Source organism: Capra hircus, chromosome 18 (genome assembly GCF_001704415.2).
Source record: "Capra hircus breed San Clemente chromosome 18, ASM170441v1, whole genome shotgun sequence".
In the NCBI taxonomy this organism is placed as follows: Eukaryota; Metazoa; Chordata; class Mammalia; order Artiodactyla; family Bovidae; genus Capra; species Capra hircus.
In genome coordinates, this window is record NC_030825.1 from 44,002,411 (window position 1) to 44,254,664 (window position 252,254).

The 252,254-nt window shown below is 41.3% G+C and overlaps 2 protein-coding genes across 3 annotated transcripts; both read left to right on the forward strand.

Annotated features, from left to right (window-relative positions):
- On the forward strand, positions 17,386–61,188 carry ZNF507 (zinc finger protein 507). Of its 2 annotated transcripts, XM_018062256.1 has the most exons (7): positions 17,386–17,549; positions 19,016–19,109; positions 25,994–28,131; positions 29,586–29,703; positions 33,287–33,401; positions 56,280–56,414; positions 56,540–61,188. In XM_018062256.1, exons 3-7 carry the CDS (start codon positions 25,996–25,998, stop codon positions 56,907–56,909), a joined length of 2,874 nt encoding a protein of 957 aa, XP_017917745.1. In that variant the 5' UTR covers positions 17,386–17,549; positions 19,016–19,109; positions 25,994–25,995; the 3' UTR covers positions 56,910–61,188. The 2 variants fall into 2 exon arrangements, with proteins under 2 accessions (XP_017917745.1, XP_017917744.1); XM_018062255.1 differs by lacking the exon at positions 19,016–19,109.
- DPY19L3 (dpy-19 like 3 (C. elegans)) lies at positions 76,823–154,820 on the forward strand. Its single transcript, XM_018062257.1, has 19 exons — positions 76,823–77,077; positions 78,837–78,979; positions 82,088–82,221; positions 104,827–104,917; positions 111,989–112,110; positions 112,694–112,839; positions 115,919–116,042; positions 116,570–116,704; positions 129,552–129,683; positions 131,018–131,119; positions 133,250–133,323; positions 133,483–133,641; positions 136,747–136,869; positions 137,238–137,349; positions 138,145–138,201; positions 142,353–142,435; positions 149,503–149,635; positions 152,331–152,489; positions 154,277–154,820. Exons 2-19 carry the CDS (start codon positions 78,877–78,879, stop codon positions 154,436–154,438), a joined length of 2,151 nt encoding a protein of 716 aa, XP_017917746.1. The 5' UTR covers positions 76,823–77,077; positions 78,837–78,876; the 3' UTR covers positions 154,439–154,820.

Here is a 252,254-nt window from a genome sequence, read left to right on the forward strand (position 1 = left end):
AAGAAATGTCAATTCATCAAGCTGAAGAGCCATCTGTGCATAACTGGCATATTGACAGGGCATAATCCAGATACAGTGGTTTCTTTAGGAAAAGAAATAGTCCTTGAGTTTATTTTTCCTTCATAAAGCTCACTTGGCTCTTTTCCTCTCCTTCTTAAATCTTTCCCAGTTGGTGACCTCTCTGAACCTGACTCTCTTCCAAATGGATTTATCAAAACTACCCTTAACATGAACGAACAGTTTACAGAGGAGGAAATGCCAAGGCGCCGACTCACTCAGAGAGATACATGTTTTGCCTAACAGATTGTCAAAGATCAACTTTTGATCCCACTGGTTTGGCAAGGTGGTACTGTAAATTAGAAAAGAGGGAAATGTGGTGATATTTTTCAAATTTTAAAATGCATATACCCTCTGACCAGCAATCCCATTTCTAAAGATTTGTTTTTCAGATACATACATACATGCGCACCAAGATGTCTGCACAAGGAAATTTATTACAGCCAAAGATTGGAAACAAACTAAATGTCCATCAACAGAAGACTTGTAAAGTAAATTACAGTAAATGCATAAAGTGGAATACTGTGCCGCCTTTGAAATCAACAAGGCAGCTCTCTACGTACCAATATGGCACAATTTCCAAGATCATGTGGGGAAGCAGGGGGAAAAAAAAAATCAATGTGCAAAAGAATGTATATAGTATGCTTTGTATGTATGTATTCGCATAGAATTTCTTTGCAAAAAAAACCAACACACAATAAATTTAACAATGGTTCCTTTGTAGAAGAACTGGGGGTCTAGTAACAGAGGTGGGGGAGACAGGTTTCCCTGTATACCCTTTTTGTCTGGAATTTTATACTGTATATATGTGTTAACTACTTGAAGTATATAAATAAAAATAAAACATTAGGCTGCAATTCAAGGTGAAAGCCAAAATTATGAAGAGGAGATAAAGAAGGTCCTGAAGGAAGGGCAGAGGAAGGAGTAGGCTTAAGAGAAGGCGTGCTGAGGCCAGGGCCTGCTGGAGGTGCCGCCTTCCCCTAGACTCTTCCTCTGTTCTGATCCAGCCTGAGCTGGCATCTCTTTTCTTTGCTGTTGTTGTCATTTAGTCACTAAGTCCTGTCCCACTCTTTTGTGATCCCAGGGCCTGCCAGGTTCCTCCATCCATGGAGAATACTGGAGTGGGTTGCCATTTCCTTCTCTAGGGGATCTTCCCAACCCAGGGATCGAACCTGCAGCTCCTGTATTGGCAGGCAGATTCCTCACCCCCCGGGAAGCATTTCTTTTGTAGTCCCCATTCTGTTCATTCTCCTCTGATTCTCCTCCCAGCTGTCAATTCTCATTCCAATTTCCCCGCAATTCCTTGTGTTTGGTCTCTCTCTCTAGGGATCCTCACTCCCTATAGCCCCCAGTATGAGGAGGCCAAGAAGCAGCCCTCCTGCTCGTTGTGCCAGTATGTGGCCAGGCTTGCCAGGAACATGCCACGTGCACCCTGGACATACACAACGTGAAGCAGCAGCATGGCAGTGGACAGCTCCATCGGCCATCTGCCCTCAACCGGAACCCAAAGTACAGCAGAGATTGTGTGTATTTTGATTTCTCTAAGCCCAGACACCACGAGGATGACCACTATATCTGCCCACTCAACAGTACTGGCCAGGATGCAGACGAAATGCATTTGGAACAGAATCTAGGAAACTGGAGATGTCTCACAGTTTAGGAGGAGGCAACGGGTAGGGAGTCCACCCACCATTTCTTGAATACAGATCAGGGTCACCGGGCACTCATTGGCTGTGAACTATCTCAGTCGAGGTGGTAAAGAGAATCCAGCAGAGAGAAAAGAGAGGTGAGGAAAGGAAGTGAGTGCCTCCACCTGCTCAGCTCTATTCGTTTACTGGATTTCATTTGTCTTTCCCTTTTCCCTTTTATTAAAGCAAATCTTGTGCTATTTCTGTAGCTCGTTTCAATGACACATCATTAACAGTGAAGTCAAAATTCTGTTTGACATTGCTTAATAATTCAAATTCCATCAAATATCTACCAAAACACTGAGCCGCTGATACACTGATAGGCAGCATCTTAAAAGCACATACATTTTGAAACTTTTGAAAACTCTAGAACACTGTAGTATTCAAAGAATCTTTCATCCAATAAAAAAAAATTGAGTACATAAATAACTAGAAAATCAAAGCCCATGCATTTCCCACTGAACCCACACTTGGGCTGTGTGATTTCCTTTCAGTTATTAATCTGAAGTGTCACGGTTCAAAAGATTAGGAACGTCCCTGCACTGACCCATGAAATGTTGCAAAATGTATCCACTTGGAAAACACCATTATTTCTATTATATTTGAAGGTTACGGAAAAAGTTAGAGGCAAAACAATAAACAGGGACTATTTTATCTTAGAGGGACTACCTTTGTAGATTGCTGGTATAGATAAATTCCTCTCCCTTTTTCTCAGAGAGAGGTGCCAAGGGAAGGTACCATACTAAACCCTGCCTCATCACGTGAGGGGGATCCTTCAGAAATGAGGGTGGTGTAGAAACTGGGCCCACGGCAGGACCAGTGAGACCCCGCCTCTGTTCTCTGGGCCCCATGGTCACATGACCTCACTACTTGGGTCCTTCCAGCCCTAAAATCCTACACCATTCTTTCTGAAATTAACCACAATGGAAGAGAAAGAAAACAGGGACTTCTCTGGTGGTCCAGTGGTTAAGAATCCACCTGCCAATGCAGAGGACACAGGTCTGATCCCTGGTCTGGGAATGGCCCACATTCTGTAGGGCAACTAAGCCAGTGTGTTACAACTCCTGAAGCCCACACCCCCCTAGAGCCGGTGCTCCTCAACAAGAGAAGCAACTGCAATGAGAAGCCCCTGCACCACAACGAAAAAGTAGCCCCTGCTTGCTGCAACTAGAGAAAGCCTGTGCCCAGCAATGAAGACCCAGCGCAGCCAGAAATAAATAAACAAAAAAGAGAAAGAGAGCAAAAATCAGGAACAATGAAAATGGAGCTTTGAACATTTAAATCAAGACACGCTTAAATCTGACTCCAGCCAGAGTCAGAAAATAAGTTTCCTTTGTCTTTCCTTTCCCTCACCCAGGGTTTTCAGTTCAGTTCAGTTCAGTTGCTCAGTCGTGTCCGACTCTTTGCGATCCCATGAATTGCAGCACGCCAGGCCTCCCTATCCATCACCAACTGTTTTACACAGATACAAATTAAGAGAGACTATTTTACTGAGTACTTTTGCCTCCAGGTCCCTTCTTCCACCTTCTGTGCAATCAACAGCAATCATCTCAAACATATAAATAGACACATTTAAAAATACCCCCACCTCATTAGGTGTTCCCAATTCGGTTTTGAGATGGCACTCCAGAAATCCAAGATCTCCTGAAGACACAAGGAGTGCCATAAGGAGGCACTTTCAGAGGAAAAAGGACCAGATTTGGTCTCTGGAAGTAATGGCAGGAGCCTCAGAAATTCAAGCCCTTAGCTGAACAAGCCAACACAGGAGGCTGCAGAATAATGGCCCAGAGAAAGGGAAGGCTCCTGAAGACAGAACTTGAGGTTGGGGAAAGGAATTCTCTAGACAAGAGGCCCTGAAGACAAGGACTCCATGGCGGGGTGCTGACCCCAATGGCAGGGATGCTGAGGTGAGGGCCTGCCGTGAATAACACCGGTGATCACAGATCTGATGGGTGGTCTCCTGCTAGCTACATCCCAGCATTGTACAAAAGTGGGTTGGATGGCATTAATGACTACAGTTGTTGACATTATAGGGTTTTGAAGATTTTTATTCCGCATTTAAGAGATTTACAGGAAATCTCCAGGCAGTTAAGGCAAGGGGCTGGGCTTGTCTCTCAGCTGGCCCAAAGCCAATCATTCGGCGGGTAACTTTAATTCCTGGGATATGGAGTCATACAGTCAGGAAGCAGACCTGACCCCTGTAAGGTCAGTGTCATGGCCAACTACCCTGGGCTCAATTTAGAGACATAACTATGGCAACGACTGTGCCCAATCGGTTATTAGAGGAGATTTATTGACGGATATGCTTGAATAGCAGAGCCATTAATTGCAATTACCAGACAAGACACTTTGTTCATCTCAGGGAACTGGATGCCAAAATGCCCTAACAACTTTAAAATCCCATTTGCTCTTGGGCTCCCGACTGGCGTCGCTGCACCTGCCTCAGCTTCCCAGTACTGGGAGGGAGAGGAGAAAGGGTTCAGATGGACCTGGCACCAGCCGCAGAAAATGGCAAGTTCTGGGCACTGGGGCATGAGCTCTAGGAACCTCAGAGTCCCAATGATGTCCTTCCCAGCAGTCAGGGAGGAATAATCAGCACTGCCCTGAGGGAGCCCTTTCTCCGGGTCCCACCAACAGAATACAGAAATGCCTTCCTCCTTCACTCTGCTGGTCCATGCCTACCATTTTCTTCAAGATTGTCTGGGTCTCCTCTTGGCCTTCCTGTGCTTGGCATAGCTCAGTCCAGGCTCTCTTCACCTTGTGGTCCCCCAAGCCTGAAACAATCAGTGCCCAGCTTTCATCCTTCTGGTCTGCCTCTGGGCAGCCTCTTCTGGACACCTCATTTGTCTATAACAGTGACTGACTCTCACCTCCCCTGTACTTTCTAACCTCTCATTCTGCTCTTATTTCTTCTTAGATTGCAGCCATGCTATGATTGGTCTGCCTGTTGACCTGTGTATTCACTGGAAGGACTGTTGTGGAAGCTGAAGCTCCAATACTTCGGCCACCTTATGCGAAGAGCCAACTCACTGGAAAAGACCCTGATGCTGGGAAAGATTAAGGCAGGAGGAGAAGGGGGCGACAGAGGATGAGATGGTTAGATAGCATCACTGACTCAGTGGACATGAATTTGAGTAAACTCCAGGAGATAGTGCAGGACAGAGGACGCTGGTGTGCTGCAGTCCATGGGGTCGAAGAGTCGAACATGACTTGGAGGCTGAGCAACAACACTAGATTATAAGGAGATTGAGGCAGAGACTTGGTCAGTCCTTTCCACCACCATATCCCTCGTGCCTCGAATAACACCTGGCGCACAGTGGATGCTCAATAAAAACTTTTATTTTATTTATTTTATTGGCTGTGCGAGATCTTAGTTGAGGCACAGGTGAACTTTGTCGCAGGATCTTTCCTTGTGGAGCTCAGGCTTCCTCTAGTTGTGGTATGCAGGCTCTAGAGTGTGCAGGATCAGTAACTGCAGCTTGCAGGCTTAGTTGCTCCAGGGCATGTGGGATCTTAGTTCCTTGACCAGGGATTGAACTTGTGTCCCCAGCACTGGCAGGCAGATTCTTAACCACTACACCACTAGGGAAGTCCCAAGAAATATTTGTTGACTGAATAAATGGATTCAGTACATTCTGCAATTGTGCTTACAGGGCTCTTCTCTCTCCAATTAGGTGATAAGTTCCCTGAAATAGCATCTTATTCACCACCACGCATACCTTAGGTGCTTTAAAACAAAACAAGTGGGTGAGAAATTGCAAACCACAAATTCCATCCATGCATTGGAATAGGTAAAAGCATATCTCCCCCTACTTCTCATACAGAGTAGTAGCTAAGGCTGAAATATGTTTTCTACTGGGGCATGTTTAAAGCACTCTCCAGGGTATTCAGTCATAAAACCCACATGATATGACTGTGAGATCTGGAATGTTGTTCTTTGAATGTTGAAAGCAAGGAATCAGGATACAATGAGTCAACGTGATGTGCTCAAGATTAGAGAGCTAGTGAGTGATGGAACCAGGAAATAGACCCAGGCATGGCCCAGACTCTGTGCTCTTAAACTCTATGCGTGCCATTTTTCTTGACTTTGAAATCTAGGATAAATACACAAACAATTAGGAAAATACCCTGAGAAAAGCCTTTGGATGCTAACACTATGTCACCTTGAGTTTACTCTTATTTTTTCCAAAACAGATAACCAATGACAAATCTCTGCTCCAAATTAAGATGTCCCCTGATCATCTTTCCCTTAGAGATAAAACATTAAGACTATACCAACCTGAGGCTAGTGAGATTCCAACCCGAGGTTAGTGAGGCAAAAGATTTTTAGAAAATTCTTTCAAAGAGAGAGTGGAAGGAGTTCTTCCCTCAAGAGGTGAGAATGCAACTCCCATTCTCGGACTCCGCCTGGGTTTGGATCATAAGAATTCTCAACTCACATCAATGAGACTGACGCTGAAGCTGAAGCTCCAGTGCTTTGGCCACCTGATAACAAAGATGGCATCACTGACTCAATGGACACGAATCTGAGCTAACTCCAGGAGATAGTGAAGGCCAGGGAAGCCTGGTGTGCAGCAGTCCACAGGGTTGCAAAAAGTTGGACACATCTTAGTGACCGAACAAGAAAACGTCGATGAACTTCATCAGAGCAAAACTAGTTATACCAGGTGCCTCTTTAAAAAAAGATTGATTATTTTTTTTATTTATGGCTGCACTAGGTCTTCACTGGTGCAAGCACTTCCTCTAGCTGTAGCGAGCCGCGGCTACTCTCTAGCGTGCAGGTGTCTCACTGTGATGGCTTCTCTCATTGCAGAGCATGGGCTCTAGGGCACAGGCTCCGTAGTTGCAGCATTTGGGTTCAGTGGTTGTGGTGCATGGGTTTAGTTGCTCCTTGGCACGTGGGATCTTCCCAGACCAGGGATCAAACATGTGTCCCCTGCATTGGCAAGTGGATTCTTAACCTCTAGACCACCAGGGAAGCCCGGGCTGTCCCCTTTTAATATCTTTTTTTTTTTTAACGTGGACTATATTTAAAGTCTTTATTGAATTTGTTACATTGGTTCTGTTTTACGTTTTGATTTTTTTGGCCCAAGGCACGTGGGATCTTAGCTTGCTGACTAAGGACTGAACCCACTCCCTCTACATCGGAAGGTAAAGTATTAACCCCTGGACCTCCAGGGAAGTCCTCAGTGCCTCTTTATTCTACAGCATCTTACTGATAATATTCAGGAGGACCTTTGATCAATGAAAGTATTCAAGTGATTAGGATTTCCTATATCAGCACTGAGACATGGTGAAATAGTCATTCAAATCAAATTTTCCCCAGTGGGTCTTAGAACTCACATACATACAAGCCACATTATCTACCATCTAGTTTTCTATTTTGTACAATCAAATGGAGTGCTATAGACTGAATGTTGTGTTCCCCCAAAATTCACGTGTTGAAAGCCATCCCCAGTGTGATGGTATTTGGAGGTGGGATTCTTGGGAGGAACTTAGACTATGTGGGTGGGACCCTCGTGGATGGAATTAGTGCCCTTATAAAAGGAATTCCAGAGCACTTACTTGCTCCCTCTGCCATGTGAGAACGCAGCAAGAAGACAGCCGCCTATGAATCAGGAAGTGGGTCCTCACTGGTCACCAAATCTGCTGGCACCTTGATCTTTGACCTTCCAGCTTCCAGAACTGTGAGAAATAAATTTCTGTTGTTTATAAGTCCCTAGTCTATGGCTTTCTGTGGTAGCAGCTGGGATGGACTAAATCAGAGTGATTTGATATTAGATTAATGAAACTGAAACACTATAAGAATCTTAGTCATTTACGACAAACTCCACCATATTCATCATTCATTCATTCACTGTTCATTTCTTCACTAGCATCTACTAGTGCCAGGCACTACAGGCTGATGCCACTGAATCCAATGTTTATGAAGGGGGATGGACATGGAGGCAATAGACATAGAGATAAACTACAGCAATGCCAAGAGCTGTGATCAAAGGAAGGGCACAAGGCTCTAAGAGAGGATAAAAGGATTTAACCTGGTTGTGAAACTTAGGGAAGGCCTCCCTGAGAAAATGGCTGTTTGCTGAGACCTAAGGCAGAGTAAGAGATAACCATGTGAAGAGTAGTAGTAAGAGGCTGGAGGACACCAGGTGTAGCTGGGAGACCAGAAAGTACATCTGAGGATGGGCAGGTGCGATCGGACTGTGGCTGGAGCAGTGGTCACAGGCATCAGGCCAGACCTCGAAGACAGGAGAAAGGTCTGGATCTCTATTAGGAGCCACTGGAGACTTTGAGGCACCATCAGAAAGGGAACTTCGAGGACTCCTGGGAAGGTGAAACGGACAGCCTAACAGTCAGTTCTATGCATTCTGCGGGCTATGGCAGGAAACTGGACAATTAAGCTAAAGAGACAGAAGTTCAACAGCAAAGGTTGATAAGAAAGGATTTCCCGGCCCATCTTGATAATCAGAAAGTTAAACAATCAGGGTGCGCATTTCCAGAGTGGCACACTTGGGCCAGCTCTCCCAACCCTCAGTTCACCCTGTCCTTGCATGCATGCTCAGTCACGTCTGACTCTTTGAGACCCCATGGACTGTTGCCCGCCAGGCTCCACCATCCATGCCAGGCAAGAATACTGCAGGAGTGCGTTGCCATTTCCTACTCAGGAGATCTTCCTGACCCACGGACTAAATCCACATTTCTTGCATGTCCTGCATTGGCAGGCAGATTCTTTACCACTGAGTCACCTGGGAAGCCTCAGTTCACTCTGTGCTAAGTTGCTAAGTCAAGTCAGTTGTGTCCAACTCTGTGCAACCCCACAGATGGCAGCCCACCAGGCTCCCCTGTCCCTGGGATTGTCCAGGCAAGAACACTGGAGCAGGCTGCCATTTCCTTCTCCAATGCATGAAAGTGAAAAGTGAAAGTGAAAAGTGAAAGTGAAGTTTCTCAGTCGTGTCCGACTCTTAGCGACCCCATGGACCGTAGCCCACCAGGCTCCTCCGTCCATGGGATTCTCCAGGCAAAAGTACTGGAGTGGGGTGCCATTGCCTTCTCCCAGTTCACTCTGTACAGGTCTGCAAATCAGAAGTGAGCCTCACAGCTTGATAATGATGAAGGTCAGTTCATATTCACCCACAGAGATGGATCCAATTTTGCATTGCTTTCACTAGAACATTAAAAAAAGCAACACTATAATTCTTGCACTGCTACCAACATTATTATGCATCAGTGTAACAGGGTACTAATTTTAATCCGCACAAAATCACAGAATTTTCAGGCTGAGAGGAACTTTAAACATCATCTGAATGTTTGTGAATTTTTCTAGTATGTTCATAGAAGTTTTCATGTATAATTTATTTCCTGTTAACATGTATGCTTGGTGTCCTCTAAACAAACTGTTTTTCATGGACTTAATCTAGGAGGATTGCTTTTTGGGCCCCTATCAGTCCCATGGGACACATACACACACACACACACACACACACACACACACACACACACACACACAGAGGTATGCACACAGATAAGACTACCCAGAAGATGCTCAATCAACAGTCAGTTGACTGACTCCCTGACAACAGACCAAAAGCTTACTCTGAGTCTGACAGTCAAAGCCCCAAAGTCAACAGACTGATGCATTAAAAAAAAGAATCTGATAAAATCACAGCATAGAAAGAGGTGAACAATCAAAGAATGGAAAAAACTGGAAGGAGCTAGAACCTGTGGTCCCAGCCCCTCTCCAAGCAGGAAAGGCAATTCTGTCACTCCCAGGAAGAGCAGTCGAGACTCAAGCAGGAGAACGGAGAAGGATGCTATTATATCATTAGTTAAAAGGTCATGGGGGAAATGAGTACTTTCAGTAAGCCAAAAGGTGCTGCAGTTTTAGAAGGAAACTCGTTTTCTTAGATGAAGCAGAAGCCACTTCTGGCTCTTTGCTTACTTTGATCCATCAGTGTTGCTCTGGCCACCGACCAAGTTCACACAGTCCAGACACTTTGGATGGAATCAATGTGTGAGCACCCCTTTTCTTCAAAATGTAGAGGACATATATCTAAGATTAAACCTGTACAAACCAACCCCTAGATGTCATTGTTGCTGCTGAAATATCAAATCTTGAGTCTTTGAAATTCTAAATCTGAAGAGATAGCAGTGTTAATCTGAATAAGCCACTTAAATAATGCAAATTCAATTCACTTTCAATTTTTCAAAGCCAAGTCCAAAGTCTTCTGGACTTCTTAACCATAATGGAACTAAATCTTAGGGTGTCAGCACACATTCTGTTGCCAATAAAATCTGCGTTTAGGAAAAATAGGCTGGAAACCCATGTAGTCATATGTGACATGACAAACAGGGCTAACGACTGATGAGTTGATTGCAGAGTAGCTGGGTGATTCTGGCCTCTTCTTTTCCGCGTGTCCTCTGACTTCTGTGCTTGCTTCTGTCATGGGTCTTGGAGCCCAGAGCTGTCTGTCCTCCCCACCCAGGGCACACTGAAAGAACAGAGGTGATCACTTGCCCACCACTTCATACCCTAGTTGCAATTAACCTCAAACACTACATGCTCTCTGATCACAGTCCCACTTCTATCTCTTCCACCCACTTCATGTTATTCTAGTCTAAACCTTTGCAATAATAATACTTGTTTATCAATCGAGCACATCAGTGATTCCTATACATTATGTCCTTTAAAATTTTTCAACAACTTCGCCAGATAGGTGTCCCTATCCTCATTTTCCAGATGAAGTAGCAGAAGTACAGAGAGGTTAAGTTCTTTGGCCCAGATCACACAGCCAGTGAGTGCCAATAGGTTTGGAAGCTCAGGATGATACCCAGTCCACAGCCTGGATTCTCAGAACCTCGCTGAGGCCAACTCCCAGTCCCTCCCAGGCCCCTAGTTCTCAACTGAATGCTTGAGCTCCCCAAACACAGCTTTCAAGTAGCTCCTCAAATAAATCTCAGGTCTGGGAGCACATCTGCTGAATGAAATCACTTTTTCATTCAATCAACGAGTGTTTACTGAGTATAACTACATTCAGGGTCTTATTCTAGGCCACAAGGAATATTGATGCACAAGACTGGCAAGCTCCCTGGGCTCTTGGAACTCATTCCCTGCCAAGGTAGACAGATGCTGAGGCAGAGATTATGTAAGTAATTAATGATCGCTGAGCCAAGTCCACAAAGACGTGTGAAACAAGACAAGCAGAGCCCCTAACACAGGGCCCTACACCACGAGGTTCCCCGACAGATGCTCGCTGCTTGTCTTTACCTAGGTCAGCCTCAACCCCAGTGTGCCTTTCAGACCAAAGATCTCCCTACTCCCCACTCCAATCCCTCTGTGTCAGGCAGAGGTGTCTGCACAATCCAGACAGATGCCTGATGCTCACCCTCACCTCACACTTCCATTCATGTTTGTCCATATTCTTCCACATACCAAGACCTTAGCTCAAGTCCCTCCCTTCCCATCATCCGGGCACAGGGATCTCCCTCTCTGGGGCCCAGAGTTGTAAGCTGAGGGAGAGATGTTGGTGCAAGAGAGGTGGATGACATGGAAGCCTGGCTTATGAAGCTCACCTGCGCCCTGCATGAAGATGACACGGAAACTTGCTCATGAAACTCACATGTGCCCTGCAATCTCACACATGCCTGACCCTGGATATGCCACTCCCATCTCACAATAGACTTCTGGTGGGTCCTCCCAAACTTACAGCTTGCTGGAGCCGTTGATGACCAGTTCTGGCCTCATTGCCAGAAAAGGCATGACAGTTACAGTGTAAAACATCTCTGAGTGTTATATGCATTTTCCCTTCCCTTTCTCACTCATGTCTTTTTCTCAAAGAAAGAAACATCCCAGAAGATCAAATAACATTCCTTATGCCTGGTCCCCCACAGTATATGAAGAGCTCAGACTGGAGGACCGTAGAAGGTATTCTACTTACTGTCTGTGGTTATCCAGTTACTAATGTCTTAAGGAAGCAAGAGGTGGCACTCCCTCCTGGTTTCTCCCAGTCTATCACCTCGAGAGGACCTGTCAAAATAACAAATGACACATCTGGAGGTCATAGGATTATCCTTTAGCCAGGCCCTCTTGGTTTGATTAGCAGCTACTTTTCCTCTTAGTGTCCTTCTTCATCTCCTCCTTTTCATTTTCTTCCTCTACCCCTCTCATCAATAAAGGTCACTGCGTTAAGGAAACCGCTTCTGTGAGAAGAATTTAACAGTGCCCTATTAGAATCACACTGTCTCATTCAGAAGCAGGTGGTATTACCTGTCAACAGGGTTGTGCACGCAGTGAATAGCTGCCACCCAACTCTGCTGAGGTTCCTGGGCAGATAAAGTGCCCAGAGGAGACAGCCCTCCAGAGGCCTCAAAATCTCATTTTCATTCCCCTGGTGGAAAAGACTTTATTGACAAAGACGACTGAAAATTGCCTGAGCGCTCCAATAACCAGTCTGCATTGAAGCAGAGAGACAGTCTGGCGGAGACCAGCTCCCTGCTCCTCCATGCAGCTCCGCCCAGCCCACAGTCCAAGGCGTACGCAGACCAGACTGAAGGGAGCCTCCTGACACCCTCCTGAATAGCCCCGCTCCACCTCCACTCTCAGCCTGCCAGTGCCTCTCCTGGACCCCAACCATAAATCAACATGAATGCAGGGCAGCTCCATCAGAAAGCAATCTCTTAGACTGATTCAGAGCCCCGGGGGTCAGACCTGGGTGAGCTGGAGAAGGCAAACTCCCTGCTTCCCACTGGAGGGCTCTGTGGCTTGACTGCAACATCCCAGGTAAGCCACTAGATGTCACCACCATTGATGCCTGTCCTCACTCACGGGTGCTGGTATAAGACAGTCCAGGGTTAAGGGAACTCTAAACATAATTCCATCGCCATTTGCACCACAGTGCTGCTTCAGATGTTGTGATGGTCTGAGTTCCTTGGGGGCCTCTTCCAAACCAGTTAACAGCTCAGACCCAAAATTGCTGAGTTGAAAGCTAAGCAGGAACAAACCCCCACTCTCACAAACAGATGCCCCCTGCTCCTCCTCCGGTTCTTCCTGGTCATTATCAGTTGTGTATCCTTCTAGTTTAATCCAGTCCTCAATAAGAAATAAATTAATATGTGTGCCTCGTAGCACCAGAGATTTTAGATGTCAGTCTGCTATTGAAATGATGTAGGTCTGTGGCTTTTAGGAGAGAATGAATGACAGATGGATAATTTATGATGATTCTTGAGACCTGAACTATAATTACGAAGTATTTCTAGGTGTACATTCAGGATGCAAAGTGTAAGGAACCTAGTGCTAATGTTAATTTATTACTGACAGCTGTATATATAATAATATATCATGTCTTTTAATCTTACATTCCTTCTGACTTACATCAAGCAATCTTTTCATTCATTAATAAAATCAAGCCTTGCCATTATTCTTAATGATGAAGTCCCATTTTGAACCCAAAGGACTCCTATAATTAAACTCTGTACTTCCATATACCAGACATTTGAAGCTAAAGAAGAGGATAAATTGAACTTCTTTTACAGATAGGATGGAAACACCAGAAAGACACAGCCCACCTGCTCACAGCCCCACAATGGCTAAATAGAAAGTCAAGAAAACAATTTGTGTGTACCTTCTCCACTCAAACCATCACATCCTTTTCCCCTCACATTTAGTCCCCTGCCATCTCTGACCCTTCCACAATCTTCCCTTTTTTTTTAATTGGAGTACAGTTGATTTACAGTGTCATGTTAGTTTTAGGTGTACAGCACAGCTATTCAATTTTATATATATATACATATGTATATTCTTTTTTCAAAATCTTTCCCTTATAAGTTATTATAAAATATTCAGTAGAGTTCCCTGTGCTATGCACTAGGTCCTTGTTGGTTACCTGTTTTATATATAATAACATGTATATATTAATCCCATGCTCCTAATTTATCAGTCCCCCCACTTTCCCCTGATCTGGTGACTCAAATGGTAAAGAATCTGCCTGCAGTGCAGGACACCTGGGTTTGATTCCGGGGTCGGGAAGATCCCCCAGAGAAGGGAGTGGCAACCCATGCCAGTAACCTTGCCTAGAAAATTCCATGGACAGAGGAACCTGGTACAGACCATGGAGTCGAAGAGAGTCAGACACAATTGAGCGATTTAACACTGTCACTTTTTCACACCTTCCCCTTTGGGAACCATAAATTTGTTTTCTATGTCTGTGGGTCTATTAAACGTTCCTTTTTTTGAGGCAGTTCATCCAAAGTATATTTTTTAAAGGTCATGATAAAAACGACAACTAAAAGAAATGTAGGCTAACATGTCTCCTGTAACTCTTTGTGCTGCGCCAAAGACTTATATAATCATCCCTTTAAAAGAAATCTAACCTAATCCTATTACACCAAAGACAAGGTGTCCTTCATGAAAACCATGGGTGGAAACAAGTTGGTCTTCTCCACAAGCTTCAACTGGTTCCCCATATGATTCAGTTTATAACCAGTCATCACCTTGGCAACTTGCTCACTGCACTGTTGTGAATGTTCCCCAAATTTAAACTGTGCTCTGGCTTAAGTTGTCAAGCACATACAATGTATTATCAGACAACCTATTCACTTTAAAAGATACAGACCCATGAGGATGGTAGAAGTGAAACCTTTAAGCTGATCAGCTAATTAATGACCCCAAAGTAGAATAATGAGATGTGTGGAGATAGGATTCAGTTATCTGGGTCATCTCTCATCTGGAGGCAACATAGGATTCCACTGAGTAGGTACTAGATAACTGGGTAAGCAAGTTTCCTATCTATAACCCTAAATCTTACTAGGATTGGTTAATTAAATCATGACAAATGATATGCTATGGCAAGCAGAAGGTGCCTAGAAGAGATTTTGGTGAGATGTCCACAAGTTCAGTTGAACTACACCTGAATGTCTTTGTGTTCCCCGACATAAAAATGTTTACTGCAATTTTCTGGAGAGCTTTTGGGTATGCAAGCAAAACAGTGAGTTTTGCTCCACTGAGTTTTTGAAGTTGCCTAGGTTTTTCTATGGGACTTTGCATCCCATACCTTCTCTGCACTCAGGAATTAAGGTCCTAATTCTTTTATTAACATTCCTATCTGCCTGTAATGGTTTCTTCTTATTGATTCTGTCTCTTCCAGTTGCTTCAGTGTAGGGAAGAGGAGTGTCAATCAGCAGTGACCATATGGTGCTGTGGTAACAAACAGCTCCAAAACCTCAGTGACTTCCTCATTCTACATTTACGCTGTGGGTCAACTAGAAGCTTAGCTCATCACCACCACTCTAAAATGTGAGCTGGGGGACTTCAGTGGCAGTCCCCCAGTGGCTAAGACACCACATGTCCACTGCAGGGGGCAATGGTTCTACCCCTGGTCAGGCAACTAAGGTCCTGCATTCTGTGCGGCATGAGCAAACAACATAAAATGTGGGCTGACAGGGTGGCCACCATTTCAAACCATTTCATTATTTGGCTGGTCATAAAGCCAGCAGGGAAAGGGCACTCTGGAGGGAACTGCCCTGGCAATAAGTGCTCCAGGACAGAAGAGGTGGCCCTGACTTCTGCAATTCATTAGCCAACACTAGTCACAGGCCACACCTCTGAGCCAGGAAGTTTACTTCGTGTTGGAAGGGGAACATTGGGAAATAGCCTGTGAATATTAGGAAAGACAACCACAGGGACTTGAACCTCTCACTTGTTTTAGAATTCCCTTATTTTCCCTCGTTTACAGTTTCTCTCCTTTTTTTCATACTCTGATAAAATAACTCTGATTTCTGTTCTGTCCATTTTTATATCCATGGACATTACAGTTAAGACAGTACTGAAGAAAAGCCTCTATTCCGATAGTTACAAACAAGGATTGTTCGTGTCAGTAGCTCTAGAAGAAAAAAAAAAAAAGAAATTTGCCCATTAGTTGTTTGTCCTCACTTTCTTCCTTTCATGCATTCTGGTTTTCCTCGATTATTTTTCCTTCCACCCTTCCATGCTAGTCTCCTGTTCAATCTCTTTTATTGAAAAAAATTACTCACCCCTTTATCTTTCCTTCTTCTTAGCTATTTAGTCCACCTGGCAAAGAATTCTATGGACTAGCAGAATTCTAACTTTGCTGGTTTCCCAACCTCCCCCCCTACCCACCCACCCAATTCAGGTGAATTTGTATCCTCAGATACCTCATCTCAGGAATTACTGACCTGTCTGAACAATGACTAGGTTTTTCCGGACCTTTCTCCCACTTGATAATTGAGGGCCCAGCCTGTTGCAAAGGTCTCTGTATACACCTGGAAATTCCCAAGAGATACAGACATAACTCATTTTATTGCACTTCATTTATCTTTTCCTTGTAATGAGCTTTGCAGATACTGCATCTTTTGCTAATTGAAAGTTTGTGGCAACCCTGCATCAACTCAGTCTACCAGTGCCATTTTTTCAACAGCATTTGCTCTGTCTGCAATGAAGGAGACATGAGTTCCATCCCTGGGTTGGGAAGACTCCCCCTCTCCTGCCAATAGGAAACAGCAACCCACTCCAGTATTCTTGCCTAGGAACTACCGTGGCCAGAGAAGCCTGCGTGGGGGCGGAGGGGGGAGACACAAAAGAATCAGATACAACTTAGCGACTAAACAACACAACAAACAATGCTTTTTAGGTACAATGCTATTGCACACTTATTAGACCACAGTCGAGTATAAATATAACTTCTACATCCTCTGGGAAACCAATTCATCTCAAATTCATGTGACTCACTTCAGTGCAATGGTCAAATCCACACTGGCCTCCAGGTACACCTGTATCTCAATGAAAAAGTGCATTACTATGAGTGGAATCTTCAGTTCCACTCCCTTCTTACTATTCACGGCCCTCCTTCCCAGCCCGAATCCAAGCACCCTGTTGTTCAGTTGCTGAGACACTCAACCTGTACAGCATTCCTGAAGTTGGGCAGAAAGCTTCACTCACACTGCATTTTATTCTGTTAGCCAGGGCAAAACAGGATTGCTTATAAAGCTGGTGTGTATGCCATAAGACAGATCCAAATGACCAACACTATGTTGCCCTCAAAGGACTGCAGTTGTGCTCCTGGGTCAAGCAAGTTACCAAGTCTGGTCCTACAACCCCGGGGATTTTCCTGAAAATCTTCAATCTCACCAACAAATAGATTTCCCAGGGCCAGCTCTACTCCTCACCAAGCGCGCTTCAAGTCCAGCCATGAACCTAGGTATGACCTCTACATTTTAGCCAAGAACATCACAAAAGAGCATAGCCCAGCCAAAAGCAGTAGCAAACTCATAAGTATGGGGCTGAAAGAATGTCAAGGCCCACTGCTGAAAGCCAGTGAGGGAGAGGATGGGGTGATAAAGACAGCCCACAGAGGGTTTGGGCGACATGTGGAGACTCCAAAGAGAAGAGTCACTGACTTCAAGAACCAAAGACCGCTGACAAGGCCTCGCCATGGGATCTTAGGAGCCCGACAACTCGCGCCTTAAACCCACCCAAAAGGCAGGGATGGCAGTGAGTGGGTGTGGCATCGCCTTCGCGCCCGCCCAGCCCCAGGACCCGGGATGCTTATGGGCGGGGCCTAAACATCGCCCCGCCCTCGCCGCCCGCCACTCGGGTCACCTGACCTGCCCGCAGCTCACGTGATCCGTCCCCAGCGCCGCCATTTTGGAGCTCCTGATGAGGATGGGAAAAGCGGGGTAAAAGAGGGAAAAGAGCCGTGAGAGAGGTGGGCGAGGACGAGGGCGAGGGCACGGCCGGCTCCTGGCCGGCAAAAGAGGCTCGCGGAAGCAGCAGCCGCCGCCCGACCGCAGGTACCGCGTCCCCGGGCCGTCCCTCCGCCCGCTGTTAGCGCCGCCGCCGGCCATGTGCGTCCTCCCCTCAGGCCTCTACCGGCGCCGGCTTCCTGCTCGGCAGGTCGACACTGTCCCGGTGCTCGCCACATGCCCCAAGTTCCGTGTCCCTTTTCAGTCCTTTGTCCCGTCCACAGCAAGGACTGTGGAGACCCCGGGCTTGCCCTGCAGCTGCGGGTGGGGGGAACCTGCTGCTCCCGGCTTAACTCTCACCAGCCTGGCCCGCAGGCAGGCTCGCCGGCCGTCGCTTCCTTCCCTTTGCACAGGTGAAACCGCTTCGCCTAGACGGGATGGAGCGAAAACGGTGTCCTCCCCACGTCTCTTGATTACTTTTCTCAACCCCTGTCGCCCCTGCCCTTCAGCCACTGCTTGATGTAGGAAAAACTAGTAGAAAAGCAGTTCTGGTCTCTGCACCTATTTCGAACCATTTCGATGAAGTAAGTGGTCTCCCTACTGATCAGTCACTGAAATCACTGGGAAAAGCTCCCCACCGTTTAGACCTGGGGGCATCCGGAGTGAACGGTTTGTGTGTGGAAGGCCTGTATGATTAATTAGGCCGAGGCCACCATCCCAACCCGCAGGCGATCTCTTTAGTTACCGCAGTGGGCTGTAATTTGCTTTCGGTCTGCATCTCTCTTATCCGGCAATTACTGGACTTAACACCTCTTTCAGTCTGTACTTTCTTCTCTGCTGTGACTCAGTGTATGGGTTGCATTATTGATTAAAGAGAAAGTCTGGTCCTGCGTTCCTTTACCCTACTAACTCGTTTAAAATTAATTTCAGGGAACAGCCAAATATGTGCTTTCTGCCCTGGCAATGAACTGTTTACTTAATCATAGTCGATAAAGTTGCATTATAGGTGAAATGAATACTATTCTTTGATCTTTTAAATTCATTCTAGCTAGTATAAGAAATAGCAAAGATATGTAAGACCGGGGCAGGAAAGTGCCTTAAATGATATAGGTAGGTCAGTCGACTGTGACTTATCAGTTCATGCTGCCTTTCAGTTGTAGAACTGTTGGAAGTTTGCAGAATCAACCATTTAGACTGTATTTTTGATTAAGATTAAAATGGCAGTGTACGGCTTATTGCTTTTTATTCATTAGAAAGTTATATCAGTAAAGCCCATAGTATTTTGAGTCAATTAGATAAATTTTGAGCTAAAACATGAAATATACGATTATTGGAGAAATTTCCAGAGCTGTTTTTTTCCAACTTGTGCCAAATCCTCAAGTCTGCTTGTTAGGTAAATTTTGTAAGTTTGCATCACATAATTGGGTTCAATGAACATTCCTCTGAATTTCTTTACATGAAATATTGGGTAATTTTTCACTGTCATCCCCCACCCCCCCACCCCGAAAGTTACTACTTGGTTTCACCAAGAAAGAGAAATGTTTGATACTATATGCTTTCATTCTTGGCTACAGCTGGATTTTGAAGATTGATCCAAGGGACTGTATTAATTTCAGGAATTGATTTGAAAGACACTGGCTCTGCCATTTAACAGCCATGTAACCTTGGGTAAGTCACGTAAACTGCACTGCTGCTGCTGCTGCTGCTAAGTTGCCTCAGTTGTGTCCGACTCTACGCGACCCCATAGACGGCAGCCCACCAGGCTCTGCTGTCCCTGGGATTCTCCAGGCAAGAACACTGAGTGTTCCCTTATTTGTAGAATTATGTAACATCCAGGTAACCTGTCACAAAGACTTAATGAAGCTCAAACATACATGCTTGATACTGCCTAGCTGTAAGGGGCTATTGCTCTTTTCAGTATTTATACTTTGTACATTGTTTGTTCACGCTGAGAATTAGGAGGAAAATTGGTGTGTTGAGAGGCCTGGCGTGCTGCAGTCCATGGGTCGCAAAGAGTCGGACACGACTGAGCGACTGAACTGAGAAACGATGAATTTAGAATAAGATAGACCTGTATTCTAATTCTTAAGCTAGCTATTACTTTACATCTGTGAGCCTCAGTTTCCTCATCTGCAAATAAAGAGGCCAGTATTACCAGGTACATTAGTAATACAAGAATCTGTGCTGGCACTATTCTCTGGTCTGTGAGCACCTCAAGGGCACAGATTCCCTCTTTGGTAGTCTCCAGCACATTGCTTGGCACTTTATAGGTGCTCAGTGAGTGTTATATCTGAATCTTGGTTAACAGTAGTTTCACCTTATGTCTTAATTGCAGCTGCCGACTTGGAATATTCTGTCAGGCTAGATGCCAGCTAAGGAATATTAGACGTACTTTAATATTTACACTCATTTTTTTCTTGGTGGGCAGTTAATTACATTAAGCTAAGGAGATTTTAACTCAAGTATGTTAGAGGCATTAGTAAGTTAAATCTACAAATAACATGTAAGCATTTTCAAAGTAACTTTTCAGTTTATAACCCAGAAACATGAAAATTTGTCCAGCACAACTCTGGAGTTTTACAGCTGCAGAATGTAAAACGCTCAGAAACAGTGACTTGCCAAAGGTCACACAACTGAGGTTCCTCTAGGAGAGGAACCCATTAGCTATGCCCCCTGCCACCTTTTGGCTAGAGCAAAATAAATATTTTTCTCTTTCAGAATTACAATAATGTGGAAGAATGAGGAATTGACCATTACTTCTGTAACATAATTTTTTTTAATAATTGGAAGGACAATCTTAGTCTGAAAGAAAAGATGCTTGATATAACATACTGAACTGTCTTCTTCCACAGAAAATTACAGCTTTTATCCGGTCCCACCCAGGCCCACATGAATTGTTCAACTTGATTTTACTTATGATAACCATACTGCTGTAAATGAAAGGAACTAATTAGATGTACAAATAAGCCAAATAGCAAATTGTAAGGAAATAAAGACAGCTGATAAAAGTTGGCTCTTTTCTTGGGAAATACATTAATTACAAGCTTTTGCCTGTGGGAGTCTATTTAGGAAAGTGGAAAAGCTTGTAGAACATTTCTGGTTTGGGATACAACATTTATTTACTTATAACAATCTGATATGTTTGGTCAAATGTTATGTCTAAAGATTTCAAATGAGAAACACCCTGTTTTGCTGATGCCTGTAATCTTTCCTCATCCTAGTAAACCTTACTGTTCAGCCATACTGGTCTTTTCTCTAATCTCTAGATAGCATGCTTATTCTCTTCTGAAAATCTACTGATGTTATGGTTGCTTTCTTGTCACCAAATTCCAAGAAAGCGAATGGCAGGCACACTCAGATTAGGACAATTCAGGGAGGATGTATTTTAAAAGATACTTATAAAGATGTAGGACCTATGTAGTCAAGCCCCAGGAATCATTCAGTTATCTGGAGCTAGCAGCATCAGGAGAAAGGAGAGTCCTGTAGAACAGCCTGCCTGGAGATAATGGCCTTCTGTTGAGGATCACAGCCAGTTCAAGGTGACCTCGAGGGAGGGAACCAAAAAAATGAGTATCTGATCTCCCTTTGCTGCCTCCTCCTGATTTCCTGTTACAGCGCCCCGTTGGCATAACTCAGCCAGAGGGCATGGGAGCCTAATGATGTAATTCCTCCTGGAATAGAGAGCAGAGTGGAGAGTCAGTCAGTGAGCCCACAGGGGCAGATGGATGACATCCAGAAGGCTCTTCTGTCGGAATGCACTATGCATCTTACCTCTTCAGGGAGCCTTTGTTTCCCTTCCTAACCAAAATGAGTTCAGTCTGTTAGGATTTGGTCATTGGCTGTTTCCTTCTAACTATTTCGCCTTGGGTGATTGTTGTTCAGTCACTAAGTCATGTCTGACTCTGCGACCCCATGGACTGCAGCACGCCAGGCTCCTCTGTCCTCCACTGTCTCCTGGAGTTTGCTCAGATTCATGTCCATTGAGTTGGTGATGCTATCTAACCATCTCATGCTCTGCCACCTCCTTCTCTTTGTGCCTTCGATCTTTCCCAGCGTCAGGGTCTTTTCCAGTGAATCGGCTCCTCACATCAGGTGGCCAAAGTACTGGAGCTTCAGCTTCAGCTCCAGTCTTTCTAATGAATATTCAGGACTGATCTCCTTTAGGATGGACTGGTTGGATCTCCTTGCAGTCCAAGGGACTCTCAAGAGTCTTCTCCAACACCGCAGTTCAAAAGCATCAATTCTTCAGCACTCAGCTTTCTTTATGCTTCAACTCTCACATCTATACATGACTACTGGAAAAAGCATAGCTTTGACTATACAGACCTTTATCAGCGAGGTTATGTCTCTGCTTTTTAATACACTGTCTAGGTCTGTCGTAGCTTTTCCTTTCAAGGAGCAAGCGCCTTTTAACTTCATGGCTGTGATCACTGTCCATAGTGATTTTGTGGCCCAGGAAAATAAAATCAGTCACTGCTTCCACTTTTCCCTTTCTGTTTACCATGAAGTGATGGGACTAGATACCATGATCTTAGTGTTTTGAATGTTAAGTTTCAAGCCAGCTCTGTTAGTCTTTTCTTTCTCCCTCATCAGGAGGCTCTTTAATTCCTCTTTACTTTCTGCCATAAGAGTGGTCTTAATTCCAGCTTGTGATTCATCCAGCCCAGTATTTCACAGAATATACTCTGAGTAGAAGTTAAATAAGCAGGGTGACAATATACAGTCTTGTATTGCTTTCCCAATTTTGAACAGTTATTCCATGTGTGGTTCTAAGTGTTGCTTATTGACCCACATACAGCTTTCTTAGGAGACAGGTAAGGTGGTCTGGTACTTCCATCTCTTAAGAGTTTTTCAGTTTGTCGTGATCCACACAGTTAAAGGCTTTACTGTAGTCAGTGAGGCAAGACTAGATGTTTCTCTGGAATTCTCTTGCTTTCTCCAGATTCAAGGAATATTGGCAATTTGATTTCCTGTTCCTCTGCCTTTTTTCAACCCAGCTTGTACACCTACTGCTGAAGCCTGTCCTGAAGGATTTTTAACGTAGCTTTGCTAACATGTGAAATGAGCACAGTTGTAACAGTAGTTTGAACTTTCTTTGGGATTGGAATGAAAACTGACCTTCTCACCTTAGGTACTGCTGGGTTATTTAAAAGTGGTTAATTCTTTTTAAGTTCTAAGTATGTGAGTCTTTCCCACTCAACTCAGTTTTAAACTGTGTGAATACAATTTTTTCCCTTTTTTCTTGATACCTAGCTTGATGCCTTGTGCATAACTTTTTTCTTTTTTAGCTTTTTAGTTTTAAAATTCTTTAAGGTTTACACAAGTAGAAAGAATAATAATGAACTCCAAGGGACTCATCATTCCAGTTAGAAAATTTGCTGTTCTTACCTGGTTTGTCAACCTGAGCGCCCCTACCCCTCCACCCTTGGTGATGCTGTTTTTAAGTTGCATTTGCCTTGATCTCTTGGAGGCCATGGATAGTACGCAGATTATCTTAATCCAGGTTGTCAGCATTCTTGAGCCACTGGGATTGTATCTGTACTCCTTATTTTTATCTTCTTTATTATGCAGATTTTACCTTAGGACATGTGATCTCAAATGCACATGCACATTGGTGGCCTACGTGAAATTTTATGTGAAAATTTTAAGAGTTGGCCAGTATTCACCTTAACTTCCTCTCTTAGCATACTTTATTATGAGCTGTTTATCTAACCTTTTCTAACAGAGGCTTTTGTTACCATGAGGCTTGTGCGTCGACTTTGCCATGTGGACCCAGACTGGTTTTTCAGGTGCTTCTTGATGTATTTTATGTTGTGATATCTGTTTTATAGGTGCCATTTCTGTACTTTCCCCCGAATGTATGCAGTCTCTAAAATGAGATACTTGCATAAATGTTCAGGGAAGATTGGAGCATCTGCTGCAAATTTCCATTAGCTCTTAATGCCTGAGCAGACACAGCTTTAAAATCTGAATGTTTTGTCAGATTCTTTTGTATTAGTCTTTTTCTTGCAATGAGACGAGCTCCTCCTCTTCTTCATTTCACTTTCTTTTAAGGTGCGTGCTGAAATATCCTCAGGGAGCAATTTGTACTGCTCTGTCTCCCTCCTGTTATGTCATTAAATAGTAGAAGGATAATACGAGTCACCTTTGTAACCCTGTGGGTGTGCAGAGTCTGTGAGCAAATATTCACTTGTTAACCTCCAGATTATCAATCAGCCTACGTAGCTGTCTCATTTCTTGGGAAGGAGACCTTCCATCTGTAGTAGGGCACCAAATCTTATGTAAGAAATGGAATGTTCAAGGAGTCCTAGTAACTATTATTCAAGAAATTTGCATTAATCAATTGAACTGAAAGAAATAAAGCCTTAAGTGAATGACCCTAGAGGGAAATCAGTTATCACTTGAAGAGCCAAAGCTTCCCTTGGCCTACAAATGGGGAATTCTCAGACAGTGTGGGCTTCCCAGGTGGTGCTAGTGGTAAAGAACCCACCTGCCAATGCAAGAGACAAGAGATTCGGGTTCGAGCCCTGGGTGGGGAAGATTCCCCTGGAGGAGGGCATGGCAACCCACTCCGGTATTCTTGCCTCGAGAATCCCATGGACAGATGAGCCTGGCGGGCTGCAGTCCATGGGGTCACAAAAACGTTGGACACAACTGAGCGACTAACACTCATTTTCACTGTGAAGCCACAAAGGATTTTTCTAAAGAAACAAATTGTTCTCCCAATAGTCCCTTCTTTAGTGACTTAAGATTGACTGTAGAGATTTAAAATCACCCCTGTTCTTCCTGCTTGAGAGAGATATAAGGGAGATAGTCTTTTGAGAGGTAACGCCCTCAGATTGTTTAGTGGGACAGTGACCCAAGGGCCACTAGCCTGGGGGAGCTGGCATAGCTGTCTTTGCTGTAATGGCTGTGGAATACATACCCTGCTGGGAGTCCAGCTAGAAGTAGAAGAGAGAAAAACCCCATCGCGCAAGGCAGAGTGTCCGGACGGAGGGGAGAAGTGGTACTAAAGAAACTGAAAGTGAAATGCTTGCCTTTTTGCCTGATATGGATCTGGCTGTAGAAAGTTAGTGTGCCGCAAAGACTAGAAAATAAGAGCAGGAAGGCCATAACTGCTGTCAGCTCATGGGGGAGTAAAGGGCCTGAAACTGACAGAGGACTGGTGAGGTCTTACAGGAATCCAGGTACCATCTTGGCAGCAGCTAATGGGCCCCTAAAAGTTGATTCAGCCACCTGCAGGAAGAGGAGCCTTGCTTCACCTTCTGAAATGAATTCAGAGCCTGTACTGAGGTTTAAGAATGTGATCTTTGGCCTGTAGCTAGTTCTACTAGTAATTTTGCTGGCATTTACTGAATGTTGTGAGTAAGATTCCAGAATGCACCTAAAATGTGGAAAAACAAAACTTGGTGCTGGAAAAAAGCCTAAACTTAAAAATGTGTTCCAAGTCAACAAGTTAATCTCACTTTAAGCCAAAGGAAATGCTTGAAAGTTCTGCCAGAAAATATTCAAGATTTAGGCTAAAAGATAAAGCATTTCATGTTTAATGCCTTCCTTGGCCATGACATATTACTTGAACCTACAGATAACCCCTTTTAAGGCCTCTGTGCTTTTTTTAGACCTGAAACACAACTAGGATATCAATTTTTGCTTTCTCTGCTGCCCCTTTCCCTTTCAGAAAAGAAACATATATATATATATATATATATATGTATATGAGTGTGTGTGTGTATGAGTAATAGTTGACCACTAATATGACCTCTAAAAAAACCACAGCGTAGTTTGTGGTTTATTGTCAGGAAAATAAATAAAAGGAGGAACTGGATCATTGCTTTTATTTAGTTTCATTTGTATAATACTTCTCAAAATTCTCTATGCCCTTTACATAAAGTTACATGCCCATACTTTCACAGTTCTAAAGATCTGGGGAGGAAAAAAAGTTTATGGTTATAGTAATAAATCACAATTATACCAGGGATGGGGGAGCCTGGTGGGCTGCCGTCTATGGGGTCGCGCAGCGTTGGACATGACTGAAGCGACTTAGCAGCAGCAGCATACTTGGTGCAAGAAATTGTCTCCTGAGAATTGCATCATTCATGTGTTGAATTTACAGAATGGTGTTTCATAATACTTGAGGTGGTTGCACATACCCTGAGAATGACTATAGCCCTTTAACAGTGGAATAGCAGCCTTTTTTTTTTTTTTTAATCTGGCATTGTACAAAAGAGGAGTACTGATTAGGTCCAGCTAGATGTTTAGGGGAAAGAAAGTCAAGAAAAAAGGAAATGTAGTTAACTCATTTCCAAAGAAAGAAATGAAGGATTGAAAGACCTTGATCATCAGTCTCAATAGGGGACAACACTCCAAAGAAAAATTCTAAGCAATTTAAGTCTCTACTGAGGATAGCCAGGTATATCAATATGGAGCTCCCAGGTTAGAAAATACTTAGATCAGCTTAATCTCTTAAAGAGTAGTTAAGATTTCCTGAATTATATTCCTATAATGATCCTGTAACCTGGTGTTTCTTTCTGTCATATATTCTATTTTTTTAGATATGGAAGAAAGCAGCAGTGTCGCCATGTTGGTGTCAGATATTGGGGAACAGGAAGCTATGCTGACTGCCAAAACTGTCATCAGTTCATCACTGGAAATTGATGAACAAAGAAAAGCCAAAACAGATCCATTAATCCATGTTATCCAGAAGTTAAGCAAGATAGTGGAACATGAAAAGTCACAAAAATGTCTTTTAATTGGCAAAAAACGGCCACGTTCCAGTGCTGCAGCACACTCTCTTCTTGAAAGTCAAGAATCTTGTGAGATTCCAGCTAAAGTAACCCAGTCACCTGCTACTGATATTAGAAGGGCTGAGATGTCTCAAATACATTTTACCCCTGACTCTCCTGCCCAGAGTGATGGGAAGGCTATGTCTTACCAGTGTAGCCTTTGTAAGTTTCTATCGTCATCTTTTTCTGTGTTAAAAGATCATATCAAGCAGCATGGTCAGCAGAATGAAGTGATATTAATGTGTGCAGAGTGCCATATTACATCAAAAAGCCAAGAGGAACTTGAAGCTCACGTGGTAAATGACCACGAAAATGATGCCAGCAGCCACACTCAGTCCAAAGCCCAACAGTGCATAAGCCCCACCAACCCCTTGTGTCACCGAACCTCAGAAAGAAAGAATGAAACGATTCCTGACATCCCAGCAAGTGTGGACAACCCACAGCCTCATACTGTCCAAACGGCTTCCGTGGCGGAAATAGGTAAGAGGAAGTGGTATGCCTATGAACAGTATGGCATGTATCGATGCTTGTTTTGCAGTTACACTTGTGGCCAGCAGAGAATGTTGAAAACACATGCTTGGAAACATGCCGGGGAGGTCGACTGCTCCTATCCAATCTTTGAAAATGAGAATGAGCCCCTAGGCCTACTGGATTCCTCAGTGGCTGCTGCAGCCAGTGGTGTCCACGCAGTAGTCATTGCCATTGGAGACAATGAGCTGAGTATCCACAACGGGCCGTCAGTGCAGGTGCAGATTTGCAGCTCAGAGGCGTTGTCATCTTCCTCTCCTTTAGAACACAGTGCAGAAGGTGGGGTTCATCTCAGTCAGTCAGTTACCCTGGACCCTAACGAGGAAGAAATGCTTGAGGTGATTTCTGATGCCGAGGAGAACCTGGCTGCTGACAGCCTGCTTTCGTCAGCACAGAAGATCATCAGCAGCAGCCCACATAAAAAAGGCCACGCCAACGTGATAGTGGAGCGCCTGCCGAGTGCCGAAGAAGCGCTTTCACAGAAGCATTTCCTCATGAACGCCGAAATCGAGGAGGGGAAGAGCCTGCGCCCGGCAGAAGCCAAGATCGGGTGCGAAGGAAGAGATGAAGTCTACCACGCTGATAAATGCACTGTCGATATCGGGGGGCTGATCATAGGCTGGGGCAACTCAGAGAAGAAAGACAGCGAGTTAATAAACAAAGGATTGGCTACTGATGAGAATGCCCCACCGGGCCGAAGAAGGACGAATTCTGAGTCTCTTAGACTACACTCCCTAGCTGCGGAGGCCCTGGTTACGATGCCCATAAGAGCTGCAGAACTAACACGAACCAACCTTGGGCACTATGGGAATATAAACCTTTTAGATCCGGACACCGGACAAAGGCCAGTAGATGGGACGGTGGCAGCATATTCTAAAATGATGTCCCCACTGAAAAACTCTCCTGAGGGGTTAGCTAGTTTCAACCAAAGCAACTCTACCTTAGTAGCACTCCCAGAGGGTAGGCAGGAGCTGGCAGACGGGCAGGTTAAGACAGGCATCAGCATGTCCCTACTCACTGTGATTGAAAAGTTACGGGAAAGGACAGACCAAAATGCTTCCGACGATGACATTTTGAAAGAGTTGCAGGATAACGCCCAATGCCAACCCAACAGTGATGCGAGTTTGTCGGGAAGCAGTGTGGTGGAGTACATCCCTAACGCCGAGCGGCCCTACCGCTGCCGGCTGTGCCACTACAGCAGCGGTAACAAGGGTTACATCAAGCAGCACCTGCGAGTCCATCGGCAGAGACAGCCCTACCAGTGTCCCATCTGCGAGCACATTGCCGACAACAGCAAAGACCTGGAGAGCCACATGATCAACCACTGCAAAACAAGAATATACCAGTGCAAGCAGTGTGAGGACTCCTTCCATTATAAGGTAAGCATGGGCGCATGAAGTCCTTCAGAAGGCTGTAGAGGTTTAGAGCAAAGAGGGCGCTTTCTAGGTACAGGCCACCCACCTCATTTTATAGATAGGGAAACTGAGGCCCACAGTAGTTTGGTAATGTGCCCAGGGGATCCCTAGTAATTAGTGTTAAAGTTGGGACTGGAATCTGGGTCGTCAGGATGTCTGGCATAGGATTCTTTTTTCCCCCGCATGCCCCATCTTTAACAGACTGTGTTTATTGCTTTAGTGTTTTCATGTGTATAGCTTATTAAAATTGTGTTGATTTTAAAGTGCAAGGGAATTGCAAGGGGATGTACTGCGGAGGGACATTGTACACACATCTGACTCACATTTAGCCTTATGTCATCGATGCGCAAAAATACCTATTTTTAATCTTACCTGGCCCCTAAATGCAAGTCACTCACTTCAGCTGCTACACAACGAGCCAAGGGTGATTCATACCATTACACAGGGAGAAACGGACTGGATGAGATACAGTGAAAGACAGTGCAGTGGAAACGGAGCCACGAGTGTTGCGTTTTATGGGAAGTTTACAGGACTTTCCAGGATTACCTTGGCTGGTTTTCATTTTATGTGCCACCTAAAACCAGCAACCAGTGTGAAATACTGTTTTTGTAAAGGAAATTTGCATTCATTGAATCACTGGCTTAGAACTTTTCTTCAGTGTGCCAGTTGACTGTTGAGGGGGTGGAGGAGGGAGTGTATCCCTAAAGGGGTAACTGAGATGTAGATTTTTGCTCTTAGATTAGCCGGTGTTGGGGTCCAGGTCCACTGGTAATTAATAGGTAATCAAGAGTTTAAAAAAAGCCTCTGAGTCAGAGATTGTCACTGTCACTTGGATTGCTCTCATGTAATTCTGAAGTGGCCTCTGGCCATTGGACTAGCAGCCCATACAGATGAGCCGCAGAGGCAAGTTCCAGGAGTTTCTTCTGCTGATACACTTGATTCACGGGGGTGGGGGTGAGGAGGAAGAGGTCCTTGGAGTCACAGTTCAGTTAAGTCTCTTTTACACATTTAGTTGATATTTAAAGGCAGAAGTGGAGAAGTTAACTGATTGGATTGATTTTCGTGAAGGTATTGAGTTACTCTGAAGACTGCTTGTTCCTCCTCTGGGCTCAGCAGGGGTTCAGGAAGCGTACACACACTCTGCACAAGCGCCCCTAAGACAGCAGTGGCTTCCTTTCAGAGAATGTGGAAAGAGGAACTAACTTGCCTTTTTGATAAGATTGTGTTTTCTCTAGTGAATTTCTTCCTGTAAGTTGTCAAATGTGTCAGGTTATCTTTTAGCGCATTTGGTTTTTAAATACTGGTCATGTGTTCTAGGTACTAGGCCATGAAAGCAGTTCCCTCCTTTCTGTAGCCTCCTAGTAACTGTGCAGGTGTGTTTATTGAAAACTACATATTAATTTCTCTCAATTTTTTAGAGTCAACTGAGGAACCATGAGAGGGAGCAACACAGTCTTCCAGATACTTTGTCAATAGCAACTTCTAATGAGTCCAGAATTTCCAGTGATAAAACTGATGGAAAATGTGTTCAAGAAGGTATCTGCATTCTTCTACTGTATATATAGATGAGGTTGACTAGCATACGAAGTGAAAACTATGCCCTTTGTTGTCACGTGTGTTACTTTCAGGACTAAGGCTGCGTCTCTTCTCTGTTTTTATATTATGTGAATGAATCTTGAGTACTAAGTGAATCTTGTTAGTAAGTACTCAGCTTACCTGTCTAGGTAGATGTACTCTGAAATTCACGCTGTCCTGTAAGAGCCAGGTACAGCAGAAACCCTGAGGTGACAGCCAGCAAGCCAGGGAAGCTGCAGCATGGAAGGAAAGCCTCCTCCCTCTCTCAGCACCGGTTGACCCACTGAGAACGGAGCTTTTGCAGATGGTAGGCCCCCACCTCAAACTTTAACTGAGGCTTCCTGCTGTGATCTTATTCTTATCCAAGTGTGACTGCCAGATTTCATCTGCATTATTTAAAAAAAAACAACACAGGCTCTTTTTATGTACCAGTTAGGTGCCAGTCGGCCGAGTTTCTGCTAATAGTAATATTAGAATCAAAAGATTTAATTAGAGTTCCATGAAAAGGCGGATGCCACATCCGGAGAATTAGGGATAAAGTGTAATAAGCTGTGCTTCCTTGCATCAGCTCACTTAAATTGATATACTTTAAATGTCTCAATTGTGGTACATAGCGTTTATGGGAAATAAAACATATTGGGGTGACTTTCCTTTTTAGATTTCCTCAGAATTAAAGTTAGAAACAACTGCAGAGTGAAATGTTTTACCATAATGTTTCATTAAATTATACCCCAGAAAGCATAACTGATTCTAGAATGTTCCTGAAAGAACTGATTTTGACACCACTGTAGCACCAAAATTCCCTTGTCAAACAGATGTCATCCCTGTAAAACTATCCAAAACAAAAGGAGTTTATGACATAGCATCTGTTCCTGCAATAGATGGCTGAGCTAAAACTGTTTTGTTTCCTTTGTACAAAATAGCCCTAACTGCCTCCTTTTATTTTAATTCATTATGTTTCCATATCCCCTTTAAAGGAGACATTAAAACATTTGATATCTTTGGACCGTAAATCCCTAATGAAGGAATAAAGTAAGTACTACTCACTGGTACCACCTGCGGTTACTACCAGCGGTGGAATATGTCTTTTCTAGCACCATCTCCAAAAGCAGTAATTTAAAACTGTCCAAATGGGTTAACAAATTAAAACCCACAATTTGAATTAAAAAGATTGAAATGTCAGCTCAAAATTAAAATAACCAGTTTGGGCTTCATAGCATTACATCTCTCCACCATATTCCATTTTGCAGCAGCTTTCCTTTGTGGCTCAAACTCTTGTGTCTTAGGGTTCCATGTATAGATTTTAAATTGCTTCTTCATGCCTCCGGCCCTCCTACCCCCACCCCCGTCCCGCCCCGCCATTCAACTCTATTTGCAGGTAGGAAAGCAATTCAGATGACTGAGAATTCCTGCTTGCTTAATGCACACTTTATTGATTCTATATTAGATATTTCAGAATCTGGCAGTTGGGCTGAAGAACAAGTTTTTAGCTCACAAAGAAGGTGAAAATGATTCACATTTTATCCAAACATTTTAAACCATTTAATAAACTTATTAAACAAGAGGGGAGATGTATATTTCTGTGGCTTTGAGTCTCTTGTCACGATGATAGCCCAGGTAATTTGTAGCTCATTTTTGACTAAGGCCCAGTGTAATAGCACCTCAGACATTTGTTCTGCCAGAAGGTATGGAGTGCCCATCGTGAGCTGGATTCTGTGCTAAGTGCTTGAAGTGCAGTCGAAGTGTCAGTGCCCTCGAGGGGCCCAGCCCAGTGAGGAACACACACCGGTATTAACGAGTACATTAACAAACACCACAGATACTCAGAGAGCTGTAGACAGAGCACTTTCACATGGAGTTTCTTAACGAAACTTAATTAAGTGTTCTTTATTGTAAACCTATGATTTGCCAAGCCCTGGGGATTTTATGTAAGCAGAACAAGCAGATCCCTGCCCTCAGGGAGGCTCCAGCTAGTGACGGGTCAGACTTGACACCAGCCCACAGGTAACATACAGACTGCTGTGAAGTAAAGCATGCTCCTGGGCTTACAAACCATGCCGGGAGGTTCCAGGATTCCCATTTTGTAGGTGAGGAAACCAGGTCCTCAGGAGAGGAAATAATTTGCCCATGATCACACTCATACTAAGTGGCAGAGCAGGGACTGAGCCCAAGGTTTTGAAATTTAAATCCAGTATCCTTTCCGTTGGAAACAGTTGCTTGAAGTAGCACAGCCTCTCATCCTGTGCTATATTAAGCTTCCCCATCTGTCATTTTTATTAGTTGTCATTGATCTGCACTATTTCTCACACAGAACCATTATACAATATTTCACACTTCTGTTTTTCAGGGTTTTTTTTTTTTTAAACTCTTATCTGGAGTAGTGCCACTTATAATCAAGTCCAAGTTTTTAACCCACCAATTAAGAGCAGTACTTAGATTATAATTATGATTAGTGTGTATATTAATGTTACAGATTTATACCGGGAAATTAGGACATTTTGTTCCGCCTGGCAAAAGTAGTTATTAGCCAAAGAAAATTGCAATTTTAGAAAGCTTAAATTTAACCTGAGGATTTTCTTTGTTTTGTTAAAATTTCCGTATGGGAGTTCTTCTGTATCACCAATTTTACTTCTCTGCAGCGTGTGCTGGTGTTCCACCTAAGCTTTCTTCCTGTTCTGCCTTGTTCTGCAATTTCTATGCTCGCTCTGTTTCTGAATATGAAGCCTTCAGGCTGTGAATGGCCTGTGAACTTTGTGCTGACAGAAGAGTAAATAAATTGTTGAATATCTTCAGGAACAGTTTTCTATGATCAAGTCATTCTGCTTGCTCACCCTGACTTGAATCCTGCCCACCCCCTGCACCCTGCCCCTTGTTGCAGAGTAAGTTTAGTAGCAGGGCCTAATTCCATGGATCTGTGTTTCCTGGATTTCAGAGAGCTGCGTGTTCACCTTAGTCCTTGTAAACTGCCAGTTTACGGGGTATAATTATACTGCATTACATAGCACTTAATAATTTGCCTTTGCTTTTCCTTCTGTTGTAAGTTATAAACAAAGGAAACCTACAGAGTGAAAAAGCTTTGGACTTTGTATATTAAGTTTGTTATAGCTGTACTTTATAGTACTGGATTATAGTATTAAATTACAGCTGGTTGGAAAATGAGTGTTTCCTGAAGGCTATATCCTATATGGATGAATGCAACACCTTTCAGATTCACAGTTTATCTCTGGTTAAATCAGTTGCAACTCAGTCATTAGGGCAGCTGGCATGAGGTTCATCATAGTTTAGAATTTTGTACAAGGTTATGTAGAAGCTAACCCAATGTATTTTTACAGATCAGATGATACTCACTTTATATCCACAGAGAGTGCAGATGCAGGAGAACCAATAAAGCTAGATTTGAACTTGTTGACTTTATTAACCAGTGAGAAAGCCCTCATTGAAACGTTAATACTGTGTGGTATAACTTCTCATTTACAGTGGAATGTAAATATTGTTGTTTTAATCTAATCCAACCACATCACTAAAACTAAAATGCTTTGTCCAGGGAATAAGTCTTCAGTCCAGAAACAGTATAGATGTGATGTATGCGATTATACAAGTACAACATACGTTGGTGTCAGAAACCACAGACGAATCCATAACTCTGATAAGCCTTACAGGTAAGTGTGATGATCCTGGAGCTTTAATACTTGTATTACAATACTGTAAAGAAAAAAGTGGAAGTAATTAAAAATTCATAACAGTTGTTTAAGCATAGGTTAAGCACTAAGAAACTTTCACTTCCTGGTTTCACGAGTATTGTGTAGTTTGTTAAAGAACTTGAATTTTAAGCTTTAGTCTCAGGATGATAGGCTTATTTTTGACTAGATTTTGCCTAGTAGCAATAAAAGAAGATGCCTATATCTGTCAGTTTCATGTGGGTATAAATTATCATAGCAATTTTCATTGCTTAGAGTACATTTCAATAATGTGGTTGTTAAGTATTCAATATTCCAGCAAAAGACTCTTAAAACTTAAAAGCAATAAAATTCCTTGTGAAAGATTTCTATTTTTGAAAATAAATCTTACCATGTACAGAGTAAGATCATTTAATTTTGTTACTTGATTTTTTTACAAAACCTCATTCTAATATGTATTCAGAAAATATAGGTGTTCTCAGTTGATTAAGATAGGCTGATAAATAGAAATAATTACTGCTTAAATAAACTTTGCCTCTGGAGAATAAACTACCTGTTGTTTATGTATAGTAAAGATACAGATATTTTTGCAAAGGTTGTCCAGCTGTCACAGAGCACTGTTTTCTACTGGTAGCCATCAGGGAACATCAAGTTTCCAGGCAGAGCTAAGCCAAGTCACCGTGACCGATCGTGCTCAGCAATGCCCTGAGCTTTTCTATCCCCTTGAAAAAACTTGGTTCCTGTTTTAACTCTCTTCCCAGGTTTTATAGGTGTGACCCAGGTCACTGTGGGAAAGTTACTGTATTAATATCTAAAGGAGGACCTGGCAGACTGTACCTTAAATTGCCATTGCTTGATCCCATGCTATGGCACACTCTCTCTCACTCTCTTTATGTATATGTGTGGTTTAATGAGAGCGTATATAATGATGTATGGTTTTAAATAATTAATACATGCAGTGAGAATCTTCTTGCTGTTACATCAGAGAAGCCTTAGTAGGTTATTTTCCAAATTTGTTCACACTGTACTTTTTCACTGGGTTTGACCTGAGTACCTGAGAAAAAATGTTGTCACACCAAGCCCTCCATGTAATTATTACCTTTCACATAACACTTGTTTTCCAACTTTCAAATCCTGTGACTCTTCTTTTAATCTTCTTTAAATACTTTTCCTTTGTCTTCATGAGATGTGCACTCTACAGAGCATTATGAGTTACCATATTCTTTTCCAGTATGTTTCTAGGACTTACTGTTAGAAAGCATAGCCTTCTTGATATCTCATTTAGTACTGAGTTATCGTAGTTTTCCTGGCTTATTTCATGTATGCTTCATTCAGTTTTGCTGCCTAGCACACTTACGGTCAAAGTTGAGGCTTGCTTTCTCGGAGCGTGTATACTGCTCATTTCTGATAGCATGTTTCTTGGAGCACTGACAGGCCTGGCTCATGAGGTCATCTCAGAAACCCTGTCCTCACTGCAGAAGGAAGAGAGCTATTTTCCATTCCCATGTTAGGACAGGGGAAGATGAAAAGGGCCTCATCCTGTCCCACATCTACCAAATGTAGCAAACTTTGTTATTTTCAGTGCTTTAGTAAGGAACATTCTAAGTAAACCACATACCAGTTATGATAATTATGACATTGACCCCCCAGATTAGTAAAAGGTGCATTCAAAATTTTCAGATATTAGATTGTCTTCTGGTTTAGTTTAATATTGCGGTACTAGAGTTACTGCTGGTTTCCTTCCTCTAATACCACTTTCACGAATGACTAGCTAGAGATGGAACAACAAAACACTTTCCTCGTGTCCCCACGGTTCCTCCTGACTGTGGCTTTGAGCCCATTTTCCCTTAGAAACATAATTATACCAGTACTCGGGTTCCAAAACTACATGGCGAGACAGAGGGCAGGAGGAACGACATGACAGAGAGGGACATACATGGGCTTTGGACTGAAGCACTCGGCACGCTGCCCGACACATAGTAGATACTCAGTAAACGACTGATGTGCTTGTGTGCTAAGTCACTTCAGTCCTGTCCGACTCTTTGCAGCTGTATGGCCTGTAGCCCTCCAGGCTCCTCTGTCCATAGGATTCTCCAGGCAAGGATACTGGAGTGGGTTGCCACGCCCTCCTCCAGGGGATTTTCCTGACTCAGGGATCGAACCCGCATCTCTTAGGTCTCCTGCGCTGGCAGGCAGGTTTTTACCACTAGCACCACCTGGGAAGCCCAGTGTTGGGCGCAAATGACTGATAGTTATCTGTATACTTTAGTTTTTCTCATCTATGAAAAGGCTCTGGTTCTATATATTTATTGTGTTTTGAAAATAAATATGTGGTAATATTCTTCCTTAAGTAGAAGAGTCACCCAGATATATTCCTATATGTTGATTTTTTAGTACCAATCCTATTTTAATGCCTAGTCTAAAAATACCCAGTATTTCCTTAAATGTTTCAGAAGTATCTTTTATTAGAGTTATTTTGTTTATATCAGGAGGTCCAAACATTGCATTTGATTGATACGTTTCTTAAGTCTCTCTCTTTTCGAAAATTTTGAAATAGACTTTATAACTTAATGCAGCAATATCCTGAAAATTACATAAATCAAAAGCATACAGCTTGATGAATGGTCACAAATTAAACCCATCATTGTAATTCCTCAGACCAAGAAATAAACCATTGCCAGTTTCTCAGCAGCACCCTCTTCTTGGCCCTTCTACTCACTACCCCTATCCCCCACCAGGTAACCACCATCTTGACTTCTAACATCACAAATTAGTTTTGCCTGTTTTTGAACTTAATATGAGTGAAGTCATATAGCACATATTCTTTAACATCTAGCTTCTTTCATTCAGCACCATTGTGTGTAATTCAGTGTAGAATTAATGTGTTCCTTTTCATTACTGTGTAGTATTCCATTTTAAAATTATATCACAATTTACTTTTTATTTACTGTTGATGGATATTTGGATTATTGGCCAGACTTTCCCCCATTATGAATAATGCCAATATTCTTTTACATATTTTTTCATGAAATGGGTTCTTTTCCATTGGTGTATACCCAGGAGTGGAATATGGGGGTAATAGAACATGCTACATTGAGGTGTGGTGGATATTGTCAACAGTTATCCAAAATGGTTATACCAATTTACAGTGGTTGTACCAGTTCAAACCCTCATCAATACTTTGTTTTATCAGTCTTGAGTTTTGATCCTTCTGGTAGGTACATATGTTGTGGTGGTTCTCATTTGCATTTGCTGATGATTTATGTAGTTGAGCATCTTTTCACGTGGCATTTCTTTATTGGTGGTCTACTTTTTTCTGACTGATGTTGCAGCAACTCTTTATGTGTTCTGAATACAAGGGTTTTTTTTTGTTTGTTTGTTTTTGGTCTATTATGTGTATTGCCCATATCTTCTATACTTAATGCTACTCTCAGTGGTATCTTTTGAAGAAAGAAGTTTCTAGTTTTAATATAATCAAATATATTAATCTTTTTCTTTGTGCTTAGGCCTTATGTATCTTTATACTCTGAAACTGATGCTGATTTTTCTAAGTGGTCGTGCAGTTAAGGTAGATGATGGAAGGAGAGGGAAAAATGTGTGCTTATAAAATAATGATCCTGCTTTTCAGGGATTCACATTAACTAGGTCAAAAATTCTGTGTGCTTATGCATTAATGACCCTGGTTTTATAATACGACACAAAAAGTAAAAGAAAAATCTCAAAAAAAAAAAAACAACAACAACAACCAGAAAGGGTTTAAGCAATGGAAATGACATTGGGAATGACAGAGTTGCCTCCTATATGTGGTCAGTCATTGTAAAAAGTCTGGTCTTTATATAGCTATATTACAAATGGTAACAATGATCGCTACAGAGGGAAATGGCAGCCCACTCCAGTATTCTTGCCTGAAGAAGTCCATGGGCAGAGGAGCCTGACAGGCTGCAGTCCTTGGGGTCACAGAGAGTTTGACACAACTGAGTGACACAATTATAATAGCTAACATTTTTTTGTAAAAACATTTTTCATAGGCCAGGCAATGTGCAGAGTACTCAGGCTGCGTCAGCTCACTTGATCTTCATGACAGCCCAGTACTTGGGAATGTTACTGCTATTTATGTTGTATTAATAGATATGGAAAGGAGGCTGGGTAGATGAAACGATCTCCCACGATCTCCCCAAGTGGCAGAGCCAGGCCTTGAACCCTTGCTCTTGTCAGCTGTGCCACTCCACCTGTATCTGCTTTGCCAGAGAGAACTCTTCATGAGGCGTGCTGCCAAACCACCCCCAACTTAGTGGTGTAAAACAGCAGCTCTTTTATTCGACGCGGGGATTCTGTAGCTCAGAAATTCAGAAAGGGCATTATAGGGATGGCTGTTCCATGAGGTCTGGGACAAGAGGGAAGACTTGAAGTCTGGAGGTAATGAGATGACAGGGGTTGCAGGCATCTGAGGGCTCCCTCACTGGTCGGACTGTCGACTGGGGCCTCAGCTGGACCTCTCAGCTGGAACATGTACATGATTTCTCCACATGGACTTTTCCAAGTGTGCTGGTTCCACAAGTGAATGCTTAGCTAAGAAGTAGATGAAAGCAGTATTACCTTTTATGACATACCATGGAAGTCACATGTCACCACTTCCACCAACTTAGACTTCTTTTTTTTTTTCATTTATTTATTTTTAATTGGAGGATAATTGTTTTACAATATTGTGTTGGCTTCTGCCATGCATCAACATGAATCAGCCATAGGTATGTATTAATATATGCCCCATCACTCTTAAACCTACCTTCCGCCCTGTGCATGCTTACTCGCTTCAGTTGTGTCCAGCTCCTCTGTCCATGGGATTTTCCAGGCAAGAATACTGGAGTAGGTCGCCATGCCCTCCTCTAGGGGATCTTCCTGACCCAGGGATCGAACCTGCATCTCTTATGTCTCCTGCATTGGCAGGCAGGTTCTTTAACACTGGTACCACCTGGGAACTCCGCCTTCCACCCTACAGATTTCTTAAATCTCTTTTAATCTGAAACCATGTTGAATTGTTAGTCAGTTGCATTAGCTTGGGAAAAATCTCAAGTCTTTGAAAACCCTGAATTTGTTTTAAGGAAAACAGTTTAGCTTACAGTTTAATTTGGAGGGAAAAGAAATGTGTTTTGTTTAGAAGGAATGAACTGATGGATGTTGTTTCTTACAGTGGCGCAAAGAGTTCTTAGGTTTATCACAAAATTTAAAGTGAATCTTCTCTGGGCCTTAGTTTATGTATCCTTTAAAAGCATAGAAATCTAATTGAATGTGGTAAGACAAATTCTATTGCAAGGTTTCTACTGAAGTCTTTTCACATATGTTCAAGCCATACCTCCAGTACTGTAGGACATCTGGTTCTGCTTTCCTCTGCCTAGCCCCTCAAGACCGGAGGAGGCAATGACACCCCGCTCCAGTACTCTTGCCTGGAAAATCCCATGGACGGAGGAGCCTGCAGTCCGTGGGGTTGCTAAGAGTCGGGCACGACTGAGTGACTTCACTTTCACCTTTCACTTTCATGCATTGGAGAAGGAAATGGCAACCCATTCCAGTATTCTTGCCTGGAGAATCCCAGGGACAGAGGAGCCTAGTGGGCTGCCGTCTATGGTGTCGCACAGAGTCGGACACGACTAAAGTGACTTAGCAGCAGCAGCAGCAGCCCCTCAAGACAGTTGTTTTAATTAAATCAGATCTGGAGTAATGTCCAAGTAAAGCCCCAGGCCACGGAAATAGGGTAGTTAAACCACATTCTTAGCTCTGTGGGAATTAAAGTAACTGACCTATTAGCAATGGGAGAAAGCCTGTAGAAAAATTCAGTTCAGATTTTTGGCCAGATTCAGAAACCTTGGATTTTCTGATGTCAAATGTTTTCCATACCACCGAGCAACTCAGTTCTCAGCAGCATTAGCTGAGTGTCCTGCAAATTTAATTCAGTCTTGACGTTGTCTACCCAGAGATAGCATCAGATCCCACCAGGGAAGGGCTCAGCCCCACTAGACTGCCCTCACTTCAGATGTCAGTCGCCAGTCTAGGCTGTTAACTCTGCTGCTGTCGGCTGGCCGTGAATCAGGTGAACAAGGCTCTTGTGACTCCCTCCTCAGGCTTGATTGATTGGCTAGAAAGGATACAGGTGTACAGTCAGATGAACAGACACAGAGGGTAGAGCCAGGAGAGGTGGAGTTTCCGAGCCTTCTCTGGGTGTGCCGCTCGCCCAGCCCTTCATGTGTTCACCAACCTGGGAACTCTGAACCAGCCTTCAAGTTTTTATGGAGGCTTCATTCCGTAAGCACGATTGATGAAATCATTGGCCACTGATGGTTGAACTGAATCTCAATAGTCTGTCCTCTGAGACTGGAAGTTCCAACCCTCTAATCACATGGTTGGTTCCTCTGGCAGTCAGCCTCCATCCTTAGGTTACCTAGGATCCCCAACCTCTGAGATCTAATGCCTGATGATCTGATGTAATGATAATAGAAATGAAGTGTACAATGAATATAATGCGCTTCAATCATCTGGAAACCATCTCCCTCACCCCCTATCCATGGAATAATTGTCTTTCATGAAACCAGTCCCTGCTGCCAAAAAAGCTGGGGACCACTGACCTAGAAACTTTCTAAAAAATTGCCTCATTAATATACAGAAGATCTTTATCACTCTATCTCTTGGGGAATTCAAGGGTTATAGGAGCTCTATGCCAAGAACTGAGATAAAGACCAAATATATAGTGTTATAAATCATGATATCACAGATTTCTATTGATACATTAACGTTCTGTTCTTTTTCTGACTCAGCAAAATGCAGTCATGGAATTTACACCTTCATGAAAGAATACAGAAAATAAGTAAACTAGATTTCAGAAATTAAGTGCAGTGAAGTGAATAAAACAAGACCGTAACTAACAGTTCAGTTCGGTTCAGTCGCTCAATCACGTCCAATTCTTTGCGACCCCATGAATCGCAGCACGCCAGGCCTCCCTGTCCATCTCCATCTCCCGGAGTTCACTCAGACTCACGTCCATCGAGTCCGTGATGCCATCCAGCCATCTCATCCTCTGTCGGCCCCTTCTCCTCCTGCCCCCAATCTCTCCCAGCATCAGAGTCTTTTCCAATGAGTCAACTCTTCGCATGAGGTGGCCAAAGTACTGGAGCTTCAGCTTTGGCATCATTCCTTCCAAAGAAATACTAGGGCTGATCTCCTTTAGAATGGACTGGTTGGATCTCCTTGCAGTCCAAAGAACTCTCAAGAGTCTTCTCCAACACCACAGTTCAAACGCATCAATTCTTTGGCGCTCAGCCTTCTTCACAGTCCAACTCTCGCATCCATACATGACCACAGGGAAAACCATAGCCTTGACTAGACGGACCTTAGTCGGCAAAGTAATATATCTGCTTTAGAATATGCTATCTAGGTTGATCATAACTTTTCTTCCAAGGAGTAACTGTCTTTTAATTTCATGGCTGCAGTCACCATCTGCAGTGATTTTGGAGCCCCCAAAAATAAAGTCTGACATTGTTTCCACTGTTTCCCCATCTATGTCCCATGAAGTGATGGGACGGAATGCCATGATCTTCGTTTTCTGAATGTTGACCTTTAAGCCAACTTTTTCACTCTCCTCTTTCACTTTCATCAAGAGGCTTTTTAGTTCCTCTTCACTTCTGCCATAGGGGTGGTGTTATCTGCATATCTGAGGTTATTGATATTTCTCCCGGCAATCTTGATTCCAGCTTGTGGTTTCTTCCAGTCCAGCGTTTCTCGTGATGTACTCTGCATAGAAGTTAAATAAGCAGGGTGACAGTATACAGCCTTGACGTACTCCTTTTCCTATTTGGAACCAGTCTGCTGTTCTATGTCCAGTTCTAACTGTTGCTTCCTGACCTGCATACAGATTTCTCAAGAGGCAGGTTAGGTGGTCTGGTATTCCCATCTCTTTCAGAATTTTCCACAGTTTATTGTGATCCACACAGTCAAAGGCTTTGGCATAGTCAATAAAGCAGAAATAGATGTTTTTCTGGAACGCTCTTGCTTTTTCCACGATCCAGCGGATGTTGGCAATTTGATCTCTGGTTCCCCTGCCTTTTCTAAAACCAGCTTGAACATCAGGGAGTTCACGGTTCACGTATTACTTATTTTCTGTATTCTTTCATGAAGGTGTAAATTCCATGACTGCATTTTGCTGAGTCAGAAAAAGAACAGAACGTTAATGTATCAATAGAAATCTGTGATATCATGATTTATAACACTATATATTTGGTCTTTATCTCAGTTCTTGGCACAGAGCTCCTATAACCCTTGAATTCCCCAAGAGATAGAGTGATAAAGATCTTCTGTATATTAATGAGGCAATTTTTTAGAAAGTTTCTAGGTCAGTGGTCCCCAGCTTTTTTGGCAGCAGGGACTGGTTTCATGAAAGACAATTATTCCATGGATAGGGGGTGAGGGAGATGGTTTCCAGATGATTGAAGCGCATTATATTCATTGTACACTTCATTTCTATTATCATTACATCAGATCATCAGGCATTAGATCTCAGAGGTTGGGGATCCTAGGTAACCTAAGGATGGAGGCTGACTGCCAGAGGAACCAACCATGTGATTAGAGGGTTGGAACTTCCAGTCTCAGAGGACAGACTTGGAGAATTTTGAGCATTACTTTACTAGCGTGTGAGATGAGTGCAATTGTGCGGTAGTTTGAGCATTCTTTTGTATTGCCTTTCTTTGGGATTGGAATGAAAACTGACCTTTGCCAGTCCTGTGGCCACTGCTGAGTTTTCCAAACTTGCTGGCATATTAAGTGCAGCACTTTCACAGCATCATCTTTCAGGATTTGAAACAGCTCCACTGGAATTCCATCACCTCCACTAGCTTTGTTTGTAGTGATGCTTTCTAAGGCCCACTTGACTTCACATTCCAAGATGTCTTGCTCTAGATTAGTGATCACACCATCGTGATTATCTTGGTCGTGAAGATCTTTTTTGCACAGTTCTTCTGTGTATTCTTGCCACCTCTTCTTGATATCTTCTGCTTCTGTTAGGTCCAGACCATTTCTGTCCTTTATGGAGCCCATCTTTGCATGAAATGTTCCCTTGGTATCTCTAATTTTCTTGAAGAGATCTCTAGTCTTTCCCATTCTGTTCTTTTCCTCTATTTCTTTGCATTGATCGCTGAAGAAGGCTTTCTTATCTCTTCTTGCTATTCTTTGGAACTCTGCATTCAGATGCTTATATCTTTCCTTTTCTCCTTTGCTTTTCACCTCTCTTCTTTTCACAGCTATTTGTAAGGCCTCCCCAGACAACCATTTTGCTTTTTTGCATTTCTTTTCCAATGGGGATGGTCTACCTAAAGGTAAAACTAAGGAAAAGTAAACAAATCATATACAAAATTCAAAGAAGTGATGCCTCTTTTGAGGAGGAACAGGTATGAGATCTTGGAGGAACTCACAAAGAGGTCTTAAGATAGAGGTAGTCTTCTCCTTAAGCAATTATTGTGAACCCAGGGTTTATCATTTTGTAAAATTGCATGGACACATTATACCACTCCTTTTCAGTTCACAAAAAAAAAAATCATTTTTCCAATTGTATATGCAAACTTCCAAATTCTGTGGGAGAAATGGTGATAAGGAAGTGAAATATGTAGATTTTGTGGATAATTCCGTTTCTTGCTTGAGGTTTTGATTGGGTAATACATATGTGTACGGAAGAACTTCAGAAGCAGCTTGTCATAGTTTCCTCTTAAAAATAATTCTGTTACTATTTGTATTGCGATCATGATAAGCTTCTAGATTAATTTAGAAAAAATTGACAACGTTATACAAATAAGGTTTGGGCTCTTCCATTTTTTTCAAGTCACCTGTTGTCCCTCATAAGCATGCAGAGTTTTCTCCATTTATATTATTGTGAACATTTCTTGTTTTATATGTGTATATATCCATGCATACATACATGTATGCATTAAGTATGCAGATAGTTCTCAGTTTGTCCAATAGTATGGGACCATAAAAATGATTGGCAAGCTGAAAAAGCTCTTTTACTGTTAGTTACAGATGTATAAGGAAATGAAAAATACTAAAAGTAATATTAACTTAGTACACTGTAGCTTAAAACTTAGAAACACTGAAAATGAGTGTTTTATTTCTTTGCAAGAAACTTCTCAAGAATAGTTTGCACAGTGGTTGTGTTCTCGGAGAAGGCAGTGGCACCCCACTCCAGTACTCTTGCCTGGAGAATCCCAGAGACGGAGGAGCCTGGTAGGCTGCAGTCCATGGGGTCACTAAGAGTCGGGCAGGACTGAGCGACTTCCCTTTCGCTTTTCACTTTCATGCATTGGAGAAGGCAGTGGCACCCCACTCCAGTACCCTTGCCTGGAGAATCCCAGAGACGGAGGAGCCTGGTGGGCTGCAGTCCATGGGGTCACTAAGAGTCGGGCAGGACTGAGCGACTTCCCTTTCGCTTTTCACTTTCATGCATTGGAGAAGGCAGTGGCACCCCACTCCAGTACCCTTGCCTGGAGAATCCCAGAGTCGGAAGAGCCTGGTAGGCTGCAGTCCATGGGGTCACTAAGAGTCGGGCAGGACTGAGCGACTTCCCTTTCGCTTTTCATTTTCATGCATTGGAGAAGGCAGTGGCACCCCACTCCAGTACCCTTGCCTGGAGAATCCCAGAGACGGAGGAGCCTGGTGGGCTGCAGTCCATGGGGTCACTAAGAGTCGGGCAGGACTGAGCGACTTCCCTTTCGCTTTTCACTTTCATGCATTGGAGAAGGAAATGGCAACCCATTCCAGTATTCTTGCCTGGAGAATCCCAGAGACAGAGGAGCCTAGTGGGCTGCCATCTATGGGGTCACATAGAGTCAGACACGACTGAAGCGACTCAGCAGTAGCAGCTTGTGTTCTCACTGTATGCCTTATAGCACAGGCTGAGCAGTTTTTCTGTGCCCTGGCCAGTGGCCATACTCCTTTCTAAGTAGGGATCAACTCCGAACATTTTATCCTTTGCTCTTTAACTGTCGTGAAACATCTCCAGGAATTTCTGTTCCATGAAATTTTCCCTGGCATGACTTTCCCTGGGCACGGCTCTCCTTGTTTGTGTCTGGCGATCACTGGCTGCATACTGGAGCTGCGGCAGCAGTGGCAGCATCGGCTTTCCTCTGCTCAGCTGTCTGTTCTCTAACTCCATTTACGTTCGTGTCTAATTGCACTTCCAGCGTTACCACTTTCGGGTTTCTTGCTGTGTGTTCTTCCATTTTGTTGGCCAGTTCTCTTTTTGGATCATCCATTTTTGTAAATTGTTACGTGAATTTATCACTGGGATACAAGGAGGCAACATAACTACACACTTTGCTGTCTGTGACTGAATTAATAGAAGCAACTGACTAATCACTGACAGACTTTGAAAGAAATGACATAAATTAGTCACTGATTATATTTTGTTCTATCGTTTTCAGAGTGGACCAAAGAGCTCCTAGTGAAGTTTGTACACTACAGTTACTCACAGTTAGTAATACTTTGAAATTTGAACAGTGGTGTTAGGAGACTCATCTAACTATATGCCATAGTAACTAAAATCCATTCATGTCAGAAATATTACAGGGCAAGGACTGCCTACACACACACACTTGTTGTTAGGCTTATTCCTTTTTTCTTCTATTGCTCTTATAACTTGGATCATTTCCTAGTTTTCAGTATTGTTATGTGGGGAAATTTGATGTATACAGCATGTTAGCTTTATATAATTATTGAATTATCTTATTACTTGTAATTAATTGCTGTTGGATTGCCAGGTTCATAATTGTATTATCTGCAAATACTTTTCTCAACCATGCCTTTATGATATTTACACATATTCTTTCTGTTATCTAATTGTACTGACTAGTAACTGAAAGGAAAGTCAGATGCTATAAAGAACAATATTGCAATATTCCTGGAATGTTAGGTCTACCAATTAAGGTAAATTAGAAGTGGTCAAACAGGAGATGGCAAGAGTGAATACCGTCTTAGGAATCAGTGAAATAAATCGGATGGGAATGGACAAATTTAATTCAGATGACCATTTTATCTATTACTATGGGCAAGAATCCCTTGGAAGAAATGGAGTAGTCCTCATAGTCAACCAAAGAGTCCAAAATGCAGTACTTGGGTGCAATCTCAAAAACGACGGAATGATCTCAGTTCATTTCCAAGGCCGACCATTCAGTATCACAGTGATCCAAGTCTATGCCCCAACCACTAATGCCAAAGAAGATGAAGTTAAATGGTCCTATAAAGACCTACAAGGCCTTCTAGAACTAAAGGACACCAAAAAAAGATGTCCTTTGCATCATAGAGGACTGGAATGCAAATGTAGGAAGTCAAGGAATACCTGGAGTAACAGGCAAGTTTGGTCTTGGAGTACAAAATGAAGCAGGCAAAAACTAACAGAGTTTTGCCAAGAGAACACACTAGTCATAGCAAACACTCTCTTCCAACAACACAAGAGACAACTCTACACATGAACATCACCAGATGGTCAATACTGAAATCAGATTGGTTATATTCTTTGCAGCCAAAGATGGAGAAACTCTATACAGTCAGCAAAAACAAGACCAGGAGCTGATCAGATGATAAACTCCTTATTGCCAAATTCAGACTTAAAGAAAGTAGGGAAAACCACTTAACCATTCAGGTATAACCTAAATCATATCCCTTACGATTATACAGTGGAAGTGACAAATAGATTCAAGGGATTAGATCTGATAGAGTGCCTGAAGAACTGTCAACAGAGGTTCATAACATTGTACAGGAGGTGGTGACCAAAACCATCACCAAGGAGAAGAAACGCAGGAAAGCAAGATGGTTGTCTTACAAATAGTTGAGAAGAGAAGCAAAAGGCAAAGGAATAAAGGAAAGATAAACCCATCTGTATGCAGAGTTCCAAAGAATATCAAGGAGAGATAAGAAAGTGAACAATGCAAAGAAATACAGGAAAACAATAGAATGGGAAAGACTAGAAATCTCTTCAAGAAAATTATAAATATCAAGGAAACATTTCTTACAAAGATGGACACAATAAAGAGCAGAAATGGTATGAACCTAAAGAAGCAGAAGAGATAAAGAAGAGGTGGCAAGAATACACAGAAGAACTGTACAAAAAAGATCTTAATGACCCGGATAACCATGATGGTGTGATCACTCACCTAGAGCCAGACATCCTGGAGTGTGAAGTCAAGTGTGCTTTAGGAAGCATTACTACGAACAAAGCTAGTGGAGGTGATGGAATTCCAGCTAAGCTATTTTAAATCCTAAAAATGATGCTTACAGTGCTGCAATCAGTATGTCAGTGCTAAGATCTTCCAGATGTACAAGCTGGATTTGAAGAGGCAGAGGAACCAGAGGTCAAATTGCCAACATCCGTTGAATCATAGAAAAAGCAAGGGAATTCCAGAAAAATATCTACTTCTGCTTCATTGACTATGTGGATCACAACAAGCTGTAGAAAATTCTTCAAGAAATGGGAATACCAGGCCATCTTACATCCCTCCTGAGAAACCTGTATGCAGGTCAAGAAGTAACAGAACCAGACATGAAACAACAGACTGGTTCAAAATTGGGAAAGGAGTCTGTCAAGGCTGTGTATTGTCACCCGGCTTGTTTAACTTATATGCAGAGTACATCATGTGAAATGCCCAGCTGGATGAAGCACAAGCTGGAATCAAGATTGCCGGGAGAAATTATGCCGGGAGTTATGGAGATGACATCACACTAATGGCAAAAAAACAAAAACTGAAGAGCCTCTTGATGAAGGTGAAAGAGGAGAGTGAAAAAACTGGCTTAGAATTCAGCTTTCAAAAAAACTAAGATCATGGCCTCTGGTCGCATCACTTTGTGGCAAATACAAGGGGAAAAGATGAAAACAGTGATAGACTATTTTCTTGGACTCCAGAATCACTGCGGACAGTGACTGCAGCCATGAAATTTTTTAAAAGACACTTGCTGCTTAGAAGAAAAACTATGACAAACCTAAACAACATATTGAAAAGTAGAGATGTCACTTTGCCGACCAGAGTCCGTATAGGCAGAGCTATAGTTTTTCCAGTAGTCATATACAGATGTGAGAGTTGGACTATAAAGAAGGTTGAGTGCCAAACAATTGATGCTTTCTAACTGTGGTGCTGGAGAAGACTTTAGAGAGTTCCTTGGACAGCAAGGAGATCAAACCAGTCAATCCTAAAGAAAATCAACCTTGAGTATTCTATCAGAAAGACTGATGCTAAAGCTGAATCTCCAATACTTTGGCCACCTGATGCGAAGAGGTGATTCATGAGAAAAGACCCTGATGCTGGGAAAGATTGAAGGCAAGAGGAGAAGGGGCCAACAGAGGATGAGATGGTTGGATGGCATCATCGACTCAATGGACATGAGTTTGAGCAAGCTCCAGGAGATGGTGATGGACAGGGAGGCCTGGTGTGCTGCAGTCCATGGGGTTGCAAAGAGTCAGACATGACTGAGTGACTGAACAGCAATGACGAAATACCTCCCCAGTTCTAAATAACTGTGGGGATAGTGACCATCCTTACTTTGTTCTTAGGCTTAATGGGAGTGCTTCTGATGTTTCTGCTTTGAGCTTTATGCTAGTTGGGGGGTTTAGGTAGATACATTTTTTCATGTTGAAGCATTATTTGCCTAGCATATTTTGGTGAGAAATTTTATTGAGTGTTAATTGGGTTCAGGTGTTATCAGCCTGATTCAAGTGCCTCCTAAAATGTGGTATGAAACACAGCTGTACCCATGAAGTTATGTTTGAAAAAGAATAGAAATGGAAAAAACTAACCCTGAATCTGATAAAACCTCTACATCAGTAGTCCCCAGATGAGACATTTGCCAGTGTCTGGAGATATTGTTGGTTGTCACAAGAGGAAGAGAAGATGCTAGCAGCACCTAATGGGTGGAGGAAAGTGATGCTGCTGAAACCATCGTGCAGTGCTCAGAGCAGCCCCCACAATAAAGAATTGTCTAGCCCAAATGTCAAGTGCAAAGGTTTAGAAACTTTTCTAGATCTCTCACTACCGCTTTAAAAAAAAAAAATGATGTGGGGAATACAGAAATGTGACACTCACAGAAAGCAATCAGCACAGCTTGTGAAACGTTCTAGGAGGCAGATGACCTGGGGTCTCCATCATACTAACAGCATGGGGGGGATGGGAAAAGAAAGAATTATTACATATTAAGAGCTCAAGATGCCAACCAAATGCAGTATGGTACTATATATACCATTTCACATGAGCGATTTGAGCATCTCAGATTTTGATATCTATGGGAGGTCCTAGGACCAGTTCCCTGCATATACCCAGGGATAACTGTATAGATCCTACTTGGATCCTCATTCAAATAAACCACTTCTGCAGAAATCAGGGCAGTTTGAGGGAATACATGAAACAAGATGAGCAAAATGTCAGTAATTACTGGAGTTGAGAAATGGAGATTCATTATGCTTTCCTGCTTTAGTTTTTGCTTCAGTTGTCCATAATAATTTTCCTTCAGTAACATCAGTGAAAATGACTTGTCTCTTTCCAATCCTTTCAAATAATGATTTATTATAATATATTTCTTATTAAATTCTCTGTGTTCCTAAAATAAGCCTCCCATGAAGAACATGGCAATGCCTGCTAAGTCACTTCAGTTGTGTCAAACTCTTGAGAGACCCTGTGGATTGTAGTCCTCCAGTCTGCTCTGTCCATGGGATTCTCTAGGCAAGAATGCTGGAGTGGGTTGCCATGCCCTCCTCCAGAGGATCTTCCCGACCCAGGGATTGAACCTGCGTCTCATATGTCTCCTGCATTGGAAGGCGGGTTCCTTACCACTAGCACCACCAGGGAAGCCCTTCACCTTTTTATAAAAGCTTTTTTCTTGTTTCTTTAAAGCCTTTATAAAAAGGCTTTCAAAGTCTTTTTATAAAATTAGAATAATATTGATTCTAAAATTTGGCAAGGGCAACAGAAAACTATATACCAGTCTCACTTAGGACTGTCAATGCAGGTATCCTGAATAAAATGCTGGAAAACAGGCTTTTATAGTAGATTAAAAGAATAACAGTAGTATTATTTTAACAATGCCATGTGTGTGTATATATATATATATATATATTCTTTTTATAAAAGCTTTTCATATTTTAAAAAACTTTTATATAAAGGTCTCTGAAACTTTAAAGGTACAAGCTAAGTTAAATATGAAGAAGCTGGCTAGTCTGTTGACTTTAGTCACTGGAATAGTAGGCCTTTAGGGAAAGAAATTAATATCTCATCATTTCTGCTTTATTGACTGTGCCAAAGCCTTTGACTCTGTGGATCACAATAAACTGTGGAAAATTCTGAAATAGATGGGAATACCAGACCACCTAACCTGCCTCTTGAAAAACCTGTATGCAGGTCAGGAAGCAACAGTTAGAACTGGACATGGAACAACAGACTGGTTCCAAATAGGAAAAGGAGTACATCAAGGCTGTATATTGTCACCCTGCTTATTTAACTTATATGCAGAGTACATCATGAGAAACACTGGACTGGAGGACGAAGCTGGAATCAAGATTGCCGGGAGAAATATCAATAACCTCAGATATGCAGATGACACCACCCCTATGGCAGAAAGTGAAGAAGAACTAAAGAGCCTCTTGATGAAAGTGAAAGTAGAGAGTGAAAAAGTTGTCTTAAAGCTCAACATTCAGAAAACAAAGATCATGGCATCTGGTCCCATCACTTCATGGGAAATAGATGGGGAAAGAGTGTCAGGCTTTATTTTTCTGGGCTCCAAAATCACTGCAGATGGTGATTGCAGCCAAAAGATGCTTACTCCTTGGAAGGAAGGTTATGACCAACCTAGACAGCATATTGAAAAGCAGAGACGTTACTTTGTCAACAAACGTCCATCTAGTCAAGGCTATGATTTTTCCAGTGGTCACGTATGGATGTGAGAGTTGGACTGTGAAGAAAGCTGAGCGCCGAAGAATTGATGCTTTTGAAGTGTGGTGTTGGAGAAGACTCTTGAGAGTCCCTTGGACTGCAAGGAGATCCAACCAGCCCATCCTAAAGGAGATAGGCCTAGATGTTCATTGGTAGGACTGATGTTGAAGCTGAAACTCCAATACTTTGGCCACCTGATGTGAAGAGCTGATGCATGTGAAAAGACTCTGATGCTGGGAAAGATTGAGGACAGGAGGAGAAGGGGACAACAGAGGATGAGATGATTGGATGGCATCACCAACTCAATGGACATGGGTTTGGGTGGACTCTGGAAGTTGGTTATGGACAGGGAAGCCTGGCATGCTGTGGTTCATTGGGTTGCAAAGAGTCGGACATGACTGAGCGACTGAACTAAACTGATGCTCTCTGCAGTGGAAATGCAGAGTTTTAACCACTGGACCATCAGGGAAGCCCCACTGTCAGTTTATTTTTAATAGGTTAATTTTTAGAGGCAGTTTAGGTTCACTGCAGTATCAAGCAGAAGCACAAAGATCTCCCATATACTCTGTGCCCCACACATTCATAGCCTCCCCCATTATCAGCATTCCCCACCAGAGTAGTACATTTGTGAGAATTGATAAGCCAATATTGATGCATCATTGTAATCCTGTCTGTAGTTTATATTTGGGTTTACTCTTGATACTGCACACTCTGCACACTCATTTGAGCAAATTTATAATGACATGTATTTACCATTACAGTATCATACAGAGTAGTTTCACTGCCCTAAAAAATCAGCTGAATCCCACCTATTTATTCCCGCTCAGTGACTCAAACCTTGGTGACTACTCAGCTTTTATTGATTCCATGGATGTTTGGCGGCACACTCCCAACTTTATCCTTCTCCTTCCATATTGTGTTGGCTCTTCTGGATCTTTTGCCTTCCATGTAAACTTTAGAATCAGTTTGTCAGTATCTACAAAATAACTTGCTGGGGTTTTTATTGGAATAATATTGAATCTGTAGATCAAGTTGGGAAGAACTAACATCTTAACAGTATTGAGTCTTCCTATCCATGAATATAGACACTCTCTACATTTATAACTCTGATTTATCAGAGTTTTGTGGTTTTCTTCATAAAGACAGACCTTGTACATATTTTGTTAGTTTTATACCTAAGTATTTTGTTTTCAGTACTGCTAAGGTAAGTGGGATTAAATGTTCTTAATTTCAAATACTGCTTATGGCTGGAATATAGGAAAGCAATTGACTTTTTTTATATATTAATCTTGGGTCCTCCAATCTTGATATAATTACTCATTAGTTCTAGGAGGTTTTTGTCACATGCTTTAAGATTTTCTGTGTAGACAATCAGATGATACATGAACAAACTGTACATATGTATACACACACACATTTGTATTGCATTAACCAGGACTTCAGTTATGATGTTGAAAAGGCATGGTGAGACAAGACATCTGTGCTTTGTTCTTAAACTTATCAGGAAAGCTTTTAGTTTCTTACTAAGTATGATGTTACCTCTAGGTTTACTCTAGCAATGGCAACCCCTCCAGTATTCTTGCCTAGGGAATTTCATGGACAGAGGAGCCTCGTGGGCTACAGTTCACGGCGTGGCAAAAATTCAGACTCAACTTAGCAATGAAACAGCAGCAGCAACATACCTTATCTGACATTTTCCCTTTCTTTGTGTAGATCCACATTTCTGAACTTGATCATTTTCCTTCTTTCTAAAAAGTCTTTATTTCTGCTCTCTTTTGAAGAGTAAGTTTGCTGGTACAGAACTCTACATGTAGTTGGGTCTTGTTTTTGATCCAACCTGACAATCTCTTTATTTTTAGTTGTGCTGGGTCTCTGTTGGGCTCTGCACTGGGACTGCACGCGGGCTTTCTCTAGTTGCACCGAATGGGAGCTACTCTTCATTGTGTTGCGTGGGCTTCTCATTGCAGTGGAGTCTCTTGACAGAGCAGGGATTGAACCCTTGTCCTCTGCATTGGCAGGTGATTCTTATCCCCTGAGCCACTAGGAAAGTCCCGATCTCCGTCTTTTAATTGGTGTATTTAGACCATTGATAATAGTTGAATTCATAGTTGCATATTTGTTACCATTTTCTATTTGCTGTGCTTGTTCTATTTTTTTTCTTTCACTCTTCTTCTGCCTTTTGTGGTTTTCATTGAGCATGTTATGTGATTTCATTTTCTCTCCTTTCTTAGCGTATCAGTTGTACTTAATTTTTTTTTTTACTTTTCATTAATGGATTCCTAGGGTTTGGCATACACTTTTACAGCTAATCCAAATCCACCTTCAAGTAACATTACTGGCCTCATGCGTATCCCAGCTTCAGTTGTGTCCAACTCTGTGCGACCCCATAGACGGCAGCCCACCAGGCTCCCCTGTCCCTGGGATTGTCCAGGCAAAAACACTAGAGTGGGTTGCCATTTCCTTCTCCAGTGCATGAAAGTGAAAAGTGAAAGTGAATGCTCAGTCATGTCCAACTCTTGGCCACCCCAGGGACTGCCACCTACCATTCTTCTCAGTCCATGGGATTTTCCAGGCAAGAGTACTAGAGTGGGGTGCCATTGCCTTCTCCAGTACATTATAATAAAATAACCTAATTCTTCTGTTCCATTATCTGTGTTACTTCTTTGATTTCACTTATACATAGAGTGTGTGTGTGTGTGTATGCGCGTGCACACACATACATAAGCATACATAATCGAATATATTGTTGCTATTATTATTTTAAATAAGCTGTTATCTTTCAGATCAATTAAAATGAAAAACTTTTATTTTACCCGCTTTTACACCTTATCTGGGACTTCCCTGGTGGTCAGTGGTAAAGAATCCTCCTCTATGCAAGAAACACTGGTTTGATCCCTGGATCAGAAAGATCCCCAGGAGGGAGCAATGGCAACCCCTCCAGTATTCTTGCCTAGGGAATTTCATGGACAGAGGAGCCTCGTGGGCTACAGTTCACGGCGTGGCAAAAATTCAGACTCAACTTGGCAATGAAACAGCAGCAGCAACATGCCTTATCTGATGTTTTCCCTTTCTTTGTGTAGATCCACATTTCTGAACTTGATCATTTTCCTTCTTTCTGAAGAACTTCTTTAACCTTTCTTACAAGACAGATTTACCAGCAACAGATTACTTCAACTTTGTTTGTTGGAAAAAGTCTTTATTTCTGCTCACTTTCGAAGAGTAAGTTTGCTGGTACAGAACTCTACGTTGGTTGATTTTTCTCTCAATGCTTTGAATAGTTCACTCTACTTTCTTGCATTGTTTCTGAGAAGTTTGATTTAATTCTTCTTTGCTTATCTTTCTCTCGGGCTCCTTTTTTCTTTTTATTTTCTGTAGTTCAAAACTGATAGGCTTACGTGTAATCTTTCTGCCATTTATCCTGTTTGGTGTTCTCTGAGAGGCTTGTATCTACAGTTTCATATCTGATGTTAATTTAGGGAACTTCTCAGTCATTACTGTTAAAAATAAATTTATTCTGTTCCTTCTCTCTTCTAGTATTCCCATTACACATAGATTACACCTTTTGTAGTTGTATATTCTGTTTTTTCCAGTCCTTTTTTTTTTTTTTTTTTTTTTTTTTTTTTTGCTTTTTGGTTTGGAGGTTTCTATCTGTTGTGATATCCTCAGGCTCAGAGATTTCTTTCCTCAGGTGTATCCAGTCCACTAATAAGCCCATTATAGGACTCCTCATTTCTGTTATCTATTTTTTAAATTTCATTTTGTAGGGTTCTGATCTCTTTCTTTTTGGTTCTTTTTTGGAAGTTCCATCTCTCTGCTTTGTTACTCATCTGTTTTCCCATGCTATGTATTTTATTCATTGGCGCTCTTAGAATTATTAATCATAGTTTTAAATCAGCAGTCTAATAATTCCAACATCCTGCTGTATCTGACTCTTGTTCCTGTGCTTGCTCTGTCTCTTCAACTTTGGTTTTTGCCTTTTAGTATGTCTTATAATTTTTTTCTTGCTAATCAGGCATGATGTACTGGGTAAAAGGCTCTGCTATCAGTAGGACTTTAGAAATGTGATGATTAAAAGTAAAGGGAGGGAAAACGCTCTGTTGTCCATGACTAGGTCTCAGTTTTTTAGTGATCCTGTGCCTCTGGGCTGTGAACTGTGCTTCTCAGCCCCCTCCCTCCCCAGCCCCTGGTTGACAAGATAGCTGGAGTGTCCTGGAGTTGGGTATTTCTTTCCCTCAGGTCAGTTATGCTCTGATAAAACTCCAGTAGGTTAAGCTCTGGTTAAATACTTTCTCCTGAGAGCAGACCTTATTAGGAACAGAATGTTCTGGCATGTCTCAAAGTGGTTCTTTTATCCCTCTGCTGACTCTCTTGTTGTTGTGGTGAAGAGTTCAGTTAAGTTACCTGATTTGTTAGATTGGTAATTAAGTGTTTAATAAAAATGACTTTTAAAAAGTATGTTTGCAGTTTCCTAAAAAGATAAACATTCTACTCTTAAGTATTTACACAAATGATGAAAACTTATATTCACAGAAAACCCTACACATGAATGTTTAGAAGCTTTATTCATAATTGACAAAACTTGGGAGCAACTAGATGTCTTTATTTTATCATAATGTGCCCGAGCTATCCATGAAGCCAGTATAGTGTTACTTGAAGGTGGACTTGGATTAGCTGTAAATGTATTTGCCAAACACTAGGGAAACCAATAATATAAAGTAAACAAGTATAACTGACATTCTAAAAAGGAGAAACATTGAATCATGCAGTATGCTGAGTGAAAACCACAAAAGCAGAAAAAGAGTAGAAGAAAATAATAGAACAAGAACAACAAATAGAAAACAGTAACAAATGTGGTAGCTTGGTGGAATATTATTCAGCAGTGGAGAGGGGGGCCTCTCAAGCTCTGAAAAAACATGGAAGAACTTACATGCAAATGGCTAAGGGAGAGAAACCAGTCTGAAGAGGCTGTATGCAGTATGATTCCAAATATGCAACATTCTAGAAAAGGCAGAACTGTGGAGACAAAGGATTGGTGACTGCCAGTGGTTAGGGCGTGGGAGGGATAAGTAGGTGGAGTGCTGGAGGATGTTTAAGGTTGGGAAGGTGTTTAGCGTGATGTTATGATGGATTCATGGCATTGTGCATTTATCAAAATACATAGAACTGTACAACATAGTGAACCCTAATATAAACTGTAGACACTAGTTAATAATAATGTGTCGATATTGGTTCATCAGTTGAAACGAATATTCCACACTGATGCAAGATGTTAATGATAGGAGGAATTGGGTACAGAAGGAAAAGAGGATAAACATAAGCATGCTCTAAAAATAATCTGTTAATTTTTTTAAGTAGTTTATTCAGTTCAGATTTTATTGAATGTGCCCAATTACGTCAAACAATTATTACTTGAACTAAAACTTTAAGATAAGTATCTGTTTTACTTATGAAATCTACATTGTTGAAGCATTTCAGGACTATTGCTTACATTTTCTGTGAATTTATAAGTAAGCACAGAGTTAATGTTGAAAATTATTTAATTCCTTTTTGCTTTCTTAAGAAATAAAGTACTGTAGAGAATTGATTTTGTCTATTTGTGAATGTGTGTGGTTAAATAATTTAGTGCAAAGATTTCGCATGTTAATATATTAGAAATCTTTCCAAATACTGTAATAGCTAAAGTAATTTGGGATGTTTGTGTCCTGACTCTTATTATTTCTTTATAATGTAAAATACTTCTATTTCATTGATTCTGAGAGATCTGCACTAGGACATTTTAGCCTCTGATATCAGTATGTCTCTTATAATCAGTGGCATCTTAGATTCAGTGAAATGTGATATCTAGTAAGTCCTCAGGAGAACAAATTTAACAGTTACGAAATCGTGGGATCATCTGATTTCCTTCATCTCGGTTTTTCAGATGCTCATTGTGTGGGTATGTGTGCAGCCATCCTCCTTCTTTGAAGTCTCACATGTGGAAGCATGCTAGTGACCAAAATTACAACTACGAACAAGTAAACAAGGCTATTAATGACGCCATTTCACAAAGTGGCAGGTATTCGATCTTTACTGTTATACATAAAGAAATTACTGTTACATATATTTTTTTTTCTGTAAAGTTAGAGTTAAATCTACTAGTCTGCATTATAACCAACTCTATTTGATGTGTTTTGTTTTAAGGATTCGGGGGAAATCCTCTGGAAAGACAGTATTAAACAACAGTGAAGGAAGAGCTGATTCTCTCACTTCTCGAAGTTCAGAAAATTTGGTGTCATCCTCAGAGCTGATTCCCCAGGCTCCTAATGAAGTCAAAGGTCCCAACGAGAATGAGAAGCTAAGCCCTGCAAGTAATACCTCATGCAGTTTAGAAAAAAGCTCCAGTCTGGCCCCTCCTGGCGTGGAGTATTGCGTTTTACTCTTCTGTTGTTGTATATGTGGTTTTGAATCTACCAGCAAAGAGAATCTCTTGGATCATATGAAAGAGCATGAGGGTGAAATTGTAAACATCATCCTAAATAAGGACCACAACACAACTCTAAACACAAATTAGATGGAATTGTTATCCAAAGAGGAAACCAGCCGAGGAAGACTCCTTTAAACTGCAGTCTGCCCTTTGTGCTGTCCAGGAACTTACTAGACACAGAAGAAATTAGTAGGTGTGATTCTTGAGGAAATGACAGATGGTACCTTGGAACCAAATTTGTAATGTAATAAAAGAAATTCCAAATAGATAAGGGGTAATAATATTTAAGCATTTTGAGTGAGGGGAAATGGATTGAGGAGGCAGCAAAGATATAACCTGACAATAACCTTCTGTTACCTCTCAGTTTGAGTGTATTTATTATTAAAAGCTTATTATAGTGTAGAAATGCAAGCAGAAGAGTTAAGAAGGGGCTTTTCAGGAACTATTCCAAAACGTACTGTTACTGAAGTGTCACAGTCTTAAGCAGACCTTAGTTTTCTTTATTCTCAATTTTGACATGGATGACAGGCCTCTTGTGAGAAATGGGAGGCAAGTGTCTGAGGGTTTTTGGTATCAACAAGAAAGAGATTATTATAGGGCTTTGAGATGATGAATCCAAATCTTTCGTCAGATTGACAGGAATAAATCTACACTCAACCTGAGATATATTAGTAATACTTTACTCTTTAGAAAGAAAAGAGATCTCTAAATCCAAATCTAGATTATAAGTAGCCATTTACAAAGTAAATTATTGTCTTAAATTTACAGTGAATGTCTTGTGAGCAAAAGAGGAGAAAGGTGAATTCCTGCCAACCTCAAATCAAAACTCAAGGTTCATAAAAATGGTGACTATTTGAGCACAGTGCACTTCTCAGAGATTCTTTTCAGAGTGTTGACAGAAACCCCAGTTTTCTCAGTAGTTTTATAGGCCTTCTACTCCGCTCTTCTAAACTAGACCAAGCTTGTTATCTAAAAAAGTCTGTTAAAACAACAAAGTAGGAAACTGCATCTAGCCATGAGACCTTGGAAACAGTTTAAACTGTTAAATAAAAATCATTTAGGGGAAGTGGGATGAAATTCAGAAGCCCCTTCAAATGAGTACTACTATTGAGATTTTATTTCCTTTTGTTTTTTATTTAGTTACACTTAGCATACGAAGTATAACCAAATGTGGCTAAAATATAGTAAAAATTCAGAGTGTTTCTAAAACTTTTAATAACAAAAAACATTTGGGTTTCTCCTATCCAGGAAATTGCATTTTTTTTTTTTTTTGATGTGCAATAGGACACATGGGGAGCCAATGAAAACTTGCCATCAGATAGTTGAAATCTTCTCGTTAATTACACATTTTGTATTACAGCGTATTTCAAAGGGTAAAGAGAACGAGTTTTTGGTTTTGCTTTTGTAGTCCTGCTCATGTATGTATGCGTTGTTCTGTTAATGTCAGTTCTGCCTACAAATCAGAAAGCGGCCAGGGCACCATGCCGTGTGCCATCTTCATGGTGCTCTTTCTCACCTTGACTTTTCATCCTCTTGAGCTAAGGCTGTGACTCATAACCTTAGGAAACATTGAAACAGACTTTTTTGAATAGGAAACTCCATAAACACATTTTAGGAAAGAATTCTCTTCCCAAAGTCCAGGTCTGAGGCGAATTAATTAACATTTTTCAGATAGCATTAGGAACGATGTAAGCGAGGCCAGACACTTGAAATATTGTCTGATTTTTTTTTTTAAATCTCATTTGATGGTGATATTTGAACAAACAGAATTGATTGTAACTTTGCAGCTTTTTATTTTAGGTAGCTTTAATTTATTTGTGAAAGTTAATCCACTTCTGATATCTGCTTTTTAAAAGAGAAGATGAATTCATATATACTAAACTGTATTACCCAAGACCCCATACAGTCGGTTTTCTCATTTTCTCCTGTTTTCAGGAGTAAAACACACTGAAATTTTATTTCAAGTTCAAATGATACATTTTAAATGGTTCCATTATAACTATATTGTTTTCACTCAGTTTTTTCATTACTGGTGGCTCTGGCTCAGTGTTTCTTTATTAAAATCTATTATTCTGAAAACTGACAACCTTAGAAGAATTTTTTTGTTACATAAATTTTCCTTGGCTTTAATTTTACATTTGGAAAATACTAATAACTAAAAAACATTCCCAGAATTTCAACAATGAATTTTTAAATTAACGTTCTTCATTTCCTTAAACCACTTCCATTGGTTGTTATTTAATTTTCCATTTGGAATCACATATTTAAATTTTCCCTAGCTCATGGGAAAAAAATTAACCCATAAGTTCAAAAGTCTGTAAATATTCATCTGACTCTAGCCTAAAATATCTCCAGAAGCTCTCTCCTGGCCTGTAGGAGGAACCATAGACCAAAAATGTTCTGTACTTTCCCATTACAGTTTTGTGACAAGCCTTAAGTTAACTGTCTCCACCAAGAACAATTGAGTATTTCTAAAAGTACTGACGAAGACTAAATATGCAATTTTAATTCTAGAAGAAATAGGTATTAAAATAATCAGCAGGAATTCTCTTTATATAGGAATAACATGTACTGGTACTCGATCTTTTATTATAGAAAACTCAGTATCTGTTTTCCATGCTGAACACTTAAATTCTAAGATTTGATAGTGAACGTAGTTTTTAAAACAAACTTACTGGATAAGGCAGAGGTGGGGAGGGGGAAGATGATGCATTCTGATCATTATAAATAATATTTTATCAGGGCTCTATCATTTTCCCTTTCTCTAGTAATCCAGAATATGGTTGGTATCCCCAGTGTTGTAACAGCACCATGCCTATATTCCAGTTGACCTGTAGACTTCCAGTTCTGAGTCCACCCAGCGCAGTGTAGTGACACTGACTGAAGCCTTCATTCTAGATCTTCGGTCTATTCCAGGTAGCTGTCAGTGGCTTTGCTACTATTTGTTTTTTTGTCTCTTCTCACAAAGCAAGCGGTGGGCACCTATGTTTACATTGTATCTTCCTGCAATGTACTTGGCTTGACAGAGACAAGCAGGCTTCTCTATTGAGACTTACTATATTTTTAGTTTTCATAGACACTTATTTAATCTTTTTTTTATTGTACAGCAAGGTGCTCTAAGTAATATTCTATAAAATATATTTAATAGAAATTTGAGTTTGATATTCATGAACATGAATACATGTATTTTTTTAAGAAATAAGTATTGTGTAACACTACGGCATTGCTTCTATAGCCAAAGTCTGAAAATTTCCGAAACACTGACATGTAAAGACTACAGTTAATTCTGACACTGTATCTTATTAAAATAGGATGATTTGCATTTTGTATAATTATCCTGCACATCAAGCTGCATGCCTTAACGCCTAAAACTCTAGGATTGTGTTCATGGTAGAACAGTTTATCTGTTCAATAAACAGTGAAGCAACGTCTTAGCGCTTCTTTAACTACCTTTGGAAATACTGTACAATGTTAGAATAATTTATTTTGCTTTACAGGAGTTTGTCATGTATTGACTTTAATATTGTATTTTGGTAATAAATTTTTTGTTAAAAACACTTGCCTCTAAGTTTTATTAACAAAAAGTTATGTCCATTCTTAATTTGGAAATGTTGATTTAATCACTTAGAAATTTGGGTTTAAATAATGAAGAACTGCTCCAGGCTTAAAATAAGGGTTATGATTGCCTCTTAGTAACATGTTAAACTGTTGGTGACTAGCATTATACTATGTTGGACAGAGGTAATTGAAAAAGCATTTAGATTGTTTTAATCTTTTTAAAAATTCAATTTAATTTTTGAAGTTTGTTTTTCCTTGCTTCACAGCCATCTTCCACATCCATATATGCTTTAAATTCTGATACAGTCTAAGTGCTGAAGACTAGCTCTCAGAACTGCAGTTAGCATTTCGCATGTGCATTGATTCAGTGCATTGGGAAGTGAAGCTAGTCTGACTGTATCATTGGTCTAGTTCCATTGCCCTAGAATCACGGGCTACCTCAACTGCTAATGTCCAAGGCCACATATTTCTTCCCAAAAGCTTTAATCCCTTGTCCTGTCTCCCAGAGGCAGCATAATTATATCCCCTGTCTTTTCAAGAGCCAAATCCCAACACTCTTGCCAGCCTCCAGATAGCTGTAAAAATCCCAGCACAGAAGATCCAGAACATAGAACATGTGGTGCAGTTTGGTAGCCACCAGCCACATGTGGCTGCTGAGCACTTGTAATGACTAGGATGCTACGTGTACAATATGCAACAGCTCTGAAGACATATTTTTTTAAATGTATCTCATTGATAGCTTTTTATATTGATTACTTGTTGAAATGATATTTGGGATATTTTGGATTAAATAAAATATTAAAATGAATTTCACCTGCTTATTTTTTTGTGTAGCTGCTATAAAATTTTAGATTGCATATGTGGCTCACATTGTTTATCTGTGGTGATTTAGAAGAGGGGTTAGTAAACTGACAGCTCTTGCTTGAAATCTGGCCTGACACCCATATTTATAAAAGTAAGTTTTATTGGAACACAGCCATACCCAGTCATTTGCGTATTGCATATGGCTAATTTTGACGTACAACAGCAGCACAAAATAGTTGTTACAAAATACATGCACCATGAAACCCAACTTACTCCAGTCTGTTTAATAGTAAATATTTGGTAGTTTGCTGACCTCCGACATAGAACTGTGGTATGATCTGTGCTTTAACGCTCTGATAAAGAAAAAAGGCTTCTTATACAGAAACCTATATTATATAGCACTATTTTATAACTATATTATCTCTCCCTCTGTAATTTTTATAGTCTTCTTCTATAGCCCTACCCATAATTTACAACTTCAACCTAAGTGTTTCATCATCCCTACTTAAAGCCAAACATTTATTTAAAATAACATAATTAAATAATAATGCCGTTTTAAAAAGTACCCTTTTCCTCCTGACAACCTTATGGTGCTGATGTACCCTCCCTACTTCACCCCTTCAGTGATAACTGTGGTGGGAGGTAACCGTGGCAGCTAATCCACTCAACCGTGGTGACCAGTTAACTTGCATGATCCAGGATATAAAGAAGAGCCTCCGATCCACCTCTTTATAATGAATAGCTTCTGTGAGCCTAAAACCGGATTCAGGTCGGGTGTGGTTGTGGTTGCCTTTGATGTAGAACTGTTGATTAAACTGGTAGATCTAAGAAAAAGTCACAGTACTCACCTACATAGATCTTCTGTATCAAGCAGGAAACATGTAAAATAAACATTCTTGGCCCTGTAAATTCTTAGAGACGTTTCTGTTTTTAATTGGTGCCACACAATAGAGAGTATGTTTTGGTTTATATCTTAGAATCCGAATGACTAAGGTGCTTAAAGCATTTCCAGAGTCCTAAAGGTGCAGCAGAATCCAGTGTGTGTGTGGTGGTGGGGGACTGTAGACCTCGTTCTGGTGATATATTAGTATACTGTATCCATTTTTCTCATTTGAACCATAAAGTGCTATGACATTGATTTTTATCTTTTTCCAGTATGAGTAATTCCTGTTTAAATTGTTTGCCTTAAAAAACGTTGATTATAGTAGATCATCCTTTGAATTAAAGTTTAATTTTAGGCATCTAATGTAAATTCTTAGATCTTCAGATGTTGGTACTGTTTTGCTTCGTAACTCAGCCACATTTACACCAGTTGTGTCACTTAATCCAGATAGTAAGGGAACCATTTGGAACAGTTTGCAAACCTGAATGTAAGACATATACCCTCATGGCAATTCAGAGGCGCATGGGGCCATTGTTTGAAAAAGGTGAGACAGGTGGGTGGGGTTTTATTTACTCTTTAACCATGCAGTCAGATGCAACTATTTTCATCTTTGATTTTTCAGCTTTGTTGTCATTTAGTCGCTCAGTCGTGTCCAACTGTTGTGACCCCATGGACTGTAGCCCACCAAGCTCCTCTGTCCGTGGGGTTTCCCAGGCAAGAATACTGGAGTGGATTACCACTTCTTCCTCCACAGGATCTTCCTGACCCAAGGGTCAAAACTGGGTTTCCTGCATTGCAGGCAGGCTCTTTACTGACTGGACCACAAGGTAAGCCCCAATTTCTCAGCTTTATCGTCTTAAAAATCAATAATTATCCATGTCATTGCCACTGGTATCAGTAATAGTAACATGTTTTTAAAATTATTTTTTAAAGATGTATTTCTTTCTTGAGGTTGTGCTGGGTCTTTGTTGCCGCATGTGGGCTTTCTCCAGTTGCAGCGAGCAGGGACTGCTCTCTAGGTGCGGTACACAGGCTTCTCATTGTGGGGGCTTCCCTTGTAGACCACAGGCCATAGAGCACTTGGGGTTCAGTAGGTGTGGAACACTGGCTTAGCTGCCTGGTAGCATGTGGAATCTTCCCAGACCAGGTGTCATACCCATATACCTCACACTGGCAGGTGGATTCTTAATCACTCGACCACCAGGGAAGCCTTGTTGAATTACCAATAAAGTATATCATCTTAAATATGTACACTACAGAAAATTGTGAACTGAAGAGAGACCTCAACAAAATAAAACAAGTTCCTCATGTTTCAGATGTTTTATTAGTACCTAATGTTACATAAAGGCTTATTGTCACTACAGTGCGTATCTCCAGATTTGGGGGGTGGGTTTTTTCTACTTGTCATTCTATTAATTTTAGTATCCATACTTCACCAATACGGTGGGTGCATTTTACAGAAATAGATACATCAATCTACATGTTTGTATCTGCAATCCTATTTAAATTCAGTATTTCCAACCACAAAAGGTGTTAGAAAATTCTATTTCGGGCTTCTAAGAAAAAGTACAGCGGGATACGGTTCAAATCTTGAGCTGTATTTATTTCTGGTCTCTGCAGCTAACATTCTACAAAAAAACAGTTGTGCAGAGATAATTAAATAATTGTGGGACACCGGTGGTTTCAAGGTTCGTTCTTTTCTAAAGCCTTCTCCATATGAAGCCTGAGAAGGCAGACGGCATGGTGGTGACGCTGAGACGAGTCCGTGCAGGGTGCTACCTTGTGGGTCAACAAACCCTTCAGCATCTGCCCCGTTGGAGCCACCCGTGTGCTCTGTGTGCCAGTGCTGATGAAAAGCTTCCAGTTTGCTGTGTGACACTATTCACTTTAATTGGAGGATGGTTAACTTTATAATATTGGCATGGCTTTTGCCATACATCGATATGAATCAGCCATAGGCGTACATGCGTCCCCTCCATCCTGAGTCCCTATGTGTGACACTTTTTAAAACCTGCTTTGTAATCACAGGAAAGAAAAAAAGTGTGAATCTTCCTAATGGGGAAGCAGTCATCGTGTCCCTGGACAGCCCACTAGGCTGCACGCAGAGTGAGTATTGCTACCTTAGCTGGTGCGAAATATAGTTTGCTTTTACCTGTTTTAACCTCTTGTAAGTTCAGTTATTGCTTTTATTTTCTGAAATGTCAAACTGATGTTATAATAGCTACCTCAGAGTTATGCGCACTAAAGGAGAAGATACAAGTTCTAGTCAAGTTCTGCCAGTTCTGGATGGTCCTTGGGTCTAAGCTATGTAACCTTGAGTAAGGCTTTCAACCTTTTTTTGAGCCTTGGCTTCTTCAGTAAAACAGTGATACTTAAACCTTGTAGAGTTGTTTGAAGATCAGGAACCATGGGTATAAGGGGTCTGGCCATCTGTGAGCTCAAACAGTGGCTCCTATCATTGTTTGAGTATTCAGTGTGTGTGTTGGGGACAGGGAGGCATTAAATGCCCTTATAAATCATGGTATCAAAGCCTCCTGTTACAGCCTTGGAAAGAACCATACTGTTTTATGTTTTGAGGAGGGATACATCATGAGAAATGTCTGACTGGATGAGTTACAAGCTGGAATCAAGATAGGCAGGAGAAACATCAACAACCCCAGATATGTGGATGATACCACTCTAGCGGCAGAAAGCAAAGAGGAACTAGAGCGCCTCTTGATGAGGGTGAAGGAGGAGAGTGAAAGAGTCAGCTTAAAACTAAGATCATGGCATCCAACCCCATGGCAAATAGAAGGGGAAAAGGTGTAAGTAGTGACAGATTTCCTCTACTTGGGCTCTAAAGTCACTGTGGAGGGTGACTACAGCCATGAAATCAGAAAACGATTGCTTCTCAGCAGAAAGCTATGACCAACATAGTGTGTTGAAAAGCAGAGACATAACTGCAGACAAATGTCCGTATAGTCGAGGCTGTGGTCTTCCCAGTGGTCACACACAGTTGTGAAAGCTGGACCGTAAAGAAGGCAGAGCACGGAAGAATTGATGCCTTCAAACTGTGGTGCTGGAGAAGACTCCTGATAGTCCCCTGGACAGCAAGATCAAACCAGTCAATCTTAAGGGAAATCAACCCTGAATACTCATTGGAAGGACTGATGCTGAAGCTGAAGTTCCCATATTTTGGTCACCTGATGAGAACGGCTGACTTGTTGGAAAAGTCCCTGATGCTGGGAGAGATTGAGGGCAGAGGAAAAGAGGGCGTCCGAGGATGGCATCACTGATGCAATGGACATGAACTTAGACAAATTTCAGAAGACGGTGAGGGATAGAGAGGCCTGGAGTCCTGCAGTCCATGGAGTGGCAAAGACGGACACGACGGCGTGACTGAACAACAATAACTCAAATTAATCCTCTCTCTTAAAATAGACCCAAAAACGACAAACTAGGTACTTGGACTATATACAACTCATGTCACATCTCAGAAGACAATGGCCTGGGATAAAGTATCAGAACATTACCCTGCTACCATTATATCAGTACCTCTCTTACATCCATAAACCACCATTAAGGACTATGTAAGAATGCCTCTTTCATTAAATAAGCTAGTAACCTGGCAGAATGGCCCAAGGAAAAAGAATGGTACTTTAAATTGTATGCATTCAGTATAACCAACTGCTGACTATATATGAGTGCAGAGGACTATTAGGGAAGGGTGGAAGTTCTTAAAAACAGTGAGAAATGTCCTTAGACCATGCAAGGCTCTGACATGAAAGTCAGTCTTCTAACCATCACACAGGACAGTTTGACCTGCAGGACTCTGGTTGCAGAGCAATCCTAATTCTGAAGTACACCTGCAGGCCAGCCCCAAAGCCAGCCTCATTCTGTGGGTACTGTCCTGTGGACATGGGGCATAGCTCTTGTAGTTCCACCAAGAAGAATTAGGATCAGGTAGGAGAAAGGGCTGCCCTGGTGGCTCAGACAGTAAAGAATCCACCAGCAATGCAGGAGACCTGGGTTCAGTCCCTGGATTGGGAAGATCCCCTGGAGAACGAAATGCCTACCCACTCCAGTATTCTTGGCTGGAGAATTCCCTGGACCGAGGAGCCTGGCAGGCTACACACTCTATGGGATCACAAAGTCAGACATCTCTCAGTGACTAATACTTTCTCTTTTTTTGTCCAAAGGAAAAAGGCAGAAGGGGCAAAGATAAAACCCAAAGCATCATTTGTATTTAACCATTATCTGTTGATGTAACCTAACATTATTTCCCATCTTCCTCCCTGCCCTCTGCCACACACTCATGCATAGTGAAAATTCACTAAAGAGAAAAGTTTACTGCTAGGATTTAGTCAGGGTTCCAACCCGCAAAACTTAATCTATATCAGCATTTCAACCTTTTTCTCATTATCACCTCCTTAAGGAAACTTTTCTAGACTTATATTTCCTGATCCCCTCTCCTCCATGAAATTTGAATACCTTAGATACACTATATCTGCATTTTTTACTGGGTTGGCAAAAAAGTTCATTTGGATTTTTCTGTAACATATTATGCAAAAATTCAAACGGCCTTTTTGACCAACCCAATACATAACACAAATTCTTTTTTCAACTCCTAAGAACCAATTTTCTCCCTGTTGGGAGTGGAGGGAATAGTGTCACCATGGAGAAGTCATGCTCATACAAATGAGCTGGTTGGTGACAGTGGTCAGAAGAAACAAGCCTTGTTTCCCAGTATCTTGGCTGAAAATATTTTAATCCATCAAGAGATGGTGATTAAAAACCTCTCAGAGTCAGCTATGTTCTTTCCTCCATCACGTGGGGAGCACAACAGACAAAGCCCGCCCACTCCAGTCTCCACACAGCTATTGAGGTCATTTGAGTCCTAGCAGCTTTCAAGCCTGATGAGATGCAATCAGCCCTCTGAATTCTTAAGCAAGTTTATCAACCCACCGGTGGACTCAGGAAGGTTTGGGGACCAGGATTGGATAAGTGTCCGTGAAAATTCAACCCAGTGCTAGATTAGCCATAACTTAAGAAATGATAGAAGAAAGTGCAACCCACTCCACTATTCTTGCTTGGGAAATCCCATGGACAGAGGAGCCTGGCAGACCACAGTCCATGGGGTCAAAAGAGAATCACACAGGACTTGGCAACTCAACAGCAACAGCAACCACACCACCACCTCTGTTTTCTCTGGAATCTGAACTCCATTATTACAGTCACTGTATTGTAACTAACCCTGCTGCCCTGCTTCCTACCCTACCACTGCTCTCGTCAGTGGCATTTCTAATGCTGATTCTCTTAAGTGGCATGATTAAACAAGTATGTGGTCAAAGTTCCCTGGTATAATGCCTTTGGGTAAATATTTGGCCAGATCTTTGTTCTGGGCTCCAGGTGACTAAGGCATATATCCCTAAAGCAAGATCCCTTCCAACAACCAATCATCAATTCCATTGTGTGAGTTGATTAAAAAATATTTTAGGGGGACTTGGTGGTCCAGTGGCTGATACTCCATATTCCCAATGCAGGGGGCCTGATCCCTAGTCAGGGAATTAACTCCCATGTGCTGCAACTATGGGGCAAGTAAGCCACAGCACAGTCAAATAAATAAATAAATATACTTGGACATATTCTGAACCCATCAGAAACCTGGAACTAATAAAATATATACAAAAAAGAAGTGATAAAACATCTGAATTTGAGGGTTTTAGAAACACATATATTTATGGCTAAAAGTCCTACTTCTTCCTATTAAAAAAAAAATACCGAAGCCAGAAATATGTGCTTCTAGGGTCTCCAGACACTGTTGTGTATATGCTATTTTGCAGGGAATGATACTAGTGCAGTCTAGGAGAACAAATTGGAAAGCCTAGCCAAGGCCACTGATTTGTGGATTTGAAAAGCCAACATCTAGGAATCATCACATTTGGCCTAGAGCTTGAGTGATAAACCACTAGCACTTTGTTTCCCCATTCAAAAATACACAAGTACAATAATCAATCTAACCACAGAATCAGAAAAGAAAGGTGCAGGTGGAAACTAACACAGAGTGGAGGTAAGAAGAGTAGCAGGTGTTGAAGAAAATAACACTGACAATGTGTAAATAATAGAGTCCTTGGATAACTATGCACCTATGCTAATCTGCCTATAAATGTCACTGTTTAAACCATTACAAACCCAGTTGATCAAAGGAAGAGAGAAAAAGTTATGAATGATATTACACACTGCCTACTCTTAGCAAGGTACCAAATATTTTAAATGGGGATGGAGGGTGAGGAGAGGGAGTACGGAGGGAGGAGGACTCTGTGGTAACGTTGATTCCTGTGCAACTCCGGAATGATCTCTGAGCACTGAGATCCTCCTTAGGACTCAGCATGGGGTGCTTAAGACCACGTGTGCCAAATCAGGCTGGAAAGAATGCTGTAGACACACCTGATCTCTGAGGTCTATGACATGGGTCATACACAAGGTATATGGGATGCAGGAAGACATACTAGCATTTCCATATACATAAGTATGTGTGTGTGTGTGTGCACGCACGCATGGTATATGGGATGCAGGAAGACATACTAGCATTTCCATATACATAAGTAGTGTGTGTGTGTGTGTGTGTGTGTGCGTGCAAGGTATATGGGATGCAGGAAGACATACTAGCATTTCCATATACATAAGTAGTGTGTGTGTGTGTGTGTGTGCATGTGTGCAAGGTATATGGGATGCAGGAAGACATACTAGCATTTCCATATACATAAGTATGTGTGTGTGTGTGTGTGCACGCACGCAAGGTATATGGGATGCAGGAAGACATACTAGCATTTCCATATACATAAGTGTGTGTGTGTGTGTGTGTGTGGTGTGTGTGCAAGGTATATGGGATGCAGGAAGACATACTAGCATTTCCATATACATAAGTGTGTGTGTGTGTGTGTGTGTGTGTGTGCAAGGTATATGGGATGCAGGAAGACATACTAGCATTTCCATATACATAAGTGTGTGTGTGTGTGTGTGTGCACGCACGCAAGGTATATGGGATGCAGGAAGACATACTAGCATTTCCATATACATAAGTGTGTGTGTGTGTGTGTGTGTGTGTGTGCAAGGTATATGGGATGCAGGAAGACATACTAGCATTTCCATATACATAAGTGTGTGTGTGTGTGTGTGTGTGTGTGCAAGGTATATGGGATGCAGGAAGACATACTAGCATTTCCATGTACATAAGTTGTGTGTGTGTGTGTGCAAGGTATATGGGATGCAGGAAGACATACTAGCATTTCCATATACATAAGTAGTGTCTGTGTGTGTGTGTGTGTGTGTGTGTGCACGCACATACATACACAGGCTTCCCTGGTGGCTCAGTGTTAAAGTATCCACCTGCCAATGAAGGAGACACAGGTTTGATCCCTGGGTTGGAATGATCCTCTGGAGAAGGAAGTGGCAACCCACTCCAGTATTCTTGCCTGGGAAATCCCATGGACAGAGGAGCCTAGTGGGCTACAGTCCATGGGGTCACAAGAGTCAGACATGACTTAGTGACTAAACAATATATACATACACACATATATTTATCTGTATTATATCTATACATTATATATAAACAATATGTGTGTATACACACAGAGACAGGACAAAATTTGTTATTTAAGTTGTGAGATCAAAGTTTGGAGACCACTGCTCTTTTATTATTTTGTGTGTGGGGGGGGTGTTTTTATTTTTTATTGAAGGATAATTACTTTACAGAATTTTGTTTTCTGTCAATCCTCAACATGAATCAACCATAGGTATACATAGGTCCCTTTTGAACCTCCCTCCCATCTCCCATCCCATCCAACCCCTCTAGGTTGATACAGAGCCCCTGTTTGAGTTTCCTGAGCCATACAGATAATTCCCATTGGCAATGGGGAATGTAACATTCCATGTTACTCTCTCCATACATCTCACCCTCTGCTCCCCTCTCCCCATGTCCATAAGTCTATTCTCTATGTCTGTTTCTCCACTGCTGCCCTGTAAAGAAATTCTTACCATTATTCTAGATTCTGTATATATGTGTTAGAATATGATATTTATCTTTTTTTCTGACTTACTTCACCCTGTGTAATAGGTTCTAGGTTCATCTACCTCATCAGAACTGACTCAAATGCATTCCTTTTTATGGCTGAGTAATATTCCATTGAATATATGTACCACAACTTCTAAATCCATTCATCTGTCAATGGACATCTAGGTTGCTTCCACATTCTAGCTTTTGTAAATAGTGCTGCAATGAACAATGGGATACATGTGTTTTTTTCAATTTTGGTTTCCGCAGAGTATATGCCTAGGAGAGAGGTTGCTGGGTCATATGGTGGTTTTATTCCTAGCTTTTTAAGGAATCTCCATACTGTCTTCCATAGTGGCTGTATCAATTTACATTCACACCAACAGTGCAAGAGCGTTACCTTTTCTCCACACCCTCTCCAGCATTTATTGTCTGCAGACTTTTTGATGATAGCCATTCTGACTGGTGTGAGGTGATATCTCATTGTAGTTTTAACTTGCATTTCTCTAGTAATAAGTGATGTTGAGCACCTTTTCATGTGTCTGTTAGCCATCTGTATGTCTTCTTTGGAGAATGTCTGTTTAAGTCTTTTTCCCACTTTTTTATTGGGTTGTTTATTTTTCTGGCATTGACTCATGAGTATTGTATATTTTGGAAATTAATCCTATGTCAGCATAGACAGCATATTAAAAAGCAGAGACATTACTTTACCAACAAAAGTCTGTCTAGTCAAAACTATGGTTTTTCCAGTAGTCATGTATGGATGTGAGAGTTGGCCTATAAAGAAAGCTGAGCACCGAAGAATTGATGCTTTTGAACTGTGGTGTTGGAGAAGACTCTTCCAGTCCCTTGGACAGCAAGGAGATCCAACCAGTCCGTCCTAAAGGAAATCAGTCCTGAATATTCATTGGAAAGACTGATGCTGAAGCTGAAACTCCAATACTCTGGCCACCTGATGTATAGAACTGACTCATTGGAAAAGACCCTGATGCTGGAAAAGATTGAAGGCAGGAGGAGCAGGGGATGACAGGATGAAATGGTTGGACGGCATCACCGATGTGATGGATTGAGTTTTGAGTAGGCTCTGGGAGTTGGTGATGGACAGGGAAGCCTGGTGTGCTGCAGTCCATGGTGTTGCAGAGTCAGACACGACTGAGTGACTGAACTGTTTGACTGAACCTGCCACTAGAGCTACCATATGATGCAGCAATCCCACTTCTGGGCATACATCTGGAGGAAAACATGATTCAAAAGGATACACGCACCCCAGTGTTCACTGCAGCACTATCTACAATAGCCAAGACACAGAGGCAACCCAAATGTCCACTGACAGATGAATGGATAAAGATGTGGTACATACGTGCAATGGAATATTACTCAGCCAGTAAAAAGAATGAAACTGCCATTTTCCACAACATGGATGGGCCTGGAGATTATCATGTTAAATCAGAGAAGTAAATCAGACAGACAGACAAATATCATATGATATCACTTATATACAGTATCTTTTTTAATGTTACAAATGATCTTCTTTATAAAACAGAAACAGACTCATAGACTTAGAAAATGAATTTATGGTTACCAGGGGTGACAGGTGGAGGGGAGGACAGATAAGGAGTTTGGGATTGACATGTACACACTACTATATTTAAAACAGATAATCAGCAAGTTCAGTTCAGTCGCTCAGTCATGTTTGACTCTTTGCAACCCTATGGACTGCAGCACTCCAGGCTTCCCTGTCCATCCCCAACTCCCCAAGCTTGCTCAAACACAGGTCCATCGAGTCAGTGATGCCATCCAACCATCTCATCTTCTGTCATCCCCTTCTCCTCCTGCCTTCAGTCTTTCCCAGCATCGGGGTCTTTTCCAATGAGTCAGTTCTTTGCATCAGGTGACCAAAGGATTGGAGTTTCAGCTTTAGCATCAGTCCTTCCAATGAATATTCAGGACTGACTTCCTTTAAGATTGACTGGTTTGATCTCCTTGCAAGGACCTATTGTAAAATAATAATAATACACTATGCAAAACTGTTGCACACTAGTTCTTTTTTTACAATCATTTAAACAAGAGTTTACAAACAGGCCATATACATACAAGAATTAGTATGTGATACAGATAATTCAAATCAGTAAGAATGAAGGTGAAACAAGTGATTCTCTGATTTAAAAAACTATCAGATCTCTATCATTCCTCATATTAAAAGGATGCAATAATTTTAAAACTAGTAAAAAGTATGTTAAAAATTTTACAATCTTGGGATGGTAAAAGTTTTCCTAAGCATAGCAAAAAACCCTGAAGCTATAAAGGGAAGAGGATAGATTTGACAACATAAAATGGAAAATCAGTGCATAGTAAACACACAATATGAAGTACACAACACTGAGAGGATATCTGCATGTTAATGACAAAAAATTAATATCCATTATCTACAATAATCCTGGGATATAAGAACAGGAAAAGATAAGTCACAGAAAAAAGCAATACAAAGTCAATAATCTCCGGCTATAACTATCTCCACCTCAGCAATACATCTAAAGTGATATATCATTTGTCACCTAAGATTGGCAAAGATGAAAAACAGCCACTGTTGGCAAGGACACGGAGAAATAAGCACCATAACGCACACTGGTCCAAGTGTAAAGTCACAGAAGTTTTAACCTTTTTGGAATGTAGTTTGACAATGTTTATCGTAATTTAAAATATGAGTTCTAGCAATTTTAATTCCAGAAATATATCCTAAAATATATATATGTAAGGATATTCTCTATAGCATTACTCATAATAGGATAGAGCTAGAAACCATGTAAATGTCAAATTACAGGGAAATATTAAATGATGATAAATATATCATATCCATATGATATAATGGACAATATATCCATATGGAGGATGACTAGTGTATTGATTAGCCATCATGGTGTAACAAAACTACCCCCCCAATCCCTTCGGCTATATCAAAAATAAACATTTACTATTCTCACCATCAGATATTTGGGAGTGGCACGGAGGGCCTGGACCTGGCAGGTCTTGCTCTGAGGTGGCTTGCTCAACACGGCAGGCAGGTTGTTGGTCACAGGCCAGGTGCTGCCCATGGGGCCTTCACTACAGGCTGTGTGAATGTCCTCTCAACACAGGGGCTGGTGGCCCTATAGCTGAACAGTCCCGGAGAGGCTAAGCTAAAACTGGGATGTCTTTTATGACCTGGACTCAGAAGTCCCACAGTATCACTCCTACCACATCCTATGCAGCACACAGAACAGCTGTATTCAGTGAGAGGGGAGTATATAAATACCAAGCGGCAAGGATCATTTAAGCTGAAATTTAAAGGCTGAATAGTAGATAAGTCAGGCAAGGAGACCACTTATAAAAACTTGGAAATTTATGAACAGGAAGTAGAGATGAGGCCGGAGAGGTAAATGGAGCCTGATTCATGGCAGTACTTAGAAACTTGTTAAGGAGCTTGATTTTTATAGAAAGCTAGTAAGCCACCAAAAGATTTATGTCTTAGTAAGATCAGTTTGGTTATTATATGGAGGGTGGATTGAGTGGACAAAGCCAGGGACCAGGAACCAGAGGCAAGGTGATCTGTCAGCAGGCTATTGAAATGATCCAGACAGAAAGATGGGACCTTGGATTATAGGACTGGCGATAGGGAGAAAAGTTGGGCAAGTTCTGAGATATTTAGGAATAAACCCAATGGGACTCAGTATTTGACTAGGTATTTGGGTTACACAACAGGGAGGAATAAAGTCTGGTTCCTAGGTTAATGGCAATTAGGTACATGGGGGTACGTGGGAGGAAAAGTAGTTTTGGGGATTAGAAAAAGTTTAATTCTTAACAAGGTGAGTTTGACGTGCTTTGTACACATGGAAATTTCCAACAGGCACTGAACATATGGGACCTGAAGGTGAGGAGCTGTGCCTCGACATAAAAACTTATGAGTCACCACAGTATCACTGGAAACTGGAGACATGAGCCAGAGAGGAAAAGGAGCTTACAAAAGACTGAAAAGGGAAGCCAGAAATCAAGGACTGCCAGAATCACCCCTGAGTATTCACTGGAAGGACTGATGCTGAAGCTCCAACACTTTGGCCACCTGATAGGAAGATCCAACTCATTGGAAAAGTCCCTGATGGTGGAAAAGATTGAGGGCAGGAGAAGGGGGCGACAGAGGATGAGACGGTTGGACGGTATTACCAACTCTATCGATATGAGCTTGAGCGAACTCCGGGAGACCCTGAAGGACAGGGAACCCTGGCTTGCTGCAGTCCATGGGGTGGCAAAGAGTCAGGCATGGCTTAACAGACTGAACAAGACAAAGAAGGAATACCAGGAGAGTCTATTGCCACAGAAAACAGGAGTGATCCAATGTTCACACTACTAAGCCAAACAACTTAAAAACTGCACAAACATCGTGCATGAGAAGAAAGCCGGGGGAGTAGAGCTCTCTCTCCGCTGGTCCAAGGCAAGATGCTTTTATGGGAAAGATGTGAACAGCATTAATGACTTCTGGGGCAGTGCTTCTCAGTGTGACGTACATACAAGTAACTTGAGGATTATACTAAAACGCAGGTTTCTGATTCAGTAGGTCTTGGGGAGAGCTGGAGATCCAGCACTTCTAAGGTCCTAGGTAATGCCAACTCTGCTGGTCCACAGATCACATTTTGAATAGCAAGGTCCTGCTATGGGTGTCAAACTTTGCTGAACACAGACTGACATGGAGAACTTCTACAGATTCTCAGTCCGTGACCCCTACAGATTATGATTCAATAGGCGTGTAGAGACTCTGATAATTTCCAACAAGCTGTCCATGATGACCCAGGTTTCCAGACCATACTTTTTGAGTTAACCTGTTTCAGCACAACTTAACTGTTGCTGACCCCAACAAAAGAAAAGCCAGAGTCCACTGTGTTTCAAAACATAATACAAACAAGAAGTGCTCACCTCTGCGGTCACATTCCATGACCAGAGCTCAGTGGGGGCTAAGGTCTACCACTCATTACCCATCACCCCCACAGCCACAACTGCTGTATCAGAATGAAGAATTCATTCTTAATTAACTTATTACCAAGACTTACTCTCTGCAGTGGGTGTCTATTTCTCTCAAAGCTTTGTTTAGTAAAAACCATTTCATATTAAAACAACAAGCAGCTGCTAACAAACAGTATTTCCTTTACTCAAAAGATACATGTTTCACAACAGACTCATGAAAATTTATTAATAAAAAAATCCTATATAAGAAAGAAGGGGGGAATCCTAGTTAATGAGGAATCAACTCACATATGTATTTATTAAGCACAGAAATGTATTTCACTACTGCATCTTAGGGTGAAATAGGCAAATTATAAATGCGCAGTCCCTGTTCGCAGGTCCACACCATGAAGTAAAGACACCAACAATCATGCTGAAACATGACAAACACCATCTGAAAAAACAGCTGACATTTAGTTTTATTAAAACCACCCAGCAGTTACCTCAATCCATACTCACAGAATGTGTGTTTGTTATTAGTAGCAACAGACACACAAAGGAGGAGAAAAATATCAAACAGGGGTAACTAGGAAAGGCACCTGGCTTAAGTTAATTCCTGGAATTAAACAGATGGGCAGCCTTTTCACAGGTGGAGGACCTAGAGGGCCATTCCTTAACAAAAATGAATTAACATGTGCTCTGAGAATCTGCTGACAAAAGGCTTTACCTACTGTTCATCGCAGTGTGATTAAGAAAGATATTTACGTAGACAGAACAGTAAAAGCCCTCCAAAAAGCTGACACCAGTTTTGAGACGAGTAACACAGGAGAGTAAAAACAGGAACATACTGTTTTCTAGAAGACAAAACTGGGAGAAGACACTACTGCCCTGCTGCTGCTAAGTCGCTTCAGTCGCGTCCGACTCTGTGACCCCACAGACGGCAGCCCCCCAGGCTCCCCCGTCCCTGGGATTCTCCAGGCAAGAACACTGGAGTAGGTTGCCATTTCCTTCTCCAATGCATGAAAGTGAAAAGTGAAAGTGAAGTCGCTCAGTCGTGTCTGACTCTTCACGACCCCATAGACTGCAGCCCACCAGGCTCCTCTGTCCATGGGATTTTCCAGGCAAGAGTACTGGAGTGGGCCGCCGCCCCCCAAAAAGGGCATCTATGGAGAAACGAAATTATTTCTGTAGGTACTTTCACTGCCAGTCGGTGAAAGACTTCCAAGCACAGATGAGCGACAGCTGGGGCCTGGGGAGTTTGCCAAGAGCGGGGAAGGGGCGCGCAGGCCCTGCCACCCACGAAGCTGAGAAGTCCGAGCGGTCGGAATGCTTCCGTCCGTCGGGCCCTTACCGGCCCCTCCGGATCGACCAGCACAGGGGACAGGAGGGCGCCGACGGAAAGAACAGTTTTCTGCTGCCCGCCCACCTTCCCCCTGGGGGACGAAGAGGTGCCAAGGCTCCGCGGTCTGATCCGAGCCACCCTTCCTCGCAGCTCGGCCCTCTTCCCCCAAGCCCCAGCGCTCGCTCTGGTCCCGGGGTGGTGGGCGTCTGCGTGGGGGAAGGTGGCCTCCGACCCTGCGGTCTCCAGCACGAGTCCAATGCTCTTCCCGGGGTCCCGCGTGCCGCGGAGGTAGCCGCACCCCGCAGGCTGGGACGTTTCGAAGACCGGAAGTGCGCTGCTTCCTTCCGGCCGGCGCTGCACGAGACGGGGCGGGGCGTCCCGGGAGGGGGCGGGAGCCCGCGCTGACGGACGGCTCCCGGGACCTATGGGCGCGGCCACAGCGGCCCAGCCTCCCCGGCGCGCCCCCTCCCCGGGGCGGCAGACGCCCCCCAGCCCCCCATTTCCAGGGTGCTGCACAAGGCTCCGCGGCTGCGGGGTCCAGGCCGTACCCCCGGCGCGTTGCAGGCCGTGGTGAGGCCCCGCACCCGCGACCCTCTGCGCCCCCGGCCGGCCCGCCGCCTTCCTTCCCGGTCCCGAGCCGCGCGCGAGGACGGCTGAGGCTGCAGGTTTGTGGTTGCGAGTCGGGCCGCGGGCGGCGCGAAGGGACGCTTGGGCGCCAGGCTTCGGCGGTCTGGGACTGTCCGGCGGGTGGGCGGGTGGGCGGGTGGGTGGCGCTGCGCGTTTGCCTGGTGGTGTTCGGCCGGATCAGCCGCAAAGATCGAAAACCCACTGGCCGCCCCGCTCCGTCGCGCAGTCTGGGGGCGCGGCCCCGCCCCTCGTGGCGTCTTGGGGCACCCGATTTGGGACGGGTCGCCCCTTGTCCACCCGACGTGCGGGGCCGGGGGCAGTAACTCTGGAGAGAGCAAGTTTGCCGAGGGCGGGGCGCCTTCTCAGGCGACTTTTTGCTTTGGCCACGCGAGCGGAGGGAGGGCCCGGGTGGTCTCCGGCCTTGGCGGCCACGCCACTTCCTGGGTGAGTCCGGGCGAGTTATTGAACTTCTCTGGCCCCTCGGCCGCCGGCGGGGACCGCTGGTACTATAGGGTTGGGGTGCGGAGGTGAGCTGAACAACGTGCCCTGCAGCGCCCCGGATGTCCAGTACGCGCTGGTCCTCCTAAGCAATGGAGGAAAAAAGCACCGTTGTCGTTCCCCTTTTTAATCATTAAGATAGCTTGTAATTTGATGGGGAAACTTTTGTTCCATGGGTTCATGCAATTATCACACATAGTTGACACTTAAATATTTGTTGCAGTCTATCCTAATATGTTACAGTGTATCAGTTGTGGGATTTTTCACAACTCCGCTCGGAGCCTCTTTCTGAGCGTGACTCTAGGATGAGGTAACTTGGGGATAAGCTCATCTCTGAAGATACGACTTTGCCGACACTCCTTTTCTGTCTCGTTGCTCCAGATTCTCCATTTTCCGTGTTTGCACCGAAGTCTGTTTTGCCTCTCAGGTTTTTTTGCTTGCTTGAATGAATGAATTGCATAATGTGGGATGATGTGTTCTTTTCAATAGAGCAACTTGTTTACTTTTAGGAATTAATAAATTGCCCCAACAATCATGTCCGGCGGCAGGTCATAGTTGATAAATAATTAGTTAAGGCTGTTCGTTCGTCGGAGGAGTGACGCAAGATGTTCTGGGGGACTGTAGCCAGCTTACTCACTGCCAGCACTCCCCCGCCTCCCACTTGCTGCTTCCAAACCAGGCTCCTGCTCCCTGCTGGCACTCCCACTGTTGCTCCCTGGCGGAGCAGCTGCCCTGATTGGCACACCCCCGCTGCCATCACCACGCAGGCATATTCCTAAAGCTTCCAGAGTGGATTGTTTGAAGGAACACAGGTATCAGAATCCAGATACCTGAGACAAAACAGTATTTCAGTTCTTCAAAATCAGGCTATCAACAATCAACAGATTCTACTTAATACCATTTCCATGGAAGCTACCTAATTATGTGACAAATTGCATGATGACTGCTATAACTCAGAAAAGGGAAGGATCAGTAGGGGTCGGTGCATCCCAGGAAACGAAGACTTCCTAGAAGAAGGGCAGGGGTTTGTCTGTGATGCTCACCTGTATTCCTAACTCTTGGCAGTGCCTGCCATAGAACAGGCGCTTTATAAATGTGGTTGTGTTAAAGAAATATTTGTGTTGTGTCTTGAGAGTAGCTTTGAATGCTAGTTAAGGTTTGGATGGGAAAATGGGAGGGCATGGTAAGCATGGGAAAATGGCTCAGGTAAAGTCTCTAAAACACAGATGAGCACTAGGGTGTATTTGCTAGAGAGGGTACTCACATGTGGCTGGTGGTTTACTTCTGTGTTGTTTGTAGGAGTGGTTGGAAGAACAATGCGTGTGAGTCTTTTGACACCATGATATCCATCAGGCAAAGAAAAGGAATACAAACCACAGAAGTTTCTGCGGATTACACGGCACAAGAAGAAAATGCGAAGTTGGAAGATAAATTGCCATCTAGTATGTGATTTAAATTTAAGCAGCATTTTGGATTGTTTTTTGTCTGCATATTGAAATAATCACTCTCCAACAGGAACAAAATGTGGAGAGACCTAATAGTTGAAGAAACTTGTTCTTTTACCTGAGGGTTCTACAGATGATTTGACTGCAATCTGATAATATTCATTTTACAGTTAGGCGTAGAATCCTTTGCTTCTCAGGTGTCTGTTCAGTATGATTATGCCAACCTGATCTTTTGACGTTCAGGGTAATACTTTTTCCCACTGTTCAGATTTTAGTCTAGTTCTTATTTTTCTGGTTTGTGTATGCTGCTAACAGTAGACAGCCTTAACTTGGGTGAGTTTCTCAATTCATTAAAGTATTGAGAGATGAATAAAAACATTTTTTAATTTTCAGTCAAATTCCTGAATATTTTTTCTTTACCTTTTTGGAGGGTAGAGAGGGAAGTGGTCAGAATTTGGTAAATTGTTTATACAGTGTTGAAGACTTTTGCTAAGCCATGCATCAAATGGCATTAACTGCCACCCTTTTGCTTCCTGAGTTGCTTTCTTAGACTAAGCATATCAGGATTTTTAAAAGTAGGCATGAAAAAGTCCATGTCCATCAGCCATTTTGGATATGACTGAGTTTATGTCGACTGTAGCTAGAGCTAGTAAAGTAATTTGAGGGTAGCAGTTTTATAAAGTAAACAATCTGTGTTGAGCAGTCATGCCACTCGGCTGTTAGCAAATTGAGACAATGCAGAGTACTCTCTGAAAATCTTATACAAATACAAGTTCAAGTTTGTCCTTTTAAATTTTTGCCAAAAGTTTTACTTTCATTTTAGGTTGGAAGGATTCGTTAACAAAAGAAAACACTTGTCACACACAATAAACAATTTCAGCATTTAATAGAGGATTATTTGACTTAATTTCAATATACAATCATTAAAAAAAGATAAATGGAAACAATAGAGAAAAATAACAGCACATATATCACCAAATTGGGCTGACCCACATCCAGACTTAAACAGTGCTGGGCAGGCCCTACTTAATAGCAAATCTGGACTCTCAGTTGGGGAAGGACCCTGGGTGGTGTGTGTCCACCCAACAGGCAAGATTTGAGATTGCAGGTAGAAGGACTCCCACTTATAATCCCGGGGCTTCCCTCATAGCTCAGTTGACAGAGAATCCGCCTGCAATGCAGGAGACCCCGGTTCAATTCCTGAGTTGGGACTATCCCCTGGAGAAGGAATAGGCTACCCACTCCAGTATTCTTGGGCTTCCCTGGTGGTTCAGCTGGTGAAGAATCTGCCTACAATGCCAGAGACCTGGGTTTGATCCCTGGGTTGGAAAGATCCCCTGGAGAAAGGAAAGGCTACCCACTCCAGGATTCTGGCCTGGAGAATTCCATAGATTATACAGTCCACGGGGTCCCAAAAGATCGGACACAACTGAGCAACTTTCACTTTCACTTTTCCCTTTCATCTATAATCCCAGGTCACAAACTGATATCATCATTATCAGTTTGCACACAAAAATGAAGCTCTGGTTTCTCTTTAACTTTCATAATGCTGTTTGTTTCACCTTGTGAGTCACAAGATTTCTTAGACCCTGGGGGACTGGCCAGACCTCCAGGGCCCCAAAAATTTCAGGACACACTCCCATTCTTATCTAAAGTGCTACCTGACTTGCTGTACTTGCAGGCAGGCACAGAATTCAGGCAGTGTCCAGGAAGGTCAGAAGCAGGTCAGAGACCTGCTCTCCTGCTTCTGAAGCCTGAACAAGATTTCCTCCATTTTAGTTTCCCTAACATTAAATTAAAACACAGCTTTGAGAATTGTTCATTCTACCAAAGCAGTATCTATGTCAGAAAAAAACAAAAGCAAAAAGGAAGGAACAGATATTCCCAGAAACCCACTCATCCTGAGATTACCACTTATGGCCCTTTGATTACCTCACAATCTGCATGTTGCTCTCTGTACATATATACCTACAAGCATTCAGATGTGGTTTTGCAAAACTGAGATCCTACATGCTGTTGTGTAACTTGCTATCTTTTTCCTATTATGATATATATGAACATATATCAGTCAGTGTATTTTTTAAATTTGTCAGTGTTTAGTCACTGCGTAACTATGGCATAATTTCTTTAATTTCTTATTTAATATTTAGATGATTTCTAACCTTTTACCTATACGAACTGAACTGTGATAAATATCCTTGTGGCCAAATGTTTTGTTTAAAACTTTTTATTTAGGGCATATGCCTAGATTTAGAATTATTGTTCAAACAGTGGCTTTTACTTCCTATTGCCATGTTGCAGTGCAGAAAGGTATCAATTTATTCTAACACCAGCATTGTTTTGAAAATGTCTATTTTTGTGTTGTGTGTACATACCAAAACAGAATACTAAACATTTTTAAGCTATCGAATTACCCAGTATTGTAAAGTTATAGCTCTTTGTTTTGATTTCCATTTCTTTAATACTAGCCTTTTTTTTCTATTAATTTTATTGGCCATTTTTTCTTTTGTGCATTGCCTATTCATATCCTTAATCAATTTCCTACTGGAATATTCATTGTTCTAGTATCTTGAAAGTATACTATATTAAGAATACTTAACCTTTCTTATATGTACTATAAATATGTTTCCTAGTTTATACACCCTTTAACTTTAGTGTGATGGATTTTTTCCTATGGATTTTAAAATTTTAATCAAATTTTGGGGTAGCTTTTAATGAAAAAAACACACATTTTAAGTAGATCATCTTAAAAGACTGTTTATATTTTAACTATAACACATTTATTCTTCCATTTAAGAAACCGTAGCTAGACTAAGTCAAACATGGGTCCTAGGTTTTAAGGTGAATAAGATAGTGTGCTCGTGTTGACAAAGTTCACATTCTAGTTGCCAAAATGGACAAATGAACAGTTAGATACAGTGGTGGGAAAAGCTATAATAAAAGTATAGAAAGATCTGTGGAATCACAGAAAGGAGCCCTTAACAGGGAAAAATTCTCCAGTGACAGGCAGCTGGAACTTAGCATGCTTGACAGTCTGAAATAGAACTTTTACCTGCTAAACCCTTTACTGATTTGGTTTTTCATCTGTGTTATTTTTTCTAAAAGGTTGTACCAGTAGAAGATTATGGAAGATTCTGTCATTTACAGTTGGCGGAACTGTTGCCCTGTGCATTGGGCTGCTTACATCTGTCTACCTGGCCACTTTACATGAGAATGATTTGTGGTTTTCTAATATTAAGGTATGAACATCGTATGATTTACCCATCAATGTCTCCCGTAGCTAGTTAGCCGTTTAGATGTATGACCAAGACAGTTCCATTTTGCCGTAAAGAATTCAGGCTCTTACGCTTGGATGCAGAGTAAATGACTTCTGTTAATTTAAAATAACATCAGAAGTTTTATAGTCAAATGAGTTTCCCCATTTTCATTAACTTATTCCAGTTATGTATTAGTTACTCTAAACCAGTATTTTTCAAACTGTAGATTGTGAAATTGGTGTAGTAGGTCATGAGTAACATTTTTCTGAATGAAATCAGATACAGGAGAATATGGTCACATAGTAAGGTTGATAATTATTTGTGAAACTTTTAACTATATGTATGTATATACAGAACGGGTCACATTATAATTTTTTTCTGTTAGGTATAGAAAAAAAGGGGGATGGGGAGAAAGAAAGAAAGCCAAAGCAACTATTCTAAACCAAGGAGTTTTAATCTGGCTCCATAGACGACCTTGATGTGGTATACCTTTCTAAAAGTATATGCAAAAGATTGGGGGAAGCTATAAATGTCATCAGATTTTCAGGAGGGTCTGTGATTCTTTAAACACCAGTTTTCTTGGTGTCTTTCTCTCTCTCTCAACATTTCTATACATCCTTCAATTTGGCTTTAGTTCAGAGCAAGGATATCACTTAAAAGGAAACTTAACATGTTGCCAGTGTTTTTCGTCCAAATGTAGCTTGCTTTTCATCCAAAAATGTCATGATCCTTGACCTTATTTCCCACCGTGACTTCTAATGACTAATTTGGTTATGAAGGTAAAATTGACTTTCACAAGCAAAGTTTATTGTCTGTGAGAATATTCAAAAGCATCTTTGCAGAATATAAAGACAGTGTCTAGTGTTTTCCAGAATATTTGGAGCTTCAGTTCCATTATTGGAACGAGTCTCCAAAGGAGACTACTTTGAATGACAAGTTTTATTTTTATGAATAATGTCTATTATGTTTATTTTTTTAAACCTGTCATATTACTTTATAGGTACAGCAAGTATCTATGTATCTTATCTTTTTACAAATGATCATGGTACCAAAGAATAATAATTCTTATCTTTCAATGATGCTTGGTAGTTTTTCTTGTCAAGAAAAATTTTACTCACCTATGTCTTTTTAAAATGGAGTGCCTGTAAATAGATTCCCTGGAGACAAGAAATTTAAAACTTATTTAACACAAGTATTTTGAATAAAGCAGGAAATTTCCCCTTTGTGGGCGTAAAGCCAACATTAAATGCTAGGAGCTGTGTAGCAGGTAACAGGTGAAAGAGATCACATAATTTTAAAATGTAAGTTTAGGTCTTTAATTTAAAGCTGATAAGTGGCCTTACTAATACACCCCCTCATCAAGAAGCCTGAGGAAAAGGCCAGGTCATGTAGGGCTTTGTGGACTGGGCAGGAATTGGAGAGAAATGGACCGAGACAGAGTCAGAAGGATGTAATGGTTGATCGTTTGTGTGGAGGACGATTGAGGAGGAGGAATCATCAGTGAAGACCTTTATCCTGTTAGCAGAAGGACAGATGGGTGGATCTTCATTCACTGTGATCATGAACCCCAGGAGAAGAGAAGGTCTGGAGGGGGCAGTAACATCTGACCAATGACCTGGAGTTAAGCCACTCTTGACAGGTTGATGGCACAGTCCTCCCCCAAACAGCCCCTCACTTCAGACACCAGTCACAACCTTGGGGGTCCCCCAGCTACTCTCACTTCTGACCAACCGGCCATACATTCACTCAGATGACAGAACTCAGGGAAGCTCTATACTTGTCATTGCAGTTTCATCATAGAACTAGGATACAAACCAGAACCAGCCAAACGGAGAGGCGCATCCAGCTGGCCGGGAGGACCCGAGACTCAGCGTCTCCATTGTCCCATCTCCCAGAGTCAGGACATGACTGTCACGTTCTTGTGTGGCAGTATATAGAGTATTGCCAGCCAGCAAAATTTCCCTGAGCTCTGGTGTTGAGAGTTTTTACTGAGGTTTCATTACGTATGCATTATTAATTAAATCATTGATCACTGGTCGAACTCAATCTCCAGCCCCTCGTCACTCCCCAGATGTTGGTCTGATATCTGCTGGCTCAATGCCCCAAGCCTCTGATGATATGGCTGGACTTTCTGCCTTGACCAGCTCCCATCCTGAATCATCTCCTTAGCGAAAACGGTCTAGCGGTCCACCCTGAGTCACTTGTTAACACAAGCTATCAGATGTGGGCCGAGGAGCCCACCATGAATAACAAAGATACTCTTGTCACAGGGAAGTTCCAGGGTTCATTGGCTGCCCGCAGGAACGGGGGACAAAGGGCAACCAAGTCCTTTATTATATAGGAGTCAGTAAGGCAAGAAATGAGGAGTCTGGGTTTGGATACATTGTGAGTCACTTTCAAAACAATCCATGTAAAGACCTAGAGTAAAGGAAGCTGGATTCACAGACCTGAAGGCAGGGATTCCATCTGTGTTGGAAACAGACACTTTGATGTTACCAGCTTGTGGCTGTGTGGGCAAGATTGTTTGGGGAGTTGGTAGGGTGAGAAAAGAAAGAGACCCTACGCTAGATTCTGGCTGCGCCTCACGTGGCATCTGGGAGAAGCCGTGAAAGAGGCCCATCCTCTGACAGGTTTCTCCCTCTCACCGTCAGCCACCACCCCCAGCCCCTCAAGCTTAAAATTGAGCCAGAGTCTTCATGCATTTTTTTTCTTGGTCTCTATTCAACCTCTCTCTCTTTTTCTCCCCCATGTCACAAGAGGAGTCCTGAGATTTTGTAATCATTTCTCAAACCAGATTACAGGCATTGGTTTATTTTTCCTCTTCAAACCATCTAAGCCCAGTGATCTGCAGAGCTCTGCACTGAAGGAAATGATCTAAACCCGCACTGTCCTGTACAGTAGCTGCCAGCCAGGTGTAGCGATTGAAGGTTGGAAATGTGGCTAATGCAACACAGGAATTGCACTTCAAATTTTACTTAAATTGAACTTTAATTTTAAAGTATGTATACATTTTCTGTGAATAAACCAATGACAGTTCTAGCCGTTATTGATCAGTGATTTACTTAGCCAAAGGAGAAGCTCGTTTTCAGAGTTTATACCTAGATTTATTCCATTTCATCACTTTCATCTTGGAGGATTATGGAAATATTTGAGATGTGTAAATCTGTTTTCCTCTTTTTTATTTGTGAGTTATAACTTACCAAAATTACTAGGCTACTTTTTTATGAAAATACTTTGCTCTTTTGAATTAGTTGTAATTATTCAGAGAGTATGCTGCTGCTGCTGCTGCTGCTGCTAAGTCACTTCAGTTGTGACCGACTCTGTGCGACCCCATAGACGGCAGCCCACCAGGCTCCGCTGTCCCTGGGATTCTCCAGGCAAGAACACTGGAGTGGGTTGCCATTTCCTTCTCCAATGCAGGAAAGTGAAAAGTGAAAGTGAAGTCGCTCAGTCGTGTCCAACTCTTAGCTACCCCATGGACTGCAGCCTACCAGGCTCCTCTGTCCATAGGATTTTCCAGGCAAGAGTACTGGAGTGGGGTGCCATTGCCTTCTCCTTCAGAGAGTATAGATATTGCTAATAAAATAGACTAATCACACATTCAGTTTATGCATTCAAAGTAATTTTTTTAATGATCATAGCAATGTTAGAATTTAATATGTGGGAAACTCTGGAACAGAGGAACTGGAGAGCTGAAAAGGAGAAAATGTTGGTTTAAATGGCCCTAGAAAATGTGTATGTAGTATCCTTTCCTAGCATATTTCTTTAATTAAAAAGTCATTTTCAGAGTATAAGAGCTTTTTTCAGATAACCTTAATTGAATGTCTGCTATGTGCTAGACCCTGTTTTAGGTGCATTTTACACATATTTTATTTAATCTGGCTGTTTCCAAAGCCCAAGCGTTTTAACTCTAACTTGTCCTTTAAATGCAACGTGTTTTTTTTTTTTTTTTTCTGCTCTATATTATTAAAAAAAAAAACTAAGAGAATTTAAAGCCCATACTCTTACTAGCTATGCTCCGCTCACAGTGACCCGCACGTCATCAGTGCTGAGTAGCCAGTGCTCTTTTGGAGCAGGGTCAGCCTCTAGGGGTGAGGGAGTGGTGTAGCCTGGGGACAACTGGCTGCTGCAGAGAATCTGGTTGGAACTAGAGCCGAAGGGTGCAGCCTTCGGAGCTTGCCTTCAAGGTTAGTGCATGGCTAGCAATGGCAAATGGGGAGCCGTTAATTGCATTTTTAATAATTTGTGTTTAATAGGTGCTAAAGTAAATATCTGTATGGTCTTGTTTGTTTTTGTTTTTTGAACATGTATTTTTTTTAATTGCACAAACTATACTGTGATAACAACAAAAACTTTTTCAATGAAGAACATTGCTCGGTATTTATTACCTTTAACAGAAGACAGTTTTCATTTTCCCTTCCATTCTTCTTCATCCTGTATCTGTATATGTATTTTACTTATTTATGACTTCAATATAGGTAGTTTTTATAATGATCATATGCTTTTCAATATACAATTGTATATTTTCACAAACAATTATTATGTAAATAGTGATAGCTATATAATTTAATCTTTTTGGCATTTTTATACCCTGGTCATTTCACTGTTTCCTTGTTTCCCAATTTGGGGTAGATTGTTCTGACTGTGTAGTTAGACCCCTAAAATTGCTTACTTCTCATTTTAAAGTGGCAGGATAAAGATGTTAGTGCTCTTACTTTTTTTTTAGAATTACTTCAGAGCAATTGAGAAAATGAAAAATAGTCAAATTCCTTCTCTGATGAAACTAGAGAGTCCTGTAATCTGGAATCGCAGTATATGAGGAAGGGCTGCCAAATCCAGTGAAACTCCTAGAAGTGTAGAAAGATGCTGAGAGAGGAATCTCAAAGCTGCAGATTTTAGAAAAACCTGTCAAAATTTAGTCCTCCAAACTTACTGGCATATCCGGAGTTGGGGGCCGTGATGGCTAATGGGACTGGATGTAAGGAGAAATGACAGAAGCTTTCCTGGAGACACTCTGATGTGAAAGAGAAACAAGATAGACAGGCTGAAAGGCGTCACAGAAACACGCCATTTTTATAAAAGTTAAGAAGTTTAAGAAGACCAGGATAAAGAGAGAAAACTTGCATTTTCAACAGCCCCGAAGCCGCCAATCTCTGTTCACTAAAATGAGGAAAAGACTAAAACCTCACTCTGTAATCCACTCTGAAGCACCAGAAAAATTCTTGCAGGCATAAGTTATGGCCCAGGCCTCTCCCCTGCGTGAACTTCCGACATGTAGCTGATTGGGTAAGAACTTGCCACATTCAGAAATGACTTAATACTCAAAAAGGAGCTAGTACAGGATCTGTACAGTGATACTGCAAGAAAAAGGGGAAGAGAAAAACAAGAACGAACGATACATGAAGAATAGTCACCAGAAAACTTTTACGGCAGAGGCAAGAAGGTTCTAGCCAGTCATGTCACACTGAAAAGCAAGCAGAGTACAGTGTTTGCCACTGCAGAAGGTGAATGCAGGTTAGGGATATAGCAAGGTATATGCCGTCTTTAAGGAGAAGCAGGAAGATGACAAAAGGAGACGAAACTTGAGCTGATAGAAGCTAGTCAATAAATAGAATATTTAAAGGCATAATCATAATAGATAGAACTCATGACTACAGGAGGCCAGAACCTGCAGAAAGCACAGAGAGAGAAATGTTGGACAGGACTGATTCAACAAAATCAAATTAGTAAAGTTAAAATAGCAAAGAGAAGTGACAGCTGAGAAAAACAGCAGCAAGACTGCATAATTTGCGTCCCAAAGGAACCAAAACCATGAAACAGGAAAAGAAAAAGAAGTTTAAATGTGTAATTCAAGAAAACTTTCCAAAAATAAAGGAAGACTTCAGTCTACAAATTGAACAGTGGGTCCCAGGAAGATTTGGCCTAGAAAAGTCATTAGCAAGTTGTAGTTATGAAATTGCTGTACTTGAGTAGTAAACAACTTTTGGTCATCGAGACAAAAACATCAAGTTACGTATAATAGGAGACAAAGATCAACCTGGCTTCAAAGTTTTCCATAGTAACATCTAGTGCTCCAAGACCACGAATGATGTCTAAGAAAGTGATTTACATACTTTAACCTAAATAAGAAAAGGAGTATGTCAAGGCTGTATATTGTCACCCTGCTTATTTAACTTCTATGCAGAGTACATCATGAGAAACGCTGGGCTGGATGAAGCACAAGCTGGAATCAAGAGTGCCAGGAGAAATATCAATAACCTCAGATATGTAGATGACACCACCCTTATGGCAGAAAGTGAAGAGGAACTAAAAAACCTCTTGATGATAGTGAAAGAGGAGAGTGAAAAAGTTGGCTTAAAGCTCAACATTCAGAAAACTAAGATCATGGCATCTGGTCCCATCACTTCATGGGAATTAGATGGGGAAACAGTGGCTGACTTTATTTTGGGGGATTCCAGAATCACTGCAGATGGTGACTGCAGCCATGCAATTAAAAGACGCTTACTCCTTGGAAGGAAAGTTATGACCAACCTAGATAGCATATTCAAAAGCAGAGATATTACTGTGCCAACAAAGGTCCATCTAGTCAAGGCTATGATTCTTCCAGTGGTAATGTATGGATGTGAGAGTTGGACTGTGAAGAAGCCTGAGCACCGAAGAATTGATGCTTTTGAACTGTGGTGTTGGAGATGACTCTTGAGAATCCCTTGGACTACAAGGAGATCCAACCAGTCCATTCTAAAGGAGATTGTTCCTGGGTGTTCTTTGGAAGGACTGATGCTAAAGCTGAAACTCCAGTGCTTTGGCCACCTCGTGTGAAGAGTTGACCCATTGGAAAAGTCTGATGCTGGGAGGGATTTGGGGCAGGAGGAGAAGGGGACAACAGAGGATGAGATGGCTGGATGGCATCACTGACTTGATGGACATGAGTTTGGGTGAACTCCGGGTGTTGGTGATGGACAGGGAGGCCTGGCATGCTGCAGTTCATGGGGTCACAAAGAGTTGGACGTGACTGAGTGAACTCCATCATATATAAGACACCATACAGATTTTTTTGACTCTGAGAAACATGTATTTTTAATAACACTTGGAGAAGTTGGTAGAGAAAAACTTTATCCTGTCAAGAGATAAAAGGCAAAACAGTGATAGAAAAATTGTCAGTGAAGTTCAAACTTATTTAACTCTAGGACTAAGACTAAATAGTTACAGAACAAAACATACGTGAACAGTGGGAATGAATTGAGTCACTCAGTCGTGTCTGACTCTTTATGACCCTATGAACTGTACAATCCATGGAATTCTCCAGACCAGAATACTGGAGTGGGTAGCCCTTTCCTTCTCCAGGGGGTCTTCCCAACCAAGGGATTGAACCCAGGTCTCCCACATTGCAGATGGATTCTTTACCAGCTGAGCCACCAGGGAAGCCCATGAACAATGTAATAACATGTAATAATGTTATTCTATAATAGTAACACACACAGTGTAATAATAACATAATAGCACAAATTAGAAGAGGAATTGGAAAGAGAAGGTAAAAGACGGTGGAGGTATCCTGATGTATCTTTTATAGCTAGAATTCAAAGTTTTAACTAAAAATCATGTCCAGAAACAGACACACAGTATATATAAAAGAACATTCCAAGAAAAATATCAAGTAAAATTGGCAGAGGAGAAATATGAACTTCATAATAAGATTGTCATTACTCCTTATAGGAAGTAAGTAGATACTATCCATAGAGGTAAAGAAGTTATCCTCTGAGGTTATAAAGAAAGGTAACCCCTAGAACAAAAACATAAACCGTCCAAGTTAAAGACACATGTACACGCATGCAGCCACACACACACATAGAAACAAGCAGACAAATCATGTAGCGAAAGATTTGTTCTGTTGCTGCTGCTGCTAAGTCGCTTCAGTCGCGTCCAACTCTGTGCAATCCCATAGATGGAAGCCAGCCAGGCTCCCCCATCCCTGGGGTTCTAAGCAGCAAAAAGCATGATACAAAATGTATTAACATAACTATATCCAAATGTTTTTGTTTAAATAAGTGTCAATGGGTTTTACTCATCTGATAAAAACTCTGGATCATAAAGCAAAATCTGAATCACGTCATATATGCATATTATCCTCCCAAAACAAAGTTCCTTAGAGGGATCAGACCAAAGGTGAAGGTAAAGTCGCTCAGTTGTGTCCGACTCCTTGCGACCTGATGGACTGTAGCCTACCAGGCTCCTCCGTCCATGGGATTCTCCAGGAAAGAATACTGGAGTGGGTTGCCATTTCCTTCTCCAGGGGATCTTCCCGACCCAGGGATCGAACCCAGGTCTCCCGCATTGGAGGCAGACGCTTTAACCTCTGAGCCACCAGGGAAGCCCATAGACCAAAAGTGTAGATAAAGACTTAATAAATGCAAAAGGGGGAAAGAAAGTCTCAGACAAAAAATTTTATTCAGTGAAGCAAAGAAGGTGAATGAGATATAACCTAAATCAAATCCCTTACGATTATACAGTGGAAGTGACAAATAGATTCAAGCGGTTAGATCTGATAGAGAGCTTGAAGAACAATGGATATTGTACAGGAGGCAGTGATCAAGATTGTCCCCAAGAAAAAGAAATGCAAAAAGGCAAAATGGTTATCTGAGGAGGGCTTACAAATAGCTGAGAAAAGAGAAGCTAAAGGCAAAGGAGAAGGAAAGATATGCCCATCTGAATGTAGATTTCCAAAGAATAGCAAGGTATGATAAGAAAGCCTTCTTCAGTGATCAATGCAAAGAAATGGAGGAAAACAACAGAACAGGGAAGACTAGAGATCTCTTCGAGAAAATTAGAGATACCAAGGGAACATTTCATGCAAAGATGGGCTCGATAAAGGACAGGCATGGTATGGACCTAACAAAAGCAGAAGATACTAAGAAAAGGTGGCAAGAATACACAGAAGAACTGTACAAAAAAGATCTTAATGACACTGGAAACAGTGTCAGACTTTATTTTGGGGGGCTCCAAAATCACTGCAGATGGTGACTGCAGCCATGAAATTAAAAGACGCTTACTCCTTGGAAGGAAAGTTATGACCAACCTAGATAGCATATTCAAAAGCAGATATATTACTTTGCCGACTAAGGTCCGTCTAGTCAAGGCTATGGTTTTTCCTGTGGTCATGTCTGGATGTGAGAGTTGGACTGTGAAGAAGGCTGAGCGCCAAAGAATTGATGCGTTTGAACTGTGGTGTTGGAGAAGACTCTTGAGAGTCCCTTGGACTGCAAGGAGATCCAACCAGTCCATTCTGAAGGAGATCAGCCTTGGGATTTCTTTGGAGGGAATGATGCTGAAGCTGAAACTCCAATACTTTGGCCACCTCATGGGAAGAGTTGACTCATTGGAAAAGACTCTGATGCTGGGAGGGATTGGGGGCAGGAGGAGAAGGGGATGAGAGAGGATGAGATGGCTGGATGGCATCACTGACTCGATGGATGTGAGTCTGAGTGAACTCCAGGAGTTGGTGATGGACAGGGAGGCCTGGTGTGCTGTGATTCATGGGGTCACAAAGAGTCGGACATGACTGAGCGACTGAACTGAATGACCCAGAGAATCCCGACGATGTGATCACTCACCTTGAGCCAGACATCCTGGAGTGTGAAGTCAAGCGGACCTTAGGAAGCATCACTATGAACAAAGCTAGTGGAGGTGATGAAATTCCAGCTGAGCTATTTCAAGTCCTAAAAGATGATGCTGTGAAAATGCTGCACTTAATATGCCAGCAAATTTGGAAAACTCAGCAGTGGCCAGAGGACTGAAAAAGATCAGTTTTCATTCAATCCCAAAGGAAGGCAATGCCAAAGAATGTTCAGACTACCACATAATTGCACTCATCTCACATGCTAGCAAAGTTATGCTCAGAATTCTCCAACCAAGGCCTCAACAGTACGTGAACCAAGAACTTCCAGATGTACAAACTGGATTTAGAAAATGCAGAGGAACCAGAGATCAAATTGCCAACATCTGTTGGATCATTGAAAAAGCAAGAGAGTTCCAGAAAAACATATGCTTTATTGACTACACCAAAGCCTTTGACTCTGTAGATCACAACAAACTGGAAAATTCTTCAATAGATGGGAATACCAGACCACCTTACCTGCCTCCTGAGAAATCTGTATGCAGGTCAAGAAGCAACAGTTAGAACCGGACATGGAAAAACGGGCTGGTTCCAAATTGGGAAAGGACTGCATCAAGGCTGTGTATTGTCACCCTGCTTATTTAACTTATCATGAGAAATGCTAGACTGGATGAAGCACAAGCTAGAATCAAGATTGCCAGGAGAAATATCAATAACCTCATATGCAGATGATACCACCCTTATGAGAAAGTGAAGAGGAACTGAAGAGCCTCTTGATGAAATTGAAAGTGAAAAAGCTGGCTTAAAACTCAACATTCAAAAAACAAAGATCAGGGCATCCGGTCCAATTATGGCAAATAGTTGGGGAAACAGTGTCAGACTTTATTTTTCTGGGCTCCAAAATCACTGCAGATGGTGACTGCAATCATGAAGTTAAAAGACACTTGCTCCTTGGAAGAAAAGCTATGACCAACCTAGACAGCATATTAAGAAGCAGAGATTACTTTGCTGACAAAGGTCTGTCTAGTCAAAGCTATGGTTTTTCCAATAGTGATGTGTGGATGAGAGTTGGACCATAAAGAAAGCTGAGCACCAAAGGATTGATGCTTTTGATCTGTGGTGTTGGAGAAGACTCTTGAGAGGCCTTTGAACTGCAAGGAGATCCAGCCAGTCCATCCCAATGGAAATTAATCCTAAATATTCATTGGAAGGACTGATGCTGAAGCTGAAGCTCCAATACTTTGGCCACCTGATGGGAAGTTCAGTTCAGTTCAGTTCACTTCAGTCACTCAGTCGTGTCCGACTCTTTGGGACCCCGTGAATCGCAGCACACCAGGCCTCTCTGTCCATCACCATCTCCTGGAGTTCACTCAGACTCACGTCCATCGAGTCCGTGATGCCCTCCAGCCATCTCATCCTCTCTCATCCCCTTCTCTTCCTGCCCCCAATCCCTCCCAGCATCAGAGTCTTTTCCAATGAGTCAACTCTTCCCATGAGGTGGCCAAAGTACTGGAGCTTCAGCTTTAGCATCATTCCTTCCAAAGAAATCCCAAGGCTGATCTCCTTCAGAATGGACTGGTTGGATCTCCTTGCAGTCCAAGGGACTCTCAAGAGTCTTCTCCAGTACCACAGTTCAAAAGCATCAATTCTTCGGCACTCAGCCTTCTTCACAGTCCAACTCTCACATCCATACATGACCACAGGAAAAACCATAGCCTTGACTAGACGGACCTTAGTCGGCCAAGTAACATCTCTGCTTTTGAATATGCTGTCTAGGTTGGTCATAACTTTTCTTCCAAGGAGTAAGCGTCTTTTAATTTCATGGCTGCAGTCACCATCTGCAGTGATTTTGGAGCCCCAAAAAATAAAGTCTGACACTGTTTCCACTGTTTCCCCATCTATTTCCCATGAAGTGATGGGACCGGATGCCAAGATCTTTGTTTTCTGAATGTTGACCTTTAAGCCAACTTTTTCACTCTCTTTCACTCTCATCAAGAGGCTCTTTAGCGCCTCTTCACTTTCTGCCATAAGGGTGGTGTCATCTGCATATCTGAGGTTATTGATATTTCTCCTGGAAATCTTGATTCCAGCTTGTGTTTCTTCCAGTCCAGCATTTCTCATGATGTCCTCTGCATAGAAGTTAAATAAGCAGGGTGACAATATACAGCTTTGACGTACTCCTTTTCCTATTTGGAACCAGTTTGTTGTTCCATGTCCAGTTCTAAGTGTTGCTTCCTGGCCTGCATACAGGTTTCTCAAGAGGCAGGTCAGGTGGTCTGGTATTCCCATCTCTTTCAGAATTTTCCGCAGTTTATTGTGATCCACAGAGTCAAAGTCAATAAAGCACAAATAGATGTTTTTCTGGAACTCTCTTTCTTTTTCCGTGATCCAGCAGATGTTGGCAATTTGATCTCTGGTTCCTCTGCCTTTTCTAAAACCAGGTTGAACATCAGGGAGTTCACGGTTCATGTATTGCTGACGCCTGGCTTGGAGAATTTTGAGCATTACTTTACTAGCATGTGAGATGAGTGCAATTGTGCGGTAGTTTGAGCATTCCTTGGCATTGCCTTTAGGATTGGAATGAAAACTGACCTTTTCCAATCCTGTGGTCACTGCTGAGTTTTCCAAACTTGCTGGCATATTGAGTGCAGCACTTTCACAGCATCATCTTTCAGGATTTGAAACGGCTCAACTGAAATTCTATCACCTCCACTAGCTTTGTTCATAGTGATGCTTTCTAAGACCCACTTGACTTCACATTCCAAGATGTCTGGCTCTAGATTAGTGATCACATCATCATGGTTAACTGGCTCATGAAGATCTTTTTTGTACAGTTCTTCTGTGTATTCTTGCCACCTTTTCTTAATATCTTCTGCTTCTGTTAGGTCCATACCATTTCTGTCCTTTATCGAGCCTGTCTTTGCATGAAATATTCCCTTGGTATCTCTAATTTTCTTGAAGAGATCTCTAGTCTTTCCCATTCTGTTCTTTTCCTCTGTTTCTTTGCACTGATCGCTCAAGAAGGCTTTCTTATCTCTTCTTGCTATTCTTTGGAACTCTCCATTCAGATGCTTACATCTGACCCATTTGAAAAGATCCTGATGCTGGGTAAGATTGAAGGCAGGAGAAGGGGATGACACAGGATGAGACGGTTGGATGGCATCACTGACTCGATGGTATGAGTTTGAATAAGCTCCAGGAGTTGGTGATGGACAGGGAAGCCTGGTGTGCTGCAGTCCACGGAGTTACAAAGAGTCAGACACGACTGAGCAACTGAACTGAACTGAGGTAAAGAAGGACGGTGTTTCAGTGATATACGTACAAACTACAAATAGTACTATCTGTGTATCAAATAAAGTATTTACAAAGCAAAAACCACAGGAGATGCAAGAAGAATATAGAAATACATTAGTATTGAGTTTTAATTCTTTCCCATTCACACAAAAGCATGAGAACAAAAATAAGTAAGGAGGGACCTCCCTGGTGGTCCAGTAGCTAGGAGTCCATGCTAGAGGGCCTGGGTTTGATCCCTGGTCAGGGAACTAGATCCCATATGCTGCAATTAAGACCTGGCACAGCAAAATAAATAAATATTTTTAAAAATAAGGGTATAAAGACCTAGTAATATTGAATATGATAGACCCAATCTATAAAAAGAGAATATACACTCATCTCCAGTTTCCAAAAGAACATTCACTAAAACATTGATAAACTAAGCCATAATAAAAATCTCAGTCCAAAAATACAGAAATTATACGATAATATTCTCTAATCACTGTGTGATAGCACATAGTCTTGGCTTGTTCCTGACTTTGGCATAAAGGTCACAGTATCCCCTTTATTTAAATAAACATTGGAGATAACTAATTAAAAAGAAAAATCAGTACCTTGAATTTTAAAAATAATCTTTGACCATGGGTAATTAAAACTGAACTTGTAGAAATTGCAAATGAAATCTAGAAAATATTGAAAACTATGTTTCAGAATTAATGCTGCTACTGCTGCTAAGTCGCTTCAGTTGTGTCCAACTCTGTGCGATCCCATAGACGGCAGCCTACCAGGCTCCCCCATCCCTGGGATTCTCCAGGCAAGAATACTGGCGTGGGTTGCCATTTCCTTCTCCAATGCATGAAAGTGAAAAGTGAAAGTGAAGTCACTCAGTCGTGTCTGACTCTTAGTGACCCCATGGACTGCAGCCTACCAGGTTCCTCAGTCCATGGGGTTTTCCAGGCAAGAGTACTAGAGTGGGGTGCCATTGCCTTCTCCTTCAGAATTAATGAAATGAAGTATTATTCAGAAGAAAATTTACAGCTGAAAATACTTTCATTATGAAATAAATGAATTATTCCACTTATGAGGTCTCACAACAGAAAGAAGGATAAAAGTATTAATAAGAGAAATTATCACCTCAAAAGTAAGAATAAGTGCATAAATGAATGGTTATTTGGAGAGTGAAAACTAGAGAAAGATAAAGATGTGCTAGGAAGTGAAAATATCCAAAAATTACAAAGATCATGAAATATGGTCACAGAGAAAACCATAAAGACCATGAAATAAGAAAGAGCCACATGATACTGTTTTGTTTGATTTTATGCAAGTTAGATGAGTGGGTAACGTGGATGATTTTCTAGAAGAATATAAATGACCAAAATGGCCCCAGTAAACACAAATTATTTCTGTACATGTGGTAGAGAAAACTTGAAAAACACCTACCTAACCCCCACCCCCAAAATACCAAATGCTGTTGATTTTATGAAGGAATTCTGTCAAACTCTTAAAAAATTCCACTGTCATTTGAGCTTTTCTAGAACACTAAAGAGGAAGAAAATTTCCAAGATATTGTTATAAATCAAGAATTAAACACTGAACCTGAGGATCAGAATATAGCTATAGTCAGTTCTTATTTCCATCAGTTGCAATCTATAGTCACTGAGAACCGTGAGTTAGAGAATACTGAACCATTGCTCTTGGGAAATATGTACATGTGTATAGCACACTCATATCACACAGAGGTTGCAGTCTTAAATCCTAAAATCTCCTGGTAGATTCTATTTTCTTTTTTTCACACACACAAAAAATTAGGTTCAGGAGTGTTACATGAGTTGCCTGAGGCCGTCCACTAATATTTGAAAGAGCTGGGACTCAAACTTTGTCCACTGGCCCCAGAGCTGGGGCATCTTGCACTGTGCTGCTCTGCCCGGTACTGAAAGAGGAGATAGAGTTATTGGCAGACGATGCAACTATGTACCTGTTCACCCCAAGAGAATCTAAAAAATGGTTACAAGCAGTAAGAAAATTCAGAATGTACCAGAGTTTAGATACACTGAAGCCAAAATTAAATACACAGAAGCCACCATAATTTTATTTTTACATCTGTCAAAAACTGCAATTAATAGGGAAGGAAGACTTCACACATGCCCTTGTAAAAAGTGTTGCCTGGCAGTCCTAGAACACTCCCTTCGGTCCCCAGCTCTCCTGTGACTGTTTCAGCCTTTTCTTCCCTGCTCCCCTTCACCAGACCTCCAATCTTCACAGTTAGCTAGTGACACTGCTTCCTGTTTCACCGTGTAGGGAAGGAAGAGATTATTTTTCCTACTACCCGCCTAGGTTCATCTGGCTGGAGTCCCATAAATTGAACTGGCGAAAGACAGGTTAACAAGAGAAAAGCGTATGAATTTCTTCAATACAAGTTTTACGAGAGACAAACACCTTCGTAACGAAATGACTCAAAGAAATCCTTAAACCTTTGCATGTTTGTACTGGATTTGATGAAGAATCGAAAGTAACGGGAGAATGGGATGGTGTGTGAGCCCAGGGTAGTACACTGGGGACACTGAGCAAGGCCTGTTCATTCAGAGTCCTCTCAGCACCCTCCATCTTCAGAGATAAGAGGTTCTTTTCCTCTCAGAAGCCACCTCTCACAAGTCTTAATGACGGCTTCCAGGGAGAAACGAAAGGTCAGAGTCCATTCTGCACCTGCCATCCATCCAGTTTCTTCAGCTTAAAGTGTTCAGTATGCCAAGGTGCCATATTTTGAGGTAACGTGTTCTGAACTTTGTCAGCTGAGAAAGCAGAAGCAGAGTAGACGAGATCGCCCGCCTGCCTCCACTCCATAGCTGCCCACGTACTCGCCCGCTTCCTGCCCCACGTGTGCCAGACCCGTGGCCCTGTCCTCCACTGATGCACATCGCTCTAGCGGTTACTTCCCTCTCACACTTTCTCCCATCCTGGAGGGAATAGTCCACTCTACCCTCCCCCCTTCTCTTGCACTTACTGTCCCATTTTTCTGCTCACCTTAACACCAAAATCCCCCCCCCTACCCCAGAGTTTGGGGACTGGTCATCTGTGTTCCTCTCTCCTTCTCTCTCTCAACCCCGTTGCAGTCAGGCTTCACCCATGATGTTGTGCTTAAAAATGCCTGGCTAACATCACGGATATCCCCCAAGTCACTTAACTGTGGGCTTCCCTTGCGGCTCAGCTGGTAAATAATCTGACTGCAACGTGAGAGACCTGGGTTCGACCCCTGGGTTGGGAAGATCCCTTGGAGAAGGGAAAGGGTACCCACTCCAGTATTCTGGCCAGGAGAATTCCATGGACTGTATAGTCCATGGGGTCGCAAAGAGTCGGACACGACTGAGCAACTTTCACTTTCACTTACTTCACTAACTGTAGTGGTCATTTCCCGGTCCTCATTTTACTTGACCTGTTAGCATTTCTTTTCTTGGCTCCAGTACACACAGACTCCTGGGTTTCCTCCTGCCTCTCCAGCTGCTCCTTTGACTCCTTTACAGGCTACTCCTCAGCCTCCTGAGTGACCTCTTATTGGCAGAGAACCCTAAGAATCAGCTCCTGTATTTTTCCGTCCACCCTCAACTGCTAAGAACAGCCTGTCTATAGCTTTAAATGCCATCTCTGTGGGCTCCCCAGGTGGCTCAGTGGTCAAGAATCTGCCAGTGCGGGAGACGCAGGTTGGATCCCTGTGTTGGAAAGATCCCCTGGAGTAGGAAATGGTAACCCACTCCAGTATTCTTGTCTGGAAAATTCCATGGATTGAGGAGCCTGGCGGGCCGTAGCCCACAGTGTTGCCAAGAGTTGGGCACGACTGAAGTGACTGGGCGCGCGTGCACCATCTCTGCGCTTGCAGCTCCCAGGGGTCCCTGCTCAGACATCCCCCTGAACTTCAGACTTGTGTATCCAGCCACCTGCTTGATCACCTGCATTTGTCCAGTAGGCATTTCGGACTTAACTGACTTAAACACCTGACCTTCCCTGGCTGCAGGTGTTTCTCCTTAAAAACCAAATCTGTAAATAGCAACTTTGTCCTTCAGTGGCTCAGGATTTTTGTCCTTAGAGAATTCTAGTCCTTTCAAACACCATTAAATCTTTTAGGAAATCCTATCAGTTTTCTTTCTGGCTGCGCTGCGCAGCATGCAGGATCTTAGTTTCCCCACCATGGATTGAACCCACCCCCCCCACCATCCCCCCTCCCCACCCCCCTGCCGCATTGGAAGCATGGAGTCTTTTTTTTTTTTTTTGATTGGAAGATAATTTTTTTACAATATTGTGGTGGTTTTTGCCATACATCAACTTGAATCAGGCACAGGTGTGCATCTGTACCCCCATCTTGAAACCCCACCATCAACCTCACCCCCCACCCCATCCCTCTGGGTCGTCCCAGAGCACTGGCTTTGAGTGCCCTGCTCCTGCATCAAACTTGCACTGGTCATCTATTTTACATACAGTATACGTGTTTCAATGCTGTTCTCTCAAATCATCCTACCCTCGCCTTCTCCCACATAGTCTAAAAGTCTGTTCTTTACATCTGTGTCTCTTTTGCTGCCTTGCATATAGGGTTGTTGTTACTGTCTTTCTAAATTCCATATATATGTGTTAATATACTATATTGATGTTTCTCTTTGTGAGTTACTCCAGTCTGTATAATAGGCTCCAGTTTCATCCATCTTACTAGAACTGACTTAAATGCATTCTTTTTTATAGCTGAGTAATACTCCACTGTGTATATGTACCACAGCTTCCTTATCCATTCGTCTGCCGATGGGCATCTAGGTTGGGAAGCGTGGAGTCTTAACCACTGGACCGCCAGGGAAGTCTCTCAGTTCTCTTTTAATAGTATCTAGAATCGGATCGCCACTCACAACCTCCGCCTTTGTGTCTGCGAGGATTACTTCAGCGGCTCCCCTCCTGCTTTCCGTGCTCTGCCCGTGCCCTGTGGAGTCTATCCTGAGCGTAACAGCCAGTGAGATTCTTTTCGATGTTCGGCAACGTATGTCTGCTCAAAACCCTTCACACTCAAGCACAGCATGCCTAACACCCACGTCCTACCTCACACCTCCCTACACACCCACCTTCTAGCTCAGGGCACAAGCCCAGAGTCCGTGTGCCTCCCAGACTTGGGCCAGCCCCCAACCCTCCCTTACATCTCAGCTTCTCTCTCTGCGCCTTTGGCCGCTCTGACACGGCTACCCCTCCTTTGCTGCTTCTGCTCAAAGCACCCTGTCTTCTCCATGCTCTCCAGGAGTGTGTGGGCTGCTCTGACCTCCGCGGGGCCCGCTGCCCCACCTCTTCCAGGCTCTGGCCAGTGTCAGTCCATCAGTGAGACCGTCAGTGCCCACCTCCAGGACCGCAGTACCACCCCCTTCCCTTCCACCCCTCTTCTCTGCTTTCCCTTTTCTGTTTTACTGGTTTATTCTCTTCTCCTCCTGCTCTGGGTTATAAATTCCACGAAGGCAGAGATTTGTGCCTCTTTTGTTCCCTGCTAAATCTCCCGGCAAAAGATTGCTTACAAATTGTTGGTGGTTAGTAGGTATTTGTTGAATGAATAAATGAATGGATGGATGGATGAATGAGTGAGTGAGTGAGGAGATTAGAAAGATACAAATCAGAAGCACCGAACCCAGGTGGCAGGCTAGGTTTGGGTTTTTATGTTTATTTTTATTTACCTCTTTGACTGCACAGGGCCTCAGTTACGGCGCGCAGGACCTTCAGTCTCTGTCGTGGCGCGCAGGACCTTGTGTTTTCGTTTCAGTTGCAGCAGGCACACTCTTGGTTGTGTCATCTGTGATCTCGTTCCCGACCTGGGTCCAACCCAGGCCCCGCAACCTGGGAACTCGGAGTCTCAGCCCCTAGACCACCTGCGATGTGTGGGGGGCTGAATAGGCAAAGAATAGTCATTCCTTTGTATCGATACCAGTCTTTCCTGGAATAGTTATTTCCCCTTTTAAAAAATGCATTGTTCTTTCTCACTGAAACTCAAACTGCTTGGGGTCAAGGACTGAATTCTTAACACCTTTTATTTCCTCAGCAAATGAATGTTCAGTGATGAGAATAGGTAATTTTCATTTGGCTAAAAGTACTAAAGTCACTCACTTTTTTAAAAAGTCTTTTTACCTTATGCTAACATTTTTGCGTATGTATTTGATACTACAGAATTTGTACATCTCCCCATTAAATACTCCTGCAAAGCAAGGAGTCTTTAGACCAAGTAGGGTTAATTTGCACAGTGGTAACAAGGGATAATAATTGCTTCAACTGAGCCTAGTGGAAGTACTGTCACTTCAACTAGTCTAACCTACTCACAGACACTGCTTGGCAACTGTCACATGTCACTGCTTTAATCAACTCTAGGGCGAGAATCATCCCATTCTAACAGATGGACATGAATTTAACCAGACAATAAACCATGTATGTGCCACAAATATGTTTGCTGAGGGCATGATTCCCTGTACAGAACTTTAAGAACAGCTGTCTTATCATGAGCTACTGTTTCTTGGTGAGATGATTTGTTAACTGAATTCTGAAAGGTTACATTTATCTTTAATGTAATCTTTAACGTTAATATCATCTTTAATGTTGGTTTTTCAGTGGCTTCCCCACTAACAGTTGCCTAGTTATTTGGGGGGGGGCAATTTTTATAAACAAAAGTTATTTACATGAGATTTTTAAAAGCTAATGATACGGTTCCTTTGCACATTTGGTGTGATTTTGTCTGAAAGGGCTTGTTACCTTTTGTATGTTGCTAAGATATGCATATCATTAACTGTGAGCTGTCATTTTTTTTCCTGATGCTTATTTCTTTTTAATACTTCTGTTCAATTACCATATAAACTACTGCTTACATGGTTTTAGCTGTATAATTTCTTAAAAATGCAGTCTTTTGTCTTTCTCCTTTTTTATGTCATTATCTTCAGAGACCATGTTTCTTTTTATTCTTTCAACAGTGCTTCTTCCCCTGTGGAACTTGTGCAGATTAAAATGTGAAGTATTATATTTGTTCATTTTACAATCTTTAGAGGGTAACTTCTATTGGTGTACATTTTCATTGGCACTATCCACCAGGCAAAGTATAAATTGCTGTATAAAAACTGGAAAAGTGTTTGAATGAGTAAAGCAGATGTTCTCCTAGCGTGAAGCAGATGTAAAACTTGCAAGTGTCTGTCTAATAAAGTACAGCATTTGGTTCTATACAGCTGGTGCTAAGATTACCAATTAATCATGTCGAAATGCATTTTTACTAATCAGGATCCCCTGTGTTCTTCACACATTCTGGCTATGAGAGAGAGAGATGGGGCACAGAAGTGGCTTTCTACTTTTAGTACTTTGAGCAGTGTTGGGTTTTTTTTTTCCTCATCTTTATGAAGTCAGTATCCTTTTATTTCTAAAAGCGTGTCAAATTGGAAGCCCCCTACGTGTGAATGGCTGGTTTGGTTCTCCAGTTTGGTTGGGCATGTGAGTTTGATGTTAGAATATTCCACCGAAAGCAGGCATACTTTCAACACCTTAAGGCAGCAGGAGAGAAGGAAAGGAATGTAATACATTTAATGGTTTGGTGTTTGTGTGTTTTGGGTTTTTTTTTTTTTTTTTTTTGGTATGGACAAAAGCTAGTATTTGCGTAATGTCAGTTCCTAGCTTCTATGGTTACTTGATCAAGGAGGAGGTTGAACATTCTAGGAACAAGTGATACAATTTAGTTTTATGTTATCAAAAGCAATGGAGCAGGTTTTGCTGAAAGATTGAAGGTGAATGGATTAATGTGACTGCTAAGAAGATAAAACTTTGTAGCTATAAAAGATACATCACAGATCAGTAGCAAATGTAAAAGCTAAAAGAGCTATATCATTTTCTGTCCTTTTTATAAAGCAAGTGTGCTCATGAAATTATGTTTCAGAACCTCATGGGCCTGGAATGTTTGCTTTCATGTTTGATTTCCCAAGGACAAATTTGTTTTCTATGAAAGGCAACTCAGTATATAAGAAGTTTTGCTACCCCATATCTCCTGGCTTTTTAAAAAAAGAAGAGTTAATAATGATAAAACGTAACACTTTGTTTTCAGTATCACTAAGTGGATGTTTACACACTCTTTGAAAGTTGAGTATTTCTTCAGTGCTCTATTCATGAATTGATTTATAATACTTTTTTAAAGGGTAGGAGAAATATTTCTTTAAGTATCATAAGGGCAAAAGGAAATACATTGCATAATTTCCATGAAGATAAATAGCATGAATGGTTCTTCTAATGAAATGTTTATTATTATTTGAAAAATAATTGGGGATGGGGAAAGCAAAGATGTGCTAAAAGAAGTTATCGACTAGAAAGTAAGATTTTCTGTGCTTTTCTTCCCCTGTAAAGCTGCATTTGTGGAAGATGGATCTGCTGTATAGGAAAAACACATAGATGGTATTATGTTTTAGACTGTGTGTTACAGAACCTGGTCTTTTTAAATACTGGTGTTAAAAATCTATAATAGGTTATAAAAATTTTTGTTCATTTATATTGTTTTATATATATATGAAATATAAGGTCTAAGAATATTAATAGGATGATTCTAGAAAGTTCCCCATGCTTATTACCAATTGCCTCCATATTTTGTATTACTGATTTAAATCTTAAACTTCATAAAAGCATCTTGCAACCAAATTGACTAATAGCTACGACTTTAGATTTTCAGTTCTTCTAAAATTGAGTATTTATATAAAAGCAGTTTAATATTTCTTATATCCATTTTCCTACAAGAAAATATTTCCACCAAGGCTACACTTATCAGAGTAAAATTCACATGTAAGAGATCTGCTCCATTTTACCAAGAATACCTTATATTCTTAGAATAAAAAGATTATCAATCTTATATAATATTATTAGCTTTTAGGTGAGTATCTAATGCAATTGTAGTCCTTTTATTTGAGAGACTTTTTTCGATGTCCCTATTTTGTTTCTAAGTAATAGTACATAAGAATGGTGTTTTTTTAAGGTTTTAATTTGTATGAAATAAAAAAACATTAACTCCAGAACATTAACTTATATGGAACTAGTTTTCTCCATTGTTAAAAATTATTTGTTAGAGAAAATTTTAAACATCCAGAAAAATAGAATAGTAAAATCAACCCCTATAATATATACCCAGCTTCAATAACTATTAACCTTCTGTTGCTTATTTATTTATTGAAGCATATTAATAGTTGATATACAGTATTACATAAGTTACAGGTATACAATATAGTGATTCACAATTTTTAAAGGTTGTATTCCATTTATAGTAATTATAAAATGTAGGCTATATTCCCTGTCTTACACAGTATGTCTTTGTAGTTTATATTTTTTTACCTTTTTGTTTTATTTTAGGGTATAGCTGGTTAATAGTGTTGTGAGTTTCAGGTGAACAGTAAAGGGACTCAGCCATACATATACATATTATGTATCAAGCCTTCCTTTGTTTTCTATTGGGGTATAGCTGATTACCAGTGTTGTGATAGTTTCAGGAGAACAGCAAAGGGACTCAGCTATACGTATACATGTATCAAGCCTTCTATTGTTTTATTTGCCAAGATTTGTTAACACTATTTTGTCAGAAGTTTTTTTGTTTTTTTTTTAAGTTGTAGTTCTGTGTCCTGTTTCTACAGTGACAGTAGATGTTTAAACAAAAACTAGGTCAAGTAAACCCAATAAACCTCACTTTATTTCAGGAAGTGGAGCGAGAAATCTCTTTCAGAACAGAATGTGGACTGTATTACTCCTACTACAAGCAGATGCTGCAGGCTCCTACCCTCATGCAAGGTAATCACAACCAACAGTCTTATTTAGAGTCTCCTGCATTCTTTTCTATATTCCAGCCAAGATATACTTCTGCACTAATACATTTTCAATGTTTTGTAGGGCTTGTGTAGTTTTTCTTTGTACTTGTATGGTTTTCCTTAACGTTATCCGTGAAGATGTTTTGCTCGGGAAGAAGTTACATGTAATATTGTCTGTAGCTCTCCTCTCTTTGCGTCTCAGCTCTGCTCCATCCCAGATTATCTGTTTGCAGTTTCTTGGTTTTACTGTTGTCGTCGTCGTTTTCTCATGATCATTTTGGAAAAGGTCCCTGTATTTAAAAGGAGTGTTGTCTGAAAACAGGAGACATTTTGGCAATGCAAATGAGAATTATGGTTGTCTTTTCTGTCTCCAGTGCCCCCATTCGTCCCCTTATTTGCAGTTACCTTTTTCCTCCATTTTCTGGGTTTCTAAGTGGTTTTATGTGTACTCTTTACCTTTACTCCATTTAATGGAACCCCCACAAAAGGCTCTCTCCTACTTAATATGTGCTTTATATCCTTAACATGGGTACAGTGACAGAGAATTGCCTTTTTCTAGGCTTTGTTTGGAATCAGGTGTATCTTTGGCAAGTATTCGTCACAGGTAATGTTTTGTACTTCTAATTTTATCACAATAGGAGACTTGAAATTTTGGCCGCCTTTCATTTTAGTGCCATAAAAGTTAATCCCTTGAGTCCTATGTAGATAATCACATTCAGACATAAGAAGGCAAATTACCCACCAGCCTTGCACTTAATGGTTTCAGCAGCCATTGATGACTGTTGCCTATGTACATTATTTCAGTAGTTAACAGAAGTGACTGTCATTCCTCCTGCATTTATTAGCCAAAACTCTGTTATGTAGAAAACCTTTTTCTCATCAGCTATTTGGTTACCCTGAAGTAGTTTATTTAAAAAAAAAAAAGTCAGGGCAAGTGTTGATTTCTCATCCCATATAGTTGATCCTCATTATTCATGGATTCAGTGTTTGCAAATGCGCGTACTCACTGCAACTTATCTGTAACCCCAGAGTCAGCAGTTCTGGTGCTTCCGTGGTCATTCACAAGCGTGTGCACAGCAGTGACAAATCTCAGTTGCCTGGTGTGCGTGTTCCCAGCCGAAGGTGAACAAGGTGGTACATTGCTTTCATGTTTCAGCTCTCAGACTACAGAGTCCTTTGCGCAGTCTGTTTAGTGCCATGTGTTTTGCACTTCTGTGCCTTTTGTTGATGACTTGGATATTTAAAGTGATCCCCAAGCATAGCACTGAAATGCTATGTAGTCTTCTTAAATGCGAGAAGGCTGTGGGGAAGGCATACGGAGAAAATACATGTGTTAGATACGCTTTGTTCAAGTGTGAGTTAGCGTGCTGTTGAGTTAAATGTTAGTGAATCAACAAATGACGTCTTTAGACAAAAACTCACATAAATCAAGGTCATGAGTTGATCATTTGATGAAAACACATGACCAGAAGCTTGGGAGAACCTAACCCTGTTTTTCCTACTCCTTCAGTATCTCTCAGTTTTCTTTGCAGGTTTATAGAACATAACTACAGTGAGTATGAGGATCAACTGTACTCACTAGTTCTCAAAATTATGAGTTGCTTCTCTAGCATTCTCTAAAGCAGTGGTTCTTATTGAAGGGCAGTTGTGTCCCTGGGGGACAACTGGAATGTCCAGAGATCTTTGATTGTTGCAGTTTAGAAGGGAGGGAGTGAGTGTGCTACTAGAATTTAGTGAGCAGAGGGCAGAGATGTTTCTAAACATCCTGCAATGCTCAGGACAGTCCCCCAAACAAAGAATTATCAGGACTAAAATATCAAAATACAGGTAGTGCTGAAGTTGAGAAACTGCTCTAAAGGTGAATAATGAGTATTTCCTAAGTATCACTGTGAATGCAACAGTTGATATATCAGTTCATTTAAGTCATTTGTTAAGATTATTCTTTTGCAAATGTCCAAACATATAAAAATGTAGAACTCACTAATGGGTTTGCAGTCAGGTATCACTCAGCTACAGTGGTTACCAATTTATGACCAATCTTGTCTCCTCACTACCCCCCACCCTCAATCTGGATTATTTTGGAGTAATTCCAAGACCTCATATTGCTTCATCTGTAAATATATCAGTATATTTCTCTAAAGAATAGCAACTCGTTTTTGTAAACATAACCAAGTTGTCATTGTCACAAATGAGAAATGACTTAGTATCAAATATCCACTCAGTATTCTCATTTTCCTGATTGTCTTACAGATTTTTGATGTAGTTTTTTGAGATCCAAGTAAAGCTCATCCATTGCAATCTTTTGCTGTGTCTCTTTCTTTTAAGCTATAGATTTCATACCATCGTTTTTTCTTGTAATTCCTTGTTGAAAACAAACACGGATTGCTTTGTCTGAGAGTTTTCCACTTTCTGGGTTTTGCGGGAGCCCCAGTGGTTGCATTCGGTGTTTCTCTGTTGTCTGAATTTCCTCTTGATTGGCAGTTAGATCTAGAGGCTTGCTCAGATTTAGGTTCTGCTTTTTGGCAAGGATACTTTATAGATGGTGTTGTACAGTTCCACATCAGGGAATGCACAATTCTTTCTTTTGGAGTTAGGCCTAGGCCATCCATTATTGAATTCTCGGCCTTTCACCTATTGGTTTGGCACCGCTGAGGATCACTACCTAAATCTGTTCATTGTGTCATGACTATAATGTGGTGATAATCCAAGTCTATAATTCCTGCCATCATCATCAGACGGAATTCCTCTCTAAAGAAAAACATTTTCTTTTCAGCTGTTTGGCAACCCAGAACTTCAATTCCTCAAGGAAAGGTGGGAGAAGCATTGCTCCTCTCTCTTTGTTGTAGAATGAGGTACATCTCTCGCATCCCCTAAAGGTTTGCTTTTTAAAATATCACCATAAATGCGTGGATCTCTAACATATTTGATGTGTTTCAATCTTCTGTGTTATTCTTCTTAACAACAAGCTGTCCAATCTTTGGCCAGTGGGATGCTCTTCATGTCTTCCTGATATGACTCCTGTAGTCTTTGCAGACTCCCTTGTTTTTGGCATGACAAGTTGTTTCAAACCCATTTTGTGTGTTTTCTACCCCTGGCTTAGAATCAGCTGTTTCTCCAGAGGAGCCCCAGTCCTCTTTTGTGGCTATTTTGAGACCACATTCTGGGTACTCAAGGCCCTTACTGCTGCTAGGTTGGTCTTTGTTTCCAGACTATTTTAGTGAGCAGAGCTAGGAAATGTGATTTTTTTTTGCCCTGAGAGAAAATATGAATATAGCTATTTTTAGTTCAAATTTAGAACAAGGTTTTACTTTTTCAACTTTATATTTGTATCTTTTTTACTTAAGTCAAAAACTTTGACTTATGACATTAACATCACTTACCTATCTTTTGCTGCTATGTATAATACTTACAGTGTAGAAATGATAATATTGCTACCAACAGTGTGACTGCCTGAAAAACAAAGCTGTCTTTGTAATTCTTTTTTATTTTTGTAGTTTTTGTTTGTGTGTTTTTTGCCTTTGGCCACACTGTGTGACTTATGGGACCTTAGTTCCTTGGCCAGGGATTGAACCTGGACCCACGGCAGTGAGAGTGTGGATTCCTAACCACTGGGCCACCAGGGATTTTTGTCCTTAGGATGTAGCCTCCTAGAAATTTATAGTCATGTTTCTCTATTCTCAAGAACACTGGAAAAAGGGTTTTGGGGGTATTTTTTAGTACCAACTCAGTAGGTATCTTTGTTTTATCTTGCTTTTGGTTTTCAGGGATTGCTTTGTAAAACATTTATATATATATATATATATATATATATAAAATATATATATATTTATACTTATTTTTAAAATGTTTTGCATGGTTCCAAAGTCAAAACTATAAAACGGGGAGCATTCAGGAAGGTCCCCGTCTCATCTCCACCCTGTTTCTTTGCTTACTCTTAAGGTAACTATTTGTATTAGTTTTTGGTTTATTCTTCTACAGTTAATATTTTCAATGTAAACAAATATTTTATATATTATTTTCCCTTTTACTGTAGAAAAATCCCTGCTTACTGTACACACTGTTCTTTATTTTGCTGTTTTTTTACTTGACTGAAATCTTCATCACTCTGTAGTAGAGTATCATGATATTCCTTATATATTTACTTACTTACATTCGTGCAGTGGCACAGTAGTCCTTTGTGTGGGTAACCATATTTTATTCAGGTAGTCGTCTTTGTCTGCTCGGAATGCCATAGCAAACTAACACAGACTGGGTGGCTTAAAAAACAGAAATTTATTTCCTCACAGTTCCGAAAGCTGGCAGTCTGAGATCAGAGTGCCAGCACAGTCGGGCTCTGGTGAGGACTCTCTGGGTCTGTTGATGGCCGCCTCTGCACCCTCACGTGGAGGAGAGATGGAGAGCAAGCTCTCCAGCGTCTCGTCTGATAAGGGCACTAATCCCATCATGAGGGTCCCCCTCTTCTAACCTTCATCTCTACCTAATTACGTCCCAAAGGCTCATCTTCAAATACCATCACACTGGGGGTCCTTAGGACTTTGACATAACACTGCTACGTGAGTCTAGTAGGACTGCTGTAACAAAATAACCCAGACTGGGTGGCTTAAACAGTATAAATTTATTTATTTTTTTTTCAGTTGTGGAGGCCAGAGGTCTGCAATCAGGTACTGTCAGGGTTGGTTTCTAGTGAAGCCTCTTTCTGGCTTGTAGATGGCCCCGTTCTTGCTGTGGTCTTAGATGCCCTTTCCGCCATGTGTATTCTTAGAGAGAGGGAGAGAGTCCCCTTTTGTCGGTTCCTCTTATAAGGACAGCAGTCCTGTCAGATTAAGGTCCCACCCTGTGACCTCACATATTAACCTTTTTACCTCCTTATAGACCCTATCCAGATACAGACACATTGGGATTAAGGCTTCAACACAGAAATCTGGGGAGACGCAGTTCAGTCCAAAACACCTCCCATTGATGGACTTTGGAGTTGCATGCATAATTTGGTACCCATGTCATTTTGTCTTTCTGCCAGTCTGTCTTTGGAAATAATTCCTAGACATGGGCTTCCTGGATCAAAGAGTAAATGCATATGTAATTTTGCTAGGTATTGCCAAATTCTCTTACACAAGAGTTATATCATTTTGCCTTCCCAGCTACAGTGTATGAAAGTACCTTCAGTTCAGTCCAGTCCATCAGTCATGTCCGACTCTGTGACTCCATGGACTGCTGCACACCAGGCTTGCCTGTCCATCACCAGCTCCTGGAGCTTGCTCAGACTATGTCCATCAAGTCGGTGATGCCATCCAACCATCTTTGCTCTGTTGTCCCCTTCTCCTCCTGCCTTCAATCTTTCCCAGCATCAGGGTCTTTTCCAGTGAGGCAGTCCGGCAGTCCTTTGCATAAGGTGACCAAAGTACTGGAGCTTTAGCTTCAGCATCAGTCCTTCCAATGAATATTCAGGGTTGATTTCTTTTAGGAACAACTGGTTTGATATCCTTGCAGTCCAAGGGACTCTCAAGCATCTTCTCCAACACCACAGTTCAAAAGCATCAATTCTTTGGCACTCAGCATTCTTTATGGTCCCACTGTCACATCCATACTTGACTACTGGAAAAACCATAGCTTTGACTAGACGGACCTTTGTCAGCAAAGTAATGTCTCTGCTTTTTAATATGCTGTCTAGGTTTGCCGTAGCTTTTCTTCCAAGGAGTAAGTGTCTTTTAATTTCATGGCTGCAGTCACCATCTGCAGTGAGTTTGGAGCCCAAGAAAATAGTCTGACACTGTTTCCATGGTTTCCCCATCTATTCGCCATGAAGTGATGGGACCGGATGCCATGATCTTCATTCTTTGAATGTTGAGTTTTAAGCCAGCTTTTTCACTCTCCTCTTTCACTTTCATCAAGAGGCGTTTTAGTTCCCCTTCACTTTCTGCCATAAGGGTGGTGTCATCTGCATATCTGAGGTTATTGATATTTCTCCCAGCAATTTTGATTCCCACTTGTGCTTTCTCCACCCAGCATTTTGCATGATGTACTCTGCATGTAAGTTAAATAAGCAGGGTGACAATATGCAGCCTTGACACACTCCTTTCCCTTGTAGGCTCACTAATAGAATATATTGTCAAGCTTCTTGGTTGTTCCCAAGCTGGTAGTTAAGAAGTGGTATCTCAGTGAAATCTTAATTTGCATTTCTAGTAGGGGTAAGGTTGAGCATCTTTTCAAATGTGTAAGAATTGTGTGCATGTTTTTCTTTGAACTATCTATTCATACCTTCTGTTGAATAGTTGACTTGGTTACAGTAGCAGATGACCAAATTATAGCAGTGGAATTCTTTAACAACAGATTTATTTCTCACTCTTATTGTCCAACCCCTATGTGGAGCATACGGTTATCACAGCAGAGGGAAAAGCAAGGCTGCTGGTGGAAACATGCAGTGATTCTGCTGATGATTCTGTCACATCCACTCACATGCCATTGCTCAGAGCAAGTCATGTGGCCAAACCCCTCCCAGGGGAGTAAGGGAGGCTTCATATATTCTCCCCAAGGAGGTCCTACAGGCCCCATGACAGGAAGGCAGGGCAGGAAAATATAAAATCCTCTTGTGCAAATTTCTGTAGAAGATTCTCTCACATCACGAAAGTTATAATTTACTTATGTTTGTGTAAACATTTAAACAAGTGTCCATCTGATGTATGGGGGGTAAGCTCTTTGTGAATGTTGTTGTTGTTTAGTCGCTAAATCGTGTCCGACTCTTTTGCAACCCCACTTGCCGTAGCCTGCCAGGCTTCTCTGTCCATGGAATTCTCTGGGCAAGAATACTGGAGTGGGTTGCTGTGCCCTCTTCCAGGGGATCTACCCAACCCAGGGATCAAACCCACATCTCCTGCATTGCATTTCAGGTGGATTCTTTACCGCTGAGCCACCTGGGAAGCCCAGGGTTTTTGTGGATAGGACTATATTATATCCCCAATACCTAGCACATTCTCTGACATATACTAAAGAATCTATGAATAGTTTTGAATGAGTAATTATAATTATCTTTTCCTGAATTCTCAAATATTAATCTTAGGTTTTCGTGGCTTAATATATGATAACAAAACGGAATCTATGAGGACAATTAACCTCCTTCAACGAATGAATATTTACCAAGAGGTTTTTCTCAGTATTTTGTATAGAGTTCTACCCATACAGGTATGTTGTGATCTGTGACATTGAATTTAATATCAGATGAAAGTAAAAGTGTTGAAATGTTTCACATAGGTTTTTCTGATCTTCAGCTGTCTTGATATAAAAACAACAGTATGCTAATTTTCTCCTTACATATTGTGAATTTTGCTTTTTATTTATATTTTATAAGATATTTTTACATATAGATACTTCAAGGCTTATAAGTGTACAGTTTGAAAGATGGTAAATATTTTCAATTGGAAATGTGTAATCATTCCTCATTTACCTTTGAATTAAAAAAAAAAACAAAACCTGGGAGATTAGCAGATCACAGTGGCCCTCCTCACCTAAATAAGGGAATGCTAGACAAAATTAGGTGTAAAACTTTTCTGAAGCCAAAGTCCTCAGGAACTTCCCTCCTCTGCTCTTGATACTGAGAAAGAAGGCTGCTAGCACACTTTTACATGGGCAGGAGTGATGTATGCTTATTTCTTGGAATTAATACCAAACTTCTAAATACTAAATTTCCACTGGCATGTTTTTTAAGTGGCAATGAGTAGGAGTAGGAGTTCGGTAACAAACATTTTTTTTTCATTCCCTTTTACAGAAATATATAGAGCCAGTTTATTTTTATATCTACACCTTATTTGGACTCCAAGCAATTTACGTCACAGCTCTTTATGTAACCAGCTGGCTCCTGAGTGGCACGTGGCTGTCAGGACTGTTAGCAGCCTTCTGGTACGTCACAAACAGGTGAGTTGGAGTCAGTATTCCTTTCTCCCTTTCTAAAGTGTAAGTTTAGGAAGTGAAGTTACTTCATTTCCAGTTTAAAGAAGGTTGTTCTTCCACATTTGGGTGACAGTGTTTTCTCTTTGGGGAAGCCCTGGTGGCTCAGCAGTAAAGAAGCCACCTGCAATGCCAGAGACATGGGTCTGATCCCTGGGTTGGGAAGATCCCTTGGAGAAGAAATGGGCAACCCCCTCCAGTATTCTTGCCTGGAAAATTCGATGAACAGAGGAGCCTGGCATGATACAGTCCATGGAGTTGAAAAAGAATCGGACACGACTTGGTGACTAAACAACCACCATTTTCTCTTTGGGTTACCTCGTGAAGTTTTTATCTAGTAACATAGAAAGTCCTACTTCTGTATTAATATATCTATAACTGAGGAATAAAGCATTGAATTGTAAGTCAAAAGAATCATCTATAATAGTCCCAATCCTGTTACTAACTTGCTATATGATTAATATTTTTCTAGTCATCAATCTCATCTCTTAAAGGTTTAATAATATCTTTATTATCAACCTCAATAAGATTGTGCAGACCTCCTAATTAGCAAAGCATAAAGCACTGTATAAACGTAAGGAAGTTCTTAAATTATTTAATGAATATATATTAATTTCCAAATACCAGAGCATTATGAAATAACATTTTAAAAAAACATATTCAATATATATCGAATTATTGCCTGACCTGTAAAAGCAACATCAGTATTCAGTATCAGTCTTAAAATTTGAACCTGAGTTCTAATACTGGTTCAGTTCAGTTCAGTTCAGTCACTCAGTTGTGTCTGACTCTGCGACCCCATGAATCGCAGCACGCCAGGCCTCCCTGTCCATCACCATCTCCTGGAGTTCACTTAAACTCAAGTCCATCGAGTCGGTGATGCCATCCACCATCTCATCCTCTGTCATCCCCTTTTCCTCCTGCCCCCAATCCCTCCCAGCATCTGAGTCTTTTCCAATGAGTCAACTCTTCTCATGAGGTGGCCAAAGTATTGGAGTTTCAGCTTTAGCATCATTCCTTCCAAAGAACACCCAGGGCTGATCTCCTTTAGAATGGACTGGTTGGATCTCCTTGCAGTTCAAGGGACTCTCAAGAGTCTTCTCCAACACCACAGTTCAAAAGCATCAATTCTTCAGCACTCAGCTTTCTTCACAGTCCAACTCTCACATCCATACATGACCACTGGAAAAACCATAGTCTTGACTAGACAGACCTTTGTTGGCAAAATAATGTCTTTGCTTTTGAATATACTATCTAGGTTGGTCATAACCTTTCTTCCAAGGAGTAAGCGTCTTTTAATTTCATGGCTGCAGTCACCATCTGCAGTGATTTGGAGCCCAAAAAAATAAAGTCTGACACTGTTTCCACTGTTTCCCCATCTATTTCCCATGAAGTGATGGGATCAGATGCCATGAACTTCATTTTCTGAATGTTGAGCTTTAAACCAACTTTTTCACTCTCCGCTTTCACTTTCATCAAGAGGCTTTTTAGTTCCTCTTCACTTTCTGCTGTAAGGGTGGTGTTATCTGCATATCTCAGGTTATTGATATTTTTCCCGGCAATCTTGATTCCAGCTTGTGCTTCTTCCAGCCCAGCGTTTCTCATGATGTACTCTGCATAGAAGTTAAATAAGCGGGGTGACAATATACAGCCTTGACATACTTCTTTTCGTATCTGGAACCAGTCTGTTGTTCCATGTCCAGTTCTAACTGTTGCTTCCTGACCTGCATATAGGTTTCTCAAGAGGCAGGTCAGGTGGTCTGGTATTCCCATCTCTTTCAGAATTTTCCACAGTTTATTGTGATCCACACAGTCAAAGGCTTTGGCATAGTCAATAAAGCAGAAATAAATGTTTTTCTGGAACTCTTGCTTTTTTGATGATCCTGGTTAATCCTCAACAAATTACTTTTTAATATAACATTATGAGTGGTTACTATATGCCAGGCACTCTACATTAGTGCTTTATGTGTATTATTTTAGCAACCTTATAGTGTAGGTACTATTATTATTACTATTTCAGAGATGAGGTAATTGAAGCTTAAAAGGTTGAGTTTTATAGTATATATTATATATATAAATATATGTAAAAGGTTAAGTTATATGCATAGACATGTATATGAGACTATTTATTAGGTATATATACTTATATAGAAAGGTATACACACACACATGGAGCTAAGTTTTAATCAAAATTCAGATGCAAAGTATGAGACCGCTGTGTTATGCTGCTTCTTAACATTTTAATCTAACATATAATTCCTGCTAAAAGTCAAATTTGCTTCCATTAAAAGTAAATAAAAGACATTTGTTGGATACCTAGTGTGTGTAGGAATGGTTCTTGGTACTGGGTATACAAACTTGAAAACTATTCTTGCCCTCTGGGGGTTCACATTCTAGCAGGGGTGGGTCAAGCAGTTTTTACCAGTATTTTTAAATTTATTTATTTTTTATTGAAGGATAAGTGCTTTATAGAATTTTGTTATTTTCTGTCAAACTTCAACATGAATCAGCCATAGGTATACATATATCCCCTCCCTTTTGAAACTCCCTCCCATCTCCCTCTCCACCCCACCCCACCCCTCTAGGTCGATGCAGAGCCCCTGTTTGAGTTTCCTGAGCCATATACCAAATTCCCGTTGGCTATCTATTTTACATAGGTAATGTAAGTTTCCATGTTACTCTTTCCACACAGCTCACCCTCTCCTTCCCTCTCCACATGTCCATAATTCTATTCTCTATGTCTGTTTCTCCATTGTTGCCCTGTAAATAAATTCTTCAGTACCATTTTTACATATTATTAATCAATGGCAAAATTAAGATTCAAGTATAAAACACTACCAGTTCCACCCCTGTCTGCCTGTGGACAGGTTATTTAAATTTTCTCAATGACAGTTTTATGTTACAGGGATGATGATAAGGACAAATTAGTGAGAACCAAGAACCAAAATCTAAATATATTTAATGTAATACATCTTTCACTTCAGGAAATCTTTGAGGTAGTGATAGTAAAAATTACCCTTTTGGCCTTTGTGTTTTCCATGTACAGAATAGATACCACAAGGGTGGAGTTTACCATCCCCCTGAGAGAGAACTGGGCGCTGCCATTCTTTGCAATCCAGATAGCAGCAATTACATACTTCCTGAGACCAAACTTACAGCCTCTTTCTCAAGTAAGTTTTTACAATCCTTTGTGTCTGTTTTTAGTTCTCCAATTTTATCTTAGAAGCTTCAGAAAATGTGATGTTCATAGTGTCCCAGTGTCTGTTGATAATTCCTATTCCACGACTAGCTTTTTAACTTTTTTTCCAAGCCTTTCCCTACTTTACAAAGAAAATGTTTTCATTTTTGATGTTAAAAATGTTCTTTGTATCATCTGCCCTTAAATAGTTGCAGCAAACCCACACAAAATTTCTGCAGAGCTGTCAGAATTTTTAAGTGATTGCTCTTGAGATGTGACTTGGTGCATTATCGCCTCCATAATAATATGGAGTACACATACTGTATGTGAATATTTATATGCAAAGTGTCACTTTAGGATATTTAGAGCATAAGTAACAAATGCAAGAGTTTTCAGAGCAACATTTTATAGTTTTTTTCTGTTTTGTTTATAGAGATATTGGCTGCTCTTGAGAACACTTGTCTGAGAGGCTTTTTATTAGTAGAGACGTGTAAATTATATAAGATTTTCTTTTTACAGAGGCTGACACTTCTTGCCATTTTCATATCAACTTTTCTCTTTAGTCTAACATGGCAATTTAATCAATTTATGATGCTGATGCAAGCGTTAGTGCTGTTCATACTGGACTCCCTAGACATGTTGCCAGCAATGAAGGTAAGCTTTGCTTTCTTTTCTCAGTTGAGATGGTCATTGTTTTATATCATAGAATGAGCTCAAAATATGCACATGCTTAATGATAAAGTTGAAGCTGCTTCTTAACTGTAATGTAAATATGTTGTGGTCAGTTGAAGTTGAGTAATTTATACAGCCTAGTTTGATGATTTTAACTTTTGTCCTACTTATTTTACATTAAAAGACATGTTTATTTGGAGCACAAGTATCTGAGTCAGTGGTCCTTTATAGAGTTTATTTAAATGTTAAAATATAGGATAGCTGTCTTAAAATGCGTTACTGTGTATTGCCCCATCCTTTTTCCCCCTAAGGAAATCAGTGGATGTATAACAACTTTTCTGTGGTACTTTATAAAATTTTCATAGTAGCATTTACCAGTGTGGGGTCTGAATCCCTACTGATTGGCCAGAGGCCACCTATGAAATAAGGAAATTATGAAGGAAAGCATTGTTTGTCTCCCAGTGTGTGCTGCTGTCATTTAACTGCATGGTTTTTGTCATGTGCAGAAATATGTTATAATGTATTGTGTATAGTTTTAACTTGCTCATAGTTACTATCCTAAAGTAAAGTATATAAAGTAAAGTAAAGTATATAAAGTAAATATTCTTAAGTATTTCCCAAGTACAATGAAATATTATCTCCAGACCTAGGGCAGCAATATAATCTAATAGAGAAGAGTTGAGCTCACATATTCCATGTCAGAAGAGGTGTAGCACTCTTTGAAAACTGACTGAATCTGAATTAGGAAATATTAAAATCAGTCAGCACAGAAAACACAGGTGGGAACCCATATAAGATGTTGTCCCATCCATTGGGAGTTTGCCATCTAACTTGGGAAATGAAGATGTCTATACAATTAGATGTCTAATATATATATCTATATATTCTATGTCTCTCCTCTATCTATATAGATAGATGTCAATTTGTAGTAATAATAAGCAATAGAAGTCTAGAAGAGGAAAGTTATTTTTAGGCTAAAAAGGTTTCACAGAAATGAGATGCTCGAGCTGGACAAAAAAGGAAGAGAGTAGAATTTGGATGGAGTGTGAGAAAGCAAAATAATGAAGGTAAAATACAGTAAAGAAAGCAGGTGGATAAATGGGAAAAGAATCAAAAAAGAATGGATACTGATATGGGTATAACTGAATCACTTTGCTGTGCCCCTAATAGCCAACACATCATTGTTAATCAAGTAAATTCCAACATAAAATAAAAATTTTAAAATTTAGAAAAAATTAAAGAAGAAAGCAGGTGGATAAGCGAAAGCTAGAATGTCTGCGTGTGTATGTGTGTAGGTGTGATACTGGATAATAATAATAGAACCCACGTGCCTGTAAAAGCTATATGTACAAGTGAAGCTGAGTCCATTCCTGTCGGTTTATCTTGGCTTTCCTGTTTTGTTAACTCTTTATACTTTGCTCATGGAGACTTGCAAGTTAAGGGGAAGGACTGCCTAGATGCCTCTGTATTTCTCCTTGTCATACACTCCTAGGCCAGTTGGTGTCTTCATATCACTCCCCCACCCCCGCCAACAAGTACATTCAAAAGAACACTGTACACTTTAACATAAATAAATTGATTTATTAATTAATTAATGGAAGAAATTTAAAAATAAATAATAAGCAATTTTGAAAATATAACTATGAAGTTTTTCTGTAGTATATAATTTTCTCTAGTGTATTTTTACAGTAAGTATCAAAAGCCCAAGAAAATGTGTTTTGTCTTTTCACCAGACTTTCACTTCTTGAAATTTATCATAAGGAAATAATCAAAGATGTTCATTTTAGTTGCATTGTAATAAGAAAAGTCTGGAAATGACCTAAGTCAATAGCAATAGAGTACTGTTAAATAAACATGTCTTAACTATGTAACAGAGTGTTACATAACCATTAGTTTTCCTTCTCCCTTTTTTTCCAAAAGTAAAACATGTATATAGAAAGGAAAGTTTCCAGAAATATATACATTAAAGTATTAGCAGTCATCTGATCCGTGGGTGGGGAACATCCCCTGAGGAAGGAAATGACAATCTGCTCTAGTATCCTTGCCTGGGAAATCCCATGGACAGAGGAGTCTCGTGAGCTATAGTCCATGGGGTCGCAATAGAGTCAGATATGACTTAGCAACTAAACAGCAACAAAATGTGCTTAGTACTCTTATTTTCTTTTTGTTGTATAGATCTCTTGAATTTTCCACAATAAACATTTCTTTCTTTTTTTTTTTTTAAATAGAAAACAGTAAAAGATACTATTTTGGCACACACACACACAACTAAAGAATAATACAGCTGATTTATTTTATATTCAGTTCTGAACTTCACCGAACTTTTCATATTTGAAACTCTGTTGGTGTTAGAAGTAGTATCAGAATTTAAGGAGGAACAGTATCATAATGAAAGGATCCTGGCTTATAATACCAAGTTGCTACTATCAGTTCTGAAAATAACTAGCTCTTTAAGAGCCTTAGTTTCTTCATAAACTGGAATCATGATCTCTAATCATGTCACATGGGAAAGAGTCAGAATAATTGATACAGAAAAGGATAATACAAATTCAGAGCCTGATGTAGTGATAAAAAACTATATTTTTCAGTACACGTCATCTTCTTTTCATGGATGATGGAAAGTCTCTTCCCATCAAATTGAAGTTTTCAGTGAGAAATGTGTACAGAATTTAAAAATATAAAATAGAACAGTAAATGTTATTGTTAAGCATGTAATTCTGTTCGATTACTAAGAATATAGAGATTACCTATTATGAAAACAAGACACGTTAGTGATTAATACCTGGGGGGCAATTTAAAAATACTCAATAAATTTCCAGACGAAATGAAGTAAACACACTTCTCCTTATTCCTCCTACTGCTGCTGCTACTGCTAAGTTGCTTCAGTCGTGTCTGACTCTGTGCGACCCCATAGATGGCAGCCCACCAGGCTCCCCCGTCCCTGGGATTCTCCAGGCAGGAACACTGGAGTGGGCTGCCATTTCCTTCTCCAATGCAGGAAAGTGAAAAGTGAAAGTGAAGTCGCTCAGTCGTGTCCGACTCTTAGCGACCCCATAGATGGCAGCCCACCAGGCTCCCCCGTCCCTGGGATTCTCCAGGCAGGAACACTGGAGTGGGCTGCCATTTCTTTCTCCAATGCATGAAAGTGAAAAGTGAAAGTGAAGTCGCTCAGTCGTGTCCGACTCTTAGTGACCCCATGGACTGCAGCCCACCAGGCTCCTCCATCCATGGGATTTTCCAGGCAAGAGTACTGGAGTGGGGTACCATCGCCTTCTCCTATTCCTCCTACTAAGTACAATTAAAAGCAGCCCTAGACGTTATATAAAAAACAAATATAAGATTTTGAGAGGTGGAGAAAAGAAAGTAGACTATGCCTCGAGACCTCAAGACCAAAGAAAAACATGACAGTGAGTTCCCTCAATTTTCTCTTTGTTGTATTTATCTCAGACTAAGTACTAGAGTGGTTAACAACCAGGAAATACTAATGGATTCAGAGGGGAAAAAAGCCTCAAGAAAAAGGTGAAGCATGAATGCCGCATGGAGAACCTCCAACTTCTAACTATTAAGGCTGTCTAATAAGACAGCCCTTCCCCTCTTTGCCAGGATGGTGTCAGCAGATGCCTTTTGGGGAGCCTAAACTTTCATCTTCACCTTGCAGTAATGAGACCCCCTTAAAAGTCAGCAGAGGCCAAATGGGCACCCTGGACAGCCAGATTCATCTGGAAATAATGAGGCAGCATCCTTCTTTCCTCAGTGGCCTGAGGCTGGGATGGTATCAGAGGAGGTCTGCTGACAATGAAGGTTTACAGAAGATTCCAAGGTCCATAATATCCTACAGTCCAATTGAAGATCATTTATTAAACTAAGAACCAGGAAAATCTCTTGAATGAACAGGGATCAACAGGTGGCAACACCAAGACACACAAAAGTTGAATTATCTGACAAGGAATTTAAAGCAGCCATCATAAAATTGTCATTGAGCAATTACAAATGCACTTGAAACAAAAGAAAAAATAGAAACTCTCAACTGAGATTTAAAAGATAAAAAGCAAATGAAAATTTTACAACTGAAAAATTCCAATAATGAAAGTAAAAACCTCAGAAGATCAATTCAGCAGTGGACTGGAATGGTCAGAGGAAAGAATCAGTGAACTTGAAGGTAGGACAATTTAGAAATTAACTAATTTGAACATGAAAATAGACTGGAAAAAGTGAACAGAGCCTCAGAGACCAGTGGGACCGTAGCAGGAACTTGAATTCATGTAATCAGAACCCCAAGAGGAGAGAAGGTGTGTTAAACTGGAAAAAAGTATGTCAAAAAATACATTTTTGAAGGAATGATCAAAAACTTTACATATTTGGGAGAACCTACAGAATCAAGATGTTGAACTAATGTCAAATAGTATAAACCAAATAAATCAATGCCAAAATGCATCATAATCAAACTTCTGGAGGCAAAAGATTTTTCTGTGAAATTCGTCAGAGAAAAATGATACTGATAGGGGTAAACCAATTTGAATGACAGTGAATTTCTCATCATAAACCATGGTGCTGAAAGAAAACAATGGTCAACCCAGAGTCTTATACCCAGCCAAAATATCTTTCAGGAAAGACAGAGAAAGCAAAACATTCTCAGATGAAGGAAAACTAACAGAATTTCTTACCAACAGACCTACTGTTTTTAAAAAATGGTAAATGAAGTTATTGAAACAGAAGGAAGTGATAAAAGGAGAAATGTTGGGACATCAAGAACAAATAAAAGGCAATTAAAAATAAAAATATTAATTCAGTTGACTTCAGTCATTCAGCCATGTCTGACTCTGCAACCCCATGGACTGCAGCACACCAGGCTTACCTGTCCATCACCAACTCCTAGAACTCGCTCAGATTCATGTCCATCAAGTTGGTGGTGCCATCCAACCATTAATCCTCTGACGTTCCCTTCTCCTTCTGCCTTCAGTCTTTCCCAGCATCAGGGTCTTTTCTAAGGAGTCAGTTCTTCTCATCAGGTGGCCAAAGTATTGGAGCTTCAACTTCATCATCAGTCCTTCTAATGAATGTTCAGGACTGATTTTCTTTAGGATTGACTAGCTTGATCTCCTTGCAGTCCAAGGGACTCTCAAGAGTCTTCTCCAACACCACAGTTCAAAAGCATCAATTCTTCAGTGCTCAACTTTATGACTAATGGAAAAACCATAGCCTTGACTGCATCAACCTTTGTCAGCAAAGTAATATCTCTGCTTTTTAATATTCTATCTAGGTTGGTCATAGCTTTTCTTCCAAGGAGCCAGTGTCTTTTAATTTCATGATGGCAGTCACCACCTGTAGTGAGTTTGGAGCCCAAGAAAATAAAGTCTGTCACTGTTTCCATGGTTTCCCCATCTATTTGCCATGAAGTAATGGGAACTGATGCCATGATCTTAGTTTTTTGAAAGTTGAGGTTTAAGCCAGCTTTTTCACTCTCCTCTTTCACTGTCATCAAGAGGCTCTTTAGTTCCTCTTTGCTTTCTGCCATAAGAGTGGTGTCATCTGCATATCTGAGGTTATTGATATTTCTCCCTGCAATCTTGATTCCAGCTTGTGCTCATCCAGCCCAACATTTCGCATGATGTACTCTGCATATAAATTAAATAAGAAGGGTGGACAGAGAGATGTTGTGGGGAGGGAGGTGGGAGGGGGGTTCATGTTTGGGAACGCATGTAAGAATTAAAGATTTTAAAATTTAAAAAATAAAAAAAATAAAAATAAAAATAAATTTAAAAAATTTAAAAAAATAAAATAAAAATAAATAATTAAATTAATTAATTAAAAAATAAATAAATAAATAAGGAGGGTGGCAAGATACAGCCTTGTGGTGCTCCTTCCCCAATTTGGAACCAGATGAAGCAAGTTTGTTTTGTGAAAGTTGCTCAGGCATGTCCGGCTCTTTGCAGCCCCGTGGACTGTAGCCTACCAGGCTCCTCTGTCCATAGCATTCTCCAGGCCAGAATACTGGATACTAGAGTGGGTAGCTCCCTTAATTTTGAGTTATACTTAATTTTAAAATATGAATTAAGTATAATAAATGTGTCTCATCTTGAGTGTTCTAAATTATGTTTGATAGCTGAAGCAAAAGTTACTAGTATTACCCGTGGTTCTCTATGTAGAGGAAATATTTAAGACAGTTGTAAATGAGAAAAGTAAAGGGACTTAAATTGAGGTAAAATTTCTAGACTTGATTCAGACTGATAAAATGTCTATACCAGTAGACTAGAATAAGTTAGAATGCATAATGTAATAATCCAGGACAGCCACTAAAAACCTGTACAAAGAGATACATTCAGAAATACTATAAATAAGTAAAAAATAGAATTCAAAGAATGTTCAAGTGACCCACAGGAACGCAGAAAAGAGAAAACAAATAGAAAACAGAGTGAACAAAGAGCAAATGATAAAATGACAGGTTTTAAGATCTAGCCCAGCAGTAATTACTTAGGGCTTCCCTGGTGGCTCAGAGGGTAAAGAGTTTGCCTGCAGTGCAGGGAGCCTGGGTTCAGTCCCCAGCTTGAGAAGATGCCCTGGAGAAGGGAATGGCATACCACTCCAGTATTCTTGCCTGGAGAATTCCACGGCGAGAAGAGCCTGGTGAGCTACAGTCCATGGGGTCACAAAGAGTCGGAGACGACTGAGCTATTAGCACACACATAGCTACTAACACACACAGGGCAATGAAATACAAAAACTTGAAGACAGAGATGGGTTAAAGCAGATTGAAAACACACAACCAAAATGTTTTCCATAAGAAATTCACTTCACAAAGAACAAACAATAAAGGAAGATTGAAACTAAGAGAGTTGGAAAAGATAACACCATTGCAAATATTAACCAAAAAAAGTAGGAGTGGCTATATTAATATCAGATAAAATAGGCATGAGAACAAAGGAAATTACCAGAATACTGTATATTGAGAAAAGGATTCATCTACCAAGAAGACATGAGAACTCTAAATGCGTATGTACTAAACAACAGTGCCACAATATATATGAAACAGAAATTGACAGAACTAAGAGGAGAAATAGACAAACCTACAAACAGGGTTGAGGATATCAGCAACCCTCTCTCAACAATTGAGAACCAGACAGAAATCATTGAGGATATAGCCCTGAACAACACCATCAACCAACAGGATCTAACTAACGTTTATAGAACACCCCACCCAACAACAGCAGAATACCTAGTGGATTGAATCAATGGATTCAAACTAGAAATCATACAAAAAGGTAGGAAACTTTCCAAACTTGGAAACTAAATAGTGCACTTCTAAATATTCTATGGGACAAAAAGGCAGCCTTGAGAAAACAATGAATTCAGTGACAACAAAAATGCAAGACATCAAGCCTTTTGCGTGCACCTAGAGCAGCATGAACAGAGAAATGTGTAGCACTATATACTTACATACTTACTTACAAAGAGGAAAAAATCTCAGTCATAACCAAGCTGTCAACTCTTTGTTGTTCAGTTACTAAGTTGTGTCTAACTCTTTGCAACACCATGAACTGCAGCATGTCAGGCTTCCGTGTCCTTCACTATCTCCCAGAGTTTGCTCACACTCATGCGCATTGAGTTGGTGATGCCTTCCAACCATCTCCTCCTTTGTCCATCCCCTTTTCCTATGTAGGGAATATGCTATGCACAGGCTTGTACTATAATTAACATGGGTTCTTTGAAAAAGAATGACTTTCTCCTCACCCCCAGATGAAGGGCTGGGAGCAGTAAAGCGTATATCATGGAAAGACATCTTGAAAACAAGATGTTGAAGTTTTGATGTGACTGATGGAAAACCGTAACCAGAGCCTTGAGGGCATTGCTGAGAAAGGTTGTCACTAACCAAAGAGCTAAACAAAGTCATGAAAGGCCTGAAGGCTTGACATTGTGGACCGTGCATTGTAGATCTTTATCCCCAATCTGAGATTGTAAAGAACAGATGCCTTTAGAGCACAAACAAGGAAGTAGAAGTTAACAATAAAAGGCATGCAAGGATTAGGATCTGGGCTTTTGCCTGCGAATGGCATCAGACCCCTGAGTCGTCTTTTTATTTCTGAGTCTTCTTTTTCTTTATTCTTCTGTGGCACTCTTCCCTCGGGTCGGTTCATTGTTGAGCTGGTGCCAACATTTGGCACCTGAACAGGGACCCTGGCCCTCAATCTTTCTCAACATCAGGGTCTTTTCCAGTGAGTTGACTCTTCACATCAGGTGGCCAAAGTATTGGAGCTTCAGCTTTAGTCCAAAGAATATTCAGGGTTTATTTCCTTTAGGATTGACTGCTTTGATCTTTTGCTGTCCAAGGGACTCTCAAGAATCTTCTCTAGCACCACAATTCAAACACATTAATTCTTTGGCCCTCAGCTTTCTTTATGGTCCAACTCTCACAATCTGTACATGGCTACTGGAAAAACCATAGTTTTTAACTATTCAGACCTTTGTCAGAAAAATGATGTCTCTGTCTTTAATCTGCTCTCTTGTTCAGTCACTCAGTCATGTATGACTTTCCAACCCCGTGGACTGCAGTATGCCAGGCTTCCCTGTCCTTCACCATCTCCCAGAGCTTGTGTCAGTGATGCCATCCAACCATCTCATTCTCTGTCATCACCTTCTCTTACTGCCTTCAGTCTTTCCCAACATCAAGGTCTTTTCCAGTCAATTATCTCTTTGCCTCAGGTGGCCAAAGGATTGGAGCTTCAGCTTCAGCTTCAGTCCTTCCAATGAATATCCAGAGTTGATTTCTTTAGGATGGACTGACTTGATCTCCTTGCAGTACAAGAGGCTCTCAAAAGTCTTCCCTAACATTACAGTTCAAAAGCATCAATTCTTTGGTGCTCAGCCTTCTTTATGGTCCAATTCTCGTGTCCATACATGACTACTAGTAAAACCATAGCTTTGACTAGATGGACCTTTGTCGGCAAATTAATGTCTCTGCTTTTTAATATGCTGTCTAGGTTTGTCATTGCTTTTCTTCCAAGGAGCAAATGTCTTTTAATTTCATGGCTGCAGTTACTATCTGCAGTGATTTTGGAGCCCAAGAAAATAAAGTCTGTTACTGTTTGCATTGTTTCCCCATCTATATGCCATGATGTGATGGGACCAGATAGCGTGATCTTAGTTTTTTGAAAGTTGAGTTTTAAGCCAGTTTTTTCACTCTCCTCTTTCACCTTCATCAACAGGCTCTTTAGTTCCTCTTCGCTTTCTGCCATAAGGGTGGTGTCATCTGCATATCTGAGGTTATTGATATTTCTCCCTGCAATCTTGATTCTAGTTTGTGCTTCATCCAGCCCAGCATTTCACACGATGTACTCTGCATATAAGTTAAATAAACAGGGCAACAATATACAGCCTTGATGTGCTCCTTTCCCAAGTTTGAACCAGTCTCTTGTTCCATCTTCAGTTCTAACTGTTGCTTCTTGACCTGCATACATATTTTTCAGGAAGCAGGTAAGGTGGTCAGGTATTCCCACCTTTTAAGAATTTCACACACTTTGTTGCAATCCACACAAAGACTTTAGTGTAGTCAATGAACCAGAAGTAGATGTTTTTTGGAATTTCCTTGCTTTTTCTATGATCTAGTGTATGCTGGCAATGTGATCTCTGGTTCCTCTGCCTTTTCTAAATCCAGCTTGTACATCTGGAAGTTCTCAGTTTACATACTGCTGAAACCGAGCTTGGAGGATTTTGAGCTTGACTTTGCTCACTTGTGAAATGAGTGCAGTTGTGCAGTAATTTGACATTCTTTGGCATTGCCTTTCTTTGGGATTGGAATGATAACTGACCTTTTCCAGTCCTCTGGCCACTGCTGAGTTTTCCAAATTTGCTGGCATATTGAGTACAGCACTTTAACAGCATCATCTTTTAGGATTTGAAGTAGCTCAACTGGAATTCCATCACCCCCACTAGCTTTGTTCGTAGTGCTGGTTCCTTAGACCCATTTGACTTCACACTCCAGGATGTCTGGCTCTAAGAGAGTGATCATACCATCATGGTTATCTGGGTCATTAAAATCTTTTTTGTATAGTTCTGTATATTCTTGCCACCTCTTCTTAATATTTTCTGCTTCTGTTAAGTCCATACCATTTCTGTCCTTTATTGTGCCCATCTTTGCATGAAATATTCCCTTGGGATCTCTGATTTTCTTGAAGAGATCTCTAGTCTTTCTCATTCTATTGTTTTCCTCTATATCTTTGCTTTGTTCACTTAGGAAGGCTTTCTTATTTCTCCTTGCTGTTCTCTGGAACTTTGCATTTAGTTGGACATATCTTTTCTCCTTCGCCTTTCACTTCTCTTCTTTTCTCAGCTATATGTAAGTGTTCCTTAAACAACCATTTTGCCTTTTTTGCATTTGTTTTTCTTGGGGATGGTTTTGATCACTGCCTCCTGTGCAATGTAATGAACCTCCGTCCATAGTTCTTCAGGCATTCTTCCAGATCTAATCCCTTGAATCGATTATCTGTGTGTCACTTCCACTGTATAATTGTAAGGGATTTGATTTAGGCCATACCTGAATGGTCTAGTGGTTTTCCCTACTTTATTCAATTTAAGTCTGAATTTTGCAATAACAAGTTCATGATCTGAGCCACAGTCAGCTCCCAGTCTTGTTTTTCCTGACTGTATAGAGCTTGTCCATTTTCAATTACAAAGAATATAATCATCTGATTTTGGTATTGACTATCTGGTGATGTTTATGTGTAGAGTTATCTCTTGTATTGTTGGAAGAGGATGTTTGCTATGACCAGTGTGTTCTTTTGGCAAAACTCTATTAGGCTTTGCCCTGTTTTATTTTGTACTTTAAGGCCAAACTTGCTTGTTACTCTAGATATCTCTTGACTTCCTGCTTTTGCATTCCAGTCCCCTGTGATGAAAAGGACATCTTTTTTGGGTATTAGATCTAGAATGTCTTGTAGGCCTTCATAGAACTGTTCAACTTCAGCTTCTTCAGCATTACTGGTTGAGGCATAGACTTGGATTACTGTGATATTGAATGGCTTGCCTTTGACTGCATACCAGACCACCTTACCTTTCTCCTGAGAAACCTGTATGCAGGTGAAGAAGCAGCAGTTAAAACTGGACATGGAACAATGAACTGGTTCATATTGGAAAAAGAATACGTCAAGCCTGTATATTATCACCCTATTTATTTAACTTATATGTAGAGGACATCGTGTGAAATGCTAGGCTGGCTAAATCCCAAGCTGGAATCAAGCTTTCCAGGAGAAATATCAGCAACCTTAGATATCCAGATGATACTACTGTAATGGTAGAAAGTATAGAGGAAATAAAGAGCATCCTGATGAGGATCATGAGTTTGGGTAAACTCCAGGAGTTGGTGATGGACAGGGAGGCCTGGCGTCCTGCAGTCCATGGGGTCGCAAAGAGTTGGACATGACTGAGCAACTGAACTGAACTGAACTGATGAGGATCAAAGAGGAAAATGAAAACACTGGCTTGAAATTCAACATTCAAAAAAACTAAGATCATGGCATCAGGGCCCATCAATTCATGGCAAATAGAAGGTGGGGGAGGGAGTGGAAGCAGTGACAGATTTTATTTTCTTGGGTTCCAAAATCATTGTGAACAGTGACTGCAGCCATGAAATTGAGAGACACTTTTTCCTTGTAAGAAAAGCTATGACAAACCTAGACAGCATATTAAAAAGCAGAAATATCCTTTTGCCAACAAAGGTCTGTATAGTCAAAGCTATGGTTTTTCCAGTAGTCACATGGATATGAGAGTTGGTCTATAAAGAATGCTGAGCACTGAAGAATTTATGCTTTCAAATTGTAATGCTAGAGAAGATTCTTGAGAGTCCCTTGGACTGCAAGGAGATCAAACCAGTCAATCCTACAGGAAATCAACCCTAAGTATTCATTGGAAGGACTGAAATTTAAGCTCCAATACTTTGACAATCTAATGCAAAGAGCCGACTCACCAAAATAAGACCCTAGTGCTGGGAAAGATTGAAGGCAAAAAGAGAAAAGGCTGACAGAGGACGACATATTAGATAGCATCACCGACTTAATGGATATGAATTTTAGGAAACTCCGTAAGATGGTGGAAGACAGAGGATTCACGTGCTGCAGCCCGGGGAGTCACAAAGAGTCGGACTCAACTTACCAACTAAACAACAGCAACAAAATCACGAGTATGTAAAAGAAGAAAAAAATTGATGAATTGAACTTCATCAAAATTAAAAACTTTTGTACTTCAAAGAATATTACCAAGAAAGTAAAAAGACAGCTTAGAAAATGGGGGACAAAATTTGCAAATCACATGTTTGAAAAGAGATTTCCAGGATATATAAAGAATTCTTACAGTACTTTCAATAGTTAAATATAGGCAAAAGCTTAGATAAATATTTCTCCAGAGAAGATATATAAAGGTTCAATAACACATGAAGATGTTCAACATCATTAGGGAAGATTGAGAAATAAAAGATTGGGAAATAATGTATACATTAAATTATTGATTGTTGGAATATGATAAAATATTATAAACTGGAACTGTAAAGGAATTTAGAAAATTGAAAGTAACAGCATTTGCCTATTTCTAGAATTTATTTATACCATTGTTTGCTTCCTCTACTTCATATATTTCCTTTCTTTTTAATGTTATAAAGTTTAAAATGTTGTATAACTAAAAGGTATAATGTTGTATTTTCCTTTCTTAGATTGTATTACTTGAAGCTAGGTGTGTTTTCTGCATTATTTATAACTAGAGATGTATTCAGCTAGGGACCAACCCATCAGCATGTGGGAGTCCCCTGATAAAATCTGTTTAACCATCTAACCTTTGGTTGTTGCAGGTGACATGGCTGTATGGTATACAGCTCACAGGTTTACTCCTGGTCTGCCTGCTTCAGTTTTTTAATTCCATGATTCTTGGATCATTGCTTATTAGTTTTAACCTTTCGGTATTAATTGCAAGAAAACTTCAGGTAGGACTTTTTTTTTTGTCCTTAAACTTTTTAAAAAATGTGTATTTGTTTGGACCATGTCTTCTTATAGGATACAAAGGAAAATTTATGACCAAACTCCCACTAAATCACAGTAGGGACATTTTTTTTTTTTTTGAAGTGCATGGTATAGCATTTGTTTTCAAGCTCTCTGATATGTCATCATCCCTTTGTTGTGACATTATTATTTCCTAAAAAATTGGAATCTTAATTAAATTCAGGATTAGCCTGAGATACTTATTTGAATGCTATTGGTTTAAAGTTGAAATAAAAGAAAAAAATGTTAACTTTTCAAGTGTGAACTCAAGAATGAGAAGAACCTATTGCTTGTAGGAAGTTTGTCACAGTCTTTAAAGTTGGTGGACACCTTGTTATTTGAAGTAGTAACACCACTCTCCCTCATTCTTACATATTATATTATTATTATTATTGATTTTTAAGTCAGTTAAAATTAACAGTTTTGAGAATTTGAGGTTCCAAATAAATAAATACCTTGGGACACTTACTAGAATAACATGTTTGACATTCACCTAATCTTTGACTTTATTATACAATTAAAATTTGTTAAATTTACATAAAATTTGAATTAGTTGTCATTTCCTTAATAATGTTGCAAAGCCTATTCTCTGTCTCATAAGCATATGAGAAACATTTCTCATAATCACTTTTAAATCAAGAAGCTGTTTTGTTTTCCATTTGGGGAAGAATAAATCCTTTTTCTTACTAGTCTTTTGAGTGAGAATTGCTATGGCAAATCCTCACAAAGATTTTAATAAATGGCTTTTAGCTGACTGTTAGAAACTGTATGTCTCACTTATCCTTTTAACCTTAGTTAGAAATGAACTATCACTCATCTTTGAACTGTTTAGATATTATTGATAATCTGTAAAGTTATTTGAGTGTTACAATAAAACTATTATATATCAAAGAGCACAATTTATTTTTTATGCTGGTGTTTTTATTTAATGGGTTATAGTCTGTGACATACAAAGCAGTGGATAAATCATCAAAAGATTTCTTCAGTCAGTATGAGCTGAGTACCTTCTAAGGAGCCAACTCCATTCTCTGGTTGAAGAGGTCTTTAAAACAGAAAGGACTTGGTTACATTCTTTATCATATGGAGCTTATTATTAAGTGATTCATTTACTATTAGAAAATAACAAATGTTAAGCAATGTTACTGCATGAAAATTAGGTTATATTTTCTCTGTATGTTGCATGACTCAATGTTTTAAATCTTTTAAGTAATCTCATTTTAAATGTTTATGAAGTGAAATGAATATTAAAAAATTAAAACTTAACTCTCTTAATTTCTAGAAAAATCTGAAAACTGGAAACTTCCTTAATAGACTTGGGAAACTAGTGTTACATTTATTTGTCGTTTTATGTTTGACACTTTTTCTCAACAACATTATTAAGGTATGTTAATAAAATGATATATTTAATTTAGCATTACTGAAGAGTTACTAGTTTTACTTTAAACAGATTCAGTTTTACCTTTGTTTCAGTAACAGGATTGTTTTCTTTATTTTAGTCCTTGATTTCTATTCACTCTTTAACATGTTCTACTTTGAACCCACCTTTGAGTTTATTAAACTTTTTTAAAAACTCAGCTTTAAAAGCATTTAACAAGCATTTCTCTAAATTTAAAAAATCTACTTTTTAGAGATTGTTTTCTGTACTATATATAGTACTAAAAAAAATGACATGATTTTTATCGGATTAAGTTCATAAATAAAACTAGCTTTATTATCAGAGCCACATTGATTGATGGAGATGATTTCACCCCTCTGGGAAGGCCGGACCAGGACAGACCCTTTCTCTAGGAGAATGGCAGTCCCTCCCCCTGTCTGCTGACTGTCAAAGAAAGAAAAAAAGACCCTTCACTCAGCGAGCCACGTTACACACCTTTACTCCAGGTCCTTGTCACTATGTCCTTAAACTCCATTATCGGTCAGTACTCACCAAAAACATGTTTGAGCAGAACAATCAGCGTTTCTGAAAGACTGGCTGAAAATTGTGCAGTCTGTTCATTTCACCACTCTAGATGTTCAGTTATCTGTGTCTGGATTAAACCAGGAGAGAGCTGCATATCTGGACCACTGTTCGACTCCCCCAAAAAATAACGTCTATTGAATTGCACTTGACATTCTGCCAGCCACCTAATGAGAAGAATTAGGAAGAGATACTCTTTGAGACTGCTCACTGTTTTTAATATACCCAGGGGCAAGATTTCTCTTGAGTCTCAATTTTAAGACCATAAGGATCTCTTCTAAGCAACTGGTTGGTTTTAATCTTATGACCCTGTGAGTAGCATAAAGGCTTTTATTTCCTTCTTTGCATTTTCTGCTAGAATGCTTGAGTCCAGATTTGTGGCTCATCTCTAGTGAATATATTTTATGTACCAACCTCAGTTCTGGATTAATCATATCTTTTTTCTATCTTCATTTTTCTTCTGATATAATTTCTTCACCCATTTATGTTATATGAATTTTTGTAAGCCATAAATTAAAAATAAAATAATGTGAATTAAAATTATACTCATTAATGATAAACACTGGCATTTGTCTCTTCACCCCTTGAGGGTTACTGCTGTGTCTTGAATTATCTTTGAGTGAATGAGTCTTGTATCAGCAAAATAGGATTTGTGGACTATGTTCCTGTTTGAGGTTTCAGATCATGATATTATCAGTTTTCTGATTTAAAAAATTGTACTCACTGGGGATTCAGCCATCTTGCTTTCCCTGAAACCAAAGAACCTCATCTTTTATCTATTTTGCATATTGAACTTAAGCCTAGATTTTGTTTGCAAAAGTGATTCTGCTTAAAAAAAAAGAAAAAGACAGGAAGAAAGAGAGTTTGAAAAGCTCAGCTTTTGAATAAAATAATGCCATCTGCAGCAACATGGATGGATCTAGAGATTATCATACTAAGTGAAGTAAATCGGACAGAGACAGACAAGTATCACACATCACTTACATGTGGAATCTAAAATATGATACAAATGAATTTATTTACAAAACAGAAACAGACTCACAGACATAGAGGACAAGCTTATGGTTACCAAAGGGGAAAGAAGTTCAGGGAAAGATAAATTAGGAGCTTGGGATTAGTAGATGCACACTGCTGCTGCTGCTGCTACTAAGTCGCTTCAGTCGTGTCCGACTCTGAGATGCACACTACTATATATAAAACAGATAAAGAACAAGGTCCTACTGTATAGTACAGGGAACTATATTCAATATCCTGTAGCAAATCATAATGGAAACAAATATATGTATGTATAACAGTCACTTTGCTGTATACCAGAAACTAACACAACACTGTAAATCAACCATACTTCATTAAAAAACTTTAAAAAAAAAAAAGAAAATCTCAGCGTTCAAATTTCTTGATTCTAAGAATTGTTTTGAACATTTACTAATTTCATACATACACACATACAGTCCTATGAAATGGGACATTGAATAAGTGTATTCAATGGGAAATGATCAGAAAACCATGTATAAGGAGCTAATTAGCAATTTTTGTTTTCTCCCTCCCTGACAGAAAATTCTTAACCTTAAGTCAGACGAACACATATTTAAATTTCTCAAGGCAAAATTTGGATTTGGAGCAACAAGGTATGATTAAATTTAAAGTCTGTGTTTGTTTTTAATATTAAATCAGCAGAGTCTTTAAAATGTAAGTTATCAGTTATTTTAATTTCAGGCTTGTTTTGAGGAAAAATGTGAGGTTTACTTATCTTGAATTAAATACTTTGCTTTCTTTTTATTTCCTAGAGATTTTGATGCAAACCTATATCTGTGTGAAGAAGCATTTGGCCTTCTGCCTTTTAATACATTTGAAAGACTTTCAGATACTCTGCTTTTTTATGCTTATATATTTGTTCTGTCCATCACAGTGATTGCAGCATTAGCTGTGGCCTTCCGTAATCTCAGGTATGGCATATTTCAGAAATCTAATTTTGTGCTTTAATGACCTTGTTCTGTGTTGCAGAAAAATTGCTAAATTGAAAATCGAAGCATTAGATACAGAGCAGAGTACAGTCATCTTAAAGGGAGAACATGCCCAGGTTAGCATGGACTCTACTGTCAGTTGTTATGGGTGGAACAGTGAAGAGACTGTAAATAGTCGTGGTTGCCATGCACCCAGGTCTGGGTTGAAGTCCTGGCCCGCGCACTTGGGAATGATAGGATCTTTGAGCCAGTTACATAACCTTTCCGTATTTCCATTCCCCTTTCTATAGAATGAGAGCACTAAGAGTATTTACCCACCAAAGCTTTGTGAGAAATAAGTTAAAATTACACAAAGTACTTAGTGCCTTGTGCATAGAGTATTTTGTTGGTTTTAGCTATCATTACCAGGTATTATTCGGAGAAGGCAATGGCACCCCACTCCAGTACTCTTGCCTGGAAAATCCCATGGACTGAGGAGCCTGGTAGGCTGCAGTCCATGGGGTTGCGAAGAGTCGGACTCGACTGAGCGCCTTCACTTTCACTTTTCACTTTCATGCATTGGAGAAGGAAATGGCAACCCACTCCAGTGTTCTTGCCTGGAGAATCCCAGGGATGGGGAAGCCTAGTGGGCTGCCGTCTATGGGGTCGCACAGAGTCGGACACAACTGAAGCGACTTAGCCATAGCAGCAGCAGCAGCAGGTATTATTATTGATTTACAAACCATTGTTTGTTTTGTTGCATCTTGTTTAAGGGCTTATGAAGTTGGACCATAATTATTAGCGTCTACTAAAAGTCTTAAGGTATTAATTGATAGTTGTTTTTCTTTAATGTAGCAATCTGCTAACCTACTTAAAAGAAAAAGTCAGGGAGTATGAAGACTTTTTAAAACCTTATGGAATACCTACCTATCAAGCTGATGGAGGTTTTTGCATTTACTATCCATGTTAAATTGAAAGAATATTGAGTGTAAGAAGTTGAAGCTACTGTCATTTGTGAAAATGTAATGAAGCCCAGAAGGAAGCCCTTTTTCTGTATAGTTACCTTGCCAATTAAGGTGCTGGTGAGCTGATTCACAGCCACCAAGAGTTGGCTGGGAGAAAGTCATTACAGTGAGCCCAGCTGAGCTGAGGTGTTTTATGATTATTAAGAATGAAGCAACATTGAACCATGAAGATATTTCATTGACTATAAACTATTTTAGTATCTTTCAGAAGTGTTCTTTTTATACTGAGCCCAAGATAAAAATTTAGCCCTGTGAAAATAGATGGAAATTATTCTAGACAGTGTAATTTAATATTATTCCAGACACATCAAGTGTCGACAGGACTCTAGACTGCATGCAAAGCAGGAAGTTCAGTTGGCCTGCAGTGTTGTGTGAAAATGTCTGCCATGCTCAGTGTGAATCTATGAGCCGTCCCTGGGAGCTGATTTGGTATATGATTATAGATAAAGATTTTAGAGCGTCTTCATCTACCAGGTAGGGATATTAGGACTTGATTAGAGGAAAGCACTACATTAATTAAAGTCTCTAAAGAATTACAGTGTCTTAATGTGAATTAATGTCTAAGTAATTTGAAGGAAATACTGTCAACGCCAAGTATTTAAAGTATTCCTGCCTTTTGGTGCTAGGAAGGATGGTACTATTATGTTTATACAGCACATCTACATTAGTGTGCAGTGTATAACTGAAAGGGGCGCCCTGCTCTATATTCACAGAATTAATTGAACATTCTAGCTCAGTTGCAGGGCCTGGGAGAGGTGTTGCAGAGTTCTCCCAAGTATTAAGGGAGGATGAAAGTGTATGTTCTTGTCTGGAGTAATCTTTTAGTGTCACTGGAAGCCAGAGTTTGGGTTGTGATACATAACGTTTAGGTAAAGAATATCATGGTGAAATTTATCATAGAGTATCATTTTCATTTTCTTAAGTATCTAGGGTTGTGAAAAGAGAATTCCAGGAAATAATAGGTCGGTAGTTATACAGAAGCATTGTACATATCCAAGCCTACTGGATTTGTATGAAGGATAAGTGGAGCCTTTATGGAAGTATTATTTTTATCCTAAGCTGGCAGCCATTACTTGTTGTTTCCTTTTCCCGTTGACAACAAATTGTGCAAATCTGAATGCACTCATCCATCTCAGTATCACTCAAGTAGGAATAACCAGACAGTACATACTTTCCTACTTGATGCAGTATGGAATACATTGTACCCTCATGAAGTGTACTTGCCAAAATAAATGAACTTGACTCTGATAATTAACTTCTAGATCTAGTTAAAAGTTTATCAAAAATATGAGAATAGAGAATTATGTTAAATGGCACCACAAGGAGACAATCAACCAAATCCAGAAGGTGGGAATAGTTATAGGACAAATGATAACATTTTCTTCAACAAGTAAATGCCCCTAAAAAGTCGGGAGTGGGGAGTAATTCTGTTGATTGAAAGATAATTTAAAACAGACATTACTGAAATGCGGTGTGAAAGCTTTGGATCCTGATTCAAAGAAACTACCTGAAAAAAGCTATTGTAACAAATATAGACACTAGAATATGAACTAGGTGTTAGGTGATGTTAAAGGATTATTGTTAATTTTATGGGTACAATCATTTTAATGTGGCCATATTTGATTTTAAAAATCATGTTAGACATATGTAATGAGATATGGTGATAGGTTAAGAGTGTGATCATTGGTTCATAAAACTACTGAGTTCCAAGTTTATGGATATACTTTTATTTCTTATTTGTAAAAACTAGAAAAGTATGAGTACTACAACACCTCTGAAGATCTCTTATAGTTTTAGTGATTGCAAAATTTTTTGCTGTCTCTTATAATTGAAGAGATTGAAGGACTTTAAGGTTTTGTTTAAATTAAAATGAAATTTATGCAATTTTAGGTACTCTAATAATATATTTATGACAGTTTTGGCCTCATAAATTCAAAATTGATCAGAGCTGTTCACTTTATTTTAGGGAAATAAAATATTTCTAAATATATGAAGGCATAGCTTTCTTGTATCTTCTTCTTTAACAAAGATTTAGCTGAATTAAAATTAAGAACTAATTTTGTATATGTGCTGTTTTATCCAGTGATTCTACCAATCAACAGTCCATGTGTAAAATGGGAAAGTACACAATTGGCCTGAAACCAGAAACTGCCTACAATTTAATACATACGATTCTGTTTGGATTCTTGGCATTGAGTACAATGAGGTATTTTTGTCTTATCTATTTTTTTTTTTTTATGACCACTCTTTACCTGACATAGTTTAGCAATGTAATTTGGAAACTGACAGTCATCTTCTTAAATGATTATGGTTACCATAAAAATATCCTTATTTACTGTCTTCTCCCAGTACAAAATACCATTTATAAACCAGTTCTAATTACCAAGTGTTCCTCTATTTTTACTATATGATTGTTCTCAAAAAGCAATGGAATTAATAACTAACACCTTGGCAGTTGGTTTCTGCATAGTTTTAGTCAGTTCTGTGATCACAAGTAATATAGCTGCCTTTACAGCTGTCTCGGGCTTCTATACGGTTAGCACTGTTGACCTTTGCCTGCCTGTGTCCTTACAGAATGAAGTACCTCTGGACATCCCATATGTGTGTATTTGCGTCATTTGGCTTATGCAGCCCTGAAATATGGGAGTTACTTCTGAAGTTGATCCATCTTTATAACCCAAAGAGGGTCAGTGCTATTTCTTTTTTCATTTCATTTTTATGACTTTCAGTATTTCTTTCATTATCAATTTGTTTTCCCAAGAGTTGTCTAAGTATCAGTTTGATAAACTGGATTCTAAACTTTAAAACTAAAATAATTGATATATTATGATTTTTTTAATTTATTTATTTTAATTGGAGGATAATCACTTTACAGTATTGTGATGGCCACTGCTATACATCAACATGAATTGGACACAGGTATACATGTGTCCCCTCCTTCCTGAATCCCCCCTCCCATCTCCCCCCTCCATCCCATCCCTCCAGGTTGTCACAGAGGACCAGCTTTGGGTTCCCTGCATTATAAGGAATTATGTTAAAATAATTTTGTGCTTAATTTTAGTTTTATTTTCTAATTTTTTTTCATAGTTAGATATATTCATAATACAGAATTTGGAAATACTGAAAAGCACAAAAGGGAATATTAAAAATAACCAGTAATCCCATTATCTAGAGTTATCACTATTATTATTGTTAATTACTATAATATATAATATGTACATAATTACTAATAAGAATATGGTAATGATTAATAGCCCATAAGTGCAGTTCTGAGTTGTTCTGCCCTGTAAATTCACTAGGTGGCAATATGGTGGAAGCTACAAATACTTTACATATGATTGACTCAGTTTTTTTCACCTATTGGAGATTCATGCCCTGTTAGATTATATATATATATTTTAAAATAGTATATTTACAAAGCAAAAAATAAAGTAAAACTATTCCAAATACTTGTAATCTAAATAATGTCTTTCTTATATAGATATGTATAATGCGATATTCAATACCGATATTAATACTGCTGTATCTGTGCTATAAGGTAAGACTGATTGTCCTCATTCTTGTCTTTATTTAGCAGAATAATTGCTTTGACTCAGTGTACTTCAGTGTCATTGGCGAGGAGAGTGGTTTGCAGAGCTTACGCATATCTGCTTAGTTTTTATGGCAATTGACATTGGTAGGAAAAGTAATCTACTTCCCAAAAAGGGGTTTAACAGATAAAAACATTATAGCAAAAAAATACTATAGTTTAATTATTCTAATTAATTTTGGTTCTGACTTACTATTCAGCTGATACAAGCTCTGAAAATAAAGATGTTTTCAGACCCATTTTGAGAAAAATTAGTTTTCCCCATTACCTGCTTTTGTAGAGTAAGATCTTAAAATGCATCTTACTTTAGCCTACACATTTTATTAGATGCTTAAAATCATCTGTGTAAGAACACTGAGCACGTATAAATACAGTCTAAGATTAGCTTTGTGATCTGTCCTTCAATTCTAGCAGGAAGTAAAGAAATTCTTCATATTCTCAGTTGACTGATTTCTGAAACAGCATTAACTGTGTTTCAGTTCTGAGACTCCTCCATAAAAGACCATGAGTCTGTGTTTTCACACCTTTGAAATTTAGAGGCTTGAATTGTTACCTCGGTAAGGGAACTTGGATGGTTTTATCCAATTGAGCTCTTACCCTCTCTTAAAGGAAAAAAAAACATATATATTTTAACTTTAGGGTTTTTTTTTTTTTCAGACTTTAGAACAGTAGATTTCAAACTCTCCTGTGTATAGCTTCTGATTTAGGAGGGTAGCTAAAGAAGGTGGCAGGAGGTGGGGAGACTGTCCCACAGAAAAGATCAGCTTTGGCAGCTCAGCTTCTGGGTTTATTTGCTTGTATTTTCATTTAAGATTTTTTTGAAGCAAAGGTTTTAGGCTAAGAAAAGTGTCTGATAATCACTGTATTGGACAGTTCTGTTGTAACTATTTCAAAAAATTATGTTCTGTCATATTCCTGTCTACCAAAACATTTGCTATTATAGGCAGACCACTGTGCCAATTCCCAGATACTGGCAAACATAGAACTAATCATTTCTGCCACCATGCCTCTGGGAATTTTATTGCTCTACTGTAAGTAAATGAAACTTCTTAAAAACATCTGGAAAGCAACAACTAAGGATTAAGCAGCATATAAGTGTGATGATGAAGGAGGTAACTTTATCTTTACACATTGATTCTCAGGCATAGAGCACAGGAAAGATTCAGCTCACCTTCATTCTTGACTCGCCACTAAAGACACACACCCCAACAGTCTTTTCTCCCACTGTTCTGTGTGGGGCTGAGTTCCTTGATGTCTCAGATATTTATTTGAAAATTTGATTTTCTTAAAAAGCTACTTGAGGACTAAAGTCTCTTGTTCTGGACAAAATTGAGGAAGGACATAATAGAAGAAATAAACAGGCAGCATCAGCATCACGTGGGAACCTGTTAGAATTGCGGAAATTTGGGTCCTACTCTAGACCTACCGCATCAGGAGCCCTGGGAGTGGGGTCCAGGGATCCAGGTTTAACCAGCCCTCCAGGTGGCGCTACTGCACCCTCACGCTTGAGAAAACCCCTCCGTAGGACGGCTTCTCTGCGGCAGCACTGTGGGCACTTTGTCCGGATAATTCTTTGACTTAAGGGCTGTCCTGAGCATTCTAGGACACTTGGCAGCATCCCTACCTTCTACCCACTGCATGCTAATAGCACCAACCTCCAGGTGTGACTGTCAAAATTAAAAACATTTGTAGACGCTGCAAAACGTGCCCTTAGCGATATGGCAGAATCCCCTGACACCACCCCTCTTGACAACCATTGCCGGAAAAGAACCAATGATAGCACTGAAAAGGCAATCATTTCCTCAGGAAATCTTTGTAGATATATCCTGAGTAAGACAGTTAGTGGGCTTCCCAGGTGGCGCAGTGGTAAAGACTCCGGCTGCTAATGCAGGAGACGCAAGAGGCATGGGTACAATCCCCGGTTCAGGAAGATCCCCTGGAGAAGGAAGTGGCAACCCACTCCAGTATTCTTGCCCAGAAAATCCCATGGACAGAGGAGTCTGGTGGGCTGCAGCCCGGGGGGTTGCAAAGAGTCGGACAAGACTGAATGTGTTTGTGTGTGTGTGTGTATGTGTGAGCTCGCGCGCACGCACACAGACACACACACACACACGACAGATAGTAGTAATTCTGAAGAATCCTTTCAAAGACAGGTGGCCAAGCCTCTCTCAGTATTGGACTTCAGGAGAAATCCTGATGCATCCAGCTTTCACTGTATAAAATAGTTTAATTTACATAGTTCAGCTTCTCAGAACTTGTAAAATACAAAATCACAAAGACAATAAAGATTTTATGTACATTAGCAGTTGCCCTGAAACTGAATGTTTTCCAACTATTGAACAGATTTATCTGTAAGAAATAGGAACTAATATTTCAAAGTCTGATTTAAGTTTATTTACATAGCACTTTTAATGAGGATTTCAAATTTTCTTATTAATAATACCTATTTTGCTCTATGTCTGCTTAGGATAATACTCTTTTAAAGGCAAAAATATGTGCTAGTCTCCACTCAAAAATCGAGTTTAATAAAATCATCGCCCTCATGTTAATTCACTTATTTGGATATCTGAAGTCTCATATAAACTACTGCTGATCATTTACCCAACAGCATTTAGTTAATTAGGCATTTTTTCACACAGCATTTAAGACATTTACTGTAAGACTGTGTTATTAGATTATAACATTTTCAGAATTAACAACAGCAACTTTCAAACTAGAAAAATATCTGATAATCATTGAATTCACAGGTTTCAAAATGTTTTATACCAAAATAATTAAAATATCATTTAAAAGTTAGTATTCTATTATTATCAAAATTAATAGGGACAATGGGTAATTGAAATTTTACAAGCGTTATCATTTAATCCGTAATTTTTATTACATTTCTTCTGAAACCTAGGATTAGTAGTGCAGACACCTGATTTTCCATCACCAACAATTTTCCTGATTTACCCACCCTAGAGACCAGGTATGAATGAGCAGTAAAAATGGCCAAAGATGAGATGATAAGAAGATAAGAAAGTGATGGGGATTAAAAAAACAGCCACAGACCAGTCAGGTGCCACTCTGTTTCTAGTTAATGGTTCTTAAATAGAAAATTTCTATTTACAACATTAATGAAGTATAGATACATTATTATTGGGTTTCTGTTTCAATATAGGTCATGAATTCTGTGGTTCACCCTAACATGTATTTAGATGATCAATTCTTTTTAGGCAACTGCCATTTGATAAAACAACATTTAATTAATTGTTGAATTAAACAGACAAGTTATAAAAGCAGTGGATTCAGCATGTATTTTTGCATTATATTTTCATAGCTTAAATAACTCAAGTAGGAGGACCAGTGGCATAAAGATAATACTCACATGTACTAGGTTTTCCTGGACCACCCTTCTTTCAAATATTCTTCCCTCCCTTTGTACCTGTAATTATATTAATGTTCATCAAACCATTTGTCCAGATTTCTAGTACAAACAATATACTCACCATAGCACAGAATGAAGAGTTTCCAGTTATGACTCTGCCAGTCTGATCTGAGCAAGTCAGGTTATCTATCTCTCTGAGCCAAGGTCTCTAAACTAGAAAAATGAAGAACAGATATTCATGGTAATGATGCCTTCTGCGTCATCTTTCTCCCTGAGGAGTTGTGAGGATACAATGAGATTCTGCATTCCAAAGGGTACATTCTGCATTTAAAGATAAATACAGGAAGTTAGTTAGTCACATTTTTCTCATATCCTGTGAACTTTCTCATGGTTGCCACTCCTATCATATCCAAATTAATGTTTTACTAGATATTGACACACATACAACAGCATTTTTGCTAGTGTAAAATAAAAGTTCAGTTTCTAAAGTTGGCAACACCAGTACTTCTAATTAGCTGCAGCTCAAAATGATTTGGGGAACTTTTCTCAGACTTTATCTCACTTTACACTTAGAAGGGTTGACCTCAGAGGTGAAGGAGTTCTGCTCTTCCAGTTACTGGGTTTACTTAGTTCACAAGTTATATGCAGTTTCTCCTTTTTCACTTTAATTTTAGTGGTAGCTGTGGGCCTGGGGGTGGATTTTGTTTTTGTTTAGTTTTGTTTTTAATTTCAGTTCTGGCCAGGAATGATGGATGAACTCTCCGAGTTGAGAGAATTCTATGATCCAGATACAGTGGAGCTGATGAACTGGATTAAGTAAGAGGATTTTTTTTTTTAACCTTTGAAAATTAAAGTGCTTCTTTAAGAGTCACTGTAGGCCTCATTTGGTTTTTGGTCTTTTGGGTTTTGTTTTTTTTTTTCTGAATCTAATTATGAAGATACATTCATTCTCAAGTTTTTTCTTTAAAACTCTATACTTGAAATTAATTTCTTCCCATTCAAGAAATGTTCTCTCTAACCACAGTCCCGTGAAGAAGGGAAAGTAGCGGTATGGAGAGGGAAACAGAATCAGAGGATGTATCAGATCAGTGACAGCAGTGGAAATCAAGTTTTATGTTCTCTGCCAGTTTTATCTTTCGCATTTCTTCCACTTTAATAGCATTCAAATGTTCTATTAATACTGACATATAAAGTATTCTTTCCTTGTTAATCATTTAAAAATCATACGGTTAAAAAAAAATACAGTGAATTACTAGCTCAGTGCAGACTTTCTTTGAACTGATCATATAGACCAAGATTAGGCCTAGAGAAAATTTAAAATACGAAAGCTAGAGCTTTTCCTTCCTCGAACATCACAGTGCTTTCATGTTATATTGGTTTTTCTTTTTGCCTGCACGGTTACTTCACCTCAGCATTCAGCAGCAGAATGAGATTCATGTTTTTCAAAGTTCCGTTAATGAATCCCACCTCCTTTTTGGCAAAAATTAGCTCTTTGACTCCAAGCAGCATTCCTGTGCCCTGTAATGTTGTCTTTCCCTATTTTATAGCTAAGCAGCAGCAGTGTAATTATTTACACATAAATAGATGCTGCAAACCTTATGTGACATATTCTGAAAGCATCTCTGTGTTGTCTCCATCACTTAGAATTTTAGTAGCCATATTGGCACTTGCTCGTGACTGATGTTTACTAACCAGTACAGTTTAGCACGGCTTGTGTATTAGGCAATGGTAAATGTTTGATAGCTTGGGCCTCTTGAGTACAATACTTGGATTTTATAGAGATCTGTATCTAAAATATATATGTGGCTTTGGTCCCAGTGTTGGACTGGATTTGACTAGATGCAATGAGTATAATTTTTCATATATTTCCAGTGCTGAGAGTGTGAAGGAGTGCTTTATCTTTATTTATTTATTTAACTTTCAATCATGGCAGACAATTGTAGAGTAGATAATTCCCTCCATATGTATTGTGTAAGAGGAAAAAGGCTTATTCATATAAAGGAAAGCTAATTACTTTGGCATTAGCTATAGTCAGCTGGAAATTAATGGCATGCGCGTCTGAAGGTGAGGCTCTTGTTTTCTGTTTTTCAAATTGCACCGTTGGTAGGAGTGGTGTAGGGCGCCCACGCTGGCGCAGTCCCGGAGGTGGCACACCTTCTGGGTCTACTCGGATTGGCATTATAAACATCCCACCGCCACTTCCCAGTCTTTTAGGAATTAATTGTAGTGTCATTAAGATTGTATTCTAGTGGAGTTATCTTTGGCTGTGTCAGACTGGATATACTTATTGCAGTGCCTTTATTTTCATGCTTTTGCTCACAGAGGTTATTTAAAATAACATTTCTGGTTCTGAAAAATTATGGATGAGAGTCTATTCCATGTGTAAAGAAGATAATCTTTTAGTCTTCATTTGGGAAAGTGGGCTTTGTTCTTACATTCTCCTTCTACTAACAGTTCTTCTCCCTGTATGTAGACTTATTCTTTTCACTTTTTACAAATCTCAGCAACTGAAGGATTTGTATTGTTCCCCTAAAAATGGTTCCATTGTGATCTAATCTTGCCTGTTTTCCCTTCAAAGTCTTCAAATCTAAATTATTGTTTTTGCAAAAATAGCTGCTAGGCATGTTTGTGAAATAAGCTTAAGTGATGATGAATGTATGTCAAAATAGGGTCTGTTTAGACACAAAATGCATTTGTTTAAATCAACATTTAAATCAGCTCTGGTCTAGGCTTCATTTCCAAACACAAGTAAATGTACTTCACTATTCATTTAACCTGTCCTGATTTCTTCTGCTTTTAAATATAAAATATGACCTTCTACTTTGACTCTACTACCTTGACTAATCACACAGTGTTCGTGACATGAGTAGGTCTGAGCTGTGCTGGAGGAAAGGCTGGTGGGCTAAGGATTCGTGGAGTGTATCTGAAAGCCTGTTTGGAATTGTCTGAAGGCAGCAAGGTGGGCCTCTGGTCCCACCCAGCACTGTTACTGAGAGATGCCTCCTCTCCGTCCTGTCTGCTTCTCTTCTCAGGTAGCCAGAGTGATATGCTCACATCTATCCTTTGTCAGGGTGCACATGACCACATCTTTTGGGGTCAGCACAGGATGGCTGCCCGGCCTCTAAAATGAGTCAAACAAGAAACGGTGACCTGAAGAAACTCGGGAAGACAGATGACTCTCTATTTCAGCAGGGGCAACCCTTGTGCTAAGTGTTCAGAAGGAGCTACCACCGTCTCCTAGTCCGCCTCATGTACTTGATGCTAGGGCTCGATGCTTGAAGATTAAATTCTTCTTTAACCAGTGAGGACCTTTTGTTGCAGTCTGGCCCCCAGCGTCTTCCCGGTGAGAACTAGGACGTCATCTCTCCACGCCTTCCGCAGCCCCATCTGTGTGTTCACGGGGCTGGTTGCCTACCTTGCATGTTATACTGAGCTGCCACATGCCCTATTTTCCAGTAGATTTAAGTGTGTGTGTTCACATTAACCCCTTTTTGCTAATGATGTTTTTCCTGAATACGAAAACTAAAAACCTGCCTTTTCTGTTTTACTTTCTGGTACCTCTTTCAGCAGAACCCAGGTGGAGCTTTTATAGGTTTTATGTGTGACTAGAAAGCACATTCACCTCAAGGCCAAATCTCACAGCAGTTGGTAATTCATACCTTGTTCGTTTGCAACCTTAGAATGTTTCATTTTTGGCTCCTGAAACATTTCTTGGACATTATGCAATTCAGATAGACTGACTGTTTTGAGGTGTGACATTTTACCTACTATAGGAGATTTTCACTAGAAATAGTTTCTTGCCATTGATGAAGCCTACATGTGCAATATTTTCTCAATGGGCCTGAAAAAATGGACCAGACTTCCTTCACACTTAATCAAAGCAGAAAGAATTACAGTATATTTTAAATATGATGTAGGTTAAGTTCAGACCTTAAATGCCAGTAAGCCTCTTTTATATTTAATGAATCATTTTGTGGCATTTGCATAATTCTATAAATTTTTGAAGTGTAGATAAAGCAAATGTTCAAACGTTATATTATCATGCTCAGTTTACCTATTAGTTCAACAGTAATTAACTTGTTGAAGCTTAGAGCTTCAAAAATAAATGAGATTATTTGTTCAAAAATGCCATCAAGTCTTCCTAGAATGACATTTACATTATATAATGTAAATCCATTTGACCTGTGAGTCCTTGTCATTATTTAGTGACATTTCTTACAGAATAAATTGTTTGCAGGTTGGGCAGCCTGCTATGGAGCTTGGCAGAGAGCTATAAAAACAAATTATTCTTTCATTTTATACATCATTTGTTCAAACATTGGTAAAAATTGCTTTGTTTTTCTATAATAGAGAAGTGTCATTCAATGGTTAAAAGCACATTAGCTATTTTAGACACAGACCACAGACTGTGTCAGCAGAAGTGTCCGTGAAGGAAGAATACCCATCGTTCCATCTGTCATGCTGCATATTTTAAGTCGAGACAAAGAACCCCTGCTCCCTTTGCCCACTGAGCTTACCAAGGAAAACATAAAATACTGCAAACCTAGGTTTTTAAAGTTTAGAAAACGTGTGATTTTTTTTTTTTCATTTTGTTTCCCTTTCCTTGTTTTACTTTTGCATTTGCTTTATGGGTAAAATTAAATATTTAAGGGAGCAGTTAATGTCCCAGATTTACCACAGGGCTAGCACATAAAACCAAGTCAAACAACCCCATGAATAAACAGCATCTTTATATGCTTGGAAGTCAGTCGTTTTCAAAGAAATTATTATATCTGAATCCATTTCATAGGCATTAGGGGTGCTTGTATTTTGCTGAAAATGAAACCAAGAACCTTTAGTGAAAGACTCTTAAGAATCCGGAGGATGGTAGCACCGGCAGTTGAGACGGATTACATTTCTTTTAAACTTTCTGACTCTCTACTAATGAGGCCAAACATGAAAATCTTGTCGCAATCGAATGAGCCTCACCTCCTCTAAGCGGTCATGTGGCGTGACCTGCTCTCCTGGTGAGGCTGCTGTTGCCTTGGGGACCGTAGCCAGCGGGGTGGCAGGGGCAGCAGGTGCTGTCAGAGGGGAGAGGCATGTTTACCACGATCCTGCCGCGTCTGAGGTGTTCTGTTGCCAGCACAGCTGCAGGCCCACAAAAGGCAGGCATCAGTATGTGGTGGGCTAGTTGTGGGTTTGTTTTGAAGTGTTTGCCTATGGTGGGAGCTGAGTCTGTCAACCAGTAAGCTTCTTGAAGACAGGGTATCATACCAGCCCAGCACGTAGTAGGCTCTCAGTAATGTTTTGGCTGAAGCAAGTAGAACTTTATAACTCTGAAGCAAGTAGAATCTTGTAAGTCCCCAGCAAGCAGTTTAGGATTGTTGACATTTTAAACCTTTGTGAACTATATAACTCATTGAAGTATTCTGATGATAGCCCAGGAAGGGGAAAGAAGCCTTGTTCGTTAGCCATGAATAGATAACAGGCCAGTCAGCCGTCTTGGCCAACATTACCAGCAGCTCTGTGCATCTCCCTGATGTTGAATTCTGTTGCATATTCAAAATGATGATCCTCGGACAGCCTAAAGGTTTGAGTGGATACTGTCAGCACAGCTGCTGCGTTTCAGTAAGAACATACAGACCAGGATGGTTCTGTCTCTGTGAGTTCTTACCTTGACCTCGTGCTTTGCTAAACACGGAGACCAGACACATCTTCTCCCTGCATTCTAAACCTCTTTGGTTCAGAGGACCCAAAGAGGGCTTTTTTGTACAATTTATTGCAGTAGGACGGTTTGTGCCAGTTAAGAATATACAGAAGGAAAGAAGACAGATTTGGAAAAATGATGACATTTTCTTTCATCTTATTTGTTCATATCTATTCTCTTTAGCAATTATGATCCACTGTAAATGAGAGCAGCACAGTATATATGGCACAGACTGAGCATTTAGTAAGTATTCATTGAATTAAGCTGAATTTTTAGAAAATCTTTCACTAAGGAACTCTGTGCACCTTTACCCTTTTTCATTTAAACCCTCCTATTTCCTTGATCGTGTGGGACACATGTCAAGAATTTCTTATAAATTGCTGGTTCAGGGCGGGGGGCAGAGCAGACATGTATTTATGCCTGTGTTCTGGATCTGGTTGTCAGAATGATGATTTCCTGTGAAGCACAGCCAGGTTCATGTGAAAGTTTTTCCCTTGTAATCCGTTCTGGCGTCCGACAGGAAAAAGGGAGGGGTACAGCCTGTGTTATTCCCTGTGTGTGCTCACTGTAATTCTATCACTTTAAGAAAGGTTATTGGAATTCAAGTGAAGGAGATGTCATTGTTAGAAAATGTTGCACTTTTGTAAAGTATATTATTTGTCAATGTTTCGGCTTGAGCTGTAGAATGCCTTGCTTGTAGACATCCTAAGGCCTTTGTTGGGTGGCATTTGTGCTGCAGTCTTAGCGTAAAAATGTAATAAGTAGAACATCCGCATGGAATATATGAATATGATGAGGCTTCTCTTAGAATGAACATTAGAGCAAGTTTCATGCCCTGATGTCCAAAACATTGAGAATGGTATACTCTGGCTTTTTCTGCAACGTTCCCTGGTGGCTCAGAGGTTAAAGCGTCTGCCTGCAATGTGGGAGACTTGGGTTTGATCCCTGGGTCGGGAAGATGCCCTGGAGAAGGAAATGGCAACCCACTCCAGTATTCTTGCCTGGAGAATCCCATAGACAGAACAGCCTGGTGGGCTACCGTCCACGGGGTCACAAAGAGTCGGACACGACTGAGTGACTTCCCTTTCACTTTCATGTTGAGTTTTAATGATTTCAGTTAGCCTCCTTCTCAAACAGACTATGTCCATTTTAACTCAGCCTAGCAGCCGTCAACTCCTTGTTTTTAACACAAGAAGGGTGAATGTATCTCACACTATTCAAGTGGACCTTTACTGGAAACTCTGCATTAAGGAGAGTCCATAGAACAACTGTTATGTTCTTCATCATAAAATGACACCTCATTGATTTGATGGTAGCTCCCAGGTTTTAAAAAATAGAAGGGAATTGAATCAGTGACTAAGATTATTTTTTTCCAGGGGGAAAAGGAAAACATGCTTTCACAGTATCACAGTAATCAGGAAGTCTTCCCTTAGCCCTCCGTCAGCTGTCCCTCACACCCTGTGGGGAGGCAGAGAATCACAGCTTGGTGATAACTGGAAAGTGAGACCATAATTTAGTATCAGAATGTCCTGTACTTCTTAAGATGCATGCAGTCTTTCATAATCAGGACGAAAGGAGAGAAATACATAAAATACTTCTGCCCCGCATCAAAAATGTTGTATAGCTTCATACTGAGTAATAAGATACCTGCTAGTTCAGAATCTTCTTTCCGTGTTCTTTTGTTTTTAGCAATTATTTTTTTCTGAAAAGTAATTTATAGTAGTATCTGTGATCCTTTTTTCTGGTTTTAACCAAAAACCCTTGGAATCAACTCATGGCCGCTGCAGTTTCTAGCATAATTTGTTTTAGTCTAGGCAGCCCATTTAATTAAGTTTAATACAAAAGGCACTGGCGGTCTTCTAAGGCCTCTTGTTAGAAGCTGTCCCTTTGGAACAGGAGGAGAGGGTTGTGGGATTGAGCCTAGAAGACTCAGGAGGTACCCACATCCAAAGACAATTCATTGTAAGAGTAAACCCATCAAAACAGTAAATCAGAAACTTCCCAGTCATTGTCAAAATCAGATAGGAAAAATTTCATAGAACAGCTTGAGTGCAGATCAGAATCACAGCAGCCTCTTGTTTTTCCCAACTCATACATAGCCTTTCTTAACACAGCCGGGTCATCCTGAGTGTGTGGCATTGTCTTCGTGGAAGTCTTAGCAGTGAGGTTAATTCAGACTCTTAAAATCTTTTAGCGCTAACACTCCAGGGAAGGCTGTGTTTGCTGGAAGCATGCAGCTGCTGGCGGGCGTCAAGCTGTGCACGGGACGGACCTTAACCAACCACCCGCACTACGAAGACAACAGCCTCAGAGAGCGGACGAAAGCGGTGAGGGCCTCACCTGGCTCCTCGTGGGGCAGCCGTGGGCTGGCTTGTGTTTGGTAAAGCCAGGGCTCCAGCTGCTTGTCTTGTGGGTCCTGAGGGGAAGGCACAACTGAAGTGCCTGGCAGGACTCACATCTCCGGAGCCTAGACCTTGACCTGCCCCGTCCATTAAAGGCGTGCCATTTAGGCCTTATGTTCCCCTCGGGTTAGAAGAGTACCCGAGGAGAAGTGCGCCTTGAGATGTTTAGGACAGAGTGTTTGAGGATGGAGCCCTCGGAGCCTGGAACTGGAGCGAGGAGAGAAAGGGGGAGAGCTGTGCTGAGAGCTGCGCTGGTCACCGTGTTTATGGGCCATTTCGAGTGAGTGAGTGAGTGTGTGTGTGTATGTGTGTAGGGGGGCAACACACAGTTAAGAAGTTCAGAACATGCAAAAGAGAACATAGAGAAAAGTCCCCATCCCAACCCTGTCTTTCAACTAGCGGTTCCTCTCCCAGAAGGCAAATAGCATTACCAGCAATTTTATGTATGTACAAATGTATGTGTATGTATATACACATGTAAATTCATATTCTTTTCCCTCTTTTTTTTTAAACAAAAGAACCTACTACATCTTCCTTTTTTTGAGCACATTTGGAGATTGTTCCATATTGGTTTATCAACAGCTTCCTTGCAATTGTTAAAGCTGCCTAATATTTTGTTATGTGGAAATAGCAAATTTTACTTAACCATTTAGGTTGTTTTCCTGTCTTCTGCAATTCCACGAACAGTGTTTCAAATAACATACTTGTATAGGGCTCACTCTGCACAGATACAAAATGTACATCAGATTCTTAGAAGTGAAGTTGCTGGGTCACAGGGTATGGGCATTTTTATTGAGATAGAATTACTAAGTCTGTATGAATTACACCAACTTTACATTCTGGTCAGTGCTACAGAAGGGTACCTGTCTTGGTCCTTACCAGCAGGGGTTCCAGACTTTTCAGTGTTTCTTGTCAGTCACTTCATAATCTTGGTGGCCAAAAGTCTGTTGAAAAGTCTTTTGGGGGGATGAGATTTCTTAATAACTAGGCTAAAAGCCAGAGAAGGCAATGGCCACCCACTCCAGTACTCTTGCCTGGAAAATCCCATGGATGGAGGAGCCTGGTGGGCTGTAGTCCATGGGGTCACTAAGAGTCAGACACGACTGAGCAACTTCACTTTCACTTTTCACTTTCATGCATTGGAGAAGGAAATGGCAACCCACTCCAGTATTCTTGCCTGGAGAATCCCAGGGACTGGGGACCCTGGTGGGCTGCCATCTATGGGGTCGCACAGAGTTGGACACGACTGAAGCGACTTAGCAGCAGCAGCCTAAAAGCAAATGATTTTTACTAACCCCTCCATTTTAAAGAGAATTGTCTGATTCCAGCTAAAATGGGGATTTTCCAACTGGCCCAAATGTTCCAGATAGCCCCCGGTTAGCTTGAGGAAGAGGGGAAGCTGCCTGGCTCACCAGACTCCAAAATTCAGCCAGGGGGTGGCCACCGCTTTGACTCGAGAGATGGGAGTGCTGTGTTTCATCCTCTCCAAGATCCAGTCCCTACCTCAGTGCTGTTTTATGCCCTAAAAATTGATGTCCTGAAGGTCCCAGTGCCCCTCCTCAGTCATGACCTTCAAATCCTTGAAATGCCTTACTCTGAGGCTGGTGCTGGACTGTAGGTAGGATTAACCGAACAGTGTTAGCAGTATAAACAGATACCCTCTGCCATTTCAGCATCCGTCCGGACACGCTGACCGAGGTTGTCAGAACCCAGTCTCTTAATTCCAAGACGTATGAGAATCAGCGGGCGGCACAGGAAGCAGCACCGCTTTTCATTACCACCCCTCCCCATGCACACCCCATCCAGCCTCCCCCCGCCCCCACCCCGCCAAGTCCTGGGAGGCAGGACTTCAGGTGTGTGCAGCTGGCGGTGACTGGGAAGACACCTCCTATTGATGCCCCTGAGCTCTGCACGTTGCTCTCCCTCCAGGAAAGACGAGAGAGAAAGTGTAGGGTCTGCCGGTCAAGCCGAGTGCAGCAGAGCAGCAGTAGAGGATGGCTGCTGCCCCTGCCCGTGTCCAGGGGCCCCGTGAGGGTCCTGTTCCCCAACTTCCATCATCAGAGGCTGGGTCTCCTTACACGCATCTGTGCCTCCAAAGTCCCCTCCACTCCTCTTAGTCTGAAGGTCCCCTTTTCAAAGGGAAAGGTCATGTCTTATTTACTAGGGAATGGCAACCCACTCCAGTATTCTTGCCTGGAGAATTCCATGGACAGAGGAGTCTGGTGGGCTATAGTCCACAGGGTCGCAAAGAGTCAGACAGGACTGAGCAACTTTCACTTTGCCTCATTCTTTACCTTGGTGCAGCATTCTTAGAATCAACGTCTACTAATGAATATATTCATAACTCAAGGTAATACATTCTCAATCCAAATCTCTTTGGTGTCTAAATCCAAATATATTCAGCATAACTCACTCTCCCTCTTGCCAACAGTTTTCTTTTTTTGAAATATCCCACACACTCCAGGACTATAGGTGAATGAGATGACCTGCATGGGAAGAGATAAGGGAGCTGGGTGGCTGCAATTAGACTCACCCCTGGGGGAAGTTACATCGATAGATAGTCTTGACTTTCTATGTTAAGTGGTATTTTGCCTTATTCATTTTTTATCTCCTTTTGAAGGTTTATCAGATATATGCAAAGAGGGCCCCAGAGGAAGTGCATGCCCTGCTGAGGTCCTTTGGCACTGACTACGTGATCCTGGAAGACAGCATCTGCTACGAGCGCAGGCACCACCGGGGCTGCCGGCTGCGGGACCTGCTGGACGTCGCCAATGGACACGTAAGCATGCCAGCCAGCACACACGGGGCTTCTCCCGGGGAGGAGAGGGTCCAGGGTGAGTCCTGAGGAACATAACAGCCTTTAGACTGAGTGTCTGCAGAATTACATGATAGATCCAGCATTCATCTGCTGTGTTCTGCAGAATTCCTACCTTGGCATGTTAGATACTTACCACGGGAGCTGGGCAGCGGGAGAGATGGGAGTGGGGCTCTAGTCCCCAGCTTCACACCAAATAAAGCAACTTTGTCCTCACCTGGTCTGTGTCATGCTCTGCGTAGATTTTTTTTTTTTTTTTTCACAATTTTGCTTCAGAAGTGAAAAAAGAAACCTCAACCTTTTAAAACTGCTGCTCCAAACCATCATTTTGGCTCGTTCAAAATGACTGCAGTGCCCCATCCCCACATCGCTGCCACCCCTGTGCCCTCCCCCCACCCCCCCCCCCACCCATGATAGAATCTCATTTCTCTCCCTGCTCTCCCGTTGGGTGTCCCTTTTCATCCTCTAACACACTTCCACAGAGATGGCTTTCTATGGCCAAGCTTACACTCCAGAGCAGGAAAACAGATACTTCTCTTTTCTCCCTTCTAAGGGAAAATATTTTTGGAGCTATGCCAGATAGAGCAAACAGAAGATTTTCACCGTATAGAAGTGGTATTTGCTGTAATTATTGGGGCTGTGTTAAAAGCTGATAGATATTTCTAAAATTGGGGGAGGGGGGAGGATAAATCTAGCCTAACTCTGAAAAGAAAAAACTTAACTACAGAATTTGAGATTCTGAACACTTAACGATCTACTTTCTTAGCAAATTACAGTATTAACACTAGTCACCATGCTGTACATTTAGGTCACCAGAACTTACTCATCTTACAAAGGCAAGCTTATATCCTTTGACCGCAGATGTCCTGATCCACTTGATTGTGGTCGTAATTTCACCATGTTTATGTGTAACAAATCATCAATTATATGCCTTAGCTAAGTCACTTCAGTCGTGTCCGACTCTGTGCGACCCCATAGACGGCAGCCCACCTGGCTCCGCCATCCCTGGGAGTCTCCAGGCAAGAACACTGGAGTGGGTTGCCATTTCCTCCTCCAATGCATGAAAGTGAAAAGTGAAAGGGAAGTCGCTCAGTCGTGTCTGACTCTTAGCGACCTCATGGACTGCAGCCTACCAGGCTCCTCCATCCATGGGATTTTCTAGGCAAGAGTACGGGAGTTGGGTGCCATTGCCTTCTCCGATATGCCTTAAATATATACAATTTTATTTTTCAGTTATGCTTCAATAAAGCCGAGGGACGAAAAAAGAATATTTGATTTTTGCCCAAGGGAAAGAACTGTCTGTAACTATCTTGAATTCAGAGAAGGTACAGACCAAATACCTGCATTTAAATTTTGCTTCGTTCATAACTTTTGTAAGTGTTTCTAGCAAGGCCATCTAATGAGTTGAAAAGCTTTCTCTGGTCATAGGAATTCTTGTCTTATATTTGATTTTTGTGAGAGGAACAGTGTAGTGTGTTCCTCAGGACAAGGAGATCCAAGTTCTAGTTCTAGCTTTACCATTAAAGGTGAACACTGTTTGACACAGAACTCTCCTCTTCAGCCCTGGGTCATACTTCCCAAGGGAAAAAGGATGAGCCAGATATCTCCAAGCAGCAGGTGACGTTGACATCATTCCATTTAAGTTCACTAGCATATCATTCTTTAAGAAACTCAGTCCCTATTCCTACTTATGTTTGGCTTGTAAATATGATTTTTTTCCCAAATTGTATTTGGTTTTGTTTTGGCTTTAGATGATGGACGGCCCAGGAGAAAATGATCCTGATTTGAAACTTGCAGGCCACCCTCGCTTCTGTGAAGAGATTAAAAAAAACCTGCCCACCTACACGGCATACTTCACTAGAGTGTTCCAGAACAAAACATTCCACGTTTACAAGCTATCCAGAAACAAGTAACAGAGCTTTCTATTCAATCTCTATTTTTGATACATGAAACTCCATCATAATGAAACTCAGATGATGTTTCATATGTAATTAGGTAGCCCGAACCTTAAAGCTGTGATATGATTAAGTCTACAAATGTTTACACAAGCATTACCATCTTTGAAAGTATCTTATACAAGCTTCAGTCTTTGTCCTGTTCCATGAATGTTCTCTAGCCTAAACGTTTCCACTTTCTAAAAGTGATCTAGAAGTTTGTTGTTGGGGAGAACAGTACGTGTTCTCTAGGAAGCCTGAACAGCTGCAGGCGTGTGTGCATGCTAAGTCACTTCAGTCGTGTCTGACTCTTTGCGACCATGTGGACTGTAGCCCACCAGGCTCCTCGGTCCATGGGATTCTCCAGGCAAGAATACTGAAGTGGGTTGCCATGCCCTCCAGGGGATCTTCCTGACCTGCATCTCTTACGTCTCCTACATTGGCAGGTGGGTTCTTTACCACTAGCGCCACCTAGGGAGCCCGGAACAGTTGCATATCCTGTTGTAAATCCAGAGCCTGTTCAGGATTTGAAATACTTCTAATTTTTAATTGACTCACAATAGCTATAGCTGAATCGAATTGAGGAAATGCATAATTAAGTTATTTAATATTATTTTACCAGTGAAGACCAACTGGTGACTTTTTAAAAAAAGCTCTTTACTGTCCTGTTTCACCTAAAAATTTTATAATGTCTTCCATTTGTCATGCTTTTAGTATTTAAAGAAAGATCATGTTAGGTCTTAATGTATATCTGAATTTTTTGTCGTGCTCTGTCTGAAATGTAACGGGTAGCGCTTCAGCAGTGTGTGTCTGTGTGTGTATGTGTGTACACGAGCATGTGCATGCATCTCTTAAATGCTGGACACAGAAAAGGGTTACAAATTCCATACTGTCAGTCCTTAAAGCAGCAGCAATGTTACATAGCTGAGCCGAATTCGTTACTGTTTAGTGTTATCATTTTAACACCTGTTGATACTATTTAACCTATCCTGCAAGTAAGAAAATTTTTCTTTATTTCTTACTCATTCCAATTTACTGGGTTTGCAAGATTTTGTAAACTCTTTGTTTTTAGCCTTTGTATTTTTTACAGCCTAGAACCTTGCAAAGTCTTACTATTTTTTAATTGTTGTATCTTAACTAACTTACAACTATGATATTTTTGGCAGAAAGCATTTTCATACTAGGTTTGATTTGTGGTCTCCAATCTTACTGCAAGGGCCCCTGATAGGTTGTTCTTTTTCTTACTCAAAGGTAACCAAGTGCCTCTAAGTCATGCTTACTTGTAAACAACAATGAAGAGGATTATGTGTACCTTGTACCTGCTCAAAAGTTTTTTGATAATTGCTTTTATAATTAATTTCTAATGATAGGGACATGTAAAAAAGTTGCTGATAAAAGCATATTGTGTTTTCAACTAAATCAAGACGGCTAATGAAATTAACTTTCATCTCTCATGCCAGTTGGAAATGATTTAAATGTTCCTCCTCACAATGGTATTAAAGTAAATCACTGTAGGCATGAAGATGGATATATCATATGTCCAAATGATTTTATATTCACCTACTACTTATTAAGCAATATTCAGAAAGAAATTTTACACTGTCGTGTTGGATTCAAGGACACTTGGCCTTTATCACAACTTATTTAAATAAAAAATTGACAGTAGCTGGGTTATTAAATTATGCAACTGAAACTCCTGAATTATATCTTGTATCCCTTAATAGGGTTGGAGACCACTGCAGTTTAGGATAATACAATAATAAAACATTTTAATCAGTGCTAAAACTTTAATTCTGTAATGATGCACGCTTGTTGTAGCTGACAGCATGGGTCAGTCCACTCTTCAGTGAGTGCCTTACTCTAATTGAAACCAAGCACATGTAAGGTACAGTATGTTAGACTATCTAGTTACATTTTTAAAACCCCCTATTACCTTCTCAGAAATATTTTGATTTATTTTAAATATTTCTATATGTATTATTATAATCTACGCATTTGGGTATTTGGAGTTTCAATATACTAGAAACATGTACTTAAATTTTTATGCTTATCATCACTGCATTGATGGCACACAGTAATCTCTTTTTCATGGTTTAGGTGCCATCTGTTGCCAAAACACTTAGTGTTCAGTCTTCAGTGAAAAATATAAAGTGCCAAAAAATCTTGCAAGACAGAATCCATACATACACTCTTTCCAAAACACTGTGACCATGTATAGTTGACGTTTTATTTCCTGATGACCAAATCTCTCAATGAATCATGTTAAATATTTTTAGTGCTCCTCAGTTTTCTCTTTTATGACCTTCTCCTTGGAGTACACAGGAGGAAAGAGAGGAAAAGCGGCTGACTCCTGGCTCTGTTGAGCCAAAGCTAGTGACCTGTAGCCCAAGGTCCCTTCCGCAGGGATCTCAGTGGCTGTGCTAATATTTGATAATGACCTCAAATTATGGCTGTATTTTATGCATAGAAATGCCACTTGATTTTGCTTCAGAGTTAGCATTCAAAAGAAACCCTAAGTACAGTAAGTGCTCTTAATTATCCTTTACTTACACAACTCACCAGATCCCTTCATAGTTTCCATCGTCATGTACGCTGACTGCCACCCAGCACCACTGGGGGCTGCTCCGCGCTGCTCTGTTCTCACAGGCCTCAGCTCCCTCCTTGGAGTTCTCTGCTTGTCTGTGCATGCTCTACTTCCTGTTGTAAATACACGGTTCAACATAAATCCAGGACATTTCGATCTAAAACAAAAGGATTATTTCTGTGAAAGTTAGCTAGAATGCTTTGGTCATATTTGATAAACGTTGCCACTAGTAAAAACTGCTTTTAAATTAATTGTGTTTGGGAAAATTATAAAATATTGGGAGAACCTAAAATTCAAGAAAATTTATGAGCTTAGATTGCTTCACAGATTTATTTATTTTAGTCCTCATTTCACCTTTAAAAAAATCAAGACTGATCAGAAGATGTTAAAATGTACCCAAAGCATGTTATTGGTATGATTTATTCAAGAATAAAACCACAGTCATTGGACCCTTATGCAAAGGAAAGGTCTCAGCTTTACATCAAAAGATGAGCAAATGAATATACAAATTATATGCGTGAAGTTACGATTCCCCGCTTTGACCTACTTAACTTCATTAAATGACTAGGTGCTGATGCTGATCACAGTGACTGATCTGCTAGAGTTGAAAGGTTCCAGTCACTTTATTACAGACTTAAAAGTAGGAATTCATTTCAGATATAGCAGCCAGGACCGTAATTAGGTGTTATCTACGTCATTTGTTGTCCACTTAAAGGTGATTTTCTTGACCTCACTGAGATCAACTAGACAAATGTATTTATGTGAGTGTGTGTGTCTTTGTATGTGTCGGGTTGGTGCTGGTGATGGCAAGGGCATATGGAGATACCGCAGACCAGTGTTTCATCTGGCCTGCATCTTTAAAAGAACTAAAAATGGTTATTCTGATTCCACATGAACCTTGTAACAATTTTAGCTCGTCTTTGGCCAAAACTTACCTAAAGTAACACAGAAATATTCAGTTTTTAAATTTTCATTTAAACCTTAAAATTAACAGGAAGACAAAATGTTCTCAGATTATATAACTGGCCAGTATGCTCCCAAATGCTTTATATACAACAACCTTTTGGCATAAAAGAGAGAGCTTGTTTGTTGGGAAAAAGCTTTGAAAATGAGAGCGTGGCTTACTTTCTTGTGGCAATTCCTTTTCTGTGCTTAATATCCTATGGGTAAAATCTTACAAAGAGCTTTTATAATTTGTTGTACTGAACTGTATGAAGATTATGTACTGAATAAAGCTCTTTTAAGTTACACAAAATGAGTGTCTCTCAGTTCTTTGAAAGTCAAAAACCAAGGAGCTGGCTTACTGAAGTGTATTAAATATGTGCTAAATAGAGTATCGTCACTAAAGATGGATGTGGCAAGGTCTTAATTGTGCTTGTTAATGTTGAAGGGGTTCATTTTTTCACAAAATTTGGTGTGCTAGCTGCTTATTTGCTTCACTTGAAACTCAAGGTTATAGTTAAGGTTTCTAAAGAGAAGGCTGCTATCAGCAGAATTTATCTTCAGAGAGATAAATGCTATTGTTTTGACCTTTGGAATTATTTCTACTTCTTGATCAAATTCTCAGTCTTTAGTAGCTCAGGCAAATTGGCAATGGTTCACATTTTTGCTAAGTCTTTAGATAACAAATGTGCTTGACTATCGTTCAAAGCAGATGTTGAAATTCCAAGCAAAAATGGTCAGGGAGACAGGTATACTTCCTAACAGAAGAAAATGGCATTGGGATCTCAGCCATTTCATATACTGACTCTTCATACATATGCAGTTTCCGTATACTTACAGTTAAGTACCTGTTGCTAGAACAGTCTAGCAAATTGAGAGTTGCGAACAGTGCAGATAAGCAGGAGATGCAGGACGTGAATGAGCATGCGGTGCTCTGACGAGTGACACCAGGCGCAGAGCAGATGAAATGCTAGTTCTCTGCCCCTCCTCTCAGAAGAGGCGTCTGAAACGCATCTCAAACCTTTTCACTTAATTTTTAAACTAGTTTATTATTTTTATTTGCCCATACCATGAAGCATGTGGGATGTTAGTTCCCTGATCAGGGATCAACCCCATGCCGCCTGCCATAGAATCACAGAGTTTTAACCACTGGGCTGCCAAGGAGATACCCCTTTTCAGTTAATACTTAGATGTTTGCCTTATAGGATTGTTCTTTGAAGTGCAGATAACAGAGCTATAGTGTAATGTGAAATCAGCTTAGCAGGTTGCAGCCAACATTTAGTAGTTGAGAGAGAGAGAGAGGAAGGAGGAAGGACCGGGAGAGAGAGGAAAAGGGAAGGGAGAGAGCAGGCAGCCAATATGGTAACTGTAAGTATTGTTTTGTGAAATGTTTGTTTCGGTTATACATGTCAATATCTGGAATGCAATGTCAAATGTGTTTCTTACTGTGAACTCATAGTCAGTTTGAAAGCCATACCCTTACAGCAGAGAGGACTCTGGGAGGATGGCAGCTTGAACTTGGCTCTGTGCTTGTCCCCCCAACTCTACTAGAGTAGACCCTTTTGAACAATGATGATGATATTAAAGAATTACACATTTTAGGTATGATATGGACATTGTTATTTTGTTAGATCCTTATCTTTTAGAATATATACTGAAATATTTACAGGATAGATTATATATACAGGGTTTATAGCCAAACTGCTACACAACAAGAGACACCACCACAAGGAGAACCCTGAGCACCGCAATGAAGAGTAGCCCCCACTTCCCACAGTTAGAGAAAGCCCATGCAAAAGCAACAAAGACCCAGTGCAGCCAAAAATAAAAATTAAACTAAAAAAACATTAACTTATCCAAGTAATGTTATTAAAAACTAACAAATTTAACCAGGAAGCTAGGAAGATAAAAAATTTAAAAGGTAAGAACTAAAGCCAATTATATAGGAAAACAATAGAATAAACAAATTGCCCACCCCAAAAATGCTGGATATTTTTTTTAAAGACTACTGAAAACAACATCTGGTAAGCCTGATTAAGAAAAAGAGCAAAAGAAGACAATCACAGAATCAGAAGTGACAAAAAATATATATGAAATAATGTATACAATTTTATAGCAAAAAATAAATTGGGAAACCCTACCAGAATTGGGTGATTTCCTAACAAAATAGAAATTGTCAAAATGAACCCCAAGAAGAAGATGAAATCTTGACTAGATAAGAACCATAGAAGAATCTGGAAAGAGGTCCAAAGGTTGTAAAGGACACCTGGGCAAGAAGGATACACAGCCAAATTCCAACTTTTAAAGAAAGGATAACTCCAAATTTAATTTGGGCCATGGAAAAATAAGGAAATCTCCCACATTTCTTCTAGGAAACCTGTTCAGTTAGTTCACTAGAATTCAACACGGATAGTGTATTTGTTTTCTAATGCTACATAACAAATGACCACAAACTTTGCAGCTTAAAACAGCATACATTTGTTATCTCAAAGTTTCCATGGGGCAGGAGTCCAAGCACAGCTTAGCTGGGTCTCACAAGACTTGAGTCAAGATGTCAGCCAGGCGGCTTGCTCATCTGGAGTTCAGGATCCTCTGCAGAGCTCATAAAATTGGTGGCAGAATTCAGTGACTTGTGATTATAGGACTGAGCGCATTAGCTCCTGCAGCCCATGCCTCTCTGTAAGCATTTCATAACATGGCTTTTTGCCTCTTCAAGACCAGCAGGAATGCATCTCTCTTCAGGAAAGATTCTTTTAATGCCTTTTACTTGAGTAAGTCAGACTCCACCACCCACCCAACTCCACCCCCCTCGGAATAATCTCCATTTTTTTATTAACTCAAAATCAACTGACTTGGGGCCTGAATTACATCAACAAATTTCCTTCACCGTTACCATAGACTGTGATGTAATCAGAGGAGTGACATTCATCATAATTACAGGGCCCACTGGTACTTGGGAGAGGGATTATAGAGAGCGTCATCACCATGGGGTAGGAATCTTAGGGGCCATCTTAGAATTCTGCCTACCACAGACAGGTTAAAAAGAAAACTAGAGTCTGGCCCATACTGAGTATCTGGCAGCAACTGACCAGAGCACCATCTTTGTATGTTTATTTATTTATTTTGGCTGCACTGGGCCTTCGTTGCTGCGCACAGGCTTTTCTCCCTAGTTGCCGTGAGTGGTCACTGCAGTGCGTGGACTCACTGCAGTGGCTTCTCTTGTTGTGGAGCACAGGTTCTAGGTGCTTGGGCTTCAGTAGTTGTCTCACACAGGCTTAGTTGTCCTGGGATGTGTGGGATTTCCCCAGATCTGAGACCAAACTCCTGACCTTGCATTGGCAGGTGAATTCCTAACCACTGAACCACCACAAAAGCCCAACATTGGAGTTTAAAGCATATGCTATGCCAGGTCACGTCAGTCGTGTCTGACTCTGCAACCCCATGGACCATAGCCCACCATGCTCCTCTGTCCATGGGATTCTCCAGGCAAGAATACTGGAGTGGGTTGCCATGCTCTTCTCCGGGGGATCTTCCCAACCCAGGGGTTGAACCCACAGCTCATTATCTCTCCTGCATTGGCAAGTGGATTCTTTACCACTAGCACCACCTGGGAAACCCATTTAAACTTTCAAAAATAACTATGCTTATTATATCCAATAAATTAAATGACAAGATGGAAAATTTAGGTGAACTGAAAACTGAGAAATAAGAATAAAATGGAAATACTAGAATAGAAAAATAATAAGTCTTCAGTGAAGGGTTAAATAAAAAATTAGATACAGCTGAAGAGAGACTTAATCAACTAGATGGTAGGTTAGAAGAAAATATTCAGACTAAAGGGAGAAAAAAAGTGAAAAAGGAGAAAGCATGAGATGTGTATGTTAAAACATTTTACTTTTCCTATAACTAAAGCCCCACAGAGAGAGGGAAGAGAATGGGGCTATATGACTTTGCACAAGCTACATATACTCTTAGCTTCAGCTTCCTTTTTTGTATATGAAGAAGTGAAGTGAAGTCGCTCAGTCATGGCCGACTTTGCAACCTCATGGACTGTAGCCTACCAGACTCCTCCGTCCATGGGATTTTCCAGGCAAGAATACTGGAGTAGGGTGCCATTTCCTTCTCCAGGAGAACTTCCCAACCCAGGGATTGAACCCAGGTCTCCCGCATTGTAGGCAGATGCTTTACCCATCTGAGCCACAATCCACCTATAGGGTCACTGGATGGATTAAATGAGATAACATTTGAAGCAATAGGCCTAATACTTTGTACAAGGTAAGTACACTAGGTGGAAGCTACAGGATATTATCACCATCATCATTGTCATCAAAATTAGAATGTCAAGAAGAGTATGAAGAACAAAGTTATGTGACTCAGACAGAAGAACCCTTGATAATTTTGTGAACTATTTTTGCTGTATTGCTGTAAAAAAAAAAAATATTTAAAAAACAAAACAAAAACCTTTATGGACATACAGCATGTAAGGAAACTAACTTCTTAGTATTTTCTGAGTTACGTATTTACATCACAAAGAGGAATGTTTGTGTCTGTGGCTAGCTAAAAGAGCCATAGACAAAGACTGAGAACCTAATTATTTGCATGTTTTTGGAAGCAACATCATCATTATTGAAGATAAATGTCAAAGCCCTGCCAAAATGCACATATTCATGAAGAAAGTAAGTGTTTGATTGTGTATGAATCTACTTAAAAGAGGGAAAGGAGTAAAAGAACATGACTTCAGGAATTACCATAGTAATTAGAACAGCAGAATGATAATTAAAGCTCATAAATTTAATGTAACTATTAACATTTTCTCTTGCAAGAAATGGATTTCTCCCTCCCCCAGGAAATGACACCTGTGAACAATTATCTTTTATCATTGCTATTAAGATTATTTACATGTGCTTATTCAAAATTCACTCTTAATGCTTTTTTTTTTCTTTTAAACAATGCCTGATCTCACGCTCAATTCTCTCTCTGGCCAGGAAAGTATTTGGGGATTATTGATAATTAATGGTGTGACACAAATGGACAAAACCATTGTCGGAGGGCCTGCTGTACATCTATTTTGCTCTGGCTTTGTGGGCAGTATTTTTTGCTTGTTTAATAGGAAATCTGATTATCTGTAAGAGCCTGTTGGGTTATAAACATTATGGACACAACCTTCCTTGTACCATCATTCAGCTCAGTGATTCCTTCCATGAGAACTTACTGAGGACCTACTCTATGATAAGGTGAAACCTAAGGATAGGGAAGGTCCTATAATATAAACATGAATAGAAATACCCTTGTTATACTGAGTGAAATGGTTATAAGGATATGCTTTAGACAGAGCTGAAGTTGTACATATATACAATGGAATATTACTCAGCCATAAAAAGGAACAAATTTGAGTCAGTTGAACTGAGGTGGATGAACCTAGAGCATGTTATACATAGGGAAGTAAGTCAGAAAAAGAAAAACAGATATCATATATTAACACATATACATGGAATCTAGGAAAATGGTACTGACGAACCTACTTGCAGGGCAGGAAGAGAGACACAGATGTAGAGAATGGACTTGCAGACATGGTGGGAGAAGGAGAGGGCAGGACGAATTGAGAAAGTAAATACTGAAATATATATATATATGAAACCATGTGTAAAATGGATAGCTAGTGGGAAGTTGCTGTATAAACACAGGGAACTCAGTCTGGTGCTCTGTGATGACCTAGAGGAGTGAAACAGGTGAGGGGGAGGGAGGCTCAATAGGGAAGGGACATATGTATACTTTTGGCTGATTCACGTTGTATAGCAGAAACCAACACAACATTTCAAAGCAATTATCCTCTAATCAAAAACACAAAACTCCTCTAAGGGAAAACAAAGGATGTGCCAGTTAGGAGGTTTCATGTTGAGAGTTACAGAAAACCTAACTCAAACTGGCTCAAACCATAAAAGGAATTTACTAGCACATTAGGCCTTTAGATAAGACTTAGTCTAATGTCCCAGTGACTAAATGGACTCAATATTTATCGAGACCCATAGGCACTCAGAACACATTACTGTACAAGATGGACAAGGTCCATGGTTTCACTGAACTTATATTTTAGTGGAGGATACACACGATAAGAAAAATAAGAAAATGCTAAATGTTTAGAGAGACATAATAAGGTGTTGTGACAGTGTAATTAGGGGGTTACAGTGCTCAGTTGCTCAGTCGTGTCCAACTCTTTGCGACCCCAGGGACTGTAGCTCACCAGGCTCCTCTCTCCATGGGATTTTTCAGGCAAGAATACTGGAGTGGGTTGCCATTTCCTCCTCCAGGGGATCTTCCCGACCCAGGGATCGAACCCTCTTCTGCACTGGCAGGCAGATACTTTACCCCTGTGCCACCTAAGAAGCCCAGTTAGGGGGTTACTTGGTTTTAAGTGCTCAGAAAGACTTGTCTGAGGAGATGGCACTTAGGCTAGGGTTTGACCGGCAGGAAGGAGGCAAGTAGGTGGGAGGAGTCTGGGTCGACTAAGGGTCAGAAAGGAGAGCATAGGGAAGGAAGTGAATGGTGGAAGCATGCAGCCATCAGACCGTGGATGCCATAGCAAAGAGGATATGAATTTTACTCCAATATGATAGGAAAATAATGGAGGATTTTGAGCAAAGTAGTGACATTAATTTCTGTTTCAAAGACGGTATCCATGGATGCTATATTCACTTTCTATTGCTGTTGTATCAAATTACCGGGCTTTCCTGGCGGCTCAGAGGTTAAAGCGTCTGCCTCCAATGCGGGAGACCTGGGTTCGATCCCTGGGTCAGGAAGATCCCCTGGAGAAGGAAATGGTAACCCACTCCAGTATTCTTGCCTGGAGAATCCCATGGACAGAGAAGCCTGGTAGGCTACAGTCAATGGGGTCTCAAAGGGTCAGACACGACTGAGCGACTTCACTTTCGCTTTCTATGCTTAAAACGTTACCTCTCAGTTTTGTAGTTGCAAGTCTGCATAACTCAGCTGTTTGCCCTGCTCAAACTCTCCCGAGAAATGGAGGCTCCCTCCTGAGGGTTCTGGGGATGAGTCCATTTCCAGCCTCATTCTGGTTGTTGGCAGAATTCAGTTCCAAGCACACGTGGAACTAACGTGCCCATTTCTCTGCTGGCTCTCAGCTGGGGAGCACGCTTAGCTCCTGGGGATCTCTCTGTGACCCTTTCCCATAGCCCCCGACGTCTCAGGACCAGCAGCAAGGTGTAGGAGCCCCCCCTGCTGCACCGCTTGTCACTTCTACCTCTGTCTACCGCGTCTTTCTGATTTCAGCTGGGAAAAGTTTTCCACTTTTTAACATCGTATTTATGTTTGACTGTGCACTGGGTCTTCATTGCTGCACACGGGCTTTCTCTAGTTGTGACGAAAAGGGACTGCTCTCTAGTTGGGGTGCACAGGCTTATTCTCGAGGTGGCTTCTCTTGTTGCAGAGCACAGACTCTAGAGCACGGGCTCAGTGGTTGTGGCGCTTAGGCTTAGTTGTCCCACAGCACATGGAATCTTCCCGGACCCTCGTCCCTTGCGTTGGCAAGCGAATTGTTAACCACTGGCCCACCAGGAAACTCCCAAGTGTTCTTTTAAGGGCTTGTGGCCTTAGATTGGACCCACCAGAAGTTATAGGATAATCTCCCCATCTCAGGGTTTATAACCTTCAAGGTTTATAGCCTGCAAAGACCATTTTGCCAAGTAACATGACATATTCACAGGTTCTGGAGGTTAAGAAGTAGAAATTGGGGGAGGAGGGCATTACTCAGCTTACCACAGATGCTGTGTGGAAATCAGACTTCAGTGGGCAGAGGGTAAGATTGAAAGAGTATTTCAGTACTCCAAGTAAAAGGGTGTGGCTTGGGGAACAGAATGGTAGTGACGGAGAAGGAAGAGAAGAAGGGTTAAATAGGAGTTGCTGGTTGGTTATACATTGAGAATAAGGGTAAAATCAAAGGAACACCTAATTTTTTTTTTTTAACTTGGATAACTGGGTATATGATGGTAGTACCTTTTGAAATGGAGAAGACTAGCATTGTAGTCCTTTGTTCAGTTCAGTTCAGTCGCTCAGTCATGTCCGACTCTGCGACTCCATGAATTGCATCACGCCAGGCCTCCCTGTTCATCACCAACTCCTGGAGTTCACTCAGACTCACGTCCATTGAGTCAGTGATGCCATCCAGCCATCTCATCCTCTGTCGTCCCCTTTTCCTCCTGCCCTGAATCCCTCCCAGCATCAGAGTCATTTTCAATGAGTCAACACTTTGCGTGAGGTGGCCAAAGTACTGGAGTTTCAGCTTTAGCATCATTCCTTCCAAAGAAATCCCAGGGCTGATCTCCTTCAGAATGGACTGGTTGGATCTCCTTGCAGTCCAAGGGATTCTCAAGAGTCTTCTCCCAACATCACAGTTCAAAAGCATCAATTCTTCGGCACTCAGCCTTCTTCACAGTCCAACTCTCACATCCATACATGACCACTGGAAAAACCATAGCCTTGACTAGATGGACCTTTGTTGGCAAAGTAATGTCTCTGCTTTTGAATATGCTATATAGGTTGGTCATAACTTTCCTTCCAAGGAGTAAGCATCTTTTAATTTCATGGCTGCAGTCACCATCTGCAGTGATTTTGGAGCCCCCCAAAATAAAGTTTGACACTGTTTCCACTGTTTCCCCATCTATTTCCCATGAAGTGATGGGACCAGATGCCATGATCTTCGTTTTCTGAATGTTGAGCTTTAAGCCAACTTTTTCACTCTCTTCTTTCACTTTCATCAAGAGGCTTTTTAGTTCCTCTCCACTTTCTGCCATAAGGGTGGTGTCATCTGCATATCTGAGGTTATTGATATTTCTCCCGGCAATCTTGATTCCAGTTTGTGCTTCATCCAGCCCAGCGTTTCTCATGATGTACTCTGCATAGAAGTTAAATAAGCAGGGTGACAATATACAGCCTTGATGTACTCCTTTTCCTATTTGGAACCAGTCTTTTGTTCCATGTCCAGTTCTAAGTGTTACTTCCTGACCTGCATACAGGTTTCTCAAGAGGCAGGTCAGGTGGTCTGGTATTCCCATCTCTTTCAGAATTTTCCACAGTTTATTGTGATCCACACAGTCAAAGGCTTTGGTATAATCAATAAAGCAGAAATAGATGTTTTTCTGGAACTCTCTTGCTTTTTCCATGATCCAGCAGATGTTGGCAATTTGATCTCTAGTTCCTCTGCCTTTTCTAAAACCAGCTTGAACATTTGGAAGTTCACGGTTCACGTATTGCTGAAGCCTGGCTTGGAGAATTTTGAGCATTACTTTACTAGCATGTGAGATGAGTGCAATTGTGTGGTAGTTTGAGCATTCTTTGGCATTGCTTTTCTTTGGGACTGGAATGAAAACTGACCTTTTCCAGTCCTGTGGCCACTGCTGAGTTTTCTAAATTTGCTGGCATATTGAGTGCAGCACTTTCACAGCATCATCTTTCAGAATTTGAAATAGCTCAACTGCTGAAGTCTAGCTTGAAGGATTTTGAGCATAACCTTACTAGCATGTGAAATGAGTGCAATATAGTACTAAGGTATTACCTCCATTCTCAGAGAACTCTTCCTGTTTCTAGACTTGTTGTCAGCTGCTCTCAAGATCTATAGCTCAAAGGTCCAAAAAATGGGAGTTTTTATGACCTGATCTTGTTCATGTGTCTGTCTTAGAACCAACTGCTGAGACCATGGGAATGGGTTATATTGACAACTTAGGCCAATCAGTTTCTCCCTCTGGAGTTGAATGGGAAACCAATCGCATGTAATTCACCTGACTAGGAAAACCAGAGCATTCTTGAGAGGGAAGCTGCTGGGAATGCATGTTCAGTACAAGAGGAGAACACATTTTCAAGTTCCTATTGTAGGTCTGGCACAATGTTTGATACTTTGCTTGTACCATTGTTTTTGGTGTTTTGTGGTTGCACCGAATGTGGCTTGTGGGATTTTAGTTCCCTGACTGGAGACTGAACCCAGGCCCTTGGCAGTGAAAGCACAAAGTCCTAACCACTGGACCACCAGGGAATTCCCAGCATGTACCATTTTATCAGTAATCCCATCCTTCATGGAACCCATTATGAGCACTATTAATCTCAGCTAAAATTGTTGCAGATATCATGTATGTATGTAACTTTTATCTACCCACAGATTTAACTTGACATTTTCCCCATAAATACTATGAAAACAATAATTAACATTTGTTTCCAGTGCCACAACTGTGATAATTAACCATGTAGAGAGAAGTCTGAGAAACTTACGGGTCGGCCCATCGATGGCAAGTGTTACCCGCACTGCCCACATCTGCTTCCCAGAGAGTTTGCCCCCCTCAGCCTCTGTTTAACACAAAAAAGACCACATTCCTGAATCCTCCCCACAGCTGACTTACTACATGGGTTATCTTACCATAAGTGCAATTGGAGCTATGACTTCAGGACCCCATCCGTCTTCACTGGCATTTTGTGTTGTAAAACCACAAGACTGGAGCAGCTGTGTGCACACCAAACTACACAGAGCCAGCCTGCAAAGAAGGAGTGAAGCAGACAGAAAAAGCGGCCCTAAGAAGCCATGCGGCTGCCTGGCGAGACGGGGAGAAATGGCAGGTTGTGGATGATCAGGGCCTAATCATAGTCCCCCTGAGGCTGGCCTCTCACATTGTTCTTGGGTTCCAGGAAGTACTCGTTAGTTCACTTTCCAGTAAATTACTTCTTTGACTTGAGCTACTGTGTGTTTGTTTCTTACAACCAAATGATCCCTGATGAAGACGATAGTACAGGCGAAGAATTCTCAGGAGTCTGGCTTTCTTAAGATGTCTCTTTTTGATGTTCTTAATTTCATGAGACATTTCTTCACAGTTAACATGGTACTTGTCATCCTGTTGTTTAGTCACTAAGTTCTCCTCCTGCCCTTAGTCTTTCCCAGCACCAGGGTCTGGTTAATTATGTAAGTTTCTACCTTGTGACTGTGCTGTGAACTTCCTGAGAGGGACTACTTATTTTTCATCTTCAAACTCTGAATGGACACCCAGAGTGAGTGTGTTGTAAGGGTTTATTGCATTGGATTTTGCAATTAAGATCAAAATGGCCAAATACTCACTGAGCTATAGTCAGTCAGTTCCTCTTAGGGAGGGAAAGGGAATGAGAGCATGCTTCCTGGCGAACTAACCTTCCCTTCCTACTACCGATTGAAGAAACGGATTCACCTACATTCCAAAAGGAAGGTATGAATATGAGAATTCCACTCAAAGCGTTCAACAGTAAAAAAAAAAATAAATGGTGACTATACACACACACACACATATATATGTACACTTTAAAAGGATATCTGTTATGTCATTATTGATTGAATACAGTGCTCTAATATTTATTGTTAGGCCAAATTTAATTTTGTTATTTAGATATTCAATATATATAATGACTTATTTCTTTGTTTCTTCTTGTCAGTTGTTGAGAAAGGTGGCAGAACCCATAACCCACTATGGTTATGGGCTCGCCTTTTTCTCAGTTTACTCCTGTTAATTTGCTTTACATGTCTTGCAGCTATGCTACTGGATGCATTAAGATTTAGAATTGCAGACTTCCCTGCTGGTCCCGTGGTTAAGAATCCACCTGTCAATTCAGGGAACATGGGTCTGATCCCTGGTCTGGGAAGATTCTACATGCTATGGGGGGACCTAAGCCTGCAGGCCACAGCTGTTGAGTCCACGTGCAGCAGCTGCTGAAGCCCACGCAGCTAGAACCTGTGCTTCCCAACAAGAGAAGCTGCTGTGATGAGAGGCCCGAACACCACAACCAGAGGGTAGCCCCTGCTTGCCACTAGAGAAAGCACACACACAGCAACGAAGAGCCAGCACAACCCAAAATAAATAAATTAATTTCAAAAGATTTTAAATGGCTGTGCCTTCCTAGTAGATGAATCTCTTCAGTATTATGAGATTCCTCACTTAATTTCTAAATGGTGCTTATCGGCTTAGCTTACTCTGTCTGATGTTAGTAGAGTTACCCCATTTCTCTTTACATGGTATATATATATCTATATATATATCTATCTATATATATATATATATATTTCCACCCTTCTTCTTGGAAACTTTCTGTATTCCTACATTTATGATGTCTCTTATAAACATACGGTAGGGTTTTTTCTCAATTCTGAAAATGTTGTCTTTTCAAGAAATATTTAGTTTATTTAGATTTTAGCGTAATCATGGATAAATATATTATGCAGATACAGTGATACTAAACCAATGATTTTGTGTCCTTCTCAGGGCACCACACCAGAAGACACATGATACCATTTTTCTTTTCTCAATGATATTAATTTTGGTCACTTATTTAAGGTGTTGTCCAATTACCCACTGTATGCTGCTGCTGCTAAGTCACTTCAGTCATGTCTGACTCTGTGCAACCCCATAGACGGCAGCCCACCGGGCTCCCCGATCCCTGGGATTCTCCAGGCAAGAACACTGGAGTCGGTTGCCATTTCCTTCTCCAATGCAGGAAAGTGAAAAGTGAAAGTGAAGTCGCTCAGTCGTGTCCAACTCTTAGCGACCCCATGGGCTGCAGCCCACCAGGCTCCTCTGTCCATGGGATTTTCCAGGCAAGAGTACTGGAGTGGGTTGCCATTGCCTTCTCCAACCCACTGTATAGTTATTATTAACAATTATGAAAAGATAAATAGTAAGTGATGTGTGGGAAGATATTTTGAGAACAAAAACACTGTTTTTCATCAATTCTGGCTCCTCCACTAGATTTATAAACCATCCCTGATCTTATTACGTCAGTGTTCACATTCTTCTAGCTCTGAACAGTGGAAGTCCTTCAAGCTGACTCTTCTGCCTTTTCCACATGCCCTGTTATTTACCTTAACCTTTCCTCTCTTTCTGGTACAATAAGACATTCCATACTTACTTTGTGTGATTCCTTCCTGAGCCCTATAACCAAGCATTTCTCTAAGGAGCTCTGGTCCTTTTAATAAGAAATGGTATTTAGAAACCAAACTCTGAATGCTAGATGTGCTCATTGCTATTGACCATTGTGGCTTCTAGGCTTTTCCAGTGGACTATATGATGAAATACACAGAAACATGCACACATATGCATGCACATATATTCAAGCATGAGAAAATTTATATACGTGTGTGTGCATAAATATATACATGCATGTATGTATAAACATACACATGACTTTGTGCTGATACAGCCAATTCCAACACAACTCCACAATGTTCTTCCTTGCTTTCCCTATATTTAAACAAAAAATTGATATTTATATCTTACTTTTGCAGTGAGAACCCTGGTTTCCAATGTTAGCAATCCAAAATCACATAAAATAGTTTCAGAATTGCTATGCCTATAAGTCACTATGAAAATAAAACCTACTTGGAAGTGTTCAGTATTTATTATTTTTTAGACTGAGGGGGGTATATAGTCAAAGTATTATGTTCAGATATTGCTCAAATTAATCCCGTCCCCCTTTATTGTGGTTGTTATTCTTATGAAACACAGTTGGATTCACTGGTTTATGTTTGCGTTTAGTTTGAGTTTTCCCCTCTCCCCATCCATGGTGTTCTGTTTTTTGTTTGTTAGTATTTAGAACATTAATATGATTGCAAAAGTCAAAAAAAATTTTAAAACGTGTCATTTTCTCCATTATCCTTCCCACCTGACTTCATTCCTGTGCACAATCCATTTTACGAGTTTCTGGTGTTTATTTTTTCTTTGTATCTTTTTGCGACACTAAACAGGTGTGTATATGTTTTCTTATCTTTCATTTTTCCTTATGCAAAATGAATATATCCTTTTGCACTTTGCTATTTTTTCTTAATGATATAGCCTTGAAATCATCTCACATATTTTCATAGAAATTTTACTCATTTTTAATAGCGGTTAAGCCCATTAACATTTATTGATATGATGATATGTCTGGTCTTAATGCCTTCATATTGTTTTAATTATTGTGCATGTTATATTTGCCATGTTTCTTAATGTGATATGTCAACTTCTTTCTAAAATTACTGTTTATATTTAGGAAAGCTTGTATCTTGTTTCACTGGTTACTTTTATATTTGTCCTTTTGATGTTCTTCATTAGGCATAAGTGAGAAAAACTCATTTCGCTTTTACTCTCTGCTGTCTTGGGTGTCTGTTGAGTCTCACCTGTTATCTGTTCAACAATCAATTATCACATTTGCCTTGGCTTTTCTCCCTTTTCCTCCAAATTTCAGTCACAACTTACACTTTGTCAGACTATATTCTGTTAACTGTTATTTCTCACCGTTGTCTCCACCTGTTATAAGATTCTTATATTTTACCTGAAGTGATACAGTATTATTTGAAGGTATTGGGTAATGAAGGTACCTATTGTTAACCATAAAGTGATCTCCCTCACCCTCTCTCTTTACCACACTTTATTTGTAGCTATTTAGATAATACTTTAGGAATTAATGTCTTAATAAAATTGAATTTAGCAAAAACCTTTCCAAAGAGTGCCACTTCCACACTGGTAGCACGAGGAATTCTATGGACCTGCTCATCAGTGAAATAAGTATAAATTGAGAAAATAATTTTTTTAACCCAACCATTTAAAGTGTCTGGAAATCATCTTATAAAAAAACATTTATTCAAGAAAATCTATTAAAACTTAATAAACAGTGCAAGTCTGTGGTATCTGAACCACAGCCAGCCCCTCTCTCCCCTTCCCCTGCCTATTCAGCGTGACAGGAACTCCAGTCCAGGCCAGCGTAGATGAGGACACGCCTCCCTCCCCAACCTCCCAACTGATGGCTGCAGTGTCTTTCGAGGAGGCACAGCGTTTCTTACCCTTCAACCCCAGTTACGTGTTGCAGAGACTAGATTCCAGGCAGGTGTGGCCAAGGGTATGGGGCTCCCTCCGTTCTTCTACCCAGGCCCCCGCAGATGGGGGCTCTCCTCAAGGATGGCACACTGCAAGCACCAGGCCCTACTCATAGGGCTGAGGGGCAGTGCCAGGAAGGGCAGTTTGGGAAGCCGGAAAGCTGCTGCCCTCAGCCAGCGTCCTCCTCTGAAAGCAAGGGAGGGGTCCCTCTGCCACCAAGTCCACATGACCCAGACAGAAGTCATGCTACTCAAATGTGTTGAAAATGTATATCTACTTGTATAGCAACTTTATTCATAACCGCCAGTACTTGGGAACAACCAAGATGTCCTTCGCACCAGGCTTCCCTGTCCCTCAGTGCTGCAGTCCATGTGGTCAGATTTGGACACGACTGGGTGACTGAACAACGGCAACAATAGCAAGATGTCCTTTGGTTGGTGAGTGGATAAACTGTAGTATGTCCAGACAGTGGAATCTGATTCAGCACACACACAAAAAATGAGCTGTCAAGTCATGAGAAGCCTGCAGCATAGAGGAGTCGGCGTACTACTAAGCAAAAGAAGCCAGTATGAAGAGGTCACATGCTGTATGATCCCAACTATATGGCATTCTGGAACAGTCAAAACTATGGAGACCATAAAACATCGGTGGTTTCCAGGGGTGGGTGGGAGGAAATGTTGAATAGGCAGACCATAGAGGATTTTTAGGGACATGCATCTTCCGTAAATATATGTTGGATGTTTGTCATTATACCTTTGCCAAAATCCATAGAATGTACACCACCAAGGGTGAACCCTAAACTGTGGACTTCGGGTGACTAGGATGTGTCGATGTAGATTCATCGATTGTAACAAATGCACTCCTCTTGTGGAAGATGATGGTGGGGGAAGCTGTCTAGGAGTCAGCGGGGAGCAGGGAGTGTATAGGAAACCACTATACTTTCTGCTCAATTTCTCTATGAACCTAAAACTGCTCTAAAAAATAAAGTTTATTTTTAAGTTATTTATATGAAAATCAGTCATTAACAGACAGAGCTCAAAACTATCAAAGGAAAAACAAATGCAGAGTATTTGAGCCTGCTGTGTAAACAGAAAGACTATAAAACACAAAGAATGACTACTACCCCATGATCAGTTAGGGTTTTTCCAGATGGACAATATTTGAAAATTCGGCATATCAGCAGCTGAGAGTTCAACATAAATCATCAGCCCATTAATATTTTATGATAAGATACAAACTCAGTGAGTGACATTTTAAGAATTCTAACCCAAACAACTCGTAAGCCATCTGTAAAATCTAAGCTGCTTTCTATCCAACTACTGTAATCTAATGTTACATTAAGATATTTGAAATTAATTTCCCCTTCACATATATAATCCACTCCATTAAACTTAAATCATAATGCATATTATTTGCTAATATTTTCTAATATCCTTCCAAGAGATTTGGATGAAGGCAGCACAAGGGCGAAGGGTTCTGCCAGAGCATCGTCACTTGACAGCAGCATGACCTTGGACAAGAAACACATAAACACAGGAAACTGTGTCTCAGTTTCCTGAACTGCAAATAGATTAAATCAATAGTCTCATCCCATAAGGTTTGAAAGGATTAAATTAGTTAATAATTTAAAGCTCTCTGGCAGTGTCAGGCATGGCGTAAGCACCTAATAAATATTTACTGCTGTTATTAACACAATTTTGACAGTTCTTAAAGGGGAGTTTGGCTTGTGTAATTCTTCTTCTTACCCAATGGAATAAAATGTTTACCCCTGGTGTGACGAGATCATCTGTTAATAGACACTTTCTGCTTTTTTTTTTTTTAACTCCATGAAAATTTAGAAATACTCTGTGCCATCAGCAAAAAGCAATTCTCACTTCCCAGAGCACTGGCCAAAGCTCCCATCCGAGAGCATTTCTAGGTATCATCCCCTTGGCTTGGGATTCTGTTTCCACAGGACTCCCTCCCTCTATTCAACTCTGTTCAGATATTACCCTTTATGAGAGGAGTGCCCTGCTCACTCTAATTCTGCTTCCTACCATCTCTCAGTGCCTACAGCTATACTTTTAAAAAATTATTATTTGTAGCTGCGTTGCGTCTTCACGGCTGTGCATGGGCTTTCTCCAGCGGGGTGAGTGTGGGCTACTCTAAGTTGTGGTGCCTGGGCCTCTTGTTGTGGAGCTCCAGAGCACCGGCTCAGTTGTTGCGGCACACGGGTTTAGTTGCCCCACAGCACATGAGATCCTTTTGAACCAGGGATTGAATCTGTGTCCCCTGCATTGGCAAGTGGATTCTTAACCACTGGACCCCCCAGGGAAGTCCCACAATTGTGCTTGTTCTATTTTCTATTTCCTCCACAGGAATGTAACTTTCAAGAAGGCAAAGACTTTATCTTGTTCACTGCACTGTCCTCTATTTCCAGAAGCCCCTGCAACTAAGCTGCCCTGGCCCCCTACATAAAAGAGTCCCCTTCATCCCATCCCTTCCTCTTTCCTTTTGAGTTTGCATCACCTTTTTGTTTACTTATTAATTTTCCACATCGCCCATAAGAACAGTGTCTAGAACAGCGGACACCAACTGAAGTGAAAGTCGCTCAGTTGTGTCCGACTCTTTGCAACCCCATATAGTCCATGGAATTCTCCAAGCCAGAATGCTGGAGTGGGTAGCCTTTCTCTTCTCCAGGGGATCTTCCCTACTCAGGGATCGAACCCAGGTCTCCCGCATTGCAGGCGGATTCTTTACTGTCTGAGCCACCAGGGAAACCCTGGCACCAGTTAGTGAAAGTGAAAGTGCTACTGACTCAGTTGTGTCCGACTCTTTGCGACCCCATGGGCTATAGCCCACCAGGCTCCTCTGTCCATGGAATTCTCCAGGCAAGAATACTGGAGTGGGTTGCCATTCCCTTTTCCAGGGGATCTTCCTGACCCAGGGATCAAACCCAGGTCTCCTGCATTGCAGGCAGATTCTTTACTGTCTGAGCCATCAGGGAAGCCCAATTAGACACCCAGTAAATATTTGTTAATGCATAAAGGGTGTTTGGCACATAAGAAACCCTCAGCAAATGTGCTGAATGAGTCTATGTCCCTGAAGATGTCACAGAAAGACCATCCTTCATTCTCAGTAGATAAAACTGAGTATTAGTAATCTATTGCTGTGTAATAAATTACCTTAAAAAACTCAATGGCTTAAAACATGAAAAGCATTTGCTGTCCATCATTTCTGTTGTTCAGAAATTCAGGTGTGGATCAGCTAGATGCCTCTGGCTCCAGATCTCATTTGGTTTCAGCCAAGTTGTCGGTAAGGTCTGTGCCTCCCCAGAAGACTCAAGTGGGGCAGGATCCTCTTCTAAGATCACTCCCATGCTTGTTGGTGGTGTTCAGCTCCTTGCAGGCTATTGCTTAGAAGCCCCCCTCCCCAGTTGCTCACCTTTCGAGACTTTCCATAGGGCAGCTCAGCTTGCTTTCCTTAAGTGCACTTGCAGGCAACAGAGTTCAAGACAGAAGCCACTGCCTTTCAGGGCATCTCATAACTGAAGTGGCTTCCCATGACTGTGCCACGTTGGGTCTGGTGGAAGCAAGTCACTGGGTCCAGCCCACACTCTAGGGAGGGGTCACACAAGGGCATGAGCACCAGGAGGCATCACTGGGGGCCATCTTCAAGGCTACCAACCACAGCCCACTTCCAGTTTTACACAGAAATAGAAGCCATGGCATGAGAACTTTCTCATCTGCTCATTCATCTGCGTCATCTTATCACCCTTACCACCTGTCGCAACGGAGAAGCGCCCTCTCACCTGTGGTGTGGTTCCCGTCTTGACCCTTCTTCTCGGGATGCTTTCAGAATGGATTATCCCTCCTTTGTTACACAGCCTACCTCTCAACTCAACTGGGTCTTTCTCATCAGCTTTTCAGTGTACTCATGACTCTTCTCACGGAAACAGACCAGCAAAAGTACAAACCAAACCAACTAAACCCTCGCATCCTCTTGTTCCAATGTATAAATTTCTCTCTGTTGAACAGGCCTAATGCCCTTGTCCTCTCCCCAAAAAAGCTGCCTGTAGTCACTTTTGACCCATTCCAGTGTAGATTTAGCAGGATTACTTGACTAGCTCTTGTTACCAATGACTTCACGAGATTTGGGGACACTTGTTAGTCCTTGTGCTCTCTTGATTTTAAACATTGGTGGTTTATAACAGCCAAGACATGGAAGCAACCTAAATGTCCTTTGACAGATGACTAGATAAGGATGTGGTATAGTCCTCAGCCATAGAGAATAATGAAATAATGCCATTTCCAGCAACATGGATGACCTAGAGATTATCATACTAAATACAGTCAGATAAATGCAGATATCATACAGTATCAGTTATATGTAGAATTTTTTAATTATGCAAATGAATTTATATACAAAGAGAAATAGACTCACAGACATAGAAAATAAACCTATAGTTACCAAAAGGGAAAGGTGGTGGGGAAAGGACAAATCAGGAGCTTGGGATTAACATATAATCACTACTGTGGATAAATAACCAATAAGGGCTTGCTGTATACATAGGGAACTGTATTCAATATCTGGTAATAACCTATCAGGGAAAAATCTGAAAAAAGAATACATATATTTTCAGACTTATCCAAATTGATATATACACATAAGTATGTATGAACATATATATAAAACTGAATCACTTTTCTGTACACCTGAAACTGACACAGTATTGTACATCAAGTATATTTTAGTAAAAAAAATAAACCACTCCATCCTTCCCGAAATAACCCCCTTCCCTTATTTTCTAAGACAGTGCTCTCCTGATTCATTCTATTTCCCTGCCCTCCCCTTCCCTAGCTCTTCTACAGGTGTATCTTCTAGTACTTTTCTCTTTAGAGGCTGAGGTACTTCAGGACTTAGTCTTCTTGTAAATACTTCTTCCTTGTATTTTCTCTCCTCTGATCTTACCATGTCCTGCCTTCCAAGACCACCTAAATGTACATGACACACAAACTGATTTTTCCAGCCTAGACAAGTACATATGGGCCCATTCAGCTTCTCTTCCTTGCTGTCTCAAAGGCAGTTCAAGTTCAACATGTCCAAACAGACTCACTGTTTCTTCTCCCAAGCTTGTTCCTTTTCCAGTGTTCACTAGTGCATTCATTTCTGGAGCTGTTATAACAAACTACCACAAACTTGGTGACTTCAGACAACAAACGTATGCCCTCTCAGTTCTGGAGACCATAAGTCTGAAATCAAGCCTCCCTCAAAAGGTGAGACCTAGGGGGCAATCCTCCCTTGGCTCTTCCAGCTTCTGGTGGCTCCCAGTGTTCTTGGCTTGTGGCCGCATCATTGTAGTCCCTTCTTCCAACTTCACATGATCTTCACTTCCTCTCCTTGTATGTCTCAAATCTCCCTCTGCCTTTCTCTTAGAAGATCTGGAAAAATCCAAGATGATTTCATCTCAAGATCCGAACTCATAAATACCTCTGCAAAGACCCTTCATCCAAATAAGGTCACAACCACAGGTTCTAATATGTAGACATCTGAGGACAGCACCATTCAATCCACTGCATCTACTTCAATGAATGGTACCTTCATCCATCCTGATGTTTACGCCTGACATTTAAGAAACCTATCCTTGTACTATCTTTTCCTCTGTCTCCAATATCCAACACATCCAAAAGTCATTTTATTTCTTCTATATCTCTGCTGCTACTGCTAAGTCGCTTCAGTCGTGTCTGACTCTGTGCAACCCCATAGACGGCAGCCTGTGAGGCTCCCCCATCCCTGGGATTCTCCAGGCAAGAACACTGGAGTGAGTTGCCATTTCCTTCTCCAATGCATGCAAGTGAAAAGTGAAAGTGAAGTTGCTCAAGTCATGTCTGGCTCTTAGTGACCCCATGGACTACAGCCCACCAGGCTCCTCCATCCATGGGATTTTCCAGGCAAGAGTGCTGGAGTGGGGTGCCATTGCTAGTACCTGTCAATTCCTCGTTTTTATATAACTTAATCCAAGCTAACATCATCTCTCACCTGGAGTCCTGGGCAGCTTTCTGTCTGTCTGCACCTACTCCTATGCCGAGATCTATTCTCCATCTTGCAGAGGAGTTGTTTTAAAATGCAAATCTGATTATGCTGCCCAAGCCACTTGTCCTCTTTCACTGCTCTTATGAGATGAACTAATAGAAATAACAAGTCCATATTAAAAATGAGAATGAATTAAAAGGATAAACTTTATGAAGTCTTGAAAAAGGTGATATATAGCAGGCAAAGAAATGTTTTGTAAAACAATTAAGAGGAGTCACTACAAAAATGAATGATTTTGCATGCACCCCTATGCTCATAGCAGTACTGGTCACAATAGCCAAGACATGGAGACAACCTAAAGGGCCATCGACTGACGAATAGATACAGAAGATGTGAGACATGTACACAGTGGAATATTGCTCAGCCATAAGAAGAATGAAATAAGGCCATGTAGCAACATGGATGCAACTAAAGATAACCACTTCAGGTAAAGTAAGTCAGGAAGAGAAAGACAAATACTCTTTGCTATCACTTATATGAGGAATCTAAAATATGGCACAAATGAACTTATCCATGATGCAGAGACAGTATATTAAAAAGCAGAGACATCACTTTATCAACAAGGTCCATATAGTCAAAGCCATGGTTTTTTCCAGTAGTCATGTATGGATGTGAGAGTTGAACCATAAAGAAGACCGAGCCCCAAAGAATTGATGCATTCAGATTGAGGTGTTGAAGAAGACTCTTGAGAGTCCCTTGGACTGCAAGGAGATCCAACCAGTCCATCCTAAAGGAAATCAACCCTGAATATTCATGGGAAGGACTGATGCTGAAGCTGAAGCTCCAATACTTTGGCCACCTCTTGGGGAATTAAATGAACAGTCTTGTTTAGGCTTCAGAGACTAAGCAGAGCAGGCCTCTGACCTTGCTTTTACCCTGCCAGGACACTGCCCTGACTGGGAGTGACTCTAAGTGACTGCCTGCTGTGAGTGCAAGACGTGCAACACCATAGGTGAGATGGGGGAGGAATCTTGAGATTGTTCAGCCCCTTGAGGGGGCCTGGCCAGTCAAGCCCCAAGCTTAGCAACATTCCAAGTTTTACAAGACAAAACAAACAGCATTAACAGGAAACCAGGTTTACAGTTTGGTCACAGATTGATGATGGCATCAGTTGGCATCCTTCCTGGGATTATAACCGGGAACCCTGAACTGCAGTCTTGAAGTCTCACCCACGGAGTGGACACAGTGTCTGTGTCCCAATTGTGACTCCAGATGTGCTGTGACACGGGACGTCCCAGCGCGGTTTAAGTCTGGATGTTGGTCAAAACCCGATTTGGTCTTTCTAGTTCTCTTATTGAAAGTAAGCTAGGTAATTCTCTAATAAATACCTATATTATTTATCTGTATATAATGTGTGGCTTATTTTGTTAACAAATCCTTCGAACCTGAGATGAAAGTGAAAACTTTCGCCAAAACACCACCTGATGCGAAGAGCCAACTCATTGGGAAAGACCCTGATGTAGGGAAAGATTGAAGGCAGGAAGAGAAGGGAAAGACACGGTTGGATGGCATCACCAACTCAATGGACATGAGTTTGCGCAAACTATGGGAGATAGTGAAGGACAGGGAAGCCTGGCATGCTGCAGTCCATGGGGTCGCAAAGAGTTATACGCAACTTAGCAACTGAACAACAACAATGAAACCGAGCCAGACTCACAGACAAAGAACAAACTTGTGGTTATACCAAGGAGGAGAGTAGGGAAAGGATGAATTGGGAGTTCGGGGTTAGTGGACACAAAATGTTACATATAGGATGGATAAACAATAAGGTGCTACTGTATAGCGCAGGGAACTATATTCAATATTCTAGGATAAATCATAATGGAAAAGAATATTAAAAAGTATGTATATGTGTTTTTATCTGAGTCACTTTGCTGTACAGCAGAAATTAACACATTGTCAATCAACTATACTTCAAAAACACTTAAATGCAAATCTTTCAAAAAAAGAATGACTTTGAACTTGGCCTCGGCCTGCTCAATACCCAACAACTTAACATCCAGCAATTTAATACTTAAATTGTTTAAATACTTAAATTTAATACCCATGGGTTACTAGGCCCCTTTTCTGGTCTATAAGAAAACAAAGTCATTGGACATTGATATGCTAAAAAGCATCTGCCTCCCTTCAACACTCATCACATAGTAAATACTGAGATGCTGGAATCCCCTCAGAGTATTTCTAGCAGCCGCATTTTAAACCTGTCTGCCTTCCCCATGCTCATCTTTCCTTATAACTCTCCTGCTGTAATACCTGAATGTGAGCTGTCCAAACGGTTTCAAAATGAAGTGCCTCTAAGTTACCAACTTTCATATTCCTGTCACTACAAAGCAGTCTGCTCCAATTTATGTTCTAATAATAGCTTAGTGGAGACCTTAGAGGTCCAATGGAAGTGAATTTCTAGCATGAAAAATATGACGTTCACCGATCAATCATAAACTACCTTCTAGGCAGCCACGACATATCAGCGCTATGCTGGTTCCTCTCTGGCCTTAACAAGGGTTTTGGCCCCCAAACAGGGAGATGGAGTGTAAGGCGATTTCACACAAGTGAAATGTTCCCTTCACATTTCTGTGTCTTCAGGATAGGCTTAATTCTGCTGCCAGCAGCCCTAAAATCTCAGCGGCTTAAAGCGATGAAATGTTATTTCCCACTCTCCCTACATATCCAGCAAGTTGACTGGAAATTTCCATCATGCTATCCTCCCCCATAGACTGATTGATGAAGCGGCCCTTGTGTGGTATGCGACCCCTTATGTGGTCACCGAGGCAGAGGAAGAGATGGCTTTGAGGGGGTCTTGCACCAGTAATTAAAAGCTCTGGCCTGGACTTCCCTGGTGGTCCAGTGGTTAAGTATCTGCCTGCCAGTGCAAGGGACACAGGTTTGATCCCTGGTTCCGGAAGATCCCAGATGTCACAGGACAGCTAAGCCTGTGCCCCACAGCTACTTGAGCCTGCACGCCCCGGAGCCAATGCTCTGTAACAAGAGAAGGCATCACAATGAGAAGCCTGCATACTGCAACTAGAGTAGCCCCGCTCTCCACAACTAGAGAAAGCCTGCACACAGCAACAGAGACCCAGCGCACCCAAAAATCCATAAATAAATACTTTAAAAACACACACCCCAAACTCTGACCTGGAAATGATACATCTCTTTTGCTCACAACTCATTCTACCACCAGGGGGCCCCAAAGTGCACCCTGCAGGGTACCCAGAAATGGGAGAAGTGGAAATATTGGCCAATTTAAGATTATCACAGTCTATGCTTCTTGTCATTAAATATTTAGACCACCCTTCTTCCCTACAAGCAATATATACTTACACACCTGCCCTCCACGGATGATATCCAAAAGTTCCATCCAGTCATGGCATCAAGCTTAAAGTCCAGAATCTACGGGTGTTGGACAGGAATTTCTAAATTGAGTGGAAGGAGGTGCTCTCTCCACCCAGAGACTTAAGAGCCAGATGCCGAGTTCATCACTCCAACTCCAGTGTGTTGCCCCACTCACAACATACAAAGACAGAATACTCATGTGCTGGCCTAACCACGATCAACGCACCCTTCAGCAAGGGCAACAGTAAAAGGCAGTCAGACATTCTATTTCCCTTTATCTATTGTATTTACTGCAGTCAACATTTCCATAGCATCATTTCTCCTCCAGGAAGCCCTCTGGGTGATATACATACAGCAATTTAGTCAGTCCTCACTTTAGCACCATGAGAAAGGTACTATCACAAACCCCCTTTTCAGATGAGAAAATCCAACCAATGCATTTGTTCAAGATCCCCCAGCTGGATTTCCCTAGGGTCCAGTGGTTACAACTCTGTGCTTCCAATGCAGGGGATACAAGTTCAAGGTTTGAACCCTGGTTGGGGAACCAAGATCCCACATGCATGGGTGTGTGCTAAGTTGCTTCAGTCATGTCTGACTCTTTGCGACCCCGTGGACTGTAGCCTACCAGGCTTTTCTGTCCATGGGATTCTCCAGGCAAGGATACTGGAGTGGGTTGCCATGCCCTCCTCAGGAGGATCTTTCTGACCCAAGGGTCCAACCCTTGTTTCCTGTGTCTCCTGTATCACAGGCAGATTCTTTACAGCTGAGCCACCAAGGAAGCCCAAGATGTCACACGCCACATGGCAAAAAAATTATCCCCCAGCTAGTATGTGCTGGAGTTGACCAGCAGCCTAGGTCCAGGGTCTGCTCCGAACCACTCCACTATGCTGTCTTTGCATGATATCTTCATCTTCAAAGATTCATTTACAAGTAAAACTCTAAATTAAGCTTGCAACATAAAAGTGGGGAAATGCTTATTAAGGGAAGTATATTTTCGTCTTGGAGGAAACAGATTTGTTACTGGAATCACCCATGCCTACTCTGCCCTTCACTGCCCATCACTTCATGGCGAATAGATGGGGGAAAAGTGGAAACCATGGCAGATTTTATTTTCTTGGGCTCCAAAATCACTGCAGATGGTGACTGCAGCCGTGAAACTAAAAGACGCTTGCTCCTTGGAAGAAAAGCTAGGACAAACCTAGACAGCATATTAAAAAGCAGAGACATCACTTTGCGACAAAGGTCCGTCTAGTCAAAGCTATGGTTTTTCTAATAGTCATGTACCGATGTGAGTTGGATCATAAAGAAGGCTGAGTGCAGAAGAATTGATGCTTTAGAATTGTGCTGCTAGAGAAGATGCTCAAGAGTCTAGGACTGCAAGTAGACCAAACCAGTCAATCCTAAAGGAAATCAACCCTGAATATTCACTGGAAGGACTGATGCTGAAGCTAAAGCTCCAATACTTTGGCTACCTGATGTGAAGAACCGAGTCATTGGAAAAGACCCTGATGCTGGGAAAGATTGAAGGTAAAAGGAGAAGAGGGCAGCAGAAGATGAGATGATTAGACAGCATCACTGACTCAATGGACATGAATTTCAGCAAACTCTGGAAGATAGTAAAGGACAGGGAAGCTTGGCGTGTTGTAGTCCATGGGGTCACAAAGAGCTGGACACGACTTAGCAACTGAACAATAAAATAAAAAAGTTAAAGTATATTTATAAGCTTTATTTAGTTATTTATTATGTTTTTTAATTAATTAATTAATTTTGGCTGTGCTGGGTCTTCTCCAGTGGTAGGGCCTGGGCTTAATTGTGGGCTGAGATGTGGGATCTTGGTTCCCTAACCAGGGATGGAACCTGCATCTCCTGCATTGGAAGGCAGATTCATAACCACTGGACCACCAGGGAAGTCCCTATTTATGAGCTTTAAAAATAAACTATTATTGGATTTCCCTGGCAGTCCAATGGTTAAGACTTTGAGCTTCCAATGCAGGGAGTGGGTGTGCCACCCTGGTCAGGGAACTAAGATCCCACATGTGAAGTGAGTCACGCTCAGTCACGTCCGACTCTTTGCAGCTCCATGGACTGTAACCCTGCCAGGCTCCTCTGTCCATGGAATTATCCCAGCAAGAATACTGCAGTGGGTTACCATTTCCTCCTCCAGGGGATCTTCCTGACCAAGGGATCGAACCCACATCTCCTGCGTTGGCAGGAGGATTCTTTACCACTAGTGCCACCTGGGAAGCCCAAAGTGCCACTTGGCAAACAAATTAATAAAATATCATTTCTTGGTTCCCTGCTATGATATGAAGGTGTCCTCCCCACTGCAAAGTTCATATTTTAAAATCCTAATCCCCAAAGGTGATAGTATTAGTATATTGGAACTTCGGGAGATGATAAGGTCACGAGGGTGAAACCCTTACCATTGGGATAAAAGCTCTCATAAAAGAGACCCCATATATCTAAAAAGAAATTATGTAAATGAATTTACTTACAAAACAGAAGAGACTCACAGACTTATAAAATGAACTTCTGGTTGCTGGGAGGACAGAAGGGATAGTTAGGGAGTTTGGGTTGGTTATGTACACACTGCTGTGTTGGAGAGCCAACAAAGATCTACTATATAGCACATGGAAATCTGTTCAGTATTATGGGGTGGCCTGGATGGTGGGGGAATTTGGGGGAGCATGGATACATGTATATGTATGGCTGAGTCCCTTTGCTATTCACCTGAAAACATTGTTAATCGGCTATACTCCAATACAAAATAAAAAGTTCAAAGGGGAAAAAGGAAGGCGATATAATGCTTATACTAAATAAAATGTTATATATGGAAAAAAAAAAAGAGAGAGAGAGAGAGAGAGAGAGACCCCACAGTTCCTCCCCCCCAGGCAAGATCACAGCAAGAAAAGCCTTCACCTGACCATGTGTGCCCTCTGATCTCGGATTTTCAGTCTCCAGAACTGTGAGAGGTACATATCTGTTGTTTATAAGCTGCCCAGTCTGTAGAATTATGTTACAGCACCCCAAATGGACTAAGATATTCCCCTTGTAGAAAAAAATGAAGAAGCCAAGATCCTTTCCAGTTTTCTCTGCTTCCATTGCTTCTGCTGGCACTAGCTGAGATTTTTGTGATCTCTTACATTTCTTGAGTAAGCAACATAATGTAAAAATAATACCATTTTAATAAGTAAATTCTGGTGTATGGCCACAATTGTCAGTCACTTTAACCTAATAATTTTGTTACTTAGATTCAAGGCTCATATGTCCTTCATATTCATATGTCCTTTATTTTGATTCTTCTTTTAATATGTCTTCCCTTGAAGCATATAGTTTAAGAAGCATTTGTGAGTTCTCAGCTCAAAGGCTTTCCCACCATACTCTACAAATGACTATTCTGTTTTCCTTTGGCGTCTTGAATTTTGGAGGAAAGTCTAAAGCCAACCTTAAATTTCCCATGATAAGTTGGCCTTATTCTGCCCTGATGCTTATAGGGTTTTTATTGGTTCTGATGGTTTTATACTGTTTGTCGTCTTATAGTAAGAGAATCCTTATAGTAGACAAATTACAGTCATCCTTCTACCTTATTTACAGATTTGGTTGTGTTACACTGCTCTGTTCTCGTTGGGAAAACCCACTGTGTGCTGCGTCGTTACTGCCAGCTTCCATATCCATCATCTCCTCACGTTTCTCCACTGCCTTTGCCCCATGCATCTGACAGGTTTTCCCTTGGACCTCGTCTCCAAGGCAGCAAGACACATTTGGCTTCGAGGTGCTTCTGAGGTGCTTTTCATTCTATAAAGTTTTCTCCTCTGCTCAGCTTCCAAGAGCCACTTCCCTTCTCTTTCTGCTGTTTGATGCTCTTGCCTTTGACCTTTTGTTTAACCTCTTGCTTTGTAGGCACGCCCTATGATTAAGATTAAAGATCATTTCGTTGAGACTTCAGAGATGTTTTATATAAATGTTTCTTCAGGGAATTCCCTGCCAATCCAGGGGTTAGGACTCAGCTCTTTCACTGCTGGCCTAGTTCAATCCCTGGCCAGGAAACTAAGATTCTGCAGGTCTCAGAGCGCAGCCAGAAAAGAAGTATGTTTCTTCAGTTCAGTTCCTGGGTTGGGAAGATCCCCTGGAGAAGGGAATGGGTACCCACTACAGTATTCTGGCCTGGAGAATTCCATGAACTGTATAGTCCATGGGGTTGCAAACAGTTGGACATGACTGAGCGACTTTCAGTTTCACTTTCACTTTCACTTCTTCAGTTGTGTGAGCTAATTCTTGTTCAAGTGTGTATCTGCACTCTGCACCGCTATTTTTGTAACATCTAGGCCTGAGTCCCTCGCTGGTTCCTTTCTGGTCACACTGAGTGGGGTAGCTCTCAGAGCCTTCCTCATAACTGCATGATACCATCCCCATTTTCTTCCTGATAACCTGAGCATTGTTTTAATTCTTCCCTTAGAAAGAGAACTGAAGAACTAGCTATTGACCATTTATAATGAAATCTGTTCATTCTGCTGGAGAATGGGTGAGAAGGGTGAGGAATGAGCTGGAGTAACTGTTTGCCTTGACTTGGGAATGTTGCCTAGAGATCTTTTCCATTTTTCTCCTCTGATAGTTCAGGCATTTCTCTCTTTGGGGTAAGCAGGGCAACATGGTAGGAGTCCCCAGATCAAGGTACAAGCTTAGAGCTCTGGCTCTCCTCGGTTGTGTCTGACTCTTTGCAACCCCATGGACTGTAGCCTGACAGGCTCCTCTGTCCATGAGATTTCTCAGGCAAAAATACTGGAGTGGGTTGCCATTTCCTACTCCAGGGGACCAAATCGCGTCTCCTGTATCTCCTGAATTTCAGGCAGATTCTTTACCCGCTGAGACATCTGGACTGGTTATCTATTGCGGCCTTATAAACCACTCCAGTACTTAATAGCAAAGACCAACAATTTATTATTATCTCTTTACAAGTCTGTGGGTTGACTGGGCACAGCTGAGTGACTCTTGTGTCTCATGCTATTGCATGTATTTATTTTTAGCTGTGCTGGGTCTTTCTCCGTGCACACAGGCTTCCTCTAGTTGTGGTGAGCAGGGGCTACTCTCCGTTGCAGTCAGTGTCTGAGCTCTAGGCACACGAGCTGCAGCATGTGGGATCCTCCTGGACCAGGAATCGAACCTGTGTCCCTCGCATTGGCAGGCAGACTCCCAGCCACTGGACCACCAGGGAAGTCCATCATGCTGTTGCACTCAGATGAGGCCTAGGGCTGGAGTCATCCGTGGTCCTCTTCACTCATATGTCTGGCACCAGTGGAGCTGGACTGAGTGTGTTGCTGTGAGCTCAGTCCCTCAGTCGTATCTGACTCTTTGTAGCCCACCAGGCTTCTCTCTTCATGGAATTCTCCAGGCAAGAATACTGGAATGGATTGTCATTTCCTTCTCCAGAGGATCTTTCCTACCCAGGGATCGAACCCATGTCTCTTGCGTCTCCTGCATTGGCAGGAGGATTCTTTACCACTGTACCACCTGGAAATACATGGGTCATAGCAAACCTGTGCTTCTCAAACTTTGAAGCACACAGAAACCACTTGATGGTTTTGATCAATGCCCCGTCTTGCATATCCATCACCACCATTAATGTCATACAGAATATGACATACTGCTCTAAAAACCTCCCCTGTAATTCACCTGTTCAAAGCCCTGGCAATCACTGATCTATTTACTGTTTTTACAGTTTTGCCTTTTCCAGAACGTCATGTAATCACAGTCATACAGTATGTAGCCTTACAGACTGGCTTCTTTCATTTAGCAATGTTTTTCAGATTCACTTGTATTTTTGTGTGGCTTGATATTACATACATTTTACCTTGATGAAGAGAAAATATTTCATTTTGGGCTGCTTCAAGTTCTTTTTCAAAACATCTAATTATTTATTTGGCTGCATCAGGTCTTAGTTGTGTCACGTGGGATCTTTCCTTGTGGTGCTTGGGCTCTGAAGCACACAGGCTCAGTAAGCTGTGATGGGCAGGCTTAATTGTTCGGCAGCATATGGAATCTAGCCCCGGACCAGGGATTGAACCTGAATTGCAAGACAGATTGTTAACCACTGTATCACCAGGGAAGGTCCCTGCTTCCAGTTCTTAGTGATCATGATTACAACTGCTATAAATATTAGTGTGCAAGTGTTTGTATGGATGTAAGCTTTTTAATCAGTTGTATAAATACCTAGGTACACAATTGCTGGATTATACGGTTAAGACTAAATTTAGCCTCAAAATAAGCGACCAAACAAGTCTTCCAAAGTACTTGTTCCATTTTGCCTTCTCACCAGCAGTTAATAAGAGTGCTTCTTGCTCTGAATCCTTGCCAACAATTGGCATTTAGTTTTTTGGATTTCAGCCGTTCTAATAGATGTTAGTGGTGTTTTATTATTTTCATTTCTATTTCCTTAATGCAAAAGATGTTTGGTATCTTTTCATATGTTTATTTGTAACTGAACTGATAGCTTCTTTGATAAAGTTTCTGTTCAGATATCTTGCCTATTTTTAAACTGGGGTTTGCTTTCTTATCCTTGAACTTTTAGCGTTCTTTGTATATCTTAGATGCGAGTCGTCTGTCATATATATGTTAATTACCACGGTTTGTCTTTTCATTCTCTTAACAGTGAGTGTCTTGCACAAAGAAGAAGGCTTTCCTTTGAATAAAGCCCAGCTTATCAATTTTTTTATTCATGGATTGTGCTTCTAGTGTTGTACCGAAAAATTCATCACCAACTCTAAGTCAAGAAGCTTTTTTATGTTTTCTTGTAGAAGTTTTATTTTTAATTTTTTGAAATTACTGTTTCCATAGTAGCTACACCAATTTACAGTCCCACCAACAGTGCACAAGTGTTCCCTTTTAACAAGTGTTCTCCAGCACTTGTGTTTTGTCTTTTTCATTCCTGCCATTCTGAATGTGTGAGGTAGTATCACATCACAGTTTTGCTTTTCATTTCCCTAATGATTTGTGGTCTAGTCACTAAGTCGTGTTCGACTCTTGTGACCCCATGGACTGTACAGCCTGCCAGGCTTTTCTGTCCATGGGATTCTCCAGGCAAGAATACTGGAGTGGGTTGCCAATTCCTTCTCCAGAGGGTCTTCCCGACCTAGGAATCGAACCTGGGTACCCTGCATTGTGCGCAAATTCTTTACTGACTGAGCTATGAGGGAAGCCCCCTAATGATTAGTGATGTCGAGCATCTTTTAATGAACCTGTTGGCCACCTGGTCTTGAGACTTCTTCTTCAACACGTGTGCCGTTTAGAAATAGGTTGTTTCATATCCAAGTATTTGGGAATTTTCCAGCTATCTTTATTGCTTTCTGTTACTTTCCAGCTTTCTGTTACAGATTTCTAGCTTCATTACATTTTGTTCTGAGAACATACTTTGTATGCTTTATACTCTTTTAAATTTGTTAAGTTGTATTTTATGGCCCAGGATGTTGGTCTCTCTTGGTGATCTTCTGTGGTTGGATGGAGTACTCCATAAGTGTCAATTAGATGAAGCTGATTGATAACACTCAGATCATTTATATCCTTACTGATTTTCTGCCTACTTGATCTATCAATTACTGACAGAAGAGGTTAAAATCTCCAAATAGTGGATTTATCTATTTCTTCTAAGCTCTTTAGATGTTGGGGCTGAAAGCAGAAATCCCGAGACTTTGCTTTTATCATTCATGTCATTGATAAAAATGTGCTCTTGCACGTTGTCTACGGAGGCAAGAAGCAAGAGATTAAAGCACCCTGTCTGAGATGCTTCTGTCCCCTGGGATTCCTTAGGCTGTCTCCCTGCACACAAATGAAGATGAATCTGTAGGCAACACAGAGATAGACCCTTAGGGCTCTAGACCATTTACATACCAAAAGCACATTGACTCAAAAGCTCTAGGGTATCAGATGAGCGTCATATCCAATTCACTGAAACAGACATACATGTAAATAATTGTTGCCAAATGTCATTGAACAATTTAGAGTCATAACTTTTTAATCTTAAAGTCACAACAACTCAAGTTTAACTCTGTTCAATCAAAACTATCAATTAAAGAAAAATATGTATATATATATATATATATAGGAACTTTCCTGGTGATCCTGTGGTGAAGAATCTGCCTGCCAATGCAGGGGACACAGGTTCAATCTCTGGTCCCGGAAGATTCCACAGGCCGTGGGACAACTAAGCCCATGTGCCACAACTACTGAGCTCACACGCCTCAAGTACGGAAGCCAGGGCCCCTAGAGTCTGTGCTCTGCAACAAGAGAGGCCACCCCAATGAGAAGCCTGTGCTCCACCGCTGGGAGCAGCCCCTGCTTGCCGCAACTAGAGGAAGCCCGCATGCAGCGACAAAGACCCAGCACAGCCGAAAATAATCAAGCAAATTTTAAAGTAAATGAACAAAGCCAACCTTATTTAAAATATCTGCCTAAACCAAGAGACTCGGTAGCTTCTTCCTATAGTCAGTGATTGGAAAGGGTTCCTGGACCCAGTTTTAACTCGTGTGTGTGGAGGCTGCCCCACACCCACAACCGGTGATTCTCAGATGCCAGGAGGGTGTCCTACACCTCAGTTCTGACCCTCTCTACCTAGAGATAGAATCAGACTCCACAGGTAGAGGACTCAGTCCTACAAAACCGCCCTCTACCTCAGGCACCAGGAGCTAACGTAGGTTGTTACCTGTGTTTCTGACCAACTGACCATAAGCTAGAAGTTTCCACAACGTCTCCTTGGGTTTGATTAATTTGTTGGAAAAGCTCAGAGAACTCAGGGAAGCCCATTTACTTACTCGATTGCCACTTTATTATAAAAGGCTGTTAAAGGATATGAATCAACAGCCGAGTGAAGAGATACATAAAGCAAGGTTCCAAACAGAGAAGCTCTGTCTTCATGAAGCCCTGGGCACACAAGGGGGCACTTAGAAGCAGTCTGTTTGCCTGATGTGAAAAGGGGCCAAAAAGCTGTCCTTCTGGATCTTTACTGGGCTTCCCCGAGGGCTCAGCGGGTAAAGAATCCACCTGCAATGCAGGAGATGCAGGTTCAATCCCTGGATCAGGAAGATCCCCTCTTGCCTGGAAAATTCAGTGGACAGAGGAGCCTGGCAGACTACAACCTAAACGACAGCAGAGTCGGACTCGGCTGAGCAACGAAACCCGCACAGTACCCATGCTGAGTCTGCATGGTAGCTCCATGACACAGTCATGATTAACTAAATCACGAGCTGATGATGATTTATTCAACCCCTAGTCCCTTTCTCCTCCCCCACCCTCTAATCACCTGCCTAGTTCTCCAGGCAACCAGCCCCCTTTCTTAGGTGCTTCTAAAAGTTACCTCATTCACACAGTAAAAGACACCTTTATCATTCTCAACATTTAGGAAGTTCCAAGGGTCTGGGGAGTTGTGAGCCAGGAACTGTGAATGCAGACCAAATATATATGAGAAAGGTATTTTGGGCATCTGAATGACCCAATATATATTTCCTATAAATCACAATATCTCCGTGATTGATAGATTTAATTCTTTAGAAAGATCATAAAGCTTTATGTGTCTACAGCAAGATTATTTCTTTCAATAAAGCTTTGTGTCCCAATGAGGAGAAGGTAGACAAGGAGTCAGGCAAGGAGTAAGCCTACATTCCACATAGACCAAGGCCCATGCAGCTAACCAGTCCCCATCATTGTCATTTCCGCAGTGAGAGAGGCGGTACAGCTGGCAGCAAGCACCCCACCTCTGACCCCATACGGCCCTGGGGCATATGCACCATCCCTGAAGGCGTTGCAGAGGGCAGAATGGGGGAGCCAGACAGCCTTGGCAAGAGCCACTGCTCAGCCATTTGCTGGCTCTGTGAGCACAGCATCCTCACTGAGAATGGGGAAGGTAATGGTTCCTCATCTTATCAGGCCATCATGAGAATTAAATGAAGTGCAGCATCTGGGCCTCATAAAGGGTTCTCAGCAACTGTTCATTCTTCCTCCACCCACCACTTCTCATCTCTTGTCTTGAAAATATTACTTAAAAGATAAGCCTAAATGCATAAGAGAAATGCACATTAAACCTGCACTTAGGCGTGCCTTCTCACGTGTCACATTAGCAGATGTTGAAACCCTATGTGACAGAGGAGGCACTACAGGCTAGAGCATTCAGTAATAGCCTCAAGATAATGTATGATGTGACAGTTGGACCATAAAGAAAGCTGAGCGCCAAAGAATTGATGCTTTTGAACTGTGGTGTTGGAGAAGACACTTGAGAGTCCCTTGGACTGCAAGGCGATCCAACCAGTCCATCCTAAAGGAAATACTTCTGGATATTCACTGGAAGGACTGATGCTGACGCTGAAATTCCAATACTTTGGCCACCTGATGTGAAAAACTGACTCATTGGAAAAGATCCTGGTGCTGGAAAAGATTGAAGGAGGGAGGAGACAGGGACCACAGAGGATGAGATGGTTGGAGGGCATCACCGACTTGATGGACATGAGTTTGTGAAAGCTCTGGGAGTTGTTGATAGACCGGGAAGCCCGGCATGCTGTCCATGGGGTCACAAAGAGTCAGCTGAACTGAACTGAATCTATATCAGTTCAGTTCAGTCACTCAGTCATGTCTGAATCTTTGCGACCCCATGAATCGCAGCATGCCAGGCCTCCCTGTCCATCACCAACTCCCGGAGTTCACTCAGACTCACGTCCATCGAGTCAGGGATGCCATCCAGCCATCTCATCCTCTGTCGTCCCCTTCTTCTCCTGCCCCCAATCCCTCCCAACATCAAAGTCTTTTCCAATGAGTCAACTCTTCGCATGAGGTGGCCAAAGTATTGGAGTTTCAGCTTTAGCATCATTCCTTCCAAAGAAATCCCAGGGCTGATCTCCTTCAGAATGGACTGGTTGGATCCTCCTTGCAGTCCAAGGGATTCTCAAGAGTCTTCTCCAACACCAGCAGTTCAAAAAGCATCAATTCTTCAGGCACTCAGCCTTCTTCACAGTCCAACTCTCACATCCATACATGACCACATGGAAAAACCATAGTCCTTGACTAGACGGACCTTAGTCGGCAAAGTAATCTCTCTGCTTTTGAATATGCTGATCTAGGTTGGTCATAACTTTTCCTTCCAAAGGAGTAAGCGTCTTTTAATTTCATGGCTGCAGTCACCATCTGCAGTGATTTTGGAGCCCAAAAAATAAAGTCTGACACTGTTTCCACTGTTTCCCCATCTATTTGCCCATGAAGTGATGGGACTAGATGCCATGATCTTCGTTTTCTGAATGTTGAGCTTTAAGCCAACTATTTCACTCTCCTCTTTCAGCTTTCATCAAGAGGCATTTTAGTTCCTCTTCACTTTCTGCCATAAGGGTGGTGTCATCTGCATATCTGAGGTTATTGATATTTCTCTCAGGCAATCTTGATTCCAGCTTGTGTTTCTTCCAGTCCATCATTTCTCATGATGTACTCTGCATAGAAGTTAAATAAGCAGGGTGAACAATATACAGCCTTGACGTACTCCTTTTCCTATTTGAAACCAGTCTGTTGTTCCATGTCCAGTTCTAACTGTTGCTTCCTGACCTGCATACAGATTTCTCAAGAGGCAGGTCAGGTGGTCTGGTATTCCCATCTCTTTCAGAATTTTCCACAGTTTATTGTGATCCACACAGTCAAAGGCTTTGGTATAGTCAATAAAGCAGAAATAGATGTTTTTCTGAAACTCTCTTGCTTTTTCCATGATCCAGCGGATGTTGGCAATTTGATCTCTGGTTCCTCTGCCTTTTCTAAAACCAGCTTGAACATCTGGAAATTCACGGTTCACGTATTGTTGAAGCCTGGCTTGGAGAATTTTGAGCATTACTTTACTAGCATGTGAGATGAGTGCAATTGTGCAGTAGTTTGAGCATTCTTTGACATTACCTTTCTTTGGGATTGGAATGAAAACTGACATTTTCTAGTCCTGTGGCCACTGCTGAGTTTTCCAAATTTGCTGGCATATTGACTGCAGCACTTTCACAGCATCATCTTTTGGGATTTGAAATAGCTCAACTGGATGCCATCACCTCCACTAACTTTGTTCGTAGTGATGCTTTCTACGGCCCACTTGACTTCACATTCCAGGATGTCTGGCTCTAGATGAGTGATCACACCATCATGATTATCTGGGTCATGAAGATCTTTTTTGTACAGTTCTGTGTATGCTTTCCACCTCTTCTTAATATCTTCTGCTTCTGTTAGGTCCATACCATTTCTGTCCTTTATCGAGCCCATTTTTGCATGAAATGTTCCCTTGGTATCTCTAATTTCCTTGAAGAGATCTCTAGTCTTTCCCATTCTGCTTTTTCCTCTATTTCTTTGCATTGATCACTGAAGAAGGCTTTCCTATCTCTTCTTGCTATTCTTTGGAATTCTGCATTCAGATGCTTATATCTTTCCTTTTCTCCTTTGCTTTTCGCTTCTCTTCTTTTCACAGCTATTTGTAAGGCCTCCCCAGATAGCCATTTTGCTTTTTTGCATTTCTTTTCCATGGGGATGGTCTTGATCCCTGTCTCCTGTACAGTGCCACGAACCTCATTCCATAGTTTATCAGGCACTCTATCTATCAGACCTAGGCCCTTAAATCTATTTCTCACTTCCACTGTATAATCATAAGGGATTTGATTTAGGTCATACCTGAATGGTCTAGCGGTTTTCCCTGCTTTCTTCAATTTAAGTCTGAATTTGGTAATAAGGAGTTCATAATCTGAGCCACAGTCAGGTCCTAGTCTTATTTTTGTTGACTGTATACAACTTCTCCATCTTTGGCTGCAAAGAATATAATCAATCTGATTTTGGTATTGACCATCCGGTAATGTCCATGTGTAGAGTCTTCTCTTGTGTTGTTGAAAGAGGGTGTTTGCTATGACCAGTGCATTTTCTTGGCAAAACTCTAGTTAGTCTTTGCCCTGCTTCATTCCTGCATTTCCAAAGGCCAAATTTGCCTGTTACTCCAGGTGTTTCCTGACTTCCTACTTTTGCATTCCAGTCCCCTATAATGAAAAGGACATCTATATAGATAAGATGAAATCGAAGCCCTATCTTTTACCAGATTAGTGAAATTCTTGATGAGTTATAAAGATTTAAATATGAAGGGCAAGACTTTAAAAATGCCTAGGAGAGACTTCACTAGTGTTGGATGCTTAAGACACTGCACTTCCAATGCAGGGGGCACCGGATGGATCCCTGGTAGGGGAACTAAGATCCCACATTGGCAAGACCAAAAAATAAATTTTTAAAAATGCCTCGTAGCTAGCAGAGGATAACACCTTGAGTAGAGAAGAATTCCTTAAATAAGATATAGAAAGCACCAAATGTAAAGGAATATCAACACATTGTACACTTATATACAATTATGTTAATTTAGTTACTTGAATATATTTTTATATTATATTTTAAATAATATGTTATATATTACATAAATTTGTATATAGATATATATTACATAAATTATATATTAATATGAATGCATACATTAAAATTAAGAACTTTTGTTCATTCAAAAATATTATGCAGGTCATATAAGATGTTAACAGAAAGGAAAGTAGGTAAAGGGTATATAAGAATTTCCTGTATTATGTTGCAACTATTCTATTAGTCTCAAATAATCTCAAAATTAAAAGTTTAAAACCAAGTATAGGGAAAGTAAAGAGATCAGCCACAGAATATTTGCAACACATATAAGCAGCCAAAGGATTAATGTCATGGTTTCCCTGGTGGTTCAGAGATTAAGAATCTGGCTAGCAATGCAAGGGACACCAGTTCGATTCCTGGTCCGGGACGATTCCGCATGCCAAGGGGCAGCTGAGCTGGTGTGCCACAAACTAATGAGTCTGTGCTCTGGACCTCATAAGCCACAGCTACTGACACCACACCCCACAACTCCTGAAGCCTGTGTGCCCTAGAGCCTGTGCTATGCAACAAGAGAGGTCACTGCAACAAGAAGCCTGCAACTGGGCAGTGGCCCCTGGTGACCCAAACTAGAGAAAGCCTGTGCGCAGCAACCAAGACCCAGTGTAGTCAAAAATAAAACAAATATATTTTTTAAAAGGATTAATGTCTTGACTATGTGAAGAACCACTAAAAGTTAATAAGAAAGAAAAATACAAATAACCCAATAGACAAAAAAGTACATACACAGACACACAAAATACGAAACACAAAAATAAAGCAAAAACAGATAAACTGTCATTTCACACAAGAATGACCCATAAACATAATCATGACTCAACCTCATTAGACATCCAGGAAATGCAACTGAAGACCGCAGCGAATATGATGTCTGTGACCTGCCTCAAACTGCTTCAGTAAATAAGCACAGCTGGGTGATGGGGAAATGAGGCCAGCTATACTATTCTCTCCACTTAAAAACACTTGAAAATGCCCATATTAAAAAGTTTTCCAAAACTGTACAAACAGAGACTATATTAGTTTGCTCAGGCAGCCATAACAAGGTATCACAAACCAGGGGACTTGAACAACACAAATTTATTTTCTTACAGTTCTCAGAACTGGAAGTCTGGGATCCAGGTGTCAGCTGGGTAGGTGTCTGCTGAGGACCCTCTCCATGGGGTGCAGCTGGCTGTCTTCCTCCTGCATCTTCACACCCTCTCTTCTCTGCTCATATCTGTGTCAGAATTTGCTCTTCAGTTAAGGACACCAGGCATATTGGAATAGGGCCCACCGTAGTGACCTCATTTCAACTTAATTACCTCTTTAAAGATCTTGTCTCCAAACGCAGTCACATTCTGAGGTTCTGAAGCTTAGGACTTCAACATGTGAATTTGGGGAAACACGATTCAGCCCATAATTTTCCACCCAACTGACTAGCAGAAAAGGAAGCCTGACCCATGTTGATGAGCTCACAGACCAGCAAGAACTTGCCCTTCTGCTGATCAGAGTGTGAACTCCTAAAACCACTCTGGAAAAGAACACGCATTTTTGTGACGTTGGACACACACATATTCTTTGATCCAGTAATTCCCCAACTAAAGGAAATCCTTCACATGTACCGCAAGAGACATTTGGAAAATGAGTCACTAGAACTGTGATTCATAAAAAAGAATATGTGTGTGTGTGTGTGTGTGTGTGTGTGTGAACCACTTTGCTGTCCAGCAGAAATCAACACAACATTGCAAACCAATTATATTTCAATTAAAAAGAAATGTGATTTATAATGCCAAAAGAAACAAAAAGGTCATAGTCTCAAAGATAAGAGATGGCATATATGAATAATAACACAAGGAAATACAAATGAAAAGGTAATAACTAGAAAGAAGTCCTCAGTTATAATGTATATGATATTTGTTATACATCTTTCTATGATAGCAAAAATCATAATCTAATAATATGAGATTAGTTAAATAAACAACGATAGAGACAACAAAATGTCATGCAACCACTAAGAATCTTGTTCTCAAGACTACTTTAAGATACTGAAAAATATATCATCTAATGGGAAAAAAGGCTTCCCTGGTGGAGCCAGTGGTAAAGAATTCACCTGACAATACAGGAGAAGTGGGTTTGATCCCTGGGTCAAGAAGATCTGCTGGAGTAGGAAATGGCAACCAGCTCCAATATTCTTGCCTAGGAAATTCCATGGACAGAGGAACCTGGCGGGCTACAGTCCATGGGGTCGCCAAGAATTGGACACGACTTTGCAACTAAGCACGCACACACAATGGGCAAAAAAACTCAGAACAACACAAAGAGACTAGACAAGATAGTGTATTCAGCTTCCTTTAATTGCAACTGCCTAAAAATGGCATGCATGCATACTCACACACACGTATTTTTTAATCTATGACATAGTCCGCAAAAAAAGAAATGTCTTCAATACACAGTAATTATGAAGAATTCCTGAAATTCAGAAGGCAGATGGGCCTGAATTGGAGGAACTCACCAGGCCAAAACACGCACAAGAGTGAACTTCTGTGGACTGTGACAGTAGCTGGAATGCTGGGACCGGAGGGGGCTACACGCTCCAGTAGGTGTTCAAACAGATGCTGGTCACACTGCAGCAGTGACCCCTAGGCAGGCCCACCCAGTCTGCCTCCCCCAACCAGGCCATGCCAAACAGTGGTCAAGAGCAAAGAGGAAGAGTTCCTGGGAATCCACAAAGCAAGAAAAATGAAAGTCGCTCAATCACGTCCGACTCTTTCTGACCCCATGGACTGTATAGTCCATGGAATTCTCCAGGCCAGAATACTGGAGTGGGTAGCCTTTCTTTTCTCTAAGGAATCTTCCCAACCCAGGGATCGAACCCAGGTCTCCCATATTGCAGGAAGATTCTTTACCAGCTGAGCCACAAGGGAAGCCCCAGAATACTGGGGTGGGTAGAAAGGGCTGTATGAAAAAGAATCTTGAAAATGAAGGGATGGGCCAAGCAACAGAATGGATAGTGTTGAGGAGCCAGGGAGAGAATCCAGTGTGGATCTGGACACACACGAGATCAGGACGGAAAGCCTGAAGGCTGAGAGCCAGAGAGAGATCTAGGGATTTTAACAGCAATTCAGCAGAAGATCCAGAAGGAAAATGGAGGAGAAAAAAAAATGGAGGAAGAATAACCGACACTGAAGACACCTGAGTCCCCAGATCCAAGTGCCCTCTGAACATCAGTAGGAAAGGCGACCTACCTCAGACATAGCATGTAAAATTCAGAACAGCACAGAGAGGGAGAGAGAAAGGCAGAGGATCAGAAAAAGAGAGAGAGAGAGAGAGAGAGAGAGAGAGAGAGAGAGGCAGGGCGGGGAAAGAGAGAGGCAGAGAAAGAAAACTTTAAGCAGGTTCCAATGAAATATTTCCTACAACAGAGAAGAATCAGTAAACTTCTCAAAGTGTGTTAGTGACTCAGTTGTGTCCAACTCTTTGTGACACCATGGACTGTAGCCTGCCAGGCTCTTCTGTCCATGGAATTTTCCAGGCAATAACATTAAAGTGGGTAGCCATTCCCTTCTCCAGGGGATCTTCCTGACCCAGGGAGCAAACCCAGGTCTCCTGCATTGCAGTTGGATCCTTTACCATCTGAGCCACCAGGAAAGTCCAAACCTCTCAAGAACAATCCTACTCATAAGACTAGAAAGCAACATCTTCAAGGTTTTAAGGGAAATAATTCTGCACCTAGAATACCATTCCCAGTCTGATTATCTTTCCAAATTAAGAATCAGATGACAAAAACAGACATTGAGGAGCCAGGAATCGTACCACATTAGTAAAGAAAGATACTAACGCAAGTATAGTTATATCTCAGTTGTCAGATTGATGTTACCTGTCGCTTTAACAAGAGAGGAAAGAGGAACTGTCTTACAACATGGATATTAATGAATGCCAAATCTTGATCAAATTTAATAATTCTGTTGGATCATTGATCCCAAGAAAACTCAGATAATCATTTACTTGGGAACCCCCACCCCACCAAGTAAGAGGTTATTTGCACCGTCTGCAAGGGCAACATGTGCAAGATGTAAAGCAATTTGTTGGAAAAGACAGTTGTGTTTTTCACATCCTCGGAAACCTAAAGTATTATGGAGACATGAGTATCTGGCATAAAACCTTCTTAAAACGAAACCAGTCAGGAGAGTTCTGGTGCACTGGGAATTATTCATGGCAAGCATTATTTGTCATGCCCTCTGTTTCTAGGTCAAGTTCATTCTTTAAATCCCTAACTGAGTTTAGAGCAGAGTCCAGCCCTGTCCTACCTGAGCCACCTCCAACACTGCATATAGAAATATACAAGCAACCTGGAAAACCCTTCCACAAGGCTTTTTAAAATTAATTAATTAGTTTATTTGTCTGTGTTGAGTCTTCCTTGCTGCTCAGGCTTGCTCTAATTGCACTGAGTGGGGGCTACTCTTCATTTCAGAGTGTGTGCTGCCGCTCTTGTGGCTTCTCTTGTTGCCGAGCTCAGGCGTGAGGGCTCAGTAGTTGGGATGCAAAGGGCTAGTTGCCTCTTGGCATGGAGGATCTTCTTGGACCAAGGATTGAACCAATGTCCCCTGCATCAGCAGGTGGGTTTTTAACCACCAGACCACCAGGGAAGTCTGAGGCTATTCTTAATACTTAGCAACACAGGGTCATTTACTTCTCATCAAATCACAATTTTAAAACATACTACAAAAGATTTTAAATGACAGTAAGACCTGAGAACTTGCTAAACACAGAATTACTAGATCTGACATATCATAAAAATCTTCCTACAACCGCAAAATAGTACAGAAAAAGGTAGTGTGATAAGTAATTTCATGTGTCAATTTTGAATTTCCAGTCTATAAAATGATTTATAGTTTCATAATCACCAAACAGGCGAAACGACATTTTTAGGATGAAAAACTGACCTGGTAAAATTTAAAAATCAAGTTCTTTTTCTTTCAGCCAACATTTCAACATGGTGCAATAAATGGAAAAGATTTCAATTGTATGATTTTTTTCATAAAAGTCTCTTATGTTCTAAGTCTTTATATAAGATGGGCATAAATTGGCTCTACAGAAGTTTTAGCTGAATAATTAACTTAGAGTTCAGGTTATTTGTAATAAGATTGAAAAAGATAAGTTAAAGCAGCCTTGTGACCATTTTACCCCAAAACACAATTTCTTCATTATAAGGAACCAAACAGAAAAGAAGTTAAAGAACTTCCTTAATAAAAGCACTGAACTGCCACAAGTCTAATAGACTATTAGAGCCTAGATGAAGATGGAAAATTGCCTAATAAAAATTGCAATTTGCATAGATTTGCCCCATAATTACATAACTTATTAAGTTCCATTTTCTAGATACCATAATGGGGTTCACCTTTCATTTAATGCGATTTGTGATCACTGACTACTGCAGGCAGCAAACGCTGGTAAAATCAAATCCATAATTACATTTTTGGTTCATACATGAAAGACTGAAATATTCATTAGCTGATACATATACTATTTGTTAGAATTAAGTAGAATGAAAAATTTTGAAGACAGTTTTACTCAATCCTCTAACTATCTTTTTCAGGGTTTTTGGTCCATTGACTGTACAAGGTAAGGTTATAAAGGTTATAAAACAAGGAGACAAAACATTTTGGGCCTAAATTAATTCAGTCTGGTTCAATACAGTAAGTGTTTATTAAAATTCTCCCACTTGCTGGGCCCTGCCTGAATCATAGGTGCCAATAGCCTGTCTCATGCACCTCCTTCAGTTTTGTCGTAGATGAGACAAGACTGCAAATCCGGCCCATCTCCCTAGGGCCACGCCCTTTACTCCCCGTGACTTTGTAGCTCCTCCCATCGGGGGGTGTGGCCCAGTTTCCCCACCACTTGGATCTAAGCTTTGTTAAGTTTGGCTGATAGAACACAGTAGACATGAAGCTAGGGCAAGAAGAAACCTTGCAGCTTCCTGTTCTGGTTCTTGGAATGTTCCAGCTTGCTCTGTGAGTCTTCCCGAGACTCCCAAGTGATGAGGGGCCAAGGGGAGTGAGAAGTCCACCTGACAGACAGCATCAAGGCCCCAGACATGGGAGGAGACCATCTCGGACCCTCCAGCTGCCAAATAGCTGTAGTCATTTAAGAAATGTAAGGGGAGACCAACAGAAGGGTACCCCTGCTGAGCCCAGCCAATTCATGGACTCTAGAAAAATAATAAGTTATTGTTGTTTCTAAACATTAAAGTTGGGAGTGGTTTGTTAAGCATCCTTAGATAACTGACACTGTCTCCAAATCTCCAGTTTTCCAGGAATGTCCCTATGATACCAGAGACCACCACAGTGGGTGTGACTATCATGAATAATCCCTGAAAACATAAATGTGCCTTTTTCTCATTTTTCTTCACTAGTATAAGTATTGCTGCTGTGTTAATTCACATAGTATTTCTGGTCTCTCCATAAGTCACAATAACATCTATGATCATGCTTATAAAAAGTTTCTAGGAAAAAATAACAAGTATATGATGATACATGCAAAACAAATTTCAATGTTTTAGTTACAACGATGAAGCCTTGCAGGGTGGTCTTAGAGTACTTCTGCATCTGTGCAGGGGATTGTTTCCCAGACCTCAGCAGATACCAAACTCTGTGGACGCTCAAGGTTCTTCTGTAAAAAGGTGTAGTGCAGTGGGCCCCTCCTTATCCCCAGTCACATCAAGGATTCAACCAACCATGGATCTGATCAGCTGAGTTCGTGGATGTGGAACCCATGGTTACCGAGGGCAGACTGTGCTTCCAATCGGATCATGCTTATGCAGCAGATTCTCAAAGACACACGTTGATTGATAGTTTGGTTAATTTATAATGAACTAAAATTCACTGGTATTTGTCAAATGTTTCTCTTTTACAGAGCTTGACTTAGAAATGTGGGGAGGGACACTTGTATGGGAGTATGTGTGCTCTGGGCTGGTCCTCCAAGCAGTTGAGGACATACCTGGTTGCTCCCCACTGTTCGATTCCCTTTCTTCTCGTCAGAACTTCGGATCTGAGTACCAAAACTCTCAGACTAGGTTAAGGAGAGATCTACTTTCAGTGTCATAAAAGCTATCCAAAACTTGAAAATAGATTAGTGAGATTTGCTGGTCGAATGTCCAGTGCATTGCTGGGTTTGCACCTGTGACTGCTTTTCTTTTGACAGGGCTATTTTACAACTCTGCATGAGCAGAACTGAGGTTAAAGGCTTTTTTCAGTTAGATATGCAAATAATCTCTGAGCACTGAAAACAACAAACAAACAAACAAAAAAACCCCAGATGCTATGGTTATAGTCCTATAGGAGATGAATCAGTTTTCTATCTAGACCAGCAATCCTATTGATAGGGACAGAGTGAAGGGACAAAAAGTGAAAGTCGCTCAGTCATGTCCGACTCCTTGCGACCCCATGGACTATACAGTCTGTGGAATTCTCCAGGCCAGAATACTGGAGTGGGTAGCCTTTCCCTTCTCCAGGGGATCTTCCCAACCTAGGGATTGAACCCAGGTCTCCCATATTGCAGGCAGATTCTTTACCAGCTGACCCATCAGTGAAGCCCAAAGGGACAAAGGAAGTGATAAAATAATTAATCCCACTAGGAGATTGTAAGTAAAAAAATATATAGGAGGCCCCTGTAAGTTAATGATTATTCAAGAGAGCAGGTTTGCTTAACCATAAAACCAAGCAGGCTTGCTTAACAACAAAACTAGGCAGCAGAAGCACAAGACGTGCCCCCAAACAATAAAACAATGGTGGCGTGAGACTCACATCCTGCCCAGTGAGCTCAGCAAGTTAACGATCCCTAGGACATGCTCTCTGCACACATAAAAACGGATATTTGTGGACCTACCTTGTACATGTAAGGACAAGAAAACTCCCCTGCTCAACCTGGAGGAAGAGATGATGACAGAAGCATGAACTCTTAAGACAGAAATCTACTTGAGAAAGGCAGAGAAGTTCTTCTCCCCTCCCTACTTTTCTTCTGATTATAAAACTGCAGCCCAGTAAGTTCTCAGGGCAAGGTATCTGTCACCCATCCACTTATAAACCTCACAAGTGTCCTATTCTAATAAATCACTTCTTATCTATCACTTGGCCTCTCACTGAATTCTTTTATGCGCTGAGTCATGAAGAACTGTTGTACTGGAGCTCTTCAGAGCCCCTGAAATGACACCCAACGGTTTCACTACCCTAACTTTCCTTTATTAAAGTTCTCTAAAATACCCAGTTCCTCCAATGTGCTTTGAACCAGTTTCAAGATTTCCCTGGTTCCCACATAACCTGATTTAAAAGAAATCTTGGACACTTGTTCTCGTTATTGTTGAGTCATGTTATTTAATCTTTTGTAAATTACACTTTACATAAGACCCCCCCCCCCAAAAAAAAGAAGGTATCAGAGAATCCAATGGCTTGAAGTAGCCACTGGCTTTGGGTCACTCTGGGCCACAGGGTCTTGGCGTCTGCCTCTGTCTCTCTTTTTCTCCATTTGTCCCCACACTGCTGCACTCTCCTCTTGGCAGAGTTGTTACCAACTTGGGTCCTTGGACTCCTTATTAGAAACTGGTAAAAGGCCCAAGGAAGAATTCAGGCAAGACTTCACGGGACTCAGGCTGCAGCAACAAGGGAGTGAAAGCAAGTAACAGCTGCCCTTACTCCCTCTCCAAGGAGGGCAGACAGGTTCCTTACATGGGATGAGCATAGGGGCAGGATCAATGTGTTGGGCCAGAGGGGTGGCTTACGTGGTCTGCTCACCCTCTGGGTGGTGCTGTGTGCAGGGACCATGCACAGTACCCAGCTTTTGCTCCTGACACCTCTCAGAGGTGGCAGTTGGTTTTTGGCCTTTTTGTATCTTGCCCATAAGATAAGGCATAACTTGCACGCAGTTATTTTCAGTGCCTTATAGTTTCTTTTACCGAGCATGAGATGGCTGGATGGCATCACGGACTAGATGGACATGAGTCTGAGTGAACTCCAGGAGATGGTGATGAACAGGGAGGCCTGGCGTGCTGCAATTCATGGGGTCACAAAGAGTCAGACACGACTGAGCGACTGAACTGAACTGAACTGATAGTTTCTTTGTATTCTGTTGCAGAAGGAGATGTTTTTCTAGGTGCAAGCACTCCAGCAAAGGGCTCCCAGCCTGTCTCATAAGGATGTGGAAAGAGAGCCAGGCTGAGCAACAAAACACAAAGAAACGATAAGGGACTAAAAATAACTATGTGCCTGTGCAGTTAGGGCAGATTATGAACCATAAGATACAAAAAAACCAAAAGCCCACACAGCACCACCACAGGGGTGAAGAGACCACCTAAGTCACCCCTCTGGCCTGACCCCTGGACCCACCACTACCCTCACCCCATATAAGAAACCAGCTTGCCTTACCTCAAGAAGCAAGCAAGAGAATCAGTTATCATTTCTGCTTCCCTCCCTGTTGTCTCAGGGGCCCCAGTAAAGACTTGCTTGAATCTCTTGTCTGGCCTCTTATCAATTTCTATTGCAGAAAGAGGCCAAGGACCAGATCCCGGTTGCTAACGCCAGAGAAAATGGCTCTCAGGTCTGCATATTCTAGATTTAGAGGAACGGCCCAGATGGACCAGAGTCCAAGAATATCTTAAATTCATTTCCAGGAGAGAGACTGACTCCAGCATCTGTCCCTTAACTCCTGGAAGATAAGGACAAGGCTGTGACATTTCTGCTTTTGGATTACCATATACTACACAAGGGGCTTCCCTTGTAGCTTAGTTGGTAAAGAATCTGCCTACAATGCAGGAGACATGGGTTCTATTCCTGGGTTGGGAAGATGCCCTGGAGAAGGAAATGGCAACCCACTCCAGTATTCTGGCCTGAAGAATCCCATGGACTGTAGCCTGCCAGGCTTCTCTGTCCATGGGGTCGCAAGAGTCGGACATGACTTAGCGACTAAACCATTACCACTACATACTACTTAAGGGGGCTCCCTGGTAGCTCAGCATTAAAAAAATCAGCCTGCAATGCATGAATCGCAGAAGATGCAGGTTTGACCCCCAGGTCAGGAAGATCCCTTGCAGCAGAGCATGGCAACTCACTTCAGTATTCTTGCCTAGAGAATGCCATGGAAAGAGGAGCCTAGCAGGCTACAGTCCATAGGATCACAAAGAGTCAGACACGACTGAAGCGACTTAGCAGGCACACGCGCATTTGCTACTTCCGGGACCAGCGGTGGCTGCCCTGAGGGCCCTCACCACCTCCCAGTGCCTGAGAGAGCTGGGCCTGTGTGAAAATGGAGGCGGGGCCGGGGACATGATGAAATGCATCCATCTCCCCCGCGCATCTCGGGGCTTCCATGCCCTTTACCATTTACCAATTCAACCATTTTCTTGATTAGCATTGCTAAAACCAAAGTCATTTTTAACTTTTTCCAGAGAGCCATTCCTCATATTAAAGATTCTATTTTCGCTCTTCTCTCTGATTTGTTGTTCTCTAGTTCTGTCTCCAGTAGTTCCATTTTTATTTTCCTTGGCTTTGTTTTATTGGTTTTCCAGCTTTTTACTGAATCTTTAGTTCATTTATTTTCATCCTCTCTTGCCTAATAATGAAAACATTTCTTCTCTTGCTCTGAGCATAGTCTGCCTGCATCTCTCATAAGCTTAGGTCCCCTATGCTCTCCACGGTCCTGTCTTCTAAAGAGCCCATAATTGCAACTTGGAAGAAGTTAACCCTTACTGAAAAGACTTATCTGCTTGACTTCCAGGCCTTGAAGTTTTCAAATAAACTTCTTGTAATGGATTTTTAGTTTTATGACATTGTCTTCAGAGAATGTGCCCTTACGACTCCCGCCGTGTGGAACTGGAGAGTTCTGCAGGTTCTGAGACAAGAAGGTGATTATGCACAGGGCACTAAGTTCCACGAATCTGTAAATCAGCTTTATACAAAGGCTTTAGCTCTTCTGTTTTCCTTGCTTGACCTATCAAAGGTTGAGAACCATGTGTTCAATCGTCCCACTCTGATTTTCCTTATGACCCTTTATCCTTTCATTTCTTTTGCTTTGTATATTTCAGTTTCAGTAATTTACTGCATTTGTGTGGGTAATATGAACACCTTCATTGTGAACTATATCTCTGTACCATTAATGTTGTTGTTTAGTCATTAAGTCGTGTCCGGCTATTTGTGATCCCACGGACTGCAGTGGACCAGGCTTCCTGTCCTTCAGTCTCCCAGAGTTTGCTCAAACTCATATTCATTGAGTTGGTGATGCCATCCAACCGTATCATTCTCCTAGTGGCTCAGATGGTAAAGAATCTGCCTACAGTGCAAGAGACCCAGGTTTTATCCAAGATTCCCTGGAGAAGGGAATGGCTACCCACTCCAGTATTCTTGCCTGGAGAATTCCATGGGCAAAGGAGCCTGGTGGGCTACAGTTCATGGGGTCACAAAGAGTCAGACATGACTGAGCGATTGATCCAAATCCGTATCACATATTAATGACGTAATTTCAGTTTTTTCTTGCAGCTACCTAACTTCATTCATTCATTAAAACATTTGATTACCTGCCACAAGGGGGGCGCCATCCCTGGTGCTGAGATAAAGGGATGAATGGATCCAGTGAGAACCTGCCCTCAGGGAGCTTCTGGTGGAGGAGAGAACATGTGAGCAAATTCACGAAGGATGCTAGACTCATATTCACACACACACTCACATACACCTGCACACTCCCACATTCACACACTGTGGTACACACCCACACATTCCACACACATCTTTGCACACACTCATCTTGAATCTGCAGCAGTATTCCTGTAGGATAGGTTTGTATGAAGGTAATTTGGGGGTTGAAAGTCATGGGCATTTTATTTTATTATTATTATTTGGGGCTGTGCCAGGTCTTAGTTGTGACACAGAGGATCTCTACTTGTGGCATGTGATATCTAGTTGCCCGACCAGGGATTGAATCCAGGTCCCCTGCATCGAGAGTGCAGAGTCTTAACCACTTGACCGCCAAGGAAGTCCCCATGGACGTTTTAAATGGACCCAAACTGCGGTACTTACCTATTCCAAAGAGGGGAAACTCCACTATTCTATCAACAGTGCAGGAATGCTTCTCCCCCACACCCTTACAAACACTGAATTTTCTTCTAAATTTTTATATTTAGGTTGGCCCAACAGTGGCATTTTTGCTAGTTTATTTATACCTCTTTGATTCACAAACTTGACTGTCTTTTACCATACATTTGTCTTATCTACTTTTAGAAGCCTCTAACATGCTATGGATATGAACACTTTGCCATGTCACAAATATACTTTCAATTTTGTTATATACTGTTTAACTATTATTATGTAGTTATGTACGTAAGTTTTAAATTTGAAGGATCCTCTCTTTTTTTCCTCTATTGCTTCTAGTTTTCCTTCCATCTCTCAGATTATGAAAATAGACTCCTATGTTTTCTTCGGCAGTTCTAGAAATTCTTTTATTTTTAACCCATCAACATTTTCTGTGAATAACATGAAAGTAGAGAAATGACTTCTCCCCAAATGGAAAACCAGTTGTCCAGGCAATATTTACTAACTTGATTTAGTAATCAATGGATCAATCCGTAGTGAAATACTATTATCAGAAAATGGGGCAGAGGAGAGAAATGCCAAACATGAAAAAACAAGCATCTATTCCAGTGCAAAAAAAAAATGTTTTTTATAAATCTTAGAGCCTATATTCAAAGAGGAAATAGTAACTACATGATAAAGAGCCCTATCCAGCTAACAGAGAGCTTGCTTTATTTAGGGATGGATCTTATTCCACAGAAGAAATCAGACTTCTGGTCAGAGTCCAAGATGCAAGAAGGTGGCCACCCAGCCATGAGCTGAGCCCCTAAATCTCAGGAAAAAAAAAATACACCGGGAGCGAAGGCGGCTAATACAGCTTGCACGGTATGATGAACACTGCCGTGGGGACCAATTTAAAACAAAGCCAAGTCCTTTGTTTTGATAAAACTCAAATGCTTACCTTGAAGAAGGAGGTTGTCATGGCAACTCTTTCCGAAACAATGTCTTCTCTGTGGACCAGTTGTCTAAACTTTGGAGAACAGCCATCCTGCTCTGTGATGACTAAAAGAACCCAAGGGGGAGGGGGAAGCCCTCTCCAGGGTGTACCACAGGGGGACCCTCACAGGTTTTCAAAACACTTCAGAAATGGTAAAACAAGAACTTAGAGTTAGATGACGCTTGTAAAAAGAGAAGTTGCTTAGATCAAATATTTTACTACGCAGATACGAACTAGTAATAAATACAGATGCCAAAATGAACGGTGTTATAATTATAGTAATATTAACACGGGTTTACTTTTTTAAAATATGGGGATATTCAGTACCAAATTAAAACACACTGGCCTAAACTGTCTCCATTTTCATTTTCTACAGCTTCTGAACTATTGTCTTCTTATGTCTTAAATTTATTTCTCGGTAACAAGCACTCAGAGTCTGACAGAACCAGGCTGAATCAGCCTCAGTACTTCTCAGACACTTGGCTGCACTGGTCATGGTCTCTGCTGGGTGTTCAGAAGGTATAGGGAAAGCTGTGTAATAAACATGTAACTGAGCACCACCCTAGGAAGCCTTCTCAGAATAGGCGCTGACCCATGTCCTCCGCCTGTCTTTTGTCATAGAAAAACTTTAGTCCAAGAATAAATTTCATCAGAGAATTGAAAAAAAAAATGCAGAAGGAAAGGAAAACAGTCAAGCAAGACAAAATAATGGCTCAGTGATAAAGAACCCGCCCGCAATGCCGGAGATGCAGCAGGAGAAGCAGCAGGAGCCACAGGTTCGATTCCTGGGCCGGGAAGATTCCCTGGGGAAGGAAATGGGAACCTACTCCAATACTCTTGCCTGGAAAATCCCACGGACAGTCCATGGGGTCACAGAAAAGTGAGACACGACTTGGCAACTAAACAACAGCAAGCCATTAAACAAAGTCGAGAACTTTAGTTCTCACTCAAAGGCTATAGATAATATTCTGAGCCATTTCCTTTGAGCTATTTTGCAGATCCTGAAACCCCCACCAGGTGGAAGAAGTTAACTGTACCTGCCCACAAGCACATAGACCCCCAGATCAGCTGGAAGGTGGATGATGCTGGCTCCCAATTATCTCACTACCAGCCAATCAGGAAAATGTCCATGAGCTGACCATGCCCTGCTCCTTGAACACCCTTAGTCTGCTCAATACCTCCTCCAGGGTGTGACAGAGAGTTATGAGGCCATTAGCCCACTATGGTCCCCTTTGCCTGACAAAGCAATAAAACTATTTTTCACTTCACCCAAACTTTGTTTCCACATTTCCATTCAGCATCAGTGAACAGAGGCTGAATTTTGGCAACAGACTCTTCAAAGGTGTGGTCTGGGGTATGGGGACCAGCAACCCTGGAAACTTGTTACTCCTGGGCCTCAACAGGTCAGAGGAGGAATCCTGCAAGACTGGGGCTGTGGGAGGGCGTCCTCCACAAGAGGTGTGGTCTTAGGCAAAAGAAAGTTGCCAGGTTCAAAACATGGGTTCTGGAGTCTAAATCCTGCCTGGACAAGCTACATGCCTTGACTACCTCATATGTACAGTGAGGATAATAATACTACAAACTTCATAGGGCTAAGGTTTAAATTTGATACTGATTAAAACACTTGGAACAGTGCTTGGCACTGTTCAAATCATAAGTACTCAAATGTGATGACCAGAGTATTAACACCTAACCTTGCAAATTACTTTTTCAATAGAAAAAGATCTTCAAGGTTCTCAGGGAAAATAATTTTGACCCAGGAACTCCTGACCCAGGCCAACCATCAATCTGTGCTGTGCTTAGTCACTCACTTGGGTCCAACTTTTTGGGACCCCTGGACTGCAGCCCACCAGGCTCTTCTGTCCATGGGGATTCTCCAGGCAAGAACACTGGAGTGTGTTGCCATGCCCTCCTCCACGGGATCTTCCCAACCCAGGAATCGAACTCAGGTCTCCAGCATTGCAGGTGAATTCTTTTACCAACTGAGTCACCAGGGAAGCCCAAGAATACTGCAGTGGGTAGCCTATCCCTTCTCCAGGGGATCTTCCCAACCCAGGATTCGAACCAGGGTCTCCTGCATTGCAGGAGAATTCTTTACCAGCTGAGCAACCAGGGAAGCCCAACTATCAATCAAGTGGTTTCAAATATGCAAAGATTTAGAAAACTGACCTGGTAAGAACTCATTCTGATCAAGTTAGGTATGAATGCACTTAATCAAGCTTCCAGTGAATAGTATTTGCAAGATCTAAACCAACTTTTTTCTTTTTAACAGATAATATAAATGGTGTATTAGATTCTACTTTTTGAGTTAGCCTCTAGGCAGATCAGAGAGAACAAACAGGTACAGGAACAAAAGGTCAATGTTTTTAACCTTGAACACAGGAAAAAGTGAAAGGAACCTCTAAAAAAAGTTAGGAAATTAGTAGGAGAGAGGAAGGGAAGTTAGAGCAGATCGGTACGTTCTCCTTCATGGTGACAAGCTTAGAGGTTCTACTGAACAGTAATGAAACAAGACATGGAAGTTTAAGTTATTTAACATTACAACAAAAACCACCAGCCTTATCAACAACAAAATATAAGTAAGAAGGGGGAGGAGGCAAGACAAGGTAAGAGCATTAAGTCCTCATCTTTCACAGTGAAGAGCCAGTGTATAATACCCAGGGAAGAGAGATCCATGTATGTTAATTACAGTTGTGGACATAAACACTAGAGAAGCTAAATAGAAAATGGAGGAGTGATTCGGAGGGGAAGCTGATGACACAGGGGACTCTTCTCATTGTAAGCAATTCTCTATCTATGTTCTCAACCATGTGTAAATTGATAAAACAATTCTAATTTTTCACTGACCATTATTTCATGACATCAAAACACATCTTTGATGATCTTCAACAAGTGGTTTTACCATTTTAAGAAACATTTGATCAACACAAGGGAAAAGGGGTGATATGTTACAGATTGAGACTTAACAGGCATCTCAGTCAATTGCAACACATGGACCTTCTCTGAAAACCTATTAGAAGAGACAAACTAAAAAGCAGTTGAATCATTTGAGCGTTTGCTGATTAGATATGGATATTAAGGAATTGCAAGAGTGGATGGCATAATTTGTGGATTTTTTAATGGCTTTCTTTTTTTAGCAAAACATGTTGAAAAATATTCACAGAGGAAATTATATGGGATTGCTGGGATTGCTTCAAAATCATCCAGTGGAAAGCAGGTACTGATGAAAGTAAATTGGCTATAAGTTGATAGCTAATGAAATGTGGGGGTCATACGATTTTCTCAGCTTGCATGTATGTTTGAAATTGTCCCTATGAAAGCCAGGCACAGAATAAGGATGTATACACTAAGTGGCAACAGCACATATTTTGACATCTCATTTTTTTTATAAAAAATGTAATGCTCAGTTTTAAAATAAAGCCCTAATTGGGGCAGATTCTCCTCCTTCTAAGGGATTTGAACACACATTTCTGACGTGTTGAAGTGCAGACTCCACTGGCAATCTCTGGCTTTTGGGTGGTGTGGAGCAGACAGACCAGCACTGTGCTAAAGGGGACAATGCTTTATGCTTTCCAAAGCTCCAAGAATCCATCTGCAACATCCCAGAGTCCCCCCACCCCCCACCAGCTCCAGCCCCTGATTCACATGTTGGGCTGGCTTGCTGTGCCAGGCCAGGATGCCACTTTCAGACGGGGAGAGGGAGGATAGAGGATTTGGAATGAAGCAAGAGGAGAGAGTGAGGGCAAGAGTTGAGAGCAAGAACCAGACTGTCAGCTGGAACAGAGCACACACTAGGCACTTAATAAATGTTTGACTGGACGGATGGGAACCAAAGCACAGATACTAAAGAAAGGCAGTAAGTTTTTCCCAGAGGTGAGAGAAGAGGTCTGTTGATTAAAAGCCAAAATAAAAATGTACATTATTTCCAATAAAAATCCTAGAGTTCCCTGGCAGGAGTAAGTGCCAATATTCCAGATATTCTGGCACTCCTTTGAGGGTCATTCTCACTAAGGGAGTTTCTGGGGTTCTTGTCTAACCTCTTTCCTAACTCCCAGCTGTTTATCTTTTTAAATTTCCGTATTATTTTTCTACTGCATTTATTGTTGATTCGCCAGGGTGGGCACAGTGACCTATCCAATGTCATAAATATGCAAAGGCAGCCAGTCATATCAAAGGAATTTAGGAAACAAAATAAAGAGTCAAAAATGCGACTTCTTAGATGTAAGTGAAAAAGGCATCCCAGACTCGGCAAGATTGCATGTAAATTGCTCCAGACACTCAATTAGGCACTTAATTATCCTGAAGCTTTATTGATGCCCTATTAGAGGTGGCCCCACCCCTTAGAATCAAACAGAAGGCACAGGTCAGCTCCCTGGAGCAGCCTGAAGGCAGATCTGATGCATTGAGACAGGTAGCATTCAATCAAAGTTCGCAGACCCCCTCCCCTCCTGTTGTCCTCGTCACACCTCTCACTGAACAAGTATCTTCCCCCTGAGAGCATCTCAAATCTGAATTTTAAATGTGGCTTTTCTTCCAGGACTCCCAAGCAACCTCTCTGCCTGGCCTGGCTGTAAGGCTGTCAACATTCAGCGGCCGCTGACCCCTCTCAGACCTTTGAGGGGTGCTCCCCTAAGCTGCTCTGAGTGGGATTCTGACTGATGGAGCCATTAGCGGTCCACCCCCTCAGTAATAACTTAAGTCCATAGGCAACAGGCTCCATGTGTCTGCCCAGTATTACATTATATGATAATTATACTCAGACTAGTTTCTCATACCCTTTGGACAGAAACGTGCTAATTTGGATTCTTAGACATTAAAATCTTATAAAATTCTAGAGTGACTTTAAGTCCAGTCTCTTAATTGGGGTGCCCTAATGGAGAGAAAAAGATATGGCTATTGGCTTCCTATCAAGGGCTGATTACTCCAGTGACTTTTATAAGAAGCTTTTTGGGTGTGGGGAATGTCATATCTCACATCCAATTCAGCACCTTATTTTAAAGTGCCCGAAACTTATTTACTGACCACCTTCACACTTGCTCAACAGCCCTTACCTTCATAGTCCCAAACAGGACAAAGGCAGCAACAAGAACTGGAGATCAACCAGTTTATCATTTATTCTTTCAAACCCATCACCTGCAGAAACACAACTGTCCAACGTACCTCCGAATAACCTACACCAGTGGTTGAAACACCAGTCATGGTTCTCTTTGTCCAGAGTGGCTATTAACAGCTCAGGCTCCCAGGGTGCCATACCAACATCTCTGATTACCAGCTACTCAATCTCTCTGGACACCACTTTCTCACCTCTGTAGAACTTCAATAGGAATAAAAGAAATAATGCCTTAAAGCACACAACACAGTATTTGGCTCACAGAGCTTTCAATAAATGTTACTTATTTTCTATGAATATAGAAAAAGAAAAAATACATATTGAATCATTCTGAAGTGATAAAATATATATTATGTAATAACAGCATATATATTATGATAGTATATATATATATTTTTCTTTTTCTTTTCTTTTTATTTTAACTGCTTTAGAATGATTCCACAGGTAGGGAGGACACTTCAATTAAGTTCTCTCCCTAGTGGGCATTTTTGTTGATTCTGACTGTTTTTTCTTCACTTAATGGAGTCTGTTGTGTCTATCTGTGCCTATTTGTGTCTCTGTCTCTCCCTTTCTCTCCAGGAACTCCCATAAACTGAGGTTATTCCCCCACTGAGAAGATCAACTCATTTGTTGAGTCTCTATCACCCCCACCCTTCCCTGCTGCTGCTAAGTCGCTTCAGTCATGTCCAACTCTGTGCAACCCCATAGACGGCAGCCCACCAGGCTCCTTCGTCCCTGAGATTCTCCAGGCAAGAACACTGGAGTGGGTTGCCATTTCCTTCTCCAATGCATGAAAGTGAAAGTGAAGTTGCTCAGTCGTGTCTGACTCTTAGCGACCCCATGGACTGCAGTCCACCAGGCTCCTCCATCCATGGGATTTTCCAGGCAAGAGTACTGGCGTGGGGTGCCATTGCCTTCTCCCCACCCTTTCCTAGACCTTCCCAAACTTCCTAGCTTTGCTCCCTTTCCTGTCTGACTCCCACACAGAACCTTAGGCTGGCCAGTCTCCTTCTGGCTTCCCAATGTCCCACCTCAGTTTCACCCGCCCACCTGCCCCAGTCTTAACCTGCCAGGCTGCCAAATCCTGGCCCAGAAGTCACGAAGCCCCACAGGCTGGCAGCCACTGCCCCAAATGGGCCTTCAGGACACACAGCTCTCCCTGTCATTCAAAAAGCCAGTGACAGCAGACTGTGGTTCTTGGTATCTATGATTAATTAAAATTATTTCTGGAGCATTCCCTGGAAATCCAGTGGTTAGGACTCCATGATTCCACTGTTGGAGTGCAGGTTCAATTCCTGGTCAGGGAACTAAGATCCTGCAAGCCACATGTTGTAGTAGAAAAAAAGAAGAAAGGTATTTCTGGATAAAACTTTCTCATACAAATTTCTAAATGTTAACCTTGAAAGTCAAGTGATGGAAGTAGGAAAGCAGTTTGTGAAACAGCAAGGCATCTAGGTCTCATCAGTGAGAGACTGTGCTTCAGATGCCCGAGACCAATTCAAGCTAAAAGGTTGCACAGGATTTGTGGTAAATCTGGTTGACTACATACTCTTGACAATATAGGAAGCTCTACAGAGCACTGATCCCAAGGTTAAGGAATCTTGATATCCCATGTTTCTATGGTCAGAATAAAGAGTTAGGAAGAACACTGCATTCTGTCCTTGTGCTCATTGTTTTTCCAGCAAAAAGCCATTCTTAGAGAAGAGTCTCATAACAAAAAATACTTTCTCAATAGATTTTTTTAAATGCTCTAGGAAAACAGAGAAGTTCAGAAATGGTGGATGTGAGGGAGCAAAACAGGAAGGAAGTAGAGGATGCTGTCATGTAATTCCCAATAGAGATGACTAAGACAGAGGCTGGGAGGAACTGATTTGAGATGGTAGAAACTTCAGGACTTAGTGACTTATTGATGAGGAAAAAGGGTGAGAATGGAACCCGTGATAAGACCCACCTCCATCATGTCTGATGGAAGGTAGATATGATATTGTGATTTATAATAAGAAATACATATTTAGCTCTTGCCTAGTTCCTGGCAAAAAGCTCCTAAAACTATTGGGATTTCCTAAGTGATGAGAATGATTTTAAAAAGCGTCTTCTGCTATGTTACTGAGGCAACTTTGGGGAAGCACTTATAGATGGGGGATGGTTGCCAAGGGAACCAACCAAGTGACTAGAAAGTTTGGAAGTTTCAGTCCCAACCTCCATGGAGGAGAGAGGGGCTAGAGGCTGAATTAATCACCAGTGGCCAATGATTCAATCAACCAAGTCTGTGTAATGAAACCTCCATAAAAACCTGAAAAGGACAGGGTTCAGAGAGCTTCCCACTTGTTAAACACATGGAGATTCAGGCAGAATGGCACCCTCAGAGAGCATGGAAACGCCAAGCCCTTTCCCAGACCTTACTTTACACATCTCTTCCATCTAACTGTCCCTGAGTTATATCCTTTTATAAAAAACCAGTAATCTAGAAAGCAAAACGTTTCTCTGCACGCTGTGAGCCGTTCTAGCAAGTTACTCAAGCCTAAGGTAGGGGTTATTGGAACGTTCCATCTGCAATCAGTCAGTCAGAGGCACTAGTTGGCATCTGAAAGAGGAGGGTGTAGTCTTGTAGAACTGAGTCCTTAACCCTTGGGATCAGTTGCTATTTCCAGAGACAGTGTCAGAATTGAGTCGAACTGTGGGACACCTGGCTTTTTTTTTTTTTTTTTTCAGTTTGTTTTTATTTTTGGCTGCTCCGGGCCTTTGTAGTTGTGCGTGGGTTTTCTCTACTTCATTAGGCAGTGGCTCCTCTTCTTTGTGGACTTCCCTGGTGGCTCAGACGGTAAAGCATCTGTCTACAATGTGAGAGACCTGGGTTCGATCCCTGGGTTGGGAAGATTGCCTGGAGAAGGAAATGGCAACCCACTCCAGTACTCTTGCCTTGAAAATCCCATGGATGGAGGACCTTGGTGCAGGCTACTATCCCATGGGGTCACAAAGAGTCGGGCACGACTGAGCGACTTCACTTTCGCTTTCACTCCTTTGTGGTGTGCAGCCTTCTCTTTGAGGTGGCTTCATCTGTTGCAGAGCATGGGTTCTAGGGCACATGGGCTTTGTAGTTGTGGTACACAGGTTTAGTTGTCCCTCAGTATATGGGATCTTCCAGGACCAGGGATCGAACTCATGTCCCCCTGCATTGGCAGCTGGATTCTTATCCACTATACCACCAGGGTAGTCCTGTAGGACATGCATTTTATGTTGGGGAATTGCTTGATGGTGTGAAAAAGCACATGGAAATTGGTGTCAGAATTGGAGTAGAAAAGGAGTTTGGTTTCAGACTTCAAGGATTTGAGACGCCTGCAGAAGATCCATGTAGAGAGAAATTTTATAGGCAACTGGATCTTCCCCTGGGAGTTCAGGAGCAAGATGGGACTAGAGACATGGTTTTGGGAGCCGTCACCTCACAAGTGGTACATGAAACCTTGGGGAGAAAAGAGAATGTCCAAGGATGTTCAGGGAGAGAAGGTGGCTACAGACAGAGCTGGGGTAGGGGTCTCAGCCTGGGCATCCAGCAGATGGAGAAACGCCTGTCTAGAGACTGAGAAGACATAGAGAGAGCAGTGAAGGAGGAGGCCTGAGTCCTGCAGAACAGCAAGTGGACGGAGTGGTCGGCAGGCTCTCAGACTTCAGGTGTTGGGTAAGGTGAGAAAAGTCCTATCGTGCTTGGCAATCAAGAGTTGTTGGCTCTGTCTGAACCATTTGTCAGCTCAAACCTAGAAAGTATCCTTAGTTTCTCCTTATCCTTCACACTCCACATTGACTCCACCAGTGATATTATTCCCAAAATGTAACTCAAATTCATCTACCTCTCCTATTACCACCATCATGACCCTGATCCTGGACAGCTATCATTCCAGCCTGGACTCAGCGCTGTCTAAGAACCTCTGTCACTAATGTTAAATGGGAAATTGGCTTGAATTCTGTGAGAAGATTTCCAGCCACATTGTTTTCATGACAGTGAAATTAAGGAGAAAATTACAATCACTTCCAAAAATGCTAAAAAGATACTTTCTTGATAAACATTGAAATTTCAGGACTTCCATGGTGGTCCATTGGCTAAGACTCCAAGCATGGAGCCTGGGCCCCAATGCATGGGGGCCCGATTTGATCCCTGGTCAGGGAACTAGATTATACATGCCAACTAAAGAGCCTGCATGTTGCAAACATTTATCAAAGATCTCAATTGCTGCAACTAAGATCTGGTGGAGCCAAATATATAAAATATTTTTTAAAGAAATAAGGAAATTTCCATCTATTTCCAATGTGATTTAAAAAAAAAAAGCCAGTATCTCCACAGTGGACAGTGTGATACTGTACTAAGGACAGTCCCACTAGACTCATAAAGAAAATAAAAACATCCCTTCACTCTTATTACATACCACTGTCTTGGCAGCACTAGCCAAGCAATTATTTGATAGAAATTAGAAGCATAAAAATTAGAAAGGAGGAGGTATATCATCATTATTTGGAGATGATGTGATTCAAAAATTCAAAGGAATGATTTGAAAAAGTATAAGAATCCAGTAAGAATTCAATAAGTACCTACCTGATATGTGAGTGAAGTCATCTTAGACCATTCAGCCCCAGCTGGACCACAGGCAACTACAACCACTTGAGTGAGCCCAGTGAGACCAGTAGAACCACCCAGCTGAGGCCAACCCAAATGACCTCCACTAGCTTTGTTTTGTAGTAAGGCTTCCCAAGGCCCACTTGACTTCACACTCCAGGATTTCTGGCTCTGGATGACTGACCACACCATGATGGTTATCTGAATCACTTAGACCTTTTTTTTAATAGTTCTGTTTTCTTGCCATCTCTTAATACCTTCCGCTTCTGTTAGATCCCTACCATTTCTGTATCGCATCCATCCTTGCATGAAATGTTCCCCTGATCTCTCCAATTTTCTTGAAGAGATCTCTAGTTTCCCATTTTATTGTTTTCTTCTGCTTCTTTGCATTGTTCATTTAAGAAGGCCTTCTTATCTCTTCTGGCTGTTCTCTGGAACTCTGGAGTCGGTTGGATGTATCGTCCCCTTTCTCCCTTGCCTTTTGCTTCTCTTTTTTCCTCAGCTATTTGTAAAGCCTTCTCAGACAACCACTTTGCCTTCTTGCATTTCTTTTTTGGGGGATGGTTTTGGTCACTGCCTTCTGAACAATGTTACAAACTACTGTCCATAGTTCTTTAGGCACTTTGTCTACCAGATCTAATCCCTTGAATCTACTCGTCACCTCCGCTGTTTAATCATAAGGGATATGATTTAGGTCATTGGTGAATGGCCTAGTGATTTTCCCTACTTTCTTCAATTTAAGCCTGAATTTTGCAATAAGGAGCTGATGAGCTGACCCACAGTCAGCTCCAGATCTTGCTTTTGCTAACTGAGTGAAGCTCTCTTCTTCATTTTCGGCTGTAAAGAATATAATCAATTTGATTTCAGTATTGACCATTTGGTGATATCGGTATGTAGAGTCATCTTTTGCATGATTGGAAAAAGGTGTTTGCTATGACGAGTGTGTTCTCTTGACAAACTCTATCAGCTTTTGCTCTGCTTCATTTTGTACTCCAAGGCCAAATTTGTCTGTTACTCCAGGTATCTCTTGACTTCCTACTTTTAAAATGTAGTTGCATCTAAATGTATTCTTTTTACTTAAAACTGGTTTAGCCTGTGGAGAAGTACGGCCACACTGTTGTGGCCAGTTCTTGCTTCTCGAAATTTAATTTCAGCCATTTTCAAAATGGCAGAAAATTTGAAATCATAGCATGTTAAACAGACATATACCCTTCTTTCGGATTCACTACTTGTTAATATTTTGCCAGATTTGCTTTATCAGTCTCTCTATATACCTTTACACAAGCAATTCACACTTTTGGGGGGCTAAATTATCTGAGAGTTAGTTGTAGGTATCATGACACTTTAAGCCTTATGTATTTCAACATGTAGTTCCTGAGAACAAAGACATTTCCTACATGAACACAGTCATTGCCAACAATAAATTTACTATTAACTCATAAACAGCCCATATTTAAAACTTCCAGATTATCCCAATTTTGGCCTTTGGATTCATTTTTTCTTATTCAAGATCCACCCAGTGATCACATGTGGCATTTAGTTGTTAGGTCTCGTTAGTCTCTTTTAACCCAAAATGATTCCCTAGATCTCTCTTGGCCTTTCTTTACACTGACCTTTTTGAAGAATCCAGGCCTGTTGTTTTGTAGAAAGTCTCTAAATTTGGATTTAGATTCCTCATGATTAGACTCAAGTTAAACGTTTTTGGCAAGGATACTCACAAGTGATGTTATGCCCTTCATCAGAAGTCTTATGGTATCAGCTGCTCCCATCACTGGTGATAAAGCTTGGTTAAGGTGGCATCTACCAGATTTCTCTGTTGTAATGACCCTCTTTCCTCTTTGTAATTAGTAAGTCTTCTGGAGGTGATAGTGTGAGATCACATGACTATCCTGTTGCAACATCCTATTACTCAATAGTAATAAGTTTTATCCGATAAGTTTTATCTGAATCAATTATAAAAGTTGTTGGAAAAAGGGATTTTCCAGTTTTACCATTTCTTTTACTTATTAATTGCTACTCTTTTATATGGTGTAGAGTATGAAGGGCAGTATTATTTGACTCAAACAATTTTTTATTAAGTGCGTTATAATCCATTACTGTCATCCTTTGTTATGCTCAAATTGTCTCAGATTTGCCCAGTGGGAATGCCTTCAAGCTCACTCTTGCATCCTTCTGCCATGTTTGAATCAAGTTTGGAGAATGTCCATGCATTTGGGAACAAAATACTCCAGCCTCAGTTCAGCACATTTGCTGCTCCAGATCTGAAATCCGCTGTTTCCCAAGAAGCCTTGTTTCTTTTCAGTAAAGAATGGTATTTAGAGACCACAGTCTGGGTGCTAAGGGTTTTCACTGGTTCTGGCCCCTTTTACTTACTCATTCTCGTAAAGAGCTAGTCTTTGTTAATCAGTTCTCAATCATTTCTCTACCCGACCCTTACTTGTTTTCTCTCCTTCTTTGGTATCAAATCCTTGACAAAATGTTGGAAGCTCTGAAGACTGGAAAATGTGAACCTAACTGGTATGACATTTGAAGAGAAACATCTTCATTTTTTTCCCCAGTGTGTCCCCTCAAGTTGACACAGGTTATAACTTCACTATGTTAAGGATTATCTGTGAAGAAAAGAGCAGGCAGTAGTTTCCCATTCACATCTTTTTCTGCTTGAGGGTAAAGAACTGGAAGAATGACATCTAATACAAATATGATTTGAATTTTAAAAGTCTATGTCTAATTACTACTTACCACTATGGTAAAAATTGATTTTATACACTGTAATTGTATGATTTGAATATGTAATCAAAAATGCAAAGCTTGATGCCTTTGATTTTAATTTCCATAACCAATGCTTCTCAGTTTACATATTTCAGTGGTTTCTGGGTTGAGACACCTTCTTCTAATTAGCAATCAAGATGTGCACAGTAGTTCAAGACCTTCTTGGGATCTGAACACCCTGCATAATGCATTTTATTCCACATTATGATTATGCTTGGCCCTTTACTGAACTGGTCATTACCTTGATCACAGAAAGATATCCCACAGGGAGTTCTTGAATTCTTAAGTGGCCTAAGATTTGCATCATTCTGGCAGATGAAAGGGTCAAATTTAACCTCCAACTGGCAAACATTTTCAGAAGACAAAAGAAAAGAAGTTATAGTTTGTAACAATTGGAACTGTACCCTAATGTTTTAATAAAAAGTTCTTTATTTATGAAGAATATGAGTTCTTTGAGGACACCACAGAAATCACCACATGGCTCTACAAGACGAAGGACAAGCCATGTGGTCCCTGTCCTATGAAAACAAAACTTGCCACACCAAGATCAACCTTTGTTGTGTTGTTTATCAGCCTTCATAAGATACCCTGGCAACCACCAAAAATTCAAAGCAACGCTCTACCAAAAATGGGACATGCTGGTTCACTGGGAAGCCTAGTGGTGACTATGACTTTAACTGCTTATATGCTTTCAGTATTTCAGGAGCAACTCTTCCCTCAGGCCAAACGAAACCATGTTCAGGCTTCAAGCCAGCTCTGTAAGCCCAGAACCCCAACCTCAGCCCAGCGGCTTCCCCCACCCCAATCCTCTCCACACAGCTCTCCTCATCTCTGGCCCTCTCTTTGGTTCACAGCTTTTGGCCACTTCCTGGGTTTTGTCTTTATATTTTTGCTATATGACTTTCGTCTCCCCAAGTTGATTATGTTTTTGTTTTGTTTTGCTGTGCCACACAGCATATGGGATCTTAGTTCCTCGACCAGGGATCAAACCCGTGCCCCGTGCAGGGCAAGTGTGGAGTCTTAACCACTGGACAAACAGGGAAGTCCCCTTCCCAAGTCGATTATGCAGTCTATCACCAACAATGAAGCACATAATATTAGCTTCAACATCTCTATGGCATTCTTTACATACATAGACTCTTGTTTCTGTGATTGTGATCATTGTTAATTGTGTGAAATATAGAAAGTCGGTGTTTGAGTTTTGCACAGACCTAGAAAAAAAGAGAGAGAGAGAGACTCTCTCTCTCTTGAGAGTCCCTTGGACTGCAAGGAGATCCAACCATTCAATCCTCAAGGAAATCAACCCTGAATAATCATTGGAAGGACTGATGCTGGAGCTGAAGCTCCAATACTTTGGCCACCTGATGCAAAGAGCCAACTCACTGGAAAAGACACCCATGCTGGAAAATACTGAAGGCAAAAGGAGAAGAGGGCAGCAGAGGATGAGACAGTTAGATAGCATCACTGACTCAATGGACATGAACTTGAGCAAACTCCAGGAGATAGTGAAGGACAGGGAGGCCTGGCATGCTGCAGTCCACAGGGTCACAAAGAGTAGGACATGACTTAGTGACTGAACAATAGCAAAAGGGAAAAAAATAACTCTACAGTTTTAACCCACTGAAGTCAACTATGGTTACAATGAAAATCATCGTTTACTTCAATTATACCTCATTCACCCAGTATAATGCCCCCAAATTCTGCTTGCCATAAGAAGCCTGTAGGAAACTGCCATGATACACTGCTGCTGCTGCTGCTGCTGCTAAGTCGCTTCAGTCGTGTCCAACTCTGTGCGACCCCATAGACGGCAGCCCACCAGGCTCCCCCATCCCTGGGATTCTATCACTAGACAAATAGAAAAAACAATACAGTGGATATAGAACATTTGAAAAATATAAACCTACCAATTTCTATACTTTTTAAACAGAAAAACACAATCTTTTCAAATTCATATAAAATATTAATTTTACACTAAGATACAAATAAAACCTAAGTTAATTCCCACACTGAGCACAGAAGAATTGATGCTTTTGAACTGTGTTGTTGGAGAAGACTCTTGAGAGTCCCTTGGACTGCAAGAAGATCCAACCAGTCCATTCTAAAGGAGATCAGCCCTGGGTATTCTTTGGAAGGAATGATGCTAAAGCTGAAACTCCAGTACTTTGGCCACCTCATGCGAAGAGCTGACTCATTGGAAAGACTCTGATACTGGGAGGGATTGGGGACAAGAGGAAAAGGGGATGACAGAGCATGAGATGGCTGGATGGCATCACCGACTCGATGGACATGAGTTTGAGTGAACTCCGGGAGATGGTGATGAACAGGGAGGCCTGGCATGCAGCGATTCATGGGGGTCGCAAAGAGTCGGACACGACTGAGTGACTGAACTGAACAGGACACATACTGTTACCACCAGAGGGTTAAAAAAAAAAAAGATGGGTTAAACCAAAAAACTAAATAAAATCTAATGACTTGTAAACTGAAAGTTATTCTCCTGGTCAAACTGAAACTCAACAAAAGTCACCATCTATAAATAAAGGACACTAAGAGCAATATATGTCAAACTTTGTCACATGGACACATGGTCATACTCAGAAAAAATAGCTATCTACACGAAAGAACGAGGCCATGATACTTTATACCTCCTTCCATTAAAAGACAGACTTTGTTTACACAGCCCTTGGACCTGGGTTATCCTCTGACTTACTTTGAACAATAGAATGTATGGGAGTGATGTGTGAATTCCTGAGCAGGGCAATTTCAATTTTTTTCTCTCTAGGAATGCTGCCTCAACACTGCCACTTAAGAAAACTTCTGGCCAACTATGGATGAGAGACCATGTGCAAGAGAACCAAAGGGCCAGCACTAACTGCCCAGCACCTGAGTGATGCCATCTTGAACCTTCCATCCCAGCTGACCCACCAGCTGAACACAGCCCCATAACTGATCCCAAGTGAAATCAGCAGAGGAACCACACAGATAACCTAAAAAAAAAAATCATAAGATACAATAAACTGTTGACATTTTTGAGCCATAAATTTTAGGGTGATTTGTTAGGCAGTAATAGACAACAAATGAAAACTTTAATTGTTTTTATCTTAAGTCATGGAATATTTTTAAAGCTTTTTATTTTACTTATTTATTGTTTATTTCCTTTTTGGCCTAGCCACATAATTTTCACCAGGAATTGAGCCCACTTCCTCAGTACTCAAGGCACACAGTCCTAACCACTGGACCAAGAGGAAATTCCTATAAATCACAGAATTTCAAACTCAACATTATTAAATGAAGCAGTTCTAGTGGACAGCTGCTGTTCTGACCAGTAAGCCAAGTTGGTCCAATCAGTGAATCCCAAAACTTTTCTGGACAATTTCTGGCACTCAGCTTCACCGGCCGGGGGGAAGAAGGCTGGGCAGGCCTAGCCTTCCCAAGTTCATAGCAGAGAGCCAGCCTATCCTCCAGCATGTCTCACTTTTCCTCTCTCGCTCCAGGTAGGTCCGGGTGGCTAGGAGATTAAAACCTACTTATTTGCTCAACCCTGAACCCTCTGTGCCCCTGGAGTCGAGAGCAGTTCTTATGTCATGAAATGAGCTCAGTATTCATCAAGTATTATTATCTATATTGTTATTATTACCTGGAAAATACATTGCTGGTTTTCTAGGAAACAAAGAGGCACTCTCCAACTTGTCCTTGACCTTCACACCCTCTGGGGCCTAGGACACAGGACTTAATTGTGCCCAAAAGTGTAGTGTGAAGTGGGTGGGTGCATGGGGGGGGTCCTCATTTTTGCTAAAATAATGACTTTAAGACACATACCTGCTAGCTCTAAAATGTGCATTTACAGCTAGCAGGGAAATACTTTTCTTTTTAAAGTATGCTTATGCTGGCTATCCAGCAGCCAAATACTACTGTCTCTCTCTAGGCTTCCTTCCTGCCGGATCTCCTTACAGGCAAGTCTGTACCCTAGATGCCTGAGGGCCCTTCAAGAGCACTGCAGCCTCCTAGAGCAGGAAGATGCTAGATGCTCCTGCTTGGGACCAGTGACCAGGGGGTCTCTGGCCCAGCTTCTGCTAGCCTGACCACCGCAAGAGAAGCTCTGAGAAGACAGGGGTGAGGCATGCCTCTGAGGGCAACCCAGAAACAATGGTTTGGCCAGAGGAAGGTTAACTCGTGTTAAAGAGAGACCTTTTGACATTTCTGTCCCTAGACTCACCAGTCTCTCCTCCCCATCAGTGTGGACAACCAGGGCTGCGGCACCCAGGATCAAACCAAGGAGTCGCCCTCAGAGCTGATGCCTTGAGCTTGGTGAGCTGGGGTTCCCTCCGAAGGGAGGGGACATTGGCCGAGCCGCCTGCCTTCCCACTCAACAGCACGTCACCCACAGTCTTCCGATTTCAGAGCGAACATTCGCAATGACTCTCTTCAGTGGCCTTGGTTAACCACTGAACACTTCTGGTTTAACCACTCTGGAGAGTGAAAGGTGTTGCCAAAAACCCAGTGTAGTTTCTACTATGGCAATGTCTCTGCTGCAAAGTGGCTGGTAAAGGGCACGGTTCCCAGGTAAGTGGAGTGGGTGCATGCAGTCACGGAGAAACGAGGGGGCGCCCTCTCACTCCCAGTCCATCCTCACCAACCTTCCCCACCACTTCGGACACCTGACCAGCGGTCCCAGCCCCTCCTCTCTTCCAGGGCTTGCCAGGGTCCTAGACTGTGGCAAGGAGGCTGCCCAAATGCGCTGGGCAGTATCCAGGGAAGACCAGGCACTACTCCTGCCGGACCAGCGCAGTTGCCATATGACTGCTGAGGCCAGGGGCCCTTGCCACAGATCAAAACGGTGACCCCCAGTGGGGTCTGTAGCCTGGCACGCTCGGGCTCTTCTGTCTAGTGCCCAGAAAGTATCAGCACCAAGAATCAGATTCTCCTCTTTCATCCTGCACGTGCTTCCCTGGGCAAAAGGACTGGGAGGAGAAAGGAAGACCAGAGAGGGGTTTCCAGGCAGAGGCAGGCAATGGGAAAGACGGGGATGACACTCCCATCCCAGCCCCTCCCAGGCCTTGACTGCCTAGCCCCCACTCTTCTCCTTGGGGCCCTGGAGGGAGGGGCAGGCAGGAGGCCCACACCAGAGGTCATCACTGCAGGATCAGATCAGGTTCTTGAGCATTAGGGCATCGTCTATAAGGAGGCACCCTTCCAAACTGGTATTCTTTGATTTTCAAATAAAAATATAGATATAAGTTTATACACATTTCCAAATTATACAACTTCTTTGGAAGTTTATAATACCCATTAAAACATAGATTATAAATAGGGTAACTCTGGAGTTCCCTGGTGGTCTAGTGGTTAGGACTTGACGCTTTTACAGCTGTGGCCTGAGTTCCGTCTTTGGTCTGGGAACTGAGACCCACAAGTCAGGTGGCTTGGCCAAAAAGGGGAAAGAAAAAAGAATACAGTAACTCATCTGTTTCCAGTGAAGCAGGCCTAGTCCCCACAAAATCACAACTGAATGCAAGCAGGGAGGCTGCCTTCACCTCCAGCTGCGCACCTGTGACTGTACTGCTTGTACCAAATGTCAGAGATATGCCTAGATCAGTCAGCAAGAAGAGGGCTTTCCATTTCTACTCCTGGCTACTGTCCACAACAGCAGGAGCAACGTTTTTTAGTGGGAACTTGCCCTGATGTAATGGCAACCTTACAGGTCACTTGCAGGTCACTTACAGAAGTGACAACCAAATTAAGACACTGCAATCACATCGTGTGTTGAAGCAACAGAAAAGAGAGCTAAAAAGCAGAGGGAATGAGATGGGGCAGGACAGCACACAGATGTTAGGGCGCTGAGGGTGGCCGGAAGGCCCTCACTGCCTGAGCTCTGGGTTAGGCAATGTCCAAATGTCCCCTTCACTTAGGGGCATCCACCTTCCCCACTGATGGGGACCAGAGTTGAGGATAGATGGTAGATGCCTGGGGCCTGCACACACTCGCTTTAGCAGGAGCTACAGGGCTGAGGATGTCTGGCCTAGACTGTGGCTGGTCAGCCACCCTCTGAGCATTATGGCTTTTACCTACCTGCACGTGTTGGGCAGAGGAGTTGAGGTACTGGAATGAATGTTGCCAATAAAGAAGGATGTTGCTTCCAACACAAAGCACAGAAGATAGGTGATTAATGAATGGGACTTGCAGAGACCCAGAAATAGGTCCACACACAAACGGTTAAGTGACTTTTTTTACAAAGGCACAAAGTAATTTAAAGGACTAAACGATATTCCTTTCAACAAAAGAATGGTACTGATAAAACTGGACTGTCCATTTGGAGAAAAATGAATTTCAATCCTTACTTCATATTATACATAAAAATTAACTGGAAATACAGCTGAGATCTAAATGTAAAAGCTAAAACTATAAAATTCCTAGAAGAGAGCATAAGAAAAATCTTTGTGACCTCGAGTGAGCCAAGAAGACTTCTTAGACACAAGAGTAAAAACACTAAATATAAAAGAAAAAATTAATAAATTGGACTTCTTCAAAATTTAAGTGTCTGCTCTTCAAAAAAAAAAAAAAAAAGACAAATTACTTGTATCCAGAATATATAAAGAAATTCCACCAATCACTAATAAAAATACAAAAATCCACATTTCTTTTTCTAAATACTTTTTAAATTTTCTTTCTGGCTCTTTGGGGTCTTCACTATCGCATGGGCCTTTGTCCAGTTGCCTCAAGAGGGGGCTACTCTCTAGCTGCGGTGCTCTGGTTTCTCATTGCAGTGGCTTCTCTTCTTGTGGAGTACGGGCTCCAGGGCATGAGAGATTCAGTGCTTGCGACGCTCGGGCTCAATAGTTGCGGTTCCCAGGCTCTAGAGTGCTGGCTCAGTTCTTGTGGCATACAAACTTATGGATTGAACCCATATCTTCTGCATTGACAGGCAGATTCTTTACCACTGAGCCACATGGGAAGCCCAACCCATATTTCTAAAACCTTCCTTGAGATGTAATTCACATGCCATACAATTCACCCATTTAAACATATATATTTACTTATGGATTTATTTATTTGGCTGCATCGGGTCTTAGCCGCAGGATGTGCAGTCTTCGGTGAGTCACGCAGGGTCTTTTGTTGCGGTGTACGCATTCTCTAGTGGTGGTGTTCAGGCTTAGCTGCTCCGGGACATGCGAGATCTTAGTTCCCCGACCAGGGATCAAACCTACATCCTCTGTATTGCAAGGCAATTCTTAACCACTGGACCACCACAGAAGTCCCCAACTCCCCCATTTAAAAATGTATAATTCAATGGCTTTTAGTATATTCACAAAACCTTGCATGTACCCTCACAATCAATTCTAGAGCATAATTCTCACTCCAGAAGGAAATCCTGATCATCTTAGCTGTCCACCCTCCCACCCACCTACACCCCACACACAGCCTCTCTAAGCGCCTAGACAACCACTAATCTACTTATATCCCTACAGGTTTTGGTATTCTGGATATTTCACATACATAGCATTATACAACATGTGGCCTTTTGCGCCTGGCTTCTTTCACTTAGCGTGTTTTCAAGCCTCATCCACGTGGCAGCATGTATTAGTACTTCATTCCTTTTGTTACCAGATAATATTCCATTGTATGGATATGTCACATTTTGCTTATTCATTCATCAGCTGATGAACATTTGGGAAGTTTTCACAACTTAATTTTTTTTTAATGGGCAGAGACTTGAAGAGACACTTAATTGAAGAAAACATACCAATGGTCCATAAGCACAAGAAAAGGTGCTCAATCTCATTAGTCATTGTTGTTTAGTCGCTCGGTCATGTCCCATTCTTTCGCAACCCCGTGGACTGTAGCCCGCCAGACTCCTGTGTCCATGGGATCTCCCAGGCAAGAATTCTGGAGTGGGTTTTCATCTTTTCCAAGGGATCTTCCTGACCCAGAGATGGAACCTACGTCTCCAGCATTGTCAGGCAGATTCTTTACCACTGAGCTACCAGGGAAACTCATCATTAGCCATTGCTGCTGCTGCTGCTGCTGCTAAGTCACTTCAGTCGTGTCCGACTCTGTGCGACCCCAGAGACGGCAGCTCACCAGGGTCCCCCGTCCCTGGGATTCTCCAGGCAAGAACACTGGAGTGGGTTGCCATTTCCTTCTCCAATGCATGAAAGCGAAAAGGGAAAGTGAAGTTGCTCAGTCATCTCCGACTCCTAGTGACCCCATGGACTGCAGCCTACCAGGCTCCTCCGTCCATGGGATTTGCCAGGCAAGAGTACTGGAGTGGGTTGCCATTGCCTTCTCCAATTCATTAGGGAAATGAAAATTAAAGTCACAATGTGGTAACTATACACACCTACTCAAATGGTTAAAATCTTAAAACACTGACAATCCCAAGTGTTTGTGAGGATATCAACCAAATGGAGCTGTCAGCCTGCCAGCTGGAATGTAGAATGATGCAACCACTGTGAAAGACAATTTAGCAGTTTTTAATAAAGTTAAAGATATAGCAAGTTCCAGCAATGCCATTCTTGGGTGTTTAACAAGAGAAATGAAAATATGTCCACATGAAGAGTTGTACACAAATGTTCATCACAGCACTACTTGTAGTAACCAGAAACTAGAAACAACCCAAACATACGTCAACGAATGAGTGGATAAATAAATTAGTACATCCATATTATGGAAGACTGAATCACACATTATGAAAACCTTATGTTAAGCAAAATAATTCAGGCAAAAATAGTTCATACAGTGTGGTTCTGTTTGTATGAACTTCAAGAACAATACAAATCTATAGTGATTAAGATCAGATCAATGGTTGTTTAGAGCTGAGAGTACGGGTGGCATAGGCTAGAAAGGGGCATAAGTGGTGAGTGATGTGCTGGAGAAGGCTCTTACCAGCTCACAAGAGCCCACTGTTAAATTTTCAAGAGTTTTGGGAGCCAGTTGTTAAACACAGACATTACTTAAAAATTAAATTAGATAAAATTCCAATTAAATAAATTACATGAAAAACAAAGAAAATATATACTCAGATCTTCTTTCTTCCCAGTTGTTTAACTGCATTTTACTGTTATCTAGGATTCTGAAGCAGTTTATAGCTATCATGTCTGCATGGTTGAAATGTGCAATGGTGTTCCTCATACAGAAGACCCAACTCCACATTCAGTAATATAATGTTGGCAGCTTGAAATCAGCCATGATGGGAATATTGGAAACTGGCAAACATTAAAATCAAGCCTTGAGTTGTTTTTTGTCTTAACAAAAGTGATGAGAAAATGATAATAAATGCCAATTAAGTTGAAAAGTGAGTAGTGCATATTTGATTCAGGAATCTCACTCCTGGGCACATAACTGGAAAAGATGAAAACTCTAAGTCTAAAAGTTACATCCATCCCAGTGTTCACTGCAGCATTATTTATAGCCAACGCATGGAAGCAACCTAAATGTCCATCGACAGGAGAATGGTTAAAGAAGATATGGTGTATGTGTATATACAGAGATAGACAGGCAGATAAGGAATAGTACTCAGCCATAAAAAAGGATAAAACAATACCATTTGGAGCAGGGATTGGGCCATGGCTGGATGGAGGTGTGTATCTGGAGAGACACCGAGAGCCACCCAGAAAAACGCACAATGAAGGCATGGAGGCAGGGCTGAGGGCTGTCTAGGAACAATGCTGTGCCACAGGGCTTGAAATGGTTTCATGGCCCTGGCACTCTCTGCTTACTCATTCCCATTGGAAGCTTCCAGACTGTTGGGTTTTTATTCGCAATCCACATTGTCTTGCAGGCAAGGGCCACTGGCTCACCATGCCCACCCCGTTTGGTACATCCACATACCCCTTATTCTACCCAGAGGACTGTCACCCTAGCTGTGTGCTGGAGCCAGCTCCTACTGGCTTACAAGGGTCAGATATTAAACTTTCAGAAAATCTGCAAGCTGGTTGTTAAACAGTCGTTACAAAAAATTAAATGATATGAGCTTAAAATTAAATAAATTGGATTCCAATACAAAGGTAATATATATCCCAAACATTCTTCCTAATTATCTTATTTTGTAATGGCTTATTGACTTCTTTGCTCTTGAGGGGTTTTGTTTTTTTAATTTTTTTTTTGTCTGCATCAAGTCTTAGCTGTGGCCTTCGAGATCTTCATTGCAACCCAAGGGCTTGGTTGCCCCACAGCATGTGAGATCTTAGTTCCCAGACCAGGGATCAAACCCATGTCCCCTGCATTGGAAGGTGGATTCTTAACCACTGGACTATCAGGGAAGTCCCTGAACTTGAGGCTTTTTACATCTGTTGTAGCTCAGTCGTGGGAAGACAACATAATGGGGTGTTAGAGGGCATCTCTTCCCAAATCAACTGTTTGAACAGAGCTGCTGGACAACGTGTGGGACCTCATGTTGGCAGCCTGAAACTGGCCACGATGGGAGCACTGACATCACAGAAAGCGGCAAATGTGACTAGTCAGGGCTCCTTTTGTTTGGTTTGATTGAAGAGCCCTTGATACAACAAGCATGCTGGATTCCAGCATATCCCTCTGGGCCTGGAGCAGGTTGAACAGCTGGTAATTTGGTGAGCAGCAAAGATGCTTCCAGTAGATGGTCTGAACATACACTGGGAGGTAGCAAGAGGTAGCAAAGAGCAAGGAGAAATAAAGGCTGGTCTCTCCTGAGGCCTCTCTCCTTGTTGGCAGGTGGTCTTCGTCTCCCTGCGTCTTCACATGGTCTTCCTCTGTGTGTATCTGTGTCCTAATCTCTTCTTACAAGGACACCATTCACATTGGACTAGGGCCCATCCCAATGACCTCATTCATCTCTTTAAAGGCCCCGTCTCCAAATACAGTCACATTCTGAGGCACGAGGGGTTAGAATTTCAATATATGAACTTCTGGAGGACACAATTCAGCTTATAAGAGCCAGGAATTTCTGAGGAGGCTTGGGAGACAGGGGTGAGCCCTGGAAGGCTGATCAAGAACAGCCCCTGGACAAAGGGACTGAGGAACTCTCTCCTGAGGACAGGTACTGCATCTTATCTGTTTTTGTTTCCCAAACGCCCAGCACAAGGTCTGGCACGTATAGGGTTTTTATAAAAATGTTTTTGAATGAGTGAGTGAATGGATGAATGAATGAATAAGCATATGGCTAGAAAAGATATCCCCTTCTGAGCACCATTTTTGTAAACAGGTGAGAGTCTTTCCAGTTTAATTTAAGGACAGGTGAGGGTCTTCCCTGGTGGCTAAGATGGTAAAGAATCTGCCTGCAATGCAGGAGACCTGGGTTGGATCCCTGGGTTGGGAAGATCCCCTGGAGAAGGAAATGGCTACCCACTCCACTATTCTTGCCTAGAGAATCCCACAGACAGAGGAGCCTGGCAGGCTATAGTCCATGGGGTTGCAAAGCGTTGGACATGACTGAGTGACTAACACTTTTACTTTCTTTCAAGGGCCTTCTTGTTTCCTTTGAGGTTGGTTCTCTTTGGACCAGGCAGGTGAGAACTAGGACCAAACTTCATTTTGGCCACCAATTCAGCACCCCTTGTCTACATCAACTCTCCCCCCGCTACCCCGCTCCAGAAGCAGAGTTTGAAACCTAGAATTCCCTGAAAACTGGAGGGCATGTACACAGCCTGGGAGGGAAAAAATGTATTGGCACCAAACTACCGAGAAAGCAATGCAACATCAGGATTAGCACACTTGATGGGACATAATACGTTAACTAGTTTCCATGCCCGTATTGTCATTTATTACAAAGATGTATTCATATATTATCATAATGCGAGATGGTAGTGCATTTCTATTTCTTTCTTTTTACTTTTTATATAGTAGAGTCTCCAAAAGTAAAGGCTTCTGGGGCTTAGGAGGCTCTTAAACTGGCCCTGTGCCTGTTAGCTTTCCAGCTGGGAGAAGGAAGTCCGAGTTGGGGTAACAGCACAGTTGCCCTGTGGCATGGAGACCATCCTCAGAACAAGGCTGCCATCCCAGCAAGTGGCCACAAAAGCTCCGTCAAAGCTGCTTCTGAAGTCAAAAACTCCACGACTGGTTTCAGGAAGAAACTCTTTCCTAAACATTTCCTGTGGTCCCCCTTTCCCATCAGGCACAGATGACAGCTGTCATCGTAAAGGATACAGGACCCGAGGCTTTTTTTCCTCCTGAGAGTGGTTTCAGAACTTAGGTCAGCTGCTCTGGCAGGGAAATGAGGAAGAATGCGAACCTGTTTCTTTTTCCCAGAAAGAGCATGGAGTGAGGAACAAGGATGGTGTGACTTTGCCCTAAGAGTAAGCCTTGTGGGTCCTGACGTCTGACACTGTGCCTTTAAGAGTCACCTGGGAGGGAGTTTGGAAAAAAAAAAAAAAAAAAAGGACTATTCTGGTACTGTATGCAACTGTATGTACAACAGGACTGCCCTGAGCAAAGAAGATACTGTATCTATTACTTAGAAACAGATGAGAAGGTGAATCAGCAGCTGCTAGACAATCAGATGAACCGCACTCTGTTGTATTTCAAGCCACCTTTTCCTTCTGCCCCTCACATCTCCTAATTGTCGGTGAGCTCCGTGGTACCCTTCCATGACCTATCTGATCAACTCTAGGATCATGGCTAATAAACTGATATAAAAGAGCTCATTAAGGCATATCCTTTAAATGTATGATAATACGCAATTCAACACAGCGTATCAACAGCTCAGAAGCCCAAGCTCACACTGTGGCTTTCTCCCAGCGAATCGGGGCATATGGTACCATAAATGAAGCAGGAATTTACAGCAACAGAGATGTATGAGGCAGAGTAAAGCTTCATCTGTAAGGACACACTGCATGGCCAAAAATAAAAACAGTTATTGTATTTTCTGCTTTGTATTCTAATGAGAAACTCAATCCCTTTCGGTAGAGTGTGGGCTCCCTCTGCTGCTGACAGGATATCAAGACTCAGTGACTCAGGAATCCTTGGGCACCTGAGCAAGCAGGTGGCCAGTCCTGGGAGGAGGAGGATGGGGCTAAACATTCAGATGAACAGACTTGTTCTGTAGGCTTTGCCTCTGTGGGATACTGTGTCTGTGTTGCAAGTGATGGAAAACACAAGGAGGACCTGTCCACACCACCCGTGTCCATCCTGAAATATGTCACAGCAGTGGTGCTGAGAGGCAGCCCCCCGAGGAGTGACCCTCCCCTGCCTCCTCCTCCTCCCCTTCCTTCTTTCTCCTCTTCTTCTTCCTCTCCTTCTTCCTCTTTCTCTGCCCTCTCTCTCCTTCCCCTTCTTCTTCTTTTTTTTAAAAAATTATTTATTTATTTTGGCTGTGCTGGGTCTTCGTTGCTGCTCGCGGGCTTTCTCTAGCTATGGAGAGTGGGGGCTCCTCTCTAGTTGAGGTGCTCAGCCTTCTCATGGCAGGGGCTTCTCTTGTTTGCAGAGCACAGACTCTGGCTGTGTGGAGCTCAGCACTTGAAGAGCGTGGGCTCACTAGTTGTGGCTCCCTGCTCTAGTGCACAGGTTCAGTAGGAAGAGCTTAGCTGCTCTTCGGCATGTGGAATCTTTCCGGACCAGGGATCAAAACCCATGTCCCTGCATTGGCAGACAGATTCTTAACCACGATGCTGCCAGGGAAGTCTGTCTTCTTCCTCCCAGTCCTCTTCCTCTCCTCTCCTTCTTTACCCCCTCTCCTTCTCTCCCTGCCTCCCTCTCCCTCATCTCTTTCCTTCTTTTACCTTCCAAACAGCCACAGTTGGAAGCTATACATTCGTTACTGGGCGAGAGGGGCATGGGGAAACTGCTAGCTCTCTGGGTGATATATGATCACCTATTCTCACCTGCAGCCTGCAGGGAAGACTGTTCAATTACATTTCTGATGGTGTCCTCAGGAATACACATTTATATCTCATATCACTAATTTCAACACGCAAAGCATTTATTCATTGGTTCATTTAACTAAAAAGTCTCCAACAGTTGGACCATCTTTGACTTTTATCTAGTTTGTTTCACTTTTTCTCTTTCATATTCAGTGCTCCCATTTCATTTAGCTTATGAAATGGCAACCCACTCCAGTATTCTTGCCTGGAGAATCCCACAGAAAAAGGAGCCTGCTGGACTACAGTCCATGGGGTCGCAAAGAGTCAGGCACGACTGAGCGACTAAATAGCAACAACAGTATTTTCCAATTTCTCCGTCTCTTTTTTAAAAATGTTCTTCTCAAGCCCTTATCAAGTGTAGTATTAATAGAAAAGCTTTTGTATACATATATAGGAAAATAGTATCTATTGTATGTATGTTTTCAGTTCAGTTGCTCAGTCATGTCTGACTCTTTGCGACCCCATGGAGAATCCCATGGACAGAGGAGCCTGGAGGGCCACAGTCCATGGGGTCACAAAGAGTCAGACACATCTGAAGCGACTTTGCAAGCATGCATGCCATTTTCTGTGATGACAAACAAGACTCTCAAGGTGTAGTCAGGATTTGTTTGTGGCATGATGAATTTCAGATGCCTGGTCAATATCCTCATGATGAGGTAGGGTAGTTAGATGGATGTCCTACACTGAGTTCCAAGAAAGTGTGGGCTGGAGATAGGATTTGAGTCATTACCCAGAGCCAGACATCCTGGAATGTGAAGTCAAGTGGGCCTTAGGAAGCATCGCTACGAACAAAGCTAGTGGAGGTGATGGAATTCCAGTTGAGCTATTTCAAATCCCAAAAGATGATCCTGTGAAAGTGCTGCACTCAATATGCCAGCAAATTTGGAAAACTCAGCAGTGGCCACAGGACTGGAAAAGGTCAGTTTTCATTCCAGTCCCAAAGAAAGGCAATGCCAAAGAATGCTCAAACTACTGCACAATTGCACTCATCTCACATGCTAGTAAAGTAATGCTAAAAATTCTCCAAGACAGGCTTCAGCAATACATGAACTGTGAACTTCCAGATGTTCAAGCTGGTTTTAGAAAAGGCAGAGGTCAGTTCAGTTCAGTTCAGTCGCTCAGTCGTGTCCAGCTCTTTGCGACCCCATGAATTGCAGCACACTAGGCCTCCCTGTCCATCACCAACTCCTGGAGTTCACTCAGACTCATATCCATCGAGTCAGTGATGCCATCCAGCCATCTCATCCTCTGTCATCCCCTTCTCCTCCTGCCCCCAATCCCTCACAGCATCAGAGTCTTTTCCAATGAGTCAGCTCTTCGCATGAGGTGGCCAAAGTACTGGAGTTTCAGCTTTAGCATCATTCCTTTCAAAGAAATCCCAGGGCTGATCTCCTTCAGAATGGACTGGTTGGATCTCCTTGCAGTCCAAGGGACTCTCAAGAGTCTTCTCCAACACCACAGTTCAAAAGCGTCAATTCTTCGGCTCTCAGCCTTCTTCTCAGTCCAACTCTCACATCCATACATGACCACTGGAAAGGCAGAGGTACCAGAGGTCAAATTGCCAACATCCGCTGGATCATGGAAAAAGCAAGAGAGTTCCAGAAAAACATCTATTTCTGCTTTATTGACAACGCCAAAGCCCTTGACTGTGTGGATCACAATAAACTGTGAAATATTCTGAAAGAGATGGGAATACCAGACCACCTGACCTGTCTCTTGAGAAACCTCTATTCAGGTCAGGAAGCAACAGTTAGAACTGGACATGGAACAGACTGGTTCCAAATAGGAAAAGGAGTACATCAAGGCTGTATATTGTCACCCTGCTTATTTAACTTCTATGCAGAGTACATCATGAGAAACACTGGGTTGGAGGAAGCACAGGCTAGAATCAAGATTGCTGGGAGAATTATCAATGACCTCAGATTTGCAGATGACACCACCCTTATGGCAGAAAGTGAAGAGGAACTAAAAAGCCTCTTGATGAAAGTGAAAGAGGAGAGTGAAAAAGTTGGCTTAAAGCTCAACATTCAGAAAATGAAGATCATGGCATCTGGTCCCATTACTTCATGGCAAATAGATGTGGAAACAGTGGCTGACTTTATTTTTGGGGGCTCCAAAATCACTGCAGATGGAGATTGCAGCATTAAATTAAAAGACACTTACTCCTTTGAAGGTAAGTTATGACTAACCTAGACAGCACATTCAGCTTACTCCTTGGAAGAAAAGTTATGACCAACCTAGATAGCATATTCAAAAGCAGAGACATTTCTTTGCCAACAAAGGTCTGTCTAGTCAAGGCTATGGTTTTTCCTGTGGTCATGTATGGATGCGAGAGTTGGACTGAGAAGAAGGCTGAGCGCTGAAGAATTGACGCTTTTGAAGTGTGGTGTTGGAGAAGACTTTTGAGAGTCCCTTGGACTGCAAGGAGATCCGACCAGTCCATTCTGAAGGAGATCAGCCCTGGGATTTCTTTGGAAGGAATGATGCTAAAGCTGAAGCTCCAGTACTTTGGCCACCTCATGCGAAGAGTTGACTCATTGGAAAAGACCTTGATGCTGGAAAAGATTGAAGGCAGGAGGAGAAGGGGACAAAAGAGGATGAGATGGTTGGATGGCATCACTGACTCAATGGACATGGGTTTGGGTAGACTCCAGCAGTTGGTGATGGACAGGGATGCCTGGTGTGCTGCAGTTCGTGGGGTTGCAAAGAGTTAAAGAGTTGGATACGACTGAGTGACTGAGCTGAACTGAATGTATAGGTGGCACTGGACGAGATTGCCAGGGAGAGAATTTTAAAAGCCTGGGGCAGGAGACTTCCTCGGTGGTCCAGAAATCATCTTTCAATGCTGGGAGCACAGTTTGGATCGCTGGTCGGGAAACTAAGATCCTAGGTGTCACGGGAAAACTAGAGAGCCTGCTGCTGCAAATGGAGAAAGCCCTCATGCCACCATGAAGACCCAGCGCAGCCAAAATAAATAAGTAAAAAATTATAAAAATTAAAAAAATAAAAGGAGCCTGGGGCAGAGCCCTGGAGTAACTCACAGATAAAGTCAGGAGGAGGAACAGCCAGTACCCACAAAGGGGAAGTGAGAGAAAACCATGAAGCCCTAGGGCAAGTGTAGCCAGAGATCAGCATTGCATACAGTGGGTAATTGGACAACACCTTAAATAAGTGACCAAAATTAAAATCATTGAGAAAAGAAAAATGGTATCATGTGTCTTCAGGTGTGGTGCCCTGAGAAGGACACAAAATCACTGGTTTAGTAGCTGCTTCTGCTAAGTCACTTCAGTCGTGTCTGACTCTGTGCGACCCCAGAGACGGCAGCCTACCAGGCTCCTCTGTCCCTGGGATTCTCCAGGCAAGAACACTGGAGTGGGTTGCCATTTCCTTCTCCAATGCATGAAAGTGAAAAGTGAAAGTGAAGTCGCTCAGTCGTGTCGACTCTTAGCGACCCCATGGACTGCAGCCCACCAGGCTCCTCCATCCATGGGATTTTCCAGGCAAGAGTACTGGAGTGGGGTGCCATTGCCTTCTCTGAGTAACACTGCAGTTTCAGAAAATCCTGCCTGGAACAGATCAGGAGAAAGTAGAAACAGCAAATACAAACGACTTTTTTGGAGTTTTGCTATAAAAGAAAAGGATAAAAATAGGGCTGTAGTAGAAGGGGTTTGTAGCATCATGACAAGCGTTTTGTACTATTTTCTTTTAATTGTGATAAAATACACATACAATTTACTATCTTAACCATTTTTCAATAGCCAGTTCAGCAGTGTTAAGCACATTCACGTTGTTGTATAATCAATCTCCAGAATTCATCTTGCAAAACTTGAACCCTGTACCCATTAAACAACTCTCCATTCCCCACTCCTCCAAGATCCTGGAAACCACCATTCCATGAATGTCTCTATGAATTTGAGTACTTTGGTATATTAGTCTGCTAAGGTTGCCATAATGAATTTCCACAGGGGGGATGGCTTAAACTACAGAAATCTATTTTTTCACAGTCCTGAAGCCTACAAGCTCAAGAACAAGTCCTGGAAGGTTTGGTTTCTCCTGAGGCCCCTGCCTGTGGCTTGCAGATGGCCACCGCCTCACTGTGCACTTCAATGGCCTCACCGTGTGCATGCATCCTCTTCTTATAAAGACACTAATCATATTGGATTAAGGCTCCACCCATAATGACTTCTCTAAAGAACTTATCTCCAGGGACCTCTCTGGTGGCCCAGTGATTAAGAATCTGCTTTGCAATGGAGGGGACATAGGTTTGATCCCTGGTCAAAGAACTAAGATCCCAATGCTGCAGAGCAACTGAGCTAGCACGTGCCACAGAGAAAGACCTCAGACGCAGCAACTAAGACCTGATGCAGTCCAATAAATACATTAAAATGTTTTTAAAAAGGACCTATCTCAAAAGCAAGCCACATTGGGGTTTATGGCTTCAACATATGAATTTACGGTAGAAAAAATTTAATCCACAGCATCCAAGTGCTTCATCTAAGTGAAATCATACAGTATTTATCTTTTTGTAGCTGGCTTGTTTCACTCAGCATAATATCTTCAAGGTTCATCTATGTTGTAGCACCTGTTCCAATTTCCTTCCTTTTTAATGCTGAATATATTCCATTTTAAGTCTATAGCACATTTTGCTCATCCATTCATTCATTCACCAGTGGGTGAATGGACTGCTTCCACCATATGGCTATTGGGAATAATGATGGTGTGAATATGAGAGTGCAAATATCTCTTCAAGACCCTGTTTTCCATTTCATTGAGTATAGATCCAGAAGCGTATCCCTAGGTCATATGGGGATGAATGCTATGCTTCATTTTTTGAGAAACCAATCACAGCAACTACATCATTTTATATTCCCAAAGACAGGGAACAAAGGTTCCAGTTTTTCCACATTCTCCTCAACACTTACTATTTTCTGGGGTTTCTTTTTTGATAGTAATCATTTTCATGAGTATGAGGTGGTCTCTCACTGTGGTTTTGATTTATTTTTAGTAGAAGTACAGTTGATTTACAATGTCATGCCAGATTCAGGTGTACATCAAAGTGACTCAGATATTATATATATATATGAATATACCCATATACACACATACACTTTTCCAGATTCTTTTCCATTATAGCTTATTATAACATATTGAATATAGTTCCCTGTCACTGTGGTTTTGATTTGCATTTCCCTAGCAGTTAGTGATGGTAAGCATCTTTTCACGTGCTTGTTGGTTATTTGCATACCTTCCTTGTAGGAATGTATATTTAAGTCCTTTGCACATTTTGAATGGGGTTGTTTGTTTAGTTGGTAAATGGCAGGAGTTCTCTATATTCCAGACATCAACCTCTTATTAGATATATCATTTGCAAATATTTTCTCCCATTCTGTAGGTTGCCTTTTCTTTAAGTTGATAGTGTTCCTGGCTACATGAAGTTTTTAATTTTGATAAAGTCCAATATATCTATTTTTTACTTTTGTTACCTTTTGGCATCATATCCAGGAAATCAATACCAAATCCAATATCAATTTACCTTTTTATTTAATTTTAAAAAGCAATTTGAGATACTAAGAGTAGAGAAAATACGTGGTCAATGAAACAGGAATTTAAAAGTTCCATTAATTGAAACAAAGGTTATTTAATCCACATAGAAAATGCATATTTAACTATGAACTCTTACAAGATAAATAAGAGTACAAAACTGTTACAAAAAACAATAAGAAATCTATAGAAACACAGTAGTATATGGTAAGAACTTCAAATAATTCGTTAGTCTTTAATAGATCTGGTATATAAAAAACTAATAGGTATATAGAAGATATAAATAGCTTTATGCTATGTATGTATCAAGCTTGTCTACTAACAATAAAGGGTGTGTCTTTTCCAGTTCCACAAAATATTTTTAAAATTAGCTAATTTTTTTTTACAAATAATGCAATTAAAAAAAAACTCTGGAGTTTGATACAAGCTCACATTCTCTGACTTAAGTGCAATTTTTTAAAAAATTTAAGAGTTAGATATTTTTAAAATTCAAACATTTGAAGTTTTACAGTCTTCTGATGGTTTACTGTACTATTCAACAAACATTTCCAGCTTTCTATTTTCTAGGCACAGAAAATTATGCTTTTCTGTGAAAAAGTATGATTGCACTTCTTCACCCCTTTGATGTTAAGAATAGTCAAATGATTTTCTTTGGTCGGTGCAATATGTAGAGAAATGATAAATATCATTTCCGGGTGGAAACTTAAAGGAACAGTACACAATTCTCTAGGTTATCTCTGCCACAGTGAGATGGCAGCTGTTCTGTTAGCCTGGGTCTCAGAGTGGGGAGACCTGGAGCAGAGCCCCAAGCCAACCTCGGTGAACAAGAAATAAGCTTCTGTCGCTTCAAGCTGTTAATATTTTGAGAATTTTGTTACTACAACATAGCATCCTGTCTGATACAGGCCTCCTAAATAACTTCTCAGCCAAAAAGATCAAAGGCTTCCCAGTTGGCACAGTGGTAGAGAATCCGCTCAACAATGCAGGAGACACAGGTTTGGTCCCTGGGTAGGGAAGAAACCCTGGAGGAGGAAATGGCAATCGACTCCAGTATTCTCACCTAGGAAATCCTATGGACAGAGGAGCCTGGTGGGCCACAGTCTATGGGGTCACAAGAGTCAGACACAACTTAGCAATTAAACAATAACAAAAAGATCAAAACTGCATGTTGGAGATAAGAAAACAAGTGTTATTTTTAAAATAATGATCGACCATTCAGTCCCCACCCCCACCCCACTACCACCGCCACCAAGATCCTACAAAGGGGCTTCCCTGATAGCTCAGTTGGTAAAGAATCCGCCTGCAATGCAGGAGACCCCGGGTTGATTCCTGGGTTGGGAAGATCGGCTGGAGAAGGGAAAGGCTACTCATTCCAGTATTCTTGTGCCTCCCTTGTGGCTCAGCTGGTAAAGAATCTGCCTGTAATGTGGGAGACCTGGGTTTGATCCCTGGGTTGGGAAGATCCCCTGGAGAAGGGAAAGGCTACTCACTCCAGTAGTCTGGCCTGGAGAAGTCCATGGTATTGCAGAGTTGGACGCAACTTTCACTTTCTTCCTTTCTTTTCAAAACCCTACAAAAATGGTAGTAAAGGACTAAAATGGGAATAAATCACCAGGAAGTCGTCCATCAGTGGAAGAAAGCTGTAAAAAAAATTGTGAGACTGCGTCAAGCTGATACAGTATTAACAGACGACACACCACGAGGAGGTTGCTGATCTTCCCAACAGAATTCCAGAGAGGCAGAAGACAGAGGATGCAAGATTGGGCCAAAAACACAGAGATTATTCAAAAGGCTCTGTCTTAAACAGTTCAGTCCTTACCTCTACCCTTGATCAGAATGCACAGTCAACTCTGCAAGTGAAACATCTGACAGTTCTTCCAGCAAGAAATTTAATAACAAAGAGGTAAAGGGAGGAGGAGGAGGAAGAAAGAGAAAGAAGAAAGGAGAAGAAGGAATGGAGGAAAAGACAGAAAAAGAGACAGATATGTGTATTAATTTGCTAAGGGCTGCCATAAGAAAGTACCACAACAAGAAGAAAAAAACCTCCAGGGGAAAGAGAACTAATTCAGGAAACAGAAGCAAATTTAATTTTTTTTCTAATTATTCAGTTCAGTTCAGTTCAGTCGCTCAGTCGTGTCCGACTCTTTGCGACCCCATGAATCGCAGCACGCCAGGCCTCCCTGTTCATCACCAACTCCCGGAGTTCACTCAGAGTCGCGTCCATTGAGTCAGTGATGCCATCCAGCCATCTCATCCTTGGTCGTCCCCTTCTCCTGCCCCAAGCCCTCCCAGCATCAAAGTCTTCTCCAATGAGTCAACTCTTCACATGAGGTGGCCAAAGTACTGGAGTTTCAGCTTTAGCATCATTCCTTCCAAAGAAATCCTCGGGTTGATCTCTTTCAGAATGGACTGTTTGGATCTCCTTGCTATATTCAGAAAGTTTTGCATTCAAAATCTAGAACAAGCTACTAAGTAAATGGCACAATCAGAGAACAAGAAAGGGCTCTTAGGACTTGCCCTGGTAGTCCAGTGGTTAAGAATCCAACTGGCAAAGAAAAAAAATAATAATCCACCTTGCAATGCAGGGGACCGAGGTTCAATGCCTCGGAGTAACTGAGCCCATGGGCCGCAACTACTGAGCCTGTGCACCACAACTGGAGAAGCCCGTGCACTGCAACAGAGACCAAATGCAGCCAAAATGTTTTAAAAGTTGGGAGGGAGACTTGTATAAAATGGAAATACAATGCTGAGGTAAACTGAATAGAAGGTTCGGAAGATAAAACAGAAGAAATCTTCCAGAAAGCAAAGCTATAAGATCATGAGATGGAAGACATGAAAAAGACACAGAAGTTGTACTGGGGAAGTCCAGTTTTATAAGCAATCTAGACAGACAAAGATAGAAATCAGAAGAGAAACATTATCAAATGAACAATACAATAAAAGCTCCCAAAGTTAAAGTTACAAGTTTTCAGACAGAAAGAACCTATGAAGCAAACAGCATAAGGACTTCAAAAAATATATCCACTATTCTGGCCTGGGGACTCTCCATGAGTTCCCTTGCCCTCCTCCAGAGGATCTTCCCAACCCAGGGATCAAACCCAGGTCTCCCACATTCCAGGCAGATTCTTTATCAAAGGCACTCCCAATTTTCCTGAGCCACCAGGGAAGCCCTTTACTATATATATATATATATTTGGCTCCATGAGCTCTTAGTTGCTCTCAGGCTTCTCTAGTTATAGCATACGGGCTGGCATCATGTAGGATCTTAGTTCCCCAACCAGGGATCAAATTGGCATCCTTTGCATTGGAAGGCAGATTCTTAACCCTTGGACCACCAGGGAAGTCTCCCACAAAGATGTTTTAAAGACCTACATGTTTGCAAAATGTTAGAACATTGGGCAAAAAAGAAAAATATCCTAAAAGCTTCCAGAAGGAAAAAAATGCCACTTATGAAGGAACAAAATTCAGATTTTATTATCACCAACACCAAATGGGAGAAAACAGATGAGACACATCAGTACCTTCAAAGAGACTGACTAATAAATACAACTGAATCATGGATTCACAAGAAAACAAACGGTTGTGGTGAAGTTTATTTGAACAATTAGAGACAACAGTGGGTTGTACATCAGTTAGATAATGCCATTTTATCTACATTAATTTATTGAGTGTAATAATTGCAGGTGTGCATGAGAATGTCTTTTTCATAGGCTACATACACTTAGGGGTGAAGTGACACGCTATCTGGAAGTTACATTCAAATGGTTCAGAAAAACTGTGCCTGTGTATGTGCATTTGTGTGTGTGTGTGTGTGTGTGTGTGCATGCACAGCACATGTGTATAGACAGACATAGCAAACGTGGCAAAATCTTAATGATTAGTGGAGCTATGTGAAGGACATACAAGTGTTCTTTCTACCATTCCTTCCATTTTTTTTAAAGATTTGATGTTTTCCAAAATGCAAAGTTAAGGAATTTCAAAAACACAACGAATACATAACAAAGTTGTAAATGAAAATGGCACATATACACAATGGAATATTACTCAGCCATTAAAAAGAATACATTTAAATCAGTTCTAATGAGGTGGATGAAACTGGAGCCTATTATACAGAGTGAAAATGGCAAATAATTAAAAATGTTTTAATTTAAAATAATTCAGAGAGAAAACTCTTTTGTCTATAAGTTTATAATCAACCAAGCAATTAAAGTATAAGATAAATGTTCAGACATGCAAACACATAGAAATTTTATCTAGTAGCTTTTTTTCCAGGGAAAAAAAGGAAAATCAGGGAGATCCTAAATTCTATTTATTTATTTATGGCTATGCTGGGCTCTCATTGCTGCACTCAGGCTTTCTCTAGTTGAGGCAAGATGAGGGAACGTCCTTGGTGGTCTAGTGGTTGACACTACCAGTGTAGGGATGGGTTCGATCCCTAGTCTGGGAAGATTCCACATGCTGAAGGGCAACTAAGCCCATGTGCCACAACTAGTGAAGCCTGTGCACCCCAGAACCCATGGGCTACAAGAGAAGCCACGGAAATGAGAAGCTTGGGCATCACAACCAGAGAGTAGCCCCCACTTACCTCAACTAGAGAAAGCCTGAGTGCAGCAATGAGAACCCAGCAGAGCCATAAATAAATAAATCGAATTTAGGATTTCCCTGGTGGTCCAGTGGTTAAGAATCTGCCTGCCAATGCAGGGAACACTGGGCCAATCACTGTTCAGAGAGGATTTCACATGCCTCAGGGAACTAAGCCCACATGCCACAACTACCGAGCCTGGGGACTGCAACTACTGAGGCCCATGTGCCCTAAAGCCGGAGCTCTACAACAAGAAAAGCCACTGCAATGACAAGCCCATAGATTACAACAACTAGTTGCCCCCACTTGCTGCAATGAGACAGTCTTCCTGCAACAATGAAGACCCAGGGCAGCCAAAAATAAATAAAATTTTTAAATGGAATTTTTTAAAAAACCTGGATGAGGGCTAGAAAACAGAGAATCCAAGAAATAAATCCAGAAGGACAGGGATGCAATAAGCATAGAGAGAAACCTGTCCAAATTAAAGAGGGAGGAGGAAGGCCTTTATAAGAAGGTATCTGATAATGAGTGGAGTCCGTCAGAACACACGACATGATGGAGAGTTGAAAAGAAATGTTCGATTTTCTTTGATAAAGAAAAACAAAAGCACTCCCCATTTCACTGCAGCATTATACACAATAGCTGTGACATGGAAACAACCTGAGTGGCCATCAGTGGATGAATGAACAAAGAAAATGAGGCATATACAAACAACACAATATCATTCAGTCATAAAAAAGAAGGAAAGCCTGTTATTTGCAACAACATGGATGGACCTAGAGGGTACCATGCTACGTGAAATGTCAGATGGAGAAAGACAAATACCGTATGATTTCACTTGTATGTGGAATCTGAAACAAGTGAACTGAAAATCAGTCACAGATAACATCAAAACAAAGTCACAGATGCAGAGAGCAAACAAGTGGTTGCTCGAGAAGAGGAGGGGTTGGAAGGAGAAATGAAATACGTGAGGGAGATCAAGAGGTACAAACTTCCAGTTACAAAATAAATGAGTCACAGGATGAAGTGTACAGCATAGAGAATATAGTCAATAATTATGTACTATCTATGTTTGGGGATCAGGAAATGGCCACCCACTCCAGTATTCTAGACTAGAAAATTCAATGGGCAGAGGAGCCTTGCAGGCTCCAGTTAATGGGGTCACAAAGAGTCAGACACAACTGAGCACACATATCCCCGTAGGGTGACAGACAGTATCTAAACTTATCGTTGTGATCATTTTGTAATGCATAAAAATACTGAATCACTGTGCTGTACACCAGGAGCTAACATAGTGTTGTAGGTCAATTACACTTCAAACAAACAAACTCATAGAAAAAGAGATCAGATTTGTGGCTACCAGAGGCGAAGAAGGGGGCTTAAGAGGGCAGGAACTGGATGCAAGTGGTCAAAAGTTACATCCTTAAAAGTGCTAAGGATGTAATGTACAACATGATTAACATAATTAACATTGCCATATATTATATATGACAGTTGTTAAGAGAGTAAATCCTAAAAGTTTTCATCACAAGGAAAAAAAAACCTTTTTTTTTTTTCTTTTTCTTTTATTTTGTACCTCTGTGAGATGATGGGGCTTCCCAGGTGGCTCAGTGGGAAAAGAACTTGCCAGCAATGCAGGAGACGCTGGAGATACGGGTTCAGTTAACGAATTGGGAAGATCCCCATGAGGAGGGCACAGAAACCCACTCCAGTATTCTCGCCTGGAGGATCCCATGGACAGAGGAGCCTGCTGGGCTACAGTCCATAGGTTGCAAACAGTCAGACACGACTGAAGCTACTGAACACTGAACATATGAGATGATACATATTCACTAAACTGATTGTCATAATCATGTCATACTGTATGCAAGTTAACTCATTATGCTGTACACCTTAAACTTATACAGGGCTGTAGGTCACTTATATCTCAATAAAAAGGACAGAAAAAGATTCAGTTATGATTACAGATGAGAATATCAATAAGCAGCACAGATAATAGAACCTGGGAATGTAGAAAAAAGGATGTGAACTTACTGGAAGGACAGAGATGCTGGTGTCTTCTTCATCTTTAAAGTCAAGAGATACTGTCTATACCTGATGAGATAAGAAATACAAGTTGTAAGTGTATCGCTTAAAGATAGAACAATCAACATCTTTGGAACTAAAAATAGTAATATGTGTATTAAGAAACTAAGGAAGAGAAATAAGGGTTGTGCAGTGTGTTAAATCCTTAGCCATCATGGATGTTATGCTTAGCCATTTCCTAAGGCATTTCCTAAGACATTAGGAAAATGTCTAAATTATATAAATGAAGACATAACAACATAGGTATATTATTTAAATATATATCCTCTTAACTTATTTCATGATTCTGCATTTGCCTTCTCCCCATGCCCATAGTGCACGGTCCAGCCTCAGTGGTATTCCTGCAGTTCCTTAAACATCGCAGGCTTCAACTTCAGGGTCCTTGCATTTCTGTCCGTTCTCCCTGGAATTCTCTTCCATATGATATCTTTGTGACTCTCTATCTCTCTTCCTTCGGGTCCTTATTCAAAAGTCGCCATCTTAATGAACACTTCTCTGACACCACTCCTGACCTCACTACCTGATTTTTTAAATCTCAATACACAGTTAATAAAAGAATAAATGAAAGAATAACTTCAGAGTCAGCTAGGTTTACCTCTGGGGAACTAGGAATGTGTTGGGTAGGAGTGCATCAGGAATAGCTAGCTTTCCTCATAAATAAGCGACTTTCTGAAACCATATTATTCTTTTTTTTTTTTGAAACCATATTATTCTGACCATGGTTCTACAAAATAGGAAACCATTTTAAGACATTGTGAAAGAGGAAAAAAATAACCTATTGATATGTATAACTATAATATGCAAATAAGACTATGTGTGTATATATATAGTTTTCAGTTCAGTTCAGTTCAGTCGCTCAGTCATGTCCGACTCTTTGCGACCCCATGAATCTTATTAGGCCTCCCTGTTCATCACCAACTCCCGGAGTTCACCCAGACTCACGTCCATCGAGTCCGTGATGCCATCCAGCCATCTCATCCTGGGTCGTCCCCTTCTCCTCCTGCCTCCAATCCCTCCCAGCATCAGAGTCTTTTCCAATGAGTCAACTCTTTGCATGAGGTGGCCAAAGTACTGGAGCTTCAGCTTTAGCATCATTCCTTCCAAAGAAATCCCAGGGCTGATCTCCTTCAGAGTGGACTGGTTGGATCTCCTTGCAGTCCAAGGGACTTTCAAGAGTCTTCTCTAACACCACAGTCCAAAAGCATCAATTCTGCGGCGCTCACCTTTCTTCACAGTCCAACTCTCACATCCATATATAACCACTGGAAAAACCATAGTCTTGATTAGACGGACCTTAGTCGGCAAAGTAATCTCTCTGCTTTTGAATATACTATCTAGGTTGGTCATAACTTTTCTTCCAAGGAGTAAGCATCTTTTAATTTCATGGCTGCAGTCATCATCTGCAGTGATTTTGGAGCCCAAAAAAATAAAGTCTGACACTGTTTCCACTGTTTCCCCATCTGTTTCCCATGAAGTGATAGGACCAGATGCCATGATCTTCATTTTCTGAATGTTGAGCTTTAAGACAACTTTTTCGCTCTCCTCTTTCACTTTCATCAAGAGGCTTTTTAGCTCCTCTTCACTTTCTGCCATAAGTGTGGTGTCATCTGCATATCTGAGGTTATTGATATTTCTCCTGGCAATCTTGATTCCAGCTTGTGTTTCTTCCAGTCCAGTGTTTCTCATGATGTACTCTGCATAGAAGTTAAATAAGCAGGGTGACAATATACAGCCTTGACGTACTCCTTTTCCTATTTGGAACCAGTCTGTTGTTCCATGTCCAGTTCTAACTGTTGCTTCCTGACCTGCATACAGATTTCTCAAGAGGCAGGTCAGGTGGTCTGGTATTCCCATCTCTTTCAGAATTTTCCACAGTTTCTTGTGATCCACACAGTCAAAGGCTTTGGCATAGTCAATAAAGCAGAAATAGATGTTTTTCTGGAACGCTCTTGCTTTTTCCATGATCCAGCGGATGTTGGCAATTTGATCTCTAGTTCCTCTGCCTTTTCTAAAACCAGCTTGAACATCAGGGAGTTCACGGTTCACGTATTGCTGAAGCCTGGCTTGGAGAATTTTGAGCATTACTTTGCTAGCATGTGAGATGAGTGAAATTGTATGGTAGTTTTATATATATGTATATGTATTCACAAGTGAATTAATTGCTTAAATATTTTCATTATTAAATAAGAAAGAATAAAAATGAACATATAGGATGTTCATCTGAAGAAACTGAAAAGAAAATAACAGTGGAAATATGAAAATTAGGTAGAAATAGATAAAAATAGGTTAAAAAGTAATCAATACTGATAAATTTTGAGTTCCTTGGGAAAAAAAAAAACAGCAAAATACTAAAACGACTAGAAAGTATATTCAAGAAAAGGGAGGGTGAAACATTATTCACTCTCAAAAAGGAAGAAAATTCTGACACAAGGTACAACATGGATGAACCTTGAATGCATGCCAAGTGAAAGAAGCTAGTCACGAAAGGACAAATAGTATGCTTCCATTTCATGAGGTACCCAGGGCCCAAATAGGGTCTCATTGGTAAGATGGCTCGTTATGTCGACCTCACAAACAAGGAATAAATCACAGTGATCTGTGAAACTGGCCAAACCGCCCAAATAGCATCCTGTTATTTCACTGGGGCCTATCTTCCCAAAGCTTTAAGACCACCAGATTACAGACCTCCCGCTATGTGACCTTCAGAGAATTTTTTCATTGGTTGGGTATAAGAAGGACTCCATCAGAAAGGAAGAACACTGGTCCTCCTTAAGAGCCAGTCACCCTCTCTTTTCCCTCTAATAAATTTCCTTTTCTTGCCTGACTGCCCTGCTTGCTCTCTTTTTACTCTGCACTCGCCTTACACCTATCATAGGCAAATTTGTAGAATCAGAAGGTAAAATGGTTCAAGGTCTGGAGGAAGAGAGGATTGGGGGTTGTTATTTATAGGCCATTTGCCACCACCGAGAAAACAACCATGACACAGGGTTAGGGAGCTGACATTTCCCCCCACAGGAACCAATGTCTCCAGGCTCGAGGTGCACAATCTTACTGCCAGGGAATTCACTCCAAGACAGCCCTGAGTGTGCGTGTGTGCGTGTTTATGTGTGAGCATGTTTGTGTGTGTGTTAGGAGTGTCTCCACAGTTCACACCACATTTCATAGCTCCTGCGCCAACCTCTGAGGAAAGAAAGTGAAAGTGAAAGCCACTCAGTTGTGTCCGACTCTTTGCGACCCCATGGACCATACAGTTCATGGAATTCACCGGGCCAGAATACTGGAGTGGGTAGTCTTTCTCTTTTCCAGAGGATCTTCCCAACCCAGGGATTGGACCCAGGTCTCCCATACTGCAGGAGGATTCTGTACCAGCTGAGCCACTAGGGAAGCCCAAGAATACTGGAGTGGGTAGCCTATCCCTTCTCCAGTGGATCTTCCCGACCCAGGAATCAAACCAAGGTTCCCCACATTGCAGGCGGATTCTTTACCAACTGAGCTAACAGGGAAGCCAGACCCATCTGATTCCCAACTTCAGCCTCCCAAGTTTGTTTTAACTTGCTTCTCCATGCAGGATGACCAGTGAGTCTCTGTTTGCTCCAGTCCCACCCTCAATCCATTTTCAGTGTACAATTTAACATTTTTTAACATATTTAAGAATTATGGGCCTTCATCGGGGGTTCAGTGATTAAGACTTGGGCTTCTACCGCAAGAGGCACGGGTTCCATTCCCTAGTTGGGAACTAAATTCCCACGTGGATCTAGACTGCTAGCTTAATGTTTTCTAGAAGATGAGTTCGTACAACCCAAGGGGTAGACAAAACTATGGTAATGGCTGAAGGAAACAAAATTGTGCAACCATCACTGCTGTCCAGTTTCAGCACATTTTCCATCATTCCACTAAGTGCCCAGATCCTTGTCAGCCAATAGAGATAACACGAGCCTAGCACATTATAAGCTCAACAAATTTTACCTACAGTTGTAGTTGTGGAAAATTCTGAAAGAGATGGGCATACCAGACCACCTGACCTGCCTCTTGAGAAATCTGTATGCAGGTCAGGAAGCAACACTTAGAACTGGACATGGAACAACAGACTGGTTCCAAGTAGGAAAAGGAGTACATCAAGGCTGTATATTGTCACCCTGCTTATTTAACTTCTATGCAGAGTACATCATGAGAAACGCTGGGCTGGAAGAAGCACAAGCTGGAATCAAGATTGCTGGGAGAAATATCAATAACCTCAGATATGCAGATGACACCACCCTTATGGCAGAAAGTGAAGAGGAGCTAAAAAGCCTCTTGATGAAAGTGAAAGAGGAGAGTGAAAAAGTTGGCTTAAAGCACAACATTCAGAAAATGAAGATCATGGCATCTAGTCCCATCACTTCATGGCAAATAGATGGGGAAACAGTAGAAACAGTGTCAAGACTTTATTTTTCTGGGCTCCAAAATCACTGCAGATGGTGATGGCAGCCATGAAGTTAAAAGACGCTTACTCTTTGGAAGGGAAGTTATGACCAACCTAGATAGTATATTGAAAAGCAGAGATATTACTTTGCCAACAAAGGTCAGTCTAGTCAAGACTATGGTTTTTCCAGTGGTCATGTATGGATGTGAGAGTTGGACTGTGAAGAAAGGTGAGCGCCGAAGAATTGATGCTTTTGAACTGTGGTGTTAGAGAAGACTCTTGAGAGTTCCTTGGACTGCAAGGAGATCCAACCAGTCCATTCTAAAGGAGATCAGTCCTGGGTGTTCACTGGAAGGACTGATGCTGAAGCTGAAACTCCAAGACTTTGGCCACCTCATCAGAAGAGTTGACTCATTGGAAAAGACCCTGATGCTGGGAGGGATTGGGGACAGAAGGAGAAGGGGACGACCGAGGATGAGATGGCTGGATGGCATCCCTGACTCGATGGACGTGAGTCTGAGTGAACTCCGGGAGTTGGTGATGGACAGGGAGGCCTGGCGTGCTGCGATTCATGGGATCGCAAAAAGTCGGATACGACTGAGCCACTGAATTGAACTGA

Excerpts from the sequence above, each read along its gene's own strand:
- ZNF507 (XM_018062256.1), top strand. The coding sequence starts at position 25,996 with ATGGAAGAAAGCAGCAGTGTCGCCATGTTGGTGTCAGATATTGGGGAA. Across the intron at positions 29,704-33,286 it reads TGGAAAATGTGTTCAAGAAG|GGAATAAGTCTTCAGTCCAG; the intron begins GTATCTGCATTC and ends TGCTTTGTCCAG. Across the intron at positions 56,415-56,539 it reads GCCATTTCACAAAGTGGCAG|GATTCGGGGGAAATCCTCTG; the intron begins GTATTCGATCTT and ends TTTTGTTTTAAG.
- DPY19L3 (XM_018062257.1), top strand. The coding sequence starts at position 78,877 with ATGATATCCATCAGGCAAAGAAAAGGAATACAAACCACAGAAGTTTCT. Across the intron at positions 104,918-111,988 it reads GGCTCCTACCCTCATGCAAG|GTTTTCGTGGCTTAATATAT; the intron begins GTAATCACAACC and ends TATTAATCTTAG. Across the intron at positions 131,120-133,249 it reads TTCTCAACAACATTATTAAG|AAAATTCTTAACCTTAAGTC; the intron begins GTATGTTAATAA and ends CCTCCCTGACAG.